The sequence below is a fragment of the Dunckerocampus dactyliophorus genome, chromosome 1 (assembly GCF_027744805.1).
Source record: "Dunckerocampus dactyliophorus isolate RoL2022-P2 chromosome 1, RoL_Ddac_1.1, whole genome shotgun sequence".
Lineage (NCBI taxonomy): Eukaryota > Metazoa > Chordata > Actinopteri > Syngnathiformes > Syngnathidae > Dunckerocampus > Dunckerocampus dactyliophorus.
Window position 1 is genome coordinate 19,877,501 of NC_072819.1, and position 279,259 is coordinate 20,156,759.

Here is a 279,259-nt window from a genome sequence, read left to right on the forward strand (position 1 = left end):
CAGGTCCACAAAGCACATGTAGACCGGTTGGGCAAACTCCCAAGTACCCTCCAGTACCCTTGCAAGGGTGTAGAGCTGGTCCAGTGTTCCGCAACCAGGACGAAAACCACATTGCACCTCCTGTAGCCGAGGTTCGTTTAACGGTCGTACCCTTCTCTCCAGCACCCCGGAATAGACTTTCCCAGGGAGGCTGAGGAGTGTGATCCCCTTATAGTTGGAACACACCCTCCGGTCACCCTTCTTGAAAAGGGGGACCACCACCCCAGTCTGCCAATCCAGAGGTACTGTTCCCGACTTCCACGCAATGTTGACGTGACGTGTCAGCCAAGACAGTCCCGCAACATCCAGAGCCTTGAGGAATTCAGGGCGAAACTCGTCCACCCCCGGAGCTTTGCCAATGGGGAGCATTTTGACTACCCCAGATACCTCAGCCACCTTGATGGAACTGTCCGCGTTCGTGTCCTCAGTCTCTGCTTCCTCTATGGAAGGTATGTCAGTGGAATTGAGAAATACAAATACATTTGCACTACTGCAAATGTTAAAAAATAACTCAAAACTTACAGCAGAAGTTATCTCAATCCACTTTACACATAGTGCAGGTCTAGAACAATAAGAAACAACTGAACCCCATATAAGCAAGCATTTTGGCCAAGGGAAGAACTCCCATTAAGGAAGAAATCTCAAATAGAGCTAAACATGGCATGTTTCAAACAGTTAGCAAAAGCATTTCAAACATCTTCCTTGTATTAGCTTGTTGTGATATTTGTCTTAAGGTGGTTCCAAATGGGGACCAACCCATGCACCGGCTCCCAGGACTGGATCTACTCTGGTGGTTACTTCAATAGGAACTACAAAGACCTGCCAGATATCTACTGATAGACCGCCTACCTTCACCTTTTTTCTCTTCCACATCTCTAAAGTTGAGAAACATCAATATTGTAATCACTTGGATTGACTCACCAACAACTAAAGTCTTCATCATTTAACTTACAAAGAGGCCACCTGTCTCTTAAACCGTGGTCTGCTTCATGTCTACTTGCTCTTTCCTTCCTTTGTTAAGGATTTTATGCCTTACAGGTGTGACTTTGGTCCTTGAAAAACGTGCCCCTCGCTCATCTTTGCTTATTTCGGCTTAATCACAATGTGTGAACTGTTCTGCATTGGAAAAACATCACCACGGCTGTTAGGGAAGCCAACCTGAAGTAATGTAAGAGAGTCATGAACATCTTAGGAATGTGAGCGCTCCTTCAAGTGTAAACACAATCACTCAAAAATGTAACCCGCTGTTGGTTAAATATGGCATAGAGCATCTCAGGAGGTGTCAATTAATATGCATTGAAGTTGTGCTGAATAGAAATCAGGCAAACTCCAATGTTTAATACAGTGGAACCTCCCAAGTGAATTAATTCCATCATCATAAAACCTTGCGCCCAGCAAGGCAATGTTTTAAGTAACATTTTAACATTCCTAACTGTCTAACATGTCTAAAGAACAATGACTGTACAATGAAACTAAAATAAATTAAAACTTTTTTTTTTTTTAGTTTTTTTTTTTTTTTTTTGGAAGGCTTCTCCTTTTCATTTGAGGTATTTAGCCATTATGGTTTCAGTGATAGGCTATTTACATGAGCACCTGCTTCAGTAATTTAATTTGTGTGTCTAATTGAAATGACTGTAATTTTGTAGCTGAGCAGTAATACACTATGGTTTGTTGTGTTGAGCTCTATTTTCCTATTTTCGGTTCTGTGGCTATCACCCTTTTTGGTACCCTATTGTGGTGGCATCACAAAAAAAAACAAAAAAAAAACAGAAAAAGCAAAACACACTGGAGGTGTTAATCCTTTAGATGCTCAACACTTTAAACATTTTGATTGACGCATATTTGTCCAGAAAACACAACAACTCTCTCCAAAAAAGTTGACCACTTTTGGGGATGTTCGACATTGGAGGTTTGACTGCATAAATAAATAAGTACATTTGACCGAATATTTACAGTGCTACAGTGTCATAAAGTGATGAAATATGCAGAATAATCCTAAATGAGTGGGTAATGATTATACTAATCTGTACAGACCCTTAAAGCCTTATTAAGCACAATGTGAACCATTGACATTGACTGTCATTGTACAGTGTGCGTGTAATGTTAACATGCTATGTTAATAGTCTACCTATACCAAAAGGCCGTTAGGAGCATCAATTATCCAACATACCACCAGCACACAGTTTATATAATCCATTCCTTATGAGTGTTGGTGCAAATAACAGAAATCATGATTTTTGACGGCTCTCGTGCCGACTCTACAGTAGTAGTACAGAAAACCCAAAAGTTCTCTATAGCAAGAATACTTAAACTGCATTTGTTTCTTTTGTTGCAGCTGACACATCACTGTTGAAATTGTGCTGCTTTGGCCACTTAATTTTGTTGTTTTTCAAAGCACTTAACTACATGTGTCTTTCACCAGTTACATCTGCCAACGTTGCTCACTGTATATCATGATTTCCCAGCCCCATGTTTTTGTGAGCTTAAAATACTCCTGTGAAGTAGACAAACACTACTCGAGTGCATTGTTGATATGCAAGTCTGTGTATTTTGCACTGTTAAAGCGAAACAGAACAAAACGGTACAACAGTCACACATACATCAATACACATTCCTACTTTTACAATAGAAAACAGCCGTCAAAGTCATATATTATTGTTATTTTCTTTATATTTTAATTTTCATTCTCTCTCGCTCTATCATGTCGCTGTTGATGTTCTATTTGTGTACAGAGTGTTACACAGAAAGTAATCACACGCAAAATTACATTTGTGCAATTGATTTATTTTTATAGTATTTAAACCTGTTTTTGTTTTTTGGAGAGAACATTGTACCAGATGTTTTATTTTTAGGTGGGGGATGGTGTAAGCATACTGTGGACAACTTGGTAGATTCAAGGACAAGGGAATGTCTACTAATAAAATCCTTAATTTCAGTTTTTGATATTTTTCGTGTATCGGTATTCTATATGTAGTTATTACATATTTAGATATTGTTTTTGGTTTCCGCCGTTGAAAGGTTTATCACACCTGAGTTCAATTTCTGTAGCCACACCTAGGCCTGATTACTGCCACACCTGTTCTCAATCAAGAAATAACATAAATAGGCCCAGCCTGACAGTGAAGTAGACCAAAAATCCTCAAACGCTAGACGTCATGCTGAGATTCATGAAATTCATGAACAAATGAGAAAGAAACGGAACTGAGATCTGTCTAGAAATTTTATAAAGCAATTTCTAAAGCTTTAGGACTCCAGTGAACCACAGTGAGAGCCATTATCCACCAATACTGAAAACATGGAACAGCGGTGAACCTTCACAGGAGTGGCCGGCCAACCAAAATGACCCCAAGTGCGCAGCGACGACTCATCCAAGAGGTCACAAAAGACCCTACAACAACATGCAAAGAACTGCAGGCCTCACTTGCCTCAGTTAAGGTTAGTATTCATGATTCCACCATAAGAAAGACACCGGGAAAAAATGGCCTGCATGGCAGAGTTCCAACACAAAAACCACTGCTGAACAAAAAGAACATTATGATGATCCCCAAGACCTTTATGAAAATACTCTGTGGTCTGATGAGACAAAAGTTTTTGAAGGTGTGTGTCCCATTACGCCTGACGTAAAAGTAACAACGCATTTCAGAAAAAGAATATATCAACTGTAAAATATGATGGTAGTATGATGTTCCGGGGCTGTTTTGCTATTTCGGCACCTGGAAGACTTGCTGTGATAAATGGAACCATGAATTCTGCTGTATACCAAAAACTCCTGACGGAGAATGTCCGGCCATCTGTTCATGACCTCAAGCTGAAACGAACTTGGGTTCTTTCAGTTGGTTCTCTGTTTTCGTTGATGAATGTGACCTTCATGTGTGAAGTGCCATGAGATAAGTGTTGTTGTGATTTGCCGCTATATAAATAGATTTAATTTAATTGAATTAAATGAATGGGCAGAAATTCCTCCACAGCACTGTAAGAGCCTCATTGCAAGTTATTGCACATGCTTGATTGCAGTTGTTCCTGGCCTAACCAGTTATTAGGTTTATGGGGCAATCACTTTCTCACATAGGGCCGTGTAGGTTTGGATTTTTTTTCTCTGTTAATAATAAAAAGTTTCATTTAAATACTGCATTTTGTGTTCAGTTGTGTCAATGACTAATATCTAAATTAGTTTGATGATTTGAAACATTTAAGTGTGACAAACATGCAAAAAACTAAGAAATCAGGAAGGCGGCAAACAGTTTTTCACACTACTGTATAACTCATTTATTCCTTCACAACGCAAGTGAGGAGCAAGATAATTGTGTCTTCCCTACATTCAAGCATGTTGGTAGTGTCATGCTCTGGGGCTGTACGAGTGCTGCAGAGCTGCGGCACATTGAGGGGAAAAATAAATTTCAACATGTAACGTGACGTTCTGCAGCAGCACATAGTCCCCTCCCTTTTGGAAACCGGGCTGCATGCAGACCTGCCAACATATACAAATATTTACTGCACTCTTTGGCACTTGGGATCTTCATTCCTACGTCCCCTTTATTATGCTTGTTGGGCGATCTCTACAGTTGATGTAGAAACAAACCAAACACAACTGAAGGATTGTCTGGTGTGGGGCGTGTGGGGGGCCCTAGCCCTTGGCGAGGGCACGGGCCTCTACAGACCTATCCCCTTTGGGTGGGAGGTTGGTACTGCAGGTTAAGGGAGTGTAGTATTTAATTTTTTTCTTCTCTTTTAATTAATTTATTATCTTATTGTATTTTATCTATTTATTGGTGTAGGGCATTTTCTGTCATGACCCCACTGGGGGACAGAATGTTTTCGCACCCCCCTATTTGAAATACTATTGAGAAACTGATATCTCTTTATTTATCTGCACTGTAATGTACAGACTAAACTTGAAACTGAAACCAATAAAATGGAGAGCAGTGAAACATACAAGTGTATTCAAGAGTCAAATTGCATGCTGAGTACGACAAATTCATACATGTTGGCAGGTCTGTACTAGTACTGAATGTCCTCTCACGCCCCCCTCCCCGACAGTTCACCGCCCCTTCCGCTCTCCCTTCAGGGCGTGGCAGCTGTGGTGTGGTGGGTGGGGAGAGCATGCAAATGCATGTGCGGGCGGGCGGGCGGGCCGGCCAGGGATGGGGCCGTGTTCCGCGCGGCGCTGGCCGGGATCGGTGGGGTGCTCAGAGTCTGGGGTGGCTGCTGTTGTTTTTTTTTGGCCTTGGTCGAGTGTTGGAAGTTTGGGGGGGGGATCTCGCTCCTTTGGCTGCCGTGGTGGTGTGTGTCGCGTGGGGCGTGGTTCCTGCTGTTTCGGTGGTGGTCGGGGCTGCCTCAGGACATGTGGCAGGTCCGTGTGGGCGCTATCTCTGGCGGGGGCTCGTGTGTTGGAGGTGCTGGGGCGGCCATTTCTGGGGAGTTGGGTGGACGGGAGTGAGTCCCCTGGCAAGCTGGGTTGGGGACTGGGATGGCTTGACCGGGTCTTTGCTGTGGTGGGTGGCCTGTCGATCGTGTGTTCTCAGTCGCTCCCTGCTCGATTTGGGTGGGGTTTGGGGTGGGCTTGTGGAGTCCCTGTCCTTCCTGCTTCACTGCACCAGTACACTAGGTCCCCAACTTACGAACACCCGACTAGCGAACACTCGTGGATACGAACACCAGCCGATTTGGTCTATATTTTATTTTATTTTGCCTTGTAGTCAGTCGCTCAATCAGTATTTATACTGCTACTGTACAAGCTAAATTGTACAACCCGGACAGAGCGTGTGATTAAAGTTTATGAAGAGTTAATAGGCCTGCTTAGTTCTACACCACCCACAGAACACTACCTCTTTTAGAAGAGTCTAACGACGACGACGACTTGTCCTTTTTTTCAATATCTCCTCCTCCTCCTCCACCACCAACGACGTATGCTCGACCACTCCTCTTCAAAGGTAAATAACATTTATCATTACGTATTATTATATCACTTTTATTATTGTTTTTTTCATTAATTATCTTTGTTTAATATTACTACTGCATCCAAACTCATATTTACATACATACGCATATACTGTATATGTATACACGTACATGTAGTACCTATATCATTGGTAATATTACCCCTACTTAAGAACAATTCAACATAAGAACGGTCGTCTGGAACCAATTGTGTTCGTTAGTTGGGGACTTAATGTACACATACACATGGGGCTTTGGGGGTTGGTCCACAGTCAGGTGTGGTGGGGGTGTAGAGCTGCCTCGCGGCAGCTCCTCTGCCCCTCGCATACCTCAGACTCAGACGGCCCTCAATTTTAACCGCACAATAGGCATTTATGGCATGGCACTCCCAGCTGTGGGCGGGCTTCTTTCATGTTGGGTGGGCCACGGTGCCCGTCTGCCCTTGTGTGGTGTGGTCTCTTGCCGGTCTCGAGGGCTGGCTGTCCTCCGGCCTGCCGGCACCCTGTTTCTGGCTGGGGTTGCCTCTCTGCAGCCCCTTGCTGGTCTTCTCGGGGATGGGGGTCTCTGTGGGCTGGCTCTTGGGGGTCCGGTCTTGGTTCTGCCAGCCCCCGTGGGGCTGTGGTTCTGTGGTGGTGGGAGCTCGGCCTGACTGTGTGCAGTGGGGCTTGCTGGGTGGTGGGAGCCAGTCCCTCTCCTTTCATACATTCTCAATGACAATTACACATTCACACATACGCACATCTATACATGTTTATATACATGACATGCACACATACCTGTACACGTGTATATATACACACTCACAGTACATACGCAGGGTTTCCGCTACATGTAATGGATCGTGGCGGGGCGCCACAGCTCAGTAAATGCTGCCACACCTTGGAAATGAGTTTTTTTAAATTTAAAAAAAAAAAAATTCACGTCAAAACAATGTTAGGTCACACACAGTGTTTGTGTAGCAGACTTGTAATGGCACCCGCATTGAAGAGCACACACACAAAGTCAGGATCTGCACATGTATTTCTGTGCAACAATGGCAAGGAGGGTACACATATTAGCAGGCACACACAGCAGCATTCCCTGACCTCAGCTGCTCAAACGTCCACATTATGGCAGCAGACGCGTTTCTCCCTGTGTGCGTCGCTATAAAGGGGCCCCCTTGCAACAGCAACTGCAACAAAAAGGATGTTCCATCAAAACATAAATGCAGGTTTTGAGAATGTTCACAACAAAAACCACAGTATTTTAAATCAAAGATTTTACTCAGCTACATATGAATGGACATATGTTATATCAGGGGTGCCCATCACAGCGATCGCGAAGGTAGTGTTGGTCGTGTGTGACCTGCATAATTACTGTCATGTCGTAGATGTCATATGACATCAGTCAGCTGACATTAAGCCCCATCATCATTCACTCCTGTGCCTCTGCACGGCATAAAAAAGGGTGTCGGCATGCACACACAGATAATGCAACTTTCATCTTTATTATTGTGATTGCGGATAAACTAACGCAGCGGTAAAATGCATATATCTATAACAGAAGTTATCCGTTCATTTGTAGCGGCGACTTATGTAGAAAAAAAAGTAAATTGTTTCATGGCTGCACTTCGCGTCATGAACTCTACTACAATAGAAATGTGTGTTTTCTCCAAGTTCGTTTGTTAAACTACTATTTCATGATGAACTGGAAAATGTGCCCATTGCTGAAAGCTCTTTAATATGTTGCCTTGACTACGGCTGCATTGTCTTTTGCATAATCCTTTTAATTTTGCATATACAGTATCTGTAATGTTGTATAACAAATGCTAACTGTAATCTTTGAAACTATGAATGTGAAATACTAATCATTAGTATTTAGTATTGTAGTTGCAAAGTTTACCAGTTGGATTTTATATATGCTGTATGTTTTATAGTAAGAGGTAGATCATTTTATTGTGTGCACCCCTGATATACATGTACAATGTACATAAATACTCATATTAATAAATAAAATACATACATACATACATTGTCTATGTTTATAGTGGAAGGTAGATCTTTGGGACAAAGGCAAAGGCTGAAAAAGTGTGAGCACCCTTTTTGCTATATACATACATTTATACCCTATTACAGTCAAACCTGTCTTAGCGGCCACCTTTATAGAACAGCCACCTGCCTATAGCAGCCACTGAAAAATCCCCCGCAGCAAATTTACAAGTTATAGACCTGTGTATAGGAGTCACCTGTCTAACGCAGCCAGCGGCCACCCATTTTGTCTCCCTTGGTCAATATCTGACTGCATATAGCAGCCAAATTACCAACTCAAGTAGAAGCTTCATGCATGAAAAAGTTTCATTTTTCAATCAATGAAGCCGTCGTGTGTACACTTTAATTACTGAGTCCTAGCTCAGTCACAATCATTCACAAGATCCACACAAACTGTCCGTTGTTCCACATAAAAAAGCCGTCTTCTTTTGAGCTTGCTATTTCCTGGTCAAACATGTAACTTTAAGAGCATTTGCACCAAAACATTACCGCAAAGTAGGCTGGGAACAGGACGTGCTCCCAGCGACGCTACAATAAAAAAAAAAAACATACGCTAGCATGCATGCGGCAGCGGGAGCAAAACTGAGTTTGGTTGTACTTAATTGAAGTATTTTAGAATGTACTCACGTTATTTTTCATCAATCCTCATCCACAAATCCATCAAAGTCCTCATCTTCTGTATTCGACACAAAAAAACCCGTCTTCTTTTCCGTTCGCTACTAGTCTGTTAACTTGTCAGTGTTATTCAGCTCCGAAGCAAAGAAGGAAACTTCTCCTGTTGCTTCTGCCAACTTTATTTCTTGAACGCGGCCACCAGACAGCAGCTCAGAACACACACACATCTCTCAGCATCGTCTCTCCTTCCTGCTTGCCCACAAGGCAAAGGTTAAACAAGCCCCACTACATAGCTGTCCAGCCAATGCCTGTAAGAAATGACACCGTTTATTTCCTGGTGTGCACTGGTCAATACTGTAATGCCGCTTGTTGCGGGGAAGGAGAGACTCACATCGGCGATGCACTTTAATGGCTTTATTAACAGCGGAGAACACTGCAGGACTTTACATCCACGCCAACATAAACACACTTCCCAACTCTCTCCAAACTCACAGTTAGCACTGAGCCTAGCTCTCCTGCTCGGGATGCCCACCGTCACTTCCCGTCACTTCCTAATGAACTAAAGCTGTAATGACACTCTACCGTATAAAAAGTAAAATATAAAAAACAAGCGTAAGACATTACTAGCACAGCTTTGTTCTGTGGGTCGTGGATATATTCTATCAGTTATTATTAAGCCTCTAGCTTCCTTTTAGTAAGTAAAAACCTTGGCTATGATTGCACTACATTGTCATGTAGACCTACAAAGTACACTTGGAAGAACAAGAGGTGAATAAATGTATTGCAACTGATGTGAAACTGATGAGGGGTAGGATTAAATAAGCTTTGCTTCTTCCTACTCCTTTTTGGACATGCTAAATTGTGAATTGTACTATGTGATGTGCTACTGTTTGACTCATATGCATGTTCAGGATGAATTAAAACCATGAACCATGAACCATGATAATAACAAGCCTAGTAGTGCTGTACAACTTTTATCCGCAGTCCGCAGTGCCCTCTACTGGTCAACATTATTATTATTTTTTTTCCCTTTTTTTTTCTTTTTTTTCCTCTACTGGTCAACATTCAAACTGGACGCCAACCTGTCTATAGAGGCCACCTGTCTATAGCAGCCACTTTTGTAGACTCCCTCTAGTGGCCGCTATAGACAAGTTTGACTGTATTTACTTGTTGACCACACTTAATTTGAAATAAAATATCTATTAAATATCATAAAAAACGTTTCAATACACTTTATTTTGAAAAACATGCACCGGAATCACCTGTCTGCCCCATATAACTCACTGATTTATCCAGGGTCTTATGTTGCTGGTTTTATTACAGTGATGGTGATGTGATTATGATTATAGTTATTACAATTGTGTGCATTAGTTATTGTCATTCTGTTCACTATCATGGTTATGTTTTCATTACTACTATTACCACTAATATGTACGACTGCTTCAATTCAGTATTATCACTGTGGCTGTTGATATTGTTTTGTCCTCTCCATTATAGTCTTTATGGCCATCACAGACATTTGCTGATGTAGTTCTGTTTGTTTCTGTTGCTTTGTTATTGCTGTTGCAATTGTTGTTGCTGGTGTTGTTGTCTTTCTCTGTATGGTCTGCCCTCTTGTCCCTGCACTCTCCCCTCTGTCTTCTTTTCTTTTCTGTCCCCACTTGCTCTGGTCCGGTCGCTCCAAATTTGCAAAACAATAAACATCAAATAAAGTCAAATAAAATCTATGGTCAATTGAGGAGAAGAGTATCCAACACTTTTCCCTGGCAGAGAAAATCTGTTTAGCATGTTAGGCCATCCAGATCAACAATACTATCTGCCCCAATGGCTGGAAAAGACAAAAAAAAGACTGTACCACACGTATTGTGACCTTTTGAGTCCTTGCAGTCCAGAAAACATTTTGTGGCATTTCGCTGGTTTCACTTTCCTTGTTTCTGTCTCTGTGTAGTGTGATGTGCACCGCCAAAAAAAATTCAGGCTGTGATTGGTTGACTTGTAGTAGTATTAAAGTAATAATAATAAATTTAAGAATAAAAATTATATATATATATATGTATATATATGTGTATGTATGTATATATGTGTGTGTGTGTGTATGTATGTGTATGTGTATGTATATATATATATATATGTGTATGTATGTGTATATATATATGTATATATATGTATGGAGCCTGTTTCTGATTGTTTGGTCAGAAACATTCACACCAGTGGCCTGCTGGAGGTCATTTTGTAGGGCTCTGGCAGTGCTCATCCTGTTCCTCCTTACACAAAGGAGCAGATACCGATCCTGCTGAGGGTTGAAGGACCTTCTACGGCCCTGTCCAAGCTCTCCTGGAGTGACTACCTGTCTCCTGGAATCTCCTCCGAGCATCCAGGTACCGCAGTGATGCCCTGGTCCAGATCTGGGAGGAGATCCCCCAGGACACCATCCGTAGTCTCATTAGGAGCATGCTCCGACGTTGTCAGGCATGCGTACAAGCACGTGGGGGCCACACAAACTATTGAGAATCATTTTGAGTTGCTACAATGACATTTTAGCAAAATGGACCAGTCTGCTGCATCATTTTTTCACTTTCATTTTTGGGGTGTCTTTGATTTCCCCCCTCTATAGGGTGATCATTTTCATTTCTATCAAATTATGTGGCATCATTTTGTTACTAATACATCACCCCTAATGTTGACATTATTACCGACAGTAAATAAAAAAAATAAAAAAAAATTATTCCTGCCATAGCAGTTCGCCTCCAATGCAGTCCACCACCAAAGCTTCAAAAAATACTAGGGGAAACCCTGATACGTACTTCCCCATATAACTCACTGATTTATCCAGGGTCCATTTTTTATGCCGCTTCTCCTCATTAGGGTCGTGGGGGTATGCTGGAGCCTATCCCAGCTGACTTCAGGCGACAGGCTGGAAGTTTTTGGAATGTGGGACGAAAGAGTACCCGGAGAGAAAACACGCACACACGGGGAGAACATGCAAACTCCACACAGAAATGCCCGACGCAGATTCAAACCCAGGTCTTCCCGATCTCCTGACTGTGAGACCAACATACTAACCACGAGATCACCGTGCGCCCCCCCAAAGCACTTTGAAAAAGTAATTTATTGAAAACAACAATTAAACTGAAATAGGTTGTTTATCAGCTGATCAAAAGTTTAAGACCATCGCTCAAAAAGTAACAAAAAATCTCCAAACCAGAACAAAAAAAAATTCTTAGTAGGACTCAGTAAAGAGTAGCTCCACCGTTCTTGTTAATCACTTCAAAAATGTAATTGCTGTTTTCAATAAATTACTTTTTCAAAATGTTTTTTGTCTCACTCCCCCTTCTTGTTTTTGCATATTGTAGCTCTACTTAAAACCTCATTAAGATCCAAATGTGCAAAATACAAATTCTAGCAATTTTTCAACTGGTCTTAAGATTTTGATATTTGAGTTGGCCACCGTATTCGCAGTATAAGGTATCATTTGTATGCTGTATCAATGTTGGCATAAGATCAATGTAATTTATTGTATTACTTACCTGACCGGTTGGAAGAAGTCCGGCGTAGGGCGTCAAAAACAGGGCACTCTGTACACCGTGAATAATGTAAGTGGTGCACCCTCCTTTGCATGATATGATTGCGTTGCAAATGTTGCACTGAGCCAACTGTCCATTTTTTTGTAGAATTTCATCCAAACTTTCCAGCGCCGCCACACTGTCCATGGCTGAAATGGATGAACACAAATCTACCTGTTACGCTGCTGTGTGATGTTTTTTTTAGCTCTTTTTTAAAAAATCACAGTGAGTAAGTGTGTGGAATGGTGTCCCCTCCGTGATTTGCAAGGAGCTGGTAAGTTCATTGTGAGCTTTTTTGTTTGTCTGCGTGTTTAAATGTGGAGCTACCTTATTCTCACAGACTTGTAAGCAGCACAGTTTTAACTTCATGATGCAGCAATTCAGCAGTGTTTCAAATTTGCAAGCTTGGCGCTAAAAGCTCCGTATTGGCTTTTATTGTAGGGAACAAAAAATGATACCGTGACAAAACATCAAAACATTTTGACTTGCAGTGCTGACACAATGCTAAAGGGACAATGCATTTTGGGGGCACTGACAATTTAAATGGGAAAGAAATGTAGTTTTGACACGAGTGAAGTGTTATGGGAGAGGTATGAGCTTTTAAAGGTGAACCATGGCGTTGTGCTGAACCATACAAGTTTATTTTATAAAATAACCAAGAGTGTTCGAGAAGGTCCGGTCTGTTTCAGGAAATGAGCCAAAGCAAATGAGAGGGATCTTTGCATTTTGGTGGTACTGACAATTTATATGGGAAAGGAATTAGCTTTGAAGCATGAGTGAACAGTTTTAGGTGACAAGTGAGCTATGGTGTTGTGCTGAACCAGACTGTTTGGACAAATGATCTTAAGAGTTTTGAAAATGGAATTTCTGTTTCAAGAAATGAGCCAGGGCCGCACAGTGGTCTAGTGGTTAGCATGTTGGCTAACCACTAGTCTGGAGTCACAGTCACTAGTCACAGTCTGGAGAACAGGAAGATCTGGGTTTGATTCTCCCTTGGGCATCTCTGTGTGGAGTTTGCATGTTCTCCCCGTGCGTGTGTGGGTTTTCTCCGGGGACTCCGGTTTCCTCCCACATTCCAAAAACATGCATGTTAGGTTAATTGGAGACTCTAAATTGTCCATAGGTATGAATGTGAGTGTGAATGATTGTTTGTCTATATGTGCCCTGTGATTGGCTGTCGACCAGTCCAGGGTGTACCCCGCCTGTCGCCTGAAGTCAGCTGGGATAGGCTCCAGCATACCCGCAACCCTAATGAGGAGAAGCGGCATAGAAAATGGATGGATGGAAGAAATGAGTATGTGAAATGAGAAATTATGAATATGAATAATTATGAATAATTCCCTTAATTCAAGAAAATCTATTGGCATAAACATGACCTGAAATCTTTTTTGCTTTGCATGTAAATTTTCTAGTTTTTACATTTATAAAGTAGATAAGAAGAAAGAATAATCCATCCATCCATTTTCTATACCGCTTCATCCTCATTACGGTTGCAGGGGCATGCTGGCGCCTATCCCAGCTGACTTCGGGCGACAGGCGGGGTACACCCTGGACTGGTCCAGCCAATCGCAGGGCACATATAGACAAACAACCATTCACACTCACATTCATACCTATGGACAATTTAGAGTCGCCAATTAACCTCACCTGCATGTTTTTGGGAATGTGGGAGGAAGCCGGAGTGCCCGGAGAAAACCCACACACACACGGGGAGAACATGCAAACTCCACACAGAAATGCCCAGGGGAGAATCGAACCCAGGTCTTCCCGATCTCCAGGCTGTTCCTGTATTGGCCAACGTGCTAAACACTAGACCACCGTTTTCCATTTTTCTCAAATCATGTTTAATAATCTTGCACATTTAACTTATATTTCGTGAAACCATCCTAAACAAGATTAATACGATTTTCTGACTAGATTGACTGAATATAATAAATCTTCGTACGCACTAGTACATTTGCAGGGCAGCATTCACATTGTTCCGAAATCAGCAAATGCACAGATATATTTTCAGTGTGTTCTTAAATTTAGAAAGTTAGGTAACCAGTTTTATTCTTAATGTAAGACAAATATTTTTAATCTATTGCTGAGGAATACAATTTGTTTTTTTGTTATGAGAAAAATTAACTAATTTCTAGCAAAACGATCTTCATAAGAATTGGCTTGATATACTTTATTCATATAAGATTGTCTCATGTGAAAATTTATATATTTTCTTTTTAGGAAAAAAAAAGAGGTAACTGTTGCTAAAAATGGGACTTTTTGACTTTCTTGAAATGTAGTTTTTGCAGTGTAACAATTTCGATTTAGAATTGATTCTCGGTTTAAATCGTTTCTTGATTCACAATCAATACTCTTCGGAAAAAGGGTCCTAATTCCAGGATGAACTACATTCCTCTATATTATAGGGGAATGTAGTTCCTGTTTGTCTATCTTATAGGACCTATAAGATAGACAAACAGCTCTGAGAAGTATTTGTATTACTTTAAAAAAAAACTAGTCATGTTCAGGAAAATGCAGCCTTACAAGGTTCAATCAGGTTCTAAAATTGTAAATACACAGCGGCAAACGTTTGAGGTAACATTTCTTCGTCACTTAATAGTGGATTACTACAGTAGTAATGTTTTTTTCTAAGGGGATTGCTAGGACAGCTAAGATGTTTGTGTGAGAGCACACATGCAAACTCCAACAGTTAGTGGTTTGGTCCGCAACACATCAGAAAAGACGCAAAAATGTTGCTCACTGTTTTCCAAAATCAGAGCTGATGTGTGTGAATATCTTGTTCAGCCTAGAACCCAAAGTCTGTGACTATTCCCATTTACCCAGGTCGTTGTATTCTCACGGCAGTGAATCGATCACAACTGGTCCTTTCAGGTTGTCTTAGAAGGCGGCGGCCTCTCATCTGATCAAGCTTCATCAGTTAATGCTCAATGACTAGGCGGGATAAAAACTACCAGTAGTTTGATACAAAGATAATGGGTATGCTTTCATTGATGAGTAAAGAAGTGTAAAAAATATTCACACTTGAGAGGCTGAAATCGGAGGATATTTACATGAAAAAAGATTATTCAAATACCAAAATAGTTTTCATTAATTGAATTGAATTAATTTAATTAATCATCGATTGATTGATTGATTAATTGTTGTAGCTGTAACGATACACATCTATTGACTGTTCTGTTGAATTTGTCTTATGTGGGAATACATTGTTAAAAATAAGCATCACATGACTGTACGTGTCTTCATCAAAGAGTATGATCCTTCTGATGACGATCATGATGATAAAAATGCATGTCTTTCACATTTCTGATACAAATATGATGCAAAATTGACTCGTTTGATACCTATGTGACATACCTATGACGTGGATTATACAGTACGATGCTAGGTGGTTGTACAGAGTAAATAATCGGTCGATATAGTAGATCGACGAAAAGACATTACTACCCAAATGATAGTAGTGAGAGAAGACCGGAGCGACCACTGGTACAGTACAGTATGTAACAACTATTGCTGCTTCTATGATACAACTTTTAGTCTGAGTAGAAATTTGATGCTATTCCTCTTTGATTCAAAGATGATCAACCTATCCTGACAAACTCCTGTAAACATTTGAAGTGTGAAATAAGACTCAAGAGCTGAGTTGATACAGCGTCCTCTACGATCTTCTCAGCCTTTTCAAGTGCAGGCTGGCTGAAGTCCAAAAGAACTTGACAGAACTTGAGTCCAGAAAAAGTATGGAATTTTGAAATGTAATGCTTAATGTCGCATGTCAATACAGTATAGTCATGTAAAATCAGCTGTTACTTGGCTTTTGGACAATCATCACAGAAAGTGTATAAGAGTTTCTTATGTATTTTTTTTATTTTTCCTGATTGCAATGTATTTTGAAGGTCATAATTTGTCATTCATCACATTACATGGCATGATGCACCAAGTCTACTACACCCATTTACAGGAGGAACACACAGAAACATACACAAGGTTTTACGGGGAGAACAGGAAGTTTAGCTCATTGCACTTACAACAGTGAATTGAACACTTTGTTGTCATTATTAGGCTCATTTTTTCATCTCCACCCTCTTTTTTTTATTATTATTGTTCATATTTTTAAACGTACTGTCCATTTCAGGGCCCCCATATATCACCTGCCCCGCCCCTCCCTGAAAATTTACATGGAAGCCACAAAAAAATCCCCGACGTCTTGTTTTTGATGGCATCTCATTTTACAAACACAACATTTATAGAAACTCCACACAGACCAACATGTTTTTCTTTTCTTTATATCAGATTACGATTTTTTTAAATGATTTTAAAACAGTCGGCACGAGCCAGCCACACGCACGATGCAAATTATTGTCTGCTATCATTCAAGTGAGCTCTTGTTGTTGGTTAAGTAGTTTTTATACACAAAAAAGCACATGTTGCGGTATAAGGAGGCTCAGGCTTGCATACGGTCCAGCTTGTGTTGCCGTGTGGTGTGCAAAAGGCCCCCCGCTCGCGCCTATGTGTATGTGCATGTGTGTTAATATGGCTGCTGCTGACACATGTTGAAAAGAACAAGATCTGTCATGTTGTTGTCTAAAGTGGGCAGCTCTCGTCTGCTATTTCCATTCAGGAAAAACTTATAAGAATACAGTAAAAGAGAAAAAACCTGGCAGCCCGAGGTGGAATGTCAACGAGGCTCGAAAGCTCAAAGGGAGGGGCTTGGATGGGTGGGGACAGGTGTCAGTCCATGCATGCAATTTTCCTTTAATGATTACAAACCAAAAATGATTTTATAGCCGTTTACTCTCGTACTTTGTCTTTCTCATCTTAAATGTATTTTCATATATATCTTTATTTGTGTACGTATATTTTTCACTTTAAGATATATCTGGCTAAAACAGCGATGGTGGTCACTGTCCTACGTACTGTACACCTGAATGCTACCTTTTTTGGTTTGGACAACATACACAAAACCTCTGCGCAACACATTTCTTTTTCGATTTCATCACTGTCAAATTACGGGGACAAATAATAAAACGACATTTTATTGCAAATTTCTGTTGGACAGCATTGGTGTTTTTCACCTTTATCTGGCTCTAAAATTACCGCCCAATATTAACTTGAAAGTGCAACATTTACAAACAGTATGTGATGCTTTTAATGGCTGTTTAAAAGATTTTAGTTGTAGCTCCATTTTTTGAAATCCGAAAAATCTAATTGTGTTCTGGATAAAATTAAAAAAAAAAAAAAAATGTGTGTATATATATATATATATATATATATATATATATATATTGCTTAATGGCTGTAGAATTTGTGAAGAAAAAAAATGAAATCATGCACAATATTTATAATTCTTAAAAATTAGGGGGAAAATATTCAAGTACACAACATTTACATTTTTCTTTTTTCATGGCTGTAAAATAAGTACAATTATTAAAAATACAATTTAAATGCACAACATATAATATTTGTCTTTTTCATTGCTGTAACATTTTTGGGAAAATTAAATTCTATTTCAATTTAAGTACAGTACATTCACAAATGTTAACATATAAGACAAACTGGTCAATTATTGCTGAGGCTAGCACACTTATAAATGGAAAAAGAAGACTTAGTGTCCTCTCAGGGCCTCAAACGATAATAAATAATCCAAAATGATTCTTTCTTTTCTATTTTACCAACACTTTCCACTTTAAAACACAGTTTAAAGGTGCAAGGAGAATGTTAGCGCTTTGTCTTATCTTAAGTAGATTTAATCTCCATTATATAATGCTTGTTTACATTTGTGCTTAAAACGTGCGGACTGGTGAATTCACCCACTCGCGGTCTCTAGTGAAGTCTATTACTATTTCTAGAAATAGACACAGAGTGCACAGATAGCACAATAGGTTCGATGGCTTTCTTCAATAACTCATATTACAGGATAAAAGCCCTTCTGCTTTATGCATAATTAAGTCACCTTGAGTTCAGATTTAGACATTTAGATAGGACTAGTAAATGTTAATGGCGGTGAAATTAGCAAAAATGTAATTATCAGAAGCCATACAGAGATAAGTAAAGTAAAACAATTGTTTTGTCTTATTAGAATTCCCCACCATGAGGCTATAGTTAATAAACATATTTTCCACCATAACATTTTTTTTTTAAATGCTAAAACACTCTCACCTTGCTTGTTACCGGCTATATATTTTTCTTCATTTTTATAAAATAAAATGTTTAATAATTACATTAATATTGCACAAAAAAATAGTTATTTTATTTGTGTTTTGTGGCATCTTACTGATTTGTACTCAAAACAGAATACGATATGGTGTTGTTTTTTTCTCCTATATTACTGTCATTATTTGACTATTGGCCTGCAGTAATACGTATTCTTTCTATAAATTCTATATCATATATGTTATATCTATTAAACATATCTGAAAGAAGTAAACATTCAGGCAGCTGATCACTATGTTGTATTTTGAGCTAGAGCCATCAGCCCCTGAGTAGAAGATATCCTGCAACCCAGGGGTTGGAAACATGCAGCCTGTGGCCCAAATCTAGCTAGTGAGGGCATCAGATTTGGCCCGTGATGCAGTTCTAAAAACACAACACCACAAGTAATTCATTATACATAATAATAATAATAATGATCTGTTCAATAGGTGCAGCTTTTTTTGTTGAGTTACAAATCTCACAAGACTTTCGGAAAAAGATTCCACACCCCTGCTGTAATCTGTATACAGTATTTTATATATATATATATATATATATATATATATATATATATATATATATATATATACATACAGTATATATGACTATCTCTCTGAATAAGTCTCTCAACTAAGTTATCCCTTACCAACAATGACTGTGTTCTGCTATCACCAGTGCCTTTTGTTTTCAACTTTAAAGCCACAAAGCTCCCCGTTTCCCAGCAGATATGAACACACCCTAAACCAACCAATAACCATTCTTCCTCATTAACACGAATAAACGACCCCGGTTTATGTTGCTCTATATGAAAAATGTCAAAACAGCATGACAGCAAATGATTGTGACTTTGCACCCACGATTCGCCTCATTTCTTGGTCATATTTGTCGTTTTTTTTTTTTTTTTCCTCCAAATGCGATTCATTGCATAGAACGAGTGGAAATGAGAGGTCTGCCTTGTAGCCCGGCCCGCCATACTTGTGGCTGTTGATTGAACTGTTTTCTTTTCATTGACACATACATACAGAACTGCCCATTCATACAAACATACAAACATTAGGAACAGAACAATATAGAGGTGACTTGGAGGTTTTTTCTTCTTTAGTTGACGCCGGGCAGCATGCGAAGGTCCCCGGTGAGCATTTATATGTAGACAATATACAACAGAATTGTCTCTGCTTATCATGTTTGGCTTTGACAGTACTGCACATTGTTGTATGAAGTAGCAAAGCACAGATCCCACAATGCACTGCAGGAGCATCATCAGCAAGGGGTGAACACTGACCTGAGTAGTTTCCATGACAGCTGAGAGAGGTCGCAGGTCAGTCGGGGGTGATAGAAAACAAGAGTGTAAAAAAAAAAATTGAAGGGATTTCTGGTTCCTTGTTTTTTTCTTCTTGACACTATTTTAAAGTGTGCTTTCATGTGCAGCGTGCACTTGAGTGAAGACGAACGCTGACACATGATGATGATGATGATGATGTGTTCAGCTGGGAGATTCCCCAGTGATGATGCCAAGTCCAGGGTGGTGTGATACCCTGCAATGCTCTGGGCTCCAATAACGACTCCTGGCTAGGACGTCCCAATATTATTGGTCAAAGAGTATCTGGGCGCTGGGTGGTCTTGCTATTGTAAGCTGCTGCCTTCCTGCACTGTATACAATATTAATAAGCCACAGCCTTAGTACAACATTAGGGAGTTACAGTCATGTGCAAAAGTCTTAGGCCACCACTAGCTTTGTTTTTTTTTTGTGACCTTTTCCACAGCAGTCATCTGGACATAGTAAAAGAGCAGTTAGCAGGTTTGCCCATTCCCTCTGGATAAATGTGCAGATACAGCACTAGTGGAACCTGTGTCACATTCTCTTCAAAGTCATACAATTTGGAGTTCAACATTTCAACCATTTTATTTGAAATTTGATTCCGTTGTATTAAACGTTATGTTTTGCTCCAGTGGATACGCTTAAGATTTTAAATATAAGGTTTTAGAACAGATTACTTCACTTTTACCTCTGACTGGGGACATTTGTTTTTCAATTAGAACAACTTGGAAGTCAGCTGGCATCAATGAACGGATTGTATTCAACTTCAGAGGTTCCACTGTATTCTGTATGCATTCATTGTCCTGCCCTGCCATGAACCAGGAAGTAACCTGCAGGCTAACAGATGAATAAAGATTAAAAATACAGCACTGCATTTTACAGTTCCGCCTTGATGGAGATCGATCGTCTCCTGAGTCACTTTGCTAAAAACACGTTAGCCACTAACTACTACTGTACTACTGCAGTTAGCCCAAAAAAAAATCAAAATATATTTAAAAAATCACTATAAATCCAAATTTCATACATTTGTGTATCTAATTGTGGCCCAGGACTTTTGCTTTGCACTGCATGATTGATGAGCATTACATCATTGGCAAGTTAGACAGACGAAGGCAACACATTTCTACTTGACCACACACAATTGTGCTCTTGACTGTCTCAACTCTCACTCTATTGCTTCTATATGTCACAATTCTATGGGTGTAAAAAAGAAATCAGCAGGGGCTCTGTGACTGGAGCAAAGCGTTACAAAACAATTACTGGAACAATAGAAAAGAACGATAAAAATATAAACTAATCTCCATGAAGAAAGGTATGTTTGTAATAAAAAAATAGTCCACTTTCACTTCAAAATAAAACATAATTTCACTTCAAAATAAAACATAATTAAGGCCTGCTGGCAAATTAAAAAAAAAAAGAAATAAAAAACACTGCACACACGTAAAAAAGAAATGGGAATTATATCACAGTTGGTAAAAAAAAAAAAAAAAGTATTGAAGTTAAATGTCCTAATGGCTTGGTAATGCCTGAAAACAACCAGACCACATTAGGCTTCCCTCGTAACACCAACAGATTATATATAAATAAATTTACATAAAACTAATATAATTTTTTTACATAAAACAATACACTCGCTTCCTTCGTGTCACTTCTTTCCTCATTCCCGCTTCAATGCATTTCGCCGTGTCTTTATGGCCTCCGTTTAGTGATGATGAACAGTGTAAAGGTCTTGGGGATATAAAGTTCCATGCATTCCAACGTCCTACGTATTATTATTATTATTGTTAATGTTATTGTTTTCTCCCTCTAATGTTTTACATCATTAAAGACAAATTGAGGAGTGTTGGACTTTTAGAAAACAGAATCGGCATTCAGGAAAGTGAAGAAGAAGAGGAGGAGGAGTAAACTGGAATGTGGATAGAAACTGTGGAAAGAAACGCCCACCGACATCGTTGTCTCGTGATGCATTCTCTTGAATTTGACAGGAAGAAACAAGAGGTCTTCGGTACCAGAAAAACCTGCAGTATCACCATCATGTTCCTCGCTCCTCAAATTTCCTTGGAATAGAGAGAGAATAGAGCTGAGTTATTTCTCAATTCAGCACGGGCATCCCGACCTGGTCCCTTACGCTGCTGACAAGCAAAAAGCAGCAAATGATGGCGTCTGCATACGCGCGTAGTGGCGCATCCCTCTTTTAATGTTCTCCTTGCTCAGCTCTTGATCCCAGTTGATGAAGTAGTGACTAAAGCACTGAAGGGAGAGCATCAAAACAAATGTTTCAGCCGCCAGTTCACGCTTTTTTCATAAAAACGAAGGAGGGAGAGCTGGTTGGGAGAGCCTCATGGTGTCCAGTGACAGTTTGGAATATCTGTGGGGGTAAAAAAAAAACAACTCTTAGGCGTAAAACATCTTTGGAATGGCTTTAGCTAGCTGTTGAAAGTAGGTCTGCCTTCACACACTGGCCTATTTTGAGCCCGACCCCCCTCTTCTAAACAAAGTCAGCAATTACATGATTATGTGTGAGGTGTGTTACAAGTGATTTTACTGGAACCATCTGGAAATCGTAATGTTCAATATTTATGCTAAAAATACTTAAAAAAATGTGAGGACATCCGACCAATTTACTCCATGATTGTCACATGATACAGTGTGACAGGCAATCGGGAAGACAACTGACTGAAGAGGGCCAGCCGAAATGGAGCACCATTACTCAGGTGTTTGTATCATATGTCCTGCAAATCTAAACAACAAAAAATTGCCAACATAATGGAGATAACAAGTGAGCTAGCAGCTTGTTCTTTCTCCTTTTTCTTTTCTGGCTACTCTGTGACACATTGCAGTGTCTTACAGGTCAGTCCAGGTGCTACGTCAGGTCATGGTTAACCGTGCAAGACCAGTTTGGGGGAGAGCTCCTTTCAGTGTGTAGTATGCTGTGTTGGTCATCTCAGAGTGCACCAGTTATCAAGCTCTTGCAGTGTAAAAGGCGATGTTACGCATTACATGGGATGGAGGCTGTGCATGATTATGCAGGTCAGGTTAAAAGACATACTGTATTTCTGCAGGATTGCTCATGAAGGTTTTTTTTGTTTGTGTCCAATGCGCAGTAAAGATATTGGCCACCAGGTGGCGTCCAAGTCTCAGACATTGACTAAAATGTGCAATGCCTCATTTATAAAAATGTGTTATAATTGTGTTTGTGGTGTACAACTGCACTGCATAATAAGGCAGTGTAATCCCAATAAAACATGACTACATGAGTGCATTGAGTACTCAAGGACAATCACGTGACTATTATAGTTCTTGGCCATTAGGTCCTTGTTAGCTCAGCTATATGACTTAAGCACATGTGGAACATTCAAGCCTATTAAACGAGCCTATTACCCTGCTGAGATGGGGATATACCATCACATGCATTGCAACGTGAGAGTAATAATGGCAGTGACATAGATAGATCAGTGTATTATTTGATTATTATTGTATTGTTGAAGAAATCAAGACGTTTGTAAGCATAACATGGTAATGGATCAGGACCGTTTTTGTGTAAATTTCACAGCTTGGAGTCTTCACCCGAAGCAGTACAAAAATAAGCTCTTCTTTGCAGGTTAAATGGGTTCAGGTACTCACCAACATGCTTGGTGCTTCACTCAGCACTCTCTCTCTCCTGTCTCTCTCGCAGGGAATTCAAAAACAGAGGAACATCACAGGTTTTTCTGGTACAAGGTCTCATGGCTTTGTGTTTTTCCATAGTCCTGCAAATGCACAAATACCTTATGTCAGTAAAATCTGCTCAAATAAAGCAGATGCTTCCCTTAGACTAAATATTGCAACGCTGTATTCATCATTTTTACAGATTCTGTCGAAGAGAATGACGTTTTCCAGGGTGATTGTCGTATCATATAAGTTGTCAAGTTTGGTAGGGTTTACAGCTGCTGGACTGACTTTCACATTTTGAAATGCTCATTCTCCACAAGAATCAGGAGGCTGGAGTTCCTTTTTTAAAAATTTTAATAACAGTTCAATTGAATTTGAAGCGGTTTAGCTCTGAACCTGAGGTTGTGCTGCCTGTCTGCTTTTGCTTTCCTTTCCACTATTGTTATCATGTACTTTAACAGTGTAATTGATATTTCTATTTTTGAATTTATAATTTAATATATACACTCCTGATCAAAATTTTAAAACCAGTTGAAAAATTGCCAGAGCCCACAAGCTAAAACTCAACCCTGAACCCCGACATCACTTCCTGTCCGCCATTGATTCTGTGCCCTTCAAGGTAAACTGTCTTTGGTTTATTTCCTCTAGATTATATCTACTATATTGGGTAATACCAATGTAAAGGTGACTATGTGGATGTTATTTCATATCTAAAAGGCTCTAATGTTAAAAAAAAACATATTTAGAAAATCGGAAAGATGTTTTCTATGCCATAACTACAAAAATATTCCATTTAAAAAGAAGGAATGTAACTTTGTGCAAATTCACGTTTTTGCTTTTGAGTCTGGAACCAATTAATCACAATAAACGAGGGATTACTGTACTTTACTCTTGTAATAAAATTGTAATTGTGGAAAAGTTTTCTTTCGTATTTTCTGCCATGTATCCATCCATCCATTTTCTATGCTGCTTATCCTCACTTGGGTTGCGGGTATGCTGGAGCCTATCCCAGCTGACTTTGGGTGAGATGTAGGGTACACTCTGGACTGGTCGCCAGTCAGTCGCAGGGCACATATAGACAAACAACCATTCGCACTCACAATTATACCTATGGACAATTTAGAGTCGCCAATTAACCTAACATGCATGTTTTTGGAATGTGGGAGGAAACCGGAGTACCCGGAGAAAACCCACAAACGCACGGGGAGAACATGCAAACTCCACACAGAAATGCCCAACGGAGATTCATACCCATATCTTCCCGATCTCCTGACTGTGTGAAAAATATATTTTAGACAATCTGGGAAAAAAAACGATTTTGCAAAATCTTAAATGAAATTTAAAAAGGAAATTACTTGTTAAGACAATTGCTTGAACCTAATTTTGTCTTGGAAGACAAATTGTGTGCATATGCTTTATTGTAATGTTTTAATGTACATTTTCAAGTACATTTTTTTGGAAGAAATCTGAAATGATAATGATTTACAGTGAATTTTCACATTAACACTAATGATGAAAGAAATCCCATACTCATGCTTATAAGCAAACCCTTTTGATGAACGCTTAAGTTCAGCTTTAACAGAGCTGCTGAGCAAACACACACTGACTGACATAGTAAAGCTACAAATGTTCCACTAGCACGTACGGAACCAAACATGAGGCACTATGACAGCGGGGAAGAAACAACACTCTGCCACCATCTGGAAACACTCCTTTGGGAGAACACTTGTCTCAACTAGTTGAGGTGCACAGTCCTCTACTACCTACAAGAGGAAATTCACAAAAACACAACACTGCAGATCTCCGACATCATCCCACGAGACCTCCAGTCCAGAGAAGTTTATTTTGTAAGCTAATGCAATGGATTCAGTATTTTAACTTAATTTTATTTTTGTACATCACTTTGATGAGCTGGGGTTGTTTTAATTGTGCTATACAAATACATTTTTTGGAGGGCTTTTTGTACACGGTTGTAAAAATATCGCATTTTAACACATTGCATACTTTTCAATGTATTAATCATTCCTACAAAACACAAGGCAATTAAAACACATAATAGACTGCATGCAAACACACCTTAAACGTAGCACTTTAGAAGAAAGAGGTGAACTTTTTACCAAAACCGGATATAGCTGGAAAAAGAACAAAATATAGGTTAAAGGTTGTCTGGAGAAAACTTTGTGATTACATCCAAGCCAAATAGTGTGCTAGAATTATATATACAGTCATTACTGATGATACCTTCTCCCAGTTTTCCGGCCTGCTCAGCAGCTCCTCCAGGCAGGATCTTGGACAACATGCTATCTCCCTCCATGCCCGGCTGACCTGCTGCTGCACTGCCAATCCCTCCTGGCCTAGGAGCAGCTTTGGAGCCTGCACGGGATGATTAAGAAGATGAGGGCGAAGAAGAAAGGTGAAAAGGAACATATGGATGATGGTGAGATAGCAGAATAAAAGTCTTGTTTGTCGTTTTCACTTTATGTGACTTTTCTGAATGCTGAGCAGCAAAATAGGATTTTGTATTTTTCATTGAGTGTATCATTTTTACTGTGGTTAACTTCTTTATACACTTGTTTTTTAAGTAAGCGTAATAAATTGGAATAAGTAATAATGAACTTAATTTAGTAAATTATACCATTTTCCACTACTAGTTTTGAACACTGGCCATTGACAGTGGGCTGTAGCACGCTATGTACTTCACCTATGCCTGTGAGTGGAGGTTGAGCTCCTTTTGAGGCCATTACAGGTGCTGCTTTTGCTCCAATGGCTGTTGCCGGAGGTGTTTCAATCTTGGCCTGCAAAAAGAGAGCAAAAACATTGTTTACCATCATTGTTTACCCTTGTCACAGACTTGGTGATTAGAAATAGCGGGGGAATTCACCTCAAAGACAAAGTATAATGGCTGCATGCTGAATTGCATCTGATTGATGAATTAATAAAGAGGCGTGTCAAGACTTCTGTCTACAGTATATTTAGTGTAACCTCAGTTTTCGTCATTAATCTGTTCCAAAAGGTCACATTTAAACGGAAACGTACAAAAACCAAATCCATTTTTACCACAACAATGTAAATCCAATGAATCCATTCTAGACACCCGAAAATATCAACAAAATCACATTTTGTGGAGAATAATTACAGTCCCTGCTGCCCACTTTCCTGTGCTTGCTGCGTTTGGTTGACATGACAGGACCATGATCGGTGAGTCAGTTAGTCAATTCCTCCCAATTACAAGGGACTCCCATTGGTTTCCTCACTGCAATAAATCCTTCCATGAACTAACCTCTATGTTTCATGGTATTGACTAATTCCAAAATATGTAAGTTACGACTAAGTTTGTTGTGAAAATAATGACATTTTTTGTCAAGTTGTAGCTCATATCTAGAATGCAGATGAATTGTGAAAATATGATTATTTCTCACTGTGTATTGACTGTTTTGCAAAAAATGCTCTGAAAACTAGCATCTTGCCATAAAATTATAATTCTGTCATAATTCCGAAGTGGTTCGTAAGATATGGGTACGGGGGTAGCAACAAAACCAAATTTAACAATAAAACCTAATTTAAAAAAGCTTGCACCATTTTGCTTGTGGACTCATATCAAACAATCACATAACATAACAGATTACATTTAGTCTGATTTAGCTGCAGCAAAATAAAAGCTCTCCTCCATGCAGCATACGACATTTAATTATACATAGGCACTTAAGCAACGCTTTTAATTACACAATGGACCTAGCATGAGGTTAAACAAATGACTTGTGCCTGCAGAATGAAATGATATTACTGTTTATAGCTTTCCTGACGGATGTATTGGTGGACTATATATTTCACAGTATAATGTATATAATAAATTATATGATATTTGTCCTTTTGATATACAGTAACAAGTAACAAATGGGACAGGGAGGGAGGGTAGTGGAACAGAGTAATTGATGTACAGAGACACGAACATAACTGTTGGCTTTGCAAAGTTTATACTAAAAAGTGAAGTGACCCTCCATAAATGATATTGTTAAAAATTTCTACATACAGTTTATAGACCGCATCAGCCTATAGGTTGCAGGTGTCCACGTCGTAACACGGGATATTTAGTACACGGAAAGATGTTATACAGCGATTTTTAAAAACTTTTAATTCAATAAATGCTTTATTCCCAAACAGTGGTGAACAGTGTGTGTAATACAACTAGTTAAACAGTAGCCTACCAGAAAAGTCATTCATCACTGTCCTCATCCTCCTCCTCCTGGGAACTAAAACCACAAAGTTGTCTTTCTTCAGTGCCCCACACTGCGCCAGTCTCTCTCCCCCTTCCATTGTCGCTCACAGCGCCACACCCGACCCAAAGCAAATCAGCCCCGGAGGCTGTGCTGTCGTCTCCAGCACGTAGCAGTCCAGCCACCCCGTAAACCACTGAGGACAGAGGCCCTGCCCACATCGCTCCACGCTGCCAAGATCCACCAGCATAACCGAGCAAAAGGAGCTAGATCAATCTTCTTCAACCTGAAAGCTGCATTACATGCACCTCTGCACGCATTCTCCATGATAAGGACGCAAGCACAAAGCGCGAAATGAGTGCTTCGAAGCACACAAAATGTCGTGAGACCAGAATGCGACCACAAATTTGCTGTATCACTGTATAAGCCGCAGTATTCAAAAGTCACGGCTTATACACCAAAATTACAGTAAATTCATTTGATCAAATGTATGTGTTGGGTGTGTACTTAGCATGTAAACATATAACTTATTCCTTCAGCTCACCATAGGGGTAGATGTCGTTCCTGTTGGACCCATCTGTCTGGCCTGACCCATAGGTCCACTCGCTGCTCCCATTTGACCAGGCTTGGCCTGGCCCGGCCCCAGCCCCATGCTTTGTCCCTGGGCTGGGGGCTGCTGAGCACTCGTGGTGGTTGGGGTCCCTTGCTGCCCTGGTCTGACTGTGGAAGTCTGGGCTTGCTGTTGGAGCTGAGCCCTCTGTCCTTGGGCGGCGTCATTCTGGGAAACTTGACCACTCTGTCGCCCGGATCCCGTAGTACCACCAGTGGGGCCCTGACCTCTTGAAGAGGTGCCAGACCTAGGGGCACCTAGATGTACGTAATGAGGGTAGATATTCGTTGATAAAAAATCTGATTTGATATACTTAGGCTTTAACTTGATCCTATATATTTCTGTCACTGATGAAGATTCCAAGTAAAGTCTGCAATACATTGTAAACCTGCAACCAACATAACATGCATGAGTGACAGGGGGCATTATACCACACGAGAGAGCAAAAATCAAACCAGAGATTTAATGAATTCATGACTAAGAACACAACCTTGGTGATGCCCTTAGGGAAAACATTCTTCAAGCGGTTGTGCTTGATGGAGTTAATTAAAAACTGTTGAACCCTGTGGGGACACTTGATTGTAAAAGAGCACTAAACTGGATCTGAACAAAAGCTATGTTTGCTGCTGACCAAAAAAGAACTGATGAAAATCTAAGAATCTCATCTACCTATTGCTGCAATATTGTTGTGTTTTAGGTCTGCAGGAAAATGTAAGTTTTTGTTTAATTACCACGGCCAAGGCTATTTAATAAAAACGTACCCGGTGCCTGGCCCTGCATGTCCACTTGTTGCTGAGACTTGCTGCGTGACGAGCGATGTGGATCCCCTTGCCTGGAGGATCTCTGGCTATGATGGTGACCAGACGAATCCCGAGAGTAGTCTGATGAGTGGTAGCCCCCGGACCTTGAATCTCCACGTCTTCCTGATGATGAAGACCGCCCCGAAGGGTCATGCCGCATAGACGTGTCCTTTGGGTGGCCCTTAGATGACCGAGAAGACCTTGGTTCATCTGAATGACGTGATGAGGACGAGTGTCGACTAGAGCTTCCATGGTGCCGATGGTCACGGGACGAAGAGTGACGTCCTCCATGGCCATACTCATCCTGGGGCCACAGGTCCTCCTCAGGAGGCTCGTCATAATCATGATAGGTATGTTTGACACCGTGGCGACTCCTTCCAGATGAGTGGCTGCTGCCGTAGTGGCGAGAACTGGAGCGTGGCTTCTCAAACCAGTCTGTCTCTTCCTGGCCCAGATGGTAGGCTTTGGAAACCGAGAGCAGATCACAGTCAATCTCCATGTCGTTCGGTGACAGCGACATGCAGGCTGAGAAAAAGAAGGAAGAAGACCACCCACATGCCAAAGAAGGAGAAGACACAGAAAATCAAAATAAAAGTTGTACATCCATGCAGAGTACAATTGACATCACTTTCACGTTACAAGACTAACTAGATCAAATGAACACTGCAAAATTGTCTGCTATAAAAACTATGGTGGTTATCTTTTCATTGCCAAGGTTAAAGCCAATCATATTGGGTAATACAGAGCCTTGATAACATATACAATATGAAATATCTACATAATTGAGCCTAGCAAATTCTGTGGCTAAGCGAGTAATACTAACATCTATAATGGATGAATTTGACCTTCCAAAATGATAACAAGACTGTTTTGCAGTGCAGCCTGAAATCAGAAACAAAAACATGTATAAAACATCAATGCAAAAGATACCGATAATGATATAACCCTGTAAGATAATTTGCATTGGTGACGTGCAAAGAAGACCTTCCAAGGGAATCAGAGTGGTGTGAACGAAGAAAACGACCACGCCGGAGAACCATGCGAGTACTGGACAAACAGATGACCAGACGAACAGGCGGAGGGACGGATAGGCAGGCAGACAGACAGACAGCAGTCCACTGAAATGAGAGCTCCAAGTGACTCTCAGGAAGAAGAAAACATTGGCATGCAACGACTAGCTCTGCCTTTTTCTTCTCTTTCTCTTTTCTAAGCCTATCCACTGGGTGGGTGGGGGACATTTAGATAAACGGTGGGGGCAGTAGTAGATAGTGAGACTGTGGGCATTCAGCTCCCACAATTACCTTCACTGTCTGACACAGCACAATGATAATCGTCTATTAAGTACGTATCATCCGACTTGTAGACATGGGTCCGGGGTAGGTCTCGAATGTGGTCTTGCACATCTGGCAGAGAGTGACTGGAACCATATTGGCCATAATAGTAATGGTATCTACTGCTGCGACTGTCGTAGGGGTCGGGACCTAAGCTTGATGATCGCCCGGAGCTCATGAGTCTCCCCAGGGGACTGAGTGGGCTCTCTTCTTCAGAGTATTGCCTGGTTGGGTGCCGCCCACGGCTGTAGCCACATCGGTAGGAGCGGTCATCCCTCTCATAGGATCTGCTGCGGTACCCAGAGTAGTCTCTGGCTGTGATCTTGTCCATGCCATAGCCGGTGGAGCGGGAGCGGCCAGTAGAAGTGTAGTAAATCCGATCATCCTCCTCCCCCAATGAGCCATAGTATCGACTACTATGGGTGGTGCCACTTCCAGCGTCGTATGTACTCCTCTTAAAGCCGTAGTCCTCTATCAGCTGACGTCCCCGAATGTGGGCGGAGGAGTAACCCCCACCAGCTGCTGAAGAGTAGGAGGCCAGATCTGCCTCAACATCCCGTGCCTCCTCAATAGGAGAGAATTTGGAGATTTTCTGCTCCATACTGCCAAGTTTCCTGTGCTTGCTGCGTTTGGTGGACATGACAGCAGGAGCCAGAAGGCTTCTGGGGGACGAAGATTTCTGCACACCAGAACGGAAGCTGTCGTGTTTGTAGTCATAGTCATAGTAATAGGAGGATCCCCCACCCAAGCTAGTGCTCACGCTGCTGCTGCCCCCTAGAGGTCCGTGCCTGTAGCTGCTCTTACCCCTGCCATGGTGGTCGTACAATTCTTCCTGCATCGCTGCTTCCTCCTCGGGTGCCCTGCCATACATGGAGCTGCCAGTTCCCCCACGCGTCGTGCTGCCAATGGTGCTGCTGTGCCCATGGGTGTCGCCAGGATAACGTCCAGTGCCGCCGTGATGCATCATGTCCACTGTTGTCGTGCCCAGCCCGTTTTTTGCCGTCAGCTCACTTACATCATCAATCATCATGTAGTTCCTTGGGATGTTTTGTTCTAAGCCAGGTGCCCCATACATCCCTTCTGCTGTGCTGTAGGTGGATGGACTATCCCCAGCATGCCCATAAGCGTTGGAAACTGTTGCTGTATACTGTCCATATGAGCTGGCTGTTGTTGTTGTGTAGGAATATGCATTAGCAGTGGTTGTGGTGTACTGGCCATACGAACTAATTGTGGTTGATGTATACTGTCCGTAAGTACTAGGTGGCATGGTAGCGAACCCACCATAACTGCTGGACACCGGTGCTGAGCCATAGGGTCCATAGCTGGCCATGGTTGTCGTTCCAGTGTACTGACCATATGAGGGGGCTGAACTGGAATAGGTGCTGTCCTGTGCCGTGGTGGTAACCACAACTGTAGGGTTGCTGATTGTCTCGTAATTAGTGGGCATTTTATGCTCCAAATCGGCCAGCGACGTCTGCCTGGGCCTTCCATGGTGCACTGTCAAAATATCTGTTTGGGGCTGCCCAGGGTAAGGGGTGCTCTGGCTGGGGTAAGAGGACACAGCACTTGGATACGGTGAGCTGTGGGTGGGGTATGGGGGCTGACCAGGTGGTGCAGGGCCAAAACCTGTGTGCCCTGGTTGAGGCTGAGGTTGCGGTGCGGTTGGCAACCCGATGTCTGTTTGGGGGTATGGGGGTTGAGTTTGGGGATATGTGTGGGAAGAGTATGATGTTTGAGATTGGTATGATGGTCCTGAAGGGTGAACATGGCTCTGGAGGGGAGTCGGTTGTGGCAGTGCCTGGGACTGAGATACTGTTGGGTAAGGAGGCTGGTTAAATGTTGAGGACTGGTAGGGCAAATTTGATTGAGTGGGGGCTGCTGGTTGGCTCTGGGGGTATTGAGAGGAAAGGAAAGATGATGTGGGTGGGTATTGGGCTGCTGTGTTCAGATCGTTGTTGAACTGGCTCAGAGGAGCAGTACTTGGTCTTGTCAGTAGTCCATTGGTCTCATGTGATGCAGCTGCAGCTGCTAATCGTAGGTTATTTAATTCACTATCAGACATATAGTCCCGAGTGTCACCCATGCACCGAAGATAAGCAATATCCCTCCTCTCCCTCTCCTTGACTAGTGTCTCTTTCCTTTGGTGGATCCCCAGCTCGAGGTATCTCAGCTTAGCATCAATCTCTTTCTCCTCTTCCTCCAGCTCAGCTTGCTGCTTTCTCAGTTTAGTTGATTCTTGCTCTACAGCCTTCAGCTCATGGGTGAGGTCTTTGAGAAGGCTGGCTTTGGCAGCTAGGCCAGACCTGGAGCTGGGCTTGAGGCTGGGCACGGATGGCAAGTAGACCTGTTGGAGGGCAGGCGTCATCAGAGGCAGATGAACCGATGTAGTCGTTTCTTCTGGAGGCGGGCTTGGCAGGGTTCTCTTGACTTTACGGAGCAGCGAGCTTTGCTGAAGGGCTGCCAGCTGGAGGATGAAAGAGAGGGAGGGGTGGAAGAGCAGTAGAATATGGGGAAGACAAAGACAGCAAAGTATGAAAAGATATAATAAAACCGAAGAATAGGAGGGTGTGATCATTAGGATGGCAGGTAGAAAAACATGGTCATAGGGCAGGATGTTGTGGAAGTTAAACAAATATGTCAGGATTAAAGATTGTGAGGAATGAAAAGTCAAAAAAAGATATAATGGAAGCAGAAAAAATAAGTTGTTCAGAGTATGAGTAAATGGAAGTTAACATGTCAAAGGAGACAGGAAAGTGGGGGAATAAAGGAATGTTGATAATGATGGTGGTAGGAGAAATTAGAATTGGGAGAACAGATAATATCACATAAACGGGAAGGAGGAAAAGTTGAGACAAGAAAAAGATTCGGAAAATAAATATAAGGAAAATATATGCATCCAAGGAGACAAGGGAGACACACAGACAAGCAGACAAGGACAACAAGAAACAACAAGGGGGTTGTGTTAGAAGACATACACCAAAAAACTTTAAATTAGCAATAAGTGGCATATAGTATTTTAATCAAACAGCAATTTATGATGTAAACAATATTTTGGTCTTTTCTTATTGTGTCAATAAAACAATTTTATTCAGACTTGGAGTCACACTCATACTGGTTTACTTCTGCAGCACAGTTAACCCTCCCTACTTTTGTCCCAAGCTGGCCGACACTCAATTTGCACTTGACTCATTCATGCCCAGGTTTGTTTACAATATCTAAGTCATCACTTTTTGATACAACACTGTATTATTACAAGTTAAGGCTTATTTTGAGTCATTCTGCTTATTTCAATTTTAAGCAGTATTACTAAGACTACACTGAAAATATATACTGTAGTAAAATTCAATTTAAAACATTGATCTTGAATGCCTGAATGTACTGTTTTCACTTTCTAAGGTAATTACTCCTACTATATTGATTTAGACCAGCCTTTTATGCTACCACCTGATCTGTTAAACTTGCAGCCCCAAACCTCTAGCGACAGTTTTGAACTGACTGCTGTTTTATTGGGATTATCAAGATAATTGAAGAACTTTGTGGTTTGCTAGATCTGTCCTCTTTCAGAGATTAACTCAATTTTCTTTGCTTTGCTTGCTTCTCTGAGTAATTAAAAGGTTTGTTAAGACTACTTTCGTTAATAAATTGTCTTCAATAGCCATTATAGCAATGTATAACTTGCTGCGGTGTAATATAACCAGGATAATGCTTCAGATGGTGACGCGACAAGTCCAGACAGATGGCATGCATCAGTTTCCAGTGCCGCAATTACTTCCTATGCTGAGAAAGAGCTAGAGGTTATATACTTAGTTTTTCCCAGAAAAGGTCTTAAATTGTTTTTCCCTCCAACAAACTAAATGACAGAAGACATTAAATTCCAAAATTGTAACCACATCAATGTATTTGCAATTTTATCAAATGTGTATTAATAAAAACTGTTCATACATTATGCTTCTAGTTAATTCCAGTATGAAAGGTGCAGTCTGTCTGGGTTTGGTACTGCATAGTGGGCGCTAACTTTCGAATGTGCTGCAAGCATTGTAATCCATCCTCTTCCTGCTCCGACATTACATGCCACACCCCATATATCACACACACGTGCATTAGTTAAGTTTGTTGTCAGTTTAAAATTGAGATTTTAGTAAAGTTAAGCTGAAAATTGTTCATCGCCTCTCTGTTCGTACAAGATAACAATGAGTGAAAGCCATGAACGCCAATCATTTTGAGCTAATGGCGTGTACGCCCAGGCATGTTCGTACGAGACAACAGTGAGTAAAAGCCATGAACGCCAATCATTTTACTCGGTCCGAACTAAATTTTTCACAAAGTTTAACTTCAAATTGTGACTAATATAAACATTTATTTTTTCAGTCTGTTCTTTTAAACCACTCTTGGTTGCTATGCTATGCTGTCTATGCTAGCTGGTGGTGGTCTTCTTAAAATCTTTGGTTTAAAACATAAATGTAATTTGAAGACGAAGAGGGACAGCACGTTTGAAGCAGTACTTAAGTGTCTTAAGTTTCCTAAATCCATTCTATTCAGTTATTGTGAGTATTATTTGAGTGACGTTACCTGGCTCTGCAGTGCTTGTTGTTGATACAGGGACAGTCTAGCCCTGGTGTGCTCATCGGCAGTGGGACTAAGAGATTTGGGGTCTGACATGGACCTTTGTGTGGTCTTCATTGGTCTGGGCACAGAGGGATGTCGCTGTGGGGACTCGGCGGTGTATGACTTCTGCTGAGGTGTTACATGGGCCTTGTTCAGCCTTTCACTGGATAGAGAATTCTCCAACAAGCGATGAGGGGACACAGGCGAGACGGGAGAGTAGAGGACCTGTGGGGATTTCGGAACTGTCTGTTGCTGCCGGATGATGCTGGAGATCGACTCGTTGTGTAGGTGATTGTGAGGCTGGTAGTTAATGTCGAGCGGGTCAGGACGGCGGCGCTCAAATTTGGCAGCGTTTGCTGTGATATGCTGCTGCTGGCGCTGCTGTGTGGAAATGTCAGCAGAACCTGATTGCTGGGTTCCACAGCTGGCGGAGGAAGAATAGGGGCTGACTGTGGTTGGTATGCTGAGCTGGGGAGCGACAACACCTTGTGACTGGGCTTCTGGTTCAGTCTGGCATGCTAGTGACTGTCCCTTTTTGGTTCGTTCTGGTCCTGATATATAATGCACAATCTCTACTTTATTTGGGTCTGGTAATGTCACATGGATCGCAGGGGAGACCCTTCCAAGGTGCTCTACTTCGGTCTGGCAAGACATTTCCCTGATGGTTTGGACAGCTATACTGGATGATATCATCTTGGAGGTGTTGGTTTTGGAGACAGTGCTTGCCGTGGTTGTGGTAGTACCACTGCCAGTGGTGCTGGATTCAGAATGTCGAGAGTAACGTGAACGTCGTCTGCGCACTGGCTGTCCTGTTTCAGCTTTGTCCTCATCATCATCTGTCTGAACTGAGCAGTCCACGCTACGTCCACGCCTCCTGGTTCGATGACGCATCATGTACCTTGTGACAGAAAGACGAATGCAACAATTATGATTCCTGGACACTCATTTTTAAAACAGGCTCAATCACACTATTTATATCATCATTATATTGTAATTCACATAATTTGGGAGGAGGCATTAACTGAAGCAACAATGCAATGAAATACTGTATATGCCCAGACAGCAAGTCTTAGAGTGAATCATTTAGTTTGAGCTTTTAAAACTCTCAGCTATAAGACATCTGCAATCTGTCTGTAAGAACTTGCCTATGAATGATTCAGAACATATTGAATATATCTGCATCACAATTTGTGCTTTGTGTCGAATTTACAAAGCAACGTAAAGTAAAATAAACCCCCTGTCTTTGTATTGACAACCATAAACACATCTCTACCTCTCCTCCCCATCTTCGTCATCTGTTTGTACACAACTGTCCACGTTCCTGCGCGGGGAGACATGGAAGACCACGCCTTCTCCGTCTAAGCTGTCTCTGCTCAGCCTGGTCATAGAGCTGTGTTTCCTCATGTTGCTTCTAGTCTCAGTGTGCTCATCGTGAATCCTCAGACACATCTCTGAGGAAGAGTTTGGGAGGGAATGGGATCCAATTTGAGGGTCAGTGTAAGGATGGAGAGGCTGTCCATTCACGTCCATCTGCAACGGAGGATATTTATTGATAATTTTTCTATCAATTAATGCAGCGTGTACACATTGTAATGTTGACACGGTCTGTGTGCTAGCAACACACCTGCATGTTTTGGGCTGCAGCGGTTTTTTGACGCTTTTGTTCTTCAAGCTGCTGCTGGAGCTGTTGCTGTAGGGACTGGATCTGGTCTAGCTGGGACTTCTGCTGGGCGAGCTGTTCCCTCTGGACCACAAGCTGTTTCTCTCGCTCTTGTTGCTGTTGTTGTAAAACCTAAAATGCAGAACAAAGAATTGCTGCTTGACAACAAAACAAAGAAATCAATTAGCCAAGTAGGAATGAGACTGTGTGAGATGAGGATTGGGGGAAGTGGGTGAGAGGAAAAGCAGTCAATGTTGCTGAGAATTCTACATATTTGCTTGAATAAGTGATTAAAAAAAAAATTACAAGCCTCCTGAAAAAGAGTATGTCATGGAGTTATTCTTGGATGGGTTGGAAAAGGCTCCAAACTTCTATGTATTGCCAAAAAACAAGAATGCAAGTACAACACAAATGAAGTACAGCATCACTTGCCAGTCATGTAATGCTCAGAAGATCTAATTTAATGGATTTTCTTTGTTGCATAAATGACAGGCTGTTGCAAATAAAAGAGCTGGGGAATTTTGCTGCTACGGTAGATTATGGGATGCAGAAACATTCTCTTGAGTGCATAATTTTATTAGCATCAAGCAAAGCTTCCACACCTGTTGAACAGAGTAAACTTGAAAGATTTTCAACTGCTTCTTCTAGCAAAAAAAGAAGACAAGTATTATGTTAGCTCTTCATGTTAACTCTACAAACACTTTCATAATGGTAGACGAAATAAATATATGGAGTATACCTGATTTTGGATCGTTGACAATGTAATCTTTTTTTTAGTAAAAACTTCAGATTAACAAACAGTATTTCAAATAAAACATGTAGGGTTTTGAGAATGAAGAATTACTGTTTTGAGTTTGTATGTTTTTCATTGGTTTCCCACTTAAATAAAGAGCTACATCCACTGTTGCTAACGTTAATCATTTTTCTTACAATCACATGGTTTTAATGACATACAGCACAGGGGATCCCCGCAGTCACAATTCAGCATGCGCAATGCCGCAGATTTTTGCAATTTTTTTTTTTTTCCCAAAATAGGATTGTTTTTTCCATTTCTCATTGAACCTAAGTCGGTAATAATTTATAAATATGTGACAGTAATGCTGATTTTTTTTAATATATTTTTTTAAGGCATACATACAGTAACGACAAATTAATATATTATCATAAGTTGTACTGGAATTACAACAGGCAAGCAGTGTGTACTACGTTGACACAACTTTCTCCAACATCTACCTCGGAGGACCCAGCAGCCTGTGGAGCAGTGGAGCTGCATACTACTGCTAACTGCTTTACAGAAAGATGGAGACAGCCCCATAACAGACAGAAGCGTGGTTGTAGCAATGATTCAGATTCTATCTGTTCTATCGATCATTCATTCATCACAAATCATTCATTAGTGGTGAATACGTGTACATTTTATATTTTAAAATGCGTTCAATAAGTGTGTGAGGCCTATTTAGTGTTTGAACTGGGATTGTGCTTTATGCAGTTAGCTTATTAGCTTCTTCTGTCGCGAGTGAACAATGGCAATTAAAGACAGACTGGGAGGGCTCTGGAGCTGAATCTAATCTAATAATTACAACAATCACTTTTATTGCAAATGCTGATCCGAAATCGGAGAACATCAACGTCAAGCTAGCAGGAGGGATTGGAGGAGGAGCGAACGGCGTCAAAAATTGACATTTTTATGGACATCTCAATTCCTATTGGACTTTCGGTATTCCCGCAAATAGCGGGATCTACAATACTGTGCAAAGGGCATGTCTTATATAACTTATATGTCTTCCACAAACTATGAAAAAAATCAAACATAACAGCCACCAAGTAAAAACAGAGTATCACTCACAAAACATAAATGCAACTGTTCTTATACCTGTTCCTTGATGTTCTGCAGCTCGTGCAATTCTCTCTGCACCAGGATCTGCTCCTTTTCCCTGTGCAATTTCAGCTCCATCCTTTCCCGTTCCAACTCCTCCTGCAAGCGCAATTGCCGGAGTTTCTCTAGCTCTACACGCTCCCTTTCCATCTGGAGGAGCTGCTCTTGCTGTCGATGTAACCTTTCTGCTTCAGTTTCACCCTCTTTGTGTATAGCACCTGGTGGGGGGAATGGTGGTAGACCCCCTTGGACTGGTAAACCACTTGAGGAAGCAGGAGGGCCTACTGATGTATAACACTGAGCAGTTGTTGGTTGTTGCTGTTGTTGACTGTTCAGGTGGGCTTGGGACATGTTTAGTGGTTGCTGTTGTGTTTCAGTTGGGATCACATGTGCTCCTGGCACTGAGGTGACCTCTGCCGAGGAAGAGGTTACATTAGCACCCTTACCAAGGTAAACTGGTTCATCTTGGACTGTAGAGGGTGTAGCTGTCATTGGAACAGGTACTGGGGCACTGGCTGGTGTTGAGGTTGTTATTGGAGCAGCAATAGTGGCAGTGGTTGTCATTTGGAGAAGACCTGGTCCGGGGTAACGGATTGGCGCTTGACCAGATAAGGACATTCTGGGACTCATTGGCAATCTGGTGAGACTAGAGAGGGGCACAGGTGTCATGTTGGGAGATGGATAAGGCCTGTAAACACCTCTGAGTAGTGGGCGAAGAACAGAAGAAGGTTGTGTTGTAATAGGTAGAGTAGATGCAATGGGTGTCTGGATGGTGGAGTAGATCATCCCATCAGAGGACCTAATGGCTGCAGGGTACAACGCTCTGAGACTTGCCTGTCTGGCATTGATTAAGTTGGTCAGTGCTTGGTTGTGGGACAATGGCTTTCCATCTAATCCAAACATCAGATTTTGTCTTAAACCAAGGCCAGCTGACAGTCTTGAGGTCGCTGAGCTGGTTCCTCTTCCCAAACTCCCAAACTGTATCAAGTCTGGATTGCTCCCATACCGGTCCATGGAATTCAGTGCAGCACACATTCGGCTGATCTCTCTGGCAGTTGTGGCACTGTACTGAGCCAAATTAGCTTCCTGGAAATTGGCAATATCACGAGCAGAGTAGCCATAGTCAGAATTGATGTTAGACAGGGAATTATATCTCCTTATTGGCAATGTCGGGGCAGAAATGTCCCCTCCATGTCGCAAATCTGTGTAGGAGCCATACTGCATTCCAATATATCCTCCATAACCATGCTTTACTGCATTTAGATCCACTGTAAGATCTCCTTGAAGATGTGGTTCTAGTTTAGAATGATAGGACTGTAGTCCTGCCTCAGCCAGGTTTGTATCAGACATTGAAGGTTGAAGCCTACCAGGATAAGGCAATGTGTAAGACTTGCGGCCATCCATTGGATACTCATGGTACCTTACAGGTTGCCTTTCTTGGTCAGAATCGTAGGACAGAGGTGGTGCAGAAGGAGGCCGTATGCCCTCTTTCTCAGAACCACCAACACAGCTTCCACTAAATGGAAGTCGGTAAACATCACAGCAAGCTGGTTGGTTGTCAGATTTAATCTGGCCTCCTGTCAGATCTACAGCATCCTGTCCTTCTTCCACTTTAATAAGCTGGGTCACTGCCCTGGCCTGCTCTGGCCCCGTATCCATCTGTACTACCATACTATGTGGTGATTTCCCTCCTGTAATCACACCAGGAGGACTGGGCTTGCCTTTTAGCTCAATGGGCCCAGTTCCATACAACTCAGGGTTGATGACTGGCGATACAGCACTGACTACAGCTGAGGCATTGCTAGTCTGGCTAACCAGCAAGTCTTTTTTCAGCAAGGGTGAGGCTTGTCCAGAAAGGTTATATCTGGCTAAAACAGATACCTGTTGCTGTTGATGTTGCATCTGGTGATGGTGCTGCAGCTGCTGCTCTAGAAGCTCTTGTTGCATCTGCAACTTCTCCTGTTGTTTTTGTAGTTCTTTTTGTTGAATACTGAGATCCTCAAGTTTTGCATCAATTTTTGGTATTGATGGGTCAGTTGGGGGTGATAGTGGAGGTTTGTTCTGGGAAAAACACACAGCTGAACCCATGCTCTGACCTAAGTCCACTCTATTTTGATAGGGATCGCCATAGACCATTGGTTGTTTGGGCTGGCTCATGAACATAGAAGCTGCCACTGTTACACTTACAGTGGTTGGTGTGATGCTCTCCTGGGCATTCAGGTTCATAATCAGTGGCTGTACAATTGTTGAATGTCGGCTCCCCTCTGGTCCACCATGGTATCTCCTGCATTCAGTGGCTAGAGAGGTGAGGTCCATTCCTTGATCGGTCATGATGATTGGAGCTGGTTTGTTGACTGTTCTGAGGTCCACAACACTTCCACCTTGGATCATATGACCCTGCTCTACCCTAGATGTCCCTGGGACTGTAGATATACGGCAGAGGGAGATATTATCCATAGAAACAGATCCTCTCGTATAGGTACTGCCTGTGGTAACCATACTTGTTCCAACATTGACCTTTTCTATTCTTTGGGTTCTGTAGAAGCTGCGTGTAGGAGAGTGTTGGTAAGGTGGCGTATCTGGAGGACTACCACATGGTGAATAAGAATCAAATGTTGGTTGACGGCAAAAGCGTGTAGGTGAAGACAGGGGGGATGTAGCCGTGTTGACAGTTATTGGCCGAGCTGGACTTGCAGGCGGCGAGTATGGTGCATCTTGGGAAGACTGCTGCCGGTAGAGCCGTGGGGAACCCGATCTGTGTGATGTTTGGGTTCCCTGAGCCATAACTGGAGATGTAGGCCCAGAACCCCCCGAGTCCATTCGTAGTGCTGAATTGAAAGTTTGTGTGGAGAACTCAGCTGTAGCCCTCCTGGAAGGGGAACGGGTGGGACTTTGTGGAGGTGGAGATGGAGAAAGAGGAGGGCTGGTGCTCCTGTAATAAGTTGTATACTTAGGAGAGCGTGGCTCAATATTTCGCTCTGTAGCAGATGTTGAGCTTTCTCGAACTTGGGCACTCCGAGTGTCCCCTACTCTTCTGGTGATGACCTCTCTTTGACTATAGGCCTGGGTAATCTCTGCAATCTTGCTGCATACACTTGAGACTGTAGCTGAAGATGTGGCAGGACTTCCCGTGTGTCGGCCATACATAGCAGACTGGGTGGACGTCATAGTTGGGCTTGTACTTGTTTGCGAAATAGTTATAGCATCTCTAGCATAGACTCCATAAGCTGCAATCGTAGTAGCAGCTGGTGTTGGGGTGATTCCATTTTTCCCTGCTTGGCTTTTGAATCTATCTTTGTAGCCATCCTTTGCAGCATAGTGCTGTGTTACTCTGACGTCTGGAATGCGACCTCCAGTTTCAGCAAAGGAGACAGGAGCAGAGATCTGGGTGGGGCTAGTTCCTGGAGTCAGAAGGGCATTGCTTTGTTCTAGTAACTTGGCAAAGGCTGAGCCTGTATCGAGAAACTGTTTGTCTTGGTAAGAGCTCTCAATCTCAATCTCTACTTGTTCATCAGTGGCCTGCTGCATTTTTGTGATGTTCTGAGAGGTTTGTCGAATCTCCTTGTAAATATCACTTTCTGTCTCGACTGCTTCATTATCATATCCTGTTTGATCTTGTTCATACTCATACTCGTCATCGTAGCCTTGTCCATTAATGTCTTCCTCATAGTACTGGCCATGTCTGACTTGCTGCTGCTGTTGTTGTAGTTTCTGTTGTTTTTGAAGTAACTCTGCTTTCCTCATCATCTCCTCATAAACCTCCTCGGCACTCTTTAATGGTTTGGAAGTGGACGATGGTGCTATTGTTGTCGTTGTAGTCGAAGATTTTTCGATTGGTGAGTAAAGGGACATAAAGTTAGGAAGGTTGTACTCACTGCCTGACTTGTAAAGTTTTGACTCGTATCCCTCAGCTTCTGAATCCAGACTCTGAGGAGAGTATTCAGAGGCAGAGGAGCGATGGAGTTCTTCCATTTCTGCAGCTTGCCTCAGCTCCTCTGTTGGAGAAGCATCTTCAATAGGCGAGAGGTTACTAGGTGGTGTCTTGGACCTCTCTCTGCGTCTTTGAGCCCTCAGCTCCTCTTTATCTCGTTTGGTTTTGCGTGCTGTGCTCCTAATTCTCTGTTGTTCCACCTCCCTCATCTTCTCCTGCTCTCTCAGAAGTTCTTCTTCCTCTCTCAGTTCATCCTCTTCGGATGAATCTTCAATTGTAGGAAGGAGAGGGCCATGAGAACGATGCCTTGCTTTTCTCTGTTGCTTGGCCTCTTCCAGCCTTTGTCTCCTGCTGGGGCTACTATCGCTGTCTTCCTCCATTGATGAGATAGAAGTAGGAGACTGTCCTGAGCCATACGAGGACGAAGTTGGTGGCAGAGTGGAAGAGTAGTCACCCCGGGAACGCTCTTCAGGGGAGCCCGTCAAGCTTTCCATCTCTAGTTCAGGTTCTCGATCAAGGCTCAAGTCGTTTTCACTGCTGAGCTCCATGTCTCGGCTGTAGCTGTTTGTGTTATTGAGTTCAATAGTTTTAAAGCGCCTCAGACCACCTTGTGAAGCCATCAGGTCTTCCTCACCCTCTTCCACTGAGCTCTTGTAAACATCAGTGGAGCTTTTTGTTTCCTCCTCAAAACTGCTGGAGTGATGCTGTAGGCGCCGCTTCTCTTTTGCAGTGTCTGATATGGTGTGCTTATGGTGGCTTTTCTTTCTCTCATAACCATATCCTTCATCTTCCTCATCTTCATCTTCCTCCATCTCTTCCTCCTCATCATTTTCCTCATCAGCACTCATCTCCATTATCTGTCTCCTCATGAACTCTTCATCGGTCATCTCCGTGGGCTCCACGTCCTTTTCCTTCTTTTTCTTTTCCTTCTTTTCCTCCTTACCTTCCTTCCATTTGCCCTCCCAGTCGCCCCCATCCTCTTCTTCTTCCAATATGTCCTCAAGCTCCTCGTCTGAGTCATATGCATCAGGTGGGATTGACAGAGAGCGGGGCCGCTGCTTCCCTCTGTCATCCAAGTCTCTATCCCTGTGCTTCCTACCCCTTCTGTCTGCTTTTTCTTCAGAGAGGCTTTTTTCCAGCAAAGGCCTCATGGAGCTTTCCAGTTTTGTGATTTCGGAAGGGCTTGGCGGGGAGCCACGCCCACTGATGCCCCTCTCACTCAGTTTCATCTCCTCCTCTTGAATTAGACCAGTGATTTCACTGTGGGAGCTCGAGATGCCGTCGGAGGAGTAGCCGGTGTCACTGAGACTTTGAGGACTGCGTGACAAGTCGTGTGTGCTGTTATTTTTTGTGTCCTAAAGACAGAAAAGAGAACATTTTTAAGGTCCTGACATGTTGTGGAGTGTGCTCAGATAATATTTGCATGCAGTTGTTGCCACCAAAGATATAGAGTCAATTTAACAACTTATCCATCACGTGGCTTTCAACACATAACCAAGATTTATTTATATTTATTTATAGAAGCTGCTAAAAAGTTCATTTCGTTCTTAAAAAAGAAAAAATAGCGATTATGAGGTTTAATTGATATGTAATAGATATTTATTATGTTTCTGGAACATTACCTACAAAGACTTTACAAGCTATAAATACTGTACTTCATTTAAAGATGGCTTGCATGCATTATTCTGTCATTATTTATAATTGTTCAAGGTGCACCAAAATACTTGTGATAAAAGTGCAAGTGTAATAAATTATTAAGACTTGTTAATTATCTCTCAGTATGTGGACCACTGTTGAATTCTTATAACATAGCAATTCAACTGACAAAGAAAAATATTTTGATTCACTGATGCAAGTATTAAAATTAAGGTCAAAGTAAGACTTGTAAAAAAGGTTGTTAAGATTAATTGAAAATTCTTCAGAATTCATCAGTAGCTCAGGTACTGATAATATCATAATAACTGATAATATCATAACTGATACTATAACTGATAATATCATGCCAATTCAAAGCAATCTAAGAGGCACTAACCTGGTGTAATTCAGAATAATTGAAAAAAATAGAAAACTCATTAAGTACAGGATGATGCCACGCTTAGAAATCCTCTTATGATGTTTTCCATTATGATTTTCAACAAATTAATGATTCAAATCACATGATAGTGTGTGATGAATCAGTTTTATCCTTTCATAATTTGAATCAACAGAATGAATGTATTTCAAGTGTTTAATGGACACAGTCTAATGTTTCTTTGAAAGGTCAGGTCACAAATGACGAATGTGATTTGCACAATTTTAAAACAGTTAATGGAAAAGTGGCACAGGTCATGTGCGTCGGTGTGCCTTAGTTACGTAAACTTTTTGGTAAATTATTCATTTACAGTACATCAAAGACGCCTCCACTCGACTAATGTGGAAGTTCCTTGCATTTGTTGCATTCAAAATGAAATGCCTTTGTCATTTTACATTATATGTGCTTACTACTGTATATCATATAAACATTTATCTGATGCAAGGTAGTCTGCTGCCAAGTGTGAAAAGTACCCCTTGCTCCCTATCCAGAAGCTAATCCGTGACTGCCTTGCTTTGTCTGGCAACGTCAGCATTCTGTCAAAACAGAAATCAATAGCTTGCTTTAGAGACAGCCACAGACGCACAACCGTTGGTGGGTAAATTAACTATCGAATTGACACAAAGAAAAACATACAAATGAGAATTAAGTGATTAGTAGTACTTTTGGGGTGCTGTTTAAATTACACAGTTTTTAGCATAAATGGATCAAGACAGGGTTGCTGTAGCCCTTTACTTTCATTACCTTTTTGTAAACTTAAAAAATGAAGTTTGTTTGAAAAAGACAGCATTATCAATTACATATGGACATGGACAACATGAACAAGACCCACTACTGCATTGACATACAGTACATACAGTAGATACAGCTTTCAGTCATTTTTGAGGATCTATGTTAACAAGCAAGTGAATTTCCCTGCTGTGGGATTAATAAAGTACTATACATACATACATACACTGAAGACACATTGCCAAGGTTCTTTATCATGAAGTAGTCTCATAACTTTGATGCAAAGTCACAAAGAAACATTATTGCCTTTGATGCATTGTGTCAAGAAAGAGAAAAAACACAGTTAGAACCATTACTGTGTTACTTACATCATAATGCCTCGACTTCTTAATTTCCTTCATTGGTGTTATCTGCTCTCCTTTCTTCAGAGCAGGTTTACTCTCTTTGCCAGTTTGTGTTTCAGGCTCTGTCTTGGGCTTTTCATCCACGGTTTTCGTCTTCTTCTGGGTCTCTGTTATTGGTCCAGTTGATGTAGCTGGCGTTGCAGTCTTTGTATCTGTTGGCAGTTTGGCAGCACTGGGCCCAAACGGTTCGCTACCGCCACCTCCCGCCTGCGGTTTCTGAATCTGGGCCTGGGCTACCTTGGACCCCTGCTGATTGGTGGATTTGTGGAGAGGGCTTTGCTGACCGGTTGCTGCCTGGTGGCGGGGAGAACCAGAAGCCTGATGTTTGGGAGATGTGTGGGGAACGGGGATAGGGGGCTCATCAAGACCACCTCCAGACATTAGCCGCTGTGTTTGGCAGTTGAGACATAGCCATTCTTTTTTCTGAAAGACAACACAAAGAACGACAGCTGTTACAAAACAAATCTTAAATCACTGGCAGAATATACTTTGTAAACTCAGGGCATTCAATCGATCGCAACTGGACTGTTCAGGTTGTGAATTAGAATATTCACAGGCATGCTTTGTAAAATACGTCTGCGGATGTTTTTTACTTCTCTTTTTGGAAACAGACTCGTTGAGGTGCTGTCCACATGAGAACATCCACAAGGCAACAATGTTCTGGGTGCCCTGAAACGGCTTCCAGAGTAAGAAAATCTGATAACGCTACCTTATTGTTGACCAGTTGTGTTCTACTGCCGAAATGTCAACGTATTATCGATAGATGTCACGAGATACCCAACTCACGAGACGAGGCGATCTACGAGATTGGGTCCACGAGACCAGATGAGATTTTAACATTAATTTTAAGAAAAGTACAATGAAAAAATTTAACTGGACAAAAAAACTTTTTAACAGTCACAAAACAATGCAATGCAGGTGCATTTTTAAATGTTTATTGTCCCACAGATTAATGCTCAAACATAATACTACTACTATTACTACTACTACTACTACTACTACTACTACTACTAATAATAATAATATCTGAGTGATTGCACACAGTCACACAGGGTTTTCTCCGGGTACTACGGTTTCCTCCTACATTCCAAAAACATGCATGTTGGGTTAATTGCAGACTCTAAATTGTCCATAGGTATGAATGTGAGTGTGAATGATTGTCTATATGTGCTCTGGGATTGGCTGGCGACCAGTCCAGGGTGTACCCTGCCTGTCGCCTGAAGTCAGCTGGGATAGGCTCCAGCATACCCCCACGACCCTAATGAGGATAAGCGGCATAGAAAGTAGATGGACGGATGGATAATAATAATATTAGTTAACTGTTTTTCTCTTATCTACTTGTCTTTGTCTATTCAGTTCAGGGCTGTCCATCTGTCGTTTTATATTTATAATTTTAAATATATGTATATAATAAAAACAACATATATATGCATATAAATTTAAAGAAAATATTTTGTGTTTTTATTAGTTGTGAGTGTCAACATTTTTGGCTTGTTCTACTTACATTATGCCTTTTTGCTTTATTTTCCACATTTGCTGGGTTTTTGTTTATTTTATTGCTGCAATGAGCCACGTTCCACAGATGGCCCCTATGCCACACTTTGGACACTCATGCGTGTTTTGCCAGGAAGGCGTGGTGCAACAAGGTGGTGGAGGATTGTGCCCAAACTCAATTTTTTTGGGCTTTTTTGGAGTTACATTGTGGAGGATTTTTTTACAACTGTCAGATGTGCATTGTGCAACGTTAAGGAGATGGAGCTCACTCCCGCTCGCCTGCTCGGCTGATACGTCAACTTTGTTGATGGCTTGTATTTATTTACAGAATAAATACAAGACGCAAGAAACATTCATATGCGCATGCTTACTTGCTAAGTATAGCGACAATGTCGCTAAATTGTCAACAAGGCTCTCTTCTATGTACTGTATGTAGTGTGTTACAAAGCATATGATTGCTGATACTTGAAAGTTGGTGCTGAGCCAAATGCAATGAGCGCCAATAGAAGCGCTCTGTGATTAAGGTTGCAGACAAGTCCGACCATGTACGTGGGTTGATCTGACAAATCGTTAAGTAAACTTGATCAAATGTAGAATTACTACAGCTTCTGCTTGGACATCATCAACTAGCAAGCAGCTGTTTAACTCAGGTGGAAAAAACAGCCACACATCACTCGCTGATGCTGTGAACACCAAGGTAGGTTGGATTGTAAGGTGCGCCTAAAGTACTTAATATGCGCTTTCAGTAATGCCTTGCACACTGCCACTTCCATATTACTGTATTATCCTTCATAGTAGCATGCCATAGTTCACAGTCTGATTGGCTTCTGGCTGCCCTGTTCTCATGATACAGCTTTTCCACCAATGAGAAGTCTCGTCAAGTTTTAATCTAGTAATACCTGAATATTTCGACTGGCATAGCTCCCATTCGACATTCTCCTGATAGTTTTTTGTCTTATACTACGTGGCTCACAGAAGTAATTCCACTTTGTCATCAGTCCAGACAAGCCGGACAACCGGAAGACGACGGACCTTATGCGCATGCATTCTTTCTTCTTCTACTTTTTTGGTGTCACGTGGTTCTGAAAGTATCTGTTTACAGTTGACACAGGTACAGTACAGGCCAAAAGTTTGGACACATCTTCTCATTCTATGCGTTTTTTTTCATGACTATTTACATTGTAGATTCTCAAAACTATGAATGAACACTTGGGGGATTATGTACTTCACCAAAAAGTGTGAAATAACTCTTAAATATGTCTTATATTTTAGATTCCTCCAAGTAGCCACTAGGGATGAGCCAGGTACTCATTTTAAACGAGTATCCAATATGGATAATGCATTTTTGCCGAGTACGAGCATGAATAGAGTACAGCTCATCATTATCCATAATCGTGATGAAGGAAAATCCTCATTGGGTAACTACTTATGTATTCACTCTTCACGCTCTGTGATTGGCCAGCAACCGCCCCTCCCTAGACAGACTTGCTACAGCCAGAGAGAGGAGCCATGCCTCTCACTCTTTAACACACAAACACACAATACAGACAGTGACTCTCTGCTTGCTTAGCTCGACTCAAGCTCACGTTCTCTAGTTCACTCTATCTCTGTTTGTATGATATTTAAAGTTAGTTGGTAGACTTCCTTACGTACGCGATGCATTTGACAAGACAGAGCTCTAAACGGCTCGTGTTGCGTCGGTCACTGCCTGTGTTTTTTGTTTTTTTTCCCGCTGTTTGCTTCTAATGTGGCTAGTGATATGAAGTCAGTTGGAAAACTTTGTAGTACTGAACGTGGCGCTTTTGAGAAGACTACTTTCTTGTCTTGTGTTGTAATCTGTGTAGGGGCATGTTATTCGGCCACATTGTGACTGCATCATTTGTATGTTACCTCCATCAGTGAAACGAAGTGCAACCGTAGCAACCCTGTGTCTGTCGTCACTCCTTATCCACAATGCGGAGAGACAAACACCCCCGGTTACACCAAAACAAAAACAATCATGTCTGCCAAGAGGAACTTACCTGCCAACACATGCCACAAAACCCATCTTGAGGGTGTAGCATCTTCAAAAGCTTTAATTTAATACGCCGTTTGAAGAACAAACATTTGACGAAGAATGGTGAGAATACGAGGCTCAGGGTGTGATCATCAGCCAAAATGATCGCGCGATATATGTTCTCTTGAAAAATGGGGGGGGGGCATCCACCCGAAGCTAAAATTCAACTCTGAAATTCCAACATCACTTCCTGTCCTCCACACGTCCGGAACACATTTATTGCAACACACGAGCACGTGTCTTACTTATGTCTTAATTATTTTTTATTACGTCTACTATATTGAACAATACAAGTGTAAAGGTGATTATAGTGATTTTACTTCAGGTCTAGATCACTCCAATAATGTTAAAAACTTAGAAGTTTTAGAACTTTATTAATGTCAAAGGTCATAAACAGGTTTTCTATGCTTGGACTACATAAATATTTGATTTTATAAATCCTACTTTGCCAAAATTCACTTATCACGGTCGGGTCTGGATTAAGTACTGTATAACCAACAATATTTCAACATTTTTAACAACGTGTAGATACAGTATTGAGTCACCCCCGTCCTCATCAGGAATTAAATGACTATGTTTTCTTTCTGTCCCATCAAGACAAAGGCAGCAATGTACTGTATGTACTGTGTGCATAGTTCAGAAACCATGCCCTTATGATGCTAATGTCACAGGGTCGAGTTGAAAGACACTGCTCATCTGTCATGCGGCTGGCGTACGGGAACCCTTTTCGTTCTTAAAGTGTGTTGTCCACGCTACAAAAATACATATTTATTGTACACTATATAGGATATTCTGTTTAGCATGATTTAATCTTCTTGATCGTTCACATTTGTTCACATTTTCCACACATTTAGGCTTGCAGCTTACTTCATCCTTCACACTCATGAGCGCGATCACTCGTTTCAATCTGTCCAGTCCTCCCTCTCTCTTCACTCCGCTGTCACACTCTCCAGTCTCCTTTTCTTTCCCTCCGACAGTGTGAGGGCTATTTTTACCCAGAATGCCATTGTTCTGCTCGAGTGCACTCCTCCCTATAGTCCTGGCTGTTGCTTCAGGCTGCACTCTCCTGCATTGTACAATTATACTTGTACACACACATGTCCATACGCACACGTTCATACATCTCATCAATGCAAAATGGAGGCAGCCTGTGTTGCTGGAGGCTAACCAGAAGCAGAGAGATGACAGCAGAGGAAGACCGAGGAAGAGGAGAAGGAGGGAGCCATTGGGTGCAATGAGAGTGGAAATGAGTGAAGTGAGTGAGTGTACGTGAGGCATGCACATACACAATAATTGAGCGGAGCCTCGAGGGATGTGCAAGGCTCCCCGCTGAGGCTGGAGCAACTGGATGAAGAAACTAGAGAGGAGGCTGCAGCTAAAGTGGGTGTCGGGCGACTGCTGATTATTACGGTGCCAAAGGTGCTTCTCGACAGTTTGAAGTCATAATCAGGGTGTCAAGGTGTGTTCGTGTGTGGTTTACTTTTAAATGCCACCTTTAGCTGCAGAGTATGTCAGCACCTTTTTTCCTGTCTGGTTTAACATTGTGTATTTGATACATTTCTTAATAACATTTTGAAGCATAGTTATAATTGCATAATTGAACATTAAGTGCACATGTACTGGAACCAATACAAGAGCTGCATAACACATGTAACACATTTTCCTGTTAAATTGATGATGATGCTGTAACTTAATGTTATTATAGTTTGTAGTGGTGCAGCACTACACTGCATCTTACTGTTTCTGAGACTTTTGCATAGTGCACTGCACATCACAAAATAAAGGGAAGGTGGTGTACTGTTATTTTCCTGGTGTGCAAACTACTTAAATGGCTGCTGCTTCTCCATTTATAAGACTGGTGAGCAGTGTCCTGTTTTGTTTTTTATCTGGCTGACATTGACCATGGCACAATGTGAGTGGAGTGGATACTTTAATATTAGATTTTAGAGCCATCCTGTGTGGGATTTGAATTTGTGAGGAAGTCATAAGCGTCAGGTGATGCGGCGTTTGTGCTGTGGTTTCATGTGAAGAATGTAAATACAATACAGGATGTGTGTGTTTATTTGTGTTTGTGTGGATGCAGGCTGCAGTGATGCGAGGATTTTGACGCCTGCAGTAAGAAAAGATGGCAGTTAGCCAACAGCGGAGCAAAGCTGCCATAAAATGAGCTTTATGGCTCTTTCCTGAAACCTGAACACTGATTATTTCTACAGGTTACGGACCAAAATAGTGTTGGTCAATCTTTTCTCTGAAGTTTGTAATATTTTCTTCTACATGACTCTGCAGCTCCTCTGAGCTTTTCAGTCTTTTATGTTATTGTTGAAGTCAGCACATTTACTTTGTTTGGTCAGCCGTCACCTGAATTTGAAGTGCAGATCATCTTTGATGGAGTTGTGATTTCCTACAAATAGTTATTACTGATCTCAAGAGTATAACATTGCTACCACAGAACTGTGTATTCATTTCCAGGGAGGCTCTCTGCCATGACTGGCATTTTTTTTTCTCTGTTTTTGGGCTTGGATGCAGTTTTTTCAGGTGTTCAGCACATGTTAGCATGGTGATATCAGATGTTTTAGGCACTTAATTGGGCATTAAGAGCAGCTGTTTAAATCCACCCTATCTAATAATAATCATTGTACAAGCTACAATGGTCCGACCGTTGTACCAACTGCAGAACAGTTTTGTTTTTTGGGTATACTCACAGAGCTTCCCACTAATTTAGCTCTATGGGGACAACAACAAAAAAAGTTCACCAAATTGACGTTCTCGCCTTACTGTGTGTGTACCCTGCTGGGTATTAAAGTATTAGCTTTGGTGTAAGGCTGAGAGAGAGAAAGTCTGCAGCCTTTGAAGTGCTCAAGTGGGGACTTTGAAAAGCAGGCTGCCTGCACATTGCAGCATTACTGCTGCTGCTGCTGCTTTGGCTGAGGAAGTGATCAGACAAGAGGGTAGGAGGCTGAAAAGTCATACATCAGTTATGATGATGGCTGACATGTGTGACAGTAATGAATGCCGCTTCTCCACTCTCTGACAGTGGTGAATCTCAAATGGCATGATGGTTGGTTGTACTACTTTGACCATCACTGCTGTGTTTCTCAATCAAAGTGGCTCTGTCAATGTATTTACAAGCCAGGAGGCATAGAAAATGGATGGATAGATGGATGGAGATGGTCTATCAGCTAAAAAAAAAATCTATGAGCAAGCAAAAGTCGAGATTCAACGGTTTTTTTTATACACTGATTAACCGTTTAATTTGGCTGAGGCCTGTGTTCCACTGATTGCTGTATGAATATATCTGCATGAGTCTTAAAGGTCCCCTATTAGGCAAATGTTATATATATTATGTGATAAGAGTATTATGTGTCCATAGAATCTGTTTATGAGAACCAAATGTGAGAAAAATCTATCATCCCCCTCACTTGTGTCACGGTACGTGGAGCTGTCGAGTGCTTGACCTCCAGTATGCAGAGACAGAGGCAGCGGTCTGAAAATAAAAGTCTTTGAATAAAGCAGGTGCAGTACTCACATTTTTGCAGGGAAAAACAACAATACACGACAGAGGGGAAAAGGCTATGTGAAAAACATACATGGTAGTCCTAGGCAGTAGCAACAGGTCAGTGGAACGCTCATGTGACAGCATGGGCGAAGAGAAATGAGTCAATGAACCAGTGCCGTACCTGTGACAACGCTGGGCTTTTAACCCCCACGAATTGCGATTGTAAACGGCTGTGCACGACTCCACTGGGGTAAAGCGGCTGCAACTTCCATCCAGCAGGAAGTGCAGCAAAATAAGAGTGCAGAACATGACAGTTTGCCCCACTTTTGAGATAACAGATACTCAAATGGTCACTTTTGATGGGTCCAGATTTAATGACGTCATGAAAGAAAAACCTCCTTCCCATGCGCCATGACACCGCCACCGGCCCACCCGGAGCTAGATCAGACCAACCTGTAGTTACGGCCATCATTTCACAGAAGACAGCTTCATGAAAAAAAAAAAAAAACCCTGAAGAAAAGGTATGCTTTGCTACATGTCTTAAAAGCCTGGAGTTCTGCCAACTACCCATCAATCAGCTACACATGTGGGAGCTGTATGTTTGATCATTTTGTTTTTCTTCCAATCCGATACGATTTTTTTTATAGTCTTGCCGATCTGATCCAATCTGGTACCGATCGTTTTTTTTTGTTTGTTTTTTTGTTTTTTTTAATAATAATAGGCTTTTGTTATGAACATGAAAATGTGTATAATTGAATATAGTTATGAAAATGGCTCTTCCAAGCATTAAAAATAATGCAACCAAATTATTGCTGAATTTGCTGAATTTCATTACACAGCATGATCGTTTTTGGCAAACCTCAGGTCCCTAATTCAATAAACGATCTGATAAAAGTCCATCCAATAAAAGCAAGAGAGATTATCGCCAGTGAACATTAGTTCAGCACCTCAGTGTCACATCACATGTGTGGGAACACTTTGGCCTTAAAAAGCGGGGTGACATGTCTGATAGAAGTATGGCGCTTTGCAATGTGTTAAAATACCACCAAGCTTCCAGCCCACTTTAAACATTACCACCCAGACAAGCTAATGCTAGCTGTAATGCGAGGAGGCTACGAAGAAGCTGAAAGGTGATCCAAAAAAGATTGGCTATTTTGGAGAAGTCATGGTGCTATGTTTATGTAACAGAAGGTTTGATGATGCCCGCTGATGTCGTGGAAGTTCAGTGTAAATAAAGCAACAGTCAAGAGACCCTCTCAACACACACAACACACTTCCGGTCCACATCTTGTTTACTTTACTATTAACAAAATAAGGGTGTCATAAAAAAATGTTTACATTTACTTACCTGATGGCTAGACTGTCTGCCTCACATGTTCAGTTTAAGCTTGCAGTTAGGACTACTTCTTTAATTTATCACATGACATTCTTCCATCACACATTCTGACACACTAATAGGTAAGTGACCGAGTCTAAATGAGTAGTAATTTAATGAAGACTAAGAAACATTTACGTTTTAGATCCCGCTCTGTAAAACAGGGCAAAATCCACCCCGGCGGCATCACGCCTTGCACATGCACAATTCATTTGCATTTTGGATGCGTGGAGCTCCACTATGCTCTCAGTGTGCCGTGAGAGCTGACTGTGCACTGACCGTTTGAGACTACTTTGGGGGTAGGTTGGACCTCTCAGCAGCACCTGCTGCTGCTCAGGGAGAACAGAAACTGCAGATCAATACGTGCGTTCACTTTTAAGTCTCCAAATACCAAAAATGTCTCCAACGACGCCAGAAAAAGTTAATAGATTTGCCGCTAGTCACTTTTGAGAAAATATCTCGCCAAGAGGGTTTGGAAAGTTGCCAGATTTAGCGACAAAGTCGCCCTGTTGGCAAAATTGCAGGCAAACGCTTGATTTGCTCACCCTAACCCATCTATAGCACAGGGTGGGTAAACTTGCCACATTGCATTTTAATTTTTTTATGGGGGATAATGTCAGAAATGATAATTATCTGTCCGATATGTATTGTGCAGTCCTAGTAAAAAGTGGACAACAGAACTTCCTGGAGCCACACAAAAAAAACGACACAACTCATTAGCATTAAAGCTACAGACACACAAAACAGTGTGTCCCCAGTAGGGCCTAATAAAAGCACTTTTAAACTGTCTAAATTCCAGCACCAAGGCTAGATTTTGGCCAAGACACTTCCCGTACACTATTGTGGGACCTCTGAGACATATTTAAAATAGTGGAAAAATACTATAATATGGGACATTTAATGACAAAATTCAGGCACATGCATATAGCTATAACGCTGTTGGGGGGATTCATGTGTATTGGCAGAGTTGTGTGTTCTCCAGAGTACCACTGCTGTTCCTTTCTGTTGTGTGTGTGTGTTTGTGTTTGACAGTGTTGGCAGAAGAGAGGCTCGCCATCCGATGCTGAGAAGAGGAGGAAGTTCACAAAGCAGCCACTGAGGAATTGTAAGAGAGTGGAGTGAGAGGGGATGGAGATGAGGCGGTCAGAGGTCGCAGTTAAACTTGAGGTGGATATAGAACACAGCAAATTAGGCCAGGAGGGTAAAGGAAGCGTGAGCAGGGATGGAGACAAGCATGTCAGAGTGACAGAATCTAAGGATGTTAGTGAATTTGAGAAAAGGAAGAACAGAGAGGGAAGAGAGAGGAAAAAAAATGAACAGTGAATTTGTTCCGCTTCTTCACACTGGCAGTTCTGGTGGAGTATTTGGGGGCCTGTATTTATCTGTGTGTGTGTTAGCTGAATGCCGTGTCGCGCCTCATTGAGTGGTAATAGTTGTTTGTCAGCTACTATGATCGACAGGTCCAGGGTGACTCTTCCTCTCACCCAATTTTGATTCACTGTGGGGTTCTGTCCCATCCACCTATTCCTAAGGTTTTACGGCAGATGCATGGCGTACCTCCCCTGGGTGGGGATCAGAGGGCTGTAAGTGAGGCACAGCAGTTTATAAAAAATAATAAAACAATACATTTTCGAAATCCGCTCATCTAACCCCATGTACATGCTTTATGTTCTCAGAGGGCAGGCTCATTGTCCCACACTTGAAAAAATCCCATTGTTCAGTCACCTATGTGACATACCTATGACATGGATTATATGATGCTAGTTGGTTGTACAGAGAGGAATTAATTGGTGAATTTAGTATTTAGTAGTATTCTTTAGAGAACAAAAGTCACTATGCAATGTAACAACTATCGTTGCTTCTAACTTAACCTCACAAGCTCCTGCAAACAGCTGAACTGTGAGGTAAAAAAACAAGAAATGTACTTGAATTGCGTTGATAAAGCGTCCTCTACAATCTGCTCAGCCTTTTCAAGTGCAGGCTGGCTTAAGTCCAAAATAACTTGACAGTTGATAACATAGAGCAATTGTTTGATGAAAAAGAAATTCCTTAAAGTCAAACTGCTGAGAAAACTGGGATCCAGTAAAATGGAGGATGAATTTTCCCAACTAAGGGAACTTAAAAAGCAACGGGCTGAACCCAGATGGCGATCCAGTTGGTGACAAGTCACTCCTGGACAGATTTGACAAACAGGTGACTGAAACAAAGCATGCTATTTCAGTGTGGGAAATGTGGGTATACCAGAGAGTTCGATGAAGGAACTAAAAACTAGTGTCCAAACTATCATGAAGGCTAGGAATGAAATGAAGTATTCCACATCTGCATCCCATGGACGAGGGAAAAACTGGCTGCTGGAGTGCAACCATCACCAGCCCAGTCCGTTCAGTATCCATCTTCAGAGGTTGGAGCACAGACTACTGCCAATGGACATTTGTAAAAGATCAAGGAAGCATTCTTGAACAAACTGATCAAGGAAAGCCTGACTACGCTTTTGAGAGAAAGGAAGCATTCGGATTATGTCTAAATTTTATTTTGTCTAAGATGCCAAGATGAAGAAGAGCACTGTGGTAACTCCGCAACAACAGTGACTGCAGAAGGGACCACTATTACTTCCTCTGCCCAAGAAAGGAAAAGGAAAGTGAAAGAAGGCAAGAGAATCGGCAATCTTACCAGCGATCAGATTAAACTCTTGTCAAACTTGTCATCAAACTTGTCACCTGAAGGTAGGAAGGCCAAAAAGCGAAGACAGCATTTACAAACAAATCAAGTACATTCATCGAGCAAAATGACACATCAGAAATAGGTAAAAAAATACCATCACTAACCAGCTGGTTGCATTGCTCAGGCTGCTATGCAACAAATGGCAAGGGTAAACGTTTCTCACATGGACGAGTAATTACTTTAAGAAGTAGTTCAAAAACACAAAGTTATTGGAGAAGACAACCATGTGGCTGACCTCTCAAGAAGTACTTCAAGAACTTAAACCTTGGGCTTGACCAGGCCAATGTGGGAGGAAAAGATACACCAAAGCTCAGAAAGTTAAGGAAATCTTTGCTCTCCTAAACCAAGATGACAAAGCCTTCGGGAAAAAAACAAACGAGAAACAAACACACATTGCGTAGGAAATAGAAAGAAACCACAAAATAAGCTACTCTGATTTTTGTTTTTCATTTTTGGGAGAAATTTATTCTATGCTTTTTTTATGTTTACTCTTTCTCTCCAACTCTCGAATGAACCATTCCCCCTGCCTAAGAACCAAAACTAGAATGGTCTAGGAATGGTGCTGCCGCTCAGGGTAGATAAAGTGTTTAGCAGTTATGGTAAATGGTCTTTCACTTGTATCGCGCTTTTCCACCTCCGAGGCACTCAACGCACTTTGACACTGTTAGCGCATTTACCTACTGATGACGCAGCATCAGGAGCAGGGTTCAGGGTTCATCTTGCCCAAGGATACTTCGACATGAGCACGGGAGGATGGAGGATCGAACCTGCAACCTTCAGGTTGGGAGACAACCTGCAGATTGCGGGTTACAAGCTGAGTCATGCCGCCCCACAGTGGCGTGGCCCAATAACTTGACAATTTTTGACGTATACACAAAAAAAACCATTTACATGATATTGTTTTGTTACACAATAAATTGCATTATCAGTTATTCTATTGGCAGGGTAAGTATACTCTGAAATTCTCTTTTTACTGTGCTGAAATATTTATTAGTCAGTTGAATGAATGTCCTCATTTGACACCAAACACACACACACACACACACACAAACACACACACACATGCACTGTCCTCTGCCCTTCACTGTGTGTGACTCATGTCGGCCATGCTTTGCTTCTAGAACTTATATTTCTCTCTCTCTGCATGTGCATGTGTGGTTTAACCCTGACATACTGTCTGCTGATTCAGCCACAGAATATGTACACTTTCTTTTTGCAAACTATGGAGCCACACTTCTGGGTCATTCGGAATTTGTCACTGAGGATGTTTGGGGTGTCCAGATGTCAGTGACATGCAGTCAGGGGAGGCAGGTGAGGATTTGTGTGAGCTGGAAGGTGCTTGTCACTGCCGTACTTCCATAGAGAGGAAAGGCAAAGTTTTGGTTTTGTTTTTGACAGCAGCTGTTTGGCAATGAATTAAACGCAAGCTATTTTTATGCTCTGCGGAAAGAATGACTGAATTTGACTGGCAAGACGGAGGATTATGTACACAAGCTCACCAAGAGCTGATGTTTTATGGATGTTTTTCAGATAATAAGAAAAAATAAACAAAATATGTATTTGAAAACATTTTTAACCAATTATTGTCTTCTTTTTTGATATCCTCTTAATGAGCAACCCGTATTAACATAGAAAAACTCCAAAGGAGTCAATTCCTGTAGCAGACATTAACCTCACCGCACATCACTCACTGTCAGATGTGCAAGAAGTCAAAGGCTCCGCTTCTTCGAGTATGACAACTACACGTTTCAGCCTAAATAAACAAAGTATGAACAAGTCACTGTTCTTTTGGGAATTGTCTAAAAAAATATTACTGTTATATGTGCACACAACAGCCCCAATGTGACACACATGCACAAAATGAGGAATCCTGCACTGCATTAATTTATGACATGCTGCCCCACAAGTGTTAAGTTTTACCCTCCTCAAAATCTCAGTATTCTGCTCTTATTCCATAGTAGGTCGTGACTTAGTATTTTCATACAATTCATTATCACAACTAAAAGAAGGATATTTACAAAATGTCATCTACACAGTGGATTTTGTTTAAAATCCAACAAAATTCTTGAGGAAACAGGCTTTCACTGTATAATAAATGTAATCATAGGCCTAAAACTAGTATGAGCGGCCGAGTATATTTCAGCACCCAAGCCATCTGTGACTGGAAGAAATGTGCAGACTTAATCTGATGGTGGTGACATTCTGTTACAGTGCACGCACACACACACACACGGCACCAATCAGATCCATTTATAGGCGCATGCTCACACTGTGAGGTGGAATTATCCATCTGCTCTGAAGAGTGCATCTCTTGTTGTTCTGCTCCTTCAGGCTTTGCTATTCAAAATGAATCAATAGTCAGGTATAATGTAAAAAGATGGGGAGAAAGAGTCTATGCAAATATGAATGTGGCTGCTGGTCTGTGCTAATCTGGCAAATTTTCCATTTTGCTGATATTTGTAATCATAAAATTCGCCTCAAACATGTATGAGTGTGGAAACAACAGAGATGGTGATGATGAAGTCATAACAGCTCAGCGAGGTGTTGATTAATGTCACTACCAGATACCGTATATTAATAGCATATGCCAGTGAATAGGATTTTCCTCCAAAACAAATAAAATGACATTGCATGTCCCATGACCATGTACGACACTTAGGAGCAATTCACCTGACCGCCGTATAATTTTAAAAACAAACAATCTCAGCGGAATTGTTATAAAAAGTGCCAAAAACATGTAACTCGCAAATGCTCATAATGCATGGTACGGTATTGAAAGTCTGAAAAAGACAGGTCCTCTGATTTTCTGAGTCTAGAAATGTGTACATGCAAATCAACAAGTGGCGCCAAACGACTTCTCCCTAAGCGAGTCAGAGTTTTCCCTCCAGTCACCCACACAGGCACATCTGCCACTTAAAGAATTACAGCTGCGCAAGATAGCAAACAACAGAAGAGGATTTGTGATGCAAATTTTAAGATAATGGTGATCAATGAAGCAGAGACAGCAAACAACTGTCCAACAGCTAAAAAGTATGATTCATCAAATATGATGAATGAGATTAAATTACTAAAATCAAAAATATTTTTCCAAAGATTTGTTTGATCATCGCATCGTGTTTTCATACTGTACATTTATAAAGCCCTCTAAACTGAAAACGATTCCCCACCCCTGCCTTAGACTATATATTGCCCTAATAATTGTAAAAATGACAAAATCGTTGCTCAGCCCTTTATGTCCCCCATCCACATGTTGAAAGCTAGCCGCTCCAGCGAATGAATGTACGAGGCAGATGCCCCAAAGCTATGCTCCGCCACATATATTCGCACACAGAACATCATTCAGGGCTCATGACAACATAGCTGGTAATTGGAGATCGGGGTCAAAGGTGAGACGAGATGAAAAAGGCACACAAAAAATGATACACATGAAGGAAAAAGAAAATTGACTTATTAATCAGACAATTTACTTGGTACACGTACAAATGTGTATTTTACATAGTAGTAACATTCAGCAGTACTTGACTTATTCTCAGCCCGATGGGGAAACTTGGCAATGAAAACTACCATCAACCCTTCTGGAGATTTACTACAGCCAAACATACACACACACACACTTTATTGATCAGTACCCACAGGAGCTTTATCATTATAAGATGAAATTTAATCTAGTCGGTGCCTAAGACGGCTGAAATAAATAAGAAATGGGTTCTACACTACTGGTGTGTGTGCAACTCATTTTCAGTTGGCCATAAAACTTTGTCAGTAACATTGTTTTCACATTCCTCCCCCTCACACTGAAAAAAAAATAATGACTGCCCTTTTTCCACACAAATATATATTACTTGCACTTTCAGATTGCAGAATGATTTTATGAAGAAATTCTTCCAATTCACCAATAACCAAGCAATCCTAGTCTTTATATTTTAGTACTTTCATATGTACTTGTGGACATTTAACAACGATTAATCAAATAAAGTAATTGTGTCACCATCTCTTTGAATTGAATTGTATATAAATAAACATACAATTACATTCTGTCTTTCTTTGCCTCTTACCCACACTGGGTAGAGAAAACAAAAAAAACCCACATATCATACAGTAGATAAACAGAACAGAATCCGGATAAACATGTAAACAGAAAATAAAAACATTCATTGTTATTATATTATATTGTTATTATTATAAGACTACCCAGACCATCTCTTCATTTAGTGCCCATGTATTCTTGATCTTTATTGTATTCTTTTGTCTTTTGTATGCATTTTTCACCATATGTCTCTTTAGTCCAATGTAGCTTTGTTGTACTCTACTGTACAGTATATTGTGAATTCATATAATAAGCCTAACATGGATGCTAAGGTTATAATGTACATCCTTTGACTATCGCAAGTTATTATGTTGCCTGCTTAATTGATGGGCCTCGTTGTAGTCTCCTCTCTTCATTATTCCCACTTTAAATAGAATCTGGCTTAGACAGTTATGAAACATCCTTCACAAAGACATGCTCTGCTGCTGACAGCATTAAAATAATAATAACGCGGAGGACCTATCTTGCACACACTTTAACTTGGAGGAGATGATAATTTGAGTGTCCCTAAATATAGCGTTTCATATTAGATACTATGCCGCGGCTCCTGCTGGGATACGCTTTTCATGTTCCCTTAGAACTTTCCGTTTCACTTTTCCCACTACCGCATCATTGCCATCTGTTTTATTTGACGGAACAAACAGGCTGTGGCGATGCATGCAGTGTTCATGTGATGCTACTGGACATGTTATCTCACTCTCATTTCAACAAAAAACAAACATGATTTGCATTCCATCTAAGTACGGAATAAACTACCCTTGAGGATGCTCTTGTTCAAAGTAAACGCATGTGAAAGCCAAAAGAGCCATTTATTATATTTATACACTGTCAGAGGCATGTGTCAACATGAATGCTGTCCTAAATACATCTTTTTTGTTTAGGATTTGTTTAACGCGTCGAGTCAGGAGAAATTAAACTAGAGTTTCCCTTGACCTAAATCCTCAATTTTTTTTACTTTAGTCAGTGATTCATTTCAATACCCAAGCATGCCACAATATGCAAGCAGCAGTAACAATGTTCTCGTGAATATTTTGTAGGGAATCACAGGAAAGTTTAGCAAAATATGATTTTCAAATATTCGGGGTTGTACTGGAATAACATACTGTACACAACAATGTTGCTTCCTTGTAACAAAAACGTGTATTATAGGTACTTAATGTATATAAAGTCCAGATTAAATATTATGAACTAAATAAACCCCACATTTTGGATTCATTCCAATTCATAAAAAATAATTATATAAATAAAATGTTTATTATTGTTGTACAGTTCAGAGTTCATATAATCCATCCATCCATCCATTTTCTATACCGCTTCTTCCTCATTAGGGTCGCGGGGGCATGCTGGAGCCTATCCCAGCTGACTTCGGGCGACAGGCGGGGTACACCCTGGACTGGTCGCCAGCCAATGGCAGGGCACATATAGACAAACAACCATTCACACTCACATTCATACCTATGGACAATTTAGTCGCCAATTAACCTAACATGCATGTTTTTTGGAATGTGGGAGGAAGCCGGAGTACCCGGAGAAAACCCACGCGCACACGGGGAGAACATGCAAACTCCACACAGAAATGCCCAGGGGAGAATCGAACCCAGGTCTTCCCGATCTCCAAGCTGTTACTGTGTTGGCCAACGTAGTTCATATAATTTACTCTCAAATTAACATATTCATTATTTTTGAATTTTTAAAACATAAACTATTATTTATATACATTGCAGTTATGATTAGCCAAAAATTTCGAATGAATCCCCATTAGCTGGGATAACAAAATACAGTTCAGTTTATTTTCGAATGACCAGATCCTTTCATTTATATATACATCTCATATACATTGCAGTTTGCATGAATGACATCTACAAAAAATAAAAGTGCCAAAATTAATGTGAAACATCTCATGGGAATTTGTTATCCAAAAATGTACAAGAAATGATCCGCCTATTTCCAACCCTATAGCGCCATAATTATGAATTAATTATTAAAAATATATCATATTTATTCAAAACACAGCATTTTTATTTGAATAAAATTCCTTAATAAAAAATGTGTGATTTATTGAATTAGTTAAAGTGAGTTCTTTTTGGATACAATCCACCTACATTCCCACGTACACGGCATGGAAATAACAGCCTGCTCGATCAGCACCATGGAGAGAGCTGAGAGTATTCAGCTGTACCAAATACACCTCACCAGCAGGGGGGACAAGCCAAACTGCAGAGGTGGGTGAGGACCGTGATTTTTGGATTGACCGACAGATCATAGAAGACACTACAGGGAGTAAAGTGGTGACAGTAGAGAATGTAAGTCAGAGAAGGATGTGGGGGGATTTGGAGAGGGTGGGGGTGGCAGAGAGAAAGAAAAGGATTCAATATAGGGAGGATGAGAACAGCAGAATACAAACCCCAGAGCTGCTGGTTGAAGCTGGATTTTTCTACTTCTGCACACACACACACACGAGCCATACCATTCATGTCTGTGATTCTGTGTAATCATCAGTTATACGTTCCTGTGTACATACCCGGCGCTATTGATGGTTTCATTGGTAGCCAATTACATCCTTGAAACACATGAATTTATTTTTATGTTTGACTCGTACTCAAACATGACACATGTTCACTTCAGCCATGCATGCACCAATGACTGAAGGATATACAGTATATCATTTCTGCCTATTACCAGCACCGACTCCCCTTTTTTGCACCATGGTACGGCCCAGTACACAAGGCTTTTTTCTCCCTAGTTTCATTTATAGCTCTCACCATCAGTCAGTTCCTCTCTCTCTGTCTTTTTCTTTCAAGCTCCGAAGGTGCTTGCCAAGACAGTTATTGCTCAGAAATGTCACCATGAATAACAGTGTGCATGTGGAAGTCATAGGGTTTGTGCATATGTGTGAAATCTGCTTTGTCCCTATTTATTCACCTCTACTGTGCCTTTAGCCTCATTTTTGAGAGAAACATTATTATTACTTTGATTTGTCTGTGAGACTTTGTTGGTCTGAGTGTGTCTGTGTGTGATTAGTGGCTCCAAGCCATAGGAAGACACTGCATGAATGCGTACATGCACTACTGAGACACATGCGTCCATCGAGCATCTCTCCCACTGTGTGGAGCAGATGAACAAGAGTCTTGTGACAGAGCTCATACACGCCTACGTGCATGCCTTAATTATACCAAGACAACATTTATCTGGGTAAGTGCACGCTTGAAGTCAATTGTAATTCAGCGAATGTAGGACTGACTCTTTTGAGCTAGAGATGCATTAGCTTTATTATTCCTTATAGAGATGTTAATGATTGCATGTTATTGTGCGCATATTTTGACTCTGACGTACAACTTGAGAAATTTTGGACTGGACTCCAACAATCATTGTTAATATGGATACCAATCCACTTTACTCCATCTAACTCAACTTTACTGAACCCTTGGGGGGAATGTATCACATTTATTGTTGTTTAGTGCTGCTTTGTGATGTGTAAACGAGTCAAGGGTCTTATGAGTTTAAGGAATGGCACATATAGTTGAGAGTAAATTAAAAATGATCAAAAAAGACTTTATACAGTGCACTTTACTTTTCCATATTGATTCATTTGCAAAAAAAGTCTGCATCAGTATGATGCATTTGCAACGATTTGAATTTAGATATTTTGTGTACTCATGACTTTTCTACTATCAAAGCAGTATTATATACTATATTATACAATAACTTCCTGGTGAATATTCTTGATTTAGTTAGCATTGGAGAAGTTTGGAAGACATAAAGCTGTCAGTTTATTATCACTACGCTGGGTGACAGATAGCGAAAATTATATTTGGATTTGGGATAAAATGTAATCGCAAACTTAAAGCGACACTATGTAACCATTTGTCCTCAAAATGACATCTCAAAAAGTCACTGGGATGGTACTTTGGCTTGTAATCATCAAGTGTCTCTGTCATTGCCATGACAATTCTAGATACTGGACCAAGGGATCACCTAGTTCAGGGGTTTTTAAAATTGGTGAACCAGGCAGGACACCCCAAAAGTGTCACACTTACGAATTGAATGAAGATTTGGGGAGAAAAGTATCCCTCAAACAACAAAACAAATCTTGGAAGTTCAACAATCATCAGGCGTATTTTGGCTTTTTTTTATGATACCTTATGTGTCTTATGTGATTGCATCACTGGGCATCACCAGTGATGGCAACAAGGAAAAGTGTGATGATAACCATAGAACTGAAAAGAGGAGCTTATTGCAGCGTAGTCATGCTGCTTGCCAACACACAATACATTTACAATATCTATAAAACACCACGTGACAGTATCGCGTCTTCCTGTTCTCCCTCCATTACGTGGCTGTCAAAGGGTGAACAGTTTGACATTATTTTTGTTTTGTTGAGTTTTAATATACCGGCGGTTCCGAATGAATTCCCTGCCTACAAGTGTGATGGAAGTTGAGTTTTAGTGTAAGTCTAATTTATACCTAAATTAACACCTACGTCTTTCACACTGTACACAGAACACATAAAGGACATATCAAATACAGTAACAAAGAGATGAAATACAAAATGAAATGAAAGCATAGTAAAAAACAGAGAACAAATCCTTATTTTTATCCCTGTGGTTGCAATGGGCGTTGCAAGAGAAGGAGACATAAGGCTTATTGGGAGGAGGAAGACCACTATGCTGCTTAGTTACCACTGTCCATTTCATAGCAGAAGATTCTTTCGCATGTTCAAATATACCATCTTCATCCTTGATGATGGTTGAGCGGCTTGGACCAGGCTTGCAGCCAATGGTGATTTCTCCACTTCTACACTGAGCGCTTTACGATGTCTAATTTCACTTCACTTTTCAATTTCATATACCTTTTTTTTATGCACTGCCACCAGAAGTCTGCCTCACGCTGCCTCACTGGAGACATAATGGAGGTGTGACATAGGCAGATGAGAGATGTCGTGATGATAGATTCCCTTCGCTCGCAAAGCCATTTTAAAATACAACTAACAATTAACAGGCTAATGTGTGGTCGCTATGTAATCATTTATGAAAAGCAGTAGATTGCAGTAAAGTTCGATATCGGTGTTAGCGAGTTAAACTAGCGACAACCAACAATACAAAACATGGCGAGTATTTATGTGGAGTAGCAAATGATTGAATATCTAATAAAACATAAGTGACGTTACTGTGAAAATCAATAATAACGCTTAATTACTTACATTTATATGCTTCTTTCGGCCTCCGCTCTGCCGCTGGAGTGTTGTATCCGAGTAGACCAATGCATTTCATTTCTAGTCTGGTCCCCGACCACACTTGGTTTCTAGGGCTGTACACCCCTTAGCACTTACCCTTTACCCCTTGATTTAAGAAGAATTGGGGTAAAAAGGGGTAGAATTGGGATCTCTCCCAACTCTCTCTCATGTATGAGCCCTCGCTGCCCGACCTCTGACCTTCCTCTCCCTCTCACTCACTGCCTAATTCGCTAAACTTGCTTTATCAGATCTGCTCTGTGTGCCTCGCGCCCCGAGTCATCTTGAGAGTCATCTGCTTGATTTCACCCTGGCTTCCGCCAAGTTTAGTGATAAAAGAAAATGTTTACACATTTTCACTTAAACAGCCTTTTTGGGGGAGTGTCCCACAGTCACTTAGTGTGTATGCATGTGTGTGTGAGACTGTGTGTGGGCATCCATGGAAAACTGACAAGTTTTTTCCTGCAACTGCATAACCATATGCTTTCGTCATGCAGGGTGTGCTTGTGTGTATGTGACATCTTACCCGCTGTCAAGGATGGGCAGTGTGCAAGGATCTGACAGCTGATTGACAGCTGATCTGGCAACGTTTGTCATAGCAACCACTCAGGACATTGTCAGGCTGTCAGAGAGGGGAGTCCATTCACAGTTATAGTGGATCCACTCACATTTGCAAGGGAGTGCCATAATTGTACTAATACTTGTAAGAGTGCTTATCTCAGCCTGTAGCACGGAAATTACCTACTGCAGTGGTTCCCAAATGTTTCAGTCACGTACCCCTTCAGCAGACATTTGACTTGAAGCCATGTACCCGCTACTCCTGCACACTTGAAAAACATGAACCATTTTTAATTTTCATCAAAATGAAATATTAAACATGATTAATTGGTTAATTAATTTTATAGTAAGTACTTCTGGTTGGACCGCACAGTGGCCGAGTGGTTAGCATGTTGGCCGCACAATCAGGAGATCGGGAAGACCTGGGAATCTCCGTTGGGCATTTCTGTGTGGAGTTTGCGTGTTCTCCCCATGCGTGCGTGGGTTTTCTCCGGGGACTCCGGTTTCCTCCCACATTCCAAAAACATGCATGTTAGGTTAACTGGAGACTCTAAATTGTCCATAGGTATGAATGTGAGTGTGAATGGTTGTTTGTCTATATGTGCCCTGTAATTGACTGGCGACCAGTCCAGGGTGTACCCCGCCTCTCGCCCGAAGGTAACTGGGATAGGCTCCAGCATATCCGCAACCCTAATGAGGAGAAGTGGCATAGAAAAAGGATGGATGGTAATTCTGGTTCAAAAATGTGCATTTTGCATGGTCTAATTTTGATAAAAGTTTTACATGAGAACTGAAAAATAGATAAGATGTGAATATCTCTTGGAGATTAATAAAGTATGTAAGTACTCGTCCTACATATCTTTTATTTCAGAAGGATGCTGGGATCCTTCTGTTTGAATGGTTGAACTTGAGCTTCACTTTTGTCCACTTGCAATCGCTATGATTTAAGTCTGCATATTAGTTTGATACCAAATTGAAAGGGAAAGTTGAACAAACATGATAAAGCAGTATCCAAAGTAGAAAAATACATACAAGCAGCGATAAAACGTCAATTTCAGGGGAATCACCACTCTCTCAACAGTGCAGGGACTGGAATATATACCAATATAAATTAAACCTTGAAGTTTAAACACTCTTAATACACAACATAACCATCAAACTTACTTATTTACTCATATAACTCAACACGCAGCAATTAAAAATCTCATGACAGTAGCATTAAGGATGCGCTTGCTGTCCATGATGATACAACTACATTAGATGACCTTATCGACGCTTGGATAACCGACTGCGAGAGCGTGACCAAGAGCATGCGGAGGAGGAAAGATCCAGTTGGAAATCTGATACCTGCAAGACCCTGAGCGATGCCGATACCACTGGAAGACGACCACATAGATACCACAACCACAGAGCCTACTACCTTGATCACTGAGGTTCCCATGCAGCTGGGAGGATGTTGACTGTCCTCGGCCGAACGCTCACGCCGTTGTCGACTGCATCTGTGTCTCTACTGTGGAGCACCAAACCACTGCATCTCCCTGTGTCCCATCAGACCCACTCCTCGCTCGCAGTCGCCTCCCAATGTCATCTCTGCACTTATAGACTCCGGGGCCAATGATAGCTTTCTAGACTCTGGGTTTGTAGAAAAGAATAATTTAGCTAAGTTCGGCTAGAAAGTCCCAAGGAGGTGCATTTCCTGGATGGGCGATTATTGGCGGAGGTGGCTTTTCAAACTGAGCCAGCTCTCCGACTCTCGGGCAACCACCATGAATTTGTTTTTTTATTATTCCTTCAGTCAGCCCCAGTGGTCCTGAGGCTGACTTGTCACAAATTACACAACCCATCTATCGACTGGCAAAGTATGAGTATAAATAATTGGGGCAACAACTGTTACACTAATTGTCTCCGTTCAGCGGTACCCGAGAGTCTGGTGGTCAAGCCTCCGGAGGAGAACATAGACCTTACAAAGGTTCCCATTTTTTACCATGACCTGGCCTTGATGTTTAGTAAGGATAGGGCTCAGAGTTTACCCCCTCATAGACTTTACGACTGCGCTATTAAACTCATTCTGATGCACCACTACCTAGTGCCTTGTTACGTTTCGTGGCCAGAACAAGCAGCCCTCAGAGATTACATCATGTCATCACTAGCTGCAGGACTTATCCTCCCCTCCTCTTCTCCACTAGGGGAAGAAGGATAAATCACTTAGACCTTGGCTCGAATGCCGTGGTCTTAATGAGATCACGGTTAAGAATAACTATTCTCTTCCTCTCATGGATTCTGCTTTCTCTTCACTGCACACCGCTAAGATTTTTATTAAGTTGGACCTGCGTAACGCTTATCATCTGGTTCGCATCAAGGAGGAAGATGAGTGGAAGACGACATTCAATACTCCTTTCGGTCACTTCGAATACCTGGTCATGCCGTTTGGACTTACCAACGCTCCGGCGGTTTTTCAAAATTTGATACATGATATATTAAGGGACATGATTAATCAATTTTGTTTCGTATATCTGGATGACATCCTTATTTTTTCTGATTCTCTGCAGGAACACCTGCGATACATACTACAGAGGCTTCTGGAGAACCATTTTTCCTTGTATTTTTCCCGTGGCTAGGCCCGGAGTTTTGTTTGTACTCTCTCACCTGTGGACATTCTTGTGTTTATTATCCTTTCATTTGTTATTAATACATTTTTGTACACGGACACTTGTCTCTCTGCATCTTGGGATTCTAATTACCGGCTGACAGTAATGTATTCCAAAAAATAATTACAGTTTTTCTCCTTTGCTTTGGCTCATTTCTTGAAAGAGAAATGACATTCTCAAAATAACATGGACAAACCTCCAAACCACTAATTCATCAAATTGCAAATGCAAATGTCGCCAGGAGAGAGTGCATGAGGACAGCGACCAGAGAAGAAGTTTCGGATGTGAAACAGGTAACATATAATTTTTTTTTTCCAATTTCCTTGGCAGTCAGAGTGCAACGTGTGACGTCTAACCTCGGATACTATTACTATTACTATTATTACTACTGTAAAATCTAAAATCCATTTCTTTTTTCCAGTTTTATACACAATTGTATTCTGTTATACAGACAAAAAAAAATTGTACAGTAACCATTGTCAGTGAAGGATTGGGCAAAGACTGAAAGGTGGACATGAGGGATATTTCAATGGTCCTCTGCCATAGGGACAAAACATTGAAACATTTTAAGTTGCACTGCTTACACAATGCTAAAGGTATGATGCATTTTGGGGGCATTGACAATTTAAATGGGAAAGAAATGTAGTTTTGACACATGAGTTAAGTTTTTTGGGAGAGATATGAGCTTTTAAAGGTGAACCATGGTGTTGTGCTGAACCATCCAAGTTTATTTTGGTAAGAAGAACCAAGAGTGCTGAGAAAGTCTGGTCTGGTTCAGGAAATGAGCCAAACCAATGGAGAAAATCTGTTAAAAAAATAAAAATAAAATAGATTATTTAAATTATAAGTTTATTTTATTTTTCTCACAGACTTTAAAAGTCCAAAGTCCAGTCCCTCTCGAAGAGACAGTGCTTTGAGCAAAGGAGGTTTTACGGAAAGCAACATTACAATCACAATCTGAGGCTGCTCTTGTGGATCTGCCACTGTCCTGTGTAACCCGCCCTGTTTCGCACTGCCTGCACCGGGGCTCGAAAACAGGTCCTTCGCAATGGGAGGCGAGAGCGCTGACCACACGGCCAAAAGCCCGGACTGTCGACCGCGTGTTCAGCGCAGCTCTCAAGGCAGAGGGAGTGAGGTCTACCAACGTACACTTGCACAGCCTCACAGGCTGGCATCCGTTACACCTGCATTTTATTTTTGTAGTCACTTAGTGGTTTGGGTCCATTGAGGCATTTAAACATTACTTTTTGAAAAGGCAATTTTTATAAAATGCTGAATTTGGCTAAAATCTTAGGGTAGTGAAATCTGATTGGCTTTTGGCGTAAAACACAAGAACATAAATCACTACATTTTGGTGAGAATCTGTGTAAAGATGGTGATACAATCACTGATTTTCACTTATCGCTGTTCCAGCCAACTTGCATTGGGTCTAAGTGGGGCAGTGACCAACCGGATCCAGCAGATGAAGCTGCACATTGGGGAGAAGTACAACAGTATGACCATGTAGGTCCTGATTATTTTAAAGTCTGTAGCATTGTTGTGGAGGATCACATGGGTCTACCACCTGTGCAGTCTATTTTGAACTCCCATTAAAAGTTACAAATTTGTTTCCTTGCCCGAAAAATGGTTAAAAGTTTTAAAACGTTTCTACTGTGTGTAAAAGGTCCTTGTGGGAGTTCGGCAGATCCTCACATGTCTCAGGTGACATTTGAAGTGCACAACTGGCAACGCCCACATTGCACTCACCATTATTAGCCAGATTAAATGAGTCAGCCACCATTTTCATTGAATAAAACCCTGTGAGTCACCACTGTGTGTGTGTATGTGTTTCCTATGAAAGAGCAAGCTTCCTATTTGTGGCATGACGTACTGCATGTGTGACCCCTTTTACAGAAACACACAATTCTTGCCATGACTCACGAATTCTACCGACTTCCATGCCATGTTGAGACAGCGATAACGAATGAAAGAGAGACAGATCAATGTGCGCCTCTTTGATATGAACACCCGCAGGGAGACAGGAAGAGGCTGTGTGGGGGTAGGAAGACACAAAAGACCACCTTTAAAAAAAAAAAAAAACACAGTTTCATACTGCGGTGCGGTGCACTGAGTCGCTTGAAGTCACTCCAGCTGCTGAATTTCCCACAGAGCTTTTCCAAAATGTCTGCTGTGTTCAGAGAGGAAGAGAACCCCAGCTTCTTTTTTTGTCTAACCTGCTGACATAGTCCATTAAAAGTTCAAGTGCTTCCCTCACACCGGCCATGCAAACAATCCATGCATAGCTATTATTGATAAGTAGTGAAGTAAACAGGTGGAGCACTGACAGAAAAATTCAAAATCAATAAGGGAATTTCCTGATTATTTGAAAAGCGATTGGTTGAAAATTGCATCGATGGGGTGCTGAAAAGGTACACCTTCTTATTGATGTGACCTCTGACCTTAGCGCACACACAACAATCAGTGATGACATTTTAAAGAGGATGCTTTCGACAATGGTTTCCACTACGGATGTCCCGATCCACATTTTTGGGCTTCCGATCCAATCCAATTTTTGTTTGTTTGTTTGATTGCTAAAAAATAACATGAGTACATTGTTAAATATTTCAATAAAGTACAACCGAACTCAGTTTTACTCCCGCTGGCTTTTTAAAACCATACAATAGCATGCATGCTAGCGTATTGTAGCGTCTCTGGGAGCACTTCCTGTTCCCCAGCGTGCTTTGCGGTAGTGTTTTGGTGCAAATGCTCTTAAAGTTACATGTTTGAGCTACATAGTCGTTAGTTATTGTATAGTAGTGTCTTGTCTGTTTTTGAGTTGCTGTGTGATGTTTTTAGTTGTGCACCATGACCGAGACTGTTGTGGTGAGTGATGACCATCCTGATTTCAAGTGGGGTTGATAAACTGAATGAGAGCTCTGCTCTTAATCTGTCTAAAGAAATAAACCACTGTCATTTCCTCACTGACTTCTGAGCGACACGGTATGTTCTAGCGTGTATGCATGCTACTGTATGTTTGACCGTACCTGCGCCCAATAATATGGTGCACCTTGTGTATGCGTTAAATACAAAAATAGCACCTGTAATTGAGACTGCGCCTTTTAATACGGTGTGCCTTATGGTTGTGAAAATACGGTAAACATTTGACATGGTTATAGATCAATTTGTGGTGTGATTTAGAATATATGACATTTTTTTTAAAACACATTTCTCTTAGGGCTCTATGAAATTCATTTTATTTTTTCCCAAATTTATTTATTTCTGTTTACATTTTTTAGAATGAAGGTTTTTTAGTTTTTTCACTTATTTTACCAGCATAGAGTGTGCTATTCGGGTTTGTGAATGAAATTCAAAAATTCTTACATTTATTGATGCAATACATCATTGGCCCATTTTGTATAGTAATTGAGAAATGTACTGGATGTAGCTTAGCTAACTTTTCTAATGGGATGTCAGCCTCAGCACATATTGCGACAAAACCCTCAACAAACTGTAATGCCTGTGCTTGTGATTAAGGCACATTTAGTCACAGAGGTAAGATATTTTAATGACACCCTTATTTTGTTTACACAATTAGACACATGTGACAAAGAGCGCTCTTATTTTGAAGGCCGGAATGTGTTGTTGTGTGTGTTGAGAATGTCAAATGACGGTTGATACGCGCTCGGTACAAGAATAAACGTGCCTCACGTCTTTTTTCACTTTTAACCTGCACGTCGTCAGTGGGCATTTTAAAACACAACACGGTGAAAATACTACAGTACATACTCATCCAGTCTGAGTCGCGCACACACACATGCACACACACAAATGCACTAGCTAAACCAAGCGAACCCTGCTAGCTTCCATTCACATAACCGAGGAGCTTCCAAGGTTTTTCGCCGCCGTTTCGACATGTTTAGTATTGTTTGTGCGGTCCCTATTATAAGCAACCACTGTTAGAGCGACACTTCCCGTGCGAGCTCCCTACACCATGACACCGCTGTCCGGGCACAGTGAGAGGGAACTACCGCTGTAGCTACGGAGCTAAATATCCAACGTGAAACTAACTTCACCACGGTACACCACGGACATGTCTGCATAATGGTGTTGTGTTTTCTTCTTCTTGCGGGTGGCGCGAGTCGAGTGGCAACCAGCTTTGAGGCGCATTACTGCACCTACCATGTTGGAGTGTGGCTCAGAGTAACAAACGTGATACGGCAACCGGATCGGCCCGATCTCGTGGCGGAAGCCGATATTATCCGATCTTCACAAATACGGCGGATAGGCAGCCGATCCCAATCCTGAAGTTCGGATCGGGACATCCCTAGTTTCCACCAATGGCTCCACTTCACCATCAATTCTCCTTTTCCTACAATAAGCCTTGTTATTACTAGTATTATCTGCAGGAAATGCAGTAGTTTTATCTCTTCAGGAAGTGGCTTTCTTCAGGCCTTTGATTGGCTAAAATACCATTTGAGTTAGGGGTTACAGCTTACAGTGGCTGTGTATGTGGACAAAAATCGGAACTATAAAGTGGTAAAGAGCTTGTCATTTGCAATTGATAACATTTTAGAATGCATAACGATCAAAATCTGTAAAGAAAAAAGAAAAATGTATTACTAAGTTGTTTATATGGAACACCCAAGTCATGCACTGAAATTTTTGCGGACTGGATCAAAACAACCTTCACAGACATCAATCAAAAAATAATATTCGTATGTGGAGACCTTAATATTGATCTTCTGAATCCACACAGGAAGAAGATAATAGATGACTTCATAGATACAATGTACAACTTAAGTTTATATCCTAAAATCACCAGACCAAGCAGAATAACAGACCATTGTGCCACGCTAATTGATAATATATTCACTAATGATTTTGATAACAATACAACGAGCGGTCTGCTAATTAATGATATCAGTGATATCTTCCAGTGTTTACAATTTACAATGAACACTATAAAAAGATAAAGATGGAAGGCAGAAGGACTTTCCAAAGACTACGCACAGAGAAAACACTTTTAAGAAAGCTCTGGAATGACAAAGATGGGAGTGTGTGTACAGTGAAAATTATGTGGATGAAGCATATGAACACTTTCTAAATATTTACATGAAGTTCTACAATAAGCACTGTCTATTGAGAGAACTGTCTAATAAGCAACAGAAATCAACCATGGATGACAAAGGGACTGCAAAATGCAAAAAAACAAAAGAAAAACACATTATGGGAGATTTATAATTTAAAAAAAAACTAAGGAAGCAGAACGTATAAGATGTATGAAAACAAGTTAAAAATTTTGACAGAATGTAATAAAGAATACTATAGCCAATCACTATATAAGAATAAAAACACCATGAGAGGGGCATCCTAAACAGTATTATCAGGAATCGTACTAAGAAAGCAGATTACCCTCAGTATTTCACAGATGGAAATGATAATATGAACGAGGAAGTTGAAAGGTCCAATAACTACTTTGTAAGTTTTGAACCAAACCTGGAAGAAAAGATCCCATATTTCTTGTCAGTGGAGAAAGGGAGTTATATTAAAAGACAGGACTCCCAACTCCATGTTCCTCACTGATATTGTCAATAAATGTAAAGCAAAAACATCAACTGATTGTAATGGAATTGAAATGAAAATGATAAAAAGGGTCATTAACGAGATTGCAGAAATGCTGACGTACATCAGTAACAACCATTCCAGACTGGTATATTTCCAAACAAAATGAAAATAGTTAAAGTAGTACCAGTCTTCAAAAATGGTCGTGGAGGCAACAATCTCAGTAGGGAAGGCCAGACTTCCCGGTCCCCGGCCACCTCCTCCAGCTCCACCAGGAGGACACCAAGGCGTTCCCATGCCAGTTGTGAGACATAATCCCTCCAGCGAGGCCTTCTCCTGGCTGGACATGCCTGGAACACCTCACCAGGGAGGCGTCCGGGAGGCATCCGGACTACGGAGGAAACTCATTTCAGCCCCTTGTATCCACGATCTTGTTCTTTCAGTCACAACCCAAAGCTCATGACCAGAGAGTGGAACATAGACGACCGGTAAATTGAGAGCTTTGCCTTGCGGCTCAGCTTTCTTTTTCACCACGACGGTCTGGTACAGTGACCGCATTACTGCAGATGCTGCGCCAATCCACCTATCGTCCTCACGCTCCAACCTTCCCTCACTCGTGAACAAGACCCCGAGATACTTGAACTCCTCTACCTGGGGCAAGACCTCATTGCCAACTGTGTCTCATCTCAGAAACTTCACACTCAGAAGCAAACCGCCCTAGTAAACGCTGAAGGTCACAGCCCAATGAGGCCATCAGGACCACATCGTCTGCAAATAGCAGAGACGAGATCCTAACGCCTTGGCTGCGCCTAGAAACCAGGCTCCTGCTCCAGTTGTACATGGCACGTAATAGCGCACCACCAATCCCGGAGCACCCCCCACAGGACACTGTGAGAGACACAGCCTTTTCCAAGTCCACAAAGCACTTGCAGACTGGTAGGGCAAACTCCCAAATACCCTGCAGTACCCTTGCAAGGGTGTAGAGCTGGTCCTGTGTTCCGCAACCAGGACAAAATCCACATTGCACCTCCTGTAGGTAAGATTCGACTAACAGTTGTATCCTTCTCTCCAGCACCCCAGAATAGACTTTACTAGGGAGGCTGAGGAGTGTGATCTCCCTATAGTTGGAACACACCCTCCGGTCACCCTTCTGGAAAAGGGGACCACAACCCCGGTCTGCCAATCCAGAGGTACTGTTCCCGAATTCCATGCAATATTGAAGAGACGTGTCATCCGAGACAGTCCATCAACATCCAGAGCCTTTAGGAATTCAGGGCGAAAGTCATCCACCTCCGGAGCTGTGCCACTAGGGAGCGTTTTGACTACCCCAGATACCTCAGCCACGGTGATTAAACTCTCTGCGTCCTCAGACTCTGCTTCCTCTATGGAAGGTATGTCAGTGGGATTGAGAAGGGCCTCAAAGTATTCCTTCCACCATCCGACTATATCCTCAGTCAAGGTCAGCAGGCCCCAGTCCCTACTGTAAACAGTGTGGTCTCGGTATACACACATTGGGCCCAAACCGAAGGCGCAAGGAAATTACCTTCACATTCACCGGGGATGACTTCAACATGGAGGCACCGAGCTGGGGGGCTATTAATAAGCCCACACCAGCTCAACTCCAAAGTAGAACAAGGTCCAGCCCATCTCGAGCAGTTTGGTTTCAAAACCCAAACTGTGGGTCGGGGTGTGTCCATTAAAGTGAAATAGGCCTTACATCAGCTGATCGTAATAGTGACACAGTGGATGGGGCACCATCATGATCTGGGGTGTTTTTTCCTTCCAAGGAACAATGGAGCTTCAGGTTGTGCATGGGCGTCAAACGTCAGTGGAGATGTTGCAGGGGGCATCCTTTATGACTGAAGGCCCTCATCTGCGTGGTAATTTATAGGCATGACAGAATAAAATTGTGAACTACTGCCCTGATCTAAATCCAATTGAGAACATTTGGGCATGGATGGCAAGGAAAATTTACAAAAACGGACATCAGTTCCAGACAGTGGAAGCCCTCCATGAAGCCATCTTCACCACCTGAAGCAACACTTATTCAGGACATCTCATTCTCTATAATTTTATCGTGCCTTTTTTTTTTTTATGTCTGCGTTGCTTTTAACTGGGTCTATGTACAGTGCCTTGGATTCCTTGAAAGGCGCTTACAAATAAAATGCATTATTATTATTATTCCCACTAGCCTCCAGGCTAGTGCCACTGGCATCAGGCATGGCGAAACCATGTTTTGAGGTGATTAACAAGAATTGCGCAGCTACTTATTACTGAGACCTTTTTTTTAAAAAATTGTATTTCTATTTTAGGGGAGTTTTTTTTTTTTGCTATAGTCTTAAAATTTTTATCAGCTGATGAACAATTTATTTCACTTTAATGGTTGTTTGCGATGGGCCGCACGGTGGTCTAGTGGTTAGCATGTTGGCCACACAGCCACAGTCAGGAGATGGTGAAGACTTGGGTTTGAATCTCCGTCGGGCATTTCTGTGTGAAGTTTACATGTTCTACCAGTGCGTGCGTGAGTTTTTCCCCCACATTCCAAAAACATGCATGTTAGGTTAATTCAGCTGTGTGAATACATAAGTAGTTAACCAATGAGATGATTACGGATTACAGATAATGACGAGCTGTACTCGTTCCATGTTCGTACTCTGCAAAAATGCATTATCCGTAACGTCTAAATTGAGTATCTGGCACATCCCCAATAATTAGTCCCTCCTGTTTTTTGTATTCCACGTCGCACCTTGCTCCTTATATATTCCTTAATTGTGTTGAGCAGAAACCAATTAAATTGAAGTAAATGGTAAGTTTCTCAATTGCATCATTATGCATCATTATGTGGAAAAAAGACAAGGATAATTTGGCCATTTATCTTTGATGTTCTCCATTTTTACTTGGAAATAAAAGTTGTTTTTGTCCTGTTTTGTACCTGATTCACTGTGACACGGTTACTTTTGGTCACCTAATGCTCTTCCCAAAGGATTAGCAGTTGCAATTACAGGATTCTGTTAGTTTACAGCCAATAAATAGCAGATTAATTAGGCATTTTGCCTTGGCACACAAGAATCTAAGACAGGCAGAGACATCCTCTTTTGTAAGTAACTGCAGCTGCTCAACCTAATGGCATTAAAAAAAAAAAGGTTTGTCTCCCTGAATTATTTTACCTCTGGTGTCCCATTGAGGGAATTCCCAACATTCCTCAGCAGCATTGTCCTCTTCACCTTTAACTGGCTCAAAATTTCACATGGTGTTCCTGTGAGGGTCTGCCATTTGTATGTGTGTGTGTGTGTGTGTGTGTGTGTGTGCATGTGTGTGTTAGGGATGCATTTAATCAGCTGCATAACCCAGGGTAGCTCGCCTCAGTGACCCACTTAAAGACAGCATGACAGAGAGAGGGAAATGGGAAAAGTAGGACAGTGAAAATACACAACTTCAAGGTACTTCACAAACACGCCCTCCATCACACGTGAAGTGTATCCTCCCTGGCCCCCAGATATGAACCTGAGCGGTTCTTTGTTATTGGACTTCTGCTCGTCACAGATTGTCGATAACAAACACTATGTTTAAGCATAAGGGTGTCCACATGTGCACTTGACACCAGGACACTAGGCCGCACTTCCATGATTGACTTTGTGGTCGTATCATTAGACTTGCGGCTATACAGTATGTTTTGGACACTCGGGTGAAGAGAGGGGCGGAGCTGTCAACCGATCACCACCTGGTGGTAAGTTGGCTCCGATGGTGGGGCTGGATGCCGGTCAGACCTGGCATGCCCAAATGTATTGTGAGGGTCTGCTGGGAACGACTGGCAGAGTCCCTGTCAGAAGGAGTTTCAAATCCTACCTCCAGGAGAGCTTCGACCATGTTCCGAGGGAGGTGGCGGACATTGAGTCTGAATGGGACATGTTCCGTGCCTCCATTGTCGAGGCAGCTGATCGGAGCTGTGGCCGTAAGGTGGTCGGTGCCTGTCGTGGCGGTAATCCCAGAACCCGTTGGTGGACACCAGTGGTGAGGGATGCCGTCAAGATGAAGAAGGAGTACTATAGGGCCTTTTTGGATGATGGGATTCCGGAAGCAGCTGACAGGCACACACCTGGGGACGGTGTGCTGCTGACCACGACTCGGGATATTGTGGATCCTTCAAAGACCTTCTCACTCCCACCGACTCGTCTTCCTATCAAAATCAAAGATGGCGCCCTCCGTGGCAGACGTCTCTGTGACACTCTCCCGTGTTTTTCTATTTTTTGCTATTTTATTGTTCTTTTTGGACATTCAACACACTCACGCAGTACATTACAACAGAGAGACACTTTTGAACATCGGCAGGGTTCACCACGAACTTTCATTTAGCCTCTCAGACTTTGCCTTTCTTCTGCGCCGAGAGAACGCAGCAGCCTGCGGGCCTGGTGAGCTGAATACCCGGCGAGCAAAGCATCCGAGGCGTAAACGAGGCAAGCGAGCCGGCCTGCATGCTAGGCTAAAAGCTAGAGCGACGAGGCCACCGCTACCAAGCCTGCTGCTAGCCAACGTCCGCTCTCTTGAAAACAAGATGGACGAACTACGAGCAAGGATTACAGCTCAACGTGAGATCAGGGAATGCTGTGTCCTCACCTTCACAGAAACCTGGCTGACGGAGGATATACCGGACTCGGCGATCCAGTTGGAATCATTTGCTGCTTACCGGGGAGATCGGACTTTAGCGTCTGGTAAACACAGAGGTGGCGGCGAGCACACAGGACTCACCTCTCATGGTGACATCAGCTGATGTGCGCAGGGTTCTAAACAAAACAAACCCACGAAAAGCAGCAGGGCCAGACAACATCTCAGGACGTGCACTTCGGGTTTGCTCATCAGAGCTAGCTGATGTGCTTGCTGACATATTTAACCTGTCGCTTGCACAAGCATCTGTACCGACCTGCTTTAAGTCCACCACCATAGTGCCCGTACCCAAGAAGAGCAACGTGACCTGCTTGAATGACTATCGCCCTATAGCACTCACTCCTATTGTTATGAAGTGCTTTGAAAGAATAGTCATGACCCACATCAAAAAGAGCATCCCGGCGGCAACTGTGGACCCTCTACAGTTTGCATATCGCCAGAACCGGTCCACGGATGATGCAGTCAACACTGCCATCCACACAGCCCTTTCTCACCTACAGGGCCAGGACACATACGTCAGAATGCTATTTATAGACTATAGCTCTGCTTTTAATACAGTCTGCCCCCACAAACTCACAAATAAGCTCCTCACACTTGGCCTGTCTCCCTCCCTCTGTAACTGGGTGTTTAACTTTCTCACAGGCAGACCCCAGTCAGTCAGAGTCAACAACCGCACATCCAGCTCAAGAATTGTGAGCACTGGGACCCCACAGGGGTGTGTGCTGAGTCCACTCCTCTACACGCTCTTCACCTACGATTGCGTGGCCTCCCAGAACAACACCAGCATCATTAAATTTGCGGATGACACTACAGTCATCGGACTGATCACTGGTGGTGTTGAAACATCATACAGAAGAGAGGTGGCGGACCTCATAGCTTGGTGTCGTGATAACAATCTCCTTCTCAATACAGATAAGACTAAAGAGATGATCATTGACCCAAGAACAAGGGAAAAGGAGCCGCATAGACCCCTGTTTATTGATGAGACTGAGGTGGAGAGGGTGAAAACCTTCAAGTTCCTTGGCACACACATCAGCGAGGACCTCACCTGGTCTCACAACACCCAACAAATTCTGAAGAAGTCCCAAAGGAGACTGTACTTCCTGAGAAGACTGAGGAAATTTGGCATGTCCACCACAATCCTGAGTTGCTTCTACAGATGCACTATCGAAAGTGTCCTTACCGCCTCCATCACTGTTTGGTACGGTAACTGTACAACACGTGATAGGAAGGCACTCCAGCGGGTGATCAAGACCTCACAGAACATTGTTGGGGCAGCCCTCCCCTCACTGCAAGACATTTATAAATCTAGAGTCCTACGCAGAACACACAACCTCATCAAGGACAGCACACATCCACAACACTCAGTATTCACACTCCTACCGTCAGGCAGACGCTACAGGAGTTTGAAGTCCAGGACCACAAGGCTGGCAAACAGCTTTTACCCACAGGCCATCAGGCTTCTCAACGAAGCACTCGCACACGCCGCACGCAACACACGCACACACTCATAGCACTTTATTTATTTATTTATTTATTTGTATTATTTGCTTGTATTAATGTCTCTTCTGTTGTTGTTGCTTAATTTATTGGTATATATGTTTATGTGTTTATGTTTCTTATGTTCTTATTCTTTCTTGTGTTTCCTTTCTTTTCTTGGGAGTATGAACAGAATAAGATTTTCATTGCATGGTATAACTGCTGTTTTACCATGCACATGACAATAAAACTCTTGAATCTTGAATCTTGAATCTTCCTATGAGGAAGCAGAGCCTGGGGACTCCATGGTGGGCTCTCCTATCTCTGGGACTGAGGTTGCCGAGGTTGTCAAAAAGCTCCTCGGTGGCAGGGCCCCGGGGGTGGATGAGATCCACCCGGAGTTCCTTAAGGTCATGGATGCTGTAGGCGTGTGGAGGGTGTGTTCCAACTATCGTGGAGTCACACTCCTCAGCCTCTCTGGTAAGGTCTATTCAGGGGTTCTGGAGAGGAGGATTCGCCGGATAGTTGAATCTTGGATTCAGGAGGAGCAGTGTGGTTTTCGTCCTGGTCGTGGAACTGTGGACCAGCTCTACACTCTCAGCATGGTCCTTGAGGGTGCATGGGAGTTTGCCCAACCAGTCTATATGTGTTTTGTGGACTTGGAGAAGGCATTCGACCATGTTCCTTGAGGAATTCTGTGGGAAGTACTTCGGGGGAATGGGGTATTGGACCAGCTAATTCAGGCTGTTCATTCCCTGTATGACCAGTGTCAGTGTTTGGTTCGCATTGCTGGCAATAAGTCGGACCTGTTTCCAGTGAGGGTTGGACTCCACCAGGGCTGCCACCTATCGTCACCAATTCTGTTCATTATTTTTATGGACAGAATTTCTGGGTGCAGTTAGGGCACCGGTTTGGTAGCTGCAGGATTGAGTCTCTGCTTTTTGCAGATGATGTGGTCCTGCTGGCTTCATCGAGCCGTGAACTTAAACTTTCACTGGATTGGTTCGCAGCCGAGTATGAAGCGGCCGGGATGAGAATCAGCACCTCCAAGTCCGAGTCCATGGTTCTCGCCTGGAAAAGGGTGGCGTGCCATCTCCAGGTCGGGGATGAGATCCTGCCCCAAGTGGAGGAGTTTAGGTACCTCGGGGTCTTGTTCACGAGTTCACCTATGGTCAGGAGCTTTGGGTAGTGACCGAAAGGACAAGATCGAGGGTACAAGCGGCCGAAATGAGTTTTCTTCGTAGTGTGGCTGGGCTCTCCCTTAGACATAAGGTGAGAAGCACTGTCATCCGGGAGAGATTCGGAGTAGTGCCGTTACTCCTTCTCATTGAGAAGAGCCAGATGAGGTGGCTTGGGCATCTGGTCAGGATGCCTCCCGGACACCTCCCTGGGGAGGTGTTCAGGGCAAGTCCGACCAGTAGAAGGCCTCGAGGAAGACCCAGGACACGTTGGAGAGACTTTGTCTCCCAACTGGCCTGGGAATGACTCGGGATCCGCCGGGAGGAATAATACTAATAATAACATTCTTATTATACAGCAGCATTATAGCATTTAGCATATAGCTAATGTTGCCTGTTGTTGCTTGTTTCCAACAAAGAGAGAAAAATACAATATTTTAAGCATTGTCAGTTGAAAATATAGATGATATATTCTAACATTTTTTATAAAATCAGTAAAAATAATTTAATTAATATGAAAAAACAAACACTTGAAAATGCCATGCCCATGCCAAAGCATCATATGACTAGCTCACCACTAAGGTCATTTTAGCCAGAACCCTGAAGAAAGTCATTTCTGGAAAAGGCGGAGTAACAATAATACAGGAAAAGTATAATGGGACTTACTCCTGCATATCACACTTGCATATAATATAATTTAACATAACCAAAACAAAACAATGCTGTCATGATTACAATTACCAATTACACATGTTTTAGAATATATTAATATTAAAGGTATATTTTACGTGTGGATTATACATACATAAAGGCACGTGTTTCAATATAACAATGCAATATAATTACATGTAATTACTAACTTACTTACAGCCAGGGCGTTTCAGATGTTTCTAAAATGACTGTTCAGAGTTTGCAGTCCTTGTATAACCTTACTTAGTTGCACACTAAAGTGATGAGACGAGTATTTACTGTATATCAAGATGTTATGTTATATCACAGATAAGTTCAGCTACTTAAGGGGAGCCAGAAAGCAAAAAGTTAAATTATTTCTTACGATTGCTTTAATATTGTTCAATTTCCTATTGCCCTCATTCCCTTCTATCTTCCCACTATAAATGTTTTTTAAACTATTAATTAATGTTTTTATAAATGTTTTGTATGGCTAAAACAAATATTAAAGTGTCTCTGTCTGTCAGTGACTCAGCACCAAAGCATTCTAAAATGACTTTACTACACGGATAGTTAATGCAATGAGGCCGTCTGCCAAAAATAGCGGAACAAAATTCACATGTTTATCCTTGTCAACTGAAAGGTATTTGTTGTTTCTAAATATGAGAAGCCCCTTGAGATTTGGCGCCATATAAATAGAGCAGAATTTAAATAAAAGTTCACTTCACAGAGCCCAGAATATCACATGCAGCTTTTTACTGTCAATGCTATACTTATTAAGTGATGACATTCAGCACTCCTCCCTAAGAAAATAAATTCAAATAACCCAAGCACACCACCCATGTTCACGTCACCTGCAAGTACTGTACTTAAAGAAGGGTGTTAGAGACGTCAGGTTTGCACGCAATTTAAGACGTCATTCAAAAAGTAAGAAGGTGTACTTTAAATATTTGTGAGCATTGTGAAACACAAGGGACTGAAGGGACTGAATGTTAGCAGAACCAAATTCTACGACTACAACAAAGCTTTTAAGCGCATGTTGTATGACAGCTTAAAAAGTGAAGGGTGCTGAGTGAGAACATTACCATTTCTTGAGATGGTTTGTATAGCAATAATGCGAAAAATAGAGCGAGGAGACACAAGAAAAAAAAGAGTTTTTAAAAAGTAGCACAGCCTCTATTTACGCTCAAAGCATACAGGTGATCACAAAGTTGAGGGAAAATTGGGAGGCGAATGCATGTGAAAACACATGTACAGGGCAACAGAGGTGGAGGAGAGTTGACAGGAGCATGGAGAGAAGGAACGAGGATACGGAGTTGTTGTATTATTAATTGTGGTGATATGTCGTGAAGTAGTGGAGCGAACCGTTGGTCCATTAGGAGATGGTTCTTGCTGCTGCGCCTGCTCGCTATTTTTTGTTCTGGTTTCCTTCTAAGTGGAGGAGCATGACTCACTGAATCCTTAACTTACTTCTCTTGAGTCTCCTTAACTCTGTGCTTCTCAAATAGTAGGGTGTGGCCCCTCCGAGTGGGGCGGGGGAGGTCTCAGGTGCAGACCTCCCAACACGCATTTTGAGTACACTTTTGTGCTCCGTTGCTCTCCAGGTATGCATTTTGTTGCAACCTGGATAATGCTCCAGTGTTGTGATACCAGCGTATTGTAGAAATAAAACTGAACAAAAAAATCATAAAATGTTTTCAAGGTTGCCACTAGGGATGAGCCGAATACTCGTTTTTAGATGAGTAGACATTACGGATAATGCCTTTTTGCCAAGTACGAGCATGAAACGAGTACAGCTCGTCATAATCCGCAATTGTGATGAAGGAAAATCCTCATTGGGCAACTACTTATGTATTCACTTTTCACGCTTTGTGATTGGCCAGTCACACACAACAACCGCTCCTCCCTAGACAGACTCGCTCTAGATAGAGAGAGGAGCCATGCCTTGTTACGTTACGTACGCGGTGCATTTGACAAGACAGAGTTGAAAATGGCCCGTGTTGCGTTGGTCACTGCTTCCACTCTGGATGGGTTTTTTTTTAGGTTTTCCTCAGCTCAGCTCTAATCTAAAGTTACTTGGTAAACTTGGTTTGTTACGTATGCGGTGCTTTTGACAAGACAGAGCTGTAAAGGGCTCGTGTTGCGTTGGTCACTGCCAGTGTTTGTTTTTTTTTTGTCTGCTTGCTTCTAATTTGGCTGGTGATATAAAGTCAGTTGGAAAACTTTGCTCGTAGTACTGAACGCGGTGCTTTTGAGAAAACTACAGTGAACAAGGCTGACAAAGATTATTTCCCTGTTTGCCATCAGTGGATGTTTGCATGAATCACCAATTTCACACAGATCATTAATAAAATAATTAAATAATAAAGTCTTACAGATCACTTACACACATACACAGTACACATATAGCTGAATAATAAACAATAAATATAGCAACTTCTGATCAATCCATGTCAAATTCAGACTTATAATAATGTACCGATTTATGTCCCAACCATTTCTGCTAATAATTTAGATTGCAGATAATTTAGATTAGTGAACAGTTACAGATACAGATACAGATACAGATACAGATACACATAGTGGTGTACTCGCTCATCTCTAGTTGGCATGCCTGTTAGTGTTTTTATTCATGCTTGAACAGTGCTAATGCCAGCAACTCATACTGTGGTTTGTACAATCAAATTAATAAATATTTTCAGGTTATCCATCCATCCATCCATTCATCTTCTATGCTGCTTATCCTCACTAGGGTCGCGTGTATGCTGGAGCCTTCGGACGAGAGGTGGGGTACACCCTGGACTGGTCGCCAGCCAATTGCAGGGCACATATAGACAAACAACCATTCACACTCTTATCAGGTTCTCAATTTTTAATGAGGAGGGCCCTGAAAAAAAATTCTCTCCCTACGAGGGCCATGACAGAAAATACCACTGCTCTAACCCAAGAAACCTTTAGTTTCTTTTTCTTCAATCTCTTTTTAGTGCACAAGACTTGGTTCTGACGGATATGGGTCGACTATCTATTTATTACACAAAGAACCTTCAAAATAGCCATATGAGCGTTTTAACCAAAGATCCAGCATTGGGCCTGTCACACAGAACCCAGAGAAGGCAGGATATTTCTGCAATTGTGCGTGCTTTCACACATGTGCAGCAACAGGGCATCCCACAATCAAATAATATGATGACTGAGTACCAGTGTCTGGCGTGACATATGAAATATTTATACAGAGACAGCAAGAGAAGCGAATGTCGATATTTGACCAACTGCCCCCAAAGATGGAATATTGGCAAGGTGCCTTAGTCCTCCTTCTCTGTGTCATGTGCGTTTTATAGAGAACAGCAACCCAGAACAAAGATGGGAAAATCCTGAAGAGGCTGTGTAGAAGTGGCTTGTGCATAATGATAATGCTGTAGCTCTCGAAATCCACAATGTTAGCGTATTAGCTCGCATGGACCAAGGAAGTACAAAATCATTTTTGATCTAGACTAAGATGCAGAAGAAGGAATTTAGGAATTTGCAAATGAGTGGTTTGCATCTGCAGCCATTGTACTTCTTCATTGTGTCTTCTATGAACAGTTGCTAGAGATACCTTCACTCCTGCCCTCTGCGGGCCGTTGTTGATGTCACTAACAGTTGTATTAGGGCAGGGCGTCCAAACAATTTCCGCCGACGACCGCATACAGAAAAATCAAAGGGCCTTTTTATTTTGTAAAAAGGCTGAAAAAAACCCTAATTTAATGTCATTTTAACGTTTTCCCTTTACACTGTGCCTTTTTGCTCTATGTTTCCCATTTTTGCTGTTTTTTACGTTTAATTTTATTTGTACAATGTACCACGGGCCAATAATAAATTGGTTGCGGGTTGCAAAAGGCCCCCGTGGCACATTTTGTAAACTCCTGTTTTAGGGTCTTTGTTTACATCTCACAATGTTCTGGTCATCAACTTCTGCTACGTCTGCTACTTAGTACACCAATGGTTTCTTTTTTTAAGGACATTCTAAATGGTTGTAGTGGCTATGACCAGCGTTTGTGCAATGGTTCTGATTCATTTTTCATCTTCTTTCAGATTCACAAAGCTTGTTTTTCACTACACCACAACTCTCTGGTTTTCATGTTGTTTTCACCTCTAAATGCAGTCTACACAGGCAAAACGTATCCTACCCAATCTGAAACTCAGTTTCAGGTCTACGCACCTGAACTTGATTGGACAATTACAAAGTGTGATCATATTATATTGTCATGTAGAAAAAAAAACAAGACATTTACTGTATTTTAGGTTGCGAAGAGAACCATAGGTAACCTATTCTTTGCCCAACATTTCACCCACCAGCCGACTTGCACTCACACTCACAAATAAATGCATATGATAGTTCACATAGGCACACATTGACAATACATCCAGGTATAACGCTGGTGCAGTAATAACTGTAAAGACAGCAGAAACAACAGCTGTGAAAGCCAGAGTGACAGACTGGACACACAAATGGCCTCATTCAGTCAGTCACTAACACCTGCTTATGCAGCATCTATCTGTGTGTGTGCGTGTGTGTGTGTTTGTGTTTGTGTCATCTCTTGTTTCATCTCTTTCCATCAACAGCCATGTAATTTCTACTACTGAGTATAAGCGCACATGTTAGTGTTTCATAGCCATAGTCTTTTTCTACTTATTTTTTTGAAGATGCCTTCATGGATGCACAATTTATCATGCCTGAATTTTGTCCATATATTATTCAGTGAACTTTTGCCTCATGGCTCATTCCTCCGTCAAGGTTTGCCAAAAACTGGTAAAAAAACAAACAAACTACAAAGTCAGAAAGTCTAGAAAGACCAGCCAGAAGGAACAGAACAAACCCAATGACTCTTCCGTTTGCTTTTTCAGGATCCACCACCACCAGCAGCAGCCTTTACATATTTAATCTCTCCCACTATTTATATTTTAAAAAACCTGTCATACATTATTGATAAATCAAGCCTGCGTGTTTCTCTATCACACGGTGTTCTTGTCCTTTTCAAACTCGGTCAGTCATCTGCAGTCATGAATTTTTCATCCAGACTTGCTATACTTACAACCTCGCTAGTCACGTTTTGGGGAACCATTGTTAGTTTGTCATGTTTTCTGCAAGTCATTCTTCCTGCACTGATTTGCCTTTGTATAAAAAATGATGCAGTTGAAATGTAGACAGTTGGGCATAAATATATGACAATTAGTAGTGGAGATCTGACTCCATTAAAATACAGAAGCAAAATAGCAGAGAACAAATGTAGTGGGCCGCCAAAGTATTGTATCCACAGCAGATTTTATGACAACCCCAATAAAGTCTGTTGACATTTATATGGATTTGGGTTCCCCCCTTGCAGTTGTCACTGCTTCCACTTTTAGTTTCAGTGAGATTTTGGAATGTCTCTTTGTCCAACTTGTGAGGTTAGAGATCACTGCTGTTGGCAAGGCTTGCATGCAGCTCCTCAGCAACATAAACCTTAAAGGGACAGTTTGGATTCTTTGACATGAAGTTGTATGCCATCCCCATCAGCAGTGTAGTGTATCAACAGTTACTTACCCCCACTTCATCCCCTGAGCCAAGTTCTGGTCGAATTTCGATGATGAGGAACATAGTAGTTTAGTTGCTGGGGCCACTTAAGTAAAGAGTTTGGCTTCTCAAAACAATATGCGTTCAAAAGAGTAATACATTTACATCACACAAAAAAATGAGACCTCACAATCACTCGCCGTTACTTGCTCTCCCGTCGTATCACTGCACGCTGTCCCCTGTCCACTGTTGTGTATATGTTCCACAGCGGATGAAGAGGCCTTCATCAGCGCATGTAAACAATGTGGAACGCTTTTTTTTTTCTCACTAATATAGACCATATTCAACCACAAAACAGCAATCATTTATTAATAAATTTTTGAAAAAACGCAGTAGAGTGAGCGATGGCTATGCTATTAAAATAACAGGTTACTATTGTCTTGCAACTGTGTATTGATCAGTATTTACAATATAACAGATCATGACATGAAAAACAAAGGAACATGTTTGTGGTTATTTTGTTGTTTTGGCAGTTTTTTTTAACTAGATGGTGAATCATAAAACACAAATTATAGAACTTGGGAGTGATACACTTGAGTTGAATACAGTGAATGTACTGAGCAATGGGTGACGCTGTTGTTACAAGTTATGACATTAGTCAACATTATTTTTTGTTTTTGGCTGAGTTGGTGACTTGTTGTAATACGTAACTTAACAGAAGAGTCTGATGTTTTATAAGTTCATGAACAAATATAATTTAAAAATGTAAACATAAAAAGAAAAAATCAGAGGGCACCTGTAATGTGTCTGCATAACCATGGGTGCCACAAGGAATTCTGGGCCCCATGAAAACACATGACATTGGGGTCCCCTCTTGTTATTTTATTTCTTTTCCCCTGTTTTTGGAGGCCCCTGTCAGGCAGCCTTGGAATTGTACTAACTTTTCCTAATTCACCAAGCTTTGAATTGTTTACCTGCTAATAGGGAATGTGAGCTGGATTTTGACTGTCGTGAGACAGTTTAGTTTTACCCAATTGATGATGTGTTATATCTGGTTTGGTGGTTGCATGATTGGGTCTTTCCTTTTTGCAGATGATGTGGTCCTGCTGGCTTAATCGGGCCGTGATATTCAACTCTCACTTGATTAGTTCGCAGCCGAGTGTGCAGCGGCTAGGATGAGAATCAGAACCTCCAAGTCTGAATTCATGTTTTCGCCCGGAAAAGGGTGGCGTGTCATCTCCGGGTCGAGGATGAGATCCTGCCCCTAGTGGAGGAGTTTAAGTACCTCGGGGTATTGTTCACGAGTGTGGGAAGTATGGAACGCAAGATCGACAGCGGATTCGTGTGGCATCTGCAGTGATGCGGACTCTGCATTGATCTGTTGTGGTGAAGAGGGAGCTGAGCCGAAAGGCAAAGCTCGTAATTTTTATCGATCTACGTTCCTACCATGAGCTTTGCGTGGTGACCAAAAGGACAAGATCACGGGTACAAGCGGACGAAGTGAGTTTTCTCCGTAGGATGGCTGCGGTCTTCCTTACAGATAAGGTGAGAAGCACTGTCATCCAGGAGAAAGTCAGAGTAGAACCACTGCTCCTCCGCAATGAGAGGAGCCAGATGAGGTGGCTCGGGCATCTGGTAAGAATGCCTCCTGGACGCCTCCCTGGGGAGGTGTTCAGGGCATGTCCGACCGGTAGGAGGCCTCAGGGAAAACCCAGGACATGTTGGACAGACTATGTCGACCCGACCTCGGATAAGCGGTCAAAGATGGATGGATGGAAGCCTTCGAATTGGTCTAACCCTTCCACATTATGCGGCGCCCCTGTGCATATCCCCCTGAAAGTAGGTAGTTTCTGAAGATGAAATTGATAAAAGATTTATGCACTGCCAAAAATAACCTTCCAGTCAATTTGTGTTATATTAAATAGTTTTTATGTTTAGGCTATTTATACTTATTCTATTATATTTTGGTAGGTAGGCATCCCGCCCAGGGCGTCTTACAAGCCACTGTGCCCATGCATGCGATCCAGTTCAACTTCGCCTCACATTTTAAAAACTAATTTTGATGTTCATTTTAATCAGTTTTCTTTCTATTTGCTATTTACACTCTCAATTCATCTTGCCCAGCATGTCCAGCAGAGTACCAAGTGAATTTCTATCTTACACTTCCTTTTTTTTTTTTTTTTTTTTGCTGTATTGTCTGATTGCCTAGATACCACGCAATTTTTCTCGGTCTAAATAACATCAACAGCCAGCAGTAGTTTCTAAATATAACCCTGTGCATTATCTTTAGGTCTATCTCAAGGCAGTGACACAGTATACAGTAGCATGACCAACTGTATTCCCCGAAGACCCTGAAGGCATCGTGCTGCCTTAAAGCAAACGAGTTGCTCCCAATCTGCCTGTCTGCACGAGTTACACGCTTCCACCCTTAATTTGGAGTATTTCTTTTTTCCATCAGATGATGATAATACACTGAGAGTACATCCTATTGCTCATTTTCTCTCTTTGCTTGCTTATTTTCTTAATGAGCACCACTTTTCATTAGCGGCCTCCTTTCATTGTTGCATCATTTTTCTTGTTCCTTTCCCTGCATCCTTCTTTCAAATAACGATTATTATTATCATACAGTGTCTATAAAATGGGGGCGAGATATTTACTGTGCACTGTGTGTTGTCTTATGTTTGATGTGTCGTTGTCCTTACCTCCACCAGGTGTGGCGTAGGGTTGAAGCCGCACAGGTTGCACACTTGAGTGTGGCACTGCGTACAGGAGTTGTAGTTGGGAGGGTCGGAGCTGCCGATGTTCAACTCTGTTTTACAAAGAGGACAGTTCACTTTGGGCTTCACTGGCTCCGTAGCTGCGACAGGAGCGTTCACAGGCTCCTTCTTTAGTTCCACCTTCTGCACATGTGATGGTGCCTGCTGATGTTGCTGCCCTTGACTTTGCTGTGAATCTTTCTGAAGAAGGACGGGCAACTGATGTTGTGGCATTCCTTGTTGATGTGGTAGGGTCTGCTGCTGTTGCTTTGGTGCATGTAAACCTACCGCCTGGCTTGGTGCATGGGAACCCCCCATTTGATTTGGTGGATGTTGGCCACCCATTTGACTCGGTGCATGAGGACCACCAATTGGAGTTGGACCACGAGAAGCCCCCATTCCAAATGGTTTGGCAGGTGAGGCACCTTGTTGTTGCTGCTTGGTGTCAGGAGTTGCATTACTGAACACCACTTTGCCTCGTGCAGGACTGGGATGGGTAGAAGAGGTGGGTAAAGGGTCAACATTGATCAAGGTGCTAGCCTGATTGAGCAAGGAAGCCCCAAAGCCAAACAGCTTGGTCAATCCGTCCTGGGCTGGAGGGTGGGCCTGACTCTGGGGCTTATGAGCTGGAGAGGAGCCAGCACTTCGGGTGTGGTCATGGTGCCGTGCCATGGACTGGTGCATGGGAGAGCCATGACCCAAATCAGGTTGGGAGGGTGCTTTAGTTAAGCCTGGGAGAGGCACAGCACCAGGATGGGGAATTCGTGGACCCCCTGGTTGAATGAGGCCTGCTGAACCTCCACCAGTTCCTGGACCTCTCATACCCTGATGTGAGGGACCTGTCTGGCCCTGGGGGCCACCAGAAGACGGGTAACTCTGTAAGCCTTGGGAACTAAGAGGCTGAGTCTGGGGCCCTGACTGGGACTGTGGATAAGGCTGCTGCTGAGCCGGGAGAAACTGCTGAGTATGGGGATATTGCTGACTCTGGTGTCCTGACTGAGGCTGGGGATAAGGCTGCTGCTGCTGCAGCTGCTGACCCTGGGGTCCAAACTGTGATGTCGGGTAAGGCTGTTGCTGAGCCTGGGGTCCAGACTGGGACTGTGTGTAAGGCTGTTGCTGAGCCTGGGGTCCAGACTGGGACTGTGTGTAAGGCTGCTGCTGAGCCTGGGGTCCAGACTGGGTTTGTGTGTGAGGCTGCTGCTGAGCCTGGGGTCCCGACTGGGACTGTGTGTAAGGCTGCTGCTGAGCCTGCGGTCCAGACTGGGACTGTGTGTAAGGTTGCTGCTGAGCCTGGGGTCCAGACTGGGACTGTGTGTAAGGCTGCTGCTGAGCCTGGGGTCCAGACTGGGACTGTGTGTAAGGCTGCGGCTGAGCCTGGGGATATTGCTGAGACTGAGGGTACTGCTGCGACTGGGGATACTGCTGGGACTGGGGATGCTGCTGGGGCTGGGGATGCTGCTGGGACTGGGGGTACTGTTGAGATTGGGGGAACTGCTGGGACTGGGGATACTGCTGGGACTGGGGATGCTGCTGGGACTGTGGGTACTGTTGAGACTGGGGATACTGCTGTGACTGCGGGTACTGTTGAGTCTGTGGATACTGCTGGGACTGAGGATGCTCCTGAATCTGGGGATATTGCTGGGACTGGGGATACTGCTGGGATTGAGGATATGTCTGGGCCTGGGAATATGGCTGTGACTGGGGGTATGTTTGTGCCTGGGAATATGACTGAGATTGGGAGTAGGGCTGATTCTGGCCATAAAGTTGAGACTGCGGCTGTTGCTGCTGCTGCTGTTGCTGCTGCTGTTGCTGGGCGGGCTGGCTTTGGGCCAAAGGTTTGGGCTGTGCTGCAGTCGTCGGCTCTGTTGACTGAGGTGTAGCCTGCTGCGTTTGGACAATGGGTTTCGCTTGGTGTGACGGAGAGTGGATCTGTTGTTGGCTCTTGGAACGAGGCGTGGTCATGTCAATGCCAAGAGCTCTCTGCATCTGACAGTTGAGACACAGCCATTCCTGGACCTGAACAAAACACAATACAGAAAGGATCTTTAAACTCAGCTAAGCTCTGTCACGTGGTAAAATGTTGGCTCAGATTAAAACACATTCTCTTATGTAAAAAAACCTAAACAAAACAAAGTTAGGCTCTGTAATAAAATTATTTATATTACAATAGTTGGGTCACATTTCTTATCCTATGGTATCATTACTATAACCATTACCATCATGGCAACGCAATACACCCCTTTCTCTGTAATGTACCTTGAACGGCTAATATATTAATATAATGTCCAACCAATTAGTGAGACAGGTATTATGTAATAATGGAAAATGGACAGAGAGGGAAAATTATCAACCAGAATTTCAAGGTGGAAAAGGTAAACTGACCACAGCTTGGCTGTTGAAATGTCAACGCAATTTAAGAAGAATTTTAGTGTCGGGATACATAAATCTGAATCGTCATGGACACACATGTGTGGACATACGTACACAAGACATAAACATCGGTAATGACTATGAAACAAGCCTCACCCATCATGGTCCCTCAACATCACCCCTCGCTTTTCTCCAGATGACAGCTGCCTAAAGACCTCTGTCTATCATCCCATCTCTAATTTCATCTGACTTGGAAAACCTCCTCTTTGTGAAGAGTGTCAACCTGCTTGTCTCTTCACAGCATTGCATCCACTACTAACCACTATAAAGACTACTATTTTAGCGTCTCTGTAGCCAGCGCATGGCACTGTAAATCTCTTCAGGGAAGCCCCATCCCCTTTCTTTCCCACAATGCAATGCGTAAATATACAGCACTCTAACATCCCCTCCTCCCCTCCACTGTTGAATCACTCCTATAATGTCTTCCTCTTACACAATCCTCTAATTTGAGTGAACGATATGGAAGATCGTGACCACTTACATAATCATTTACATGGAAAATAATGCTCAATTTTAATTGATGCTGTCTGAGAGGTACACAACGGTGTAAAAATGTCTTTGTCCCCTTCCTGATTTCTTTTTTTTTTTGCATGTTTTTCACACTTAAATGTTTCAGATCATCAAACAAATTTAAATATTAGTCAATGACAACACAACTGATCACAAAATGCAGTTTTTAAATGAAACATTTTGTTATCAAGAGGGAAAAAATACTCAAACCTCTGTGGCCCTGTGTGAAAAAGTGATTGTCCCCACAACCTAATAACTGGTTGGGCAACAACTGCAATCAAGCGTTTGCAATAACTTGCAATGAGTCTCTTACAATGTTGTGGAGGAATTCTGGCCTTCATCTTTGCAGAATTGTTGTAATTCAGCCACATTGGAGGGCTTTCCAGCATGAACCGCCTTATTAAGGTCATTAAATTCAGGTCAGGACTTTGACTAGGCCACTCCAAAGTTCACTTTGCTTTTCTTCAGCCATTCAGAGGTGGACCTGCTGATGTGTTTTGGATCATTGTCCTTTTGCAGAAGTTGGTTTCAGCTTGAGGTCACAAACTGATGGCCGGATTCTCCCTTAAGATTTTTTGGTAGACAGCAGAATTCATGGTTCCATTTATCACAGCAAGTCTTACAGGTCCTGAAGTAGTAAAACAGCCCCAGACATCACATTACCACCACCATATTTTACTGTTGGCATGATGTTCTTTTTCTGAAATGAGGCATTACTTTTACGCCAGATGTAATGGGACACACACCTTCCGACCACAGAGTGTATTTGCCCAAAGGTCTTTGGGACCATCAAGATGTTTTCTGGCAAAATTGAGATGAGCTTTAATGTTCTTTTTGTTCAGTAGTGGTTTTCGCCTTGGAACTCTGCCATGCAGGCCATTGTTGCCCAGTGTCTTTCTTATGGTGGAGTCATAAACACTGACCTTAACTGAGGCAAATGAGGCCTGTGGTTCTTCTGGATGTTATTGTGGGGTCTTTCGTGACCTCTTGGATGAGTCGTCGCGGCGCTCTTGGGGTAATTTTGGTTGGCCAGCCACTCCTGGGAAGGGTCACCACTGTTCCATGTTTTTGCCATTTGTGGATAATGGCTCTCACTGTGGTTCGCTGGAGTCCCAAATCTTTAGAAATGGCTTTATAACCTTTTCTGGACTGATAGATCTCAATGATCTATCAGGGAGGAACTCGGAGGCAATCACTTTTTCACACAGGGCCATGTAGGTATGGATTTTGTTTCTCCCTGAATAATAAAAAGTTTAATTTAAAAACTGTATTTTGTGTTCAGTTGTGTTGTCACTGACTAATATTTAAATTTGTTTGATGATCTGAAACATTAAAGTGTGACAGACATGCAAAAAAATAAGAAATGACTTTTTCACACCACTGTACATGTAACATGTTAGGTATTGCGGTTAGAGTTTACAGTGGTGTAGAACTGCACTGCACCATATTCAGACCTGCGTCTGATATTTAACTTTCTCATGTAGCAAGATAAATGCAGTCAGCCAGTGAATAGGATGAAAAGAAATAAATGAAATTAAACACTTGGCAGTTTTACCAATGTGTTTTTTGTTCACTCAGCACTTATACTACTCATAGATTTTCATTGTCTCTTTAGCATGTTCACAATGTCAATCTCAGAGCCCTTTTTTCCTTACAGCTCATGTCCTTGTTTCAATCAGCTTTACCTACATTATCTATTTCCATATGATCATATGATTTTCTTTCCTCCCTCTCCAGTTTGCTCTGCTCTGATCAAGATGAAAATGCAGGCTTCGGTTTTTAAATAGATGAAGCCGAAGACAGGAGATTTGAAAGTCTAATTTTTGCTTCACAGGCTCTTCCCATGTTGTGCTACCATCATTATATGTGAGGAGAGGGAGGCAAAGGCAAGGTGTGACTATGCTGTGCTTTATAACAATCAGAGCATGCTCTTCTCTAGGATGGCGCATTTAGCATAGGCTGGGGAAAAAGCTAAGCAGCACTGAGGCGAAAGTGAACCTTAGAGGGAAAAGACTCAGCAGTTTGTTAATCCGGTGGCACTCTAATCACGTCGAGCTTCATTAACAGGCTTTCCACTTCTACTCCAAAACCATATAATCCTGCACTTTCTGTTTTTGTGTCTCATAGAGACACATAGCCCTATCATGCCGAATCCATTATTCTGCCTTCAACTCAATACACTGGAACATCCTAATACAAATGCATCTGAAGTAACAGAATTTTGAATTTGACCAAAATTTTCTAGAGGACTGTGTCAAAAATTTTGCAGAAAACATTTTTTTTGTTTATTTGTGATATTACCACGGAAGGACACTAGAGGAAAAATGTGATGATCCATAAAGTAAAGCTGTTCACACACAGTCCTGGCTGCAATACTGCAACCCAACCGATCAATGAAATATCAATTACATACACCAATTAGGTTTTACCAAGCAGATGATAACATAAATAGCATGTAACACTCAAATGCTGCCAGCTGACAGACAGAACATGGCTGCCAAAAAGGCCTCGAGGTCCTAGGTTCCCAGAGTGGGGTATGCGTACCCCCAGAGGTATGCCAATTGTAATGGTGGGTATGTGATGAAAATTATAAATAATTAGCGCCTAACACTCCCATTTATCAGTGCGCCTGAACGCCTTACGTTGCAAGGAGAACAGAAAGGGCAGAAAGGAGACATAGCATGAAGTTGTTCATTGGTCTGTGTGCTTCATATGAACACATAAGTAAGTTTGATGACTATTTTGTGCATTAAGAGTGTTTTATTTATTTGGTGTTCCAATCCTACTGAAAACCTGTCACTGTAAGTGGGGATTCCCTCAAAAAATCAGGCTTTAGAGTTGGTTGTATGTCAATTTTTTTTACTTCGGATGCTGCTTTATCGTGATTGTAAACTTTCGCTATTAAATGAATATGCAGACATAAACAATAACCATCGTGAGTGGACAAAAAAGTGAAGCTCAAATTCGACCCATTCAAATGGAAGGATGCCAACATCAGACTGGAATAAAAGATATGCAGGATGACTACTTATCTATTTATCAGTGCTCGGGTGAAACTTTATCAAAACATGACGATGCAAAATACACATTTTCAACCCGAAATTACTATAAAATGAATTAACCAATTAATTATTTTCAATTTTTCAAGTTAGTTTAGATAACAAGGTGTATGTTTTTTTAAGTGTGAAGGAGTAGGGGGTACATGGCTTCAGGTCAAATGTCTGAAATGTCTGTAAAAAGTTTGGAAACCACAGCTCTAGGTGACAGGAGTACTCTGTAAATTTCCCTGTCTATGCACACTCAAGAAATGAACTTTCAGATATTTTAGTCTCATCTGTTACATTGTGAAATTCATGCCAATTGATGCATTAATATTTATGCAGTATTTTGTTTAATGTTTAAGATTTTGGTACTAAATGTCAAGTTTGAACATTGTCAGTGAAAATGTCCAAAATGACCATCACCGCAAATACTTCTAAAGTAAACAATCAGTGTACTTTACATGGGAGAGTGCCATCATTTTCACAACACGCACCTGCCTGATATGCCTGTATGTTTGTTGTTTGATGTCTTTATGAACCTTTGTCCACTTAATAGTGCTTTGTTTGAATCCAGCAGTCATGTTAAATATCTCTATGGCTCTGTTATTTACCGAGGCCTTGGATAATGACACTTTGACACACAAACAATGGGTGGGGTGTGTTCTAAATGATTCTCAGATTGTGCACAGCAGTGGGGTGGGGCTCTGTGTGCTTTCAACACAAACATATGCACTGCACTCGCAGACATACACACTTGGCCAAAGTCAGTACACAATGCTGTCTTCGTACCGTCATCATGGTTTGTTACGCCGATATACTTCATGACAACAAACCTATAATAATAATAATACACATTTTTTTGCAACGAATTACTCAATACAATAGAAATGTGTCTGGAGATGTGATTGTTTATGTGCCAAATAAAAATTGGTTTATTACGTAGGGAGGTTACCTGAGAAGCAAATACAGTAAAACAATTCAAGAGTGCGCTCATTGCCATATCTGCCAAAATAGTAATCCAAATATCATGGCGTCTCAGCTGAGAAAGGGAGCAGAATGGAAGTACCATGGAGCAGAGTTCACTGGGGCTCCATAATCCAATTTGTCATTAATTAGTCTGGAGACACAAAAGGATGTGCAGGGAATGGGAGGTGGATGGTGGAAGATCCAATCAAAGGAGCCAAAAGAGCACAGAGGAGGGATGAAAATCTATCATGGCTGTTTTTAAGAGGTCCTCTTCATTAGCTCCCTTTTGGTTTATCTACCCACGAGTAACAAAATGACAATAGACTCATTAATGTGATTTTAAGCATTTGTGCTAATGGAAATGGCTGCGTTGCTATGATTAGAAAACCGTCACTGTCTTTCACCAGGCAAGAAGCTACATTGGGTAACTTAAGTTGCTGTCCAAAATTGACCTACCAAAGAAAACTAATATGGTGGAACCTCGGTTAGTGTACTCATACGCTGCGATTTTGCCTCGGTTTTCATACACTGCCTTGGGTGTCATACAATATAGCGCGAGCCTTGTCATATTATTAATACACCGTGTGAGCACAGCTATGTTTGTAACATATTTTTATTAGAGTCTAGCGATGGGCATTAGCAATTTGTTAGCATGCGCTTAACTGGAAACCGGAACCGGAAACCATTGTCCCCAAGCCCTCCTCTGACATTATCAGCCACGACACCACAAGACTCTTTTTTTTACTGATCACGGCTGCAAAGCAACCCACAATGGAGGAACAGAAAGTGACAAGTCCCAGCATTTTGATAATGAAGCTGAGAAACACTATTGATTTGAAAGAAGAAAAACACAAAGGTGTCATCACTCCTGTGGATCACTCCTCGTCCCTTCTGCCTCATAGCCGTTTTTTTCTTCTTCTTTTTTCCAGCCATTAGGGCAGATAGAATTGTTGAATAAAATGGCCTTACATGCTCAATAGATTTGCTCTACATTGGAACTTCTAACAGTGAATACCTCGAAGGTTGCATAATTTGAATTTTAAACAAAATTGTTCATTCAATCTTAACTTGTTGCTGACCAAAGAAGACAAAATTACATCGGCTATGTGAGGCTGAGCTACATAGAAACATTGTTTAGAACATTCAAAGAGGGTTTCCCCCATCCCTGTATTAATATTTCAAAAAACGAACAATTAATTGACTGGTCCATTTCCCCAAATTTGATGAAAGAAATCTAGTCATTCCTTGTGATTACCTTATTTTTACACTTAAAAATTGCTTGTACAATTAAAACACAATATTGTGTCTTTAGATCATAATACATGGTGAAAAACAAAAGCAATAATTTGAAAATAATTAAGTAAAGTAAATAAGTACTGTCACATACTTTAACATATACATTAATAATTGTCTACGGTCAACATTTTGGATTTTTATTTCATAATCATCTGCCTGCCAAATGCATCCAATTGTAGCTTAATAAAATGCTGATGTTTCCATTATAAATTAGAGGTTGCCAGGAATGTATACAATTATCTGATTCAAAGATGGGTGATAAGTACTACTGTAAATGGGACACTAATATTATAACCACACACACATACATGCACACACAGAGCAGTTGTCAACATGATGGACGTCGCAGATCTCCACACATGACAAGTACGTATTAGAGACAATTTCACGGCAAAAATTAGGTGATTTTTTTTTTTCTAACATGCATGAAATGACCAGAGTCCTGCAGCAAGGTGACACAGAAGCTGGAAGGTGTCCAATGCCTGTTAAAAGGTAGTCGTCATTTGGTGAACTGAAGTGTTTGGATGATAAATGCTTTATTCCAAGGACACCTCAGCAGATTTTAATGGCTCCTCATACATGAAAACTGCAAACCCACCCTCGTTCATTTGAACGCCCTCCCCTACTCACAAAGATACATACATTTGGTGATATTAGCACTCTAAATGGAAATAAGGGTCTCATTTTAATCAATACAAGAATGCCCTTGTCAACATTTTATGTTTCACACACGGGAGGGCGCCCTGAATCACCCGCGCTCTGACACAAAGCAGATACACTCACCCTGCACCATTTGCTTTAAAGTGTTTTTTTGTGTTTATTTGTCATATTAAAATTAACACCAACTAATATGCTCAAGTGGCATAATAACAGTTCATAACACATACTGTACTAGCAAATGTTACACATCTGTGCATGGCTTCTATGCATACAAACACACGCACATATATAGTGTATATCCATAATATCCATATATATATATATATAAACACATACATACAATTAGCCACATGTTGTGCACCGCACATCTCCACAGGCTCCTGCATGCACCTGCATCTGGAGACAGGTGCACAGCATTTACAGTAATAGACCTGTCAATCAACATGATGAGTTCTCCTTTCCTGGGTAGGGAGAGAAGATTGATTCACAAACAAGAAATAGTAAGAGCTTTAGATTCAGTTCACATGTTTGATTTCAGACTTGTGTTGATGGTTTACTTTTCAGGGGCGACAAACCACACTGGCCAGTTTGTCAGGATATAGGAATTCATCTGCAAAAGCCCTACATGGTTGAACATGCAAGGGGAATTGAAGGTGTTGGAGTTGTTAATACATAAAATATATATAATCGTGTCCTGTCGTTTATCTTTCTATTAATAAAATGCAGTAAAATAGGTGATTAATCATGATTCATTTGAAAAATTTGATTTATTTAATTACAAATTGTAATCATTTGGCATCCCTATTTTTAGTTTGTACTAATGAGAAATTAAGATGAAATTGTGAATATTTAAGCATTATGTTACATTCCAATACTGCTGCTACTTTGACCACAAGAATATACACTAATCCAGGGGTCGGCAACCCGCGGCTCCGGAGCCACTCTTCCCTTTGCCGCTGGTCGCTTTTGGGAAAATAAGTCACCAAAAGGGTTTGGAAAGTTGCCAGATTTGGTAAGAAAATGGCCAAGTTGGCAACACTGGGCTGCACATGAGATCGCAAGGAGGAAGCCATTCACAGATGGAGAATACATGAAAGAATCGTTCATAAAAATATCAGAGCATCTATTCTCCCAGTTAAAAAATAAACAAGAAACGATTGAGAAAATGAAATAATGCCTCTCTCTGCAAAAACAGTCAAGGACAGGACAAATAGAATGGTCATTGATGACAATTAAGCGCAGGCATAAACGCTATTGAGCATACAAAACTGATATGTCAAAATGTGAACTCTGATGAGCTTTTTTTACGTTAAAGTTGGCTAAGTTTTGTTTTAATTTTGTGTTTAGCGTTTAGTGTTTAAATGATGTAGGCCTACTCATGCTCCCTGCATTTCTGTTTGTTGAATTTTGTTACTGTAACAGGTAATATTTAAAAAAGATTACAACTTTTACAAGTATATAAGTTGTGCAGCTCCAGGCATTTTTTTTTTTTTTACTAGAAGAGGCAAAATGGCTCTTTGGATACTAAAAGTTTCCGACCCCTGCACTATGCAAACATGACAGCTATGCCATGATTATAGTTGTATACGCGGTAAACTCAACTAAACTCAACAAAAAACAAACCAGTTTTTTGCCATGAAAAAACTTTAATTGAATGGAAGCTAGGTCAGTTTAGCAGAGCGTGCTAGTGGTTGTGGGTGTGTGCGTGCGACTTAGGCTGGATGAGTGTATTTTCACCGTTTTAAATGTAAAGGCCCTGTCACACCTTGACGATTTAGCCGGCGTACGCCAACGTATGAAAAATTTGGCCAATACGCTGGCGTACGTCGAATAAGTTATAGGTAGGTTTGGGATTTGTTAAGAGCACGCTGAAGCACGCTGGCATACGTCGTAGTACGTCCAAGTCGTCCAAAAATTTTGTGCATGCACAAAACTTTTCGACGTATGTCAACCTATGATTCATACGTCCCGCATACGCGGGCAATAAGTTATGCGATCGTTGACGCCCGTTCACACACGTTATTTGTAAGTTACGCACAAGTCGTAATACGTCAACATACCTTGAGACAAAACTGTCTTCTTGGTTCTCTTCTTGGCAAGAGTTGGCTGAGAGGAGATGGAGGCTGTTGTGTTTGCAGATACAGTATGTTATGCTATGCCTTGTAGGAACTCCTTATTAATACAGTACATGCTTCACCAGTAGAGGGCACTGTGACACTGGGAATGGAACCAACAGGAGGGGAAGAGGCGTTAGAACCTGCGTCATCTCCATCTGAGTGAGAGTGGGAGGGGGAGGCTGTGGGTGGTGATGGATCCTTCTTACGTCCACGTCCTCGCCGTCGGCCTCCGTCACTGCCCTGATGCTTCTTGACAACGGTTTTCGAAATTGTCTTCGGCATGATGGTGATGTTGACACTGCGATGTCTAGTGAGGTGAGTCATCAAGTGGCAGCCTTTTTATAGGCTACGGCACGTGATCGTCGGCCATACGCTGCCGTGCGGTTTGCATAAGTTAGACGTGAGTTGGGCATAAGTTGTGAACGCCGGCAACACGCTACGCATTTGTTGGTATAAGTTGTCTATAAGTTATACAAACGTTCTATATAAGTTACTAATACGTCATGTATACGTCCAACTCGTTATGAATACGTTATGTATACCCTCAAAATTGAAAAAAACGTTGACAGTTCAACGTATGCCATCAAAATGATCACGTCAGGCTAAATCATCAAGGTGTGACAGGGCTTTAAGAACCATTTTAGAATGTAAAGACCATTTTACAATGCCCAATGAAAAGACAAAAATGAAAAGACGAGAGGCACATTTATTCTTGCACCCAGCTGGATCAACCGTCAATTGCCATTCTCAACACTCACCACACACTTCCGGCCTTCAAAATAAGAGCGCTCTTTGTCACATTTGTCTAATTGTGTAAACAAAATAAGGGTGTCATAAAAATATCTCACATTAATAACGCGATTGGAATTACATCTGTGACAACATCTCCCTTAATCACAAGCGTTACAGTTTGTTGAAGATGTTGTAGCAATATGTGCTGAGGCTGACATCCCATTAGAAAAGTTAGCTAAGCTACTGTACATCCATTTCTCAATGACTGGACAAAATGAGCCAGTCATGTATTGCATCAATAAATGTAAGGATTTTTGCATTTCATTCATGGACATTTTATTCAGTAACCCAAACAGCACACACTCTATGTTAGTGAAATATGCGAAAAAAGTAAAAAATGGAATTTAAAAAAATGTAAATGGAAAAAAAACGCAATTTGGGAAAAAATTTAATGGATTTCATAGTTTAGGTTTGGGGTATTATCAATTCAAAACATGCATTAATTTTAATTTTAAACTCACACCCAACCTCAGGTGTAATAGATGCCCTGCCCCAATTAACTACTTAATGTGTCCTCTGCTTGAACAAAACCCCCCAGTAAACATCTAAAAATAATAGGTGTTGACACTAGGTGGCTGTAATCACCTTTACATCATATGACATATGATACCACCATGTGGCAAAGCAGGCAGGCATCTGTAAAGCTTACAATGCAGTTTAAAGAGAAAGTAGTGCTGTATGTTGCTGTATGTGTGCTGTGTTTTGGAGCACACGTAGCAGAACTCCTACACAGTGAACTGAAAATACCATTAAAGGTTAAAAAAATATGGTAATGGTAATGGTTTAATTTTATTTAAACATGCATATAAGTTACAATGGAATACATCACATAATACAATTCACAGTTGCACATGTCCAAAAGGAGTAGGAAGAAGCAAAGCGTATTTAATCCTACCCCCCATCTGTTTCACATCTGTTGCTGTACATTTATTCACTTCCTGTATTTCATATGTGATCTTTTTAAGACGTAGAAAAGTGAAAAGGTATTGTAAAAATATGGTAATATAATTGTCAAGGTTTTTCCACAATCTTAATAAATAATACTCATATATAATTTTCCCTGAGATCATATTTCTCCTCTCTTGTAGAAAATGCATAATTTTAGCTGTTTGAACATTTACTAAATCAGCAAATGCTGCTATTTGTGATTTTAGAAATAAATTATGGATTATCCTAACTGATCTTTTTTGCGAGTGACGATTACTTTTATAGTTATTACCCCATATCTCCACAAGTTAGATATGGTAATACCAGAGAGCAATAAAGAGTATGGGGTGATTTTTGGGTAAGGACAAATTTTGCTTTATTCAATATTGGGGTGTATCTCGCAACTTTATGTTGTACATTTTTAATGTGAGATTTCCAGCTCATTTTTTCATTTATTATGATCCCCCCAATTTGTTTTCGTTCACCCTTGTCCACACCGTCCATCCATCCATCCATTTTTTATACCGCTTCATCCTCATTAGGGTCGCGGGGGCATGCTGGAGCCTATCCCAGCTGACTTCGGGCGACAGGCAGGGTACACCCTGGACTGGTCGCCATATAGACAAACAACCATTAACACTCACATTCATACCTATGGACAATTTAGAGTCGCCAATTAACCTCACCTGCATGTTTTTGGAATGTGGGAGGAAACCGGAGTGCCCGGAGAAAACCAACACACGCACGGGGAGAACATGCAAACTCCACACAGAAATGCCCAGGGGAGAATCGACCCAGGTCTTCCCGATCTCCAGGCTGTTCTTGTGTTGGCCAACATGCTAACCACTAGACCACCGTGCGGCCCGTCCACACCGTCAATTTGTTCAATTTGTATTTGTGCGTGCATGTCTTTTAGGTTAAAGGATAATCTGTTTTTATCAAACCATCTTTTCAATATGGCCATTTCATCTGTGACTTGTTTAATTAACTCTTGTGTGTTTTCCCCAGAACAAAAAGCAGTAGTACCATCTGTAAATAATACTAACTTTACAGATATCATTGATATACAAATTGAACAGTTTTGGTCCCAGTATTGACCCTTGGGGTACTCCACACGTAATATTTAAACTTGCAGATGTGTATTCTCCTAGCTTCTCATATTGCTTCCTGTTAGCTAGGTAGCTTGTGACCCAATTCAAATTTCATCATTCTTTTGTCAGTTCGTTAAATACTGCAGCTGAACGCCTATATATATAGCGCCTATATATTGCGTTGGAAATTTCTTCAGTAATTTCGAGCAGTGCCATGGAGGTTGAAATGTTAGCTCTATTTCCGTATTGTCTGTCCGCAAGTAATTCATTCTTATTAATGCATTTGTCCAACCTGTTATTGAATAGCTTCTCTATTATTTTAGAAAATTGTGGTACTAAGGAAACTGGTCGGTAGTTTGTAAATTGATGTTTGTCTCCATTTTTGAAAATTGGAACTACTTTGGCTGTTTTCATTTTGTTAGGAAATTTACCAGTCTGGAATGATAAATTACTGATGCACGTCAGCGGTTGTACGATCTCGTTAATATCCCTTTTTATTGTTTCCATTTCAATTCCATTACAATCAGTTGATGTTTTTGCTTTACATTTATTGACAATATCATTGATTTCCTTTTTTGTCACATCAGTGAGGAACATGGAATTAGGATTCCTGTCTATATTTTCATTCCTTTCGGTCCAATATTTACAAATAAAAGGTCAATCTGACAATGCAACCTAGTCGTGGCAGGATTATGGTTAAGATTTTTTTCAGACATGTTACATGACGGAACATCACATGATTACATTACACTGTTCAACTTGTACAAAAAGGGCTGTAAATAAGCAGAGTTTATTTAATCTGTATGTATAACGTACATAAATACTCATATTTATAAATATAGTAAATATCTATATTTTCTATATTTATAATCGGAGGTAAATCTTTGGGACTTTGGGTCATTTGGGTCAAGTAGCTCATAGGCTGAAAAAGTGCGAGCACCCATGCAATAGATAGATAACTTATGCAGTATGGAGAAAACAAGAAGGAAGAAAAAATAAAATACAAAATTACAAAAATGACAGAATATAGGCTGTGCAGTGTTAAAGGAAAAAGTAGAAAATAAAATATATTCAAAATAAAGATAAAAATAAAAAAAATTAAATAATACAATTAAATAATAGTAGCAAGTAATTAAAAGTCAAATGTTGCAATGGTTGTCAGTTGTGAGAGCCACGCTGGGATGTTCGTCAAGTTCCTTGGCTCTGATCCTGGCTCTGTCGACTACACACACAAACACAATGCCTGCAGGAATTGTAGCAAAGCAAAGTGCGATCAATGAAGCATAATTGGCGTCTAGCAGGTGCTGCACTCTCCAGCTGCGAGCGCAAAGCTCTTGTCTCCCCCTCGTCTCCATAAAAAGCAGCAGGAGCCACACACACAATCATGTGTATTATAAACATCTCATTTTGCCATTCCGTGCCTGTGCACCTCCACTGGTTAACACAACACGACAGAGCTTGATTACATTGTTCAACCTTATGTACAGTTCGCCTGATATGAAATCAAAAAAATAAAAAAAAACACAGTGACTGACTAATAGCGCTGACACTTCTTTCAGTTTTATCCTGACAAATGAGATGACATACACACCCATACACACACACACACACACACACACACAGACATTCAAAGGTCTATCTCGGCCTGATTGCCATCAGCGAGTTTCTCGCTCTAAGACAAAGCCATAAAACACACTAACCTCTTACTTGAGAGGATTTACACACACACAATTTCAGAAATCATCTTCTTATCATTCCATCTCAGTACATACACATCACAAGTTCACACACGTGTGGCGTGTTTGCCATCCAGTTGCATCTTTCCACTGAATAACCTCGATTGGTCGATGGTATCGATGTGATCACACCATAACATTTGCTAATTAAAATCTGGCTCAGCACTTTGGAGCCTATCCAAAATGAACATCCTCCGTGTCAAATTTCCACAGAAAAACAGACAGTGTATGAATGGACACACAGTGTGAGAGAATGGATAGACAGGTGTAATGCTGTCTTGATAATCAATTCAATGGAAAAACTGCAGCCAAAAAAATACCTATATGGCGTACGTGTTAATTATTATTTGCTTTGTAAACTATACTATACGTGTACCAAATTTTAGTTCTACCACATTTAACTGATTTTCTCGTGAATAATTTGCAAAATGAACTGGAGACTGATAGACTACACAATAATATTTTACTGCTCTCATAGCAAAATCTTTGCTAGCAGTATTCATGAGCCTCGACGTTCCATAAAGTAGAGGTGACGTGATCCAATATTGATATCGGTCCGATATCTGCCAAAGGACGATCAGATTATATCGGCCTGCATCTAAAATCTCCCATATCAGTATTCCAACACCAGCCGTCTTTTCCAGATCCTGCTGCAGCGCTTCTAGCCAGCAGCGCCCAGAAAGAGCCCACGTGATCATAACAACAGCGAACAGCGTGTGTGAACATGCGAGCAGGAGAGACGTCAAAGTCCGAAAAAGACGTTGCAGGAAACCGAGGAAGTTCAACACAACTAACCCCATCGCACATCCAAAGCTGCGCCACAAAAAAACAGCATGAGGATCCTCACAAGAACACAGAGAAATCACATGAGGCGTGGATGTTGACAGTGGCATGGGAACTTTACCTCAGCCATGGGAAGGATTTAAATTTCGGGACACATCATCAGTAGTGTACCTTTGAATCAGTGGGTGTTTCGGCCTTTCAACACTAGACACCCTCATCAAAGGCGGCAAACTACAGGGTGATCAAGCCTGAGCCTGTGTCCCATGCCCAGTCATGAGTAATGTAGGGCCTGGAAAGTGGAGGGAGATGAGCTAGGCAGTAATGTCCCGACCTGAGCCAAAAAAACAAAACACTGCCCCGCCCACCGGGTCATCGCTCAGCCTCCGCCCTTCCTCCCACGGCACACCCCTGAGTAAGGGCAGGAAGGAAGGAGGTGGGTTTAAACCTTCTTTAGGGTTGTCAGGTGGATACCCTCCTTAATTGGTGGTAGGCCCATGACACCTCCAGAGAGGTCATCTGCAACACCTGGCGTCCCAGAACCACAGTGTACATACAATACTATATCTAACCACTACTACACTGACTACTAACTCTTCATTCTGGTGAGTACATGGTCTGTCTTCACTCATTGTCATGTTAGGATTCTGTCAATAATTTCATCAGTTATCAATTATTATCATTAAGTTCCTTTCAGTAAATATAAACCGTGACTATCATTGCACTATATTGTTATACTGCCTAGGTACTAGGTACACTTTCCTAGGTATTTACAAAAGGCACAAAGTACATTTGGAAAGCAAGCAAGAGGTGAATAAATATATTCCAGCTTATCTAAAAGGAGTACGATTAAATAGGCTTTGCTTCTTCCTACTCCTTTTTGGACATGCAAAACTGTGAATTGTGCTATGTGATGTGCTCCAGTGTAACCATGTTCAGGATGAATTAAACCATTACAATTACCATTACCAACACCACCATGCAGACATGTCCACGGTGTAACGTGGTGAAGTCAGTTTCACGTTGGACGTCGGATATTCAGCTCCGTAGCTACACTGGTAGTTTCCCCTCACTGTTCCCAGAATGCTGTGCCATTGTGCGGGGAGCTCGTACGCAGTGGTGGAGCTACATGGTGGCTGTGGCCACCCTTGGTCACTCTCCGGGTACCCCATTGGCCATCTGGACATTTCAGATATGAACTTATTGATACCTTATTGGTACCACTTCGGGGACAAAGTGTGGTAAACGAGGCTATAGTGCCCCATGTCTAAAAAAAAAAAAAAAATTACAGCCATCCTAATGTGGTGTCATTCATCCGCCATTACATTACATTGATGAGACAATAGCCGCCGCAGGAAGTACGTTGTCCAGAAAAAACACCAAGGAACTCCCAATGCTAACATTTGTGTCAATGCTATCTTATTTATGTCTAATATGTCTTATTTCATCTGATTAGATCTACTCTTTTGGGTAATACAAATGTAAAAATAACTATTGGGGTGTAATTTCATGTCTAGGGGAAGCTAATTATGTTACAAAACGTATTTAGAAGGTCATAAACAGGTTTTCTATGCTCTAATGATGAAATTATTCCATTTATAAATTAGGAATCCTACTTATTCCTATTTTGTATTCCTTCCTATTCGCTATCACGGTTGGGTCTGGAACCAATTAACGGGGATAATCAACGGATTACTCTCATAGCTTTATAATGATTTTAAAAATGTTACTTTACAACCAGGAAGTGTTTTGAAGACTATACGGTCCCTATTCACATTGCTGACCGCATAGGCTGGATGCAGACACTGAATGAGGACACAACTAACATGAAATCTGTGCTCCTTGTTGTCTGACTATGAATTACACCTGGTCTTCAGGCATTATTTCTTGTGTTATCCCTTCAGCTCCTTACTGTTCTTTCTGTATTAAGTAATTATTTCTGCAGTTTTTTTCAGTCCTTATTGGACTAGGATTTTTTTCCTTGTTTTTTGACACTTACTGTAAGTCTTTTACTCCACAAGCTTAAATTAACCAACTAAAAGAAAGAGCACGGTACTTACAAAATGTTTTGCTAGCTCACAACAGTGCCGCCACCAAAGGCTGTGTTCAATGTGGTAGAAGAAAAGACTAGATAAGACATCTATCCATGCAGACCTGTTTGCAAAGGTCAGTCCAAACAGTCTTATCACACTGAGGCAGCAGCCAGCCAACCTTTGAATATCCTCCTGCAACCTCTGTTAGCTTCTGCTCCCCTTCTCATGTCTACTCCTGTGCTGTGGTCAACCTCAAATCACTCCATTACACTGCGGGATAGGGGACAGAAACCTACAGGTGTGATCAAATAAATGTTAATATGATGCAGAATGTAGTTTATTTCTACAATTTAAAGGCTCAGGAAGCCTTTGCGTTTAATTTACCGATACCAGCAGTTTACATTACTGTATTGAACTTCTTCCACAATATTCACTTTTTTGGGGATTCTGAATTTGGGTATGAATTTATTACCTGTAAAATGGAATTATAAACATTTGGAAATGAAGAAATGCATTCTTCAAATATGTTACTCTGTGTTTAGTGAAGCTCTATAATGCATGAGGTCAGCATTTACGACTGAACTCCTTAAATGATCAACTTTATGTTATCATTCATATTTATAGCATATTCAAATTATTAAGATGAACCCGTTTGTGTTTTCTAAAACAACTCAACTGACTGATTTGTCAGTGAAAAAAGAAAATTATCCTCATTATCCTGAGAGAGCTGGACTGGAGGTTCGGGCAAGATGCGGGGTACATCCTGGACTGGTCGCCAGCTAATCACAGGGCACATATAGACAAACAACCATTCACACTCACATGTACACTTATGGACAATTAGAGTCTACAATTAGCTTGACATGGATGTTTTTGGAATGTGTGAGGGAGGAGGAGTACCTGGAGAAAACCCACACACGCACGGGAGAACATACAATCTCCACAAAGAGAGATGCCCAAACGTAGATTCAATCCATCGATCTTCTGACTCTGAGACAACATGCTAACCACTAAATGTTAAATGAAATAAATAATATATACATTTTTGTATTCACTTATGTTTCACAACACGTAACCAAATAAACAAACAAACCATAATTGTTACTGCATGCATTTAGGAGGATTTTGTAAAAAAAAAAAAAAAAAAAAGAAAAAACAAGAGGAACACATATAAATGGGACTTTGGTCTAGTATAGTCATGTAATATTTTTACTGTCAATTACATCCCTTAAACCGATAACACTTATAATTGTAAATAATGTGTTAAGCGTAGTGTGATCAGTGTAGTTTTTTTCTTGTGGGAAAATGTAGGTATGAAGCACCCTCAAAAAGGTCACATCTGTATTTTTCTTTTTCTTCAGTTTCGCCATGATGTATCTGCATCCTGCGCCCCCTCCCACCCCCGTGCTTCCATCTGCAGCCATGTGAGTGCCCGTAGAATGCATTCATCATTTAAAACGCCTCATTAGGAATTCCCGCGCTTGAACTGCTTGGCTTGCAGCTGCATCCACTCTGTGCAGGTGTGTGTATGTGTGTGCTGAAGTCAGTACGAGGACACATGTTTGTTTCTGTTCGATATGTGTGCGTCCAGGTGTGTCCGGCTAGTGTGGAGCCCGCAGTATCTGCTCCATCCTCCTTCCTCATGGTTAATGCATGTGCGGAGTGATTCCTCAGCCACCTCATCTTCTTCCCCCTCCCAGTCTTCCATCCCATCCTACTTTCCCAGAATAGACCTGATCCTCACCATGCAGGAGGAAAGATAAGTCTTCCTCCCCCATCTCTGGCACTCAGCTCAGAGGATGAGTTTGAAAAGCAAAGAGGGAGCGAGAAAGGTAAGAGGAAGATAAGAGGAAGGGAAAAGAGGAGGAAGATCATGATAAAAGAGCCATGAGGACATCTTATACTTAAGGTGAGGGTGGCGGACCGTGGGTAATAGAGAGTTAATGTAGTGCCCCCTTTAGGTTGTATTTAAAATGCATTCATTAACATATCCACAATTACAAATTAATGGTTAAAAAAATGTGTGCATTTGATTTAGCCACGATGAAGGACAATGAAGCAACATCAGAGGTAATTTCCAATACATGAAGTTAAACTTAAATATGTTTCAGGAAATGACTGCAATAGCAGCAAATGATGACTAAAATATGATTGGAATGGAGCCAATATGTCTCTCATGCTACTAGTCACTGTTATTTAAAGAATGCCATCACACTATTCTGAACAACAACAATACACTTGCTCCGTTACCGCTTGAAATGCCGTGATCTCATCTCGTGACATCTCCTATACTTCAGAACTACTACTAATTTAAATGCTGTGCCGTTCTCGAGTCAGTGAGGAAATGGTAGCTCTTTCTTTGGCAGGAGCCAATCACAAGCTATAAGGGAAGTCACGAAGAGCTTGTCAACGCATCGGAAATCGCAGGAGGTCATTACTCAATATAACAGTCTGTCCCAAAGGAGACTGTACTTCCTGAGAAGACTGAGGAAATTTGGCATGCCCACCACAATCCTGAGTTGCTTCTACAGATGCACTATGGAAAGTGTCCTTACCGCCTCCATCACTGTTTGGTACGGTAACTGTACAACACGTGATAGGAAGGCACTCCAGCGGGTGATCAAGACCTCACAGAACATTGTTGGGGCAGCCCTCCCCTCACTGCAAGACATTTATAAAACTAGAGTCCTACGCAGAACACACAACCTCATCAAGGACAGCACACATCCACAACACTCATTATTCACACTCCTACCGTCAGGCAGACGCTACAGGAGTTTGAAGTCCAGGACCACAAGGCTGGCAAACAGCTTTTACCCACAGGCCATCAGGCTCCTCAACGAAGCACTCGCACACGCCGCACGCAACACACGCACACCCTCATAGCACTTTATTTATTTATTTATTTGTATTATTTACTTGTATTAATGTCTCGTCTGTTGTTGTTGCTTAATTTATTGGTATATATGTTTGTGTGTTTATGTTTCTTATGTTCTTATTCTTTCATTTGTTTTCTTTCTTTTCTTGGGAGAATGAACAGAATAAGATTTTCATTGCATGGTATAACTGCTGTTGTACTATGCACATGACAATAAAACTCTCTTGAATCTTGAATCTTGAATCTTGACTCACTGTGTCATCGTAGATAGAAGGCTAAAATCATCACACAACAACTTTACACTAAAATGGTAGCTAAGAAATATACAATAATATCCCAAAATATACAATAATATACCAAATATACAATATACAATTATATCCCATATTGCATTTCTTCTTAGCAGAGCAGTTCATTGGCCAATGGCTGCCATGGCTGCCTGGGCCACCAGAGGGAGCTCATGAGCTCAACAGGGAGGTTGTCCTCACGGATTTGCGCTGCCACAATTTGTCTTTTTATGACGTGGACCTGTGGCTTATAGTCCGGTGCGTCTTATACAGTATGTTTTTCTCTCTAAATTTAGTGGGTGTGGTTTAAACACCATTGCGTCTGTTACATCAGAAATTACAGTAATCTGCTGTTAATGATTTTACACTAAAACAACATGATAATATTAGAAATCACCTTTGAGATTGACTTGTGTGATTTTCAGATTATTTTATTTGCACATAAAAATGGTGACAGGCAGAGAAAGCCCAGATTTCTTGCAGAAACCAATTACACGCTCCCTCTTTCACACACATGTCTGTCTGTCAGCAGTCGTGTGTGCACACTGAGTCTAAAATTAGTATGCAGTGTGTTGAACAACAAACAGGCTGCAGGGAGGGAGGAAAATGTGCTGGCAAAAGACTGTGATGACAAGCGGCAGCAAGAGAGAAAAAGAGAGACATAGTCATGTCAGAAATACAACCACATTATCATCAAGAAACATCATAACAGAAACGGAAGTAGATTTTCTCTCTTGTACTTATCTGGCAACAAATATTTAAGCATTGGTGGAGGTCTGTGCTCTCTGTGAGTGGTCTTCTTGTGTTGTTTGCATGAGCAAAGTTTCCATTTCCATCCACTTAAGGCACTTTGGTGAAAAGCTTTCCCATATTTGCTAGCATTACTTTACTGATGGAGTGAGTACAATATTTACCAGCATGACTATATGGCTGCTAAACACACAAGTAAATACTGTAATCAATACATTAGTTTGTACCACCACCACAAGCTGGCCAATGTGTCTTCTATGTGCGGTGCTAAGTGTTCTGTGGTCTCATATTAACATGCACAATTACTGCTCCCTTTGTTGTTGACGTATGACATTGAGTCATCCATCCATCCATCCGTCCATTTTCTATACCGCTTCTCCTCTTTAGGGTCGCGGGGGCATGCTGGAGCCTATCCCAGCTGACTTCAGGCGACAGGCGGGGGAACACCCTGGACTGGTCGCCAGCCAATCGCAGTACATTGAGTCAGTTGATTGTCAAACATATGTTATTTATGTCTTATATGACCACATGGAATCCTTAATTTATACTGTAGTGTACCCGTGCATCGGTGTATAAGCCACAGCCACTAAATTTAGAGAAAAAAACAGAATTGTACATGTATAAGCCGCACCAGACTATAAGCCGCACACGCCCACATCATTAAATGGCATATTGTGGTCCGCACAAGTCTGTGACGACCAGGCAACTCTTTATTTGACAGGAGCCAATCATGAGCTATGAAAAAACTCACAACGTCAAACCAATGTCAAACCATTGGAAATTGCTGGAGGTCATTACTCAATATAACTGTCTGAATTTTAGCTTTTTAACTTTTTACTAAAATGTACAAATATCAGTGTTAATGTTAAAATGTTTCTGTTTTTAATTAACATATAGTATTATAATGCACTAAATAAGTAGATAAAATACTGAAAAATAAATAACATAATTTCAACAATTACATATTAAATAACACCGCAAATATTGACAACGTCTGTTTATACTGTTTATGATCTGAAATTTCTTGCTCCCATATACTTTGGCCCAGAGAAATGACCTATTATAATTAACTATTATAAATTTAAATCATAGTTGCTGTTTGTATGTAAAGGCAGGTGTTTTCTGGAAGGTGGTGCTATTTAATAATTTAGTTTTAGTTTTAAATAACAATTCACAATTTTTTTTTTTTAGAAAATATAGTGTTTATGTCGAAAGTTATGATTTGTCTAATTCAGTGGTCAAATATGGTATGGTACTATACAGTATAGTGCAGTGGTCAGCAACCCATGGCTAAGGAGCAAGGGGGAGGAGAGCCAGTCTGATCATGACACACGAAGCAGACGTCTTGACAGTGTGCTACCCCCCGCGGTAAGCTATCCATATTACATTTTGTTCAGAATTCTAAATTGTCCATAGGTATGAATGTGAGTGTGAATGGTTGTTTATCTATATGTGTCCTGCGATTGGCTGGCGACCAGTCCAGGGTGTACCCCGCCTCTTGCCCAAAGGCAGCTGGGATAGGCTCCAGCATACCCGCAACTCTAGTGAGGACAAGCGGTATAGAAAATGGATGGATGGATGGAAGCACTTCTTGTGTGAAAAGAAAGGAAGGTGTTGAGATAAATATCAAAAATCAGGAAGCAAATAGTAGCTGATGCTATATAACTTGTGCAGTGTTAAGGAAAAAGAAGAAATAAAAATACAATTATAATTTAATAAAAGTAAGGATGGTCTGATCAATCGTCCACTGATCAGTATCAGACGATTTCGGTGAAAAATTACATCATCGGCATATGCCAATAGATGTCTTTCAACGGCAATCACAGAAGACGATCCCATGTGGCTAATACTATTGCAGGCTGCAGCGATCCATGTGTGCAGTTTATTGTCTTGCCCTAACTAACGTCTTGGGCCTTGTGCTCCTCCCACTTTGCTTCACAGTGCACAGGTTTGCCAAAACAAAAACATCATGTCTGCCGTGTGGAACGTAACTACCAACACATGTCAAAAAAACTATCTTGCGGGGGTAGCATGTTAAAAAGCTTTAATTTAATACGGCACCTGAACACTTGACACTTGAGTACGGTGAGTTTTCGAGGCTCACGGTGTGATCATCAGTGAAACGGCAGCCAACGCAGCTGTGTGGCTAACACTCGCCTGTGCATGACAGTCAGAAGGCTTAGCTAATAACCCGAAAAATAATTGAATTCATCGGACGAGATGACCAGCCTTTCTCAGCGGTGGAGGACACCGGTTTCGCCGAGTGCTCTCTTACTTACCTGGAGGTCCTGCTAGAGCTCCAACTGCTAGAGCTGCTAGAGTTTGGATGTACTCTCACATCCAAACTCTCCTTAAAGAAGACCTCTCATCCTCTGTAAGTTTCATGAGTGATATATGTTCTATTGTAAAAGCAAGTCAAATATGTTTTTGTGTAAATTAAGGTGATTTTATTGTTCCTTTTCCATATCATATGGCCAATAGTACTTGATAGTACACGAACACATACAAAAATGTATAATTAATCCATGTGATCGGTATCGGTATCGGCTGATTTCAGTCCTGGATGATCAGTACTAGAATAGAAGATAATAAATTTAAAAAATAATAAATTAAAAGATAATAAAATAAAATTATTAATTATTATTTATGAATTATTAATAAATAAATTATTAATAATACATTTAAATAAATAAGTCAGTTCAGCTTCTTCCAGTCCACCATTTAACTTGATGTAGATTTTGCAGTTGACGCTCCAAGTGGGTGACATGAAGTTGTATGACATCCCCATCAGCAGTGTAGCACATCAACAGTGACTCACCCCACCATTTGGTCCCGCGAGTCCAGTTCTGGTCGGATTTTCGTGACGAGGAACACAGTTCCGCTTAATTGCTGGGGGCCATTTAAGTAAAGAGTTTGGCTTCTCAAAACAATATGCGTTCAAAAGAGTAATACATTTGCATCATAAAAATGCCTCCTCGAAAGAATCAGACCTCACAAATCGCTCGGCGTTATATTTGTCCCCCGCCGTGTCCCTGCGGAATCTCACCTCTTCTGTGATGACGACGCTCACATCTTCTTCTGCTGTCGAACACACACGTAAGCAAGATGGCCGCGGCGCTCCGTCGCGGAAGAAAATTTGAGCATCTTCATCACATACACAAGAATGGAGTGGCAACATACATACAAACGGCGGGAGACAAATATAACGCAGAGCGATTTGTAAGGTATGATTTTTTCGAGGAGGCATTTTCGTGATGCAAATGTATTACTCTTTTGAACGGACATAGTTTTGAGAAGCGGAACTCTTTACTTAAATGGCCCCAGCAACTACGTTCCTCGTCACGGAAATCCAACCAGAACTGGACTCACGGGACCAAGTGAGGGGCTAAGTCACTGTTAATGGACTACACTGCTGATGGGGATGTCATACAATTTCATGTAAAAAAATCCTAACTATCCCTTTAAGTCACGTGCTTTCTTGGCTTTGCTAGCGTTGTGTTTTGTCAGATGCTCATTGATGTAGCCATTTGTTCCTTTAAGCTTGCTTCTCTGCCTCAGCAAATGCCACCTTTTTGTTGGTGAACTTTATTATAACTTAATGAGAATTATTATTATTATTATTGTTTGCCTCTGTTATGTTTGAGATTTCCTCCAGAGTGGGTTCTTTTCCTTACCTCCGTTATTGTGGTTGAATTTGTTTTCTTTGACGTATGAGAAGTTTGATTGTAGACCTGCTCCAAAACTGCCTTGAAACAACTTCATTTTTGATTTGGTCCTACTGTACATAAAAAGCATTTTACTTGACTTTATACATTACATTCACCTATGTGCTGCTACATATATTTTTTAACATTTCCCAGGTGTAATTTTTTTTTCCAAGGACTGAAACCTTCTTCAAAAATGAGATGCTAATTAATGTGTGGGTGTTTCATTCATATTCATATGACAACACTCACTTTCTATCCATTTAAAGCGATAAACTGACAATGGGAGCTCGTACTGATGAAAATGGGTTCATGTGGTTCATTCCGGGGTGCTACTTATCCTTGTTAGAGAGGAAAAGTGTTTCCTGTTACACATTTCTAAACCACATTTCATCTCATAAAGTGTTCCACAATGGTGGCTGACATCATCTAGAAAATTAAAAACAAAATGTGTTAACCATAGCAAAAAATATATATAGACGTTTAAATTCCACAATACATGCACATTTCTGCCTCGCATGTTGCACTACTAATTCCGGGTCTAAACAATCAAACAACGTCGCACTAATAAAATACATGACAACCTGATTAAAACAACCATAATCTCTCACCACGCTGATCCTCCTAATTGCTGTCACTCTCGTGGCTTTATCTGCTAATTACTATCTGATTACAAAGACGTGGCAGGAAGTAGCATTTATTAGATTACCTGGACAGAAGGCACATCACTTTACTACGTGTGTCATGGAAAATGCGCTGTTAAAATATTGACCCGTAACATGTTCCACCTACAACATGGAAAATTAAATTATTTATATTTATTTATATACTATTTATATTTATTAGAGGTAACACTTCATCCACTACTTTGATGTATCGATTTATACTGCTATGACTACATCGAGCTGTTTAGCAAGTTTCCATTCCGGACGACATATATCGAACATCTTTGAAAAGGTAATGAATCAATTGAATCGATACTAGGAAATAAAGCATTGTATTTATGCACAGTAGGCTTTATATGGATGTGGGGTTTTTTTAAGCACTTTTAATGATAAAGATGTTAAACGTTACTCGAGTCAGTCTGCCTGTCTGACATCGTCGTCTTCCGGTTATTGGGTGGTCATGGGAGTTGTAGTGGAGTTGCGAAATACAGTTGTTTCGCTTCATATTTAATTCATCTATCCTATCTATCACGGCGGGCTTTATATGTATGTGTGTTTTTTAGCACTTTTAATGATAAAGACGTTAAACGTTACGCGATTCAGTCTGCTTGTCTGTGACGTCATCGTCTTCCAGGTATGTGGTGTTCATGGGAGTTGTAGTGGACGTGTGAAATACAGTTGATTCGCATCGTCTTCCTTTGGCCAGTTGATTCACTTGATTCACTTCATTCAGTATTCATAACCCTAACCCATATTCATATTCATAACTCATCTGTCGTTATTTGAAACTCCTTTTAATTATATTTATGGGGACAATATGCAAAGTAAGGACGTCTTGTACGCCTCTAGATGCTAGTTTACGGTCCAGTCACACTTAGTGACGTCATCACCCAGCGCGGCGTGTCCAGGTCAAGACACATATGTGCGCTGCAAAGCTTCTGTCATTTGTGTATTCTTGCTAGTTGCTGCTCTGGCTGCTCTGATCAGGAGGATTATCAGCACACAAAAAAAGCTCCTGCTGCCATTGGCCCGTACAGGTGAAAAAGTTTTGACGCCTAATTGAAGACACCATACCACATTCATTTGCTGCACTGTCCAGTATCCAGGTATTTATTTCACAGTCACAGTGGTTGAATTTTTGGCTAATAAGTTACTGAATGGATTTAAAGTTACTGAATTGTTTCGGATCGTATCGTTCTAAATTAACCAATATCGTCTTGCAATCGGCAACCACGAATAGTGATACGAATCAAATCGTTATTAAAACAAATCGTTACAGCCCTAATATTTATATCCATCCATCTTCTATGCCGCTTATCCTCACTAAGGTCGCGGGTATGCTGGGGCCAATCCCAGCTGACTTCGGGCGAGAGAAGGGGTACACCCTGGACTGGTCGCCAGCCAATCGCAGGGCACATATAGACAAACAACCATTCACACTCACATTCATACCTATGGACAATTTAGATTCGCCAATCAATCTAACATGCATGTTTTTGGAATGTGGGAAGAAACTGGAGTACCCGGAGAAAACCCACACACGCACGGCAAACTCCACACAGAGATGCGCAACAGAGATTCGAACCCAGGTCTTCCCGATCTGACTGTGTGGCCAGCATGCCTACCACCAGGCCATCGTGTGGCCCTAATATTTATATATTGTCGATAATTAATCATTTTCAACAATGATCCAAAATGTTATCCATCAGGTTATCCAACTGCACCTATTGCGTAATACACCAAACTGGTAAGACATTCCATATAATTTCAACTCTTTTACAGTCAATTCTATTATACCTTACTGCAGCACAGTTACCAATCACCCCCAATTGAATTAAATTATGCTAACTTTTTAGATGACACAATTTCCATGAGTGCAGCTTTTTTTTTTTTTTTACTTTTTGGCTTGTTTTGACTAGTCCTTCTGGTCATTTTTATTATGCCAGGTGGTGGTTATCATTAATAATCATTCATATATGGCAAAGCGGTATAGAAAATGGATGGCTCTCTGAGCAAGCATACCATGCCCCAGTCCACCTCTTCCTAACATTGCTAGGGCAAAGCAAGTGTACCAGAGCAGTCGCACTATTGAAGCATGGTACTGAATGCTAAGTGGTATTGCCAACTGCTGGCCTGACATGCATAGTACAGCTTTTCCAATTGTACTGTTGGTCAATGTCACTGGTTTACACAAGGTTGATGTCCATTTGTGGAACCCAAAGGAAAAACCTTTGCTAAGCAACCCTTAAAGCGACCAAGATACAGAACAAACAGAAGCGCTACATACCTCAGTGAGGTGTGGGTTGGGGTTGAATCCACACTGGTTACACACGGTGGCCTTACACTGGGTGCAGGTGTTGTAGTTGGGCACAGCTGGTGGGTTGGAGAGCTCTGTGGTGGTGCACACCGGACACAGTTTGCTTCTCGGCATAGGCGCGATCTGTGGCACCGAGTAGGGCGAGGTGGGCGTCGTACCGCGGTCCGGTGACACAGAGGGAGAGCGGCCCGTTCTGGAACAACCCGAACTGTTGAAGTCGACTTGGAGGTTTCGACGGGAGGCGTGTTGCCCAGGACTCTGTCCAGCGTGGGTTCCCATGTTGGAACCTGCTGAACCATGACTCATTCCATGGCCAGAGCCCTGTCCCGTGCCGGAGCCCTGGCTTGACTGTATGTGACGGGGGGAGGTCGGCTTGTCATGGGTGGCCAGACGATAGGGCTCACCGCTTCGAGAGCCTATTCCTCCTCCTGTGGCCATTCCTCCTCCACCTCCCATCCCTGCTCCCATTCCTCCTCCCATGCCACCTCCCATCCCGCCTCCCATGCTTCCTCCCATGCCACCTCCCATGCTGCCTTCCATGTTGCCTCCCATGCCACCTCCCATGCCGCCCATTCCTCCAATGCCTCCCATCCCTCCTTGCTGCATGCCAGGCTTGGAGCTACCCATCTGACCCACTGGAGCCCTGGGAGAAAAGAACAAAAGAGAAAAGAATTAGTCCACAAAAATATTGCATCTACATAAATTTAAGCAGATATTTAATCATAAACCCGAGATATTTTGATTATGGCTACAACATTAAACCAGCCCATCGGTAGAAAATGAAAAGCAAACAAAATCCATCATTACTAACTGGCTAGAAATCCGAAGACTGTTTTTTCTTGTCTACCGCATGAAATTAAGAAACCTTTTTATAAATTCTGTAACTCTATGGAAAAGTAATTCATTTTACATCGTATTGGACAAATAAGCAATTAAGAATCATAAATGTCAATGTTTCCAGTCAGTTCCATTATCTTCTTACAACCAGACAAACACAAATAGTATTGTTTAAAACAGCAGCAAAAGTAATTAGTCCAGCCTGCTGATGAAAACAGAGAAAGAACCTCAAAACATCCACAGGCATCCTACTAATTAAAGTAGAGCATAACACACACATACACACACAAACACCTCTTTCATGCATGCACCATAGGGTGAGCCAGCAAGTAAAATGATTTATAAAAAAATGTAAACAATAAGAAAAAAATAATTGAAAATGCGCAACATTAAATTGAAGAAATTCACGTCTGAAATTGAGTAATGAAATTGTATACCTTTATTGTTGAAGTCTTAAAATCTTACAATAACTAAATAAAAATAAGTCAAACATAATGTATTTAATGACATTTTTTTTTGCCATTTCTTAGCATGTATATGCTTTCAACTGTCCATCTATCTCACGCACTATCGATGCTTGTGAGATTTGGAGAGCTAAACTCACTGCCGTTATCAAACATTGTGGCTTTGCAAAGATAATAATGGCCATTTTTAATTGAAATTATCAGAGAGGTATTAAATTAAGATTATGTTTATGATTGTCGCTGGACGTCAGGTGCAACTGAAAGGAGTTTTGATTTATTTAGCTATATGAATGCGGCAGAATATTAGAAACAGTTTTTCACCTTATACAGTGCAGTTGTAAAAGAAGTTGTTCTTATATTTTGTTTCAATGTGAAATTATTTGATGGCATTTATAAATGTGTTAGGATTTGGATCTAGCTGAACTATAAAACGTAAGTTGAGAATTGCTACCATTTAAAGAAAAGGTTAGTTACAATTCAAAGCATGTTATTTTTAGCCCGAACCAGGAAATTCGATTACTTTCCATCATACTCCTATTAGCTGAGTTGTCATTGTTTAAAACATTGTTTGATGAATTACCAACTTGAAATTGTGTGTGTACAAACAAACTCAAAGTGCTGATTTATGGAGAAAATCCTTTCGATCACCAACTTTAGTCGTCTATAATAACATATCAAAGGAGAAGCAAAACATTAAAAATGCATACGGCAGCAGTACAGGAGCCGTGATGCATGAGGAAATACATTTGTGTGCACGCTGTCATCATGTGTGTTGTGATGGGGTGACTCAACGAGAAGAAGCTCAAAGCTCCACTGATTCATCCAGCAGAGTGGTGGAGGAAGACAAAATAAGAGGCTTAAACTGCCACAGGAGCTGATGATGGAAGGGAGATACAAAGAGGGAAGAAGGAAGAGAAGTTGAGTTGAGTGCACTGCTGCAGTAATATGCACACTCACCAGCTACATCATAACTGCAGTCTATTGAGATCCATTACAAAAACTATGCCTTTACTGTATTGGCAATGGAGGCCCGATGGCGAAAAACATAAACATGCTCATAGCTTTCAGGACAGAGTAGGCGGCTATGAGGTCAAAGTTCACTGTGAACAACACCAAGCTGCCAGCTTTGTCTGTGTTTTGTTGTGTATTAAATGGGAGCGAGCAAAAAGAAGGAAATGAGTGAGATGTTTATCTCCTTTAGCAGAGCTTCTGCAGCCCTTCAATTGATCTTTTCCATCTCACTCTGCTGCATCAGCTGATTTCTCGGCTGGCTACACAGCCAAAGAGGAAATAATCCATGAATTTAAGCCTGTGATGTAAATCTTACATTGGTCTTACATGTCAGCGGCACAGTTTTATACATCTAATCCACGGTCTTGTCTTTCTAGCAGCTTCAGCATGGCGTCCAGGGAAATTGAAAAAAAAAAAGGGTTATTGAAATATATTGAAGGCTGTAAATGTATGCATCCATGTGTGCACTAACTGTGATTCTGGCAGTTCACCACAAAGACAAATAATCTGACTCCTGCAGTCACATACAATGAGCATTCACGCAAATATCTGCAGGCACAAAAATAGTCTTATGCAAACACCCATGGAGAGTGTCAGTCACTGAGGGAGGTGTTAGATGCTAATGAAATCGAGCCCCCTTGACAGAAAAAGGTGGTGCATGTATTCCATATGTAATGAAATAGGTGGATTGCCACGGCACTTTGTCACATGAAATTAATTTTAAGGCTGTCAAGTACATGCGAAAACAACATCCATCCATCCATTTTCTATGCCGCTTCTCCTCATTAGGGTCGCGGGGGTATGCTGGAGCCTATCCCAGCTGACTTTGGGCGAGAGGCGGGGCACGCCGTGGACTGGTCGCCAGCAAATATAGACAAACAACCATTCACACTCACATTCATACCTATGGACAATTTAGACATTTTGGAATGTGGGAGGAAACCGGAGAAAACATGCAAATTCCACACAGAAATGCCCAACGGAGATTCGAACCCAGATCAACTAAATTGCAACTAAATTACTACTCTGTATTAAATGTAAAATACATATTGGAAAGAAAGAGTAACAGCTGGTGTTGCCACTGACTGTTTACTGACTAAATGAACTGAGAATTTAAATCAACCTAAAGGATACCAAACATGTCTGAAAATCTGTTTACCTATAGTCTTATTCATAGGAGCAGAACGTTTGACAGGCGGGGTACACCCTGGACTGGTCGCCAGCCAATCGGTGTTTTCCTTGGTCTGTCTGTTTATTTAGACCACACAGACACACGTAATAATTATATTGTGATGTTGTGATGTTTGGCGTGGTTCATCCAACAGAAGCCTGTTTAGTTTTTGAAATAAAGTCATTGTTGATTGACCTCCTCCTCATCATCCTTATCACATCCGGGCAGACATTAAAACACTATCTTAATCGTTAGTGATGATCGCAACAGTCCAGGGTTGAGAGTCGTGTGGCTGCACATAGTGCATTCTTCCACTGGAACTACTGCTCGAGCAAGTCTCGCATTATGGGCCAAAATTATGTTTTTAGTCATTTATGGGAGCACGTACGTACCCACCAGTCGACGAAACTCGGAACGCTGCAAACCGAGGACCACCTGTACATGCAAACTATACACCTAGACATTCTATTTTTTCCTTTGCTACTGAATAAGAATATTCCATTTTAAACTTCAAACACTGCTGCACATGGCACATCATGCACATCGTGCACATTACATTATCTGGCAAAACATTTGAGCATTTGACTGCAGCCTGATGATTTACAACCCAAACAAACAAAGCTACCCATCCTCTCACACAGAATGAATGAGCCAGACAGGCTGACTGAGTCTACTGGCTTGGACCCTCAAATGAAAGCTATGACAAATGGAGGCAGGTGTGAAAATGATCTCAGTGCAGCAATGAGAGAGAGAGAAGGTCTTCTTATAAATGATTGTGCTTGGCATGCAACGGCACACTTGAAATCATACACCCTGTCAGTTTGTGCCCTCGTTCATCCTCGTATTTACGCTTATAAAAGTACACGCATACATGGAAAACCATTTTCACTATTGATAGTATGCTATTTGGTTGCATCCATAACTGAAGTACCCTACCATTTATCTTTACCGAGTGTGCCCAACAATATACACACTACTTCTAAAATACCACAATAATTACAGAATTACAGAACACGACCCAAATAAATATTGCTCAAATAGGTTCATTTTGTCTTTTTATTGATTATATGTTTGGTTTCTTTTATTCAAACATGCTCTGAAGAAGACTTGAGAGATGTCAAGGTAAAAAAAATCCATGTACTATACCTAACAAACTAATATATGTAACATATACAGTATATAAGGCCGCTGCCTTCGCCCCGCTGTTTACCACTGCAGCACAGGCTCAAACGACCCCTGACGCTGCTCTGGACACTGAGCATCTGATGAACGGTTTTACTTCTTCCTGTGCTGATGTCCTGGGCAGTTTAGCCCCTCTGAAAGCTGTGCGCCCCAAAACCAAACGCGAGTTGTGCCTCAACGATGTCACACGCGTAGTGCGGCGTGAACGCAGAAAGGCAGCGCGCAGGTGGAAAAAAGATGGCCTGCAATTTTCATATCAGATCTTAAAAGACAGCTGGAAGAATGATCAATTATGCTGAGAAAACCAAATATTTCTCTGATTTGATATCACACAATGTTAATAACCCACATGTTCTTTTTAAAACAATTCATCCTGTTTTAAGCCCCACTCCATCCACTACACTGGAAATCACGTGAGACTTGTGAAAATTTCTTGCACTTTGTGAACGACAAGGTTGCATCTATTCGAGCCAATCCACCTCCCCCCGCTTTTAATTTGGCCACATCGACACAGCGCTCTAAAGCTTTTTATCAGTTTGAACCTGCATCACTGGCTTTTATTACTAAGGTAGTTGAGGGACTTAAGCCTTCTTCCTCTTCCATTGGCCTGGTCCCCCCTTGCTTTTTTAAGGACATGTGGGCAACTATTGGCCCCCATGTCTGTAATATCATCAACAGCAGAAAACATAGCATCTCCTATCACAAATTTACTTACCACTTACAAAAAATTACCATGCCCCCCTGACGCCCCTTCTCGAGTGCTTAAGGGACGTCAAGGTCTGGTTGGCTCAAAATTACTCAAAGCTCAATGTGGGGAAGACAGAGGTGATCCTGCTCAGTCACACCGTGACCCTTTTGGACCCCCTCAAGAACCATGTACGTCCTACAGCCACCAGCCTTGGCATCATAATTGACAGTGATCTTAAGCTCAGTAAACAAATCAACACCGTTGTAAAATCCTGTTTTTATTATCTTCGACTTTTATCTCAAATCAAATCATCATCTTTACGATATTTTGAACAGGTCATGCACGCTATTATTTCGTCAGGTTTGGACTACTCGAATGCGCTTTACTCTGGAATAAGCCACAAATCACACTTACAGCTAGTCCAGAACTCTTAACTCTTAACTTTGAACAGGAACCAAAAAGAGGGCGCACATCACCCCAAACCTAGCCTCCCTGCACTGGTTCCTTTTTCGTTTTAGAATTTATTTTAAGATTTTATTGTCTGTTTTTAAGGCGTTGAATGGGCTAGCCCCTCAATACATCTCAGACCTCATCCAAATTTGCACTCCAGCGCGCTCATTGAGGTCAGAAGGCCAGCTAAAACTAGCGGTGCCCAAGACAAGACTGGGCCTTTTCAGTAGTTAGCACCAAGCTGTGGAACACTCTCCCAGCTCATGTAAAAACGGCCCCTGGAGTCGAATGCTTTAAGTCTCATCTTAAAACCCACTTTTATTCTCTGGCTTTTAACTCAGCGTGAGTTGTGTGGTCCTGTGTGCCTTTATTCTTTTCTTTTAGTTTTGATTGGTTTTACTTATCCTAGTTTTAGTTTTATTTTTTACCTATTTCTATTTATTGTTTTTATTGTTGTTTTAAATGTTTCAATGTCTTAAATATTTTTGTTTTATTACTTTTACTGTATTAATTTTGTTTTTTTACTTATTATTTATTGTTTTACTAGTTTTGCAGCATTGAGGGAAAGAGTGTTTATAAAATGTGCTATATAAATAAAGTGGATTAGATTGGATTGGATATATAAGAAACTGAACATACAAACAAAATAAAAATGAATACCATAAAAAAATATGGTGTTGACAGTACACAAATCATATTTTCAGAATAGCCCAAAAATAAAATAAAAAGTAAATTCATACTAGGGATGTCTGATCTTCAGAATTGGGATCAGCCTGGATAATATCGGCTCCCACCACAAGATCGGGCCGATCACAACTCTGGGTCACTCTCCATCATGGTAGGTGCGGTAATGCGATTCAAAGCTGGTTGCCACTTAACTCCCGCCACGCGCAAGAAGAAGAAAATGCAACACCATCATGCAGACATGTCCGCGGTGTAATGTGGTGAAGTTAGTTTCATGTTGGACTTTGGATATTCGGCTCCGTAGCTACAGCGGTAGTTCCCCCCACTGTGCCTGGACTGCCGTGCCATTGTGCGGTGAGCTCGCTCGAGAAGTGCTGCTCTACTGCCGGTTGTTAAGACCGTCAATAAATTATTATTGCGTTGAAGAGAGTTTGTTAAAAAAATTGCATACATTCCAAAGCACAACACAAATTGATCTATAACCATGTAAAATGATTAGTCCTACCCTAGAAGTATTTTGCATGCCCATTTTTTCCAATTTGATCTTTTATTTGATGTACTTTTATTGGAATTTGTATTGGATTTGGGACTCACAGAGGTTTGTCACAGAAGCCACAAAATATTGTTGGTCATGCTGTGTAATGAAAAAGTAAGTTCAGCGTTTGCGTTGCGTTTAATGCGTTGAAGGGCTATTTTATTGCAGATGTGGAACGGATCCGGGGTAGGATTAAATAAGCTGTGCTTCTTTCTACTCCTTTTGGACATGTGGAACTGTGAAATGATTTATGTAACCTGCATGCAGTTCAAATAAATTTAAACCAAACCAAACCAAACCAACATGCTAACCACTTGTCCACCACACGGCCCTAATGTGCTCCAGAAAGCCAAAAATGTTAACGCTAAACACATTTTGAACACGTTTTACAATTATAGTTTTACATGCAAAAAACAATTTGAAATGCATAAAAATACATATTTAGGGTTACTTTTACCTTCATTGAAGACGTGACAAAGTAGTGGTGGTTGATCTCGCTGCTACATCGTGTCTTTCGGAACAGTCACGTCTTCAGTGAAGGTAAACATAACCTTAAATGTTAATTTATCCCTTTCAATTGTCATTTATATGCATTTAGAATTGTTTTATGCATGTAAAACTATCATTGTAAGACTATAAAAACATGTTTTGTGATAACATCTTTGAGCCAACCTCTGATAACATCATAGACAAGCTGACTTCCAGTCCAGTTGCCATTTTGTTTAGCTGGCAAATAGGATGCTAATAAGAAAGGCCATTTTGTGATAAAAAAAAAACAAAAACCCAAAACATTAAAAATACAGCTGGACTCATGCAGTGTATTAATCACACGACAAGAAGTGCACCATAAGTTAACTGAAGAATGCACCACAAACAAGGCAAAATTGTGGCATACATTTTTTATGTTAACCGAAAAACACCCGAGAACGGGCAAATGCTAACCGAGGTCCCACTGTAAAACATCATAAATAGACCACTCCAGTACCCCATCAATTATTTTTATTGAACACCCCAAAAATAGAATAAAATGAAATGAAAAAAGTATGGTACAAACAGCACACCATTCATATTTACTGAACACCCTGAAAAATGTATGAAAATACTGTAAGAATTTAGATAATATCAAAAAAGTTCAACTGTAATTCAGTAATTCAGTGCTATGAAGTCAAGAAACGAAGCACTCGTGTGCAGTTGTAATTTAAAATGGTATCTCATCTTCAATCGAGAGTGGCACATTAACCAAAATAAGTTTCAAAAGGAGGTCCTCAGGTCTCCTTCCTAAAGCCACTTGTGTTTGTCATGTTTTTTCATGATAAATATGTGGATCTTACCAAGCAACGTACAGACTGGCAGCTTTTTAACACTGTATATAACCAATACCAACTATTTGTGGACCCAAACGACAAATACTCTATGCTGTTCTTTGTTAGAGAGCACATGTAACGGATGCCAGCCTGCGAGGCTGTGTGAGTGTACGTTGGTAAACCTCACTCCCACTGCCTCAAGAGCTGCGCTGAACGTGCGGCCGACAGTCCGGGCTTTTAGTCGTCTGGTCAGCGCCCTCGCCTCCCATTACGAAGGTACTGTGTTCGAGCCCCGGTGCGGGCGGTGCGAAACAGGGCGGGTTACACACACCTATGAAAAATCTATAAATCATCCAGAAATTGTGGAATCATTATAGACTCACACCTCAACACCTACCATATACTGCATATGAATCTACAAAAATGAAACAATATGATCCCCAAAACAAAGACAAGATTTCAATGACTGCAGCACGAGTGCTAAAAAGGCAGTAAGTTAGACAAAAGGTTCCAGATAAAGACTGATTGACATTCACTTGTCAGTAGCTATACAATCTGTGTTGATCATCATTATAAAGAATCAGCTCCACCCAAATTCAAATATTTTAGAGGCTCGTCCCCTATTTGTTTAACACTCCTCCCTTTACCATGCTCATTAGGTGTGATGCAACACTGTCAAAAACACCAGAGCCAAGCAGACAGGAGGCTCACAGCCCCACCCAAAAAAATAAGGTGTTACACAAAAAAAAGTACCGCAGAGCCACAAAGCTTGCAGACACTGCTCACTTTACTGCCTGAGCTTCGAAATTAAATCTGTCAACTTGGCAAAATGAACCGTTCACTTGTTTCATTTCCACTGGAGACATTTGGGTAAAAGGATGATTTAATTGTCAATTCATTTTACCAACACAATCAGACAAGCTGGCAGCTTCACTGTTTGAAGCTGCAAGAAGAAAAAATAGCTCAGCACAAACCTTTTGAGCACATGCAACAAGGTGACCTATTTTTTGAAATTCAATTTTTTCCCTAAGATAAGAAAAACATTCCACTTGTGTGCCTAGACTACAGAAGCAGAGCTGAGCTTAAGAAGAGTTTAAAAAAAAGAGCCATTGAGAGTGTCACTCTGCTGGCAAGGGAACAAATACACAAACACACTTCTTGTTATTTGTACCTCGCTTTATTGATTGATTGTGTCACGCTTCGCAGGACAGGAGCGTGTACTTCCTGTCCTGCGCCATTATTCTGGCAAGCGATGCTTCCGGGGTGGTGGAAGGAACTGCCACTCCACGCCTGGTGGCCGCACAGCTGCGGTCAATTGTAATCACTAACAGTTAAAAGACCAGCGCTGTCGTATGCGCCGCGCTGGTTCATTGTTGTTGTCATTTCCATCGTTGATTTTTCCGTGCTGTCACCTACCTGTTTATAGTTTGTATTATTTTTCCCACAGAGTTTTTCCTCTGTCACTTTTAGTTTGTTCCTGTCCTGTGCAATAAAATTACTTTTATTTTTGCACTTTGCCGCCTTCTCTCTGCACCCTGGGGGTCAACCTGCCGACAGCTTCAACGAATCGTGACAGATTGTGCACTTTTGACTTAAGAAAACTCTTTTATACATTTTCTGCTCAGGCTTTTCTCCACAAAATCAAACTGTATTTTATGTTTTCATGTTCGGCGGAACCTTGGTTTTCGAATGCCACATTTTTCATATAGGTTTCGTATGGTAAGCTTTTGCCTCGGTTCTCGTGCAAAGTCTCAATTATCAAACAATATTGTGTGTAACAAGCTGTTGCATTTTACCCTTTGGTATGCTGAATCTTGTGGTATTAAGAAAGACGTGGATAGACTACTCCCAGCATTGCTTTTCATCTTAGATCCCAAACCCAACAACAAATCCCGCAATACTTCGTATACACAATTGGTTCCAGACCTGACCGTGATAAGTGAATTTCCACAAAGTAGGATTCCTTATTGATAACTACAATATTTTTGTAGTTGGGGCGTAGAAATCTTGTTTACAACCTTCTAAATAATTTTTTAACATTATTAGAGCCCTCTAGACATGTAATAACACCCGTACAGTCATCTTTACACTTGTATCACCCAATATAGGAGAAATAATAAGAGTAAATAAGCCATTTTAGACATAAATAAAACATAACATTGACTCACACGTTTGCATTGGGAGAGTTTTCTGGACACTGTACTACTTGCAGAGGCTATTGTCTCATCGATGCAACATTACTGACAATAGTTACAAGTGTATAATACTACATATTATGTATTTGAATGCATTTTCTGAATGCCTTATATTTTTGTTCATTTAACTATTTTTTTCAACCCTAAATGTTACACAAGCTAGTCAGTTTGAACAGGTATCATTCCGCGGACTCAAATACCCAAAGAAAGAATCCCACGCGTTGGTCATTCAGTCTTGTGGTGTCATTAATACACTGTGGGAATCCAACTGAAGCAGAAAGTCACTGTCCCCCAGCTCCATCGCCCCTCTATGACAACACCACCGGTTGACTCTGTAGTTCTTTGCTAACTAACACTGTTACATCACGTCTCTGCTTTTTTTTATTGAGTACAGCTGCAATAACCCACTATGGGGCCAAATAAGGTTGCAAGTGCCAGCACTTTGGTAAAGAAGACGAGAACACTATTGAATTCAAGAAATAACCCAAAATGCGAAGGTGTCATCTGTGTGGCTCTCTCCTGCCTTCTTCCCCCTCTGGTCCTCGGCAATGACGTCTCGGAGTCTTCAATCATGGTAAAAGTGATGTTGAATATTCATTCGTCATTTATATGCATAGCTTTCGGTATGTAAACTACACAAGTTCTATGTTAAACGGGTTTTGTATTGACCTTTTTGGGTGTCTGGAGCAGATTAGTAGGATTTATATTGTTTCCAATGGGAAAAATTGTTTCAGTTTTCGTATGATTTGATTTTAGGTGGACCTTTTGGAGCGGCTTAATAATGTAAAACCGAAGTACCACTGTATTCACTTCCTAAATATTGAGGTAATGGTTTTATTTTAGTACAGCAGAACCTCCAAATTTGTACAGTTTTAAGTTTTCTGGACAAATATGCCCCAAAAATCTAACAAAACCTAATTTCATACCATTATCACGCATTACCTGACATGTCCAAACTTTTTCCATTGAGGGCATACAGAAAAATTGAAGGATGTGAAGGGCCACTTTGATACATTTTGTACATTTAAGATGTCACGGTTGGAGCGTGGAGACGAGCAGGCAGATCCCAAGATTCAAGAGCGAAGCAACTCGGCTGCAAAAGGAGGCTGGAAACCATAGACCACATGAAAAGGAGACAGACGAGTAGACGCACACACCAGGGTATTATATGCGTACTCTACCCAGGGTAGATTCCGAGACCAGGACATAGGATGTGGATGACAGATACACCTTAATGCTGACTCCTGGTCTTGGTTAGCCCACTCTGTCTGGCCATTGGACTGGGGGAGGAAAGACTGACAGTGGCTCCCGAGGACAGGCAAAAGGTCTTGCACGTTGCCGAATAGAACTGAGGACCTCTGTCCGAAACCACATCTAGTTCAACATGCTGAACGAGTCTGACAGTTTCCAAGGAGGAAGGAAGCTTGCGGACGGGAATGAAGTGAGTAAATTTAGAAATCTGTCCACAATGGTGAGTATAGTAGTGAATCGTCTACAGGTCGGCGGATCGGTGACAAAGTCCAAAGCAATGTGTGACCAGGGGCGGGAAGGACTTTGGAACAGTGAGCCCAGATAAGGACCTCAGAACGGAGGGCACAAGGGACAAAAAGTCAACCAGCAGGGCAGTCTGCCGGAAAAGGTATATCCTTAATCGCCTAGCTCTGCAACCCTCCTCTCTACCTCCCACTGGAGACCCCCCAGGATGCGGGAATAGGGAAGGATGGTCTCCGGGGAGCAGGTCTCCACAGGAGAAGTGAACATTCTGGACAGGGCATCAGCTTTGCCCTTCAGTGAACCAGGGCAGTAGGTCAGCGTGAAGTCAAACCTGGTGAGGAACAGCGCCCACCGGGCCTGACAAGGGTTGAGGTGCTGAGCTGAGTGGATATAAGAAAGTACTCACCTGGAGTTCCTCAGTCTACAGTGTGGGGCGAGGGTCAAACAGGACATGCGCATGTTAATCACACCTTTGAAAAAATAGTGTCATCAAAAGAAGCCCTAGTTTTTTATATTTACCACTGCCGTCTTTGAGTAAAACGCACTGAGGGTTAAGGAACACGGCAGTAAATTAGTGTGATGTTCTGTGAAAGAAAACAAGTGTGGAATTCATTTATTACAAAACAAGACTAAAGGCTAATAGGAGTCAACACAACAAACGCGCACGTTATATTCAGTCATATGTGTTGACATCGTAATGAGAAAACACAACGTGACCTTCGCTGCTGCAGCAGCGAGGGGGGAAAATAGCAAAGCGCAGCGTAATATCCTCTCACACAAGCATGAAAAGTCAGAGCAAGTTGACACACTTCTCACTGAACATTTTACCCTCAAGCATTAGCAGAGTATAAAGAGGTAAAGTGTGTAATTGCTTAAATATCACCTGTCAACATGGCCTCAACAGGATTTAGTAGATACAAATGAAAATTAAGCACCATATTATGTTCTTAATAGGATTATTTGTGTCACAGTGGCGGACAAGGTGCACCATATTCTGTCATTAAACATAAAAACAACAAATGCGCCGCAATATTTTAAAGTATAAAGTGTGTTACTACACTGTGACTTTTTGGTTTGGTTGCTTAACTATTTGTGTCACTGTATATCATACAGTATTTTGCCATTCACTTCATAAAATCATTACATAAAATTCTATAAATCATTACATGAAACAAAAAAAAATTAAGAGTGCAGATAAAATTGTTTCAGTTGTCATATGCACAGTTGAATAGAAGTGTTTTCAGCCTGGATTTGAACATTGCCAAAGTTGAGGATTACCGCACGTCTTCTGGAAGACTGTTCCAGATTTTGGCAGCATAAAACTGAAATGCAGCCTCACTATGTTAAGTCTGAGTCTGGGCACCCACAGGAGACCCCTCCCTGAGCTTCTCAGAACCCGAGATGGTTTATGTGGCTCTTAAATGTCAGAGATGTACTTTGGCGCAATACCGTGACAAGACTTGTACACAAGCAAAGCTGTTTTAAAGTCTATTCTCTGAGTGACAGGAAGCCAGTGCAGAGCCCTGAGTAATGGATTAATATTGTCATATTTCCTGGTTCTGGTCAGGACTCCAGCAGCAGCCTTCTGAATGTACTGCAGCTGTTTTACTGATCGTTTAGAGAGCCCGGTGAGAAGAACGTTACAGTAGTCCAGCCTGCTGAGACAAAGGCATGGATGAGTCTCTGTAAATCTGGTTTAGACACTATTCCCTTGATTTTGGCAATGTTTTTAAGTCATAAAAAGCTGATGATATTATTGATTTAATGTGGCTGTTAAAGTTCAGGTCTGAGTCCATTATTACCCCTAGATTTCTAACCTGATGATTAGGTTTTAAAGAAAGTGTCTCAAGGTGGCTAATCACACTTTGTCTTTGTTTCTGTGGGCCAAATACAATGATTTCAGTTTTGTCTGAGTTTAGCTGGAGAAAGTTGCAAATCTGTGGACCATGTTCACCTGCTGTTGGTGAAACATAGATCTGAGTGTCTTCTGCATAGTTGTGGTAGGAGCTGCGTATTATCTGGCCTAAAGGAAGCATGTGCAGATTGACCAATAGGGGTCCCAGGATTGACTCCTCGGGAACCCCACAGGTCATAGCCATGTGGTCTGAGACACAGTTACAAACTGTTACCAGTTGCCACAGTTACTTCCTATCCTCCAGATAGGACTTCAACCAGTTTAGAGCAGTACCAGAGATTCCCACCCAGTTTTCTAACCTCTGTAATAAGATCACATGGTCAACTGTGTCAAAGGCAGCGCTCAGGTTTAGTCGAACTAAAAGTGAGACTTTGCCTGCATCTATGTTTAGACGGCTATCATTTGTCACCTTGATCAGAGCTGTGCTGTGATGAGGTTTAAAGCCTGATCGGAAAGTATCAAACACATTGTTGGAGAGGAGAACGTCAGTAAGCAGTCGGTATACAACCGACCATTTATAAGACTTTCCCCAAGAATGGCAGGTTTGATATGGGCCAATACTTGTTCAGCACTGTGGCATCTAGGCTGCTCTTCTTCAGAAGAGGCTTAATGACAGCAGTTTTTAGGGACTTGGGAAATGTTCCAGTCTGACGTGAGATGTTAACTAGATGAGTGAGTTGTGGTAGCAAACTGCTCAGTGCAGACTTTAGAAATCTAGTGGGTAACTCATCCAGGCAGCACGTTGATGGACTCGGACTGCAGATGATCTCTTTGATTGTTTTGTCAATGGCGGGTGTGACGTGTGTCAGCTCGCGGTGTCTAGCTGGCTGCAGAATAGTTCTTTGTGTTGTGGTACTGATTGCATTTTTTATACCTTGTCATTTTTACACCTTTTTATACTTTGTCATTCCCGTTCAGCTCTCCCTTTTCTTCGAACCATTCTAACCTTGACAGGTGCAATGGTATTCAAAACATTTACTACGCTTGATGTATAACAGCTCAACAGATCATCAATGTTAGAACACCGGGTGTTTTCAAACCTAATCCTTGCCATAAACTGTGTCCCTGTGCTGTCTTTCTGCAACATTCCATTATTGGGGACATGCTGACAAACTGAAACTGCCGAACACAAACTGGCAGGCGCCATGCTCCAAATCAGTGTGCAGTGTGCAGTGAGACGTTAGGCAGGAGCACTCGCAGCAGCCTCACTTGATCAGGAAATGTGCAAATTCAGCAATTTTTACTAAAGAATGCTAAAAACAATTGGACTTGTACAGAAATAATACAGTTCAATTGGCAAATATTAATATTTGTTTTACGTTATCATTATTGAGTTTTTTACATTTTTCATCATGACTGGTGAGACTCTGCCTCACCTGCTTCTCCTGACTGCACTTCACTGCCTTCAAGGATCAGTGAATGAAAACCTCTAAGGTGATTTGGAATTATTATATTAAGGGACGGTCCTATATAAAGTAAAAATCAAAAGTATAATTGTATAACATAACAGGTGAAGGTGTTCCAGCATGAGTTAACTTATTCAGAGGGAGATCTTCCAAGTTAACTGTTCTGAAAACCTCCCAAAAAATGTCACTCTCTTTGACTTAGTGTTGTGTTTTTTCAGACATCAAGGGAAATAAGGATGCGAACATTGTTTTGTGCTATATGAGTCAACGAGGGAAAATAAAATTGAATTTTTTCAACCTTTCCTGCAGCAAAAAGTGTTTATGAAGTGTTTATATAAATGAATTGTACCCCTTGCTGAAAAGAAGTGACAGCACTCTCATTTATTAACGACACCCGCCCAAATTTGGAGCAAGCATTGTTGAAAATGATTATCATGATGCTTTGTCACTATTTCCTGTTTTTCATGGTAGCAGTTGGCATTTGTTAGCCAGCATTATGTCAGGTCGGACAAAATGGTTGATTTAAAATAAAATTTGTGGGCTTAACCCATAGAACCTATAGAATTAACCCATAGAAATAGGCATTTATTGAATACATTGAGTAAAACACAGTTCAGCTTGAAAACATTTGCATCCAAAGTCTCAAAAAATAAGTAATTCCACAAGACATCTGGGTGGACCGCTTCAGTTCTTCAGTAGAACAGGGGTGTCCAAACATTTTCCACCAAGGGACACAAACTGAAAAATTAAAGGATGCGGGGTCCACTTTTACATTTCCAAAAACATGCATGTTAGGTTAATTGGAGACTCTAAATTGTCCATAGGTATGAATGTGAGTGTGAATGGTTGTTTGTCTATATGTGCCCTGCAATTGGCTGGCGACCAGTCCAAGGTGTACCCTGCCTCTTGTCCAAATTCAGCTAGGATAGGCTCCAGCATACCCCTGCCACCCTAGTGAGGATAAGCGGCATAGAAAACGGATGGATAGATCTATAAAAGCAGACCTGGTATCTTTGTGTTTTAGGCAAAACAAGATATTCACCCACATCAACTTTGAAAAACAGTGATCCACATTTTTGCTTCTTTTCTGATATGTTGCGAGCCAAACCACTAACTGTTTGAGTTTGGTTCATATTGATTTGGTCCATCTAGGGCAGTCGTCGGCAACCCGCATGTGGCTCTTCAGCCTTTTTGTTGCGGCTCCCGCACCAAGCGCTGTGATTTTTTTTTTCTAACATCGAAGAAGAGGAAATGTGCATTTTCAAAAAGTTTGAAATATATGACTAGAGAGCTTAATTCTGAATGGATATATTTCTTTGTCTTCGCTGCCAGTGATGCTGGCTTATCCACCCGTCTGCTTGATATGTGGCGAGAAAATGTTATATTGAAAGACATTTTCAAAACAAGCACCCAGGCTTTTTCTGAAAAGTACCCAACTGCAGATGAGCGTAAGGGAGCTCTTTGGGAACTACTACGGAAGGTTGAGCAGAGCAAACATACTTTCAAGAAGTGGATGAACGCTCCAAACTGAAGTACAGCTGCTAGCGTTGTGACTACACCGGAGATCGTAAGGAGGAGGAAGCCATTCACAGACGGAGAATAAATGAAAGAATCATTCATAAAAATATCACAGCATCTATTCTCCGGATTAAAAATACATATATATATACTTTATATATTATTATTCATTATTCAGAAAATCACAGGAATGCCCATCCCTGCAAAGACAGTCAAGAACAGGACCAATAGAATGGCAACAAACATCACCAGTAGGCAAATTGATAACTTTCATTCAGTGCAAACACATTGAATTGCCTGTGATGATTCAAGTTATGTAAATGATAATGAGCAGACACACTGATATACAGATATGTGAACTCTGACGGTCTTTTTTATGTTAAAGTTGGCTACGTTTTCTTTTAATTTTACACAAACACGGGAATGGCTCAAAAAAGCCTACATAGTTCAATGTTTAGTTCCTAATTATTGAATTAATTATTATTTAATTATTTCAAAGGCCTACTTTGAAATAATAATAATGATTTCAAAGTGAAATAATAATAATGATTTCAAAGTAGGCCTACACATGCACTCTGCACTTCTGTTAGTTGAATAATGTTAATGTAACAGGTAAAATTTGAAAAAGATTACCGTAATCTCATTGCGAAATGAGAGGTCGGTACTCGGCGTCTGTACTTGTATAGGCACCGACCGAATTTCGTCTGTACTACCAAACACTGATTTACGTAAAATCAAAAGGTACCATGTTTCAGTACCTAAACGGCAGTCTGCGTGGGACGCGGTACGCTGTGTATGCATGTATGTGACTGAGCCTAGTCGTCAAATTTACACACCTCTGAAATGACGACGGTCTTCTCTTTAAGTCATAAAATTTGGCGGTCTTGCACCATTGGCTTGATACAGTCCATCGCCTTTCTCTTTTGTGCGTTCCATGTGTTTGTATCTCTGTACAACTCTGGTACAAAAGCTGTTGTCCTAAAACGGCGGTCCACAGCGCATTGCGCAATCACATGCAAGTATCGCGAGACTTCATCTTACACACATGGTCCAAGATGGCAGTGTAAACAAATCGGACGGTATTTTGGACGCTAAACAAGTGGGCGAACGCAAGCCAAGGCAAAATTTTAGTGAAAATGTTGGTTGTTAACCGAAAATAGCGCTAACTGGGATGGCCGTTAACTGAGGTACTAGTGTACATGGATTCAATAAAAGCTACCTGTTTAATAAATGTCAGTGTTCTGAAAGAAGGCACTTTTAATACGTGACAGGACTCCTGGACGCATTTCGGTGTGTCCAAAAGACCAAACAGTCATATTATAAATAACTAAACAACCAAAATGTAATTTTTGTATTCACAAATGAATTGAAACATACTGAAAATCATGCTTCTCAGCTAATGCCATGGAGCTTTATCTTCTTCTCCACACAAAGCGATTCAATGACCACAATCGCCCCCCAGCGTTTGTAGTAGCGCAGCTCACAGCAAAGAAGTTTGCTTCACTTTCATTTGGAGTTTGTATTACAGGACTTAAAATTGTAATATGTTATACCTTTATTTATTTTTACTCCATCCCCTTTTGCTCATTTGTTTTACATTTACTGTATTTGCCTCAAATGGACACCCATCAAAAATGTTTCCAGAGGGGGAAGGAAAAAAATAGAAGTACGTAGAGCTTGGTTTTAGTTGTAGCTTTCAAGGGTTCAAGGGTTTTCATTAGTTTTGGCTCTTTTTAGAGAGACAGTTCTTTTGGCTTGGCTCACTAAAAAGAGCTGGCTCTTCCAGCTGCCAAGTGGCTCCTAAATTCCTAAATTCATTTATTGCCACAATATGCTATATGTATTGTGTAAAATGAATTACTAATGTAAAAAATACATTATATTTAAATGGATTTATTTAAATCTCAACGAACAGCTACAAAAATATATTATGTTGTTTTATAAAATGCAAAAACAAAGACCCATCTCAATAGACAAATTAGGTCAAAACAGGTCAAATCTCTTCATGCAAATTTGTCATGAACAAATCGACTCTGAGAGCACCACAGCATGTTTAACCCCGCCTCTCCCCCTGCTCAGTGTGGACACAACGACGCCCCCACACATTTTGACCAATAACATTCGCCTTTAACAGAAAAAAAGACTCAAAAAGACGCAAAAAACTCATCAGCTCCCAACTGGCTCCCAATAATGCAAACCGACTCCTGTCGTTCATTTCTTAGAGCCAATTTGTTCACGACCGACACATCACTACTTTTCATTTTGGAGAAATTTCTGAAACAACTGTGATGTTAAAATGAAAACCGTTGGATGTTGTTTTGATATACAGTTGTCCCTCGTTTATCGCGTTTAATTGGTTCCAAACTCGACCACGATATGTGAATTTCCGCGAAGTAGGATTCAGTATCACTAAATACTTTTGTGGTTATGGCATAGAAAACCTGTTCATGATCTTCTAATACGGTTTTTAACATGAGCCTCCACAGCCCTCTAGACATGAAACAACACCCATATAGTCACATTTACACTCGTATTACCCAATATTGTAGAGATCATAGCAGAAAATAACCCATTTAAGACATAAATAAGACTCACGTGTGTTGCTGTATATGTTCAGACGCTCAGTGCATAGCAAACAGTGACTCAGAGTTGACTGTTAGATTAGCGTGGGTTACGGCCGCAACAGTAGTTTGTATTAGGGATTATTGTGCCTGTTATGAGATCATTCAAACCTGCAATAAAAGCCTGTTGCTACGGCGATCAACTCTGGTGTTTGTGTGCCTCACCGAACATTACAATAACATTACTGACACCTTGTGACCAGTGTAGAATACTACATATCACACCATCTTTCAATGCATCTTCTGAATGCCTTATATTTGTATTTTAGTTCATTTAGCAATTTTTAGGCTTGAAAATGATGAATTTAGGCAAAAAATGCGTAAGATTTTCTTAATAGACCGTATCCAACCATGAAACAGCATGATTTATTAATTCACATATTTTTGCATATTGTATGTCACACACACACACCTTAAAGTAATCACAGCTTGACTGCAAACATGAACAATATCAGATCAGAATGTTTCTTTGAATTCACTGGTCATATATGAGGTATATAGCAGCATGTAGCACACATACTTACTGTACTGTATAATAAATACAGGCCAGATTGACATGTGTGAGTTGAGTCAGATGGAACACATGACCCCACAGAGTGACTGTTCTACTCCATATGTGCTCTCTCCTCTCTCTCCACTCTATGCCCTCTTCATTGAGCCATCTGGGCTTCAGTGCTCTTCATTCCCTTCTTCTAACTGCCATTACCAATTTAGACTTCACTTATTTTGGTCATCAGCCTTTTTTTTTACTCTTTTTATTTTCCCGTCATTGTCACTGTCTAGCTCCAATTTGCTGTAAATTAGGCTCCATTGTTTCCAACTTTTTGTGCCTCATACAGCTCTGCCCGTTCTCTGTTTGATTGATTGGAGTGGGTGATTTTGAGCACGTTCAAAATGACAAAAAAGTAGTCAATACCAAAAGAATATACTTCAATCGCAATCATTGTGACCCCACCTTTTACTTATAATAATAAACATAACATATAACGGCAAAAAACCTTGTATATTATACATTTTAATATCATAATTAAAGGTACATAATTAACCTGTGTATCCACCAGTTGCCATCTAATTTGTTTAGTAGCAAAATAAAGTCAGGTATGTGCCTCGAGTCAAAATAATTTGGGAAACACTGACATACTGTATATGATGTTGGAGATGAAATTCTCCTAAAGGTCAAAGGACCACTTTGGAAAATGAATTAAGTCAATTTCACCTCCCCCTTGCGTGCTCTTTAATCTCCAGTTATGAGAAGGAAGAAAGACTCTCACAACAATTTAGATTTTTCCCAAATGTAATGAAGAATAAAGTCAGACATAATAATTGAAAGATAAATCAGACATAATAATTGAAAAATAAGAAACCCGATAGTTTCCGCAGTGTACAGGTACCTGGACCCCGTTTCATTTCACCTGTTCCCATCTCCTGGCTGAAAATGAAAGAGAGCTCCTGCCCGATTGTCCCGTAGTCATTTTTATACTTGCTTGCTCAAACCATTGCCTATCTATCCTGTCTATCCAAGGATAACTTTCTCCTGGACGCCAAATGATGATAGCCGGCTCCCTCGCTGTCCCGATAGCAGCGAGGGGTTGGGGGGGGAGGGCGTTATCAGTCTTTCACACAGGGCCATGTAGGTTTGGATTTTTTTCTCCATTAATAATAAAATGTTTCATTTAAAAACTGCATTTGTGTTCTGTTGTGTTGTCATTGACTGATATTTACATTTGTTTGATGATCTGAAACATTTAAGTGTGACAAACGTGTAAAAAAAGAAATAAGGAAGAGGGCAAACACTTTTTCACACCACGGTATCACCCTCACAAAAGTTTGGTTGGATTTAGTACAATAGCTACCACTGTAATTAGCAGAAAACTGACTGTCGATTTCGATTAACTCCCTAACTCAGTGCTTCTCAAATGTGGGGGTGGGGGGTGAGTGGATGAGGTGTCGGGAGGCAGGGGGGACTATTGTCATATTCTTTATTTTATACTGAAATGTCTTTAAGTTTGGCAAGTCTGCTAGTGTTTTTATTCATGCTTGAGTGATGCTGGTGCCAGCAACCCATACAGTGGTTTGTACAGATAAATAAATACTGCAAGTTCTCAATAGTATTTCAAATGGGGGGGTGTGAAAAAATGTCTGTCCTTGGGGGCATGACAGAAAATAATTGTGAACCACTGCCCTAACTGCTTTAAAATGATACATTTTCTTTTGTACAGTATATATTTATTTATATAAATTGTGCAAAATGGAAGTGTTCTTGGGCAAGCATCCAGTATGTCAGTGCAGGACATGTTAAAGGGACTGTATGCAACTCACCCCAAAATGCATTTTCTGAAACCAAAAAAATATAAGAACACACCCACCGGCGCATGTTACCAATTGTGGTTTAAAAGAGCAGATTGTACAAAAAAAATCTAGATTTTTCTCAATTACAAATTAAACTGCATAAAAACGGTCTGTTCAGCCCAAATAAAATAACATGCGTTCATGACTGTTTGTACTCACTTACATGTGGTGCCTACACACACATACACACACACACACACGCGCGCGCACACACACATTAGAGAGGTCTTAGAGAGGTGATCAACAGTCATGTTGTTGCTATGATAGGTCCCACCAGGGGTCACCAGTGCGGTGTCCGCAAGCCTGCTTTTCGTTCAGGTTTTCAGTTAATAATGTGAGAACACTACAAAAAAATGCATTCTGAAATACAAAATGTGAGTTGAGGATACCAGCATTTTGTTAATGTTCTGGTAAAACAAGCATATTCAGTTTGTTTGGGTTGAAATAAGCTATGAAAATACAAAAATGAGTAGCTCTGAGCCATTTTCATTTTGTAAAAGTAGCTCTCACAAGAAAAAACATTGGAGACCACTTGGCAATACATACAATGATAGCTAGCCTTAGTAGCTAAACTTGGACAAATTGCTGTCATTTGCTGACAACAAACATAACTAAGAGGCAGGATATAGTGCTAGCAATTAGTTCAAATATTGGTGCCTTATAGGCAGCTGGAGGAATCCATTGCATCCATCCATCCATTTTCTATACCGCTTCATCCTCATTAGGGTCGCGGGGGCATGCTGGAGCCTATCCCAGCTGACTTCGGGCGACAGGCGGGGTACACCCTGGACTGGTCGCCAGCCAATGGCAGGGCACATATAGACAAACAACCATTCACACTCACATTCATACCTATGGACAATTTAGAGTCACCAATTAACCTAACATGCATGTTTTTGGAATGTGGGAGGAAATCACATTGCATACAGTCCTTTTAATTCTCACACTTTAGGATTTTTTCCAACTAAATTTTTGTGAAAACATGCAGCACAAGACAACTACTGCGATTATATACATTACACATTAAAAGGAGCGTAACATCCTCTGTGTGATATTTATTTTACAAACAATGATAATGGGACAAAAGTAGATTTAGTTTAATATTTGGCCTTTAGAGCTCATTTCCTTCTACATCATCACTCCATCCTTCCCACATCTCTGTATTTCTCATTCTTTTTAAGGTGTGTTCATTTTATAGGCTTGTCCTCTTTCTGTCCTTTCACAACTACGACCCTTTCAGTTACATCTCAAACTACTGCTCTCTATATCTGCCCTATAGCAGTGTTGTGCTGGTATTTTAAAGTCGATGTGGAGACACTTACAGACTGTTCCTTATTGGTTAAAAAAGGGGACGAGGAGGAAGTGGAGCTGCTACAGGAGGAAGGTACATGCACATGGTCCTTACAGGTGCAGTGATATTGAGTGCTTACTAGGTTGGATAGCTAAACAGATCATAGACAATATCATCATCAATATCATCTCTCCAATTAAACTACAATTGCACGAGCGCTCTACTGACAAAAAACACAATGTTTTGATGTAACCTATAAAATTCCAGTAAGTTTGGTTTGGTTTGGTTTGGTTTAATTTATTTCGAACACGCATATGTCCGAAAAGGAGTAGGAAGAAGCAGAGCTTATTTAATCCTACCCCCCCTTCGTAGCACATGAATTGCTAATACATACATGTGTGTACATACAAACATGCGCATACATATATATACACTTACATCTGCACCTACACAAGTACGCACATATATACATATACAGTATACAGGTACACAAATGCTAAAAAAAAAAAAAAAGTGACAGTATTGGTTTGCTGGATACACCTTCCTGTTGTGTTCGATATTAGCCTTTTTTTTAATCTTTTGGTCAATGATCAGTTTAAGCGATAAACCTTCATTACTAACATCCATCAAACAGTCTTATCTTAAAAATGTCATTTGTGTTTTTTGTATGTATTTTGAGGATTTTTCCATGCAACTATTACCAGAAAAGGCAGAGACTGTTGTGTTTAGGGGTGACATATATGCATTTTTAATGTTGTGTGTTTTTCTGATGTATCACAAGCAGTGGCTTGGGGTCTAATGGGGATGTTGGGACATACCAATCATGTCGTTGGTTCTTTCAGCTATGTTCACACCACCATATGACCATAGAATGATAATTAAGGGGATATGTTACGAGAGAAAGGGCTTCATTGAAGACTAACAAACAGAATAACGCCCTCCTTTCATACATGCATTTAAATGGAGAAAGGGAGGAAGAGGAGACGTGCAGGCAGTGAGGCAAAAAAGAGATGGAGGGAGGGTCGAGGAGGGGAGGTGTCGGGCAACCACACTCTTACAGTACACGTGATTCAATCTGTTCACATTGCCTTCTACTATATGTTAGAAATACCTTCTCAAGGCAGCCTTTACATTTAGAGTTGACAAAAGCAGCATAAGTCTTAAATGGAATCATGCGCCATGATGCCTCTGAGCTGTTGGATGTCGGCTTAAGCTGTCATCATGCGGGCTACCCTTACTGTCTCGATCTTATATAATGATGGGTCCTATACACTCCCCTCATGTAATCAAACCTGCATGCAACCATGTAACAACCTTGCTATAGTGATGCTTTTGCATTATTTGTACGCCATTTGTATTGTATAAATGTTAAACCTGCGTATGATGCATTGTGTTGTCATTTACGTCTGGAGGGATGCTGTTTTAGGTCTGAACATGATAGTACCACTATGACACACATCCCCACACAGACACATACACGCGGCCACATATTCAAGGCAAGCCCCGTACACGCACGCGCACACCCACGAGCATCACGTGTCCACACCCAAAATACATGCATTTATCAATGTCCATGCATGAATTCTGAAGTTTATATAAGATGAGGGTGTATGTAGGCGATTTCGTGCGTGTACACGACGAGAGCGCGCGCGTGCGTGTGTTTTTCTGCAGCCCGTCACGCCAGCTTCGTGCAACACACGCACAAATACTATCATCACAGCACATGACACCCACCAACACGACCTGCAGCTGATGAGACTGCCATGGCAACCGTTATCAGCCAATGTCAAACGTGTCCTCCTCATCGATACCGTGTAGTCTCGTCTCCTTACCTTGTCATTCCCATCCCGAGGCCTCCGACTCCCATCCCTCCACCAGCAGCGGAACCGTTTACGGGCTTCATGTGTTGCTGTCCTCCCGGCCCTGTACTCGCTGGGTGTCCTCCGGGCAGCACGGAGCTCATCATCCCGGCCTCTCCGGGCTGCCCGCCGCCCTCCATGCTCGCTTCGTTCCCCATCTCGGCTCAGGAGACAGGAGGGCGGTGAATCCTGCAGGTCTTCCCGATCTTTTTCTTTCACGTCGCTATCTTTGAATTTAAATGTAGGCGCTCCAAAGTGGAATGGACTGGGGGTAAAAAAGGGGAAGAGTGAAGAGGGAGAGCGAACTCAGCCTTGCTCCTGTATCACCGCCATCATCATCATCATCCTCATCAAACTCCTCGTCAGCCTCAGCAACGTGTGACGGGAGCGCGCTTGAGCCTGCCTGCAAGGCCACAAACAACCGTCAGGGGGTGCAACAAGAGAGGGTTATTATATATACTGTATATAAGATTAAAGCAAATAATGGAGTTTTATTGGGACAAGTGGTTCACACAAACAGCAAGATTAAAATGTAATGCAAATTTGGAACCACAATTAATCCCACATGGTGGAAAAATATATGTAAATTTACATAAATAGTCCCTATAGTTGCACCATAATAATATGTATTTACTGTACTGTACTATGTGGCAGCACAGTGGAGTCGTGGTTCCTCTAGTGACTAGAGTCTGGTCAATTCAAATCTCCATTGGAACATTGCTGTGTGGAGTTTGCATGTTCTCCCCATGCTTACATGGGTTTTCTCCGTTTACTCCTTGTCCTGCCACAGTCCACAAAAATGCATGCTAACTTAGTTGGAGACTCTAAATAGTCCATATGTCCATATAGTAATGGTTTAGCATATTTCCAACATGATTAACAAGGTTACAGTCCATCACACTTGCACAGTTCAACGTTGCCGAAAAGGAGTTACTGATAATTTGTTCACTTCCTGACCACATGTTACCGTATTTCAAGATGGACAGTAAAGGATATACAGTGATCCCTTGTTTATCGCTGTTAAGTGGTTCTAAACCCGACCGTGATAAGTGAATTTAAGTTGTAGGAAGTAGCATTCCTTCTTTCTAAATGGAATATTTTCCGACTACAATCTTCTAAATATGTTTTTTTTAACATTATTAGAGCCATCTAGACATGAGACAACACCCATACAGTCACCTTTACATTCGTATTACCTATTATAGTAGATATACGTAATCAGAGAAAATAAGCCATTTAAGACAGTTCACCTTGTAGGGGAGCAGAATCAGTGGTGGGAAGGAAGTGATGTAGGATGTTCAGAGTTGAGTTTTAGCTTATTGTGGACTATGGTCGCAACATGAATGATGAGTAACAAGTAAATTTCCCCGCTGTGGGATAAATAAAGTACATACAATACAATACAACAACAGTAACATGTGTTGTTATTATCCATCTATCCAATTTCTATGGGGGGTATGCTGGAGCCTATCCATTATTATTACTATTATTTTTAATATAGTGACTGTAATATGCAATAGTAGAGTTAATAGAGAGCTTATTCAGTAGTGAAAAGAATAAATACATGTGTAAAAAATTACAGAAACATTGTATAATGAATAAGTCAATACGGAATATCTGATAACTAATACCTTATTAAATAATAATCAATTCTGGATAAATGATATCTGACACTGGTTTTCATTAAATAACAATAATAAATGAAAGAACTGAGAATAAATTACATCAGTCACTGTGGTTTGAAGGATTATTTTTCCATATGGCTTGTAAGCACCAAAAACTTAAATTGGCCCATATTGATACATTAATTTTCTTGCGCAATCCTTTCCATAATTTTACTCCACATACTGAAATATAACTGTCCATTTCTGATATCACACCGCATTCTGTGTTAACTGTAGATTATAAATTGAAGTTTACATAAATATTTCCAATGGTGGCACCTTAAATAATACACAAATAATATTTATGTTATATACTAGTACTACTAATAATGCAACTTTTTTTTTTTACATTTAAAGATGTACATCCCTTTTTTGCTGATGCTGAGGAGAGGAGCGTGAAAGGAGGAAGGGCGGTGAGTACGTGCGCGTCCACATGACACTTTCTCACCAGAGCAAGAGCACGAGCAGTGACGTGCACGAGCAGAGAGGCGACTGCACTGGGCGTCACGTGACTCCCAATCCCACTCTGGTGGTGGCGTACACACGCCCACCTGCAGGCTGCATGCTCCAAACTCATTCATATGGAGACAGAATGGAGGACGGAGCCTTCAATTGTTCCACATGGAGACATTCAATTCAATAGTACACGTTTTACTGTTTTTAAGCAATTTGAGCACATACACACAGCATTAAAAGCACTCATGCACTAAACTAAATGAATATACAGTCCTCCCTCGTCACTTTGTGGTTAGAATTTCAAGGCTACACTTCACAATTTTGAAAAATATATGAATTAATAAAATAAAGGTTTCAGTCAACTCTAAACTTCTACACTACAACATCATCTGAAGCTGTTCAGAATCAATATTGATCTAAAAACATGAGAAAAACAAAACATTTCAAGAAAATGTCAATAAAATGTGAACTTCTCCTCCTCAGTCGGCCATTGTCGTCACGTTTTGGGCTTTGTGGCGGCGTGACATATGTGACCCCAGGATGCAGAGAGAAGCAACCCCAGTGCAGATAAACGTCTTTTTAGTTATATTTGTGCCTTAACTTTGAGGTGCACGCAATGATTACTGTTGTGTGCGCAGGCACATCGCTGCATGCGCTCTGTCACTCCCTCTCTCTCACTCGCTCGAGCTTTTTTACTAGCGCGGGAGAGTGAGTCGGTGTACGAGGCAAGCCGGTGTACTAGTGTACCTCCGGATGGGTTTTGGGGACTGGGCCCCTTGTTGGGGTTGCGAGTTGCTGCCTGGATAGCGGTGAAGCGTACAGGCGTTTCAGTGGACAAAATGCGTGCCTGCTGGTCGCTCTCCGGGATGTGAGGGCACTGATGTGATGATACATTGTTTTCAAATGTCCTTGTGATTAACCGGCAAATTCCCAAAGATCGACTAGTAGCTCGCAATCGACGGGTTGGCTACCCATGCCCTCCAGGAAGCAGTTCAGCAAAAAGACACACTATGAAATGAAGATAATAGACCGCTGGGAATAAATAAATACATTTTTATTGAACAAATATTATAATTTAAGTGGTAAAAGTAGGTCAGTGTTTCAGAATTTAGGCCATCAGAGAAGGCTTTGCTGGCCCTGACTGAATACCACTGTTAGAATTATGTAAATATTTATCCATGTGTATATTTTTTTGTTTGGTTCTTTTTTATTTGTTTGTTTTTTTTACAGTACAAAAAAGAATTAGCCTGGTGGGTTAACTTTTGAAAAAGAAAAAAAACATGCAGAAGTCCATTCAACCCAGTGGTGGCGCTGCTTTTATGTATTTTAGATTAAATACAAAGCATTAATTGACAACATCACATTTTTTTCATTGGTATATGAGGTAGCTATGAGTCTGCCATATGAATTCAGCCTAGCAACAAGTGGCCAATGTATGACGTAACCAGGATTTACAAAGCTGCACCTGCAAGTTGTGTAGTTGTAGTTGTAAAGTTTCTGAGTTTTAAAACGAAGCATAAATGACTATTAGTAGTGCAGTAAGAAAACATACTGTAACTTGTCTCAAAAGTTGGTTGTAAACACACCATGATTTATCATTTAAAGGTTCATATTAGCTGCAATAAATACAAAGACCCATTTATCGTTGGGTAAAACAGTTTGTGGTCTCATTCCAAGTGAGGACTGAGGAAAGAAAAGTGAGCGTGTACAAACTAGCATTATAGTTTCTCATCCAGTTTCCAGTTTTCCTTCCACAATCTCATGCTAACATGCAATCTTATAGTCCATCACTTTGACACGCGGCCTCATTGATCGCCCTGCAGGAGTGAATACTTAAAGAGATTGAAAATGAGAAATGTGCCAACCTTCCACTCCACTCCCAGCAGCATAAAACCTTAACCGTGAATGCTTAATTGAATTACTTTAGATACCTCATCAGCATTTTCACCGGCCAAGTCCTTTACCTTTTTTCGACCTTTTTAACTTTATCTGAAATGCAGTTTACATTTCATCGACAATCTAGTCCATGTAACCAATAATATTCCTATTAAATCTCCCTTTTTTTTCTTTCTAACAATATTTCAACACAAAGGACTTACTCACCAGTGTTCTCAAGCGCATGAATGCAAAATGAATCATTGCATTGAGCGATGGGGAAGATTGTGTCCTTGTCAGCAGTGTTTGAGCCTCAGAGAGGAGCTTTTTTAATGATGACATGAGAGAGAAGGCTGGTGGTAAGTACAATATATCACTACATAACATAACTAGAATAAGACACAAGTGGAAGAACTGCACATTCAATTAACTTTTTCAACCGCTTTATATTTTAAAGGTGATCAAGCTATCCCAGCTTGCTGGTAATTACTAGTAAAATATTGTTTATTGTCCACAAATTTACTGTTATACAAAAAACCTGGGAAAAAAAGAGCAAAGCACATCATTATTTCTTGATTAAAATGTCAAATTATAGTTTTTTATTTGCATTCCTGAACAAAATTAATATTTTTCAGACAAAATAAAAACAATTTTGTTATCTGGTGTTAAAAAGGGCTATTTAAGACTATTTCGTTTTTTTCAGTAAATAAATAAATAACAATAACACGTTTTTGAAATATTCATCCATCCCATCCATTTTCTATGCCGCTGTTTTTGGAATGTGGGAGGAAACGGGAGTACCCAGAGAAAATGCAAACTCCACACAGAGATGCCCAACAGAGATTCGAACCCAGGTGTTCCCAATCGCCTGACTGTGTGGCCAACTTGCTAACCACTTGACCACCATGCTGCCCATTTTTAACATATTTATGTTTTCTCATTTTTATGACCAGTTGCCTGTCGCCTGAAGTCAACTGGGATAGGCTCCAGCATGCCCCCCGTGACCCTAAGGAGGAGAAGCGGCATAGAAAATAGATGGATGGATGGTCTGATAAATTTGTTCAGCTCACATCTTTAAATCTGTGTTAGTGAGCGCTTCTCCTTTGCAGAGATAATCCATCCACATCAAGTGTGGCATACGAAGACGCTGATTGGATGTCAACATTGTTGCGCAAGATTGCTTTAGGCTGGCCACAATAAAAGGCCACACTATTAATTGCAGCTTTTTTGTATTGGGGGCAGGCCCGAGGAGGTGGTCAGTAAACCAGTCAGTTTCCGGTATGACCACCAATTGCCTCATGTATTGCAACACATATCTTTTCCATAGAGGTGATCAGGTTGTTGATTGCGGCCTGTGGAATATTGGTCCAGTCCTGTTCAATGGCTGTGCGGAGTTGATGGAAATTGGCAGGAACTGGAACATGCTGCCGTATGAGCCAATCCAAAACCTCCCAAACATGTTCAATGGGTGACATGTCCGGTGAGTGCACTCCTGATCAAAATTTTAAAGACAATTTGAAAAGTTGCGAGAGTTTACATTTTGCACTGTTGGACCTTAAGGAGGTTCTAAGTAGAGCTTCAAAATCCAAACAGAAGAAATGGGAGTGAGACAAAAAAATGTTTGATTAATCAATAGATTGCAAACAACCATTAAACTGACATAGCCTGTCCATCAGCTGATCTAACGTTTCAGGCCATAGTGTAAAAAACGCCCCAAAAACAGAAATAAAATTATCAAGAAATTAATTACCTCAAAAATTGGTTTGGGCATTCTTGATGCCAGTGTTCACAGGAGGCTAGAGGGAATGTTGCTCCAGGTGGTAGAGATGGCTTCACAGAAGGCATCCGCCGTCTGGAACTGATGTCCAATTTGTAAACTTCCCTTGCCTTCTCTTATTATTCCTCTGGTCCCTTGTTAGGCGAGCATTGTGAACTACCGTTTGACACCCCTGCACAACCTGAAGCTGTATTGCTCCATGGAGGAAAAAGCACCCTCGATCATGATGGCCTCCTCCACTGTGCCGTGTGGAAAACATCTCAGGTGGGATCTCCTTGTCATGCCAGTAATGTTGGCATACATCAGGACTGTCAAGGTATACATATTTCCTCATCAACAAGACGACATGGAAAAGGAACACAACTCAAACAAGAGCAACGCAGAGGGAAAGATCACATTTATCAACATTCGACTATGTGGGACTGATCAATAAGAAGCACTGGATTTAGGACAAGAAGTTCTACAATTGGAAACATTTTGCTTTCCAGAACACAAACAACTGGATTTGGAAAAAGACATAGGTCCGGACACATACTTTTTTTCTCATATCAGAAACGACAGCTATTACGACATGGAGGAACAATAATAATAATCTTAATATTGGCTGCCCTGCGATTGGCTGGCGACCAGTCCAGGGTGTACCCCGCCTGTCGCCCGAAGTCAGCTGGGATAGGCTCCAGCCTGCCCCCGCGACCCTAATGAGGAGAAGCGGTATAGAAAATGGATGGATGGATCTTAATATCGGCAATAACTTGTGAATTATCCACATAAACAGCAGAAGCATGTATGCAAATCATAACAGACAATATTTGAATCGTAATTGCAATCTCAGAAACTTGGATTAATGATGACAAGGGCATGGGCCTTGAGCTGGAAGGTTATGAAATGATCTGCATTAACAGGAACAGCAACAGTGGAGGAGGTGTGACTGTGTAGGTGGACAAACATCTGAACTACATAATGGTAAAGAGCATGTCATGTGCTATCAATAACATTCTAGAATGTTTAACGATCAAAATCTGTAAAGAAAAAAGCAAAAATGTATTAAGTTGTTTATACAGAACACCTAAATCAAGCATTGAAATGTCCGAGGACTGGATCAAAGCAACCTTCAAAGACATCAGGCAAAAAATAATCTTTGTGGAGACTTCAGTATTGATCTTCTGAGTCAATACAATGTACAGTTTGAGTTTATATCCTAAAATCACCAGACAAAGCAGAATAACAGACCACTGTGCCACACTAATTGATAATATATTCACTAATGACTTTCATAACCACACTCATATTGGTCTGCTAATTAATGACATCAGTGACCATCTCCCAGTGTTTACAATTTACAATGCTAACTATATGAAGAAGGAAATGAAAGACAAAAGGAATTTCCAAGGACTACACACAAAGGACAGCAACATCAATGCTTTCAAGAAAGATCTGGAAGAACAAAGATTGGAGAGGGTGCACGATGGAAATGGTGTGGATGACGCATATGAACACTTTATAAATACTTATATGAAGCTCTATGATAACTGTCCCATTGAGAGAAATGCCCAACAAGTAAAAGAAGAACAATCAGCCATGGATGACCACGAAGTGCCTGTAAGAAGAAAAACAATGCCGCGTATAGAGAACATACAAATCCTATATTTCTAAAATCACAATTCGTAACATTTGCTGATCTAACAGCTAAAATTATGCATGATGCAAATAATAATCTGCTACCCAAAAATGTTATACCATTCTTCTCAAGAAATATGACCTAAGGAAAAAATTTAACTTAAACGCGAGAACAGCGCTAAAAACCTTCAGCATTTCAGTACGTTGAATCAAATTATGAAACGGACTGAGCAAGGCACTTAAACAATACACTACACAACACGAGCGATTTCAAGAAACAATACATATTATTTATTATGATTGCCATATGTATCATGATTGTAAAAAGTAATTACTGTGACAACAACTTTGACTACTATTTTACCACATTTGTCACGAGTGGAGCGTGGAGTAGAGCAGGTGGATCCCAAGATGCATGAGCGAGGCAACTCCAGGTAGCAAAAAAGGTTTTAATAGAGTAGAGTAAAACAAAAATACAAACAGAGGACAACGGTGCGCTATGCAGTCCAAGTGGCGCCGCAAAAAAGAGGGTTTAACTAATTGGCACAAAGGAGTAACAAAAAACTACGTGCAGGTCAGGCGGGCTACTAGGATGAGCAACAAATATTGCAGCAGGAGAGCAAAGGTAACAGACGTGTGGCACAAGCAAAAGCACAAAACAGGACTCCTGTAGGGCAAAGCGTCCCCGTGAAGGAATAATCCCACACCCTCCTGCTGCAGATGGGTGGCATAAGAAGCAGGGTAGATGGAACGCAGGTGTGCTCATCCCGTAGCTGCGCCCAACTCAGGTGAACCAGTGTCTGAGAGAGACACAAACCACCAAGCAATACAGAAACCTATGCGAGAGACCAGCAGATGTCACTGCAGGGCGTGACAACATTATTACATTAACTTATCATTTTCCAATGGATTTCAACCAGCAAAGAGTGCATTTGGAATACAGGAAGTGAACAAATGTATTGCAATTGATGTAAAACAGACAGGAGGTAGGATTAAATAAGCTTTGCTTCTTCCTACTCCTTTTGGACATGTGAATTGTAATACGTGATGCATTCCAATGTAACTTGTATGCATGTTCAAATAAATTAAACCATTACCATTACTTTTACCATTATTAAAAACTCTTGTTGGTGAAAAGCGGAGAAGGAGGTAAGGAGGGGAGAGAGGAGTGGCTCCACACCAACAACATCTCAACAGCTATCATTTGTGATATCTGTTTTGTGAACACCTTTACCCCTTTTGCAACATTAGCTTCCTCAATTTCTTCTTTTTTTTTTTTGCTAGGATGGAATTTATTGTTGATGTTGTCTCCTGTACATCCTGGGGAGATCAGCTATTCCATACTATTTTCAGGGAAAGTTTGGGGTAGATTCTTTTATTTCTTATTCCCAGGTACTGTTGGTGAAAGCATGGGCACCATTTAAATGAGAAAAGTTCGGAAAATTCCAAGGGTTCCTGATTGGAAGGGGCCCCAAAAAATAGAGATGTGGTGATAACAACTGCCCAGGTGGGCCATGTGTGATTTATTTTTTTCATAGGCCTCAGAATTTCTGTCAGCGGCCCTGGTGGAAACGCACCGAGGACTTAGAAAATGCCAGGTAAATGATAAAAGTTATTTTTGTACAAAAGGGGCTGTAGTTAGTGTTTAAACGTTCGTATCCTTTCTTTGTGTGGAGCAAGCACTTACACCACATTTGGAAAACTACAAGCCACTCTCATTACTTTCATTCTTGTCAAAAAGGAAATGGTGTAGGTTTTTATTTTAATAGGTCTCGGAACTAGAATCCCATGACCCAGATCACTCAGTGTTTCACTGAACCATTTCCATTGTCATTGGCAAGAAGCCTTAATAGCCGGAAAGAGCCATGAGTCTTGTCTTATAGCCTTTATCCAGATGGAAGTCTTAGACTTTTACCTCTTTTACATAGTACTGCAGTAGTACATGTATCATTGCGAGTCCAACATCATCGTGTCCCTCACTTGTGTCCATCTGTTCTAAACGTGGATTCATTTAAAAGAGAAATAAACACGCCTTCCAGTGGTATAACGTTCACTGAAAAAAAGCACTGTTGCAACATACATTTCTGAACGTTTGTTTTGTGCATAATCTGTATGTTTGGAATTGCATTCCAGAAAACCCTACTTACATTTACTTGATTATATACACAATGTTTAGCCTACACTTGTTGGACATAAAAGCAGAATTTCTGTTGTCCAATGCACTTAAATATCATTCATTGACTTTAAACGTATGCTCTCACATGTATGTACATTAGCGATTCTTATTATGTGCCATTGAAGAATGAACGGCTCCCCCTAGTGTAGAAAGGGGGCCTACACGCTGTCAAAACCAGTCCATTGCTGGGGATGCAGCATCCAGCCCATCAATCAACACTGTAGCCATTTAGTTTTGCCAAATACACTTAAATCTGAGTAGGCAGATTTTTAAAAATAACATTTATTATGAGGTTAATCATATGTGGTAATATAATAAATTAAGCATTTGGCAATGCTGTCCATATGTATTGTTCAATTGGACTATTATGAATGAAACCAGACAGTAAAGGATGAAAAACAGAGCTCGTCTAAATCTAGCTACTTCCAATTTCCTGAGTAGCCAGTGACGCCCATTTTCACTGTCTCTCCACAGACATCTAATCAATAATAACACACAGCATTCATCCATACTTCATCTGCCTTGTCCTTAATGCTATTTTCTGCTCTGCAACTGTCTGGTTACAGAGCAGCACACACACACGAGCAAGTCTCCGGATGATCTCAGATGTACTACAAAAATGAAACAGAGGAAATGTGAGAAAAGAGCTGTTCAAAATACTGCACAAGTGGCTTCAGACGGCAATGCAACAACACAAACAGAGTGAAGACATAGAATTATGTCATTATTGAATGCTACCAGCCATGGGTGACCATGAAGTGCCTGTAAGAAGAAAACCTAAGAAGAAAACATTAAAACTCCACACAGAGCTAGATGCCCAATGGAGATTCAAACCCAGATCTTACCGAACTCTTGATAGTGTGGCCAACATTCTACCCACTAGGCCACCGTGCGGCCATATATATATATATATATATATATATATACAATAATGCTAATAATAATAATATCAATGAATGCATGCTACATTGTATTGTTATAGAAACATTGAGTGCCCTCTCATAAACTGACAGATTCCATCTTTCATTTTCCTATTCTGCATGTACAAAGGTGAATCAACATAATATTCGCCCATGTAGCTTGTTTATATGTAAAACCAAAATAAGTGTCACGTTTAAACGTTGTGAAATTATTAACTGCAAGAAGAGTGGCCTTGTCTGGACCCTTGACATCACCTGACTGTTTAAATTGCATAAGTCAATGTTATGCAAATACCTGCGCCCATTTAGCCACTAGGGGGCAGTGAGTGCATAAATACTCTACACAAGCTGTGGAGGGGATCTTGTGAAAGCTTTGGATGAAATTTTATGAGTTAAATCCACCAACTAAATATGCTGGCTTTCAACCTTTCCCCCTTGATACAGCAGGCTACTCACTAATAAATTGTGGAGAAGGATCACTATGCCAGATTATGGAGGCACTTCCTTGTGCATTCATGTTACCACAGCGATGAGGAGCCAGTTTGTTGCCCCAACATTGCCAAGGTGCCTCTCAGCAAGGTGCAAACTCCCTACATGCTTAGAACACTCCTCTGCGTGCAGCGCCTTCACTCTCTACATCAGGGGTCAGCAACGCCGTGCCCGTGGGCACCAGGTAGCCCCCCCACAACCGCATGAGGTGCCTGCAAACCTGGTTTTCATTCAGGTATTCAGTTAATAATGTGAGATACACCAGAAAGGAATGCATTTTGAAATACAAAGCGAAGACACATTTTTTGTTGATGTTTTAATACAAAATGTGAGTTGTGGATACCAACAATTTTGTTAATGTTCTGGTTAAACAAGCTTCTTCAGTTTGTTTGGGTGGAAATAAGCTATGAAAATAAATGTTACAAAAATGAGTAGCCCTTGGCCATTTTCATTGCTATGTAAGCTTATAACAATAATGTAGTCCAATTGGAGGAGAATAATCAACTGCAAATAAGTAATAGCAACAAATGGATGACTAGAATGCTGGTTAATACATCACAGCATACCATAACAGTGTACAATTATAATATACCACAGAATTATGCACTCTAGACGCTGCAAGCAACATAAAGCATGCCATGACATCATACAATATTTATTGAAAATTTATTGAAAATGTTTTTTTTAACACAACTTACTGTTTGCATGTTGCTAAACAATATTTATGTGTTTGTTTTCTTTTGGCACAATAGTTGCAAGCAGTAAGTAGCCTGCAAGATCCCGGAAGAGAGATATAAATTAAAGAAAAAAACAAGCAATAGCATCCGGACGACCTACTGTGCCCTACTGTACATTGTCCAAATTTTTCTCATGTATTCCTAGTGACATGTTGACAAGTAGATTCATGAGATGTATTCCATTGTAACCTTCATGTTCAAATAAACTAAACCAAACCAAACAAACCAAACCAAAGTACAGTTAGTGGAGATGTTGGTGAGCTACTGTGGTATAATTTTCAAAAATACAATGTCAACACGTTGAGATTTAAATAGCTACTTCACAAAAATAAGCATGTTCTAAATTACACATAAATTCGAACACTCACAAAACCTATAAGGACTCCTTTAAATGCAATTTGTCCTGCTAGCCTGGAACAAAATGCAAGTGTATTCTTTGTGTTAAGTAAGAGGGTATACTGATCTTTGCTTGCTTGGTGCACTTCCGGAACTTTCGTCCTGGCGTTTAGAGTGCAGGGAGGACGAGCTGTGCTGCCTCCTCTCCTAACAACAAACTGATCAATGAGTCTTTCCCCCGTACACCTTGAATCTCGTTACACTTGCACGGGTTTTTTGTTTTCTTTTGTTTGGGGCAGAATCGCAGCAGAACATTAACGGGACGGAAGGTGAGAGACGTTTTCCCGCATGGTATCGCTTGTGTTCGGCGTGTTTCTGTGTGTGCGGAGGGTCTTCTTAGGTTGCAGACAATAGCTGCTGCGAGCCGGGCGCCCTCAGTCTGCAATGTTGCAGCCTTGTTGCCTTGTTGTGTGTTACGAAACAAGCGAGCACGCTGCTTTTCTTTTACTTTTTTTGGCAGTGGATTTGCTTTTTCATAACAAGCTACCAGAACCGGCCTTTTTTGGATCGCCTCCCGAATGTGTGCCAGTGTTACCTAACAGGCGCTTTAGGGCACAACACAACCAGATTAAAATGTCTAAATTGGAGCACCGGTGTTGCTATAAATAGTTTAAAATAGAGAGGTCTTTTTGTCTCAAGTTGAATTCGGGTCAAACTTTTTGCACGAGTAATATGACATCATACTCAGCTTTTTGTAATAATTCGGTCAAGCCACAATATTAGAGACAGCTCTCAGTATGATGAAGTGCAGTTGCACACCACTGCAAACCACAACCTCAATAATAAACACATTGTTACGTGAATATCAAAACTGAACATTATCTATATAAATAGCTTGTCTTATGCAGCTCTTGTGTTGTATCTCATGGATTTGTGTAAGTGTACCTAATGTTGTGTCCAGTGTGTGTAGTGACACACAGCAGTTTGATGATTGGTCAGTTGGTTTACGTCTAAAAAACAGTAATAAAAATACAGTGCATTAAGGGCATACTCACACAGGGCCTGTTCTAGTTCAAAATACAACAGTGCTGCAATTTCCCTAATTTTGTGGATTTGTTCGGGGTCATTCTGTTGATTTCTCTTGTTCAAGGTTGTGGTTGTCATTCTCCCTTATCACGACGACTATTATAGGCAAGAATTGTGTGCCTTTTGACCATATTCACACGAGCCATTCGCTGGAAGGGTTAAATAAAGACCTGCGACTTTGCTGGCTTCTGAGCTATCTGATGTGTAATGGTGGCTGTGTGAAAAGGAATAGTAGGGAAGCTGGAACATGGTTGTGAAGTTTAACACTCAACACTCTCTTCTGCCGCCCTATTGTGTTGAAAGCAATTGTCACTCTCCGGCAAGTCTCCATGAAAACCAAACTACTTCGAGTAAGGTAGTTTCAACGTTTAAGGTTTTTTTTGCCGACTTAGGGACTATTCACACAGAAATGTTTTCTCGTCAAAACAGCAAAGTCTTTTATCGTTTCAGCCTTCCGTTCACACGGAAATTACCAGGAATGTTATTTTTTTTTAAAAAACTGCTTCCAGAGTGGGAAAATCTAAAAACGCCGGCTTGTTGTTTCCGTGTAGACAGTCGAATCACTGTTTTTCAAAAAACGTGACATTATCAACCCGTCGCCACCCCGTCACGTGAACAGAAGTGAGCTGTGATGTGGCGACAAGCCAACATAATATCTGAATAGTAAGACGGACATGACTCACTTCAGTCAACATTCTCCCAATATTTTGTTGTCTTATTCTCCGAAATGACTCGTAGAAGTGAGTCCACTTTGTTGTAAGTCCACATGAGGTTTTTAAACAGGAAGATGACAGACTTGCGTTCGTTCTTCTTCTATAGTTTGGTGTGTTACGTGGTTCCATCTACGTATCTGTTTACAGCACCACACGTAGGTGTGCCTTGCCTATTATTATTATTATTATTATTATTATTATTATTATTATTATTATAACACCACCCTTGTTTCTAAAGGTTCTTGTTCATTTTAATGCCCGATACAACTGAAGGTACCTTTGTTTGGACAAATATAACAGTGACAACAAAAATAGTTCATAAGAGTTCATTTGGCAGTACAGTGCTATACAGTAGCGATTAATGTAAGAACTTTTGGTTTTGGTGATTTTGGTTATCAAGAAAACCATGGATGTTGCTAGATATCAGTTCTTAAGTTAAACTCTTAGTTGTATTTGTTATCATCATTATATGTATCCAAACAAATGTACCTTTAGTTGTACCAGGCATTAAAATGGATCAATAAACTGAAGAAACCAAAGGGTGGTCTAATCATTTTGTCCTATGATTGTAGGTCACATATGAGCAAAGAAATCGTAATTGACCTGCAGTGTGAAGGTAGCCTTAGTTCGGGATGGGCCGCGTTAATGTTTGTGATGTGTTGTGTTTGTTTCCCTACACAAACATTTCTTCTCACGATGACAGCATTTCATTCACATGATGTCAATTTCCAGATTCTGCGTTTAACCGTAGATTCCATTTTTGTTGGCCAAATCCGCGATTCTGTCCACGATTCCATGCATCCATCCATTTTCTATGCCGCTTCTCCTCATTAGGGTCGTGGAGTATACTGGAGCCTATCCCAGCTGACTTCGGGTGACAGGTGGGGTACACCATGGACTGGTTGCCATCCAATCGCAGTCCACGATTCCATTAACGCAGAAATCATAGGGCCCGACAAGTTTGATTTGTGTTCTGCTAAGTTGACTGAAATATGTGTACTGAATGTAAAATAATTATACTACACGAAGGACAAATGTTTTTTGTCACCGCCATGACAGTAACTGTACCTCATTTTTGCATCATTTCAGTGCCACTAAATTCTTTATTAACTGTTAATTTAGCACCCAAATGAGGCATCGATAGCTACTTAGTTTTTGGTCCGATTACTACAATTTGCGTCGGAACCAGCGCCATTATAATACAGAGTTTCGGTACACATCTCGACTCAGGATTCATTGTACCATTACAAACTGCACTGTGACGAGCTAAACTAGTGAACTGTGGCACTTCTTTCCTCGACATCCGTCCTGTCATCCTCAATCACTCCATCAGTATGTTCCTGTTATAAAGCTCAGCAGGCGGCTCAGTACAGGAAGAGAGCGCTTAAAGCAGCTCAGGCGTGATGGAAGCACAGCTGAGATGAGATGAAAGGCAGATCATTGTCACAATAAAGACAAATAGTAATAGTGCTATGTGAAAATTTTGATTCTGTCAAATCAGGGTTTTCCCCTAGGATGTTTTGAAGCTGTGGTGGTGGGCTGCATGGGAGGGCGGACTGCTGCCGCTGTGTCGTGCCGCTGCTGCGTCAGCAAATTTTGTTTTTCATTATGACAAACAACAATCTACCAACATATTTCCCATTGCACAGAACCAGCGGGAAAAGTAAAGTGCACCAGTAGCAGCATGTATAAAATTAACAAACTTCAGCATATTGTGAGTAACCAACTTAAATAAATCTACCCTTATTCACAAATAAATAATAGACTTCTGAATTCAAACTAAAATCCTGAGCATAGAATCTCTGACAAAATAATATTTTTTGCTGTATAGCAAAGTCAAAAACAGCTTTCATACAAAACATAGATTTCTGTACCAGCGGCTCTCATACAAGATTAATGCTTGCAGACGTCAGTATATTATGAATAACCAAAAAATTTGTTATCACCTGCTCGATGGTTCTCCCGTTGGCAACAACTTCAGTTTTTCCTCCTGGTTTGGGTGGAAACGTGCTATGTGGTTGGTTTGGTTTGGTTTAGTTTATTTGAACATGAAGGTTACAATGGAATACATCTCATGAATCATTCTTTCACAGTTCCACATGTCAAAAAGGAGTAGGAAGAAGCAAAGCTTATTTAATCCTACCCCCCATCCATTCCACATCTTGTACAGTACATGTTGTTCACTTCCTGCATTCCATCTCATATTTTATATAATAATCAGTGTAATAATAAATAACAGTAAGAAAAAAACAAGCATGACAGAACAATCATTGTGATGATCAGGACTCTTCTGCCTTGTATTTAACAAACATCAACTGCTTGTATTGTTTTTTGAATTTGCTCATCTCTGCACATTGTTTGAGTTCCTTGCTCAATGGTTACTCACATTTGTATTGTATGACAAACCTTGCATACTGTCTGGCTCTTGTCCAGCTAATTTTTACCTTCAACCAGCGGGTGCGGGTCGGAGTTTATGCTCAGCCGTTTTGGTAGCGTCTTACACTTAAGTGCACCACCATAAAGAGTCCGGCGGCACATCCGCTTTCCGTATTTTTGTTCTGTCAGCATCGATTATTGACATTTATGAATTGATTAATAATTGTCAATGTCCGCATCACCCTGCGTCTAAGAATCGATTATTTCCCCCACCCCTATTACAGTGGTGTGGAAAAGTGTAATGTAATGGGACATACACTTTCCAAAAAGTTAAACTTTGGTCTCATCAGACCACAGAGTATTTTCTCAAAGGTCTTGAGGATCATCAAGATGTTTTCTGGCAAGATCGAGACGAGCCTTAATGTTCTTTTTGTTCAGCAGTGGTTCTTGTGTTGGAACTCTGCCATGCAGGCCATTTTTTCCCAGTGTCTTTCTTATGGTGGAGTCATGAACACTGACCTTAACTGAGGCAAGTGAGGCCTGTGGCTCTTTGGATGTTGTTGTGGGGTCTTTTGTGACCTCTTGGATGAATCGTCTCGGGGTAATTTTGGTTGGCCGGCCACTCCTGGGAAGGTTCACCACCGTTCCATGTTTTTGCCATTTGTGGATAATGGCTCTCACTGTGGTTCGCTGGAGTTCCAAAGCTTTAGAATAGCTTTATAACCTTTTTCAGACTGATAGATCTCAATTAATCTCAGATTGTTTTCTCTGAATAATCAAAGGATTCATTTTAAAAACAGCATTTTGTGGTCAGTTGTGTTGTTATTGACTAACATTTGTTTGATGATCTGAAACAGTTAAGTGTGACAAACATGCAAAAAAATCAAAGAAAGGGGCGAACACTTTCACACCACAGTATTTATTATTTAACTTTTTTCAACAACCAGAAGAACATGAACCGAGAACATTCCAAAACTGTTAATTTAATGGCAAAGCTACTGAGATCCCTTAAACTGAGTTTAAAATGTCAAGCCTCCTTTTGTCACCTGACCTATTTAGTCAAAAAGTGTAATGTGACTATTAGTACACAAGTACTATTTGACACAAACCTGAATTTAATTTGATGCCTGTTTTAGTGTAATATGAATACATGGGAAATTAATTGTTCAATAACATATTTTATTTAAAAATAACACAATTAACAACATAAATTAGCAATTTAAATATTTTTGTTATAGAAATCTGTCCTCCATAAAAGAGTATAAATTCAGAGTCCAGGGTTATGATAGTGTAGGTATATCCAACTTGCAGCACTACTAAAGCTACTTTGACAAAAAGAAAGGGGAGGTCAGCTATTTGTATTTTATGTGACTGCCAACATTTAAATTGTACTTTATTTACAAAGCACATCTCCACTCAGTGTGCTCATTTGTCATTACATACAAGTGTCATGTCTGAATTGAACACTTTAAAAAAAAAATAATAAGAAGTGAAGCGACTATTCTTCAATGAACTACTCAACAACAGCTGGTGAGTTACTGCTAGCATACGAGCTACCTGTTGGAGAACCCTGTGATAGTGTATCTTAAAGCTGGACACACTGTTTTTATGTTGAACAACTTCGGCACACATCTAGTCTTTTGAAGACAAGCCATAAATATTGTAATGACAACAACAGCGCATGATTGTTAAGTGACACTTTTAAAAAGGAAGTTAGCATGTACCCCGTGAACGTGTACCCACTTGTAGCTCGGATGAAAAACAGCTAGCTAGCTGCCACTAGAGAGGCAGTGAGAGACAAGCAAAATGTGTAAACAAAGACGCCAGAAAGCCTAATGAAATTGAGCGATCACACACGCTGGTATAGATAGGCTTAGCCTGTGACAAGATGTCATCAACTGACTGAAACATTTTACACACTATTTTGTATTGTCAAGGTAATAAGGAACAAAGTGCGTCCCTAGGGTTGCGTACTTTCATCTGGTCGCACATGCACAAGTACCAACACGGCAGACAGGCGATTCCGGTGCACGATTATGAAAATAAAGCATAGTGAAACATTTTTATGATATTTAAATTTTTTTTCAAACTAATTGTGGTCAATATGTGCGTAAATAATAAGCTACATATGTATGTACATAGCATGTACTGTACAACCATTCATATAATATATTACTTGCCTCAAGTTTAAAAAAAAAAAAACTAACTCATTTTTAAGGTGTGGCGACTTTTATTTTGCCGTGGCAGATGCGCCACAATCAATTAGGTGTAGCGGAAACACTGGTGGAGGTTTTTTCCGGTGAGGCTCATTGAATCCTGACACAGCTGGTGTATGATGCAAGTACCAGTGTATGTGGCCTATGCGTGATATATAGCAGCATAGAGAACATCCATTGATACTGGATGGACACTCCAACTGACCCGAGTGCTGGTCTTTCCTTGAGACCAAAGGAAAGGTAAAACTGAGCAGAGGAATGTAGGGCTGGCTTTCTTATGTTTTAGTCATCCTTACAAACAAACACTGTGGGAGTGCCAGAACAATCATACCCATCTCGTCAACCATGACTAAGATTGGCAGAATTGCTGATATTTGTTGCGATTGGTTTTGCGCTTCCATTGCCAGATTGTTGTTTTCCGGTTTTATCTATCACGACTCTAAACTACTTGAAACAATGATGGTTATTTGTGACTTCTACCAAGGAGTAGGACACGCTACACCCATCGTCACGGTATGTGGTGAAGGGGTGTAACTAGGGCTGGCTGATTATGTGATGGCTGATTATGTGTTTGTGATCAGTGAGCCGGATACATTTCATGTCAATTACGGTGATTAGCTCTGAGCATATTTACTGGTTTGGGTATCTCTAAAGTGATGTGGAGCAAATCAAGCGGCTGTGCAAGGTATGTCAGTGGTTGGTGCCCTCAAAAACCGGTAATGCAACAAATCTGTTTAATAATTTGAACTAAACCACCCAAGTAATTATACGGAAAGCATGACAATGCAATCAGAGTCTGCACAGCCTACCACTGCTGCCAGCACACGTAGCAGCAATTCAGCCACTACTAGCGGTGCAGCTACCGGACAAAGCAGCAATCAGTAGTGTCATTATTATTTACTTTGGATGTTAATTAAATTTTGACCGTAATCTCTTTAGTTTTTAATATTGATACTTTAAATTGCTCATGACACCAAAACACATGTTAATGTTGTTATTTCTGCCGTGAAAATAACATTGAAAGGGATATTTTAATCTTTATTGTGTTAGATGTGAATATTGAAATATTTACCATAAAAAATAAATTTCTTCACTTATTCCGGTTTTGGAGGCGGCGGAGAAAGTGTCTACAGCAGGGGTGGCCATTACGTCGATCGCGAACTACCGGTAGATCGCCAAGGTAGTTTGGGTAGATCGCGTAAACGTCACTTTGTAGTTGTCATATGACATCAGTCAGCTGACATTAAGCTCCCCTCCTGATTCGCGCTTGCTCTCCCGCAGCGTTTCAAGCTACACACAAAGATGCAACTTTCATCTTTATTATTGTGATTATGGATGAACTAACTCTGCGGTAAGATGTCTATATCTATAACAAAAGTTATCTGTTCACTTGTAGCGGCTAGTGACGTAGAAAAACGTGTATTGTTTGCTGGCTTTGCTTGGCGCCATGAACTCTCCTACAGAAATCAGTGTTTTCTACACGTTTGCTTCTTAAACTATTATTTCATGATGAAATTAAAAATGTGCCCATTGGTGAAACCTTTTCAATATGTTGCCTTGACTTCGGCTGCATCGTCTTTTGCATCATCATTTTAAATTCTTGTGTGTGGGTAATGTTTGATAGCAAATGCTAACTGGATGTAATACATGAAGTGTGTGCCCTAATGAACACATGTTACATAGCTAATGTGACTGACATATTAGCAGTACTCAGGTTATATACACAACTATTTAGGAGTTATGTGGAATTATCTCTATTTCCATATTGAAGTGAATTATGACAGCAACTACTTTGATTACCTGTAAACTTTGAAAATGTGAATGTGAAATACTAATCATTAAGTTTCAGAGTTTACTGGTTACATTTAGTATATGTTATATGTTTTATTTTGACTTGTACTTGCATGCTGAGAAAGTGCGTGCACTCCTGATATATTATGTATAATGTACAAAAATACGTAGTCATATATTTTGTTAAATAAATATAGTAAATATATATACTTTCTATATTTATACAAGTAGTAGTAGGTAGATCTTTGGGACTTGGCCATTTTAAAAGTAGCTCAAAGGCTGAAAAAGTGTGAGCACCCCTGGTCTACAACATACCGTCCCACCCGGAAGTTCCTATTCACTACAGTGCATTAGCTGTTGTTATGCTCCAGTTCTCTGTGAATTTCTTTTGTTTATGTATTTTTTTTTTATACTATGCCTGCTCGTGTTGAAGGATTTTGTAAGTAAGAGCCTTAATTTGGGTCGAAGACCGCCCTGTGTCTTGATGGACAGCCAATCGGATTCTCCGACTAAGCGCAGGTGTGATTTTTATTTTGGGTCTACCACGTGAGTTTTTTTGTACCATAATGCTCCGGATCTTTAAAAAAAAAAAAAAAAAAAAACAAGAAGGGGGAGAGAGACAAAAAGCATTTTGAAAAAGTTATTTATTGAAAATAACAATTAAGCTGAAATAGGCCGTTTATCACCTGATCAAAAGTTTAAGACCACAGGCTATAAAAGCCCAAATCCACTCAAAACGTTCATTTTCTGGCATTCACACTGTCATGGCCTCCTGATGGCTAAAGCGAAGAAGCTTTCTCTTTTTGAACGTTGTCGGATTGTCGTGCTGCATAAGCAAGGCCTCTTGCAGCGTGCCATTGCTGCTGAGGTTGGGTGCAGTAAATCAGTCATTCTACATTTTTTGAAAGATCCTGAGCATTATGGAACAAAAAAGTCAAGTGCTAGACCCAAAAAAATCATACCTGCGTTGAGCTGGAGGATCCGATTGGCTGTCCATCAAGACACAGCGGCAATTTGCTTGCGTAATTACTTCAGTTATTACAGTTAACGTAACAGCAAACGCGGTGACGTCACTCAAAATGAGCCAATAAAATCGTTTGTTTACCTGCCGAGCGAATGCCAACCATCCATCCATCCATTTTCTTTGCCGCTTAATCTTTGAATAGAACCATGGCTTGCTCAAAAGTAACAATAGTTGATTGAGAAAACAGAACATTTAAAAGTGAGAGGATGGACCAATATACTGTATGTTCATTGTTGCAGAATCTCGAGCCAAACCGCTGTGTCTCATATGCTCTGAAACTGTAGCGCCGAGTATGAAAAATCTACAAGAGTCATAGCATATTAATTTACAGCACAGCAACATACAAATGAGTCTTCACTAAAGATTGTATGGATATTGGAGCAAAACAACATCTTTCGCTGATGGGAGAGTGGTGGTGGAGTGCTTCTGCTGCAGAGATCTTACTCAAAGGTAAACAATGTACAGTTGCAGCTTTTCTGTTAAAGAGACACTTATTAATTATTATTATATTATTATTACTTTTTTTTCTCAGAGAAATTGGTGCACTTTTATTTAACTTAAAAATAAGCCTGTTGTGTTCATTCATTATTTGTACAGTCAAACTTTTTATTATTTTTGTGAAATTTGGTCCTGTTTCCGCTTAAATGCAATTCAGGAGCCAAAATGAGTGTGTCAGTGATTCTCAATTATTTTCTGTCTGGGGGACAGAAATATTTTCGCTCCCCCACAATTTGAAAGACTATTGAGAAACTGATATCTATGTATTTATGTGCACTGTACAGACCGAAGCCAGCAAAATGCAACAAAAGTGAGAGCAGTGAAGCATACAAGCATATTCAAGAAAAGCACAAAGGTGTCATCCGTGTGGGTCTCTCTCTGCCTCGCTGCTTGTCATTGCTGTCTTTGTCAACAATTAAGTCTTCAGTCAAGGTAAAAGGGACGTTAAATGTCCATTGCTTATTTTTATTCATCATTGATATGCATTTCAAGTTGTCTACGTATAAAACTACTGTTGTAAAACTATAAAATTAATTTTTGTGGTACTAGTTTTGAATTAATTGGATTTACGTTATTTCTTATGAGAAAAATGTATTAGATTAGCCTACGTTTCGGTTTGAGTCAGACCATCTGGAACAATTTAATGATGCTATATACAGTATAAATGTATTATTAATATTGTAAGTTAAAATCTTAATTGAAACAACCTGTGGAAACTTGCCAATGCGCCGCATTTCCTCTATTAACGTTTATCCACAAAATCACCGAAAAGCTGGACTTTTGTGTTACGTTCGCTAGAAAATTCAAAATGTCTAGATTGTTTTTGAATTATTACGTGGGAGAGATGTACTGTACAAAGCAGCAAAGGAGACACTTGACGAGAAAATTAACGTGAATTTGTTTGATTACACTTTACATGTTCAAAATTAGACACAAGCAAGAAATGTAGTATATTTAGTCTCTATTATATCCATTTTAATTATTCAGATAAGGCTAAAGCAAGTGTCTATTTGTAGTTGTTTTGCCTGTTTTAAACAGTAGTAGGCAGCCTCCCTCCCCATAGTTAATAAACACCTATGGACTAAACAGGAGAAGAGACCCTTCCCCACAGTGTCCCCTTCTGAACCAGTGAACCTGAAAGCCACCAGTGATTGGCTGGCAGGCAGCCAGGAGCATCCAATCACAGATCATTAACTCCAATGTTTTCTGACCCCTCCCCCACTGCCATGAAGGAGGGTGTATAATACTTTACCTGTATCCTATCACACAACGCAGCCTCGCGGCTAGAAAATGGGCACAATGTGTACATTATGCTAAAAAGAAAGAAGATCATGCATCGGCCTCTTTGCTGTACTTACTGGGACATAGGATGGAGGGTGGGTGTGATTTACTTTGCCATTGCACAGGACATGTTTTGTATGGATTGGTTGACATCCGGGCCACACGGTGACCTCGTGATTAGCATGTTGGCCACACAGTCAGGAGATTGGGAAGATCTGGGTTTGAATCTCTGTTTGGGCATCTCTTTGCATGTTCTCCCCGTACTCTGGTTTCCTCCCACATTCCAAAAATATGCATGTTGGATCATGTTAGGAGACTCCTAAATTGCCCATAGGGTGAGTGTGAATGGTTGTTTGTCTATATGTGCCCTGCAATTGGCTGGGAGTACCCTGCCTACTTAGGACAAGCGGCATAGGAAGATAGTTGACATCCTGGCCTGAGTTGTTCATAGTCTATTGAAAAATAGCAGGTCAGCATTTTTCACTGATCCAAGTCACATGAGTGTCTGTGTGTGCGTGTGTGTAAGACCCCAGTGTTTAATGCAGGATAATCCCATATAAATAATGCGTGTCTTTCAGGTTCAAAAGTACTCTACAATTAGATTAAATTAGACACAACAGGCTGCTGGTCTGTTAATATTTTCTAGGTGAGGTACTTTTAGCATTGACTGGAGAAATTTAGACTAATGGCTAATGATGCTAATGGTGTTAGCAATCGTCAATAAGGCACCATGAAAACATTGTCCAGTTCAATTTTTTATGATTACAGTGAGTTAATAATATTCATAGTAATTTAAGTAAAATAAAAAGTAAAATAATACATGAAAAATACAGGGGGTTAGTGATTAAAATGCAAAAATCCTTACATTTATTAATGCAATACATCACTGGCCCATTTTGATCAGTAATTGAGAAATGGATGTACAGTAGCTTAGCTAACGTTTCTAATGGGATGTCAGCCTCAGCACATATTGCTACAAAATCTTCAGCAAACTGTAATGCCCATGCTTGTGATTAAGGAAGATGGAGTCACAGATGTAATTCCAATCGTGTTATTAATGTAATATTTTAATGACACCCTTATTCCGTTTACACAATTAGACAAATGTGACACAGAGCGTTGTTTGTTGCAAATGGCAATTGATGGTTGATGGTTGAAACGTGCCTCTTTTTTATTTTCAGTCAGAACCTGCACGTCATCAGGGGGAAATGTAAAATGATCCTTAAACTTACCATTCAAAATACCTTCTTCTTTGTCGTTTTGTACTCAATATTTGGTCTCACTTGTTGCTCAACATTAACTTCAACACTGCTGCGTTTTCAAAACAAAAATTGTGTTCTTAAAAGGGAATTTCCGTTAATGCCAACTTTGACTGTCATAAATATAATATATCTACAAATTCAAAATTGGATGTTTTTTCTTGACCAAATTTTTAAGCGTAGGCTATGGTTGCAAAAGAAGGAAAAAGCATTTTTTCTTACAAATGTTTGACTCTGTTCTGTGAATGCATCTTTTTTTTACAAATCACATTTTAATGTGAAGTAAGTGCATAAGATGTAGAAAGACTTGGCTGAAATTGAGGTTGGCTTCTTTAATGTTAGTTTAAAAGTGTGACTACTTTAAAAATTGTTTAAATGTATTTTTTCTCCAATAACTCATTTAATAATGATTGCATGTGATGAACTCCATCTCACTGCACATTTTGGGATGTCATTATACAGACCTGATCAAACTTTTAAGATCAGTTGAAAAATTGCTAGAATTTTGCACATTTGGATCTTAATGAGGTTTTAAGTAGAGCTACAATCTGCAAAAGCAAGAAGGGGGAGTGAGACAAAAAGCACTTTGAAAAAGTAATTTATTGAAAACAACAATTAAACTGAAATAGGCTGTTTATCAGCTGATCAAAAGTTTAAGACCATCGCTCAAAAAATAACAAAAAACTCTCCAAACCAGAACAAACAATGTTCTCAGAAGGACTCAGTAATGAGTAGCTCCGCCGTTCTTGTTAATCACTTCAAAAATGGGTTTGGGCATGCTTGATGCGAGTGTTTCCAGGAGGCTAGTGGGAACATTGCTCCAAGTGGTGAAGATGGCTTCACGAAGGGCATCAACTGTCTGGAACTGATGGCCTTTTTTATAAACTTCCCTTGCCATCCATCCCCAAATGTCCAAAATGCAAATTCTAGCAATTTTTCAACTGGTCTTAAGATTTTGATCAGGAGTGTATGAATAAAAACAAAGGCATGCAGTCAGCGTCCGACAGCGACTGGTGCAGCATGCCCTTGTATTCTGACATACATCTTACGTAACTTCATTTTCTAGTAAGCTGAACAGAGACATTATTAGCCAGATCTTATGTAAGGCATCTTATGCAAGCAGCTGTCTCCACACCCCCACACACCCTCTTCTTTAATTTTCGTAATCATTTCTTTTCTTACATGTTTTATTACATCTTACATCTTTTATTAAACGGCGATAGATTTTTAAAAAATGGCAGTTGTAATAGTAATTTTGATTAAGAATGATCATTTCATTACATTTTGCAGGGGAACTGGCATAAATGGCATAAATTACTTGAGAAAGTGTGTTTTCCAAATGAAGTATTTAAGACCACAGAAAAGGCTTTGGTTCAACAAAAGAAATAAAACTTAGTAGCATGTCTCTTCATGCTTTATTCAACAGGTGAGACGATGCAGAATTTAAGAACGGACATGATAATTGATGTTTATTAACGGATGATTGTCTATTATTAATGGGGCTGATTGTTATCATATATTTTTCATTGAGCAGTTGAGTCAATGGAGTGCGCTGCTTGCCTGCACACAGCAGAGGTGCTGTTGGATTTATCTCAATTTGTTTGTGGTCTAAAGAATAATAACAAAATGTCATCATCTGTAAGAATTTACGAGCTACAGACATGTAGACACCCACTGAATGGCACCAATACAACCCCGACTGTTCACAGTTTTCAGTCCATCAAATAAATCATCCCTAGCGGCATTTCTTTTGTGTGTTAGTAGTAATGACAGGAGTTTTTTGAGACATCACTATAAAGTCAGCTGTCATTGTCAACTTGAAGCTAGTGTACCGTTGATGTTGATGTACTGACTTTTCGGTTTTCTCACCTTCCTATTTTTTAATGGTAGCGTTTTAGGACAGCAGATAGACAGACCAGACTGTCCCGACCTCACCACTAGCATCTCACGCCCGAACCTTCCCATGTCTACTACTGCTCGTCATTGTCTTTCAGCTCTTTCTCATCTGTTTTTGCTTGCAGCTCTGCAGCTTTCCAACTTTGACCTCATACACATGTTGATTGTAATTGCTGTCCAATCCCACAAGACTCATACTGGACTTCAAATTCAAATGTCCTTGAAAGACCTACAATCTCTGGCCACCTCACGTTTCGATGCGATTACGATTTAGAGGCCTGCAAAATTATAATAAAACAATTATTGATGCATCTCGATGCATCTTTTTTTGTGGCCAATAGTTTGTCATTTTTTTATGCATATTTTTTTCTATGAATAATTTATTTTTACTCACTGTAGTACTAAAATAAAGTATATGAAACAGATGAATTTACATCTGGCAACATTTTTCCCATGGCACAGAACCAGCAGGAAAAGTAAATTGCGGCAGTAGCAGCATGTATAAAATTAACACAAGAGTATTTAGAATTATATTATTATGGAATGATATTATATTATGGAATTATAAGAGTATTTGGAATACAGGAAGTGAACAAATGTATTGAAATTGATGTGAAACGGATGGAGGGAGTGGGTGGGGGTAGGATTAAATAAGCTTAGCTTCTTCCTACTCCTTTTTGGACTTATAGAACAGTGAATTGTACTACATGATGTATTCCAATGTAACTTGTATGCATGTTCAAAATAAATTAAAGCATTACCATTACCATTATCATGTCTGAAATATGCCCATTTTTACTGTATCTTATTGAAAGACAGATAAATGTGCAGGATTCTATATATTTGTATGTATTAACAGCGGCAAATGAACTTAAATTTTAAATCAAGTTAAGAGATGACACACATCTGAAAATCTATCTACCTAACACTGGTTTCTTTAATAGCAGAAAATTTGAATCAGACTTTTAACTGTGTTATTATGAGCAATGAGGAGTGGCGTTAAAAGACACCATGTCATTTAAGTTGAATTCACATGTTTTGAGTGAATTTTCTGGGATTTCTGAGCACACTTAAATTCAGCAAATTGTACTTCCGCATTAAGAATTACAAAGTGAGTGATAAGAATATCCACTTATTGATTTTCATTTCATTTGTGTTGATTTAGACCACCCATTCACGCATCATAAAAACTTAGTTGTGATGTTTGGAGTGTCAGTGAACGCATCTCACAGTCTGTCTCTGACAATGAGGAAGTGTTGTTGCAATGAATGGACTAGAGACGTGTTTGTTTGGAGTAACAAATACTGTACATAAATGGTGATGGAATTGCACTGCTGTTGATGTGTTCAGGTAAGAATAAAGTTATAAAAGAGCGTCAGACACTAAGTGACTCTGTGGGGAACTACACTGTGCCGCCATCTGTCGTCATAATAGAGAGCTGTGGCTTGCCATGATGTGTGTACGTTAATTACGCAAAAAAATTGAAAATTTGTTATCACCTGCTTGATGGTTCTTTGGTCAGCAGCAAATTCAGCTGGCTGTTTTTCTTCCTCGTTCGAGTGGGAATGTGGTTTTTCATATTTGTCGTGTTCCCAAAATATTTTAAGCTTGTATGACAAAGCTTGCATATTGTCTGGCTGTTGTACAGCTTATTTTTACCTTCAACTACGTGAAAGCCAAAGTGCTTCCAGACGCTCGCTTTAAATCCAGTGGGTGCAGGTCAGAGTTTCCGCTCAGCCAGTCTGGTAGCGTTAGGTGCACCTCCATAAACTGTCCGGGTGGGACTTCAGCTTTCTGTCTTTTTGTTCCATTTTTTGGTTCCGTCAGAATTGATTATTAACATTTATGAAACAATTAATAATCGTCAATGTCTGCATTGCGATGCATCTAAGAATCAGTTATTTCCCCCTCCTCGACTGTAGTTGTCCTTCCAAAAAAGTTTTACCTTCGCATTTACCTATTTTACAGCCAAGAAGGCTGAACTCCTCAAGATAAAACTGGCATTGTGTCTTTTCCATAAGTAACTTTGTTCAAACGTCTAATTGGCTGAAATAGCGTTACCATTAGTGCAACCTTTTGCTTTGGCGTTGACTTCATGTGGACAGAAAGGTTAGTATTTATGTGGATGGACATGCAATAGGAGGAGGTTAAAATAAGTGACATTATGGAACAAATTTCCCATGGGAAATACTGGAAAAAGAAATATATAGTGGTGTGTTTGCCCCCTTCCTGATTTCTTATTTTTTTGCATGCTTGTCGCACTTAAATGTTTTAGATCATCAAACAAATGTTAATATTAGTCAATGGCAACACAACTGAACACAAAATGCACTTTTTAAATGAAACTTTTTATTATTAAGGAAGAAAAAATTAAAAACTACATGACCCATCTTAACGTACTTCCCTGCAACAAAACAAGACTGATTTGAATTTCTTACTCCTTCTCACAATCACACACAGGCTTGTACAATCACAAACTGTTTCCACATTGATATTACCAACATCGTTGTTTCAAGTGATTCAACGTTACGTTATTGTAGTAGTCGTGAGCTGTGGAGGTTTTTCATGTGACTTTCATGCAAACACACTATTCTCCACATTACATACATTCTCCACATTGCTAATAATAGTCTGCTGAGCCTTTAGAGCCAGACCGGTGAACTAATGTTATGGTACGCTAACCAGCCTCCACATTGGCGTGCGTCCCTCCAATAGAACAAGTGAATTGAGTTATTTATGTGCGGTCAATCACATATGCTTTTACTATCACGGACTGTTTGCCTTCTTTCAAGTACTTCCCGACATGTCGGGAGATGCTATGAGCTAGCAGAGCTGCCGGTAATGTTTACTCTACTTTATTCTGCTGCTCACTGTAACGTTAGTAGTAGTTGTGAGATGTAGAGCACTGGGATGTTTATTACAATTTCGAGAGAGTTTTCTGCATTTACTTTGACATGTGTCTTTGCTCTCAGAACGTTCTGCACACGACAAGACTTACCTCTCAGCTGTGTCTGTGTGTGTGTGGATAGCGTCCGCGTGCTGTGGCTTGCTTAATGAGATGGCGCCGTGGGTGGAGCAATGCTGGAGACAGAAGTCGCAGCTGGCAGGAGAGATACAGGTGCGGCTGCATCTGAGCCGAAATAACCCAGTTTTAAATTTATTTCTTGATATCGGCACGTCGGATTTAAATAAAGGCCAATACCGATATATGTCAAAATTTTAAATATCGGCTCTGATTAATGGCCTGGCTGATAATCAGTCTACCACTACATCATACCAACAGTTAAATATGGTGGTAGTGTGATGGTCTGGGGCTGTTTTGCTGCTTCAGGACCTGGAAGACTTGCTGTGATAAATGAAACCATGAATTCTGGTGTCTACCAAAAAATCCTAAAGGTTAATGTCCGGCCATCTGTTTGTGACCTTAAGCAAAAATGAACTTGGGTTCTGCAGCAAAAACAAAATGAAGACTTTGGAGTGGCCTAGTGGCCTGAATCCTTTTGAGATGACCTTAAAAAGGCGGTTCATGCTCGAAAACTCTCCAATGTGGCAGTGTGGCCAATGTGAATTATAACAATTTTGCAAAGATGAGTGGGCCAAAATTCTTTACGCTTTAAGAGAGTCATTGCAAGTTCGCAATGATCGCAAATGCTTTATTGCAGTTGTTGCTGCTAAGGGTGGCCCAACCAGTTATTAGGTTTAGGGACAAACACTTTTTCACACAGGGCCATGTAGGTTTAGACTTGTTTTCTCCCTTAATAATAAAAAGTTTCATTTAAAAATTGCATTTTGTGGTCAGTTGTGTTGTCATTGATTATTTACATTTGTTTTATGATATGAAACATTTAAGTGTGACAAACATGCAAAAAAATACAAAATCAGCAAAGGCGTTTTTACACCACTTTATTTTCCAGAGTCAACCTTAAGCATGGGCCGGTTTTCAAGGTATACCGCGGTATGAAAAAGTCAAAATAACTAAAATTTTCCGCCATGCTGTTCCTACGATATGAAAGAAAGAGGAGGTCCAGCGCGGCCACTATGTGGAAATACTTTGTCACGTCCTGTGTTATTCCTCGCAGTCAAATTGTGTTGAAACCATGGGCGTGGGTTGTGTTGCCAAAAGTCGGGCAACTTAACCCTCGCAGCATAGATACACAATCCAACAACTCCAAAACACTAGTCACCACACTATGAAATAATAACGTAACATTACAACTTTTAGAAATTATGTTGTGACCTTCTTGAGTCACAGTGATTGCATTTAGCGGTGTTCGCGTTGTTTTTTTTTGTTGTGACTTGAGTTGTAGGATTAGCCACATAAGACTGCATTAAGAACTGCATTTAATTTATTTATTTAGAAAGAATTCAGTTATTGTAAATATAAATTTTCCACTTATATTACGTTCCATTTAGGTCTGTGAAAAATAGTGCGTTAAAGGCGGTAACTAATTTCTTTCATTAATTGAAATTTTTAGTGTAATTAACACATGTGCATCATGTCAAGCCACACCTGTCTGTTATGACTGGAAAAGGAAAGCATAGTCACAGAGTCACACAGAGTCTGACACTCTTTTAGAACTTTATTCTGACTTGAACACATCAACAGCAGTGCAATTCCAGCACGATATACAGTATGTATCTCCAACGACACTTCGTCTTTGTCACTAGACGATCCCGAGATTCATTCACTGAGACTCAATAATCAGAATAATGTCTTTATTATGCGTGTATGTAAATAAACAGAAAGACTGAGGTGTTTCATGCAGTCTTGAAGTGTAAAAAAGTTTTACTGTTAAGCGTAAAACATAATCACAAATCACTCCTTAAATTACCTTAAATACCTTAAATTCAATAACGAGTCTTACTAAAATAAAATGCGTAAACACTCTGTCCACTTGTCTACACAACAGGTTTGTTGAGCATGAATGCAAAAGAGTTCTCAATGTGAGTCACTGATATAAAATGGGAAACTACAGTATAATAGGAACGAAGTTGACTTTGGCAATAAAACTGCACCCTTCTGAAGTTTTTACTCTCCTATGTCAAAATCTCCAATTACTCGACACTTGCACTGCAGTGTAATATACTATTTGTGAGTCTAGTGTTAATGGCAGTTGTAATGCTTGTGTTAGCTGTAAAGGACCAAATGTGTGAGCTGGAGAGCCAAAATCGCTACATGCAGACTTTGGCTCGGCTTTAATTGATACTGTATTTATTGTTACACAAAACCCTGGCAAGGAATCATGTGTGTTTTGGTTTATGGCCTATTTTAGCATATGGAAGTCAAGGCGATTTATGTTTTTTGTGCACAGTGAGGCATATTTTTCAGTGCAAATGGTTCATGTTGATTTTGTTAAAGCCTGACAAATGGGTGCATATACAGGGTTTCCACTACATGTAATTGATCGTGGCAGCCCGCCACTACAAAATAAAGGCCGCCACACCTTAAAAATTAACTTGAAAACAAATAAATAATATATTGTATGAATGTACTGTATATACTGCAAATGCGACACAGATACATATATAGATTATTATTTACGCACATATTGACCACAATTAGTTTGAAAATCTAAAATATTATAAAAATGTTTCGCTGCGCTTTTTATTTTGAAAAACATACACGGGAATTGCCTCTCTGCCGTGTCGGTGCTTGCTCGTGTGGCGGCACTCTGTCCAGCACTAGCGTTTTTTGTTGACGTTCACTATGTTCCTTACCGTGCAAATAAAAAAATAGCCTGTAAAATACATAGTCAATTGACGACAGCTCTTGAGTGCTCAGTTTTGCAGTGTTTTCGGTTCATGTTCTGCTGGTTGTTGAAACATGTTAAGTAAATAAGTTAATAAATAAACTAAGTCATAAAAAAAATTGTTACGTGTCATAATAATAAAAAAAATTCCAGAAGCCGCAGCAGCACGACACAGCGGTGGCAGTCCCATGCAGCCCACCACCACAGCTTCAGAAAATCCTAGGGGAAACCCTGGTATACATTGGTTGAAATGCACATTAGTGGGAAGCAGGCTGAAGTACACATTTAATCCATTTGATCCCAGCCATAATCATCTGCCGCCACTTCCTGTCATGTTGTGTTACATAACACATAAAGATGATTGAAGCTGTGCAGTGTACTTCCTAACAGTGCTTTATAGCCTGCGGTCATGGCAGCGCCGCACTTTCAAAGTGCCTTTTTTGTGGTACCAACAAAGGGAAGAGGGGGAAAATCCACTCAGTTGGAGTGTTGGAATAGTATGTTATCTTGCCTGAAGGAATATACAATCAAAGTTAACATTTTGGATGCGGTTCCTCATGCTATTGAATGAGAAAGTGTGTCCAAACTTTTGACTGGTAGTGTAAAGGGATGTGAACGATAAGTCGATGCAACCGGATATCCAGTTTGAGGAGCGAACGATTCAGATTCACCAGTAAAAGAATCCTGTATCAATAATAATCAACCATAAATCCATAGATTAATGGAGACATGCACTGGGTATTGAGAGAGAAGAAATTGGTTGACAGTGTCTTCTAAACAACGCGAGAGCCTGGGCTACCGACGAAACATGCGTTTGAACGCCGAAGTTTGGAAGGTGTTTGGATTCATTTCAAGAAGGGTGCAGAACTTGACCAGCCAGACCAACAGAGGTGCGTATGCTAGCTAGCTAGCCGTTGTTTGAAAGCCGACGTTTGGAACGTCTTTGGATTCATTTCAAGAAGGGCGCAAACAGAATTCACCAAGCCTTGGATTATTCACCCAGTAATAGGGAATGTGATTAGGGTTTAGACCGTCGTGAGACAGGTCAGTTTTACCCGACTGGTGATGTGTTGTTGCAGTAGTAATCCTTGCTTGACCAGCCAGACCAACAGAGATTGGTATGGTAACGTTTCTGCTTTGTAACTTGATTACTTTGAAATGTTGCGCCTGGTGTGTGCTCACTATGAAACGTCTGAAACGTTGTACGATTACCATTGTTATGACATTTTGAGTATGAGATTGTTTACCTTTCCAAGCTAAAACAGCATTTTCATTGCACTCTGACAAATACTTATATTTACTTATCTTTGCTTGGAAGATACTGTATGTGTCATTATTTAAGGGGCTTTGTACTATGTATTTATTTTGTATTATGGACTGAAGGTTAAGGACTTAGATGTTTGTCATTGCACACAGTGTACAACCAAATTTAGTTTGGTGGCTCTACTTCACTTGGCAAAATTTAAGACATGTTAAAACTTCAATATTCCAAATCCAAATGTAGCAGTATAAAAATATAGATATCAGATATAGAATGTAAAATATTGATCCCATCAAAGAAAACATTTTTCATTCAGCAAGTCTTTTTTTGGTCTTTGTCTCAACAATATAAACATTTGACATGTTATTCTGTTGACTTTATTTCTGCCAGTGCCTATTGCCTATTGATGTGCTCTTTCACACATTAGAAAATACTGTAAGAATGCCACTTTCATATAATTGTCATCTTTATTTTATAATGTAAGTTTAATATCTACATCAACAAACATTAACCGTAGAATTGAATCGTATCGAATCATATAGAGTAGTTTGTAAAAAATAAATATATCCTTTTTGAATTGTATTGTAACCTTTGTATCTGGATTTGAATCGAATCGTTTATCATAAAGAGACTTACGTCCTTAGTAGTGCACAGTAAGTTGTGACCAGCTCCTAAAGCAGGGGTCGGGACCCTTTTTGGCTAATTGAGCCATGAAAGCCACATATTTAAAAATGTATTTCAGTGAGAGCCGTAAATATTTTTTAACATTGAATATAACTAAATGGGTGCATTTTTAAGAAAGACCAACAATTTTAGAATATAATAAGTCTCATAATTTATTCTTTCTATTAACATTGTTATGCTGAAGCCATCCAATAATAAATAAAATACTTCTTACTGTAAATGTGACTTCTGGTGCTGCATGGTTTTGCACCGTATTCCATATCGTTCTTTCTTTTCACCATCTTCTTCATCAAAAGGGTTGGTTCTAAAACGGTAATTTTTGCAATGGCTTTCAGAGTGGGAAAATCTGAAAGCTTGTCGATTTCTCGTAGACAGGCAATACGAGAATGATGACAGAATGATGACGTCACCGATCCACCGCCGCCTCGTCGCCGTCATGTGACCAGAAGTGAACTGTGACAATAAGCCAACATAATATCTGAATATTTCGACAGACATAACTCACCCAAGTCGACATTGTCATCATATTTTGTTGTCCTATACTCCATAATGACTCGCAGATAGTTATTCCACTTCTCAGAAGTCTAAAAGAGCCTTGAAAAGCGGAAGATGACTGACTTATGTCTTTCTTCTTCTATGGCTTGGTGTGTCACATGGTTCTACCCACGTGTTGGTCACAGCGCCACACGTAGGTGTGTCTTGTGTATTACATCGTTTTCACTCGGTGATTCGTTCCCGTCTGGATGCAGCTATTTACTAATGCGGCACAGTACGGACCCAACTTTTTTTCAACCCGCCAAAAAAAAAAAAAAAATCTCAGGAACGTTCCCGTGTGGACAGGGCCGAAAGGAGGGACGTTTACTTCTTGACCTCTCAGTGACCCAGGTAGGCCGCCGCATTATCCAGTAATGATGGTGTCTGATGCAGAAAATATCGGAGGACAGCTGGCATTGGCTCTGGCCACCCGCACTGCAGTAGAAAATGGATGGATGGATTAAAATTCATAAAGTTTTAGATTTTGTACGTTATTTTGAACACTGTGATTTCTGTAATGTTTTACTGCAGTCATCAAACGAGCCACATCTGGCTCTCGAAGCATAGTTTCCCTACTTCCTCAAGGTCTGGTTGGCTCAAAAAAATTTTTAAAGCTCAATGAGGGGAAGACAGAAGTTATCCTCTTTAATAATAGTGACCCCCTCTTGGACTTGAGCCCCATCAAGAACCAAGTCAGTTCCACAGCCACCAGCCTTGGCGCCATAATCGACGGTGATTTTAAACTTCATAAACAAATCAACGCCATAGTAAATTCCTGTTTTGATCATCTTCAGCTTCTATCCAAAGTTAAAGTTTTTATCATTGCGACATTTCGAACAAGCCGTGCACGCTTTTATTTCATCACGTCTGGACTACTGTAATGCACTATACTCTGGAATAAGCCATAAATTACTCTCTCGCTTACACATAGTCCAGAACTCTGCAGCACGGCTTTTAACAGGAACCAAAAAGAAGGAGCACATCACCCCAATTTTAGCCTCCCTGCACTGGTTGTCTCTGCGTTTTAGAATTGATTTTAAGATTTTATTGTTTGTTTTTAAGGCTTTGACTGGGCTGGCCCCTCAGTACATCTCGGACCTCATCCAAATTTACACTCCAGCATGTACATTGAGGTCCAAAGGCCAGCTCTAACAGGTGGTGCCTAAGACGAGACTTAAGACCAGGGGAGACCGCCTTTTCTGTAGCTGGCCCAAAGCTGTGGAACACTCTCCCTCTCATTTAAAAATGGCCCCCACAAAAGACAGCTTTAAGTCTCGTCTTAAAACCCACTATTTATTCTTTTAACTCGGCTTGAGTCGTGTGGTCCTCTGTGACTTCTATTCTTTTTAGTTTTAAATGTTTTTATTTATTTGAGTTTTTTCAATTTAATTTAAGCCGCACGGTGGTCTAGTGGTTAGCATGTTGGCCATGCAGTCACATGCTGGAGTTCGGGAAGACCAGGGTTCGAATCTCTGTTGGGCATTTCTGTGTGGAGTCTGTGTGTTCTCCCCGTGTGTGGGTTTTACTCCGGTTTCCTCCCACATTCCAAAAACATGCATGTTAGGTTAACTGGTGACTCTAAATTGTCCATAGGTATGAATGTGAGTGTGAATGGTTGTTTGTCTATATGTGCCCTGCAATTGGCTGGCGAAGTCAGCTGGGATAGGCTCCAGCATACCCCCCGCGACCCTACTGAGGAGAAGCGGTATAGAAAATGGATGGATGAATTTAATTTAATTTAGCACAACGTGTGCAGCACTCTGGAAACAGTGATAATAAAATGTGCTATAAAAATAAAGTGGGTTGGAGACTCGGGCCGCACGGTGGTCTAGTGGTTAGCATGATCGGGAAGACCTGGGTTCGATTCTCCCTTGGGCATTTCCGTGTGGAGTTTGCATGTTCTCCCCGTGTGCGCGTGGGTTTCTGGGTACTCCGATTCCTCCCACATTCCCAAAAACATGCAGGTGAGGTTAATTGGCGACTCTAAATTGTATGAATGTGAGTGTGAATGATTGTTTGTCTATATGTGCCCTGTGATTGGCTGGCGAAGACCAGCCCGAAGTCAGCTGGGATAGGCCCCGCGACCCTAATGAGGATGAAGTGGTATAGAAAATGGATGGATGGATGGATTGGATACTCCTGTCCAAAAGGGTTTTGCCAAAATTCACAAAATTCAAGGAAGGAGCAGTCCTGGCTTGTAGCAATATGTCCATTTAGACCAGGTGCTCACACTTTTTCAGCCTGCAAGCTATTTTTACATTGACCAACTCCCAAAGATGTATCTCCTACTAGAAACATAGAACATATATTTATGAATATACAAATGTTTAATATATTTACTACATTTATAAATATGAATATTTATGTACAGTATGTTGTGCATGTACAGGTATATCAGATGGACACACTTTTTCAGCATGCAAGTTACGAGTCGACTGTAAAACATTTAACACATATGTCAAATCTAACCGGTAAACTTTTAAACTATTATACTAAATACTAGTGATTATTATTTCACCTTCACAGTTCCAAAGTTGACAGGTAATAAAAGTAGTTGCTATCGTTCAATAGTTCACAATTCAATTCAATATGGCAATAAAGATAATTGCACATAATTCCTCAGTAATTGTGTACATAACCTGAGTACTGTATGTCAGTCAAAATAGCTGCGTAGCGTTCATTATACACACATTTCATGTATTATGTCCAGTTAGCATTTATCAAACATTACTGATATACTGTACAGGAAATGAAAATGCAGGGCTGTGCAATGTGAGCATTTCACTCGCATATGCACCTAGAAATAGATTTTGTGAGTTGAAAAAGTGAAAAGGGACATTTCACATTGTTCCTAATTTCACGTTGCTCCTAAATTTTTTCCGTGAAAAGGCGAAGCGTACAGCCCTGAAATTATCATGCAAAAGACAATGCAGCCGAAGTCAATTCAACATTTTCCAATTAATCATGAAGTAATACGTTTAACAGATACGCATTTCTATAATGGAGTTCAGGACGCAAAACAAATGAACAGATAACTTTTGTTATAGATATAGGCGTCTTAAGTTAGTTTATCTGTAATCAAAATAATAAAGATGAAAGTTGCATCTCTGTGTGTAGCATGAGATGTCTTTTCACCACGACATGTTAGCCGTAAGGGAGCATAATGTCAGCTGACCTAATGTCAAATGACACCCACACTAGCTTTGCGATCTACTAGCAGCTCGTGATCAACATAATGGGCTCCCCTGGTTTAGACACTCCGTGCACTGATTTCAAGAGCGTTCTGATTTGACGTTGAAAAGAAGTTCTGTTTCATCCCCGAATGCAACATCGTGTCACATAATGAATGAGAACATGTGGAATGTTTTCTCTCCACTTTGCTGCTATCCTCTCCAACTACACTGCAGCTTTTGAGACTTGTACTACTTGTAGTCTAAAGTGGCTTGTGCTGCAAATGAAGGAAGCAGCTGTCATTTATACTGTAAAACTGGGGTGAAATGGTTGGGTTTTTTTTGCATGTTCTAAATATAGCTTTTTGTTTGGTTACTGCAGGTGATGTGACAGTTCATGCATGCATGTGGAGTCTAACAGAGCGATCAACAGTGGATGTTCAGTGAAGTGCCAAATATTTGTCTCTTCTTTCCGGATGCTTGCAAGTTTTTTGCTGACCACTTTACCATAACCTCAAAATTCTAATGCCTCTTGAAGGTTGTAAAACTTGAAATTCAACTAAAATTTTGGAAAAAAAAAATACTCTGCCTCTAAAGCGAGGAAAACTCCAGTGTTTGGAATGTCTGCATATGTTGTAAGACTTCAGATCAGTGAGCAGCTAAAGATTAATTCCACCATTGCTTTTTCTTTGTTTTGTTGTGATGCCACCACAGAAGGGTGCCATTGACGGCAAAGAGGAAAAATATGATGCCAACCACCAGAAGTGAAACCTCTTTGGATGTGGTGGTAGCATAGCAAAGAATATGGTGCTATCTGTCCTGGTTGCTGAGTACAGTAAGTTGAGAATGCGCAGTACATGTTGGAATTCACGTCTACTCTCCCTGATGCTGGCAGCACCCTTGCAGCGTTAGACCATGATGTTAGCACCACCGCCACGTCATCCTTGACTGTAGTGAAACACAACTAGCTTACCAGCATGTGTTGCCATTTAGACAATATTGGCTGTGTGTTGAGTCATTTTCAGTGGACAGTAATTCTATACTGCTCTATATACACACTGGCTACTATAAAATATATCAAAGTTTCATGGCATTTTTTTACATTACATTTCACTTCATTGACCTTTGAAAATATAAATAAAATTGTTGTTGAAATGTGAGGGGTGTACTCACTTCTGAGCGCTAGTGGTAATGCCTAAATCGTAAATAAATAGTAGATTGGCAAAAATAAGGTGGTTATGAAACCATTGTAGCATAAATTATACACCAAGCCCAAGCCATTCCTGCAACTTGCCGACTGATAGATGCAGATTACAGGGATTTGTAGGGATCTGGAATGTCTCCTTCGGTTAGATTCATGAAACAATTCCAATTCCCTGGAAGTGTGTGTTATGTAATTGGTTGTGTAAGATTATGCAAGTTGGCTGGCAGGTAAACCTACTGTGTCTTTGTCCCACATCTTAGTGGGAGTTTGTGTTGTTCAAAGCTTTTTAATGTTATTTTATCTTGGATAACTACAATAGAGCTTCCTTTTTATGCTACTTTTATATAGGTAGTAGCTTTTTTCATACAGTCATACACACTCTCTTTGCTGCAGCGATCTCTGACTTATTGCCCTCATTCTCCTCTCAGACAGCATTTGTTGTCTAATATGCTGAGAAGTAAATAGAGGAGACCCTCATTCTTCTTTGTTGTTGTTTGTTAGCGTGTCTCATTTCTTGTATCGTGTTCAATGTGGGGCGATTTTCACAGTTTTCTTTCAACTTTCCTTGTCCTTTCTCTGCTTTGTGGGGCAGCTTAGAGCTCTGCCCCACACTGTCAAGGAAACATCATCGTAAATTATAATGCGTAAACGCATTCACACAAAAATAACTGATGTTTATGATTTTTTGGTTTAAGTATGAGGCCATGGGGTACACATGATTGTCAGTTGAATTCTACGTAGCAACAAGCAACCACACAAACATGACACGACCTTTCTTTCAGGTGTGTTGCGGCGATGCTGAGATAGCAGAGGCCCGCACAAAACAGGATGACTGAAGAGCAGCAGCAGCTGAATGGCCAGCGAGTAATCTGCTACATCACAGATGAAAAGGAAGAGAACAGTGGAGATGATGATGAAGACTATCATATACATGGTAAGTCCACAAGATGAAATATCAACAACATTGCTTTTAGAAACAAACATGCCACATGAAATATGGTAATGGTTATGGTTAGGGATGAGCGAGTACACCACTATCTGTATCTGTATCTGTATCTGTTCACCCATCTAAATTATCCATATCTGTACTCGGAGTGGGCGGAGCATGAAACGGGCATGGGCGTGGTTTAACCAGAAATGGGTGGGGCTTAAATTGGTACATTGTTTTAAGTCTGAAATTGACATGGATTGATCACAAGTTGGTATATTTATTGTTTATTATTCAGCTATACGTAAGAGGGAAATAATGTGTCAGCCTTGTTCACTGTATTTTTCTCAAAAGCACCACGTTCAGTACTACGAGCAAAGTTTTCCAACTGACTTTATATCACCAGCCAAATTAGAAGCAAGCAGACGAAAAAAAAACCCTGGCAGTGACTGATGCACGAGCCACATACCGCTGTCTTGTGAAACAAGTTTAAGATTGCAGCGTGCACACTGCATCGTATTGAGACGGGTGTAATATTTGACCACGCTTATGTATATAATGTAGTGTGATAGCCAAACAGGCAGAATGTTAGATGCAGCTCTTGTGAAGGTGTACCTAATGTTGTGGCCAGTCAGTACAGGTTACTGTTACCACTGTCTGTGTACTGCCAACTGAAATGTAACAAAATTCTTATTGTAGGTAGCACGCCTGTTTTATGATGACTTGATGGAATAAGACAAAAATACATTTCAAGGAAAAAAGCAGTCATGCTACCTGAACTGAGTTACATAAGTGACAGACGCAACACAAGCCTGCACAGGTGTAAATGATTCACGGATCAACTCCTCTGTGGCTCCAGCCTGCACAGTCTGTCTTGGGATGGGCGTTCGCTGTGTGTGACTGGCGCATCATAGACCGTGGTGAGTGAATGCATAATGAGGATTTTCTTTAATCACGATTAGCGATGAAGAGATGTACTCGTTTCATGCTCGTATTTGTCAAAAATGGCTCATCCTTATTGCTATGTTGTGATTAATTGTATTGAAAGCGTTTCTCAGATCCATAAATACTGCAGCTGCACACTTTCTGCCGTCTACAGCGTTGGTCATTTTCTTGGTAATGTCAATCAGTGCCATGGACGTTGAAATGTTAGCTCTGTATCTGTACTGATTGTCCGCGAGTAATTTATTCTTGATAAATTTGTCCAACCTGTTGGTGAATAACTTTTCAGTAATTTTGGAAAATTGTGGAAACTAGATGATAGTTTGTAAATTAATGTTTGTCTCCATTTTTGAAAATTTAAACTACTTTAGCTGTTTTCATTTTGTTTGGAAATGTACCCGTCTTAAATGAAATTTTACTGATGTATATCAGCGGTTCTGCTATCTGCTATCTTTAGTTTGATGAATTATAAATCTACTGTATATATTTTTTTCTTCTTACAGGCATTTGTAATCAAAGTCATGAGTGAAGATATTATCAATTAGGGTGGCACAGTGGTCCGTACTTGGTCTGGTGATTTTAGGATTTAGGACTGAAACGATACATTGTATCTATGAAGTAATCTATTATCTTGTTCTTGTGTGGATTTAGAAGATCAATACTGAAGTCTCCGCATACGAACATTATTTTTTGCCTGATGTCTGTGAAGGTTGCTTTGATCCAGTCCTCGAACATTTCGATGCTTGACTTAGGTGTTCTACATAAACAACTTATTAGTAAATTTTTTCTTTTTTTCCCCTTTACATATTGTGATTGTTAAACATTCAAGTTTGTTATCAATAGCACATGACATGCTCTTTACCATTTTGTAGTTCAGATGTTTGTCCACACCTCCTCCACTTTTGTTATTCCTGTTAATGCAGATCATTTCCTAACCTTCCAGCTTAAGGTCCATGCCCTTGTCCGCATCAATCCAAGTTTCTGAGATTGCGATTACTTTGAAGGGTTCCTTGAATTGATTAAAATATTGTCTGATGTTGTTACTTCCACCCGAACTCCCCGAATCGGCGTCTGTTTCTTTTCTCCTTGGCACTGTTGTTGTTGCTGCCATTGCTAAGTGACCACCATGCAGCGGTAGGCCTTTTCAAGCCTTGCAATGGTCGTTGATTCTTATTCTTCTTCTTCTTTATCCCGGCGAGTTCGTACCTCTCACCAGTCCAAGTTGAAGCCCGAGATATCAGCACACACTTTACAAAGTGTGATCAAGAAGTCGCCGTTAGTTTAGAACTGCAGCAGTGTTTCTGAGCAACTGCCGTGCGGCGGCTAGCCTGTTAGCTTGCAGCGGCAGCGCTTGCTATTTGTTTATTCCGACGAATTCGTGTCTCTCACCAGTCGGAATTGAAGCCGAAGTTGTTAGCACCCTTTTCTGGTTTGTGTGGCTAGGAAGACGGCATATTGTGTTGCTGCTCGCTTGCCGGCCGTGGTGGTGTGCGTGGGCCGTGTGGGCGCGGTTCCCGCTGTTCTGGTGGCGGTCGGGTCTGCCTTGGGGCGTGTGGCTGGTCCGTGGTGTTTGGCGGTTTGGGGTTGGCGCTGTGGACGCTACCTCCGGTGGGGCTCCGGTGTCGGGGGCATTGGGGGTATCGCCTATGGGGGGTTGGATGGGCCGGACTGGGCATCCTGGCGGGCCGGGTAGGGCCTGTCGTGTGCCTCGCAGCCTGTGGCTCGCCCGAGCCTGGGCTGTGAAGGGTGGCCAGTCGGTCATGTGTCCTTGGTCCCCCCCTGCTCGGTTTGGGTGGTGTTGGGGCGTGGGCATGTGGTGCCCTCGTCCTTCCTGTTCCGCTGCACCACCTGTGTGTGTCTATATTTGCGTCCGTGCGTATGTGTGGGTGCTTTTATTTATTTATTTATTTTAGTTATATATTTTGGGGCGAGGGGGCATACAGGGGTCTGCTCCGTGGGGTCAGGTGCTGGGCGATACATCTCTGCCACCCGGGCCTCCGCCCTTGCCTCGTCCCTGGGCGGGGTGGTCCTGGGTGCGGGGGTCGGGCGGGTGGTGGCCCCGGCTCCGCCCCCTGGGGGTGGCAGTGGGAGGGGGGATTGGCGCTTCTGGCGTAGGCGGGCTTCTTTCTGGTTGTGGGGGCGTCTCTGGGCCTGCCTGGGTGTGGCCCCCGGTGCTCGTCTGCCTTTGTGGGGTGTGATCTCTCGCTGGTCTCGTGGATTGGCCGTCCTCCGGCCCGCCGGCGCCCTGTCTTTGATTGGGATTACCTCCCTGCAGCCCCTTGCTGGTCTTCATGTGGGGAGGGCTCTCTGGGCTGGCTCTTGGGGCACTGATCTTTGGGCTGCCTGGTGTTATTAGGTGTTATTACGTTGTTGGTTTTATTACAGCAACGGTGATGTCAGCAATATGATTATATAGTTTTTACAATGATGTGCATTACAGTTATTGTCACTCTGCTGACTATCATAGTTAATCATTTCATTACTACAATTATGTGTGACTGTTTCAATGCAGTATTATCGTTGTGATCACTACCACAGTTAATCATTTCATTACTACTATTAGGTGTGACTGTTTCAATGCAGTATTATCGTTGTGGTTGTTGATATTATCTTGTCTTCTTGTATGTTTCTGTTGTTGTCACAATTGTTGTTTCTGCTGTTGTCCTTGTCTCTATCTTTTTTTTTTGTGTGTGTCCCCCCCGGTTTTCTTTTCTATTCTTCTCTGTCCCCTCCTTCTCCGGTCCGGTCGCTCCAAATTTGCTTAATAACAAGCATCAAAGTCAAATAAATTCTGTATAACAGGGGAAGTGTATATCACACTTCTGTATATCACACACTGGCAGAGTAAATCTGTTGAGCACTTGAGGGCATTTAGATCTACAATTCTATCTGCCTTAAAGGCTGGACAAGACAGGGGGAAATTTTTTTTTTTTTTAAATAAAATAAAAAAAAAAAAAAAGGAAGACGGCAAATTGGTTTAAAACTCCGGTAGCAAAAACTGATTTCTTACTATAAAACATCCTTTCCGAAACACAGGAAATGACGATGGTGTGAATATGAAAAGAAAATTGTGACCTGTTGTTGATGAGATGCTCACTTACTACTGTAATACCACTAATAACTACTATTACCCTAGGTCTAATAATAAGTAATTAACTTATAATGCATTAGGAAAAATGAAAACAGAATGAACCCGTTCCTGTGTTAAACTATTGCAATTATAAAGGCTTTATTCACTGTACAGGCAATGTTTTAACATTTTTACAGTTTCAACTGCCATACAAGTGTAAAAAGAAATGAACCATTGTTAATTTAAAAATGTAAAAAATAAACTGTAACACTCATTTGTAGCTCTAATGACAGATGGCAAAGGTGCGATGAAGGTGAGTGCAGTTTTTTAAAGTAACATTTTTTATAACAGATTTTTGTTACTCAAGTGTATTAATAAGTTCATAGTAAAACAGAACACAACCAAACACTACTACATGCCTATGTTTTGATACCAAGTGATGGTGATTGGAATTGCGAAATGACCATGTCAACAATGCTCTGACAACTAAGGGTGCGTGCACCTGAACCAAATAGGAGATGCAAAATTAGCAGCAGGTGCGAGATAAAAATATAAAACATGAAAACGGTGAGCCTCCGGGGGTCGACCGGGAAGGCATGAAAGGCGGAGCCAGCGGAGCACCCCCGGGAGTCAGCCGGGACGTCACGAGAGACTGAGCTGGTGGAATGAGGACCCCACTGGAAGCTTGGCCGTCGAAGGACTGGAAGGGCAGCTGCAGCTCGTGCGGCATTGACGCATGTGACCAGGAGAGCAGCTTGGATGGCCATGAAGTGGGTGCAGGAGCTGGAGGCCACTTGTAGTTGACTTGGCGTGGAGTAGAGGCAAGAAGCGTCTCGGCCTGACGTGGAGGCGAGGAAGCGGGAAGTGTCCCGGCCTGTCGTCCCGACCATCCCCCTCTGCTACAGGCGAGATGGACAGCTGGACATACTAGAAGGCGGATCCCAGACGCCGTTCTCCACCAAAACTAGGACTCGGGATGAGCTGAGGCAGACTTGGAGCAGGGTCAGTGGCTCCACCCACTCTACTCCCCCGACCTCCGACCGGAACTGCAGGGGGCCTCAGGAACGGTGCCGGGACGGGCTTGAGGAAACGTGGGGTGTGCTTTGGGAGGGGTCTGTGGCTTGTTGAGCCGAGATGTGGGAGTGGGAGGAGAGCTACCGTAAAGCACCGTGTATAAACCACACCCGTGTATTAACCGCACCCCCATTTTCAGGCTCACGACGGTGAAAAATTTTTAGTTCATAAATGCTTGCCAACTCTTTCATCTCAAATCAACATGCGTAAAGGTACTAAGCAATTTCAAAAAGAAGAAGAAAGGAGAAATCTGAACTTCGGCATCTAGATCTTTAATATTATGGCTACGCACAGATTAATAACAATAATAATAATAATAATAATAAAAATCAAAATAAAGAAATTTGCAATTTTCAGGGATGTTTTGATATCTTATCTTTCATTGCTTCTCTTTTTCTCTCAAAGCCAAAGAAGTCTTCCTCATCAGATGAATCATTGAATACTGCACGTAGCTCGTCGTCTGAGTCGGTCAATGTTTTAATGGAAGGTTAGGTTAGCTTCAGTGTATATAGAGATCGTTTCACTGTGTGAAAATACAGACAGCCGTCAGATAAGTTACAAAGAAATTGTAACTGTACAGCAGAGGGCGCTAAAGTCAAAGCAACTGTCTGACCCACAGACGGCTATTCTAAAATGGACTTGTAGTCACTTTCTGCGTCTGGTCACAGACCTGTCATCGTGTATAAACCGCACCCCGATTTTTTGCTTCTTACCAGTGGAAAAAAAGTGCGGTTTATACACGGTGCTTTACGGTAACCGCTTGGTGTTGCACGGGGGTCAATGTGGAAACCGTGGAGGACAGCATGGACTTGGAGTGCCTTGGCGCAGGAATTGTAATGCAGCCCACCTCTTGACTTTGCACTGGGAGCAAGACGGGAGATGAGGTGGGCGGCAGGAACTTGAAACACCTTGGCGAGGGAATTGGAACGTGGCCCGCCTCTTGGCTTAAGACGGGAGATGAGAAGGGTGGCGGAAACTTGAAACGCCTTGGTGAGGGAATTGGAACGCATACCTTTTCTCCGGAGGCAACGGGGATCCGAAAATGGTGGACAGCTGGAGTTTGGCATGCTGACGTGAGACGGAAGCCGTCGGTAACTGCACAGTGGGCCGGCACTCAACTGCAGCGTGAGAATGAAGTTGCAGCTTGGCTTGGCGAGGAGGAACTGAGCAGCTTCACCACTTGACGCCATGAAGTCCTCACTGGAGCCGGCCGAGACTTGCGTCGGCGTCGCAGACAGTCTGGTGTGTCCCGTCCCGGATTCACTCACGCCAAAGGAACGAGCGTGCAGTCCGGCCCACACACCATGTCCTCCAGTTCCCATGGCGAGACCACCAAATCTTCGTCCGGCATCGCTTAAAAGACCTGCGTGGTCCAGAAGTCACTCTCCGCGAGGTCGTTTTCTGGTCGGAGAATTCTGTCAGGTTGAGGTGGCGACCCCAGTATGCAGAGAGCAGGACCCAAGTGCAGGTAAAAGTACATCTTTAATCATTTACGGCTTCTGTGCAACAACCCACACACAAGAGCAGTGTAAACAGTCGACAATGCTCCGACAACTAAGGGCACACGCAACTGAACTAAATAGGAGATAACGAAATTAGCAGCAGGTGCAAAGAGAAAAAGGTAAAACATGAAAACACAGAACTGAGCAAAACAGAAAGTCAAAGTAAAATAACACTATCCAAACAGGAACTAGGGCATAAAAAGGCAACATAAACAAATTGTCACGTGGCTAGCTCACGGATCGTGACAAAGTGCCATTTTCAACTGTTATACCCCCAGTTTTGGGTGTTGTCTTTGAAATAAACAAGCAGCAGTACAGTACAGTCGTTCCTAGTTTATCGTGGTGAGTTGGCTCCAGATATGACTGCAGTAAGTGAATTTCTGCAAAGTTGGATTCAATATGAATAAATTGAATATTTTTGTAGTTACAGCATAAACAACCTGTTTATGACTTTCTAAATACGTTTTTTTTAAACACTATTAGAGCCCTGTAGACATGAAATAACATCCCTACAGGCACCTTTACACTCCTATTATTCTTTGCGTACACAACATTGTGCAACACTAATGAGCAGACTACAGGATCACAGCAGGAACATGTTCGCCGCTCATAGCATATTGCATCATGTCGAAAATGACATGGCTGACTCCATGCAAGATATTTTAATTTAATGTCATGTCTCATCAATGTAACATGTAACAGACTATAGTCAACCATGTAACAGCTATCATAAATTAATACATTTTTGAAAAACTGCGCTAGAGCGAGGGGGTGATGTTCGAACCACAATGTAGCGAGGGACAACTGTATACAAGTGACCACAACTTAGCAATGCTTTGGTCTTATTCTGCATCTCAACTCCTCCAAACGGGCTCATCTTCACAGTGTGTGTTACATAACCCAATGAATCATCTATTAGTTTTTATTATGGTGCTGACTCACGTTGCTGACATTTTAGAAAAGCTTGTGGTTTATTAAATGGTTTGAGTGTAAAACCTTTCTTTTGTTTGGTGAGACACCTTTTCAGCTGTTTTTTCACACAAACACTGAGACTAAAGACTGTTGTTTATGTTTAAAATCTTTGAATTTCCCTTAATACTTAGTGTGTATGTGCATACTGTTTGGGATTTTTGTCTGGTTATATTGGTTTTGCTTTCTTTAGGGCAAAATAGAGTTGTTGTTTTTAGGAATTTGATAAGGAGTTTGCTTGACAATTGCATTCTTTGAAGCACAGAGCTCTGCCGAGGCTGAAGAATACGTATTTGCATCTCCACTTAATTGTGCATTATTGTATAATTAAATGTAAAATGAGTGTGCAGGGAACTTCTCCCCATTTTCCGCGTGGGGTGTGCTCATTCTGTTGTATCGCTTCCTGGTTCTCCCTGGTGTACGTCTACAGTCGTGTGACAAAATTAGGACACCTAATTAGGACACCCGTGGTCTTAAGTTTATTCACATGACTGTAAATTATGTTTGTGGCCCTTCCTGTGGGTCACGGTCAAAATGGTTTGGAAAACATGCTAGCATACATGCAACACAGATATCCTCAGTTTTATTATCAGTAGGCAAATAGTCAATGCCTTTATGGCCAGTTAGTTGGTAAGTCCGACAAAAACGTTTTTCTTGATGGGGGCCATGTTTTTGTTAACTAATCTTGCCAAATTTCACAGACATGTGGTGGTCGATCCCCAAAAGATGTGTACCAAATTATCTGGTGGTTTGACTGAACACACAAACGTTACTGTGGGTGTCAAGTCAGTCTGACTTTTGGGGTCAAACTTTGGGGCTTAGTAACAGCGCCACCATGTGATGTATTTGTCAAGATTATAACTGCACAAGCAACACTGTAGGGGTGTGCAGTAGTTCGGGAGTACATTGCCCCATGGGGTGCCCTGATTCACCAAATAGCAATGTTACGTCAGAGTGGGGACTGTGGAGTGGCTATAAACTGTTGCCATCACTGAATCATCATTGGCTATCTATAAAAGAGAGGTTGTTATGTTTGTTACCAAGGCCTGGGAACTCACTCTCAGCATGCGCACCCCATATGATGCTACCATGGATGTATGCATTAGTGTGTCATCAACCTTTAGAAAGGGTGGTTTTCAAAATGTTGGCCCCTAAAACAACATGAATAAAAATAATATGTGAGAAATCAGTAATCATGCAACAAAAAAGGCTTGGGGTTGTTGTGTCTTGACACTTCACTGCCTTGGCTTATAAAACATTTTACCTCTTTGGTTGCTGTTTTGCGACACTTTGCATAACTGTCCCTGCATGTGTGTTTGCACATGCTTGTATGTTTGCGTGTGCGTGTTCCTGGATGGGCATTTATTTCCCTAAACCCGGAAAGAGGATGAAGCGTTAATTAGAAGTTTGCAATATTTGGAGAGAGGCTGTTATTTCCCAAATTTGAAATGCAATTATATATTAAACAACCCTTATAATGATATGGAGTGCACAAGAAAACAGAAAGGAAAAGCTAGCTCTTGACCACACGAGCTTTTTATTAAGAAATATGTTGTACAACACAGCAGTAACAGAACCAATGTACCAATAGCAATAAGACGCGTGTGTCAAACACTTGAGTTTCACACCAACAGCTGAGTAGCAACATTTTAAAGTGCATGCAGAGGTTGATAAAGTCGCTAGATGATGATTACTCATGCTTCAAATGCAGCTACTGCCATCCTGTGGCGTTAATAAAAAAAACAACATCAGGAGGTTACCTACAGCCACAGCTGTTAATGTCAATGTTTTGTAGACCATGCTACCCAAAGACTATAAAAATGTTAATTGAATATTGGTTTTAATTGGAGCATTTACATTGTTATTGTTATTATTATTGATATTATTAGTTAGTTTGCAGGATTACGCAAAAAGGATTAAAAGCATTGTGAAGCAAGGGTGCTTCCGCCCTGCGACACTCTTAGGCATCTTCTTCTCGCTGCTGCTTCGCTGCGCCATTTGGCAGTTTGAAGATGGCATCTTTCTCCACACTAGGAGTGACAGCAACCTCTTCAACCTGGCACGCCTTCGAGTGAAGGCGAAGGTATGCAAAGTCCTCATCAGGGAGATGTTTTTTGCAGACGACGCCGCCCTAACTGCCCACACTGAGGAATCACTGAAGCAGCTTATCACCAACTTTGCTGATGTCTGTACCGAGTTTGGTCGTACCATTGGCCTTAAGAAGACCAACGTCATGTACCAAAACGTCAGCAACACTCCTCAAATCTCCATCGATGACCACACCTTTGAGGTTGTTGACAGCTTCACCTACCTGGACTCAAACATCTTCAGCAACCTCTCTCTGGATGTTGAACTGAATGTAAAGTGTAGAATGTGGGGGTGAGGGGGGTGCAGGCTGAACACCTTCCCACCTGTGTTACCTCAGATGTCTCCTCACCTGGCAAGATTGCTTCACCGACAAGGACGCCTTGGCCCAGGCCACATTCCAAAGGATATTCTGTATAGCGAGTTGGCCACTGGCTCCAGACCTACAGGATGGCCCGCATTGAGTTACACAGAAGCGTGACCTGAGGACAGTCGGGTCTAGCAGACCTGGAAAAGCATCAGACCATTGGTGACCAGTTGGTGGATCACTGTGAAGGCCGACATCGAAGAAGCAGAACTGAGGAGAGAGACCAGATGGGAAAAACAGTGGCTCAGGAGACAGCAGAGACTAGATTCAGCACCCAGGCCACCACATTTATCTGCAGCAATTGTAGCAGACTCTGCCTGTAAAGGATTGGACTGTACAATCACAGTAGGGTTTACAACCTTACCACAGACTAATCCACAGCGCAATTACTATAGTCTTCCAAGACTGACAGATGCCAAAAAGGTTGCAGGATTGCAAGAACTATTGAACTGCTTTGCAGACACACAAAAGCCCATCGGTATTAGCTTCTTGTGGTACTTACTATTTGATGGAAAGGGAAACACAGTATGGATTATTGTTCTTTTAGTGCACATACAGTATATCTTAAATTCACCAAGACATTGTTTATTGGTCAGGTAAAGGGATTCACATGAAGGAAGCAGTAAAGGATTTCATTTGTATGTTTTTTTTCTCCCCATCCTCATGTTGCTTATCTGTTTTGCTGTTGTGACATCATCATCGCCACTCTCCACCATCTATTGCGTCCGTCCTGTCGTTGCTGTGACAACTGTCACCAGGATGCCACCCCCAATCACAATTGCTCCCCGGCGGCTCGACCATTCCTTCTTGTTTTTGAGACCTTTTTTCATTGTAACACTGTTTGAGCTTTCCATTCATGTTTTCCTTATTCCACTTTTCAGTGCGCACATTTTAATTTGTTCTTCTAAATTCCCATTTTTTTTCCTTTTTAATCTCCTTTCGTGTACACACAATGGGTGTATGGTTTTTTGTGCTCAAATTAAATAAAGCCAAATAAATTGATAATATTAAATATGACATAATTAATTTAAATGTGTACATTTACTAAATGATCACATCATTCCATTGTGCAACATAATATGAAATAATTATGCTGAATTGTAATTAATAATAAAATGAATTTTTTTGTAAGTGAATCAGGTATAAATTAATTATGGCTATAAACAAAAAAGTCAAAACAATTAATGGCAAATGTATTCACATTTTAATTGAATAACGCGCAACCAACACTTGAGATTGAATTAACAGGAGGTGAACCTTTTCTGCTCTCATTTTCAATATTCAATACATTTTCAATAAAAGTACAGTAAGTGCAACCAAGATTTCAACAGTAGGTTTACGCGCTACTTCTGCTTTTGTTGTTCAACATAAAAATAATACAGTATTAATATGAAAATAAAGTACAGTCAACATCGCTTTAGATTGAATTAACAGTCGGTTTACCTGCTACTTTTGCAACATAAATACCTTGCGTAGGAATGTTACAACATTTTGAAATATCAAGTGATTTCTGTGATTAATTATATCTGATAAAACATGACTTGAACTTTAATTTAATATGTCATTCACTTCTCTACCCCAAGTATTAAACAAGTTAGAGCAAATTTCATACCGAGAAATATTGTCCGATAGTGTCGGTGTCAGTGGAGCCCCTCCATGAATCACCACCTTACCGTGGTGGAGGGGTTTGTGTGCCCGAGTGATCCTAGGAGCTATGTTGTCTGGGGCTATATGCCCCTGGTAGGGTCTCCCAAGGCAAACAGGTCCTGGGTGACAGGCCAGACCAAGAGTGATTCAGAAGACCTTCATGAACAAACACAAGAGGAAAGACCGCACCTCGCCCGGACGTGGGATACCCGGGCCTCACCCTGGAGCCAGGCTTGGGGGAGGGGCTTGCAGGCGAGCGCCTGGTGGTCGGGCTCTCACCCGTGGGGCCCGGCTGGGCTCAGCCCGAACAAGCCGCACGGGATCTCCCCCCACCGTAGACCAACCACCTGCGGGGGCAAGCATAAGGGTCTGGTGCATTGTGCTTTGGGTGGCGGTCGAGGGCGGGCACCTCGGCGACCTGGTCTTCGGCGGCCAAATCTGGTTCTTGGGACATGGAATGTCACTTCTCTGGCGGGGAAGGAGCCCGAATTTGTGAGAGAGGTTGAGACATTCCCACTAGATATAGTCAGACTCACCTCGACCCACAGTTTGGGTTCTGGATCCAAACTCCTCGAGAGGGGCTGGACCTTGTTCTACTCTGGAGTTGCTGCAGGGGAAAGGCGGCGAGCTGGTGTGGCCTTATTAATAGCCCCCCTGCTCGGTGCCTCTGTGTTGGAGCTATCCCCGGTTAACGAGAGGGCCATTTCCCTACGCCTTTGGGTTGGGGAAAGGGTCTTGACTGTCGTTTGTGCGTACGCGCTGAAAGGCAGTTCAGAGTACCCAGCCTTCTTGGAGTCCATTGGTGACTCCGTCGTTTTGCTGGGAGACTTCAACACCCATGTGGGCAATGACAGTGTGACCTGGAGGGCGCGATTGGGAAGAACGGCCTATACCGCTTGTCGTCGTCAGGGTCACGGGTAAACTGGAGCTTTTACCAGCTGACTTCCGGCAAGAGGTGGGGTACACCCTGGACTGGCCGTCAGCCAGTCACAGGGCACATATAGACAAACCACCATTCACAGTCACATTCCCATCTGCGGACAATTTAGAGTCTCCAATTAACATAACATGCATCATTTTGTAATGTGGGAGGAAGCTAGGGTACCCAGAGAAAACCGAAGCAAAGACAGGGAGAACATGCAAACTTCACACAGTGATGCCCAAACGGAGATTTGAACCCTCGATCTCCTGACAGTGCAGCCAACATGCTAACCACTCGTACACCGTGCAGGCCATATTTATATTTATTTACAGTGTATCAGTGGTGTACAATCAGGGCCAGCAAGGTCTTTACAACTTCAATTCTGTTTGTTCCATGAAATTGTATTACAGTGGTGTGAAAAGTGTTTGCCCCCCTTCTTGATTTCCTTTTTTTTTTGCCACACTTAAATGTTTCAGATCATGAAACAAATTTAAATATTAGTCAATGACAACACAACTGAACACAAAATGCATTTTTTAAATAAAACTCTTTATTATTAAAGGGATAGTTCAGATTTTTTGACATGAAGTTGTATGACATCCCTATCAGCAGTGTGCTACATCAACAGTGACTTACCCCCCTACTTGTTCCCACAAGTCCAGTTCTGGTCGGATTTCCGTGATGAGGAACGTAGTTCTGCTTAGTTGCTGGGTCATTTAAGTAAAGAGTTTGGCTTTTCAAAACAGTATGCGTTCAAAAGAGTAATACATTTGCATCATAGAAATGCTTCCTCGGAAATGCCTCATCAGACCTGACAAAACGCTCGCCGTTATATTGGTCTCCCGCCATATCCCTGCGCACTGTCGCCTCTTCATTCTTGTGTATGTGATGAAGACGCTTGCGTCTTCTTCCGTGACGGAGCGCCACGGCTATCTTGTTTACGTGTGTGTTCCACAGCTAGGCGGCCCACAGTAACATCGGCACATTTTCATCCTAATACATTAAATACTGTACATTAAGAAAATAAGCATATTCCAGACTTGGTTTGTATTGGTGATGAATCATGATTAATTAATTTTAAAACTGTGATTAATCTCATTTAAAATTGTAATCATTTGACAGCCCTAGTAATTAGATAAATATTGATTATGGACTGCGACGTATATAGTGTAGATGGCATTGCCTTAACTCTATCACCGAGCCGTTCTATTTACACTTGTTCCATTTGGCTGAGCGACAACTTTACAAGCACCGGCGATTATCAGTAGTTGCTAGCAGACGTTAAAGTCAGGCACATCGGTGACTATGTATTGGAAGAAAAAGGGTTAAGTGAGTGTCTTGCTTCATTAATAATGGTATTGTGGCGGCCGTAACTCCGCTTCATAACACGTAACACTTCATGCGCAGAAGAGATCTGTGTCAACAATTTATCGTCATGGTCGCTATATTTATCGAGTGAGGGTGCGCATTAAAAGTAAAAAAGACAGGGAGTTTTGAGTTTTTCTTGTGTCATGCATTTATTCGGTAATTAAATAGTAGCGATCAATAAAGATTAAGTATCTGCTGCGTGAGCGGGAGGGAAGTGCCACCTCTGAGTGTGCGGCTGCAGTGCAATGCAGGTCTGTAAGCTCTAAAGCCTCCACAATGCAACCTGACCCCTGACTAGGGTTGGACGAAATATCGATATTTGTAACATATTGATATTTACTTTAAGTACGATATCAAAAACAACCATATTGTTCATATCCATATAGACTGGAATTGCGCTGTATCTCCCCCATCTCTTTGCACTGTGTGTGAGCGCCTGGCTGCCCCCCTCTGTGCATGCAAGAGGAGGGAGGAGGGGTGGAGCAGAAGCCTGGCTGCTTAGTTGAAGCGACAGCAGCTGCGGTGGAAGAAGACTCTAATACTCCGTTGTAGCTCAGTCATTTGGAGATTTGTTTTTCAATCTATATATCAAACATACACCAAATCAGTCTGCATGAATACATGCTTGTACAGACCCTTTCCAAAAAATTAGAATGTCATGGAAAAGTTGTTTAATTTCCATAATTCCATTCAAAAAGTTAAACTTTCATAGATTATAGATTCAGGGCCCACAATTTAAACGATTTCAAGTATTTATTTGTTTATTTTTACATAATTTGGGCTTCCAGCTCATTAAACCCACAAAAACAGGAATTCAAAAAATTTGAATACTGTGAAGAAATCAGCCCAAATTTTGCAGGGCATGAATGTTTTAAACTGAGTGTCACACACTAATCATCTACTAAAGTCAAATCACCTGCACAGGCTTCCCCAGGTGTCATTAAATTGCTTCAGTTTGGTTCAATTGTCTCAGTTGGGTTCAATATGGGGAAGACTGCAGACATGACAACTGGCCAGAAGACCATCATTGATACCTTCCATAGGATGGGTAAGCCACAAAAGTTCATAGCTAAGGAGGCTGGTTGTTCACAGAGTGCTGTGTCCAAGCATATCAATGGAAAGTCTAGAGGAAGGGCAAAATGTGGCAGGAGAAGATGCACCAGCAAAAGAGATGATCGTGGGCTTCAGCGGATTATCAAACAGGGAAGATTCAAGAATCTGGCAGAGATCCAGAAAGAGTGGAATGAGGCGGGAGTCACAGCTTCAAAAACCACCACATTCAGACGCATCCGGGAGCTGGGCTACAACTGTCTATATACACTGAAGCTAACCTAAGCTTCCAATGTAAAATACAATACAACGTTGGAGTTCATTCAAATTCACACTGAAGCAATGCAATAAAATAATAATAGAGAAAAAGAAAAGCAGTGAAAGATAAGATATCAAAACATCTCTGAAAATTGCAAATTTCTTTATTTTGATTTATTATTATTATTATTATTATTATTATTATTATTATTATTATTATTATTAATCTGTGCTTAGCCATAATATTAAAGATCTAGATGCCGAAGTTCAGATTTGTTCTTTCTTCTTCTTTTTGAAATTGCTTAGTACCTTTACGCATGTTGATTTGAGATGAAAGAGTTGGCAAGCATTTATGAACTAAAAATTTTTTTCCCCGCCGTGAGCCTGAAAATGGGGGTGCGGTTAATACACGGGTGTGGTTTATACACTGTGCTTTACGGTAAATTAAACCATAAACCATATATGTATACCGTTTTTTTTTAGTCTTTTTAAAAGTAATTATGAATATCAAAGAAAGGAGCTCCCCTGAACAGTCTGGCATTGTTCAACTACAAGCTGGAACTATTAATGCTGCACTTCAGCCACTAAGGAGTTATGCAGTTATGTATAATGTAAAAGTTCATTTTTTTAAGCGTCTGATTGTCGTGGTTAACAACATCAGCACATGGCACAGGGAACCGTGGTTTGAATCCTAGAGTCAGGGTAAGTAGCAATGTATGGTTATAAATATTATTATTAGAGATCCTCCGATCAGGGTTTTATGCTGCCGATTCTGCTACCGATCGTCCATGAGTGAGATCCGCCGGTACTGATACTAATCACATGGATTAACTGTCCATTTTTCAATTTATTTATGATGAGTGGTATTGGTCAGGTACACTGATAGACAATTCCAAGGGCCTCTGGCAAATAGGTAAGTATTAAAAAATGTTTGGGCGGGTTGTCGGATTGAAGTTTTATAGTAATATTAATACATGGGAAATAAATTGTTCAATAATTATTTTTTTTAACTCAAGATAACAAAATTAACAGAACTAAATAGTACAGATAAATATTTTTATTAAATATAAATAATAATTTTATTATTCCATCACTATTAGAGCTGTCAAGTATTTGTGTTTTATTTATGACTGGCAACATTTAAATTGTACACTACTTTGTTTACCAAGCAGATCTCCACTCAAACAGTGTGGCCATCGTCTTTATGCTGTTTAAGTTCATTAAACAACGATACACAAATAGTGTTTGAGGACAAGACATAATTAGGATCATGACAACAAGAGAGTAAAGTTGTTTAGTGACACCCGTGAAGGTGATATCCACTTGTGGCTTCCTTGCAGGGCAAAAACAAGCTCCGAACCACATTTATCTGCAGCAATTGTAGCAGACTCTGCCTGTAAAGGATTGGACTGTACAATCACAGTAGGGTTTACAACCTTACCACAGACTAATCCACAGCGCAATTACTATAGTCTTCCAAGACTGACAGATGCCAAAAAGGTTGCAGGATTGCAAGAACTATTGAACTGCTTTGCAGACACACAAAAGCCCATCGGTATTAGCTTCTTGTGGTACTTACTATTTGATGGAAAGGGAAACACAGTATGGATTATTGTTCTTTTAGTGCACATACAGTATATCTTAAATTCACCAAGACATTGTTTATTGGTCAGGTAAAGGGATTCACATGAAGGAAGCAGTAAAGGATTTCATTTGTATGTTTTTTTTCTCCCCATCCTCATGTTGCTTATCTGTTTTGCTGTTGTGACATCATCATCGCCACTCTCCACCATCTATTGCGTCCGTCCTGTCGTTGCTGTGACAACTGTCACCAGGATGCCACCCCCAATCACAATTGCTCCCCGGCGGCTCGACCATTCCTTCTTGTTTTTGAGACCTTTTTTCATTGTAACACTGTTTGAGCTTTCCATTCATGTTTTCCTTATTCCACTTTTCAGTGCGCACATTTTAATTTGTTCTTCTAAATTCCCATTTTTTTTCCTTTTTAATCTCCTTTCGTGTACACACAATGGGTGTATGGTTTTTTGTGCTCAAATTAAATAAAGCCAAATAAATTGATAATATTAAATATGACATAATTAATTTAAATGTGTACATTTACTAAATGATCACATCATTCCATTGTGCAACATAATATGAAATAATTATGCTGAATTGTAATTAATAATAAAATGAATTTTTTTGTAAGTGAATCAGGTATAAATTAATTATGGCTATAAACAAAAAAGTCAAAACAATTAATGGCAAATGTATTCACATTTTAATTGAATAACGCGCAACCAACACTTGAGATTGAATTAACAGGAGGTGAACCTTTTCTGCTCTCATTTTCAATATTCAATACATTTTCAATAAAAGTACAGTAAGTGCAACCAAGATTTCAACAGTAGGTTTACGCGCTACTTCTGCTTTTGTTGTTCAACATAAAAATAATACAGTATTAATATGAAAATAAAGTACAGTCAACATCGCTTTAGATTGAATTAACAGTCGGTTTACCTGCTACTTTTGCAACATAAATACCTTGCGTAGGAATGTTACAACATTTTGAAATATCAAGTGATTTCTGTGATTAATTATATCTGATAAAACATGACTTGAACTTTAATTTAATATGTCATTCACTTCTCTACCCCAAGTATTAAACAAGTTAGAGCAAATTTCATACCGAGAAATATTGTCCGATAGTGTCGGTGTCAGTGGAGCCCCTCCATGAATCACCACCTTACCGTGGTGGAGGGGTTTGTGTGCCCGAGTGATCCTAGGAGCTATGTTGTCTGGGGCTATATGCCCCTGGTAGGGTCTCCCAAGGCAAACAGGTCCTGGGTGACAGGCCAGACCAAGAGTGATTCAGAAGACCTTCATGAACAAACACAAGAGGAAAGACCGCACCTCGCCCGGACGTGGGATACCCGGGCCTCACCCTGGAGCCAGGCTTGGGGGAGGGGCTTGCAGGCGAGCGCCTGGTGGTCGGGCTCTCACCCGTGGGGCCCGGCTGGGCTCAGCCCGAACAAGCCGCACGGGATCTCCCCCCACCGTAGACCAACCACCTGCGGGGGCAAGCATTAAGGGTCTGGTGCATTGTGCTTTGGGTGGCGGTCGAGGGCGGGCACCTCGGCGACCTGGTCTTCGGCGGCCAAATCTGGTTCTTGGGACATGGAATGTCACTTCTCTGGCGGGGAAGGAGCCCGAATTTGTGAGAGAGGTTGAGACATTCCCACTAGATATAGTCAGACTCACCTCGACCCACAGTTTGGGTTCTGGATCCAAACTCCTCGAGAGGGGCTGGACCTTGTTCTACTCTGGAGTTGCTGCAGGGGAAAGGCGGCGAGCTGGTGTGGCCTTATTAATAGCCCCCCTGCTCGGTGCCTCTGTGTTGGAGCTATCCCCGGTTAACGAGAGGGCCATTTCCCTACGCCTTTGGGTTGGGGAAAGGGTCTTGACTGTCGTTTGTGCGTACGCGCTGAAAGGCAGTTCAGAGTACCCAGCCTTCTTGGAGTCCATTGGTGACTCCGTCGTTTTGCTGGGAGACTTCAACACCCATGTGGGCAATGACAGTGTGACCTGGAGGGCGCGATTGGGAAGAACGGCCTATACCGCTTGTCGTCGTCAGGGTCACGGGTAAACTGGAGCTTTTACCAGCTGACTTCCGGCAAGAGGTGGGGTACACCCTGGACTGGCCGTCAGCCAGTCACAGGGCACATATAGACAAACCACCATTCACAGTCACATTCCCATCTGCGGACAATTTAGAGTCTCCAATTAACATAACATGCATCATTTTGTAATGTGGGAGGAAGCTAGGGTACCCAGAGAAAACCGAAGCAAAGACAGGGAGAACATGCAAACTTCACACAGTGATGCCCAAACGGAGATTTGAACCCTCGATCTCCTGACAGTGCAGCCAACATGCTAACCACTCGTACACCGTGCAGGCCATATTTATATTTATTTACAGTGTATCAGTGGTGTACAATCAGGGCCAGCAAGGTCTTTACAACTTCAATTCTGTTTGTTCCATGAAATTGTATTACAGTGGTGTGAAAAGTGTTTGCCCCCCTTCTTGATTTCCTTTTTTTTTTGCCACACTTAAATGTTTCAGATCATGAAACAAATTTAAATATTAGTCAATGACAACACAACTGAACACAAAATGCATTTTTTAAATAAAACTCTTTATTATTAAAGGGATAGTTCAGATTTTTTGACATGAAGTTGTATGACATCCCTATCAGCAGTGTGCTACATCAACAGTGACTTACCCCCCTACTTGTTCCCACAAGTCCAGTTCTGGTCGGATTTCCGTGATGAGGAACGTAGTTCTGCTTAGTTGCTGGGTCATTTAAGTAAAGAGTTTGGCTTTTCAAAACAGTATGCGTTCAAAAGAGTAATACATTTGCATCATAGAAATGCTTCCTCGGAAATGCCTCATCAGACCTGACAAAACGCTCGCCGTTATATTGGTCTCCCGCCATATCCCTGCGCACTGTCGCCTCTTCATTCTTGTGTATGTGATGAAGACGCTTGCGTCTTCTTCCGTGACGGAGCGCCACGGCTATCTTGTTTACGTGTGTGTTCCACAGCTAGGCGGCCCACAGTAACATCGGCACATTTTCATCCTAATACATTAAATACTGTACATTAAGAAAATAAGCATATTCCAGACTTGGTTTGTATTGGTGATGAATCATGATTAATTAATTTTAAAACTGTGATTAATCTCATTTAAAATTGTAATCATTTGACAGCCCTAGTAATTAGATAAATATTGATTATGGACTGCGACGTATATAGTGTAGATGGCATTGCCTTAACTCTATCACCGAGCCGTTCTATTTACACTTGTTCCATTTGGCTGAGCGACAACTTTACAAGCACCGGCGATTATCAGTAGTTGCTAGCAGACGTTAAAGTCAGGCACATCGGTGACTATGTATTGGAAGAAAAAGGGTTAAGTGAGTGTCTTGCTTCATTAATAATGGTATTGTGGCGGCCGTAACTCCGCTTCATAACACGTAACACTTCATGCGCAGAAGAGATCTGTGTCAACAATTTATCGTCATGGTCGCTATATTTATCGAGTGAGGGTGCGCATTAAAAGTAAAAAAGACAGGGAGTTTTGAGTTTTTCTTGTGTCATGCATTTATTCGGTAATTAAATAGTAGCGATCAATAAAGATTAAGTATCTGCTGCGTGAGCGGGAGGGAAGTGCCACCTCTGAGTGTGCGGCTGCAGTGCAATGCAGGTCTGTAAGCTCTAAAGCCTCCACAATGCAACCTGACCCCTGACTAGGGTTGGACGAAATATCGATATTTGTAACATATTGATATTTACTTTAAGTACGATATCAAAAACAACCATATTGTTCATATCCATATAGACTGGAATTGCGCTGTATCTCCCCCATCTCTTTGCACTGTGTGTGAGCGCCTGGCTGCCCCCCTCTGTGCATGCAAGAGGAGGGAGGAGGGGTGGAGCAGAAGCCTGGCTGCTTAGTTGAAGCGACAGCAGCTGCGGTGGAAGAAGACTCTAATACTCCGTTGTAGCTCAGTCATTTGGAGATTTGTTTTTCAATCTATATATCAAACATACACCAAATCAGTCTGCATGAATACATGCTTGTACAGACCCTTTCCAAAAAATTAGAATGTCATGGAAAAGTTGTTTAATTTCCATAATTCCATTCAAAAAGTTAAACTTTCATAGATTATAGATTCAGGGCCCACAATTTAAACGATTTCAAGTATTTATTTGTTTATTTTTACATAATTTGGGCTTCCAGCTCATTAAACCCACAAAAACAGGAATTCAAAAAATTTGAATACTGTGAAGAAATCAGCCCAAATTTTGCAGGGCATGAATGTTTTAAACTGAGTGTCACACACTAATCATCTACTAAAGTCAAATCACCTGCACAGGCTTCCCCAGGTGTCATTAAATTGCTTCAGTTTGGTTCAATTGTCTCAGTTGGGTTCAATATGGGGAAGACTGCAGACATGACAACTGGCCAGAAGACCATCATTGATACCTTCCATAGGATGGGTAAGCCACAAAAGTTCATAGCTAAGGAGGCTGGTTGTTCACAGAGTGCTGTGTCCAAGCATATCAATGGAAAGTCTAGAGGAAGGGCAAAATGTGGCAGGAGAAGATGCACCAGCAAAAGAGATGACCGTGGGCTTCAGCGGATTATCAAACAGGGAAGATTCAAGAATCTGGCAGAGATCCAGAAAGAGTGGAATGAGGCGGGAGTCACAGCTTCAAAAACCACCACATTCAGACGCATCCGGGAGCTGGGCTACAACTGTCTATATACACTGAAGCTAACCTAAGCTTCCAATGTAAAATACAATACAACGTTGGAGTTCATTCAAATTCACACTGAAGCAATGCAATAAAATAATAATAGAGAAAAAGAAAAGCAGTGAAAGATAAGATATCAAAACATCTCTGAAAATTGCAAATTTCTTTATTTTGATTTATTATTATTATTATTATTATTATTATTATTATTATTATTATTATTATTAATCTGTGCTTAGCCATAATATTAAAGATCTAGATGCCGAAGTTCAGATTTGTTCTTTCTTCTTCTTTTTGAAATTGCTTAGTACCTTTACGCATGTTGATTTGAGATGAAAGAGTTGGCAAGCATTTATGAACTAAAAATTTTTTTCCCCGCCGTGAGCCTGAAAATGGGGGTGCGGTTAATACACGGGTGTGGTTTATACACTGTGCTTTACGGTAAATTAAACCATAAACCATATATGTATACCGTTTTTTTTTAGTCTTTTTAAAAGTAATTATGAATATCAAAGAAAGGAGCTCCCCTGAACAGTCTGGCATTGTTCAACTACAAGCTGGAACTATTAATGCTGCACTTCAGCCACTAAGGAGTTATGCAGTTATGTATAATGTAAAAGTTCATTTTTTTAAGCGTCTGATTGTCGTGGTTAACAACATCAGCACATGGCACAGGGAACCGTGGTTTGAATCCTAGAGTCAGGGTAAGTAGCAATGTATGGTTATAAATATTATTATTAGAGATCCTCCGATCAGGGTTTTATGCTGCCGATTCTGCTACCGATCGTCCATGAGTGAGATCCGCCGGTACTGATACTAATCACATGGATTAACTGTCCATTTTTCAATTTATTTATGATGAGTGGTATTGGTCAGGTACACTGATAGACAATTCCAAGGGCCTCTGGCAAATAGGTAAGTATTAAAAAATGTTTGGGCGGGTTGTCGGATTGAAGTTTTATAGTAATATTAATACATGGGAAATAAATTGTTCAATAATTATTTTTTTTAACTCAAGATAACAAAATTAACAGAACTAAATAGTACAGATAAATATTTTTATTAAATATAAATAATAATTTTATTATTCCATCACTATTAGAGCTGTCAAGTATTTGTGTTTTATTTATGACTGGCAACATTTAAATTGTACACTACTTTGTTTACCAAGCAGATCTCCACTCAAACAGTGTGGCCATCGTCTTTATGCTGTTTAAGTTCATTAAACAACGATACACAAATAGTGTTTGAGGACAAGACATAATTAGGATCATGACAACAAGAGAGTAAAGTTGTTTAGTGACACCCGTGAAGGTGATATCCACTTGTGGCTTCCTTGCAGGGCAAAAACAAGCTCCGAACTAACCGCATTGCTTGTTTGTTTTAAAAACAAAATGTTGCTGTGGTTAAAAAAAAAAAGGTCACATTTGGAGTCTGAAGACCAGAAGCTAGGTGGATAACTCTAGCTAGCTGCTAGCTATCTGCTGCCAATGCAAAGTACGGCCAGTAACAGCTAGGCAAAACATGTGAACAAAGATGCAAGATATACAGTATCATATATCATATATCATCATATCTATATATATATACATATATATCAAACTAAATACCAACGTTCTAGAACCAATAAACATGTACTTTGCCTTTTAATATAGAAAATGAAAAAACATTGTAAAAAAACGCTGACAGCAGTGATGTCGTGGAAGTGCGCCGGCAAGGATGCCTTGTCTGGAGACGTGTGCTATGTTTGACTGCGAATGGCGTGAACATGCTACAGTAAGTCTGAATGCTTATGTTTTGTTGTTAAAACCAGAAATGAGTGTTATGGATGTAAAATTAGACAGGCAGAAACACAGTGTCGCCCTCAATTTTGGACGCTAAACAAGTGGGCAAGCCAAGGCAAAAGTTCAGCAAAAGGTTTTGGTTGTTGACTGAAAATCGCGCCAACCAGTGTGGACGTTAACCGAGGTACCACTGTATTTCATTTTGGAGCTTCATTCCACTGTTTATGGAAATAAATATTTGAATCCCTGTAGCCAAAGTCAACTTGGAAACACAGATTGTTTCTTTGCGTGTGTGTGTCACCAACACTGTGTACCTTGTAGTGTGTGAAGAGCCTGGTGTGTGTGTGTGTGTGTGTGCGTTTGTTTGCTTCATGTTATTGAGTCTTACCACGCATGACTCGGCTTAGTCACATCTTTCATAACATCCATGCGCACACACACACACACAGATGTACATACACATACATAGAGGAGCAGGAGGAGCAGTCTGTTAGCCTGTCGCTCCCCTCTGTGTGTAGGCGTGGACAGTATCTCTCTAGTTCTTCCCTTCAGAGTTCGGAAAAACAACATGTTTCTTCCCACTATGTCACTGACACCTGTTGCTTTCATCAGTCAGGCGAACTGGATTTAACTTTTGGTCCAAAGTTTAACAAATTCTGTCAGAAGAATTCAAACTTTTCACTTGTAGGATTTAATCCCAAAGGAGAAATATGACTATTTCAACCTCAAAGTGCATAAGCAGAAAGCAGCATAGATTGGCTCGATGATTCTAATTGGTTATCAGTCAATGCATCGTTTTTTGTTTTTTAATTTTATTTTAAGGCAACAGAAACGGCAATGAATGCACAGTAGCAACTACAGTCACTTCAACTGCAGTAGTTGTGTGTATGTGTGTTGATTGGGAGCTGCACATAGTGATGAGTGGGAGGTGATACAGTAATACCAGCTGGTCTACATACTGACATATCACACTGCCAGATTGCCCTCAAAGTGTGTGTGTTTGAATGCGTCAACTGTGGGCTCAGGGGTCACATTAATTCATGAAATTCACATAAGTTCTTACTCATACTTTTGAGTCACATTCATCACTTTCATACAAGTTGACTTCATCCCAGATGTCAATTCTGCTGTTTAGCATCTTTTATACGTTGGAGGAGTCAACATATTGATTCATTGATCGAACTGATCACATGCCGTACATACATACGACAGATAACTTTAGTGTTTTAGATATGGTAATCTGTGACAATAAGACGACCACGCTGAATATAAGATGACCCCTCTTTTTCAAGACCAATGCTTTTCTATTGAATAGATACATAACTTTAGTGTAGTGTTTGGTGGTTTCCTGACTACACTTCACGAACACCACGACACAACAGTGTCAAACACAAAGCAAAATAATACTGGCCCGGAAAATACGGATTCAAAATCTTAAATTGGGCCAGTCTGGCAGAGGTTTCCCCCACCTTTCTCATCTGCCGGTCCAGAAAATATTCTCAAGAGCAAAAATGTTATATTATTACACACCTTGAAGAAGGAGATGAATGAGATACAAGAGTGTGCTGCAGTACAAACAGAGCGAGAAATTAAATATTTGCAATTGCAAACAAAGCAAGAATTTAAGTGTCTGCAGAGATTCAATATGTAGATACGCAGAATGACAGCCTCATTGATGTAATCATAAGGGTCCATGAACATTTCTGAAACCTTATGGAAGAAAATAGAGCACTGAGCAAGGATAACAAGGCACTAAGAGAGGAAAATAAGGAGATGCAAGATGTAAATGTTGCCTTGTGCGCTGCTTTTAAGGAAGTTAAAAATCTTATGGAAGAAAATAGAGTATTATGGAATGAGATCAAGGTGCTGCAGAACGATATCAAGGCATTATTGGAAGACAATACTGCCTTGCATGCTGCTCTTAAGGAGGCTATAAACCCTATGAAAGAATATAGAGCATTATGCAATGATGTTACGTTCTACAGAATGATCAATGCACTATTGGAAGATATTGCCGCCTTCGGCGCTGCTCTTAAGGAGGTAAAAAAAAAAAACCCTATGGAAGAAAATAGAGCATTATGAAATGAGATCAAGGTTTGACAGGATAATATCAAGGTACTATTGTAAGATAATGCTGAGGAAGAGAGAGCAAAGAAGTAAAGGAAAAAAATCACTGAAGAAATTAAAAATATAATTGATGAGATGGATCAGAATGCACGAATGAATGATGTGATCCTCACAGGGCTCCGAATTATACCGAGGTCAAAAGATAGAGGAGTCCAAAACAGAGGAGAACCAGATGGAATGGATGTTCCACGATGTTGCCACGTAGGTTTTGGATTTCTGTTTTGTACATTGTCAAGTCCTGGCTATTTTTTAGTTCAAGCTACATCTTGTACCTTTCCTGGTTTCGGTGCTGAAAAAAAGCCTTTTTGACTGCATCATGTCTTCTGGGGTAACTCACTTTGTTCCGAGACGGCACTGGGACAGTTTGAACCAGCCAAACAGTTACCCCTCAGTGACTGATTAGACTATGCTGGTTGTGCAGGAATTGTCTGCTTGATGCAAGAGGTACACACCTGAGGAATTTGAGACAATGATGAGGGGCCCAGATGCTAATCTCATCCCCATCAACACAGTGTACCCCAGTGCCACTGGTTGGTCACCTGTACACGCTCAACACAGGGCTAATTGTCCACCTCATCCACAATGTCGTCCTGAGGTGCAACCACCCTGAGCTCCCACTCGCCACCAACTTAAGTTCCAGCTGCCTCCTGCCCCTGCTCCACGCCAGGCCGATTCTGAGTCTCCTCCGGCCCTTGCTCCATTCCAGGCCAAGGCCAAGTGGTTCATCTGTTCCTCCTCCATGCCAGGCTGAGGCCAAGTCGCCTTCTTTTCCAGTCCCGGCTTCGTGAATCTGGCCGTGCCAGCCGCCACCAGCTTCTGTACCGGCTCCCCGCCTGCCCAAGGCCCAGGCTTCCCCGATCCCGGCCCCTCGCCTGACCAAGGTCCAGACGTCCTCGGCCCCCCGCCTCTTCACCAGTTTAGGATGTCTGGAATCCGTTCTCGGAAGGGAGGACTAGTACCGTCAGCTTTGGGGCTGGGAACGCACAGTTCCGTCCAATTATGGCAGGTCAGATTTTGCCATTTCAGACCAGCTGAGTGGCGGTGGCCCCTTCTGCCGACCTGCGCAATGGAGCCACTCAAGCTGACTTGTGCTGTGGCGTCACTCCTCCTTGCTGTCTGGGCTGGACTCCTCCGACTGCAAATGCGCCTTGTCCCTGGGCATCGCTTCCTCACCCATTTTGTCACCGTCACCTTGCCCTTCCTCGCTGGCTCCGGGTGCACGGCCCTGGGACTTGCAGACATCTCTCAGATTCATCACAGCGGTGGTGGGTGTCGAGCGACCCTCCTGCACTCCTCCTTCCGCCCACCCAGGGTGGTATTGAGCTGAGCTACGTCCAGTGTCCGTTCATTTGACATTATTTGGCACCACCTGTTTGCTTGTATAAATCTTGTCTTTTTGAGACATTTTTTTTAGGAAAGAAAATACTGCCTTGTATTTGGGCCAATACAGTAATTGTTTGCTTGTCGTTGAAGGAAAAAAAGCCTAACACAATAAACAGATTTGATGTCAATTATTACATAATCTTATAAGATTTACAGTTTATTTAAGTGACATTTTTTTTTTTTTCTCCCTTGACGGGGAAGGACGTGTATGGCAGGAGCTCTGTTGATGATACTGGAAATTTTAACTATTTTGGTGCTTTCCTGACGATACTTCATGAACACAAGATCAGTGCTGCTTGCTGAATCCCCCAACTTTAACTTGGATAGTCGAGAGGTACAGGTACAAGTATCGATACCTGCTAGCAAGTCTAGCTAACTAGCGAACTGCTGAAGTTCAAAGAGGTTGCTTAGCAACAATGTCAAACACAAAGGAAAATTATTCTGGCTCTGAACTTGCAGAGGAAAATGATTCTGGCTCTGAATTCAAAGTGGAGTCAAGATACCTAAATTTTCCAGGATACCTAGAGTGGAAAAATGCTACCAATAAGTTCAACGAAACCTTCGCTAGTCACTTGGAGAGTAGAGAGATCACTCTACCACAAATAATGCGAGCAATTGAGAAGCTGCATTCAACTGCAGAGATACAGTCTGAAGAAAATAAAGCACAGAACAAGTATATCAAAAAACTAAGAAAAGAAGTCAAGAAGTTGCAAGATGAAACTACAGACCTGAGCGCTGCTCTTAAGGAGGTTAAATACCCTATGGAAGATATCAAGGCTCTGCAGGACGACATTAAGGTACTGCGGAATGACAATGCTGCCTTGCGCTCTGCTCTTCAGGAAGCGATAAACCGCAAAGAAAATACAGCAATACAGTATGCAAGGATGTTAGGGTTCTGCAGGATGATATTAGGGAATTATTGGAAGATAACGCTGCCTTGCGCACTGCTCTCGAGGAGGCTATAAACCATATGGAAGCCGCCTCAGGTACTGATCTTAAGGATGCTAAAGACCCCAGGGAAGAAAACAGAGCACTATGCAATGATATCAACATTCTACAGGATGATATCAAGGCACTATTGAAGGACAATGCTGACTTTTGCACCACACTTGAGGAAGAGAAAGAAGCAAAGGAGAATATCAAGGAGCAAATTAAAAACTTCATTGACGAGGTGGATCAGATTGCACGAATGAATGATGTGGTCCTCACAGGGCTCCAAATACACCCAAGTCAAGAGATGTTCCTTCAATAAAGCAACAGATTGCTAACTTCCTGCACTCGAAGGAGGTGGATGTCGATGTCAACAGTATTGACACTTGCATCCCAGTATATGGCAGGAACAACACCACACCTGTCATCATTAAGTTCACCAACAGGGAATCCAAAACTGCACTGCTGAAACAGGGAAAGAAGCTAAGAGGCACAAACGTCTACATGAATGAGCATCTCACAAAACGCAATTCTGACATCGCCAAAAAAGCACGAGACCTGAGGAAGCAAGGAAAGATACAAAACACTCGGAGCACTAACGGGAAAATCTACATCAAACTAAAAGGAGGTCCAGGAGTCGCAAGAGTGCTTGTTGTCCAAGACATCAGCGATCTGGGAACATATTAACGATCATAATAAGCATAATTGCCATAACCTTGACATAGTTAAAAAAATAAGGAACTCTTGTATACAAACCCAGCGTCACTAGCAGTGCAAAACCAAAGAAGATGTGGATACCAACAGGAGAGGAAGGACAGGATAAATAGATAGGGAAAAGGAAAGAAAAAGGAGGAAAAAAGGGGGGAGAAAAAAAAATTATTTTATTTTTTAGCATTTGTGTACCTGTATACTGTGTATACTTGTGTATACTTGTGGAGGTGCAGATGTAAGTGTATATATATGTATGTGTGTGTTTGTATGTGTATGTACACACATGTATGTATTAGCAATTGATGTGCTACAAAAAGGGGATAGGATTAAATAAGCTCTGCTTCTTCCTATTCCTTTTCGGACATATGCATGTTCGAAATAAATTAAACCTTTAATTAAACATTTAAACATTTAATTAAACAAATTAAACATTTGTCAAAATATTACACAGTCCCTTTTAAATAGAGCATATTAGTTGGTAGTTACTGTCGTGTGTATGTGTGTGCATGCATGTATGTGTGTCCATGTGTGATTCTTTCTTATCTCTGTCAGTCAAGGCAACATAAACCAGGAGATCTGAGCGCTTTTTCCTGTGAGGTGGCGGCGCTACATGACTAGAACTGTGTTACTGTGACAAAGGTGAATGTGCGTGTGTGTTGTTATGACTTTCTAGCCAGTGCCCCGTTCACTTTCCTCCCATCTCCACCGCCTCCTCTTTTTCCTGCTCCTCTCCCTCCTCAACCCCCACCTCAGGCTTGGTGGCTGCCCCTCCCCCTCACTGCATAGCACCGTGCGTGTGCCTGTGCTTGTGTTTGTGTGTGCATACCGCTACAGCGGCCTCAAAAAGGTCCTGAAGTTCATAGACGTAATGTTTTTTCTTGGCTTGTTTTAATTGATGTGATCATGTCTCCCTCATAATTACATTTTTTCAGTTGTTAGACGTTTTTGCACCAATATTTTCATACTTTTTGTGATCATTATTCTCTGCTTTTTGCCATTTTTATTTTACCTGTTTTTGTGTCAGAAATTCCAGAGCAAATGAGGTGTAGTCCACCCTCAACTGATGTTTTTTCTCATCAACATGTTGCTGGAACTACAGTTTGATTGCTTGTGGTCTGTTTATTGGCGTAGTTACAAGACTGTGTGTTTTGCAATTGCAAAGTAACCCATCCAAATTTGTGATTAAAAGTTAGCATAAAAGCCAGGGTTAAAAATAGCTATAGTCTTGGTTAGGACTTATACAATGTCACTTTTGATTTGAGGCGATTTCATAACGTGCCTCATTCTGCAGGACGGAATACTACAAATGTAGTCCAATTTGAGTTATTCCAGTTAAGAAGCAGTATTTTATTATAAAGTACCAAAACCATGTATTCTGATCATTGAAAATCAAATCAATACTAACAAGATTACTTTTTTCCCTCCAGTTGAACCCTCACCCTTATTACCTAAGGCAGCCTCTCTGAAGGGGGCGTAGCTTGCTGACATCACGTCCCTGTATCAGTATGCAAGGGAGGGGCGGGGAATGAGGGCGAGGAGTAGGAGGAGGAGGAAGCTGTGAAAGCAAGCCACATGGGAGGCTTCCTACACACGGCGGTGCAGGGCAGCTTTCATTGACCAGTGGTTTTGTAATTGTCCCAATGGCCTTCCGACTGGTAGCAAGGCTGCCGGTGGAGGCGAGAGGCTGGTGACACTTATGAGGCTCGTCCACTGAGGAAGAGTGTTAGTTATCAGCATGGAGGAGCCACACACATTTTATGGATAGTGTCAGACTTGGAGAAAACACGTTAAAACCACATGACCATGGGTGAGTCACTGTGATTTTTTTTTTCAAAATCTGGTCTGGAATGTTTGGTGGGGTTGTGTTTTCTTAGCTGGTTTTATTTAATCTCTTTTGTCTCCTCTTATCATTGTTTGTATGCTGGTGAGATGGGAGGAGAGTGAAGAGGAGGAGGCAGGGGGTTCTTTCACGCTGACCTATATGTGGTGCATTATCAACTCTTAGTGCCAAGTTTCATAAGGCCTGTTATGGAATACATGGAAGAGATGCCCTTCTTCCTTGAAGATGTTTTGGGTTATTTAACTTAAATCTATACATTGAGGCCTCAATTTTATCTTTATGAGCAGTGACTTTTTTTTTTTTTTTTTTTTTTACATGTCAAGTGACGATTAGTGCACTGTTAATGCAATGGAATTTCACTGGTTGACCTCCAGGTTTCTAAACAATATTCCCCATAGTTCCAGGGTCAAACAAACCATCATAATCATCATAATCATCATAATCAAAGGAGCATTTTAACAGGCATACAAGTGCTCTCAGGACATTGAATCAATCGCAAATAGACTGTTCAGGTTCTCTAAGAAGGTGTTTTGGCTCTCATCCAAGCAGCCTTCATCAGTTTATGCTCCAAAGTTAGGTCAGGTCTAGTCTGAGGTTATGGTGTGGGATTCAAGTATTTATCCTCTAAGGTAGAGGCAACCACCCAAAAAGGAACGGTTTCACTCTTATGGGATGCAAAATGACAATTATTACAAATGCTAAATGACATTTGTCATGTAGAATTGAAGAATGAGGAGTGAAGTGACACATTGTCACAGCAGTTTTATGCACGTGGCTCTTGAACATGGCGTGAGCTACATCTTCTCACCAATATTTGGAAGGAAACTTTACAAAAAGTTTAACATTATTATTTATGCAATATTAGCATCTGTGTTTACATTTCAAAGCTTTAGGGCAGTATTGTCCAAAGTGCGGCCCAAACCAGCCTTGTTTTTTTTTTTTTTTTTTTATTGGCCCTCAGCATGTTCTAAAAATAAAATTAATTCATCATTATGTGATATATTATTAGCTAGTAAACAAATTTGCTTTGTCACCTATAATACAAGGCCAAGATGTTGATGTTTTATTGAGCTAGCTTAGCACATATTGACCTACGCTGAATTGGTTTTAGCATCTTTAATGTACTAAATCCATCAAAGTGGCATCCCACATCCTTAAGTTTTTCTGAATGCAGCCCTCAGCAAAAAAAAGTTTGAACACCCCTGGTTTATGACGTTAGTAGTATTAATATTTAGTAACCTGAGCACTGAGTTGAGTGCAGACCTCTGCCAAGGCCAAACAGTAAAATTGGTGATACTGTTGGTAAGAGAAACCCATTCAGAGGCCTGTAATGCTTTGCTGCATTTGATAAGTTATGGTCATTTATGCTTCACTCCAGTCCTGTAGATGGTGAATACGCATCATAAACTGGTTACCAACTGAAAAAACACTGTTGTTTCTTAAATTGCTGGAAAGCTGTCTGTAAAATATACATTTTTTAAGTTGTACATGTCTCTTTAGAGTTTTGTATTGTTCACGAAATTAAGAGATAAATGCTTGCTGTACAAAATTCAAGCAAAAACCTAACATCGGCCTTGCACTTGGACAAAGAAAAAAAAGTACGCTCTTTGAAAATTCATTATATTTCTGCTAATTACAGCATATTGCTTTCAGTACAAAGCTCTATTAAATTCTCTTTACATCTCCGTACAAAACCCTATGAAATTCTCTTTAAAGAGTGGCTTGTTTTTAAAACATACATGTACGTGTGGGCGGTCACTTAAATCTGACCATGCTGAGGCATGAGGCGGGTCTGAGTGATACGCCGCCATCTGTATGGGTCCCCCCTCAGCTGGGCCCCGCCTCCAGCGTGAGGGGTTATGTAAGTGGTTCAGCTGCCAGCCCCCCTTCCTGCCTCTACCTCATGTTGACATTGTTATTGAGAAGTGCACACACAGCGCCAAGGCCAGCCAGTAGTCAGTGAGTCACTGAGGCAGTAGTGCAACAGAGCAGGGAACGAGGCCGTCTGACTGAGATAAAGCCTCGGGATGTGCCTTTAGAGTACAGACTGGGTGGTTTAGAGGTTTAAAACAGGTGTTCAAGGGAGGGAAGTCTTCACTCCATAGCCATGCTGCTCCTGGATGAAGCCGAGTCTTTCACAGGTAAGCCTCACAATGTTTTCTTGCATGGTCGGTATGATTTTCTGACATTTGGAAGAACTTAAAAAGGAATTGAAGAGTAAAATATGTTCTTTTTATGTTCGGAGTGGCAGAGAAGATGGAAAGGCAGCTGCATCCTATTGTAATCCCTCTATGGTGAGGGTTAACATGAGTTTTTAGGGAGAAAACTGAGCAGATAACATGGCAATATTGTGTAAATTACCTCAGACATGTTACAATTATGCTCCAGTTGTTGGCTGATGATTGTTAGGTTACTTAATGGTGTTGTGTAACACTGGCTCCATACCTACTTAAGCATGCAGCCTCCCTGCCTCTTCCTTCTTGCGCCTCCCCACTTTTTTTCCGACTCTCTCATCCAACACACTCTTAAAACCTCACCCTAGCCCTTTTTTTGGAAATCCCCCTTTTGGGCATTTTTACTCAGTCTATCGCTGCACTGCTTCCACGTGTATTCCGCAGCCTCTCCCATGTTGTAGTCGGCAGCGGTGTTCCCATTGGCTGTTTCTACGGTTACTTAAAGCAATGCACAAGCGCCATTGGTTGATGCGGGCCATGCTGGAAGTGTGTGCATGCGGAGGCAGGAAAACACATGGTTCATCAGACAGTGGATTAGCGAGGTAAACTTGTTCGGAACAAAGCAGCGCTCTAGTTTGCATGTGTATGTTTATAGATATGGATATAGTCAATAATAGGGTTCACAATAGATTGAAACAAGTGTCCTTCCACAAAATTGCCTGGTTAGTACAGTACAGTTACTGGTTTGTTTGCTACAGTAGCTGGATTTTGCTAAATCAACTAATTTCCACAAAAGCCAAGGAAAAAAACATTACATGTCAGTGCAGTTACAGGTTTTATTCTTCAGCTCAAGTAAAACAGCTGTGTGATTCATTTAAAAAATGATGTCTTCTTTTTAGCTGGTGGACAGTTGTTTGATGATTCTGCGACAGTATGCTCATATGTCATCATGTCATATTTTATATACAGTATATTCATATGTCTTTAATGAATGAGCAGGCAAGACCTGCCAGGGTATGGTTTCATTGTCACCTCCATGCGTAATTTAGCTTATTTATTCCACTTCCTGCATGTTCGCAGGTCATTTTTTGTGCGTGTGTGTGTGTGAAACAGGAATACATGACATGGTCTGATTCGGGAGATATTTGCCGCTAACTGTTATTTTCCTTGTATAAATCTCGAGAACCCAAATACAAGACGACCCCCGACTTTTTTCTTGAGGAAAAAATACCATCTAATATTTGGGTATTCATTGAGAACAATATTTGGAAGAATCTCATAATGCTAACAACTTAGACTGGCACCTTTTACAGAGTTTTGCACCAAAATCTATTGAGAAGCACTCTATTCAATTTTGTTTGAATGTGGCCAAGCATTCATTGTGTTGAATTACGTACACATGCTAACACACATCCTGGCTGGGTAAAAAGAGCGTACTTGCCTGTCATTGCTGCTAATACACCATGTGGGGAAAGCATGAAAGAACACACTGTTCTTTTCACATCCTTTGTGGATAAAGTGTGTGTGTGTGTTTACATGTCCTTGTGTGGGCACAATCTGCCCATAAATGTGAAAGTATATATTGAGATAAGGAATAATACTCCCCAATAATCAATGGAGCTTTTAACACCACAACAATGAAACAGGAATGAGACTCCCCACCCCTCAACTTTTGAGTGCTGCATTGCCGACTGTGCTGGGCTGTAATTGGCTGCGGCGTACCGGCAAGGAACAACCTGTCCTATTTGGAATAGCGCGAAGGTTTGGGCTGAACACAGGGAGCACATGAAGTCTGACTGCTTTCGTAAGACCTCACTGCAGAGGCTTTTTGGCTCCTGTTTTTCATACCTTCTCATCATTCCTCCTCTGTATCCTTCCTACACGTCACACACCCAAATTATTCGAAAAACTGCTGAGCCACACGCACCTCCTCCACTACGCTTCTTTTCCCCTTATCTCTTTTTGCTGTCCAGCCTTGTCGTTTAGTGCCCCATAAAACGCAGCTTCTTATCTCGGTTTCTCCAGTGCTTTTATTCAACGGTCACGGTGCAGTAGGCATACTGTCACATCATTGTTACTCTTTCCTCGCTAAACATCACCAGACATCACACGTCGTGTTAAAGGTTTTCCCAGAAGAGAGGAAGCTGCAAAAAGGGGAGCAACATCGTTGCTGTTTTTTTTCCTGGATTGGCCAGGTGTCCCAAAACATCTGCATTTTCCCATAAATAGTAAACCAAGCTACATACATACTCCTTTCAATTCATTGTAGTGCATTTTAATTTCTTTTTTCATTTTATATGTTTAGTGTACTTCATTTTCCCCATTATTTACTTAATTTTTTTGTATCATTTTTTATGTAAGACATTGAAATTAACAGTCCAGGGTGTACCCCGCCTCTCGCCCAAAGTCAGCTGGGATAGGCTCCAGCATACCCCCGCGACCTTAATTGGGATAAGCGGCATAGAAATTGGATGGATGGATGGACATTGAAATTAAATGCATGTCTTTTTTATTATTCATTATATTTTAGCATTAATTTTTGAGTAATGCATTTAAATTGGTATTTTTAATACAGTATTATTATTAAATTTTATTGTTACAAACAATACAAAAAACAAATTCACAATAAATAATACATCATCATCATTGTCACTTCATGCCACTTTTCTGCCACAACGTATACAATGTATCATAATAAAATAATTACAAAATAATACATCTTAAAATAATTGTAAATAACCATACAACAATAACAAGAAAGCACACAGACAAAATATTTTTTGAAAAGATTACATTTCTCCCCCTCCAACATTAAAGGAATATTATGTAATATTGTTTCCATTACACAGGCAAGCAGATACTGATATGCTGGCTAGTGTGAGATGAATCTTGACAATGCAAGCATGTGATGCTTTAGTCTTCTATTTTTGTGTGTGTGTGTGTGGATGCACGATCATGCTCCTCATTCTCCCCCTCAGCAGCACTGACATACTGGCCTACTAACAGCTCCAGCTCACCTCCCCTGCTCTCTGTCTCTCCATCACATTCAAATAGGTCTTCTGTTTCCATGTCGTCTCTGGCACTTGTTTTTAAGGCACTGCCGTGGTTTGTCTTCACGACCCCCCGCCGTAGACGGTTTTGTAACTCACCTGCTTCAACTGTAATAAAGCGGCTTTAATTGCGCATTCAGAACAGGCTGTTATATAAGGTGCGTGTGTGTTTGTGTGTTTGTGCTATGGCGTCATGCAGAGAGCACTTTATGAGTTGTTTTTTTTTTTTTGTCTTTTTCAAGCCAAGTTGTGTAACCCATTTGCTTTTGTTGCTACGTAAAAGAAAAAAAAATACATTTTGTTTTTTTCTAAGTAGGAGTTCCTACTCACAGACCTTCTCCAAGGAAAAACAATCCAATCTGCATCCAATCGTATACCTTCATAGATACGCTGCACATAAAGGGTGTTACTCATGGACTGATTTACCATATGATGTTGTTGTTATGCAATATTTTGCCAGCTGGAGTGATTATGTCACAATCAAGATAAAAGGAGAAAATCAACAACAATATTTATGCAAAGGAACATGGCAAAAGTTGTAGAGGTGCTTATGGAACCTTCAGGTAAGGCTCCCGTTTTCCTCTCAGCTATTAGCTATAAAAGGCCAAGTAAAACAACATGTGTTAACAAAACTGATGACAGAATTCACATCAAATATAGCGTAATTCATAATGTGATGACTAAGCACAACATTGACTCTCAAAGGTTGTTGGTACTTGGTTTAATAAAGGAAAGTTCTGCAGTAATTCTGTGAACGAAACATGTTTTTAATGCAATGTTGACAGGATATACAGGAAAGATCATACCTGAAAAAGTCCAGATCGATACATAGTTGATCAGCAACAATATTAATGCCTGCTGTTGGGGTACAAATACTGTACCATGATAGATAGCAGCAGGATACATTAGTATGCACAAACATTCACTGAAAAATGTAGGAAAAAGTAAAAAAAAAAAAAAAAAGGCCCTCTATGTTAACAGCAATGACTACATTGCAATAGCAATAGTTTCCAGGTCAAGTCCTTTCAAATGGGTTATGGAAACTGTCTAGAGGTTGTTATGGTTACACAGCAACAACCTTTTAATTAATGTTACTCATGATTAGGCATGGGCCAATAACCGGTTTCAAGGTATACCACAGTGTGAAAAAGTGACGTTTCAAAACCACTAAAATTGTGCATCATAATGTTCATATGATGTAAGAGAAAGTGAAGGTCCAGCGCGGCCACTATGTGTAACTACTTTGTCACAGCCTGTGTTATTCATCGCAGTCGGAACCGGGCTTCGATGTGTGCTGTGTTCCCAAAAGCCGGGCATAGACAGCACCGCCGTTAGCTTCCTCATTTGCATTTAGCGGCGCCGGTGCAGCCGCGCTGTTGCATCATTTGTCGGTCGACATACTACTCACGTTGAGGTTCACCAAATGTGGAGATGTGATTTAGAACGAGACAGGAGCAGAGGACGAGTAGTTTAAACCGTTTACTATCCGCTGAACAACAAGCAACAACCACTCTCAGTTGCTAACAACGATCAAATGACCTGGAAACAGAAGTTTGTGGAAATGTGTGACCTGCCACGCTGAAATAATAGCATAACATTAAGGGTTTTTTTTAATTGTGTTGTGACCTTCTTTTGCTACTTCTTTGTATTTATTTGAATTTTGCTTTGTTTTTTGTTGTATATTTATTGTGTTGTGACTTGAGTTGCAGTATTAGCCACAGTAGACTGCATTGAGAACTGCATTTAATTTATTTATTTAGAATGAATTCAGTTATTCTTTTTTTTTTTAAATATAGGTCATACTTTCATCGTCTTATGTGGTTTAAAAATTACTGGTAAAGATAAAGATATTTCAAAATAACAGATTTTTGAGCTGTCATTTTTTATTTTTTTTCCCCTCGATTGGGAAGGACGTGTATGGCAGGAGCTCTGTTGAAGATACTGGAAATTTTAACCATTTTGGTGCTTTCCCGATTACACTTCATGAACACAAGATCAGCGCTCATTGCTGAATCCCCAACTTTAACTTGAATAGGCGAGAGGTACAGTGTGCTTGAAATAAACTAGTTACAAGTGTTGATACCTGCTAGCAAGTCAAGCTAACTGGCTAACTGCTGAAGTTCAAAACGGTTGCCTGGCAACAATGCCAAACACAAAGCAAAATGATACTGGCTCTGGATCTACAGACTCAAAATCAGATTAAAAAAACAACTCCAGGATTCGAAAATTGTCTCAAGAAGAAGACACAAGAGAACACAGACTCGGATAAAAAAAACAACTCCAGGATTCGAAACACCAGAGATTACTTGATTACAAATAATGCAAGAAATTGAGAATCTGCAATCAAAATCAGTGCAAAATTCTGCAACTATAAGGATGGATATATTGCTTCTGAAAGCAGAAATTAAACTTAATCACAATAACCTCCATGAAATGATCATAGATGTCCTTTTTGGTGTTGCAAACATTGCAGAAAAAAATGTGCAGTGAACAAGGCTATCACAAACATTATGGAAGAAAATACTGTAGAGCACTGAGCAAGGCTATCAAAGCACCAAGACAAGAGGTCAAGGAGTTGCAAAATGAAAATGCGGACTTGAGCACTGCTCTTAAGGAGGTTAAAAACCCTATAGAAGATATCAAGGCTCTACCGGACGATATTAAGGAACTGTTGAATGACAATGCTGCCTTGTGCGCTGCTCTTAAGGAAGCTAAAAAACCTAAAGAAAGTACAACATTATGCAAGGATGTTAGGTTTCTGCAGGATGATATCAGGGCATTATTGGAAGACAACGCTGCCTTGCGCGCTGCTCTTACGGAGGCTATAAACCCTATGGAAGCTAGCTTGCGCGCTGCTCTTAAGGAGGTTAAAGACCCTACGGAAGAAAATAGAGCATTATGCAATGATATTAACATTGTACAGGATGATATCAAGGCACTATTGAAGGATAACGCTGCCTTTCACACAACCCTTGAGGAAGAGAAAGAAGCAAAGGAAAATATCACTAAGCAAATAAAAATCTTAATTTACGAGATAGATCAGAATGCACGAGTGAATGATGTGGTCATCACTGGGCTCTAGATTACATCCAGGTCAAAAGATGTTCCTTCAATAAAGCAACAGATTGCTAACTTCCTACAATCAAAGGAGGTGGATGTATATATCAACAGCATCGACACATCAGCGTCCCACTATACGGCAGAAACACCACCACCCCTGTCATCATTGTTCACCAACAAGGAATTCAGAACTGTACTGCTGAAACAGGGAAAGAAGCTGAGAGACACAAACGTCTACATGAATGAGCATCTCACAAAACGCAATGCCAACATCGCCAAGAAAGCACGAGACTTGAGGAAGCAGGGAAAGATACAAAGCACTTGGAGCACCAACGGTAACATGGAGGTCCAGGAGAAGCAAGAGTACTTGTTGTCAAAGATATCAGCGATCTGGATGCATTTTAAAGATGACAATAAGGACAATGGAGGATATAACCTACAAGAAAGAACCATGCAGCTCGAAGGACTACATTCAATAACAATGACCTCAATATAATTGTTGCAAGGGCCAGCTCAACAATGTAATAAAATAAGGAACTCATGTAACTACATTCAATGACACTCACAGTGCAACACCAAAGGCGGAGGATGTGGATATCAACAGGGGAGAAAGGAAAGGATTAAAAGAAAGAAAAGGAAGGAGGATAAAGGAAAGAAAATATATATATATATTTTTTTATATATCTGGACCTGTGTGTGTGTGTGTGTGTGTGTGTGTGTGTGTAAATATATATATATATATATATGTGTATGTGTGTGTTTGTATCTACACATACAGTATGTATGTATTAGCAATTGATGTGATACGAAAAGGGGGTAGGATTACAGTAAATAAGCTCTGCTTCTTCCTACTCCTTTTCGGACATGTGGAACTATGACTTGTAACATGAAGCATTCAATGTACACTGTATGCATGTTCAAAATAAATTTAAACCATAACCAAACCGCAATTTTTTTCCCCAGGTTTTTATACTGTCAAAATCTCACCTCGTCCCATGCCTACATGATATTTGAAAAAGAAAAAATGTCAGAGGTTTACTGATTTATTCTGAGCATTTCGAGTAGTATTTTGTACAATGGCTAAAGGATAGTGAAAGGATGTTTCTTAAATGAATAAAGTGTCAACTCTGCTGCAACAGGACACACACACACACACGCAAACAGATCGTATGTGCCACTTTGTGTCAGACGTCAAGATGGTGTTTATTATGTGTGTGTGGTTCTTGTGAACACGGCGGTTGTGTAAGAGCCACAGGCAATAGTTATATAAGCGTCCCCTCACGTCCCCCTCACCGTCGTTGCCCGTTGTTAAGAGTTCTGTGGCAGACTCAGACTGTGTGTGCGCGTTTCTGTGTGTGTGTATGTGTGTGTCTGAGAGTGCCAATAAGGACGCGAAAAAGGTCATCTTAGTGTGTGAAGCAGCCTCTCCAGGAGACCCTTTTAAGCCATGGCATTGACCTTGTTTGTACCTTCCCATTTATTGTCACCTGATTTTTTTTTAGGCCGGACTAATGGACTCTTACTAGGGATGCTCGATCGATCGGCCACCAATCAGTATCGGACAATTTCTGTGAAAAATCACGTGATGTCTGTCAACACTGATCACAAAAGCAGTGCAGTGTCTTGTCTTAACTAACATTTTGGGCAGCGTCCTTCTACCAGTTTCCTTTACAGCGCACAGGCGTGCCATAACAAAAAAATCATGCCATGTGGAACTTAACTACCAACACATGCCACAAAAACTACCTTGCGGGGGTATCGCATTAAAAGGCTAAAATTTAATACGGCATTTGAAGAACAAATACTTGACGCAGTATGGTGAGTTTTCAAGGCTCACGGTGTGATCATCAGTCAAATGGCAGCTAACGCAGCCATGTGGACACCCGCCCGTATGTGCGTGACAGTCAGCAGGCTAAGCTAATAACCTGAAAAATAATTGAATTCATTGGACGAAATGACCAGTCTTTCTCAGCGGTGGAAGACACCGGATTCGCAGAGTACTCTCTCACTTACCTGGAAGTCCTGCTTGAGCTCCACCGATGTACCCTCACATCCAAAGTCTCCTTACACAAAGCGTCTCATCCTCTGTTTCACGAGTGATATATGTTCTCTTGAAAAAGTAAATCAAATATGTTTTTGTCTAAATTAAGGTGTTTTTATGGTCACTTTTTTCATGTCATATGGCCAATAGCACTTATCATAAATCAACTGAAAAATGTATAATTAATCCATGTGATCCGTTTCGGTATCGGCCAGTTTCAGTCCTGGATGGTTGGAATCAGCAGCATAAAACCCTGATCGGAGCATCCCTAATGCTTACTCAGTATATTAAGCATTGACACTTTGGTTTTTGCTCCCATTTTTCATGAGCTGAACTCACAGATGTAAAACTTCTTTTCTGTACACAAAAGGCCTACCTCAAATATTGTTCATAAAACTAAACCTGTGCTAGTGAACACTCATAATTAGGGGTGTCACAAGATCTCGCATGATTGAAACATGTTTTGTCATTCAGAAAAAAACTGTCTCGCGATAACAAATTAAGTAATGAATCACATGATAAATTCAAAAGAAGTGATCATTTGAATTAATCTCCTTATTTGCCATGTGCATGCCACATTGGTTCAGGACCTAGACACTTCATAGAACAACTGCGTTCCATATACTACGAGTGCACCATATACTACGAGTGCATGAACAAAGTGAGCCCTCTTGTCAGTCCTACGGTCGCTTTGTCTCTGTGGGCGTAGGCGGAGCCGCTAGCATACTCCACAAAGTGCAGCAAGGGAGCCTCGTAAGGAGCAATGCAAGATAATGTAGTAGAAGTTTGGAGCGAAAAAGATGATTGCAAAGCCAAATGCCTCTGATGTTGCAATATTCCGGCTTCAAACCAAATGAGCAAGGTGAGATCAACAACACGGACGAGCTAGTATGCCTAATTTGTTCGAAAGTGGTGGCAAAAAAAAAGCAACAAAAATAACTTGCCCACCTCAAACATATGCACCCGGCCCAGTTTTCCCATCTGGAAAAAAAACTACACATCAAGATGCGCAGCCTTCATTCCGACAGTCAACAATCACTGAGACGTTTGATCGGCAAAGTAAATACAAACGAAACAGCCCAAAATGGTGTGCGTTCACAGAAAGTGTTTGCTACATCACAAATAGAAATGCTGCAAAAGTTTGACAGACGGTACGAAGTGCCTGTGAGACAATTGTCACAAACGGCAATTTCACAACTTTACAGAAAGAATAAAGAAAGTTGACATATTAAAGGAAAAATATTGCATTATTATGATACATTATGATATAGCGTACTATTATTACTCAGGATTTAGAACTAGGATTTTTTTGAAGCTGTGGTGGTGGGCTGCATGGGAGGGGGAACTGCCGCCGCTGTGTCGTGCTGCTGCTGTGTCTGCGATTATTTAAAAAATGACAAATAGAAATTTCTTTGACTTATTTATTGAACTTTTTTTGACAACTAGCAGAACATGAACCCAGACAATTGCAAAACTGTTAATTTAATGGCAAAGTTGCCGAGAGCACTGCCAACATTTAAATGAAACTTTATTTACAAGGCATATCTCCACTCAGTGTGCTCATTTGTCATTAAATACAGGTGTCATGTTTGAATAGAACACTTATAAAAATACTTAGAGGGGTGAACTACTCAACATCAGCTGGTGAGCTACTGTTAGCATAGGAATTACCTGTTGGAGACTCCTGTGATAGCGTCACTGTCTAAAACTGTGCACACTACGTGTTCATGTTGCACAACTTCGACACACAAGTAGTAGTTTTATAATAACAAGAGAGCATGATTGTGAAGTGCCACTATAAAAAAGTAAGTTGTGATTATAATCGATTTATGTATCCCATGAACGTAATAGCCGCTTTAAGCGCCGAGCTAGCTAGATGCTGCCAGCCAGGCATGTAAACAAAGATGCCAGAAAGTGGAATGAGATTGAAATGTGAGCGTGAGCTTAGCATGTGACAAGCTGTTGTCAGTGGACCACACATTTTACGGGCTGTTGTTCATTCTCCCGATAATAAGAAACAAAGTGAAATCAACACAAGACGTGTCACATATCTGGTCACATGCGCAAGTGCCAGCAAGACAGACAGGCGATTCTGGTGAATGCTTATCAAAATAAAGCCCACTGAAACATTTTTATGATATTTTTAAATGTTTTCAAACTAATTGTTGTCAATATGTGCGTAAATAATAAGCTATGTATGTATCCACATAGCATGTATATCCATTCATAAAATACAAGTTTTAAAAAAAACCCCTAATTTTTAATGTGTGGCGGCTATTATTTTGTAGTGGCGCACCGCCACGATCAATTAACATGTAGCGGAAACCCTGTTATTATTAGGGGTGTGTAGGATAGTCAACTACTTGACAATTTGATTCGGAGGAGTCTGACTCGACTACCAACGTTCAAATTGGATGAAAATGTCATTTGAGAGTCAAGATCGTACCATACTGACTCAAAAAGGGGGTGGCCAGGGCTGCTGCTGAGCATACATTTTTACCTTAGAATGTCTTTGTTTTTGTTATAAATAGCCTATTTTGATACAGCATCCTAATTTGTGTTAATAAAGAATTGAAAACGTGTGTGTGTATAACAGAAGAGCCATACTTAACACACATTAATAAAATCATCTGCTTCAGTGGCACAATCCAAAGGAGCTGAGGTGAGCGCTAGCTTTGAACACTGGGAAAACCGTAAACATCAGAGGACTTATTGGCTCATAATGGCTCCTAAAAAAATCATCCAAAGTATGGAAGTATTTTGAAAACGTTATAAAGATGATACCAGAAAGTGAAGTGCAACTTGTGTCGGCAGCTTCATACACATCACGTGACAACAACCCCCATCTTTGGATCATCACTGAACATCACTGAATATCATTTAAAATGGGTAAGGCTGTTTTGTCAACTTCATTTTCTATCCTGACAGTGAATTTTAGGGCCGCACGGTGGTCTAGTGGTTAGCACGTTGGCCAACACAGTAACAGCTTGGAGATCGGGAAGACCTGGGTCGATTCTCGCCTGGGCATTTCTGTGTGGAGTCAGCTGGGATAGGCTCCAGCATGCCCCCGCGACCCTAATGAGGAAGAAGCGGTATAGAAATGGACAGTGAATTTTAAGGCAAGAAATTAGGCTGCCAACTTTGGCAAGTTGTGTTTTTTAAAGCCATGTTGTTGGATTCCATGCACAGTTTTTTGAGGTATGTCGACAGCGACTGCGTTCCGGTTTTGCTCATCTTGCCTTCAGTGTCACTGAATAAATTAAGGTACAGTTGTTTCACACCTACCATGTTTATTTGTCTGAGTGTTTTAGCCTGCTTCTTTGAGGTAGAAAATGGGGCAAATGAGATCTGTTTATTTGTCAGAATCACCGTTAGCTCTGCTCTTAAAAAAAGGAATTTCGAATATTAGTTGACTATGGGCAAAATCTAACGAATCAGATTAATGTTTTGTCATTGTGCTTTTCTTAAAACTTTTCTTAAAATTAATGTTAAAATCTCGTCTTGTCTTGCTCTCGTGAACCCAATCTTGTGTATCGTTTCGTTTAGTGAACTGTCTGTGCCTTATGTTGTCCACAATAAAAGGACAAGTGCAGTTACGTTACAGCGTATATGTAATAAATAGATAGTGCACAACAGCGTTTCTCGGAGCCACACACAGAGACAGGTGTAGACAAACGTGACTCATTAGCATTAAAACTACAGACTCACAAAACGGTTTTCTCAGTAGAGCTTACTAAAATCACGTTTAAACTTCCTAAATTCCAGCACAATTAAGACCTATTTAACATTGTTGAAAAATACTAGAATATGGGACCTTTTAGGCGACCGGTCCAACCTCAAATTGATAAATAGAGGTACGTCTCCATACATTTGTCCATATCTAAGTCTGCCATTAAAGGTGGTGGAGGAAAGGAGTGGAGCAGTTTAATTTTAGAAAAGTACAAGCAGTTGTTGAGGAGTGGTGTGAAGGTGGGAGTCATCATGTAGAAAGTGAAGGAACATAAATAAAACAATAGGTGAACGATGAACTGATGGGAACAGCAGCTTGGAACAGTCAGACATGTTTTCATACATGACAAATGTTATCGCTGCAGCAAGCTGGTAGAACTGGATGTTCACAAGAACAGTGTTATACAATAGCCATGTTGAGTCACTGGACAAGAACTTTTTATTTTCATTCAAGAGCGGATTTGATTTAGCAGTTTACATTCAGTTACACGGAATTCTGCGTCAGTCTTTGTGGCTTTGTGTGTGTGCATGCGCGCATGCGTGTGTGTACGGTAGCAAGTTACGCATGTGTGACTGTTGATGTATCAGAGATATCTGTCTCTCGTTACCATCTTACGTAGAGCGGAGGCGGAGGACGGTGGAGATAGATGGAATGTCCTCTTGAGCTTACTTCCCGGCGTGTGCACACATCAGAAGACAGGAAGTAGAGAAAGAAGAGACAATGAGGGCTCATTTATGTTGTCTAGTTTGTGTAATCGCTCATGGAAGTTGACCAAGAATGGATGGAAATTGCCTCATTTCCTGTCTACTAGTCATCGTGACTCCCTTTCTTTCCTTGTTGGGATGTTACATGATGAAACTAAATCAACTTGGTTTTAAAAGCAATTTAACAAACAGTAAGCGTTAGCCCTGGCTCTTTTAAATGCTCTTTTATATGCTAATAGCAGCTTAGCAAACACTCAACCAGACAGCACAGAAGAACAGGGTTATCAACTCGAACCATTATTTGACACAAAGTGTGATCAACACAAACACATGGCATGCTGGCAAGCCCACATGCTACCTTGTACTTTCTGCTGTTGATGCCACATCCACAGGAAAGGAGCGGTGGAAAAAAGGTGATGACGCTGCAGGTTAGGGTTCTGGATATGTTAAAGGGAGTAAAAACGTTTGCCGCTGTAAGTCGCCAACATGGAGTGAATGAAAGAAGGAAATCAGACGCACTGTAACAGCAAGGTTTTCAAGTTTAAGTTTAAATCTCGTGCGGTGACGTCGTACATTGTCTTCATCAATGTCGTCTGCACAGCAAATTTCACCATCGTTGTAGTCGCCCAGCCTGGTGCTGTGCTACTGACATGCTGCAGGAGCTGCTTGTTTAGATGCGCAAGACGGCTAATGTGGTTGGTACCTGTTGTGTTGTGTGCGAAAAAAATCAATCCAAGGGTCACCTTTGAGGTAGCGTCACCCATTTTATTATTCTTCAGCAAGATCAGCGTGCACAAAGTTCAATAGTGTAACAAGTTTCCAAGATAGCACTTACTGTATATGGCATAATAATTACAAGTACACCGTATCAAATGGAGTATCAAAAAGAGTATTTAACATTGGAATTGGAATGTCAAGCACTTTTAACAACATAATAAATTAAGCAAAAAATAAGTAAATTAAAATGGACTTGGTCTCTTTTAGCAAAAATTGCACTTAAATAAAATCCCAATCAAAAGCAAGAAAAAATAGACCTCTGGAAAAAAAAGTACACTCCCATAAAAAACACAATAAGTGAAATGGAGTGACAAGTCTCTGTAAACAAAATTGCACTTCGATAAATAATGATCATTGGGTATTATTCCTCAACAACAACGCAATTTAATGAAGTGTGTATAGTGGTGATGCCTGCTGTTCCAAGTGGTGTCACGTAGGACCAAATAATGACAGGACTGCTTCACAGATGCGGGAACAATGCACGTTGCGTGTACTATGGTCACGCACAAGACATAAATACTACTTGGCAAGGTGTAAATAAGTAACAAATCGTGTGGGAGCGTGGTCAGATCATACCAATGCGCACCATTTTTGGTCATGAATTGCGTGCCAAGGGTCATTTATGTAATTTATGAGTAAACAGTGCGGAAACCAGTCTTCACAGTTTTCAGGCGTGCCATAAATACATACTGTAAATAAATGGCACGCTTTGCCACGGCAAATTGTGAGTTTACTGCTGACTTCCACCACTCTGTGTGTGCCCTTGCTAGCAGCCCCACCTCCACCCACTGGGACAAAGAGACTGAATGACTGACAGGAGGGTTTACCCACTCCGTTCATTCCGCTATCAAACCAACATGTCCAGGTGTTGAGACGATACACCGTGTTCCAAATTATTGTGCAAATGATATTTTTCTCTGATGTTGCTGAATAGGCAATATAAATGAGTCATCATAATTTTCAAGTCATCAACCTTTGAGTACAATTTGAAAGGGACTGAACAAACATACCAATGATTTTTTTTTTTTAATTAAAAACTTAAAATGCACTGTTCCACATTATTATGCACAACAGTTTCAAAGCATTTCACATTTTGTTTCAAGAACCGAAAATGGTCATTTGTTGAATTTGCCCCATAAGGAGGTCATATTTACTGAATGCAAAAGCTATTTCAATCACTAACATTTTAACAGGCCAAGTTACATGTTAACATAGGAGTATAACCTTCACAATTCTTACATTGTACTTGTGAGTTTTTGGAGTGTTTCTGCTTGAATTTCTGTGCAAGATGTCAGAATAGCCTCCCACAGCTGCTGTTTAGTTGTGATCTGCCTCCCACCCTCAGATTTTTTGCCTGATGATGCTCCATAGGCTGTAAATTGGGTTGATGTCAGGGGAAAAAGGGGGCCAAACCATGAGTTTTTCTCCTTTTATGCCAATACCAGCCAATGACAGAGAGGTAGGTATTCTGTGCATCATGAGATGGTGCATTGTCATGCATGAAGGTTATTTTGCTACAGACGGTATGGTTCTTCATACTGTACCATGGAAGAACGTGGTCAGTCAGAAACTCTACATCAGGGGTCACCAACGTGGTCCCCGCGGGCACCAGGTTGCCCCCCACGACCACATGAGGCACCCGCAAGCCTGCTTTTCATTCAAGTTTTCAGTTAATAAAGTGAGAAAACTAGAAACACTCCCAATGATTCCGATCCAAAACATGACTCAGCCACCTCCTTGCTGATATCACAGCCTTGTTGAGATATGCTGGCCATACTCTACTTCATCCATCTGGACCACACAAGGTTGCACGGCCCTCAGCAGTAAACGGGATTGTTTGAAAATTAATCTTCATGTATTTGTTGTCCCACTGCAACCGTTTCTGCTTGTGAGTATTGGTTAGGGGTGGCTAAACAGTAGGTTAATGCATAACTGAAAGCCTCTGGAGGATCCTACACCTTGATGTTCATGGGACTTTAGAGGCACGAGCAGCTTCAAATACCTCCTTGTTGCTTTGTAATGGCTTTTTAGCAGTTCTTCTCTTGATTCGATAAACACAATCCCAGCTGTCATCTGAATCAGCAACAAATTTCTTCACCGTACGAAAGTTTTGTCCATTGCATTGCAATATTTGACCCTTTTTTGTCAGCAGAGAGATCCTTTTTCTTTCCCATATTGCTTGAAATCTGTGGCATGTTTAATAATGTGGAACATCATTTTTCAGTAGTTTTCTTTTAAGTGGGCTCACCTGGCACACTAATTATGACAGTTGTCCAAGATTGATATCAGTAATCCAAAAAGCCCCAAGACACAATGCCATCCACAAATTTCATTTAACCCCCCCCCCAAAATATGTTTATGATACTAAAATCCTATTTGCATTATAATTTGGAACACAGTGTAGTATCGGTATCGCCAATACCAGCCTGAATTTTACCCAGTATCGGATCGGAAATGAAATCAATGCTATTGCACATCTCAAGAGCACACAATGCAGCAATGTTTACTTCCATAAATACACGGAAATGCAAGTGATTTCGTGCTTGTCACTTTCCAGATGCTTTGCGTTCACATTAACAAGTCACATTTGTTTGGTAATGTGAACGACCACATAAAAAATTGGATTTAAACAAAAAATTAGAATAGGGCATCATACCCTGCAGTGTGAACGTGGCCTTAGAGGTCTGGAGTGGATCAGTATCGCCTGGAGTGAGTCAGATGAAGATGTTGCGCTCCTCTTTGCTTTGATGCAAACACAAATTAAAGTTCTGACTTTGGGAGCGGTTAAAAGGGCTTTAATGCAGGGTTGGGATTCAGTGTTATGTAAGCAGCAGATCTCAGACGCTGTGTCCTGTTGCTGTCTGTATTTATTGCTACGGAGCAGCTAAGGAAACTCCCACTGGCTGACCCAACAGATCACTATCTCCTCCACTCATCTCTTCAGCCTCAAGTCACACAGCTTCAACGCAGTCTGTTCCAGGTGAAGGTATGCTGACAGTACGCTTGGGTGCTTTTCTCATCGCTGTCACAATTATTATTTTTACGTTTTGAACGTGTCCATTGGGGAAATAAATAGCGGCTTCTCACTCTTTTAGAGAGTGAGCCACTTTCAAGCTAATGCAGTTTTATCTCATACTGGTCTTTGTTGAGAGTTTTATCACCATTCCATTATACACAGACATAAACACACACACACACACACACACACACACAAAGAGCACATGCCCAAGTTGTGGTTGTTAATGTTCTTCAGCTGGGTACTGAGAAGTTATGTAAACCCTTAACATATAGAGGTGCTTACATAACGACGTTGGTTGCAGAAGACATTTCTCATTTCCCTGCAAATGACACACGCACAATACAGATTTGTGGTCTGACATTCTTTGTAGCCATTTAGCTTTTAAATGTTTTTTTTTTCTCCAACACAAGAGCATTCAATGGTTGGTACAAATTAAGGTATTGCTTGTTTTTCCACATTTTATCTACATTTGGAAGTTCTCTTCATTTTTCTTTCAGTCACCTAATTAGTTGTTTAGCTTTGTGCTTTGTTGTGTGTCAGCAGGTCCAAGCCTATAAAGCTGTGCATCCTGTGCGTGCATCTTGTCATGTCAGCAGTTTTTTTTCAGCTTGGCTTTTAACAGTCCGAAATTTAATCCTGGAAATTGTATACAATTAAATACAAGTAAGTAATCGTAGAAATGCTATGCTGTGCTATGGCTTTGCTGATTCTGTATCTTAATGTAATGTTAAGTTAGTATTGCAATTGTGTAGTGTGGGGAAAAAATGAAAAGCAGACAGACTGTATTGTATTTTAACATTTGTTTTAATATTGAAAGAAAATGTGATGTTTCATAGTGTTTAAAACAGACAAACGTCCATTTATCATGCATGTGTCTTCCCCTTCTCCATCTAAAGTGCATTATTTCTCTTTGAATGATATAACCTCGCTTTTATCTCCCCACTCCACTTCCTGTCCAACCCCTTCTGCATCTCATTGAGCGAGTGAGTGTGTGCGCGCGTAGAGGCAGTGTACACTGCCTGGAAGTGTTATATAACTGTTCTGTGAGGTAGCATTGAAGAGAGGCGACAACGGGGGCTTAAGCTGTAATCGATATGTGATACTGTATGATACTGTCTGCTGCTAACACACTGCTAAAACAACCATTGAACCCATGCCCGTTGCAGAGGAAATGTCACAGTGCACACTTTCTGACAAGACTAGAGTGTTTAAAATATTTTTTTCTTGTAGCAAATAATGGACATAGAATTCATCCGTTCCCAAGTCACTGACGCCTTCATAAAATGTCTAGGCCATGGGTCGGGAACTTTTTGGGCTAAGAGAGCCATGTAAGCCACATGCAGTATTTAAAAATGTATTTTTGTGAGAATACAACTAAATGCGTGCATTTTTAAGCAAGACCAACAATTTTAGAATACAATAAGTCTCTGAATGTATTATTTTTAATAATCTTGTTATACTGATGCCAACCAGTAATACTTTTGTAAATAAAATATTACCATTAAAGCGACTTCTGGTGCTGCATGGTTTTGCACTGTACTCCTTGTCTGTCTTTTTGCCGTCTTTGTCGTCAAAAGGCTCTGTGGAATTAGCTAGCTGACGATTTGACCTCTCAATGACTCGGGTAGGCTACCGCATTATTCAGTAAGATGCCGTAAAATGGATGGATGGATTAAAATGCATAAGAAAGTTTTTGTGATTTCTGTGATATTTTACTTTAAAATGTCAGCAAAAGGGTCGCACGGTGGTCTAGTGGTTAGCATGTTGGCCACACAGTCACAGTCTGGAGATCGGGAAGACTTCGATTCTCCCTTGGGCATTTCTGTGTGGAGTTTGCATGTGCGTGGTTTTCTCCAGGTACTCCGGTTTCCTCCCACATTCCAAAAACATGCATGTTAGGTTAATTGGTGACTCTAAATTGTCCATAGGTATGAATGTGAGTGTGAATGGTTGTTTGTCTATATGTGCCCTGCGATTGGCTGGCGACCAGTCCAGGGTGTACCCCGCCTGTCGCCCACAGTCAGTTGGGATCGGCTCCAGCATGCCCCCGCGACGCTAATGAAAAGAAGCGGCTTAGAAAATGGATGGATGGATGCATGTCAGCAAAAAATAAAAATTGTATTGTTTTAAGACATGTCTGAGAGCTAGATGCAGTCATCAAAAGAGCCACATCTGGCTCCCAAACCATAGGTTTTCTACCCCTGGTCTAGGCAGTGTTTTAAGTAGCATCATTAATTGTCGTACAAGTTAATCACTATATAATAAAACTGAAATAAGCATCAAACCACTCATTCTTGTTTGTGTGAAGGTGACAGGACTTTTAAACATTTAAACTGGTCGCACCATGGTTAAAAGAAGTTAACCACTGCTAATAGCGATAAATTAAATTGTGTAATCACCCTTAACTTTTCACTTTTTTCCTTTTGGTCATCAGAAGTACCCTTCACAAGTAATCCCCAAAATAAGCGAAAAAGCAGAACACACATCTTTTTGATGCTTAGGAGAAGGGGGTCTCACCTCACGCCAGGCAGATAACTGCGCAACTTTATAGTTTTTTTTTTTTTTATTGTAGTAAATTGTGATTGTGACGTGCCGCTGTTGATAGTTGTACACTAATTACTGAGCACGTACTGTCCCCATGTGATATAAAAGCTTGCATCTGCATGATGAATGATTGAACATTGACACACATTAAATTTACTTTGTATCACAGTCATGACCTTTATATGCAAGCACGTAGACACATAAGCATCCAGCTACACAAACACAGCTCGTGTGTGTAAGCAACTACGTCAATAATTTCACGATTGACTGAAGCAGCGTTTTATGTAATTAGTTTTGCAGCGCCATCCGCGTCAGAGTGTCAGCACATTCTCAGCTTGTGGATTCAGATGCTGCAACTTAATGTACCAGGTGTCATGAACATTGTAAGGTCATGTGTTTCTCCACAGCGTTTTGTGTAGTCATCTCTGGCAGATTGTTGGCGAGACTGCTTCTGTGGGTGTGTCCCGTTTTTTGTTTCATCATCCGTCCATATTTATGATCCGGCGATCTGGTTCAGTGTGTCTCTGGCAGCACAACTGAGAAGGGAGGAGTGCAGGAGAACATGAAAGGTGAACAGTGATGTGAAAGCACATTTTGGGCAGGGAAAACATGTATTAAGACATGTACACAAAAAAAACAAATCCATTTGTTCCATTTGTAAAGCCCCCATAGCTCCAATGAGTCAACCTGTCCATTCCGGGTTCTATTTGATGCTGGAGCAGCAGGGTACTGTATATCCCCATAACTGACTTGGACTTGTGCTCATATCATCCTCTGATGCATGTTGGTGATTTATGTCTTTTTACTCAGCTTTAAGTAACGGGCATGTCACTGTGTGATGTAACTATTGAAAGGACCAAAGGAACACATTTAATTCATACAAACACATGCCTGTGTACCCATATAACACGCAATCACTCCACTGAGAGTTGTTTCTACGTCCATCTTTTTGTTATGCTGCTTGTCCTTACTAGGGTCACGGGGGTATGCTGGAGCTGACCGAGCTGACTTCGGGCAAGAGGCGTAGTGCATCCAGTCTATCGTAGGGCACTTATAGACAACCATTCATACCTATGGACACTTTAGAGTCGCCAATTAACCTAACATTCAAGATTCAAGAGATTCAAGAGAGTTTTATTGTCATGTGCATGGTAAAACAGCAGTTATACCATGCAATGAAAACCATCAACAACATGCATGTTGTTGGAATGTTTTTTTGGGAGGAACTGGAGAAAAGTAACTGGTAACTGGAGAAAACTCATGCACAAGGAGAACATGCAAACTCCACACAGTTTGAACCCAGAGCTCCTGACTGTGTGGCCAACATGCTAAAACACGAGGCCACCGTGTCATTGGACTGAGTAAATGTGTTTCACTGGTGTGTATGTGCTCCACTTACCTGTATGTACTCCCTACAATAAGTGGGCATACTCTTGGTGAAACGACATACGGTTGGGTTTTATTTGCAAGTGTGTCCCACGTCTGTCTTATGTGACTCAGTAGTGCGTATGGTCTGCACTAGGAATGTCTCAATCCGATATTGATATCGGATATTGGGCCGATATCAGCAAAAAAAAAAAGCAATATCAGATTATATCGGCCTGCATCTCAAATCTCCTATATCTATATTGGCACTCCGATACAAGCAGTCGATTCCAAACTCCACCCCAGCACATCTATCCAACAGAGACCGGATAGAGCCCATGTGATTACATCAACAGTGTTTGCTAGCGTCCTCACAAGGCATAGGAGTGATGTCAGCCATGTTGCAGTAAAAAAAACATGGCAGCAGAGTGCGAAACCTGTCATGCACAAGTTTCCCGTGGTGGCACAGAACTGGGGACGTTTAATACGACCAACCTCATACCATATATGAAGCAGCATCACAGGGGATGCTCACACGGGACGGGAGAAAGTCATTAGCTGTAACAGAAAAGAGCCAGCCTCTGTCGGTGGTGAGTCATGTCGGGTTTAAACGCTTCATGGAGTACATCAAACCTCGCTATATTATGCCTTGCCGCCACTACATTGTGGATAAAACTATGCCCCACATGCATAAAGTTTTTTCATATCTACTGTTGCTGACTATTGTTCTGTTTGATTAATATCACTTGATCAAGCCTTTTCTAACATTCCATCCATCCATCCATCTTCTATGCCGCTTATCCTAATTAGGGTCGTGGGGGTATGCTGGAGCCTATCACAGCTGTCCCAGAGAGGCGGAGTGCACCCTGGACTGGTCGCCAGTCAATCCCAGTTCCACACTACAAAATAAATAAAAGAATGATGATTTGTGTTGATATCTGATCAATATCGGTATGAGACGATATTCAAGGCTGCATTATCTGTATTGTAACGGGAGTGAATAAGTTGTATCGGGACACCCCTCGTCTCCACCTGTCGGTATGCACTCCCTACAATCAATTGGGCATCCTCCCAATGAGATGGCCTAGGTTGGGTTTTATTTGTAACTGTGTCCTACCTTTGTCTTAAGTGGCACCGTAGTGTGTGTGGCCTTCACATGCCTGTATGCACACCCTACAACAGCTGCGCATCCTTTTGATGACTTTGTTTTAACGGTGTTCTACCTCTTATGTGGCTCGGTAGTGTGCATTAGCTCCAGTTGACTGAATTGACTCCTTACAACATCTGATAAAAGTTTCCAATGGGTTGAGTTTTATTTTTAACCGTGTTTCACCTCTATCTTGTCTTCCCTGCTCAGATCAGTCCCACAGCGCCTCTTTCAGCTCAGAAAATGAGGCCCAGGGTGCCGACCCCGCGGTGTGGCATTGCACACCGCCACCGTCTACCTCACCTTCGGGGGAGACGCCAGCCAACCCTGCCCCCTCGCAGCCGGCTTCGAGGCCCCACACTGTGGCATCTAGCCAAAGCCCCGCCCCTCCCTCCACTTTGACAGGAACCAGGAAGAGGAGCTCCAAACCGTCTCACATGAGACGCAATATCAGGTACCGGCATCGCGGTTAACTTCTTATGCCATTGAAAACAGACTGTTATTGTGAACTAATATTATTAAAAGTGTTTAATGTTGTGTTTGATTCCTTTCTTGTGATGATTGTAGGAAGTTACTGAGGGAGCATCAGCTGGAGGCAGTGACCAAAGCTGCTCAGCAGGAGGAGCTTGAGAGGAGGCGACGTCTGGAGGAGCAGCAAAAGCAAGATTTCCCCATACCACTGCTGCCTGAATATGAAAGTGGTGTGTATGCCCTGCACCTGTCAATCACAGGACAGACATGTGGAAATACTCATAAAAAAAAAAAGAAAACAAATTAAGCCTTGAAGCGTGCGTTGAGACACATTATTAGTGTAAGACTATGTAACACAAAGCAGTGATCTGTTGTGCTTCTTGCCGATGCCTTTGTGCAGGTGATGTACCAAAGCATGTGTCATCATCATCGCCGTCTGCATCATCCATGTCGCAGCATGGGGTCAGACAGGAAGCGATGGTATGCCTGGACTCCAGTAGCACTGACGCTCTTGACAACACCGAGGCTGATGATCAACGCGTCTCTCGCACTGAGCACGCACACAAAGCAGGTCAGACTCACACAAACGCAATACGACATTAAAAGGGCACATTATGGCAGTCGCTTAACGGTTCAAATTAACTATCAAGATTAAACCTCACTCAAATGTGTCAAGAGTTTTATTTGTTTTGTGTTTTTTACCTTGTAAATATGGTTTATTTTTCTGCTGCTTCCTGACAGTGTAGAAGTCTAAAAAATGTGTGAGGACTTTATTTGACTAACATTAACCTGTGTTAGTCAATTGCGCAAAAATGCAAGTATTGGTTATTCATTCAATACATAATTTATTCATTAACTATAATTTAAACAATATGACTATATAGGGTATAAATATATGATGAACAGTATTAAAATATTTACATATTTAAAAAGAAATACATTTTTTCATTTTATTGAATGTATTATTTATTGAATATTGTGTTTAAATTGTATAAAATATATTTTGATAAGGGCTGTCAAAAATAGCGTGTTAAGGGCAGTAACTAATTTATTTAATTAATGACATTAAAATGTTTAAATGAACGTATGCACACAACGTCAAGCCATTTCTCTCTGTTATGATGGTAGGTGGAGGCACAATAGTGTCATCTGATGCTCTTTTATAACCTTATTCTGACCTGAACACGTCAACAGCAGTGGAATTCCAACACCATGTATGTATCTCCAACTCACAAACACGTCTTTAGTCTTCCTCGGAATGACTAGACTCACTAGACAACAGAGAGGTGCATTCAGGGACACTCTGAACATCACAACATCTTTATTGTGCGTGCATGTGTGGTCTAGATAAACAGAAATACAAAGGAAAACAAAAAGTTTATATTCTTAGTACTCTGTAACTCTTCATGTAACTCTGAAAGTATGCTCGGAATCTCAGAAAAAAATCGCAAGAAAATACAGCTACACAACAGTGAACTCAACTTCAAAAATTATGTGGCGTTTTTTAACGCAACCCCTCATAGCTCATAATAACATAGTTAGTGTTATTCAAATATTCTGCTACTATTAGTGTTAGGTGAATAGTAGTGCTGTCAAAGGAAGTTACTAGGAAGCCTACTATTCTGTCAAAGGAAGTTTCCTTTAACAGCACTGTTTTTTTTTTTTTTTTTGTGCATGTCCTGTTCTACCCGCGGCCCACACCCTAGTTTGAGGAAGTAGCGGTGACTATGGAGCCACAAGCGAGAACAAATATTGAGCAGAAATGGATAGAGTATTTTGATTTAGCTTCAAAGCCCTGGTAGATGGCTCTCGCAACAAGACCAAAGTTATTTGTATCTACTGTCGCTGTGATTTGAATTGTCACCGACTACTTTGACTTGCCGAAGAGAAGCGAGTTGCGAGAAGGTACTGAAGCACTGCCGGTATTTTTTTATTGTAATTTATGCAGCGGTAACCGGGAATACGAGTATCCCAACTAACGAGTATTTTTTCAGGGTTTTTTTTAGATGCGGGCTGTCTCTCACCTGATTTTTGCTTTAAACTTGTACAATTTGGGTACGAGCAGCTAGTTAACGGCAGGCATAGCCGAGGACAGCTATTTGGACAGCCTATGTCAATGTGACCGTGGGTGAAGAGCTAGCAGTGCTAGCATTAGCAGCGCACTCGCTAGTCACCGGGAAAGATCATCACTAAAACATGTGTACATTACAGCAATCTAATTTTAAAAGCACTAAATGAATACAGACCCACCATCCAACAGTACGAGCCTGGACTTGTTTTTCAGAGAGGTTGTGTACCGAACAAATATGCACATTAGCACTCATCAAAAGGTAGGCCATCAAATCTTATCTTTATGCATTCCCACATAGTATCAGCATTTGGGAGCAAATGTGAGGTGAAAGAAAATTGTAAAAATTCAGTACCGTAGTCTGTCTGTACAGCGTGGGACAAAGTTACATGATGCGTTCAAGAACATCAAACAAAGTGAGGCAAAGCGCTGCTCGCATTAAACATGCAAAAACTGGGGGATTTCTAAATGTACAGTATATTATTTTTTAAATAAAATAATGGCCCATATTTCCAAACTGAATATCCCTTTACATAAAATTTGATGTAGTTATCATAGTTGCGTATCAAATTGTTTACCACAAAGAGATTTACATCCCTGCTTATTATAGATACAAAAATTTCTATCTGCAATTAAGTGCCATTAGTTATGAGTTAACTATGGACACAGTGCACTTAATTGCGATTAAATATTTATTAATATTGTTTGACAGCCCTAGTAAATAGATTTTGTCTGCTATCTTCGCATGATTTAAATTTTCAGTTCAGTTGGATCTGTTAATACATTCAAATATACAGTATGTAATCCTGTCCTGTCAGCTATCTTTTTGTTCATAAAATACAATAAAGGGCACACACATAGTTGCAAATGGTGAGTAATCATGATTAATTAATTTGAAAACTGTCATTAATTTGATTACAATTTTAATCATTTGACAGCCCTAATTTTAATTCATCCATCCATTTTCTATGCCGCTTCTCCTCATTAGGGTCGCGGGGGTACACTTGAGCCTATCCCAGCTGACTTCGGGCGACAGGCGGGGTACACCCTGGACTGGTCGCAAGCCAATGGCAGGGCACATATAGACAAACAACCATTCACACTCACATTCATACCTATGGACAATTTAGAGTCTTCAATTAACCTAACATGCATGTTAGGATGGAATGTGGGAGGAAACCAGAGTACCCAGAGAAAACCCACGCACGGCTGGGGAGAACATGCAAACTCCACACAGAAATTGAACCCAGGTCTTCCTGATCTCCAGACTGTGACTTTGTGGCCAACATCCTAACCACTAGATCACTGTGCGACCCCATTTTAATTAATTTAAAAAGATAAATAAATCAATAAAGCATTGTAAAACAATCTTAAAATTAGTAATATTCTGTCATTAATTAAATTGTATATAAATGGTATATATTTCATTTATTTTATATCATTAATACAGACATATGTATGTAGGATATTAATATTAAAAGTACTGATATTTATTATACTTTGATATATGTAATGTAGTATATATTGTAATATTCATTCATTTATTCATTTATTTTTTCTGCTGTTTATCCTTATATTTTTGTATGTTTTATATAATTTAAGATATATATATTTGTTATTTATATTATGTAATTGTTATATGTATTTTTTTATTTACTGTAAGTAGATAAAGTAGTTAATACATAAAACACGTGTGAAAACATCATCATAGATCATCAATGAATAATCATTCTAAGAGGTGGACTTAGAAGCTTGCCCCACACGTTACTGGCCTCAAGCTCTTTCTCACTCTTGACCTTTGATTGTATAAGTGGGCCAGTAGGTCAGGGGCCTGCGGGAGGTCACGCCAAGCAGCGAGGCGTACACAGCTGTGAAGTTCTCCCCTCCCACGGCCGTATATTCTGAGCTGCTTAAATAGGATTTGTAGGCCAGATACTGATTTCATCCCTGAAAAGATCAGTGAGCTTTAGGGTAACTTTGTAAGCGGTGAAGCCTTTAAGGGCGTCTTGTTCTGACTGAAAGTTTAATGGAGTTTGGCGCTTGCATTTTTTGCCATCAGTTTATAGTAATTTACTTAATAGTAGTTTACCCCCAAAAATATACTAAGAATTCAGGACTTTGTGTGCTTATTTTTGGGATGTAAATTTCTATCCATCCATTATCTTTGCCGCTTCTCCTCATTAGGTTCGCAGGGGTATGCTGGAGCCTATCCCAGCTGACTTCGGGCAACAGGCGGGGTACACCCTGGACTGGTCGCCAGCCAACCGCAGGGCACATATAGACAAACTATCATTCACACTCACATTCATACCTACGGACAATTTAGAGTCTCCAATTAACCTAACATGCATGTTTTTGGAATGTGGGAGGAAACCGGAGTACCCGGAGAAAACCCACACACGCACATGCAAACTCCACACAGAAATGTCCAAAGGGAGAATCGAACCCAGGTCTTCCTGATCTCCAGACTGTGACTGTGTGGCCAACATGCTAACCACTAGAGATGTAAATTTAAAACAATAAAATAAAAATAGATACACGACAAACCGCTTCATACTATATAGAACAGTAAAAATATAGAAAATATGCTCCAGTGCTAATCAAGATGTTAAAATCCTCCTATTAAAAACTAAATAAAACCTACAAGAAATACACGACTAAAACTAAATATTAATTAAATAAAGTATAAAATCAGCCTTTAAAAACATCTTGGGGAAAGTTTTAGGTTGATCTTCCTTGATTGTACTTGTTGTGCCGTTAAATACTACAAAATATTTAAAAAATATGTATCCCTGATGGTGTAAAAAAGGATTAAATAATATCGGACAATGAAGAAATACTGCTAATAATAAAGAATTAAAATAAATACATAATAACTAGGGCACGATGGTCTAGTGGTTAGCATGTTGGCCAACACAGTAACAGCCTAGAGATTCGATTCGATTCTCCGTTGGCCATTTCTGTGTGGAGTTTGCATGTTCTCCCCGTGTGTGTGTGGGTTTTCTCCGGGTACTCCGGTTTCCTCCCACATTCCAAAAACATGCATGTTAGGTTAATTGGTGACTCTAAATTGTCCATAGGTATGAATGTGAGTGTGAATGGTTGTTTGTCTATATGTGCCCTGCCATTGGCTGGCGACCAGTCCAGGGTGTACCTCGCCTGTCTTATATTTTTGACAAGAAAACACGTGCAATTCTCCACACACCAGTTTCACTAGGGTTAATCAAATATGTACCCCCCTTTACCTTTTGTTAAACTTTTATACCAATTATTGTGAATCTACTTTCATCTCTAAAGAATCTGTAAACTACAACTTTGAAGATACCATTAGGACTGTTTTTGGGTGGATGGGGGTGGGGGCTAAAGAGGCGGGAGTGTGTGTATTGTGGCTCAGCCTCCGTATGCATCAGAATATTTAGAGCATCCGCCGGGTACATCATGTACAGTTCCCTCTCTCACTGAGGGCGTCTCACGCAGACACACACACACACACAGAAAGCAAAACACTTCACTAATCAATCATACCACCTGCAAGCACACACAAATGACAGCTAATATGTGAGTTTGCCAAAAAAAAACAATTAAAAAAGGGCAAACAGATGAGGAGAAAGATATGAAGGGAGCAGATCACAGTGGGTCTGTGGAGCAATAAACCTGGCAAATCCTGGTTGGTAGCCAGAACACACGCACACACACACGGTGCACCACAGTGGCACAGTGACATTTCTAGTTAGCGTTGCATAACCGGTCTCCGCCCGCCACTCTAATCCTACTTGTATAACCAGCCATTCACTGCAGTTATATAAGCTCGTTTTTTTACACACACTGACATACTGACACACACACACACACACACATCTTCGACTGCCGTCGTGCCCTCTCAGGCTTGTGTAACATCCACCACTTGACACTTTCACAATGTGCTTCTTGAAAAATATACTGTTACAGTGATATGACACTGTCTCCTCACCTGTACGTAACAGTCTGCATTTATTATTAAAGCAGGTGTGCTTGAAGGTATGGGGAACACTTCACATGGGCCAAAGCATACGTGTGTTATCCACTGTTCTTTATGAAGAAAATGAAAGTGATGATGTGCATTGTGTGATAGCTACTGAATCACCCGCATTTAGATTTTGCACAAAAAGGAACTATAAGTAACAGTTTCTGATATCTTGTTTGTTGGTTAGCTATAAAAACCAGCTTTGTCAGCTTTGTCAAAATAACCAGGTAGCTACAGTATTTAGATTTAGGCACTGATGAGATAAGAAAACTAATTTGCCAGAATATAATGTAGTGTAATAATGTATTATATGTAAATTTCAATATGATAAAGTTGTAATTTTAAAAAAAATCTATTATTATATGTAGACTAGGTCCCCAACTTACGAACACCCGACTAGCGAACACTCGCGGATACGAACACAAGCCCACTGGTCTATATTTTATTTTATTTTGCCTTGTAGTCGCTCAATCAGTATTTATACTGCTACTGTACATGCTTGACCAGTAGAGGGCATTGTGACACTGCTAATGCAGCCTTAGAGCTAATGAGACCAACAGAGGAAGAGTTAGACGCTGGGGAGATACGGTGTAAAGCTAAATGAAAGCTAAATTATACAACCCGGACAGAGCGTGTGATTAAAGTTTATGAAGAGTTAATAGGCCTGCTTAATTCTACACCACCCACAGAACACTACATCTTTTAGAAGAGTCTAACGACGACAACGACTTGTCCTTTTTTTCAATATCTCCTCCTCCAACTCCTCCACAACAACGTATGCTCGACCACTCCTCTTCAAAGGTAAATAACATTTATCATTACGTATTATTATATCACTTTTATTATTGTTTTTTTCATTAATTATCCTCATTTAATATTACTACTGCATCCAAACTCATATCTACATACATACACATATACTGTATATGTATGCACGTACATGTAGTACCTATATCATTGGTAATATTACCTTTTCCCCTACTTCAGAACGATTCAACATAAGAACGGTCGTCTGGAACCAGTTGTGTTTGTTAGTTGGGGACTTAGTGTATATGTATATGTATTACTACAAATGATAGTAGTCAAGGACACCACACAGATGTATTTTCTGATGGAAGATGCCTGGTGGGATGCACGGTGGTCATCTGCCATCATCCATTTCTAGTTCTAAATGATTTTAAATGACAGTCAAATATTATATTTTAGGTAAATGCAATATAAATGATATAATGAGAATGGGAAATAATTGTTTACATCATCTATTCGTCATTCAATTGTAAAATGTATGTAATGTTGGACAGTGGAGATTCAATGTTGGATCCCAGGATGCAAAGGCAAGGCAACTCAAGGAATGAATAGTATTTAATCAGACAAAAATTTAACAGAAAAAATCCAGGAACAAAGAAGAACAGTGCACAAAAGAGTTTGAGATGCACCATGGGAAAAAGAGGTAAACTAGGTAATAAAGAAAAAGTAAAATCAACCTGAAAGTCAGGCGGGCAACTGGATGAGCAAGTAGGTAGGCTAGGAAGCGAACAAAAATGAAAGCACAATAAGGTACAAACGGGGATGCAGATAGTCTTGGGAGACGAGGTGGCTTGAAGCGTGGCCAGAATCCTCCTGACAAAGGAAGAATTCAGCGCCTTCCTGCTGCAGCTGATATGAATAAAAGGAGGTGCTGGTGGAAAGCGGCTGCGCACGTCCAGTAACACTGCCCGACTCAGGAGAACCAGCGTCTGTGATGCACAAAACAGAAGAAGACAAGAACACAAGCAAAACAGATATAGTACAGTAATAAAAATAACAAAGGCTAACAGGTTTCACCGCAGACCGTGACAGTGTAGTCTGAAATAATTATATTGAACCTATTGATTATTTAATGTAATGACACTAGTATTCATGGCTTCTGTGTAGATGTAACAGATCTGAGCATGGGTGAATAATTATATTGAACCTATTCATTCATTATTTATTTCATGACCAATTTCTATATTGGTATTTACAATTTTATTTATTTAATGACACTCTGTAGATGTAATAGATCCAGGTCATAGTGATTAAACTGTGAAATGTATTAAACCTATTAATTATTTCATGACCAGTTTATGTTTCATGATTTAAAAATTCTATAATTTCATGATATTTCAATGTATTTATTGGCTGCTGTGTAGCTGTAGATAGATATGAGATATGAGCCTGGATGATTGATTAAATTGTGAAAATTATATTGAACCTTATTATTTATTTAATGACTGATTTATATATTTCATGATTTTTCTTTTAAATTAATTAAATGACATTTTTATTCTAATAATGACTTATGTTCAATGAATTGTGCACTTCATTACGGATTTATACCATAATTTTTTTCTGAATACATTTCATGACATTGTTTATATAATGTCTTCTGTGTAGATGTGATAGATCTCAGCCTGGGTGAGGACGACGGCATTGTCAGCGGAGACTCCTCCCACCATGAGATAGCGAGCGAGCAAAGTGGCATGCATGCCAACGACGACCTCAACTGCCCGGACGACCATGGAAGGGTGCTGGTCAACTTGAATCATCAGCCTACAGAGGAGGACATTTTCCTGTCGCCCCAGCTGGCGCGAGCGGTCAAACCTCACCAGGTAGCATCGCAGACCTTTTGATATCGTACGTCATAATAAAAGTCCTTCTTAGGCATGCTTTTGTTCATCTCAGATTGGCGGGATTCGCTTCCTGTACAGCAACCTGGTGGAGTCGGTGGAGCGTTTTGTCAGCAGCAGTGGGTTCGGCTGCATCCTGGCCCACAGCATGGGCCTGGGAAAAACGCTGCAGGTCATCTCCTTCATTGATGTGCTCTTCAGACACACCCGGGCTCACACCGTGCTCGCTATCGTACCTGTAAGCATCTAATTTAGTGATTAAATAAACCTTAAACAAGATCATGTCCTCACATGGGTTTTTTGAAATGTGCTGTATATCTACAGGTACATGTCACATGCAAAGTGCAGTTTAGCTTACTGAAATCAGACTTTTTGCACTAATCTGGCACATTTTTAGCCCAGACATCAGATTTTTTTTTGTCTTCTTTTACTCAGCATATGGTGGCCAGTATTTTTATTCCATTTTTCCATGTCGCTGTTGTATGAACAGCACTGACTCTGAATCAGGTGAATCAAAGTTTTCCTGCCTTCCAGAGGTAGTGGTATCATAGTCTTAGCAGAGACAGGACGGTGCCTGAAAGGCGGGACAGGGGTGTGTCATGTCTTTTCTGGTAGGCTACTGTTTAACTAGCCATATTACACTCACTGTAAGGCTCTTTTAACCAGCTATGTTACAACGCACTGTTTGGAAAAAACATTTATTTATCGTAAATTCTTTTTTCTTAAACTTTTAACCCTGTGGCTTATACAGCGGTGTGGCTGTCACCACTCATCACAATTTCCCTTTTGCTTAATTCCTGTACTTAATTCCTGCCTTCTGATTGGCGCACCCCTGACTGCTTTTGTTTTTACTTGTGTTAAAACCTGTGAATGAGCCTCTTACAAGTATGAGCTTGAAAGAAATTACTGAATCAGGCAACTTGTTTCTTTCTTGATTAAATAAAGTATATAATGATTTTTGCAATACTTATTACTTACAAATAATCATAATAATGTGTAAATAAAAATCATCTATCCATTTTCTACGACGCTTATCCTAATTAGGGTCTCGGAGGTATGCTGGAGCCTATCCCAGCTGACTGCGGGCGACAGGAGGGGGTACACCCTGGAATGGTTGTCAGCCAATGGCAGGGCACATATAGACAAACAACCATTCACACTCACATTCATACCTATGGACAATTTAGAGTCGCCAATTAACCTAACATGCATGTTTTTGGAATGTGGGAGGAAACCGGAGTACCCACACACACACGGGGAGAACATGCAAAGTCCACACAGAAATGCCCAACAGAGATTCGAACCCAGGTCTTCCCGATCTCCAGACTATAACTGTGTGGCCAACATGCTAACCACTAGACCACTGTGCGGCCCTAATAATATTTGTAAATAATAATTAAAATACAATGAAATTATGAGATAAAGAGATAGATACTTAATTTATCTCCAAGAGAATTTCACGATTTTACGGTAATCGATAAAACAGCGTCAATATTACCTAATATTTCTGGCTTTTTTTCTTTTTTTTGTAAACCTTCATGTTGTTTCTTCAATAGGTGAACACATTGCAGAATTGGCTGTCAGAGTTCAACATGTGGGTCCCACCTGCTGAATCGTTGCCCCCGGGTAGCGACCCCAGCCTGGTGAGGCCTCGCACTTTCAAAGTTCACATACTCAACGACGAACACAAGTGAGTATCACTGGAGCTAGTGACAAAATCTATATGTCTGTTGATTTAGTTTTTAATTGTAATTAATTTGCATTGTTATACCAGGGGTCACCAACGTTTTTCCTTGTGAGAGCTACTTTTACAAAATGAAAATGGCCAAGAGCTACTCATTTTTGTAACATTTATTTTCACAGCTTATTTGAAACCCAAACAAAGCGAATATGCTTGTTTTACCAGAACATTAACAAAATGCTGGTGTCCACAACTCACATTTTGTATTTCAGAATGCATTTCTTTCTACTGTTCTTTCATTATTAACTGAAAACCTGAATGAAAGGCAGGCTTGCGGGCACCTCATGTGGTCGTGGGGGGCTACCTGGTGCCCGCGGGCACCACGTTGGTGACCCCCGTTATACATCTTGAAAGCACCAAAGTCAGTGCAGTTACTCCAATTACCTCAAGTGAGGAAGTGCTTGTTTTCGAGCTGCCATCAGGTGCTTCTTGGTTCTTTCTGTGCAGGTGCTTGTATTGTGTTTGTGTGTGGGTGTGGGTGTGTGTTTGTGTGTGCATGTATACGGAATGCGTGTGTATGAGGGGAAGGAAGTAATGCTGAAAGATGCATTTTCCTCTCCATTCAGTAGCACAGTACCAGTAGTGGATGTAAAGGCTCTTTAAAGAAACATTACAACAAAAAAGTCTAGTCTCTGCTGTGTTAAATAACTCTTTTTGTCACCCCTGTGGTACCCAGAAACACAACATCCAGGGCCAAAGTGGTGGAGAACTGGGCCCGAGATGGAGGTGTACTCCTAATGGGCTATGAGATGTACCGCCTCCTGTCGCTCAAGAAGAACTTTGTGTCCGGGAGAAAGAAGAAGGGCAAGAAAACAGCAGGGCCAGTTGTCATCGACCTGGATGAAGCGGACCGCCAACAGAAACTGCTCAAAAGTGATGACAGTTTGAATAAGAAATGTTGAAGTGGATTATCTTTTTTTAATGGTGTTAAAAAGTGACTTATTCTCCTCCAGATATCGAGAGAGCCTTGTCCCGGCCCGGTCCAGACGTGGTGATCTGCGATGAGGGCCATCGCATTAAGAACTGCCACGCCAGCACTTCTCAGGCCCTGAAGAACATCAGAACCAAACGCAGAGTGGTCCTGACCGGATATCCACTACAGAACAACCTGATTGAGTACTGGTGCATGGTGGACTTTGTACGGCCGGACTTCCTAGGTAAAGGACATTTGTAGTTTACAGTGGACACTCAAGACCCAACCCAGGAAGCACTTTGGCCTCCTTTTTTTTTTTTTTTTTTTTTTTAGCAAAGGACACCGAATAATAATATTGTTAACGCTGTTGATTTTTTATTGCATGTGGATAACGGCTCTAGGAGTCTAGTTTTAGCTCTATTTTAGTGCTGTTGTCTATTGTTACCATCACTGACACCCTTGTCATACTATATGCATGCTTAAAAAAAACCTTAAGAAAAAGCTTGGTCTTGCTTTCCTTTAGGTTCTCACTGTAATTTGTGTGAAATTTCAGGTTGTTCGACCGCTGTAGCACTCATAAAAGGTTGAATTCACTTGAGTGTGTGCTTTGTGCTTCGCCTTCTAATTGTCGGTGTTTTTTTGTTTGTTTTTGACATTGTGTAGGCACACGCCAAGAGTTCAGTAACATGTTCGAGCGTCCCATTCTGAATGGACAGTGTGTGGACAGCACACCACAGGACATCCAGCTGATGAGGTACAGGAGCCACGTTCTGCATAGCCTGCTGGAGGGCTTTGTACAGAGGTGAGGCACACACTTTGCAACTTCTGAAACATTGTTTTCACTTAGACCCAGAGGAAACTGTGGATCTCAATGAAACTTGACTTGCATTTCGTTAGTAAGGTCTTCCAATAGTTCTAACATGATCCAGTGATATTTGGGAATTTCAATGTATTTACAGAATATTATTTTGAAAGTTGTTTTCTTACCTCAAATGAATATACAGTATTACAGTATGTCCCCATCTGCCCTAGACGAGGCCATGACGTGCTGAAGGACCAGCTGCCTTCCAAGGAGGAGCATGTGATCCTGTTGCGTCTGTCTCCACTACAGAGGGTGCTTTACACAGAGTTCATGAATCGCTTCAGAGAAGCGGGAAACACCGGCTGGCTCAGCCTAAACCCTCTCAAGGCTTTTTGTGTGTGCTGCAAGGTAAGGAGACGGAGGACATTTCTCAGACAGAGTGTCTGTCTCCAAGAGACTGTTTCTCATGTTTGATGCTCATAATAAACAGTTTCGAGGGACACATATTACTGTTAGAGCATCAATAAAGTACATTTTGCATAAGATGTAACATTTTAACATTCTTAAAAGTGTAAAAAAAAAGGTGTTCACGTTATTTTTTTAAGATTTGGAACCATCCAGATGTGCTTTACGAGGCCTTACAGAAGGAAAACCTGGCCAGTGACCAGGACTTGGACCTTGACGACATCACCTCAGCTGCACCGGCACGGTGCCCCACCGCAGCCAATCAGAAGCCAAAGCCCCTGGAAAGTCCAAACCCCATTGGTGGACTGAGTCTCAGCCAGATGCAGGAGAAGGCCAATCAGGTCATCACATATGAATGGGTATGTTTTTTTTTTGTTTTTTTTTAAACATGCAGGGCAGTAATAACATCAAAGCCTCGGTAGAGGTAAAAATAACACATAACCCATTTATTTACAGTGTCCCAGAAAGAAAGTTATCAAGTTTGTTGATTTAAGTTATTTTTTTGGAGCAGTGTGTATAGACACTACAGACAAAAGTATTGGAACAGAAGTAGTCTTCCTGCCAGTCTTGTCTTATGTTCTTCCTGTTTAGGTTGCCCCTTCATTTGGAATAAAGCCACAAAAAGGCAAAGAAAAAGCAAAACACACATTCCTTTGATGCTCACAGAGCTGAAGTCTCAAGTGATATGCTAATGTCTTGTGTGATGGCGATTTTGTTGTTTTGGCCATAATCAAATTCCAATCCAAATAGTACAATGTCAGACGTTCCTTGGGTTTGACTCTCCTGTGCTTCCAGGCGAAGGACATCATGTGTGATTACAAGCCCGGCCTCCTGGAGAACTCTGCGAAAATGGTTCTGCTATTCCATCTGATAGAGGAGAGCGTCAGGAACGGAGATAAACTTCTCGTTTTCAGGTAAACAGCTCGGGAATACGTACACTCATCTTATTTAATGGATCATCTATAACAGTGGTTCCCAAACCTTTTACAGTCGCGTACCCCTTCAGACATTTGACTTGAAGCCATGTACCCCCTACTGCTGCACACTTAAAAAACACAAACCATTTTTACATTTCACTATCGGTAAATTGAAATATTAAACATGATTAACTGGTTAATTTTATAGTAAGTAATTCTAATTGCGCATGGTCAAATTTTGATAGAAATCTAATATGAGCACTGATAAATAGACAAGATGTGAATTTCTCTTGGAGATGAATAAAGTATTGCAGTATTGGGTCCCACATATCTTTTATTTCAGCCGGATGTTGGGATCCTGCCCTATGAATGGGTTGAATTGAGCTTCACTTTTGTCCACTTGCAATCGCTATGATTTAAATCTGCATATTAGTTTGATACCAAATTGAAAGAGAAAGTTGAACAAACACGATAAAGCAGTATCCAAAGTACAAAAATACATACAAGCAGTGATAAAACATCATTTTTAAGGGAATCGCCATTGTCTCATCCTGACACGCACATACAGTACATTGACAGGTTTTCACAGTGCGGGGATTGGAACACCAGTATAAGATAAACCTTCAAGATTAAACACTCTTAATGCACAATATAGTCATCAAACTTACTTACTTATTCATATAACTCGCACAGAGCAATGAGGAATTTCATGCCGTGTCTCCTTCCTTCTGTCTGCGGTGCACTGACTGCGCGCTCTGTGCTTTGAAGCGTTCAGGTGCGCTCGTAATTGTGAGCGTTAGGCGCTAATCGGTTTTCATTTTTATTCACGTACCCCCAATGACAATTGGCGTACCTCATTTTAGGAACCTAGGATCTATAACATACCAAAATGCATGGATGTATGCTTGGCATAGGTTTTCTCAGCTTTGATTTTGGTTCCTATGTTATGTTCTCCTATTTCTGTATCTTACAGTCAGAGTTTGTCCACTCTGACAGTAATTGAGGACTTCTTGGCAAAGAGACCAGTTCCTCCTTCACCCTACGCTTCCAGCAGACACACACCAAGTCAGAACTGGGTCAGAAATCTCAACTATTACAGTAAGTGGTGATCTGTGTGTGTGCTTATATCACGACTGTCAGTATTTAGGGCAGGTCATGAGAAATTAGGCACAGTAAAAGCTGACTAATATGTCATGAGTGTTGTTAGGAGGAATATATGGCAAATATGCCCAATTAACGCACATGAGTTGCTTTGCATTTATGTCGGCACTGATGGGTTTTAACACGGCCCATTGACTTCTGAGTGCTGCCACCTGCTGGTTCTTTGCAGCAAGGAAAGGAATTTCCAGTTTGTAAAATTTTGTTATTATTTATTCAAATTTTTAAAAACGAATTTTGAAAACAATTTGAGGAAAACATGATCTAAATTAAAGTATAGTTACTTTAGTTTTTTTATAATTAGTTATTTTTATATTATTTTAACTTTAACTTAGCTTTAATTACCAGGAACTTATTTGCCTGGGTGAGATATTGGTAATATGTGTGGTTTGCATTTCCATTGCACCTCAATTTTCTTGAAATTGTATTCAAATCAGACCCCTTAGGAGTGCCTGGGATTCGGAAAAGACCCACCTGCTTGGTACTTTTCCAGGGAAGGTTTGGGTTTTAGAACAGAATAGAATAGTTTACCTTTATTGTCACTGTACACGGTACAACAAGATTAAAAAGTCTTCTCCTGTTTCAGTACAAACACAGTAATAAAAAGTGCAAAACATACTATAAACAGTGTATTGCACAAAAGTATTGCACAGAACTACAGTTTCCCTACATTCATTGCACGGATGATTACCAGATGGCAGCAGCTCAAGCAGATGAAAACCGGGATATGAAGTGTCCTCGATGATGCTCTGAACTCTGCTGAGACACCGGGAGGAGTAAATGTTTGTCAGGGAGGAGAGAGGGCAGCCAACGATCCTCTGCTGCTTTCACTGTCCTCTGAAGCCTTACTCTGTCTGCCTCAGTGCAGCTGCCGTACCAGGTGGAGAAACAGTACGTGAGCAGGCTCTCGATGGACGAGCGGTAGAAGCCCAGCAGCAGCTTCCTGTCCAGATTGTTCTTCCTCAGGACTCTCAGGAAGAGAAGACGCTGCTGAGCCTTCTTTATAGCAGCCGAGATGTAGTCTGTCCAGTAGAGGTCATCGGAGATCTGAACTCCCAGGAACCTGAATGTATGGACTCTCTCCACACACTCACCGTTGATGTAGAGAGGGGGCGGGACAGTTCTGTTCCTCCTGAAGTCCACAATGATCTCCTTTGTCTTTATAGTGTTCAGTGCTAGGTTGTTGTCAGAACACCAGGCTGTAAGCTTCTGGACCTCCTCTCTGTAAGCTGCCTTGTCTCCCTTTGAGATCAACCCAACTACTGTTGTGTCGTCAGCAAATTTGACAATGATGTTGTTTTTGTGGACTGGGCTGCAGTCATAGGTGCAGAGCCAGTACAGGAGGAGGCTTAGCATGCAGCCCTGTGGTGAGCCGGTGCTCAGTGTGCAGGTGGAGGAAAGATGGGAGCCAAGTTTTACAGTCTGGGGTCTGTTGGTCAGAATGTCCTTGATCCAGGGGGAGGAGGCACAGGGTTTGGTGATCAGAATGTCCGGAATGATTGTATTGAAGGCGGGCCCTAAGTCCACAAAGAGCATCCTAGCGTAGCTCTGTGACTTGGCGATGGCGTCTTCTGTGGAACTATTCGCCCGGTATGCGAACTGGTGGGAATCGAGTGTGGGAGGAGGACCGTCTATGATGTGTTTGCCTGGTACTCTGGGCCAGCAGTTTTCCTGGGGTTCACAGCCAGGAGGACACGCCTCAAATCATGTTCCTTTACAGTGAGTGGGGGGTTGATGGAACCTGAAGGGGTTGGGGGCAGGGTTGGAGCAGATGAGTGGTTCAGAACGAGCAAAGAAGCTGTTGAGCTCCTCTGCCAGCGACTCGCTCAGGTCTCCTGGTGTCACATCACAGCCTCTGAAGTTGGTGATGTTCTTTAGACCCTGCCACACCTCCCGGGATCTATTGCTGGCGAGATGGGACTCTATCCTCCTCTTATAGTCCGCTTTGGCTTTCTTTCATTCCTTTTTTCAGGTCAACTCGAGCCATGCTGTCAAAGAGCTCTGTCACCTGACCCGGATGCTTTTGTCTACAGACACAGCTTCCATACAGAACTTACTGTAGTCCAGTACTGTTCCTGTGTGTGTGTCCAGGTCTTAGTGTTCAAATAGGTCTCAGTCTGTATGTTGGAAACAGTCCTGAAGTTCACTGAGTGCAGTCTCGGGCCAAGTTGTTACAATCTTTGTGGTGCACCTGGATCTGCGTCTGAGGGGGGTGTATGCAGGGATGAGCAGCATAGAGAGATGGTCTGACTCGCCTAGATGGGGGAGAGGTGTGGTTCTGTAGCCGTGCTTGATGTTGGCGTACACATGATCCAAGCTGTTGTCTCCTCTTGTTCGGCACTTGACATGCTGGTGGAACTTGGGGAGTACAGACTTTAAATTTGTCTTGTTAAAGTCTCCAGCAATGATGTGAACACCATCGGGGTGCTAACTACAGTTAGCTCTCTCGGGAGAAAAAAGGAACGACATTTAACAGAGATGTACTCAATGTCAGGTGAAGAGTGTCTTTCTACAATCACGCTGTTGTTGCACCAGTCATCATGCACATAGTTACAGAGCCCCCGCCCCACCTCTGATTTTACCTCAGTCCTCAGTCCGGCCTGCTAGCTGCATGTTCGCATTGGGAATCTTTGAGTGGAGCCAGGTAATAATGAGGGCGCAGCAGGCTCGAACAAAGCGACTTCCCGCAAGTTGTAATTCCATTTTGTTGGTGATGGATCTGGCTTTGGTGAGGTACAGGCTGGTAAGAGGTGGCTTGTGTGGATTGATTCTTAGCCTTAGCAGGAGGCCAGACCTGCAGCCCTGCTACTGCATCCTCGCCCGCCTGCACCTTCGCTGCTTTCCAGACCCGACAACAATCCACGACGAGTCCGGCGGTCTCGCAAGTTTTTCTGAGATATTGTTGTCGTAGTGAAAGTCTCTTGAAACGGTAATTTTGTGTCGGTAGCCGATGTCCAAAAGTTCCTGGTGGGTGTAGTGGTGTAGTGCCGTGGTGAACGTGCACAGAGACAGTGATGAAAAACAAAAAAAGCACTGATAGGGAGAGTCGCTGCTGCATCTGAGCGCGCCACCATATTTTGTTATCTTGTCTGGGTAAATTTGGTTTCAAAAGTAAATTTCAAAAGAAAAGATCCTTTGCTGGAAAACAGGCCTATGTCGACATTTTGCTCTTTATTATCCACGGATTACATGTAAATACAGATGATGGTAAAATACAAATCCAAACAACGAATCTTGAGAAATTATTCTATTTGATCAAATAGTCAAGATTATATAGCCCTATTTTTGTAGTATTTACAATAAATATATTATTTACATTGTTACGTGATTGTATACAATCAAATTCTAAATAATCACATTGTGTGTCCCTATTTTTTTAATATATTTTTAAAAACAATGCTTATTTATGTTATTACTTTGTAAATAAATCTGCATTATGTATTCTTTCTTTTGTTGATTTAATATGAGATAGCTGGAATGGTACTCTAATGGTAGAGCACAGACCGCCTTCAAGGCCAAAACAACCATGATTTGTCTGATGAGCAAATAGTACACCATCCGAGATACCCACTTCTTGCCTGTTATAATTCACTTAATATCAATCTCACAATATTATATAAAGCAAATCTGCACCTTTACCTGGACAGGTGCCAAAATGTAACGTCTTTTGCTCGAAAAAAGTGTTATTGCTGCTAATATACAAAGACAATTGCAGTGAAAGTGTATCACAAGTGAATATTTCCTGTAATTAAACAGGAGCCTGTTTTAACTCTGTGCTCTGCTTTTGTGATATTTCAAAGGACTTGATGGAAGTACAACCGCCTCAGAGCGAGAAAGACTAATTAACCAGTTCAACGATCCCAACAACACCTCAGCCTGGGTCTTCCTGCTGTCGACCCGGTAACACACAAACACATTTGCAGAGCAACGATGATGCTATTCTGGAATGGGTTTCTTAATTAATCAGTGCCCGTCTCTGGGCCTCAGGGCTGGTTGTCTGGGCGTGAACCTGATCGGCGCAAACCGTGTAGTGGTGTTTGATGCGTCTTGGAACCCCTGCCATGACGCTCAGGCCGTGTGCCGTGTCTACCGATACGGACAGAGGAAGAGGTGTCACATCTATAGGCTGGTGTGTGACTTCACGCTTGAGAAGAAGATCTATGACCGACAGATCTCCAAACAGGGAATGTCCGGTAAGTATGCTACGATTGAAGATTCTTACTTAATGTTACATGCAGGTATTCTTTTAATTTCCTCGCTTTTGTCTCCATTTTTCCCTCCATTAGACCGGGTGGTGGATGACCTGAACCCTGTGCTGACCTTCACCAGGAGGGAGGTGGAATCCCTTCTTCACTTTGCAGATGAAGAACAAGAGCCCAGCCAAGTCCAGTTGGAGCATCAGAACAGCGTGGATTGTGTTCTCCTGAAGGCGTTGCGACTCTTTCCTCACCTAATTACCAAGGTAGATATAAGGAGGGAGGAGTGTGGACAAAGCCAGTCCTATCCGCCCCCTAGTGGTTGCATCAAAGGAAAGCATACGATAATTAGTGGGGTGGGAGGCAGTAGATTGCATTTGCGGCCCCGCTATGGGTTATGCTAAAAATGCTTTGGAAGACATGCTAGCATACATGTAACACAGATAGCCTCAAAGTCTTCATTGGATAGTCAATTACTTATGGACAGTTAGTTGCTCAGTCCTGACCGTGCCCCTGCAAAGACGTGGCAATGTTTTTCAACCAGTCTTGCTTGAATTGTATCAAAATGTGCTTGTCGGTCCCCTAAAGGTGTGTGTAAAACATTTTGAGGTGATGCGGCTAAATGTTATGGGTCCAAGTTACGGGGGTCAATACGATGTGGTGTATTTGTCAGAAAACAATAGAATAGGCAGCGCATTAGGGGTGCAGAGGTTTTGACCCTTTTGTGTACAGCGCTTCAGGAGTAAACAAATACTGTACATTACATGGCTATATACACAACAGTGGTGGGAAAAAGTGTTTGCCCCCTTCCTGATTTCTTAATTTTTTTTTGCATGTTTGTCACAGTTAAATCTTTCAGATCATCAAACAAATTTAAATATTAGTCAATGACAACACAACTGAACACAAAATGCAATGAAACTTTTTATTATTAAGGGAGAAAAATCTAAACCTACATGGCCCTGTGTGAAAAAGTGATTTCCACTCCCCTGTTAAAATATAACTGAGATTAATTTGAGATCTGTCAGTCTGGAAAAGGCTATAAAGTCATTACTAAAGCTTTGGGACTCCAGCAAACCACAGTAAGAGCCACTATCCACAAATGGTGAAAACATGGAACAGTGGTGAACCTTCCCAGGAGTGGCCGACCAACCCAAATGACTCCGAGAGTGCAGCGTGGATTCATCCACGAGGTCACAAAAGACCCCACAAAAACATCCAAAGAACTGCAGGCTTCACTTGCCTGAGTTAAGGTCAGTGTTCATTACTCCACCATAAGAAAGACACTGGGCAAAAATAGCCTGCATAGCAGAGTTCAAAGACAAAAACCACTGCTGAACAAAAAGAACATTAAGGCTTGTCTCAATTTTGCCAGAAAACATCTTGATGATCCTCAAGACCTTTGGGAAAATACAGACAAGACAAAATTTGAATTTATTAGGATGTGTTTCCCATTACATCTGGTGTAAAAGTATCGCCGCATTTCAGAAAAAGAACATCATACCAACAGTAAAATGTGGTAGTAGTGTGATGGTCTGAGGCTGTTTTGCTGCTTCAGGACCTGGAAGACTCGTTGTGATAAATGAAGCCATTAATTCTGCTGTCTACCAAAAAATCATGAAGGAGAATGTCTGGCCATCTGTTCGTGACCTCAAGCTGAACGAACTTGATTTCTGCAGCAGGACAATGATCCAAAACATAACAAGAAAATCCACCTCTTACTGGTTGAAGAAAGACAAAATGTACTTTGGAGTGGCGTAGTCCTTACCTGAATTCAGATTTTTTTTCTCCCTTAATAATAGAAAGTTTAATTTAAAGACTGCATTTAGTTTCAGTTGTGTAGTCATTGACTAATATTTAAATTTGTTTGATGATCTCAAATATTTAAGTGTGACAAACAAAAATAAGAACTCAGAAAGAGGGCAAACACTTTTTCACACCACTGTATATGAACAGAAACATCCAAATTCCACGTCCATTTTGTTCTCTTCGACAGAAAAAGAGGACCAGCAAGGGTTTTCATTGGCCTGCAACAATATCATATACTATTAGTGTAAATGCACTGCCAATAAGTATAATATAGAATACTTGAAACACTTAAATCGTTCTCCTTGCAGCAACCGTTTCCCCATGAGTCTCTGCTGATTGACCGCAAGGAGCAGAAGCTGAGCATCGCTGAGAAAAAGGCAGCAAAGAAAGGTTATGAGGAGGAGAAGAGAGCATCTGTGCCATACACGCGTCCTTCCTATGCGCACTACTACCCGGCCAGCGACCAGAGCCTGACAAACATCCCCGCCTTCAGTCAGAGGAACTGGTTTGTGATTCAGCATTATTTAAAAATTGTTTGCTCATTTAAAATGTCTCTGAAGTTTTCTTGAATGATGTAAAAGCATAGCAAAACCATGTTGCTGGTTTTAAAGATTGTGCTTATTAGACCATTAGTCACGATAACCAATAAATCAATTAACCGCACAATAAATAAGAACATGATCATTTTGCCGGCCTCGATATATTGACGTGTGCATGCGCGTTTGATTTCAATTGACTGGCGACCAGTCCGGGGTGTACCCCCCTCATGCCCTAAGTCAGCTGGGATAGGCTTCAGCATACCCCCGTCATCCTAGTGAGGATAAGCAGCATAGAAGATGGATGGATGGATGGATGGATGCGTGTTTGATTTCCTCCTCTCTCTCTACCAAACAGGTCATTGTGTCGAGAAGGAACATTTGTATCGGAATGTTAGCAGAAACTCTAACCCCCACATCATGTCTAATTGTGCAAAGAAAATAAGGGCGTCATTAAAAAATATCTTCGAGTACAATTGGAATTGCATTGTTGCCTACATTTTCCTTAAGCGCAAGCATGGGCATTACAATTTAGGCAAGCTACATCCGCTTCTGAATTACTGGGCAAAGTTGTCCCAATGATCTATTGCATCAAGTATGTGTATATGTGTGCTACTCAGACGTCTGCATTATTGACACAAAGTGTGAACTTCAAGTATTTCCGGGCTTTTGTTGTTTTTTTTTGTCAATATTCAGGCAGTGACACTGATTCCGTTTTTTTTATTTAAGTTAAATTTCATTTAAGGGAAATCTTGGCTGAAAGAGATTGAGAGTCCATTTTATTTTCATTGGGTTTTTTGTATTTTTTGTTTGTTTAATTCATCGTGTGTGTTTGTTGAATTTATTTAATTTAAAAGCTCTTGACATTCCAATGTTGAATACTCTTGACAAATTAAAAGTTTATTGCTTTTGATACAGTGTACTCGCATTATTATGCCATATATTATCATTACTTTCATGACAAAATGGTCTCAAAATAATGTTGGCAATAATATCGTTTCTCAGCAATAATTTGAAGGACAATTATCGTCCAGCACAATTTGTTATCGTGACAGGCCTAGTGCCTATTTTTGAAAATGTGACTATGCATGCAAATTATTGCATTACAGTATACATACTGCATTAAGGAGAAAATGTGTAAAAATGTGGTCAATTTAGAGCCTTTAAGTTAAATCTGTACAAGACTTCTATTATATTTTAAATATTAAAATCAAATACGTTTTATCACTTCATTGAAATAGTTATTGAATTGTATTGGATTTTAATGTTTACAGTGGTGTGAAAAAGTGTTTGCCCCCTTCCTGATTTTTTTTTTTTTTTTTTTTGCATGTTTGTCACACGGAAATTTTTCAGATCGTCAAACAAATTTAAATGACCAGTCCAGGGTGTACCCTGCCTCTCGCCCAAAGTCAGCTGGGATAGGCTCCAGCATACCCATGACCCTAGTGAGGATAAGCAGCATAGAAAATGCATGGATGGATGGAAACAAATTTAAATTTTGTCAATGACAACACAACTAAACACAAAATACAGTTTCTAAATGGAACCTTTTGTTATTAAGGGAGAAAAAAATCTACATGGCCCTGTGTGGAAAAGCAATTGCCCCCTAAACCTAATAACTGGTTGGGTCACCCTTAGCAGCAACAACTACAATCAAGCATTTGCAATAACTTGCAATGAGTCTCTTACAGCGCCACGGAGGAATTTTGGCCCACTCATCTTTGCACAATTGTTGTAATTCAGCCACATTGGAAGATTTTCCAGCATGCCTTTTTAAGGTCATACCACAGCATCTCAATAGGATTCAGATCAGGACTTTGACTAGGCCACTCCACAGTCTTGATTTTGTTTTTCTTCAGCCATTCAGAGGTGGACTTGCTGGTGTGTTTTGGATCATTGTCCTGCTGCTGAACCCAAGTTGGTTTCAGCTTGAGGTCACGAACAGGAGTCCGGACATTCTCCTTCAGGATTTTTTAGTAGACATCAGAATTCATGGTTCCATTTATCACAGCAAGTCTTCCAGATCCTGAAGCAGCAAAACAACCCGGACCATCACACTACCACCACCATATTTTACTGTTGGTATGATGTTCTTTTTCTGAAATGTAGCATTACTTTTACACCAGATGTAATGGGACACACACCTTCCAAAAAATTAAACTTTTGTCTCATCAGACCACAGAGTATTTTCTCCAAAGATCTTGGGCATCATCAAGATGTTTTGTGGCAAAACTGAGATGAGCCTTAATGTTCTTTTTGTTCAGCGGTGGTTTTCATCTTGGAACTCTGCCGTGCAGATTAGTTTTGCCCAGTGTCTTTCTTATGGTGGACTCAGGAACACTGACTTTAACTGAGGCAAGTGAGGCCTGCAGTTCTTTGGCTGTTGTGGGATCTTTTGGGACTTGGATGAGTCATCGCTGCGCTCTTGGTGTAATTTTGGTTGGCCAGCCACTCCTGGGAAGGTTCACCACTGTTCCATGTTTTCGCCATTTGTGGATAATGGCTCTCACTGTGGTTTGCTGGAGTCTCAAAGCTTTAGAAATGGTTTTATAACCTTTTCCATACTGAATAGATCCCAATTAATCTCAGTTACGTTATGTTTTCACAGGGGGGCAATCTTTTTCACACATGGCCATGTAAATTCTGATTTTTTTACTCCCTTAATGATAAAAAGTTCCATTTAAAAACTACTGCATTTTGTGTTCAGTTGTGTTGTCACTGACTGCAACTTATACAGCGGTGCAGTTAATTTATGACCATGTTATAAACTTCTGACATTTCCTTTACTTCAGAACTACTACAAATTGTAGTAGTGCCGCTCGCAAGTCATTGAGGAAATGGTAGCTCTTTCTTTGGCAGGAGCCAATCACAAGCTACTGTATAAGGGAGCTCACAACGAGCTTGTCAACCCATCGGAAATTGCAGGAGGTTATTACTCAGTCGACTGACTCAGGGTGTGAGCTTAGAACGCTAAAATCATCACACAGCAACTTAACACTCAAATGGTAGCTAAGAAATCTACAATACAAGTACCAATGCGAGTTCAAAATAAAAAAAAACGGCAACTATTTTAACTTCTTCCCATAATGCATAATTCCCAACAGAGCAGTTCATTGGCCAATGGCTGCGGGGCCACCAGAGGGAGTTCATGAGCTTGGGAGCTCAGCCAGCTGAAGGAAGGGAGCTCATGAGCTCCCTCTGGTGGCCCCGCAGCCATTGGCCAATGAACTGCTCTGCTGGGAATAATGCATTATGGGAGGAAGTAAAAATAGTTGCCATTTTTTATTTTAGACTCATATTGGTACTTGTATATTTCTTAGCTAACTTTTGAGTGGGGGCGCACGGTGGTCTATCGGATTTGTGCGCGCCACAATATATCTTTTTATGACATGGACATGTGCGATTATAGTCCATTGCAGTTTATATATATACAGTATGTATAAGTCTGTTTTTCTCTCTAAATTTAGTGGATGCGGCTTAAACAACAGTGCACCTTACACACCGGAAATGACAGTAATATAGTTTGAAAAAGTAATATTTTAACAATATCTTCACTAAAATATTTTTTTTATACAACAGTAGTTTTTTTTTAATGTTTTGTTTGGCTGCCAACGTGAGTAGACATGGGAATTTACCACCTGGCTACCGTATAATGTCACCTACTTACATGCAAGTGTTTATTCATTTGTACCCTCCCATTTTTAAAAATAAATAATTCATTCATAAAATCCTGTCATTGAAATTGCTAACCAAAATAACATGTCTTGTCTCAGGCGACCGCCTCACCCTGAGGAGAAACCAGTGGCCAATGTCCGACCAGTCCAGTCTACTCCCGTTCCCAGCGTGCCTCGCCAGGCCCCTGTATGCTCAGCTCCCACTAAAGACTCAACTTCATCCGGCCTTGGAGGCTTTCCCGTCAACTGCTTGCAAAAAGCTGGAGTGTTTGTGCAGAAGATCATCACCACGACAGGTATGGATACATGCAGTATCCCCAAATTATTTTTTGTTCCTTCATTTCTTTTACCACAAGAATGCAGACAAATATTTGGTCATGTTTGCCTTTTAGACATGGTGATTCCAGGCATCAACAGCGCAACTGATGTCAAGGCCAGAATAACAGCTGGAGAGAGCATCCATGTCATCAGGGGCACCAAAGGTAACAGTTATTATAATTCATATATTTGCCTTGAGCCTTATTTTTGTCCATTTTACATCAGAAGCACCATGCTATGTAAAAAAAAAGTCTCACCTCCTTGTGGGTTGACTATTGCTTTTCTCCGCTTTAGGGACTTACATCAGGACATCTGATGGACGAATCTTTGCTATCAGAGCAGCAAACAGGCCTAAAACATCTGAGGAGACCTCTGCAACATCGCACAAAGGTTAGATGATGCAACATAGAACATTTTTAATCAATGATATATCTATCAAATGTAACACAATAGAGCAATTAAAAGCTAAGGAAATATTTTCATCAGCTGCAAATGGCTGGCGACCCATCCAGGGTGTACCCCACCTCTCGCCTGAAAAGACAGCTGGGATAGGCTCCAGCATACCTGCAACCCTTGTGAGGACAAGCGGTACAGAAAATAGATGGATGTTTTCATCAGCCTGATTTTGTTTGTACTTCTTAGTGACATTTTTAATATATCGATCAACATGGATTCTTTTTTTAAAAGGCTACATTAATTGAAGTTGTCCTTAGCGTTTTTGCAGAGAATCCCGATTAAAGAATACTCACATTTCTAAACATAATAATGAAAATATCCCACGTGGTACTAGACTTCAGTTTATTTCATCCTACCCCAAAATTATTTATTTATTACAATGGCGCATAAAATTAATAATAATAGCAATCGATGCTTTTATTATAATAATCCAGATTTATTACATCACAGTAATAGTTACCAAAAGAAGTTATTTGTACTTTAAATATCATTGTTTTTTCCTTTCATCACTATGAAAAGGGCTAAATGGGACATGTTGGATACAGGATGTGAATAAATGTGTTAATAATTGACGTGAAATGGAGACGGGCTCGGCTTGAATAAACTCTGCTTCTTCCTACTCCCTTTCCGACATGTTGAATTGTACTGTAAATATGTGATGTGCACGAATGTACACTTGTATGCATGTTCAAAATAAACCATACGACTATTTTGTTGCTCCTAAGATCCTAGATTGATGTTATTTAACTATTATTTATTTCTTATCAGACTCCCAGGGCTCAGCAGAGCAGCAGCCAACCGATGGTAGTAACAGGTGCTTGTCACCTGACCGAAAGCAGCCGTTACCTTCCAACAACTTGCCCCGCCCCCTGCCCCCTGACAGCCCGGAGATCGTCAGTGAGTTGCAGCGCTACACTACTTCCACCACAGGTACGGGAAGTCAGAAAGAGGTGGTGGCCGCGTGCGACATGGACAACCTGCCTTCAGCTAAAGTAGCCCAGAGCAACAACAGCAGCAGAAATGTGAGCCACCATGATGCCGGGGCTACCGTCATCCAGCCCAACATGGATGCCAGCGCTGCCCAAGACTTGAGAATAAGCTCCAAGCGCAAAGCCTCCACTCCATCTCTGGATGAGCGGCCCAGCAAGCAGCCCCCTGCTGGCAAACACTCCGCTGCCTCTTTATCCTCGCAGGCTTTCCCATACCCGGCAGGTTACGGCCTCCCTCTGAGCTTCAACCCGGCCATGCTAGGTGGCTCACTGGGACACCCGCTCTACATGGGGGCAGGCTCGCCTTACTTCCATCCTTCTCATACTGCACTGGGTGACCCAAGCTTCATGCCCGAGCTGTTCGCTTTGGGCACAGTCCCCACTTCATCCCCATCTTCATCAACTTTGTCCACATCCACCGCCACTGTTGTGTCATCTTCCTCTGCATCAAAAGCTCCCCCTTTGGCTCCAGGCGCCGTGCCGCCATTCATGCTCAGCCCCAGCCTGGCGGGAATGGCCGGGATGCTCCCACCAGGGTTCCCCCTCTCTTATAGTCAGTCTCTGGCTAGCCTGTACCGCGGATCAATGCTCCCTGGTGGTCTTCCGGGACCGGCGGCCACACCCGGTCCGGCTGGAGCTAGCTTCCTTTCACAGTACACTTCAGCCTCCAGCTCCTCCTCTTCATCCTCGCCTTCTTCCTTCTCCCCACCTGCACGGTCCGAGGACCACAGGGCCAGGGCTTACGGTGGAAAGGTTAGCAGCCCTGGCAGCTCGGATGGCAATGATGAGGTTATTGAAGTGAACGGCCAATGAAACAAGATCTCGCTTGATTGAATTAGCTGATGTTAATTTGCTCATCCTGTGAGGGAACATAGACATTAGGTTACATGAATGACAACAAAGTGTCTACTCCACAAGCTTTAAATGCTGACCTTGTGACGTTACAACCTGGAGACAAAAAGCTTCTATTGGAAGGAAGAAAACTGAAATAACGTTTGGAGCTGACGGCTTTTTGTCCAAAAACTGGCTCACTGGAAAAAAAACAACTTTATAGACTTTTTTTTCTGCAACTTCTCCTAGATGAATATAATAATCACAGTAACTGTAGATTTAAACGGTTTGATAAGTTAGATGGTAGTAGCGTTTATTATTATGCATTCAGTGGCGTCGTTAGTAGGGGAGGGTAAAATAATCCATTAATAGTTGATTAAATGTGGACTTGATTAATCGCGTCTTGAAGCAGTGAATGGAGTGCATTACTTGGCTGCAACCACGAGAGGCGCTGTTGACGCAGTTCCAAGGCTAATATTCACTCACACCAAAGGTTGGTTTATGCTTTTGCCAGGTCCCACGTAGCTTGATTTGCTCCTCCAAAAAAATCCAAAAATGCCACAGACCATAAAGGCTGTGATTGGTCAACATTTAACTTTATTCGCACAGCACACCTTTGTGAACGCCTTCTCCAATTTCGGATCAACAATTGCAATAAAAGTGACTGTTGTAACACATTGATTAATTTCCAGCTCCTATAACGTTCTTTGTTTCTCTTAAAATTGCCATTGTTCACTAGCGATGAGGGACAGTAACGAGCTAAAAAAACCAGAAAACACTGCCCCTAGCATATCAGCTCAAACTTGCACAGCACGTGTTCAATCCTGACACAGAACTTTGAAAGGATCGCAATGGCGTCAGAAGGAAAGGCTTTCCAAGTACCAGTATTTATTCCGTTGGTGTTGTAATGGTACTCCCCGCTGCCTTTCATAGAGATGTCGTCTATTCGATTCCCGGACGAGGCCCGCAACATCCATTCATTGGAGATGTCCGGTGCCGTACCTGAGCCCGGATAAATGGGAGGGTTGCGCGGAACGAGTGTGCATTCTGAGTAAAAACTAAGCACAGCAAAAATGCATGTCTGCCACAAAGGGAAATCTGGAGAAGTCAAAAGACAACAAGTACCCCGGTTTAGCTTGGAATATGTGGCTTGTACCCACGAGTAACTGATCGGCTTGTGGTGTAGGAAATGATTAGTACACTGCTCAAAAAAAATCAAGGGAACGCTAAAATAACACATCGTAGATCTGAATGAATGAAGTATTCTTATTAAATACTTTGTACTTTACATATTTGAATGGAAATCCAAAGTATTATTGTTATTATTGGGGTTGTCTTGCTGTCCACCTGTTGTCTATTCCATTTGCACAACAGGTGAAATTGATTGTCAACTGTTGCCTCCTAAGTGGACAGTTTGATTTCACAGAAGTGTGATTGATTGAGCGTTCTTTATTTTTCTGAGCAGTATATTTCCACAAAGTCCCCCACCCCACACCCACCCACCATTATGTTCAATGAAATGTAGTCGAATGCCCTCCCAGTGGCAGTCCCATGTTGCAACTGAATATTTCAAAACATTTTGACTTTCACTGCCAGGACCGCTCTTGGAAAGAAAATTTGAAACAAAAAGGGGTGAGGATGAGGTAGACCAGCTAACACCTTAAAAACTCTTCATAGAATGTATGCTTCATCAAATGCCTTCAAGCTAGGCCTTTAAAGAAGACTCCTATTGAGGCATGTGACCTGAGAATATCAGTTTCTCTATTTTTTGTGTGTTTTAAACGTTTTTTTTGTTTTTTTTTATAGAATATCCTTGCCTAACGACAGCCAGGTGAAAAACTGTGCTCTTTCTCGTAGCGGAGAACGGAAAATGCCTTTTTGCCGCTTAACTTTTCCTGAATGTGAACGGTGAGAGGCAATTTGTGGAACTCTCACCCCCACAGTCTTACTGTAGCCTAGTGACAAACGATGCAAAACACTTCACTCAAGCCTATATACTGTATTTGTACATGCCAAGAGGAATCATCAAGACCACACCTTTTTGCTGTTAGTGGCGTTACTGTGTTTGTGTTGTGTGAGAAGGAAGGAAGAACAATTCACCTTTTGCTCTTTGTTTTTTGGACTTGAGGTCTTTGGTGGGAGCTTTGCCAAAAAAAAAAAAAGGAGCACATCTGCAACCTCCATCGAAGAGGGTTGTGTCTTAAGCGACCAAAACTGAAATGCACCAATGCTCAATGTGTAGAAATACTGATGAAGCCCACCTGTCAGTTTGACTCTGCAGGTAAGTGCGCTGCAATGCACTGTAATAAGACACACCTGTAGACAGGCTGAAGGCAAAAAAAAACCAAAACATTTCATCACCAAGGCCCTCGCTGCGATTCATATTGACACCAATTGAATCACTTATCTATAAAGTGAGAGCTTTAAAAGTCAGCAGCTTATTTTGTCGTACAAAACCCAACTCTTCACATTTGTAAGCTCATTGTGACAGAGAATCGCATATTTGTTCATATTTGTTCATACTGAAATTGCGCGTTTACCTGTTTCATTTTTTTTGACAATGTTTGAATTGACCTAGGTAATTTATTAACAGTGAATATTTATTCATTTGTATTTTTTTATTGCATATTGTTAAATTACTATACAAGTTTAAAAGAAAAAAACTCATTTAAATGCAATTTTTGCATGTGTGGACCAACCAACCAGTAATAATCATTAAGACGGGTTGTGTACTTATCATCTGGTGACAGTTAGACCAGTCATCTCTTCAAATGATGTGAATTTGGAGTCACCAGGTTTATACTGCATTTGTGTTCATTGGGATTTCTTCAGATTCCTTCATCAAAAGTCTCGCTAACGTCTGCTCACAACTGAATATCATAATAATGCCACTTGAGCTGAAATTACCATTAATTGTTCCAAACGAATCATCAGTTGCAAAAAGATCATTATTGTATCGGGTGTTTCTTTGTGTATGTTTTCATATCAGAAATGATGACGAGGAAGAACGTTTGTTTCGTGTTTTAAACTGTTTGGTTGGCTGCTTGGCATTTGCTGCGCCAGCTAACAACTTATTTCAGAGCGTTTTCTACTTGAATTTGCATATTTATTTATACCAGTCAATGCAGTCCGATGAGCAGAGCCGATTGTCTGAGTTCCTTTCAGGGTGAGAAGATCAAAGCTGCTGTCTTGGAGGACTGACTGATGATTGGTCAAACTCTTGATGTGTCGTGAATCCATGGATTTGAGTGTATGACCTTAAGTTACTTTTGAGAAATAGTTGTAGTACTCGGTTCTTTTTTTGTTTTGTGTAGTACTCGGTTGTTTTTTTGTTTAGTTTTTAGGAGTTTGACAATAAAAAGAAACATGTTCAATAATGCTGCTTTCTTCATTTATTTTCAACAATAATTCATGCATGTGATTTGTTATTTTAGGGCAGCATCACAATCAGCCCTTGACTGAAATGAAACTAAGCACCTATTCCAGAATTATTCATGTTTAGAATATGTACACTTTTAGTAATTGGCCAATTATGAAGAAAGATAGTGACTGACTGATTTAAATTGGTAATGTTTTGTTTTGGGGTTGTAAACTACTGCAAGATTATAAACCAAACAAAAGGATAATTTACAATGAATTTTTGAGGGCTATATTGAAAACTATATACAGTAGACGCCCCTACAACGTAAATAATCCGTTCCGAGAACCTTTATGTTATAGGGATTTTGTTATACAAAGCGTAAAATACATGTAAATAGCCTAATCCGTTCCAAGATCTTCCCAAACTCACCCCTTTGGCACTTCAAAATAATCAAAGTCCACCAAATATGGTAGGAAAATATAAGAAAACGTTAGCATAAACATAGTACAGTAACATTCCAATATAAAATAAGGTAATAAATAAGATTACTGTAAATGAATAAAACTGAAAAACAAAAACAACCCTACCGTTCACGAGATGTCTTGATCAGGAGCGCAAGTGGAGGCAGGAAGGAGGAGGAGGACTAGCCTGAGTCGAAGAGTCAGCTGGTCTCAGACAAACACACACGCACTACACGATAATGCTGTGTGCAAAATTTTAATTTGTAACTTAACCTAATTGTTTAAGTTAGTTTCAGGGGGACTACGAAGAGGAAGGAGTTTGAAGGGACAAGCCTGTCTCTCACACAAACTCACGTACGTGCTGTACAACTCAGCCAATGAGATGAGAGCGTAGGCGGTGTCCCGAAAATCAGCCAATGAGATGAGAGCGTAGGAGGTGCCCCGAAAATCAGCCAATGAGAGTGTGAAGCATCAGAAGGCGTCACCAAGTGTTAGTCTGAACTTGCACCGATTTGAGGCATTAATAAAGTTGATTGGAGAAAAAAAAAGACTTGCACTGACTTGACGCTTTGTTATGTGGAATTTCTTCTGTAATACGAAGCAAAAACTTTACATAAATTCTTTATGTTCAGTGGAATTTATGTGAAAGGAGGTTTATGTTATGCGAGGTAATATTCGTCTTCATCCACATTGAATTCTCAGGGCATTGAATCGATCGCGACCGGACTGTTCAGGTTGTCTCAGAAGATGTTTTGCTTCTCATCCGAGCAGGCTTCATCAGTTCATGCTCAAAAGTAGGCGGGACACACACCAGTCAGACGAGATAGGACAGTTCTAGTCTGAGAGCCTGGGGCAAAATCCAATCTATTCATGGCCTAAAGGAGGGGGCATACAGAGACAGGAATGGTTGGCGCTTTAGTGGTGTCAAATGACGATCGTTAAGATACAATTGAGTGGGGCCTGTGCCCGCCAACAATGGGTCACGTTAGCATCCCACTTAGATGTAATGATGGTCATGGACACACCTGACCCACCAATTTAAAAATCGGTGCATTCCTTACAGGACTGGACACTATACACCAGATTGTTCTTCTGGGAATGGGGTGTCCTATCTTTGGGGTACCAACCTCTGTCTTAAACTCTCTTTCAAAGTGTTTGGGGAATTTAGGTTTTGTTGAGCTGCGTCATGAGTACAAAGCCACTTTGGCAGCACAAGCCTCAGGTGTGTTAAATTTGGTGTTATCGCTCTCACACACTCTCATACTGGTCATTGGAAGTTCAACATGGCACTTTGTGGCAAATAACTCTCTGGGGATGCGAAAAAAAAGGATAGTTGCTCTACATGAACATATTCTACGCCAGTGTTTCCAAACCTTTTTTGTATTGTGTACCACCAGAGCCTTTTTCTTATACACTCCTGATCAAAATCTTAAGACCAGTTGAAAAATTGCTAGAATTTGCATTTTGCACATTTGGATCTTAATGAGGTTTTAAGTAGAGCTACAATATGCAAAAATAAGTTTGAAAAAGTAATTTATTGAAAACAATTAAACTGAAATAAGCTGTTTATCAGCTGATCAAAAGTTTAAGACCACGGGCTATAAAAGCCAAAGTCTGCTCAAAATGTTCATTTTCTGTCAGCATTCACGCTGTCATGCCCTCCTGATGGCTAAAGCTAACAAGCTTTCTCTTTTTGAACGTGGTCGGATTGTGGAGCTGCATAAGCAAGGCCTCTCGCAGCGTGCCATTGCTGCTGAGGTTGGGAGCAGTAAGTCAAGTCATTCTACATTTTTTGAAAGATCCTGAGCACAGTCAAGTGAGACCCAAAAAAAATCACACCTGCGCTGAGCCGGAGGATCCGATTGGCTGTCCATCAAGACACAGGGCGGTCTTCCACCCACATTAAGGTCCTTACTGGTGCCGACTGCAGCGCAATAACCATCAGACGGCATCTGCGGGAAAAGGGTTTAAAAAACAAAAAAAAAGTTTTATTCTCTGATGAGAAAAAATGTAACCTTGACGGTCCAGATGGCTTCCAACGTTACTGGCATGACAAGGAGATCCCACCTGAGATGTCTTCTACTCGGCACAGTGGAGGGGGGTCCATCATGGTCTGGGGTGCTTTTTCATTCAGTAGAACACTGGAGCTTCAGGTGGTGCAGGGCTGTCAAACGGTGGATGCTTACATGCAGATGTTGCAGCGGGCATCCCTCATGACTGAGGGCCCTCGTCTGTGTGGTAACAGCTGGGTTTTTCAACAGGACAACGCTGCAGTTCACAATGCTTGCTTGACCAAGGACTTCTTGAGGGAGAATAACATCACTCTTTTGGACCATCCTGCATGTTCCCCTCATTTAAATCCCATAGAGAACATTTGGGGATGGATGGCAAGGGAAGTTTATAAAAATGACCATCAGTTCCAGGCAGTTGATGCCTTTCGTGAAGCCATCTTCACCACTTGGAGCAATGTTCCCACTAGCCTCCTGGAAACACTCGCATCCAGCATGCCCAAAGCAATTTTTGTAGTGATTAACAAGAGTTCTTGTCATAGTCTGTGGAAGTTGAGTGCACATGTTCAGCCTCATATCCAGAGGTTGTGTTTGGAAAATAGACGTATGATTGCTGCCGGCTAGGGATGTCCCAATCCACATTTTTTGGCTTCTGATCCAATCTGATTATTTTTTTTTATAGTCTTGCCGATTCGATACTTTTTTTTCTTTTAAAAATAAGCTTTTGTTACAAAGAGTTGAATTGAATTTGTGGAACTGAATATGGTTATACAAATATGCAACCAAAGTATTGCTGAATTTACTTTTTTTATTACACAGCATGACCAACGATATTGTTTGACTTTTATAACAAACCTCTGTGAGTCAGGTCCCTAATCCAATAAAAGATAAAATAAGTAAAAAAATAGCCATGCAAAATACTTGTAGGGTAGGATTAATCATTTGACAGGGTTATAGATTAATTTGTGGTGTGATTTAGAATATATGACATTTTTTTAACAAACTCTCTTCAACGCAATAGTAATTTATTGACAGCCCTTATGATAAACAACCAGCGGTTAGAGCAGCACTTCACGTGTGAGCTCCCCGTACCATGACACAGCAGCCCGGGCACCGTGAGGGGGAACTACCGCTGTAGCAACGGAGTCGAATATACAGCGTGTAGACCACGGACATGTCTACATGGTGGTGTTGCGATTTCTTCTTCTTGCGGGTGGCGGGAGTCAAATGGCAACCAGATTTAAGGTGCATTACGGCACCTACCATGTTACACTGTGACACAGAGTTATGAATGGTATACAGCAACAGAATCGGCCCAATTTCACGGCGAAAGACGATTTTATCCTATCTTCAAAAACAGAGGAAATCGGCAGCCAATCCTGATCCTGAAGATCGGATCGGGACATCCCGATGGCCAGCATGGCTGTAGGTTGAAGGGATCAGGAGTCAGCCTGCCAGTGCTCAGACCATATGCTGCATACCGCATGAAATTGGTCTGCATTGCTGTCATCTCAGAAGGACGCTTCTTGTAAAGTTGATGCACAAGAAAACCCACAAACAGTTTGCTTAAGACAATCAGACTAAGGACATCGATTAGTGGAACCGTGTTCTGTCGTCTGACGAGACCAAGATAAACTTATTTGGTTCTGATAGTGTCATGTGTGTGTGGCGGAAACAAGGTGAAGGGTACAAAGAAAAGTGTGTCTCGTCTTCAGTCAAGCATGGTGGTTGGAGTGGTTGGAGTGAGCATGATGCCCTCCCTTCATAAACTTGGCCGCAGGGCAGTATTCCAACATAAGGACTCCAAGCACACCTGCAAAATGACAACTGCCTTGCTAAAGAAGCTGAGGGTAAAGGTGATGGCCTTAAACCCTATTGAGCATTTGTGGGGAATCCTCAAACGGAAGGTGGAGAAGTGCAAGGTGTCTAACATCCAGTTGCTCCATGATGTCATCATGGAGGCCTGAAAGAGGATTCCAGAGGCAACCTGGAAAGCGCTAGTGAACTCGATGCCCAAGAGAGTTAAGGCAGTGTTGGAAAATAATGGTAGCCACACTAAGTATTGACACTTTGGACACAATTTGGACATTTTCTTTAGGGGTGTAGTCACTTTTGTTGCTCACGATTTTGACAATAAAATGCTGTGTGTATATAGTATTTGTTAAGTTATATATTAGAATTTTAATCCTGTATAATAGGGGTGTCACGAGACACCCAACTCATGAGACCATTTGCAAGATTGGGTCCGTGAGAACGAGACAAGGTGAGAGTTTAACATTGATTTTGTGAAAAGCACAATGAAAAAAATGACTGGAAAAACATACTTATTTAATTCAATCGAGTCACAAAACAATGCAGGTGCGTTTTGAAATGTTTCTCGTCCCGCAAATTGACACAAAACAATGTTATTTTCAACATTTCTGAGACCAAATAAACCACTGTGATAATATATAATAATAATAAAATATCATAATAATGCAATATTTCCTTTATATGTCATCTTTCACTCTGTAAAGTTGCGGAATTGACGTTTGTCACATCTATTTTCTCACAGGCGATTCGTACTGTCTGTCAAATGTTCTTGAAATGCTGGCTTTTCAAATGGTGTGTCAGGATTAATAGTTCCAACTTGTAGTTGAACAATGCCAGCTCAATGTCTTATCTACTTGTCTTTGTCTATTTACGTATGTCATAGCTGTCCAGCTGTCCTTTGATATTTAAAGAAAAGTCTTTGGGTTTTTATTAGTTATTAGTATCAACATTTTAGCTTTTTCTCGTTGTATGATGCATTTTTGCTCTATTTTTCCACTTTTGTTGTTTTTTTGTTTACATTATTTGTGCAATGAGGCACACTCCACAGATGGCCCCTGCACCACACTTTGGACACCCATGCGTGTTTCACAAGGAAGGCGAGGTGCTGCCAGGCAACGGAGGATTGTGTCCAAGCTCTGCCTTCTTGGTTCTGTCGCTGGTTGGTTGGTTTGCATTGTGGAGGGGTTTATGCAGCTTTTAGAACCGCATTTCATTGAACACACAAAAGCCACAGAGGATCTCCCCCCCCCCGTAGACCCATCACCTGGGGGGCAAGCATAAGGGTCCGGTGCAATGTGTTTTGGGTGGCAGGGCGACCTGGTCTTCGCTGGCCAAATCTGGTTCTTGGGACATGGAATGTCACTTCTCTGGTGGGGAAGGAGCCCGAACTTGTGCGAGAGGTTCCGACTAGACATAGTTGGACTCACCTCAATCCAAGGTTGGATTCTGGAACCAAACTCCTCGAGGCTGGACCTTGTTCTACTCTGGATTTGCTGCAGGGGAGAGGCGGGGAGCTGATGTGGGCTTAATAGCCCCCCGGCTCGGTGCTTCTGTGTTGGAGTCATCCCAAGTGAACGAGAAGGTAATTTCCCTATGCCTTCGGGTTGGGGAAAGGGTACTGACTGTTGTTTTTGTGAACGCGCCAAACGGCAGTTCAGAGTACCCAGCCTGCTTGGACTCTATCAGAGGGGTGCTGGAGAGCACCCCACCTGGTAACCCCTGGGAGACTTCAACACCCATGTGGGCAATGACAATGTAACCTGGAGGGGCATGATTGGGAGCAATGGCCTCCCCGATCTGAACCCATGCGGTGTGATGTTATTGGACTTGTATGCGAACCACAGTTTGTCCATAACGAACACCATGTTCAAACTTAAGGATGTCCACAAGTGCAGTTGGCACCAGGATACCCTAGGCAGCAGGTCTATCATTGACTTTGTAGTCATTTCATCAGACACCTGCATCCGCATGTTCTGAACACGCGGGTGAAAAGAGGGGCCGGGCTGTCAGCTGATCACCACGTCTTGATGAGTTGGATTAGATGGCGGGGGAGGATGCTGGAAAGACCTGGGAGACCCAAACGTGTCGTGAGGGTGTGCTGAATGTCTGGCAAAATCTCCCATTCATTGAGTCTTCAACTCTCATTTTCAGCTGCACTTCGCCTGCATCCCGGGGGAGGACAAGGATATCGAGTCCGAATGGCCCGCAAAAACTGGTGTGGGAGGAGTTCGGTGAGGCCATGGAGCACGACTTTCAGTCGGCCTCAAAGAGGTTCGGGCAAACCGTCCGACCCCTCAAAAAGGGGAAGCAGTGCCGGGCTCCGCACTGTTTACAGTGGGTACAGAGGCCTGCTGACCTTGACTAAGGTTATAGTCAGACGGTTGAAAAATACTTTGAGGCCCTTTTCAATCCCACTGACAAACCTTCCATAGAGGAAGCAGAGTCTGAGGACACCAACGTGGACAGTTCCATCACCATGGCTGAGGTATCTGGGGTAGTCAATGTGGCAAAGCTCCAGGGGTGGATGAGTTTCGCCCTGAATTCCTCAAGGCTATGGATGTTGAGGGTCTGTCTTGGATGACACGTCTCTTCAAATTGTACTGGAATTGCACACAGGAGTTTGCCCAACCGGTCTACATGTGCTTTGTGGACTTGGAAAAGACATTCGACCGTGTCCCTCGTGGTGTCCTGTGGGGGGTGCTCCAGGAGTATGGGATTGGTGGCGCACTACTACGTGCCATTTGGTCCTTGTATAACTGGAGCAGTAGCCTGGTTTGCATTGCAAGCAGTAAGTCGAGCTTGTTTCTGATGAAGGTTGGCCTCCGCCAAGGCTGCCCTTTGTCACTGATTTGGTGACTGATTTTGATGGATAGAATTTGTAGGCGCAGCCAAGGCATTGAGGGAGTCCAGTGGGTGGTAGTGCATGGCCGTTCTTAGTTGGTGGAGCGATTTGTCTGGTTAATTCCGATAACGAACGAGACTCCAGCATGTCATTCATAGTAGCGATTGAAGATTCAAGAGTTTTATTGTCATATGCACAGTAAAACAGGTAGTTCTGCTATGCAATGAAATTCTTGTTCTGTTCATTCTCCCAAAGAAAGAAAGAAAGAAAAACACAAGAAAATGAATAAGAACAGAAGAAACATTAATACCAATAAATTAAGCAACAACAACAGAAGAGACATTAGCTTTTCCAAAATGGGGACTTGGAACAGCCTTCAAAGCACCTTTCATCTTGCTGTAGACTTGGTACAGGATGCTACTTGCCCTCATGGGAAAGCCTACATGCTGGTAACATTCGGGGAGAACAGTCCCGAGGCTCTGTGTCCACAAGACGCTGAAGTCCGATCTCCCTGGCAAGCGGCAAATGTCCCCAACTGGACCGCCGAGTCCGGTATATCCTTCGTCCAGCCAGGCCTCCGCGAGCACACAGCACTCTCCGATCTCACGTAGAATCCTTGCTCGCAGCTCGTCCATCCTGTCTGCGAGAGAGCGGACGCTGGCCAGCAGCAGGCCCGGTAGCGGTGGCCCAGTCGCTCCAGCTTTTAGCCTAGCACGCAGGCCGCCCCTCCTGCCTTGCATCCGCACCGGACGCTTCGCTTGATGCCATAGTTCACAGTTTGAATGGCTTCCGGCTTCTATGTTCCTGTGAGACAGCTTTTCGCCAAACGATATCTCGTGACACATCATTTTGTGACACCCCTACTGTATAACAATATTTACTTGCTTATTTGATGGAATGACAAAAATCTATAAAAATGAAGTATTTATAAGTTTTCATTGAGGTTTTTTGAGAGGACACATTAGTGCAACACATCTACTGTACATTGTAATGTATAATATAATACAGTACTGGCCAAAAGTTTGGACACACCACATTTTCTTTATTTTCACGACTATATACTCACTGAAGTTTTCAAAAGTATTATGTACTTAACAAAAAAGTGTGAACTAATTATGCCTTATATTGTCTTATATAATATGTCTTATGTTTTGGATTCCTCAAAGTAGCCACCCTTTGCTTTTTTGATAGATTTCTTGCCTTAGTAATGGAGTTGGTGTTGTTTGTGTCCAAACCTTTGGCCTGCACTGTATATAAATACATTTTTAAGATACTGAAAACAACATCATTTTTCAATGTCCTCTGTGGTAGACGTGAGGACTTGCTACTACTCCTTGTTCATATAAAATGATGATGGTTGACGTAGCAAATGCATCAAGATGCAAAAATGCATATGTGTCAACCAAGAAGAAAAAAAATGCTTCTTGCAATATCATTCATAATATGACTCAAAAGGTGTGGCATAAAATTTAAGAAAGCAAGGGAAATTCAAGGCACTTGGAGCGCCAACTGTAAAATCCACATCAAGTTAAATGGACGATCGGAGGAATCCAAAGTACTTGTTGTCAAAGACATCAAAGAAATGGACAAATGTTGAAGATTAACTGTGGTAGCTCGTACCCTCCTGTATGCAATAGTGTGCTGGGGGAGCAGCCTTAAGAAGAAGGACGCCACACGCCTGGACAAATTGGTGAGGTCTGTCATTGGCACTTAGTTGGACAGCCTGACATCTGTGGCACAGCAAAGGACACAGAGGAGGCTTCTTTTCATCATGGACAAACAGCATCATCCAATGCACAGCATCATCTCCCAGCAGAAGAGCAGTTTCAGTGGCAGATTACTATCACTGTCCTTCTCCACTGAAAGACTGATCAGATCATTCCTCCCCCACGCCATGCAGGGAAATAACAGGCGGGGAGCGAGATGTATTATTGCACTACAAATTTGAAGCAATCTGTTCCGTATTTATTTATTTATTCTTATTTTATTTTCTTATTTTTCTTTTCTTATCTTCCCTATCTTGCCTTGGTTGTTTTATTTTGTGATTATGTGATTAAGTTTATTATGACATTTTTGCAGAGCCGCTGGAAATG

At 41.1% G+C, this 279,259-nt stretch overlaps 3 protein-coding genes across 14 annotated transcripts in view; 2 read left to right on the forward strand and 1 right to left on the reverse strand.

Moving 5' to 3' along the window:
* The window catches only part of LOC129187327 (oxysterol-binding protein-related protein 2-like), a 28,156-nt gene extending 25,182 nt beyond the window's left edge, over positions 1-2,974 (forward strand). For all 4 annotated transcript variants that reach the window (XM_054786443.1, XM_054786456.1, XM_054786451.1 and 1 more), the window contains one exon: positions 774-2,974. In XM_054786443.1, the coding sequence (XP_054642418.1) occupies positions 774-876 (103 nt within the window). In that variant the 3' untranslated portion in view covers positions 877-2,974. The remainder of the gene's footprint in view (positions 1-773) is intronic.
* A 13,052-nt stretch (positions 2,975-16,026) lies between these two features.
* On the reverse strand, positions 16,027-145,387 carry bsna (bassoon presynaptic cytomatrix protein a). 4 transcript variants are annotated; one of them, XM_054796264.1, is made up of 17 exons: positions 144,981-145,387; positions 120,004-120,676; positions 91,000-93,069; positions 45,535-45,993; positions 38,433-43,721; positions 37,162-37,203; positions 36,524-36,691; positions 36,173-36,429; positions 34,864-35,797; positions 31,099-32,758; positions 28,925-29,425; positions 28,098-28,420; positions 26,041-26,134; positions 25,581-25,712; positions 25,416-25,471; positions 23,313-23,437; positions 16,027-22,056 (listed from the first exon to the last, which is right to left on the reverse strand). In XM_054796264.1, the coding sequence occupies exons 1-15, from the start codon at positions 145,163-145,165 to the stop codon at positions 25,431-25,433; spliced, it is 12,828 nt and encodes a 4,275-aa protein (XP_054652239.1). In that variant the 5' UTR covers positions 145,166-145,387; the 3' UTR covers positions 16,027-22,056; positions 23,313-23,437; positions 25,416-25,430. The 4 variants fall into 4 exon arrangements, with proteins under 4 accessions (XP_054652239.1, XP_054652230.1, XP_054652211.1 ...); XM_054796255.1 differs by having other exon boundaries at positions 28,925-29,488; XM_054796236.1 differs by having other exon boundaries at positions 30,265-32,758.
* Positions 145,388-157,239: 11,852 nt separating this feature from the next.
* On the forward strand, positions 157,240-270,058 carry LOC129194582 (helicase ARIP4-like). 6 transcript variants are annotated; one of them, XM_054799767.1, is made up of 23 exons: positions 157,240-157,383; positions 184,580-184,731; positions 238,897-239,140; positions 239,254-239,387; positions 239,558-239,728; positions 247,644-247,858; positions 247,932-248,048; positions 249,433-249,566; positions 250,294-250,490; positions 250,571-250,774; positions 251,194-251,332; positions 251,563-251,740; positions 251,938-252,156; positions 252,593-252,711; positions 253,688-253,812; positions 257,673-257,772; positions 257,860-258,065; positions 258,159-258,334; positions 260,186-260,382; positions 264,187-264,383; positions 264,480-264,569; positions 264,700-264,795; positions 265,630-270,058. In XM_054799767.1, exons 2-23 carry the CDS (start codon positions 184,626-184,628, stop codon positions 266,661-266,663), a joined length of 4,398 nt encoding a protein of 1,465 aa, XP_054655742.1. In that variant the 5' UTR covers positions 157,240-157,383; positions 184,580-184,625; the 3' UTR covers positions 266,664-270,058. The 6 variants fall into 6 exon arrangements, with proteins under 6 accessions (XP_054655742.1, XP_054655741.1, XP_054655753.1 ...); XM_054799766.1 differs by having other exon boundaries at positions 157,241-157,383; positions 247,932-248,114; XM_054799778.1 differs by lacking the exons at positions 157,240-157,383; positions 184,580-184,731 and adding an exon at positions 214,904-215,042 and having other exon boundaries at positions 247,932-248,114.
* Positions 270,059-279,259: the final 9,201 nt, after the last annotated feature.

What these genes read in the sequence shown, in the direction of transcription:
- bsna (XM_054796236.1), bottom strand. Translation starts at nt 145,165, where the DNA reads ATGGGGAACGAAGCGAGCATGGAGGGCGGCGGGCAGCCCGGAGAGGCC. An exon ending in CTCGGGATGGGAATGACAAG is followed by an intron (nt 120,677 to 144,980) that starts GTAAGGAGACGA and finishes CTTTTCTCCCAG; the next exon opens with GGCTCCAGTGGGTCAGATGG. An exon ending in GAACGACATCTACCCCTATG is followed by an intron (nt 26,135 to 28,097) that starts GTGAGCTGAAGG and finishes CTCTTTTTGCAG; the next exon opens with GCCAAGATTGAAACACCTCC.
- LOC129194582 (XM_054799766.1), top strand. Translation starts at nt 184,626, where the DNA reads ATGACTGAAGAGCAGCAGCAGCTGAATGGCCAGCGAGTAATCTGCTAC. An exon ending in CCGTGCTCGCTATCGTACCT is followed by an intron (nt 248,115 to 249,432) that starts GTAAGCATCTAA and finishes TTTCTTCAATAG; the next exon opens with GTGAACACATTGCAGAATTG. An exon ending in GAAGATCATCACCACGACAG is followed by an intron (nt 264,384 to 264,479) that starts GTATGGATACAT and finishes TTTGCCTTTTAG; the next exon opens with ACATGGTGATTCCAGGCATC.